The sequence below is a fragment of the Lissotriton vulgaris genome, chromosome 8 (genome assembly GCF_964263255.1).
Source record: "Lissotriton vulgaris chromosome 8, aLisVul1.2, whole genome shotgun sequence".
In the NCBI taxonomy this organism is placed as follows: Eukaryota; Metazoa; Chordata; class Amphibia; order Caudata; family Salamandridae; genus Lissotriton; species Lissotriton vulgaris.
The window spans coordinates 977684038-977972395 of NC_141696.1; positions in this window are offsets into that span (position 1 = coordinate 977684038).

The following is a 288358-nucleotide window of genomic DNA, read 5'->3' on the forward strand; positions in this document are numbered from 1 at the left end:
TCCCAATCTTCCTTTTGCATCCTTCCCTCTAGATTTTGTTTGATCTCATCAATTTCACGGGTCAGGTCTGCAATAACTCTAGCCAATTCCTCAATCAGTAACAGTATTAAGTCTAAAGAACACTTATTTAAAATTCGGTACCATTTCTCCATAAAATCTTTGTTTAAGTGAAACCTGTAGAGCATCGGTTTGATGGACATTCGCAATCCTCGTGGAATCCTTTTTTCTTTGTGGTACTGTACCAAGGTCGATGCATGGAGTTTTTGGCTTACTTCTCTTTTGGCTAGAAATTGTAATTGTTTCAATTGTTGTACTATCGTGTTGCCTTGGGCATCCGAAGTTTTTACTTCTTGAATCAGTGAATAAATATCCGTTGCTTGCTCAGCTGTATATGCTAATGTTTTTGCTCTCTCGTCTGTAAGACTTGATATTTGATCAAACGACATTTTTATATCAATGGGTGCTCTATCCGTTGGACAAAGTGACAAAATGAAATAATAAAGTGGATAGCACTCCTTTTTTTTTTTTTTTTTATTTTTTTTTAAGGAAAATATTATTTTGGTACTCCTTCTTTTAACACATGCGTGCTGCAGAGGTGGCACGTTTGTCCACACACCGTGCCTACAATACTGTCAACCTAACTTGAGTGAATGAACCACTCAACCCCTGCGCACTGTTGCTAATGGTGGAAAAATCACACCAGATGCATCATCATTCTAAATTTTAAGGATGCAAAAGGAAGATTGGGACAAAGCATTAAATGACATAAACATCACGTTGGAAAAATACACCAAGGAAATTCAAGAAGGTAAACTAAGAAAATTCAAAAGGGACACGCTTGATTACAAGCTTAATGAAGTTTACTCTTGGGCTGAAGTATATGCCCAGAGAAGAGCCTATCAACCAAGGAAAAAACCCACCACAACTTCAGAGGAAAGTTTAGTCTCAGATACGGATTTAAGTGCTTCCAGACCATCAGCAGATACACAAATTGGAGAGGCATCAGGTTCCAATGAACAAACAGAACCTGATCAAACAGCAACTACATCTAAGCCGTCTTCTTTTCCCCAGGCAGGGGATTTAACCCAACCGCCAGGAAAACCAAAACCAAAACAAGGAGAAGTAAGAGAAGGAGCAAGAACAAGAAGCACCAAGTAAACTTGGTGATGAATATTTCCAAAACAGAGCTAACATCTGATGAACTTCAAGTGCTAAACAGAGGACTAGGTTTTGTCCCGACTTATGACACAAATATTTTGGAATGTGAAATAGCACTGTTCAAGTTTATGAGGGTGTTAAGACTCAGGCATTTCTTCACCAATGTGGTCCCCACACAAGAGGTTAAAGAACCCACTGAACTAATGGAATTTAAAGTCAAATCCAAATACCAATCACCGGTTTCGCATAAAATCTTGGATGCATTTGAAAAATCAGTAAGGAATGACCTAGAGAAACTGAGTTTCCACAGATCTAAAACGAAGAATTTATCTGATTTTGAAAGGAACACTTCGAAAAAACTTCAAATGAATGAGTATATTCATATTCAAAAGGCGGACAAGGGAGGAGCGATAATTGTGATGGATAAGGAATTTTATGTGGCAAAAGTCAACGAACATGTGTCTGATGAGTTAACATATCTGGAATTAGATAAAGACCCCATCTATGAATTGGAAGCAACTTTGAAAATTATTTTGGATAAAGCTTGTGAACTTGGTCACATCTCAATGGCTACGAAACAATTCCTCTCGGTACAGCATCCTAGGCGACCCCGCCTCTACATGTTGCCCAAAGTTCATAAAGACAAATTGAACCCTCCCATGAGACCTATCGTCACAGGTTGTGGCACGATTTTTGAACCATTGGGGCAGTACATAGATACTTTTTTACAGCAATTTGTCCAAGAGTGGCCATCCTATACAAAAGACACCAATCATTTTTTACAAAAACTGAAGAACACTACTATAACACAAGATCTATTACTTTGTACTATAGATGTCAAATCTCTTTATACTTCGATACCTCACCAAGCAGGACTGGAAGCTGTGGAATGGGCGCTGTTGGGGCTTGAAACCATTAGAGCAGAAAAATCTTTCATCTTAGAATTGCTGCATTTCTGCTTGTACCACAGCTATTTTCAATGGGACTCAACATTTTTCTTGCAACAGAATGGTACATCGATGGGATTTGCGGGGGCTCCCGCATATGCCAATACGTACATGGCTAAATTCGAAGCGGACTACATTTACTCGGACAAAGAATGGCGAGACCATAGCCTGATATATCAAAGATTTATAGATGACATTTTTGTATTGTGGTCAGGCAACAGAGAAATGTTGGAACAAAAAATTTTGACTTTAAATACCCATGTGGATCAAATTAAGTTCACCCACACCATCAGTGATCACGAAATTGCATTTTTGGATGTATTATTGACATTAAAACAAGGAACATTACAAACTGAAGTGTTTCGAAAGGAGACAGATGTCAATAATTCCCTATTGTTTCAGAGTTTTCACCCTCAGAATTTAAAAATGAATTTGCCTTTGTCACAATATATGAGGATAAAACGAATTTGTTCAGAGTCTGAAACCTTGGAAAAACATTTGGATATACAAGAGGAAAAATATGTATCCAGAGGTTACCCAGAGAGTGTGCTTAAGAAAACAAAAGATAAGATTGTCACGTTTAGCAGAGAGAATCTTCTGGAAAAGAAACCCAAGAAAATTTTGGATAGACAGGTATTTGTTTCAAAATACTCCACAAGTTCATCTAAAATCAAAAATATAATAACAAGACATTGGGAACTTCTTCAACATGAACCAGACTTTGGGGGTATTTTTTCGCAAAAAACAATGTTTGCGTATAAAAGATCAAAAAATTTGAAGGAGTTGCTGAAGACACCCACAATTAAAAAGAGACAAACACATAAAGGGATGAAAAGATGCATGAACTGTGTGCACTGTCATAATGTGATAGTTGGGACCAATTTACATCACCCTCAGACCGGAAAGACCATTGATCTGCATCATGACAGCGATTGTAACTCTAAAAACGTGATTTATTACATCAAATGCCCATGTGGCAAACTGTACGTGGGGAAGACGGAAAGAAAACTAAAAACAAGAATATCTGAACATAAGAGCACTATCAGGAATGTCAATATCAAAAGCAATTTAGCTAGACACTGGTCAGAAAATAGGCACAACATCTCCCAGCTGCAGTTTTCGGTTTTGGAGAAAACCGAATTTCAAGAAGGAGTGGATCTCACTAGATCCCTCCTACAAAGAGAGATATTTTGGATCAGGTTCCTAGGGACACAGGAACCAAAAGGTTTAAATGAAAAAATAGATTATACATGTTTTCTGTAATCAGTATACTGTAAGCCAGGCTAGAGGCATGTAGAGGTTTTGGCAAGCCTCTCTTTAGCATGAGTATATCAAAAAACACACCATACATGTGTTTCTGAGAGTTGTGTGATATGCAATAATGCACTGTAATTATTTGTTTAATCTGTACACAGAATCATTTCAACCCATCCTATGTATTTTCAATCATGAGCACTTGACTATCATTTGGTTATTTTGTCTTTTCTTCACCCTTTATTTCCCTTCCGTTATTTTGTTAGCGATGTGGTGTACTGGTCCGGATGTCTTTTTTCGTTTCGTTCAGTGACCGCTCTAACATGGCGTCACCTATTGATTTTGCCTAGTCCGTTTTTACTGTCGTGAGCTTAACACTGAGTATGACGCTTCTTAACCCGGAAAGTCCGGTGTTTACTCCGCAATCAGCAGGAAGTAGATGAAGGTGCTGGTGATCAGCCTCATGGTAAGGAGTGGCGTTTTCAGGAGATAGCGTTATGGATTTATAAACTAGTAAGACGAAACTAAGGATGGTTTTGTATTATTTTTGTAGGTGGTATACTCTTATAGACACGGAAACGCGGTGGTTTCCATTTAAAAGAATCGAGGTAAGAGAATGCTTCGTTTGGCGTTTTGTTGGTCTCAGGATATTGGTACACGAGCTCAGCAGTTGTTTAAAGTCAGGTATTTTGTGTTTACAGGAACACTAATTTCTTGGTTCTGTTGTGAGTATAGCGCATTGGTTTATATTTTCACTTTCGAGGTGTGGTGGTGGTGCTTTGAGTTTTATCAGTGCATGATTTGGTCATTATATTTTCAGATGAAATGTAAAGTGATTGTTTGTTGTTTTGTGCATCCGTATGTTTTTCAAATTTGAATCTGATACTAAAAGATAATATTACAAAGTTGTTGATATAAAATGTTCATATCCACAGGCCCCTGAGGAAGAGTCCGTAAAGGACTCGAAATGCATCGGGCTACATCAACTATACACAGTCAAGAAAGATTTTGTTGATGCAGTGAAATGTTTTGATTTTGCAATATATGTTGAAATTTACTTAAAAATGAACTGATGATTAAAAATCATATTCTCGAATAAGAATGGTGAAATTGGTATATGTGAAAATTTAGATTGTTATAATCAGGATTAAAATTTAGAATGATGATGCATCTGGTGTGATTTTTCCACCATTAGCAACAGTGCGCAGGGGTTGAGTGGTTCATTCACTCAAGTTAGGTTGACAGTATTGTAGGCACGGTGTGTGGACAAACGTGCCACCTCTGCAGCATGCATGTGTTAAAAGAAGGAGTACCAAAATAATATTTTCCTTAAAAAAAAAAAAAAAAAAAAAAGGAGTGCTATCCACTTTATTATTTCATTTTGTCACTTTGTCCAACGGATAGAGCACCCATTGAAATAAAAATGTCATTTGATCAAATATCAAGTCTTACAGACGAGAGAGCAAAAACATTAGCATATACAGCTGAGCAAGCAACGGATATTTATTCACTGATTCAAGAAGTAAAAACTTCGGATGCCCAAGGCAACACGATAGTACAACAATTGAAACAATTACAATTTCTAGCCAAAAGAGAAGTAAGCCAAAAACTCCATGCATCGACCTTGGTACAGTACCACAAAGAAAAAAGGATTCCACGAGGATTGCGAATGTCCATCAAACCGATGCTCTACAGGTTTCACTTAAACAAAGATTTTATGGAGAAATGGTACCGAATTTTAAATAAGTGTTCTTTAGACTTAATACTGTTACTGATTGAGGAATTGGCTAGAGTTATTGCAGACCTGACTGACCCGTGAAATTGATGAGATCAAACAAAATCTAGAGGGAAGGATGCAAAAGGAAGATTGGGACAAAGCATTAAATGACATAAACATCACGTTGGAAAAATACACCAAGGAAATTCAAGAAGGTAAACTAAGAAAATTCAAAAGGGACACGCTTGATTACAAGCTTAATGAAGTTTACTCTTGGGCTGAAGTATATGCCCAGAGAAGAGCCTATCAACCAAGGAAAAAACCCACCACAACTTCAGAGGAAAGTTTAGTCTCAGATACGGATTTAAGTGCTTCCAGACCATCAGCAGATACACAAATTGGAGAGGCAGCAGGTTCCAATGAACAAACAGAACCTGATCAAACAGCAACTACATCTAAGCCGTCTTCTTTTCCCCAGGCAGGGGATTTAACCCAACCGCCAGGAAAACCAAAACCAAAACAAGGAGAAGTAAGAGAAGGAGCAAGAACAAGAAGCACCAAGTAAACTTGGTGATGAATATTTCCAAAACAGAGCTAACATCTGATGAACTTCAAGTGCTAAACAGAGGACTAGGTTTTGTCCCGACTTATGACACAAATATTTTGGAATGTGAAATAGCACTGTTCAAGTTTATGAGGGTGTTAAGACTCAGGCATTTCTTCACCAATGTGGTCCCCACACAAGAGGTTAAAGAACCCACTGAACTAATGGAATTTAAAGTCAAATCCAAATACCAATCACCGGTTTCGCATAAAATCTTGGATGCATTTGAAAAATCAGTAAGGAATGACCTAGAGAAACTGAGTTTCCACAGATCTAAAACGAAGAATTTATCTGATTTTGAAAGGAACACTTTGAAAAAACTTCAAATGAATGAGAATATTCATATTCAAAAGGCGGACACGGGAGGAGCGATAATTGTGATGGATAAGGAATTTTATGTGGCAAAAGTCAACGAACATGTGTCTGATGAGTTAACATATCTGGAATTAGATAAAGACCCCATCTATGAATTGGAAGCAACTTTGAAAATTATTTTGGATAAAGCTTGTGAACTTGGTCACATCTCAATGGCTACGAAACAATTCCTCTCGGTACAGCATCCTAGGCGACCCCGCCTCTACATGTTGCCCAAAGTTCATAAAGACAAATTGAACCCTCCCATGAGACCTATCGTCACAGGTTGTGGCACGATTTTTGAACCATTGGGGCAGTACATAGATACTTTTTTACAGCAATTTGTCCAAGAGTGGCCATCCTATACAAAAGACACCAATCATTTTTTACAAAAACTGAAGAACACTACTATAACACAAGATCTATTACTTTGTACTATAGATGTCAAATCTCTTTATACTTCGATACCTCACCAAGCAGGACTGGAAGCTGTGGAATGGGCGCTGTTGGGGCTTGAAACCATTAGAGCAGAAAAATCTTTCATCTTAGAATTGCTGCATTTCTGCTTGTACCACAGCTATTTTCAATGGGACTCAACATTTTTCTTGCAACAGAATGGTACATCGATGGGATTTGCGGGGGCTCCCGCATATGCCAATACGTACATGGCTAAATTCGAAGCGGACTACATTTACTCGGACAAAGAATGGCGAGACCATAGCCTGATATATCAAAGATTTATAGATGACATTTTTGTATTGTGGTCAGGCAACAGAGAAATGTTGGAACAAAAAATTTTGACTTTAAATACCCATGTGGATCAAATTAAGTTCACCCACACCATCAGTGATCACGAAATTGCATTTTTGGATGTATTATTGACATTAAAACAAGGAACATTACAAACTGAAGTGTTTCGAAAGGAGACAGATGTCAATAATTCCCTATTGTTTCAGAGTTTTCACCCTCAGAATTTAAAAATGAATTTGCCTTTGTCACAATATATGAGGATAAAACGAATTTGTTCAGAGTCTGAAACCTTGGAAAAACATTTGGATATACAAGAGGAAAAATATGTATCCAGAGGTTACCCAGAGAGTGTGCTTAAGAAAACAAAAGATAAGATTGTCACGTTTAGCAGAGAGAATCTTCTGGAAAAGAAACCCAAGAAAATTTTGGATAGACAGGTATTTGTTTCAAAATACTCCACAAGTTCATCTAAAATCAAAAATATAATAACAAGACATTGGGAACTTCTTCAACATGAACCAGACTTTGGGGGTATTTTTTCGCAAAAAACAATGTTTGCGTATAAAAGATCAAAAAATTTGAAGGAGTTGCTGAAGACACCCACAATTAAAAAGAGACAAACACATAAAGGGATGAAAAGATGCATGAACTGTGTGCACTGTCATAATGTGATAGTTGGGACCAATTTACATCACCCTCAGACCGGAAAGACCATTGATCTGCATCATGACAGCGATTGTAACTCTAAAAACGTGATTTATTACATCAAATGCCCATGTGGCAAACTGTACGTGGGGAAGACGGAAAGAAAACTAAAAACAAGAATATCTGAACATAAGAGCACTATCAGGAATGTCAATATCAAAAGCAATTTAGCTAGACACTGGTCAGAAAATAGGCACAACATCTCCCAGCTGCAGTTTTCGGTTTTGGAGAAAACCGAATTTCAAGAAGGAGTGGATCTCACTAGATCCCTCCTACAAAGAGAGATATTTTGGATCAGGTTCCTAGGGACACAGGAACCAAAAGGTTTAAATGAAAAAATAGATTATACATGTTTTCTGTAATCAGTATACTGTAAGCCAGGCTAGAGGCATGTAGAGGTTTTGGCAAGCCTCTCTTTAGCATGAGTATATCAAAAAACACACCATACATGTGTTTCTGAGAGTTGTGTGATATGCAATAATGCACTGTAATTATTTGTTTAATCTGTACACAGAATCATTTCAACCCATCCTATGTATTTTCAATCATGAGCACTTGACTATCATTTGGTTATTTTGTCTTTTCTTCACCCTTTATTTCCCTTCCGTTATTTTGTTAGCGATGTGGTGTACTGGTCCGGATGTCTTTTTTCGTTTCGTTCAGTGACCGCTCTAACATGGCGTCACCTATTGATTTTGCCTAGTCCGTTTTTACTGTCGTGAGCTTAACACTGAGTATGACGCTTCTTAACCCGGAAAGTCCGGTGTTTACTCCGCAATCAGCAGGAAGTAGATGAAGGTGCTGGTGATCAGCCTCATGGTAAGGAGTGGCGTTTTCAGGAGATAGCGTTATGGATTTATAAACTAGTAAGACGAAACTAAGGATGGTTTTGTATTATTTTTGTAGGTGGTATACTCTTATAGACACGGAAACGCGGTGGTTTCCATTTAAAAGAATCGAGGTAAGAGAATGCTTCGTTTGGCGTTTTGTTGGTCTCAGGATATTGGTACACGAGCTCAGCAGTTGTTTAAAGTCAGGTATTTTGTGTTTACAGGAACACTAATTTCTTGGTTCTGTTGTGAGTATAGCGCATTGGTTTATATTTTCACTTTCGAGGTGTGGTGGTGGTGCTTTGAGTTTTATCAGTGCATGATTTGGTCATTATATTTTCAGATGAAATGTAAAGTGATTGTTTGTTGTTTTGTGCATCCGTATGTTTTTCAAATTTGAATCTGATACTAAAAGATAATATTACAAAGTTGTTGATATAAAATGTTCATATCCACAGGCCCCTGAGGAAGAGTCCGTAAAGGACTCGAAATGCATCGGGCTACATCAACTATACACAGTCAAGAAAGATTTTGTTGATGCAGTGAAATGTTTTGATTTTGCAATATATGTTGAAATTTACTTAAAAATGAACTGATGATTAAAAATCATATTCTCGAATAAGAATGGTGAAATTGGTATATGTGAAAATTTAGATTGTTATAATCAGGATTAAAATTTAGAATGATGATGCATCTGGTGTGATTTTTCCACCATTAGCAACAGTGCGCAGGGGTTGAGTGGTTCATTCACTCAAGTTAGGTTGACAGTATTGTAGGCACGGTGTGTGGACAAACGTGCCACCTCTGCAGCATGCATGTGTTAAAAGAAGGAGTACCAAAATAATATTTTCCTTAAAAAAAAAAAAAAAAAAAAAAGGAGTGCTATCCACTTTATTATTTCATTTTGTCACTTTGTCCAACGGATAGAGCACCCATTGAAATAAAAATGTCATTTGATCAAATATCAAGTCTTACAGACGAGAGAGCAAAAACATTAGCATATACAGCTGAGCAAGCAACGGATATTTATTCACTGATTCAAGAAGTAAAAACTTCGGATGCCCAAGGCAACACGATAGTACAACAATTGAAACAATTACAATTTCTAGCCAAAAGAGAAGTAAGCCAAAAACTCCATGCATCGACCTTGGTACAGTACCACAAAGAAAAAAGGATTCCACGAGGATTGCGAATGTCCATCAAACCGATGCTCTACAGGTTTCACTTAAACAAAGATTTTATGGAGAAATGGTACCGAATTTTAAATAAGTGTTCTTTAGACTTAATACTGTTACTGATTGAGGAATTGGCTAGAGTTATTGCAGACCTGACTGACCCGTGAAATTGATGAGATCAAACAAAATCTAGAGGGAAGGATGCAAAAGGAAGATTGGGACAAAGCATTAAATGACATAAACATCACGTTGGAAAAATACACCAAGGAAATTCAAGAAGGTAAACTAAGAAAATTCAAAAGGGACACGCTTGATTACAAGCTTAATGAAGTTTACTCTTGGGCTGAAGTATATGCCCAGAGAAGAGCCTATCAACCAAGGAAAAAACCCACCACAACTTCAGAGGAAAGTTTAGTCTCAGATACGGATTTAAGTGCTTCCAGACCATCAGCAGATACACAAATTGGAGAGGCAGCAGGTTCCAATGAACAAACAGAACCTGATCAAACAGCAACTACATCTAAGCCGTCTTCTTTTCCCCAGGCAGGGGATTTAACCCAACCGCCAGGAAAACCAAAACCAAAACAAGGAGAAGTAAGAGAAGGAGCAAGAACAAGAAGCACCAAGTAAACTTGGTGATGAATATTTCCAAAACAGAGCTAACATCTGATGAACTTCAAGTGCTAAACAGAGGACTAGGTTTTGTCCCGACTTATGACACAAATATTTTGGAATGTGAAATAGCACTGTTCAAGTTTATGAGGGTGTTAAGACTCAGGCATTTCTTCACCAATGTGGTCCCCACACAAGAGGTTAAAGAACCCACTGAACTAATGGAATTTAAAGTCAAATCCAAATACCAATCACCGGTTTCGCATAAAATCTTGGATGCATTTGAAAAATCAGTAAGGAATGACCTAGAGAAACTGAGTTTCCACAGATCTAAAACGAAGAATTTATCTGATTTTGAAAGGAACACTTTGAAAAAACTTCAAATGAATGAGAATATTCATATTCAAAAGGCGGACACGGGAGGAGCGATAATTGTGATGGATAAGGAATTTTATGTGGCAAAAGTCAACGAACATGTGTCTGATGAGTTAACATATCTGGAATTAGATAAAGACCCCATCTATGAATTGGAAGCAACTTTGAAAATTATTTTGGATAAAGCTTGTGAACTTGGTCACATCTCAATGGCTACGAAACAATTCCTCTCGGTACAGCATCCTAGGCGACCCCGCCTCTACATGTTGCCCAAAGTTCATAAAGACAAATTGAACCCTCCCATGAGACCTATCGTCACAGGTTGTGGCACGATTTTTGAACCATTGGGGCAGTACATAGATACTTTTTTACAGCAATTTGTCCAAGAGTGGCCATCCTATACAAAAGACACCAATCATTTTTTACAAAAACTGAAGAACACTACTATAACACAAGATCTATTACTTTGTACTATAGATGTCAAATCTCTTTATACTTCGATACCTCACCAAGCAGGACTGGAAGCTGTGGAATGGGCGCTGTTGGGGCTTGAAACCATTAGAGCAGAAAAATCTTTCATCTTAGAATTGCTGCATTTCTGCTTGTACCACAGCTATTTTCAATGGGACTCAAAATTTTTCTTGCAACAGAATGGTACATCGATGGGATTTGCGGGGGCTCCCGCATATGCCAATACGTACATGGCTAAATTCGAAGCGGACTACATTTACTCGGACAAAGAATGGCGAGACCATAGCCTGATATATCAAAGATTTATAGATGACATTTTTGTATTGTGGTCAGGCAACAGAGAAATGTTGGAACAAAAAATTTTGACTTTAAATACCCATGTGGATCAAATTAAGTTCACCCACACCATCAGTGATCACGAAATTGCATTTTTGGATGTATTATTGACATTAAAACAAGGAACATTACAAACTGAAGTGTTTCGAAAGGAGACAGATGTCAATAATTCCCTATTGTTTCAGAGTTTTCACCCTCAGAATTTAAAAATGAATTTGCCTTTGTCACAATATATGAGGATAAAACGAATTTGTTCAGAGTCTGAAACCTTGGAAAAACATTTGGATATACAAGAGGAAAAATATGTATCCAGAGGTTACCCAGAGAGTGTGCTTAAGAAAACAAAAGATAAGATTGTCACGTTTAGCAGAGAGAATCTTCTGGAAAAGAAACCCAAGAAAATTTTGGATAGACAGGTATTTGTTTCAAAATACTCCACAAGTTCATCTAAAATCAAAAATATAATAACAAGACATTGGGAACTTCTTCAACATGAACCAGACTTTGGGGGTATTTTTTCGCAAAAACCAATGTTTGCGTATAAAAGATCAAAAAATTTGAAGGAGTTGCTGAAGACACCCACAATTAAAAAGAGACAAACACATAAAGGGATGAAAAGATGCATGAACTGTGTGCACTGTCATAATGTGATAGTTGGGACCAATTTACATCACCCTCAGACCGGAAAGACCATTGATCTGCATCATGACAGCGATTGTAACTCTAAAAACGTGATTTATTACATCAAATGCCCATGTGGCAAACTGTACGTGGGGAAGACGGAAAGAAAACTAAAAACAAGAATATCTGAACATAAGAGCACTATCAGGAATGTCAATATCAAAAGCAATTTAGCTAGACACTGGTCAGAAAATAGGCACAACATCTCCCAGCTGCAGTTTTCGGTTTTGGAGAAAACCGAATTTCAAGAAGGAGTGGATCTCACTAGATCCCTCCTACAAAGAGAGATATTTTGGATCAGGTTCCTAGGGACACAGGAACCAAAAGGTTTAAATGAAAAAATAGATTATACATGTTTTCTGTAATCAGTATACTGTAAGCCAGGCTAGAGGCATGTAGAGGTTTTGGCAAGCCTCTCTTTAGCATGAGTATATCAAAAAACACACCATACATGTGTTTCTGAGAGTTGTGTGATATGCAATAATGCACTGTAATTATTTGTTTAATCTGTACACAGAATCATTTCAACCCATCCTATGTATTTTCAATCATGAGCACTTGACTATCATTTGGTTATTTTGTCTTTTCTTCACCCTTTATTTCCCTTCCGTTATTTTGTTAGCGATGTGGTGTACTGGTCCGGAGGTCTTTTTTCGTTTCGTTCAGTGACCGCTCTAACATGGCGTCACCTATTGATTTTGCCTAGTCCGTTTTTACTGTCGTGAGCTTAACACTGAGTATGCCGCTTCTTAACCCGGAAAGTCCGGTGTTTACTCCGCAATCAGCAGGAAGTAGATGAAGGTGCTGGTGATCAGCCTCATGGTAAGGAGTGGCGTTTTCAGGAGATAGCGTTATGGATTTATAAACTAGTAAGACGAAACTAAGGATGGTTTTGTATTATTTTTGTAGGTGGTATACTCTTATAGACACGGAAACGCGGTGGTTTCCATTTAAAAGAATCGAGGTAAGAGAATGCTTCGTTTGGCGTTTTGTTGGTCTCAGGATATTGGTACACGAGCTCAGCAGTTGTTTAAAGTCAGGTATTTTGTGTTTACAGGAACACTAATTTCTTGGTTCTGTTGTGAGTATAGCGCATTGGTTTATATTTTCACTTTCGAGGTGTGGTGGTGGTGCTTTGAGTTTTATCAGTGCATGATTTGGTCATTATATTTTCAGATGAAATGTAAAGTGATTGTTTGTTGTTTTGTGCATCCGTATGTTTTTCAAATTTGAATCTGATACTAAAAGATAATATTACAAAGTTGTTGATATAAAATGTTCATATCCACAGGCCCCTGAGGAAGAGTCCGTAAAGGACTCGAAATGCATCGGGCTACATCAACTATACACAGTCAAGAAAGATTTTGTTGATGCAGTGAAATGTTTTGATTTTGCAATATATGTTGAAATTTACTTAAAAATGAACTGATGATTAAAAATCATATTCTCGAATAAGAATGGTGAAATTGGTATATGTGAAAATTTAGATTGTTATAATCAGGATTAAAATTTAGAATGATGATGCATCTGGTGTGATTTTTCCACCATTAGCAACAGTGCGCAGGGGTTGAGTGGTTCATTCACTCAAGTTAGGTTGACAGTATTGTAGGCACGGTGTGTGGACAAACGTGCCACCTCTGCAGCACGCATGTGTTAAAAGAAGGAGTACCAAAATAATATTTTCCTTAAAAAAAAATTTTAAAAAAAGGAGTGCTATCCACTTTATTATTTCATGGTATGGAATTGCCCATCTCTCACCTCATATTGGAACACAGTGCTTATAACACTTGTCTTATAAATGTGACCACTGACCGCAACCGCAACAAGACCCCTATAGTCGGTTTGGTTGACTGGGGCTGTTTCCTAGACACCTTACCAAGAACATCACTTCCTTATTAGCAGACCAAGCTTACATTTTTTACTTTCGTAATAATGATGAGTTTTTGAAAGCTCCTGCAGGTCCTGCACTGTTAGGTTAGAGGCGTGAACTGGTTTGATGGGTGGAATGATTGGGTGCTATCATCTCATTAGAGGTGCAGAGAGGGAACATATACAAGCATGGGAGAAGATCATGCATGATTGTCTGCTGATAACCTCTGATGACTAACTGCTTCCCATTTCGGGAGAGGACTGCTTGAATGAGGGGGCCGCCGACACCTCTCCTCCCGGGGTCCGGTGCTAACCAAAAACAAGTGCTGGACTGGGTTGAACCTACTGAGGGCCTTGGGTGCCTGCTCCTTTGCTACCCCCGCTGTATTGCATTCCACCAAAGTTAATGGATCATGCCCAGTGCATTGATGGTTTTGTCTGTACCGTATTGGGCTTGCATTTGTTACCTTTTCATGAGCTACCAGCCCCTATTTTATTGTGGGTGCTTTTTCATTATCGCCTTTTTGTGTGAATTATTCATTCCTGGCCTCATGGTTACCAGTATATTAACGCTTTAACAACTGGTGCATTTTTTTGATAATGGTCAAAATGGTGTAGTATGGTATTCTTCATTTGCTGCACCTGACTTGATGGTTGCACTGTATTATTGACTATTAATGTGATTGCCTTTGCAAATGGAAAATGTTAATTATGTTTGTTTAAAAAAATTGCTTCTATCATTATGTACTTCAGACTCATCCTCATTTAATCTCAATGAAAGTGATTTTAGGTCAGCTGCACTGCCTCTGCTCTTTTGGGTGTGATATGAAAATGTGCCCTGTGTAGTCACATCATCACCTTCATGTAATCCACGTAAATTCTTGCAGACTGTTAGAAAACTGTCCCAGTAACTTGTGATCCTGCGAGTTTCCAAATAGGAAGAGGTGACTGCAACTCCCTCACCCCCAGGAGCTACAGCTTGTTGCTGGAGTAAATACACAAAGCACTGGCAAAAGACGCATAGGGAAAAAGGGGGTTGGGATGACAAGAAAAAGAGAAGACACTGTGTCAAGTTCATCACATCTCGATTGTTATCTCACAGATGGTTGGGTGGGCAGTGTTTTTCCAATGTAATCTGTATATTGAGTTTACGTGGATATACACAATAAGAAATCTGCTGGGAAAAGCCGAAAAACAGGTCAGAGCACCAAGCACTTCCCCGGGCTTTGATCTATTCTCACTCCTAATGTGTGTGTATATTTGTGTACTGGGTCCTGTAATGTGCCTTACCTCTAAATGTGTGGTGTTGCTATTTCATACATTTGTACTTCTGTCTGGGCGCAATATTGGGACTGAAGGGGATACTTTCAGGCAGTTTACTTCATTCTCCAAGGCTCTGAACACCTGTCGAGTATTCTGTGAATCTCAAAATAAGAGCAATTAAACATGGAGGCCCAGATTCTGAACACTGTCACGTCTCTAAGGCTTTGCTACATAGCGCGAGAGGGAGAGAGCAGAAGAGAACCATATTCACAGAGAAACAGCACTCTCCTCCCCTTTCCATAGCCCTGCAGCTGATTTCAGCAGCCGTGCACTAGGCACTTACCTTAGCGCCATAGTCCTAGGGTGCATGCCTGAGTCTAGCATAGGTTTTGTATAGGAAGGGTACCTTTCCTGTATAAAATACTATGAGCCCGATTCACAAACATAAACTGAGATGAAAGTCTAATTTTACATCTTTCTTTATTCACCACAAGTATTTACGAGTCGTAAAGTTAGACTTTTGTCTCCGTTTTGATCTTAGTTAAACTTAAGACCAAAACATAAGTTTAACTGAGACAAAAGTCTAACTTTACTACTCATAAATGACCTTTGTGAATACCAGAACTCATAAAGTTAGACTTTCGTCTGAGTTTATCTTTGTGAATCGGGCCCTATGCCTAAACATGTCGAAAAGCATTTCATACTTTGTATATTTGCTGCACAGTGCAGCACACATGCAAATTCAGAAAAGTACGAAGAAAATTCCATTTAAAGCTTTCCTTTCAGACGCTGTAATGTTTGGCCTAAACCCTTTCCACTGATGCTAGTAAATAGGGTTTAGTGTCAAAAAGCATGGGTGGTTCCATGTACCACCCATGTGACATCCCCTTAACACAGAGTATTGCAAAGCAGTGTTTTGCACTACTTTGCATTACTTTACCATACACCATGTGCCCCCCTGCATGCACCCCATACCCCTGAGGCACCAGGGGGTCCTGTAGAGCCTCCTTAGTTTCCTCACTTCCACAGTTTTCAAGGCGGGCTCACCGCGACAGTGAGAAAACTCATAATATGCTTGGCAGTGCCACAATGGCATCACCAGAATATTGCAGGCCTCAGAAAGCTGAAAGACCGCCAGGGATTATGGATCCCTGACAGTAGCAGGGGTTCTATGGTGGTCCAACCGCCCAACTCATAAGAGGGCGGTCGGAGCACCGGTACAGCTGTGCCCACACCGCTGCCCTGGCTATGGCATTCCATCAGACCACCGTAGTCATAATCAGGCCCTATGCCTTTGGGTGAATAAGCATTGTCTTCAAATATCATCTGTGGTTTTGCAGACTGTTGACCAAGTGCATCTTTCATCAAATATAGTCTTTGATTCTTTTGGCTAATAATCAATGAGGTTTTTATGTCTCTCCTTACCTCAGGTGTTTTGCAGTTATAATGTTTTGCAAGCAAGAGAAAGTCTTACTCACTTGTGGGCATATTATCAAGAATGGCGTTAAAAATTATTGCTGGTTTAGCAGCAGAAAACTGCTGCTAAAGCGGCGATAATGGGCTTGATAATATGCCTTTGAGAATTCCAATAGAAGTCCATGTTCTGGTGTGAACATGGGCTTCTATAGGAATTCTCCAGGGCATATTATCAAGCCCATTATCTACGCTTTAGCAGCAATTTCTGCAGCTAAACCTTAATAATATGCCTCTTTTACCTTAGCTTGATTTGCCATTTACAGGCTTGGTTGCTGGGCGATATGGCCAGAGGCTATTTTGTGTTGCCAGCCAGTGTTTTTTTCCATAGGCTTGCATGTGTTCTTTGGCGTCCATGACTCCTTGCTTGTTGCTGTGTGAACATGTGGTCAGTGGCAATTTTGTGTAGCCAGCCAGTGTGCTAAATCCATTTTCTCCAATTATCAAAGCCTTTTTCTAGGGACATTAATAGAAGAGGCCTATGCCTTTTTGTTTTCTGTTAATTTTTTCTTTATTCACTAGTATCAGATTATTGTGTTTAAGCATGATTGTAGTATGTATGAGCAGTGTTTATATGCATTTTTGTTTTATTATTTTCCATTTTCCCCTCACCTCATTGCCTCCCAAATGAGTTCTCATAGTCTCTGATCCTGGTGGGACACCAGCATTTTTATTTATATTATTTGATTTTTCCCTGCACCCCTGCCTGCCATAGGTCTCTTAGGTCATAAGTCTCTTAGGCCAAAGGCGCACACCAGCATAATGTTTTTAAGGATTATTAAATTTCCCCCTGCACCATTTGCCTGCCATAGGTGCAAGCCATCATTCAATTTCTAAGGAGTATTCTATTTTCCCATGCATCCCCTGCATAGGCATAGCATTTGTTTTTTAAGGAGTATTCAATTTTCTCCTGCACCACTTGCCTGCCATAGGTAGACACCAGCATTCTTTAATTCCATCATCCCCTGAACCTCCTGTCTTCCATAGGTGCACAACACACCAGTATTCATTTTTAAAGAGTATTCCATTACCCCCTGCTCTCCCTTGTAGGAAAGTGGATTTTTGTTGTAGTAAACACCCCCACTTTTTGCCAGACTACTGATGCACTTTTTTTTGGTGCGCCCTGGGTCCCTGGCAATCAGGTTCCCAGGGCCTGTGTTCTTTCCCCACAACTAACCCAATTTGCATCTCTGGCCACAGGTCAGCCCCTGGTAAATGGCACCACAGGTACCCAGGGCACTGTGACCAGGGAAGACCTCTAAAGGCTGCAGCACTTATTGTGCCACCCTTGGAGGCCATGTACCCTGACACTCACACACTGCCTTTGCAGGCTGCGTGTCTTGGTGCAGAACAAAGTGAAGAGTCGACATGGCAGACATCCCTGTGTGCCATGCCCACAAACCACTGCCCTGGCATACATCAGTCACCCCTTTAGCTGGGTGCCCTATGCCAGTGGTGAGGGTACAGGTGCATGAGCCTTGTACCCCTACAGTGCCCAAGTGCATTCATGGGCACTGTAAGTGCAGTGCTGCCATTAAGAGAATATGGCGCTGAAGTTTGCCATTACAAACTCCACAGCACCATAATGGCTACACTGAAGACTGGTAAGTTTGGTATCAAACTTCTCAGCACATTAAACCCACACTGATGCCAGTGTGGGATTTAATGTAAAATGCACAACAGAGGGCATCTTAGAGATGCCTCTTGAAACTCGACCAACTCCTAGTGAACTGACTGAGTGGCTGCTTAAGCTACCACCACCAGACATGTTTCTGGACCCCTGGGTCGAGAGCTTGCTGCTCTCGGGGGCTTGAAACAATGCACGTCCTGGGACGAGGTGCCAAACCTCCTCCCCCAGGGCTCACGAAGGAGAAGCTTCAAAGGCATACTGCCTCTGTGAGCCTCTCCAGACCATTTGCTGCTGTCAGCAACTGGTCTCCACTGGTTCTGCCCCACTTTGGGTGGGAGAACCAGTGAGAAAAACAAGTGAGGAAGAGAGGTGTGCCCACCTCTGCCAACTCCACCCCTGAGGTGGGGGAGGCGAGGTGAAGCACAACCTCGAGTCCCCGCCATCTTGAGGATGGGGGGACTCAGCCAACCAGGGACAGGCTCCTGCCCCCTTCCCACTGGAGAGTGACAGAATAGGGGTGTACCCATCCCAGGGAAGGGACCCATTGGTCCCTGCTATTTACCTACCTGTAATGCCCCAAACGTTAGTATTTAGGGGCACCCTGAACCTTCCTCAGATTAGAAACCACAAGAAAAGAAGATAGGAAGAAGGATCTAAGAGCCGTGCAGAGCTAACATTAGGACAACGCCCACTGAATTGGCCCAAGCCTTACAGGCTTGTCTCCCCTCAAACCTGCCTTCTGCGAAATCTCGGCGTGTCCTGCAGCCAGCAACCTCACAAACCTTGAAGGACCGGCCTGCCTTCACTTCAAGGACTCTATCTCCCAAGAACACCGGACGTGTTTAAACTGCAGCTTCTGGTGCCACCCAGAAACCACAAATCCAGCCCACTCTGCACCCGCCGAACACGGCCAGAGCTCGAGTGGAAAAATACTACGAGGATGTACCTCAGGCAATCCTGACCTGATATCTGGCAACCCCTGACCTGCCTCAAGCCTCCTGGCAACGCCTGCAGCCTCAATCAAGAGGACCCTCCCTACCGCGACCGGAGCGGATAAGAAAATCTGACGTCCCAAGGCAGCCCTGCATCTGACGCCCAACAACCTTGTGTGCTCAACCCAGTGGTGCCTAAGCAACCCTCAACATCCCAACTTACCCCTCGAAGTGGTGGTCACACCAGGAAGATCCTCGGCCCGAGCCTGCAGTGTTTCTTTGTCCCAGAGAATCTCCATTGGAAACAACAGGGCACCCAACCTCATAACAGCACCCTGCACCCTGCGGCCCTAGTGCCGCCACTGAGGGTGCATCTTTGGTACTACTCTGGTCTCCAACTTGCCCTGAGCTAAACCCTAGGAGCTGTGCTCCCACAACCCAGTGGCCTGCTTGCCAGCAGCCACCAAGCGGAGGTCCCCTATCCCCCATTGGCTAACATTGGGCCTCAACACTCTGCACCCGGCCGCCCTAGTGCCGCTGAGGGTGCTATTCCAGTGCATCACTGACCCTGGGAAACCCCCAGAACCTTAACTTTCACAGTCGTTTACTTACCTGCAAACCGATAACCTGCTTTATTTCCTCTAAAGGATAACATTGAAAATGTTCCCTTCTTTTTCTTTAAAAATCGTACAAATAATCAAAACGTGTTTTCTCACCTGTTTGCAGGACATGTCCCATTGCTGAATCTAGGCATCCAGCACTGAGTTAGAAAAGGTAACATAAAAGTGACTTACCTGCAATTTGTTGACAAAGCCTATTCATTTCAATGGACAGCTCCAAAAAGTTTCTAAGTGTGAAGTTTTGAAATCTGAAAATATTCTTTAAAAACCGCACGAATAACAAAAACACATTTACTCACCTGTTTACAGGAAATGTCCCAGTGCTGAATCTATGCATTCAGCACTGAGTTAGAAAAAGTAACTTAAAAGTAACTGTTAGAAATGGGATTTCTGGTTGGCTAAGGCTTGCGCCAAAGCCAGGCAGAAACCACCACACTAGTCAGGGCAAGGGAGTTACACGTCAAGAAAACCCCTGTTCACCCCCTTGGTAGCTTGGCACGAGTAGTCAGGCTTATCCCGGAGGTAATGTGTAAAGCGTTTGCGCAACACACACACACACAGCAGCAATACACTAGGCACACCACAAAAAGGAACTCCACACAAGGTTATACATAAAAATAGCCTTTGTATTACCATAAACACATTAGATCATAATCACAAAGATACACTGTGCCAACTGGCACTGGGCAGTATTTACAGGGGATTATATACACATGACAGGGCCACATGGGCCACTGTCAGAATCAGCACTTAGTGGAAATAACACTTAGTAGAAATAGCACTTAGTAGAAATAGCACTCAGTACAAATAGCACTTCTAGAACATGGAATAATTGTAGCACAAAATAACAATTGTAGGACACTACCAGTAACCATTGGTAAAAGGTAGGTACACACTACGCAATACTAATCTCCTTAGGCATAGATCACACAGGGACACATAAAATGACTAGCATAAACTAGACTGGGCAAAACAACCTCTCAAGCATAAAAATACATTTAGAGGAATAGGCATAAAGGCATTGCACATTACGTATAAATTACATTAGGAACCAGGTAATTATCAACATAAACACCATATACCATCACCTTGTGAAAGAATCACATGAGATACTAACCCCAGGCCAACTGGCCTTCCGTGGGGCTCAAACGCCCTTTGTCCAACAGTGTCAGGGCTGGCTGCACACGCAGCCAAAGAAGAGTGCACAAGAGTTTTAGGGCCTAAACGTGGCAGCTGCCCACTACTTGCTGGGCAGCTGGAAAAGAAGGAATGTGGCATGGGCTCTCAGTAGCCCTCTAAACAAATTGCGCCAACCGTTAAAGCCCTCTAGGCTCTGAAAACAACATGTGCCTGGGAGCACGCTGGCTCCTGAGCTAACTGTGCGTCAACTAGGGAAAGAACGGGCCCCCAAAGTGTGGAACACACTGTGGAGGGGGCTGGTGCTGTAAATAAATGGGCACCTGGTGGAACCTCTGAGGTTATGAAACAACTATGCCCCCTAGAACAGGAGGAATGGGTACAGGTAGGCAGGAGCCCCACTCTGGGACTAAAATTCGCTATGCCCCAACAATAAAGTAGCGCCGGCACCACTGTGCCACGGAGCCCCTCTGGGACTTCTAACACCATGTGCCCAAAACAAATCAATGCGGGCACCACTGTGGGAGGCCCACTCGGGAATCTCCTGAAGACACTTGCCCCCAACGTTGGAGTTGCCTGCGCTCTCACAGGGCAAAACGTAAAATGGCCACCAAGTCCCCCTGGGACTTCTAAAAACAATGTTGCCCCCAACCGAAGTCAGTACTGGCAGGAGGTGGGGGCGGGCACCAGCAATGTGCCCCTTTACACTCCCCACCCCTTCGTAAATGAGCCCCACTCACCGGGCTCTCCTGTGCTGCCGGTCTCCTGGGCGGCGTCTCGCTCCTGGGTTGCGGACTGCGTGGGGCTTCTCACCGGGCTGCTGGCGCCTGCGGGCTTCTCCCCCAACGCGCTGCACAGCTTCTCTCGGCGGGCGGAGGCCTCTCTGGTCTCCCCCTCCACACGGGAGTACAGCAAGGCGCGGGACAGCTTTTTAGCCTCATGGGACACCGGCTTGGCTCCGCCGGTGATCTGACCGGCGCTCCTCCTCCGGGGTTAGCTCCGCCCGAGTCAGGCGGACAGACCTGACTTCCGCTTTTCTCCCGGGACTGCGGCGGTGAAAACGGGGCAGATGTGGCGTAGGCTCCCTCTGAATTGAAAATAGAAAGCGGGGTGGGCACCCGCGTAATTACAAAATAGAAATATGGGCAAAGTCACGGGGTGGGCACCCGCGCAAATTAAATGAAAGCGATTGCGGCCATAACGCGGGGTGAGCACCCGCTAAGTCAATAACACTCCACCAAGGCAAAGACGCGGGGTGGGCACCCGCTATCACGCAGGACACGGGGCAACCCCCAGGCAATTAAGCACCTACGCCAGGGATTTACTCTTGATGAAATGCAGCTCAGGGCTGCGAAGGCCCCACAGGCTCCGCTTTTTCTGGGAGCCAAATCAATCCTTAAGAACTGGAAAATAAAAGCGCTCCTCAAGGGCATAAAGCACTTTCAGGAACTGCAGTCACCAGATCCAGGGAAAGTCTTTAAGGAAGACAGGGGGGAAAAGGCTGGGCCCAGGGGCCAGCTCACAGGGCCTCGAGCAGGAAGGCAGTCCCCAGTGGCGGTTCCTCCTGGCGTCCAGCAGCAGCAGCAGGCTCCCCTCAAGATAGGATCCAAAGAGAGAACAACTTTACCAGGGGTCACAGCCCCTTTTTATACACATATTTCCTTTGTCTGGAGGGTGCAGGGTAGGGGGAAAACCAGACGCAGCTGGTTCTGGAGCACTTTGTTGTGCTCAGCCCCTCTCCCCATTCACAGGACAGGCTAGGGACATCAGTCACACCACAGGGGGCGGAGCCAGCATTGTGTAGGAAATACCAGCCATATTCAGGTCCCAGGTGCACTCCTCCCTCCCATCAACATGCAGATCTTTCCATTCACCACCGGGGCAGACCCATCCTGACTCATGGAGCCAGGCACACCAGCCAACGCCAGCCAATCACAAGCCAGACAGTCAATTCACTTTTACTACACAGACATGCCAACTTCTAGAAGTGGCACTTCTACACTTGACACATTAAATCTGCACACACCGTCGCGCAGCATTTAATCTCACGAGTTCGCACATACCAAACTTGCCCCTGCACTCCCCACACATCAGGAACTACCATGGACACACACATTCCTCATGCATTCCTATGGGAGGGCAGGCCAATCTCACCACATGCACTCAAACTGTGCATGCACTTTACACTTGGACACAGTGTTAAAGTGTGCAGAAGCCAAAGACAACTAGTATCAGGTCACAATTAAAAGCAAAAAGTTTAGGGGTGAACCTGCCAAAAGGGCCAAGTCCAACAGTAACTTACCTGCAATTTATTGAAAAAGCCTATTCATCCCGATGTACTGTATTTGCTAAGTGTTGCATACAACTGCTCCCCTGTAAATCAAACAAAGTGCCAATCCTATTGCATTTTCAAACAGTTCTATATCCAGTAGCTTATTACTGGAAATTATTTGATGCTTACCTGTTCCAGGCTTGCTTGGTTCTAAAAATAAACAACAGTATATCTTTTATACAAAACAATTGGCCTAGAGTTCAGTTCTTGATTGTGTGAATTCATTTGCTGACTGAGTGTGTACATCAAATGCTTAACACTGCCCTCTGATACTGCCTTACTGCTCGACCAAGCTACCACTTTAGAGAGTAAGGTCCTATCTAACTTTAATCTCTGCCTACCTCTGGGTACACTTGGACTCTATACACACTATACCTCATTTTGTTGTAGTATATATAGAGCCCGTTTATTACACCCCTGCCTTCCATAGGTGCAGACCAGCATTAATGTTTTAAGCATTATTCCATTTCCCCTTGAACCTCCTGCCAGCATTCATTGTTTAAAGATTATTTCATTTTGCCTGCACCCCCTGCCTGGCATAGGCATACACCAGCATTTTCTTTTTTAAGGATTATATATTGCATTCTCACATGCATCTCCTGCATGCCACCGGTGTCTTATATGCCTTAGAGGCTCATAAATTAACATTTTAAATCTGTATGTTATTGAAGTATTATGTTATGGTTTGAATTGGAATGGATATACTATTGAATTATTTGGGATAACCTCAATAAATTATATTGTCAGGATGTATCTTCAAACATCAAATGCCACATTTCACTGAATGTTTTTATTGTTTGTTTGCTTTTAGGTACACAAGAGGCATAACCCACAGTACTGCCAGACTGTAAACCGGCACTAATAGACATCACCTAAATGCTCATCTGTTCTGCTTCCACTTGTGCAGCTAAGTGCCGACTACCAGAGCTAAGAATTTAAGATGGTCCCAAAGAAATGTCTTCCTGCAAGGAAAGTGGCCAGTGAGGAGGAAAAGAAGAGATTACCACCACTGGAGTGCCTCAATCCACCTTTTTTAGGAAACATGGTGTGCCTGCCGAACCCTCCACTAGGCAGCAAAAAGTGGGGAGCAGTAATTGCAACATACCAACCTAAGTCCAATCCCATGTCTTTAAGTGAGGCAGCCACTGCAGTCATGGTGATGAGCAGTGATCCTAAATTTGATTTGTCCGCAAAGTACTCAACTGTCACAAAAAAAACGACCAAAGTGGATAACAGCAGCTGCAGACAGCAACAATTCTTCTTGAAATAGGAGCAGAACAGGAGGTTAAGCTTCGTGCTTTGCAACATGAGGTTGAATATCCTGCTGAACAAGGTGTAGCTCTTGAACCATTGGCTTTACTACCTCCAGCAAGAAAAAGAAAGGTTGTTCCACCATCTTTTCCAAGCCCCCCTATTGATGATTTAGACATGGATTGGATCCCGACAGGAGTGACCAGCGAAAAGGAAAGTTCCTGAAAGCCTTGGAATTTAGAAAGTGGCAGTGATGAGGATGAGCCAGAGATTGTTAGTATGAAGGAAAGCTCAGAGAACGCTGAGATTACCCCTACTGTTCATTCTGCTCAGAAGAATATGGCACTGGTTCCACGACCAGCTTCCATATTTGTAAGGCCCATACTTAGATCTGCATCCACACCTACCTCAGTAGAATTATGCACTGTAGATAAGCAAATGACACACCAACCTACCTCCAGTTCTTCAGACATTGACAGTGGCTCACTAAAAAAGTTCTACTTCCCAGTTTGGAACTTCTTTATGAGTAGCAAGCAGGGAGATAGCATTGCAATATGCTCCATTTGCCATGTGAGTGTTCGTTAAAGTAAACCAAGTGTGCACTATGGTACTGGACTCTAAACGTCCCATTTGGAGAAGCATCATGCAATCTGGTGAGGTACCTTAAAAAGATAGCTGTTTGTTGGTGGTGATGAGAGAGGGAAAGCAGCTTTGATCAATATGCTAGAAGGAGGTGAAGAGGAAGAAGAGGATGACAGCTTTACACAAAGCAGCTCTGTCCCCTACATTGTGCCAGTATCACCCACACCAGCCACTTCGAAATGGCACAAAATTCAGTTGCAGACACCACCGCATACAACGATTCCCCCAAGTCATACATTGAGTCTCCCACCTCCTGATTCTCTCCGGAAGTTGTCTATGTCAGTGGCACCAGAAAAGTAAAAGCTACTATTATGTGGCTGTTTACGCTGGAGGGGCACTATGAACGCAACCACCCATTGGGATGTTTGCACAACTGGAAGCTGGCTAAAATGTTAATGCTGGACCTCCTCCCTTTTTCTTTTGTGGAAAGAGTGGGATTTTTAGAATTTGTGGTGGCCATCTGCCTGAAATGGAAGGTTCCCAACAGGACCTACTTTGCCAAAGTTGCTGTTCAAGTGCTCTATCATGATGTGCTGCAATTGGTTGGCCAAGCTATGCAGCAGAGTGCTGTACACACTATTTACCTGATGACAGACATGTAGACCAGTTGTCAAGTAACTGTTTGTATGTGTATAACTGCACACAATCTCTTTTGAGGGGGTTAGACAACAACCATCTGCAGGTCTCAGTACTGAAGAACGTTTAAAGGGTATTTGGCAGCAAGCAACAGTCTCAGAATTTTAATTGTTACCACAGACAATGGCAGTAATATAGTCAAGACCATGGCAGATGGTGGATATTTGAGGGTCCTTTGTTTGGTGCATTGCATCAACCTGATTGTACAGGACTTTCTAAAACAAGCATTTGCAATGCAATAGGTCTCGCATTTGCAAGAGTTAGAGCTATTAGCGTTGTAAATGGCAACGTCTTTTACCCATGTGCATTTGTTTTGAGTGTTGTGGCTGGATGTAGTGAACTGTAATTGTAATTGCATTTATATATAGCGCTAACAAGATGAGCCTGCAGTATGCTTAGAAAAGAAGGAAGCAGGACGTGTTTGTTATTTGAAAGGGTGTAAGTGACACAGGCCAGACGGAAAAAAAAAGCACATGCCAAAACAATAAACATTCTGAAAAATAAAATCAATTACAACAGCTTTTAAAATAAATCCACTTACTACCAGATAAGGTAACTTGACAGAACTTGGGTCAGTATACACAGAAACAGCATACATTCCAAAAAGTCCTTCTCAAGAGTGTTTTTTCAAAACAGCTGGTGGGGGGGCGGGGAGGGCACACCACGGTAGTGAAAGCAGTGGCACCGAGAACATCATATACATGTCAGCTGCAGTGGGACAATCCAACCTACTCTGCATGCTTACATCACAATACATATAGACTGCAATTCTGCACTGCTTTAGAGAGTCATACGAGCTCAGCTTGCTCACATCATGAGACATTCATATCGTGTATGCAAAAAAACATAGAGCACTGCATGCTCACTGTATAAGACATACACAGTACGAGTGGTCAATGCATCTTACATTGCATAGTCACAGTATGAGGCTTGTATACTTCCCGGGCCACTGCATCTTATCACTAAACCCACAGTCTGAGCATATTATGGTGAATGAACACTGCACTGGAACACTTGGTGGAACACTCTTTACACATGTCACGAATGATCCCCATAAACGGCCCATTGTAACTGGCCTGATGTCAGGTGCCATGACCATTCCCGACCTCTGACCTCTTCATGAGATGGTGATAACAAGCCTTTGAGTAAGAACACTTACCCTCTGATCTTTAGAGACCCTGTACCAGGATCGTGTTCCCACCCAGCCGCTCCTATTGGTTAAGAACAGTCCAATTACACACAAGCAGAAGAACAGCAGTTATCCTAATTGTGAACGGACATTCCTCAAACAGCTGCTCGGTGCTTAACCCTAGCGCGGGGGGTCTCTGGTTCCCTTCCCACTAGACAGGAGCATTCCACTGGCAGGGTCACCAAGCCCCCTCCCCCACTCAAGGTGGGCTGCGGAGTCTGGGAATTTACTACCGCAGAGCTGGAAACGTGTGCATAAGTTTAGACTTCCCCGGGATTCCGGAGCTGTGAAGAGGCGCTTTGGGTATGCATAGAGGGAGGCACCGGAGCAGTGGCCGAGCAGCTTGCTCTAGTCCGACTGATGAAAGAGGATATATAGGCTTCAGGGCACACTCATGTACACATTACTGGACTACGGCCAACTATCCTAAGGCAATTAGCCGCATTTGTAACCGGCAGTGTGCTACAGCAGCGTGGCGACACCTCATATTAATAGAACATCATTTTTTGTATTAAAGACTCCAATGGAGCGGCTCACATGAGTGCCAGCGCACTCTCCCCGCACTCCGTCAATGAGTAAAACGATGCAGCCCCCCGCCCCAAAGAAAAGTAACAGTCCCACACCCAAAAAAAAACAAGTGTGGGAGCTTGGATTGAACACAGAGGCACATCACAATGCATTAACCAGTGATTACCTGCTCGTTAACTCTTTACAACAAGACGTGCGCGTGCACTGCCGAAAACGAAACCTGTGGTGGGGCGGGACTTCCGTCTTCTGCGAGAAGCCCGTGCCCACGGAGAGGCTGGCCCAGAGGAGCAGTGGTGATGCGGGGTTCCCATGCCCGAGGGAGAGCCCTGCGGTGGCTGCAGAAGTCCGGAGTGGCGCCGATGCGGTGAGTGGGGCTCAGTTGTTCTGGGGGTGGCGGTGGGGGAGGGGGAGTGTCTCTGTGCGCTCGAGTGCGTGTGTGCGGCGGCAGGGGGGTGTCTCTGTATGTGTGCGCTCGTGTGTATGTGTGCGTGTATGTACGCTTGTGTGTGTGTGTGCGTGCGTGTGTCTCTCTGTGTGTGCGCTTGAGTGTGTGTGTGTGCGTGCGAAAGCAGTGGGAGGTGTGGCTGTGTGTGTTGGAGGCTTTCAAAGGAGACAGGAGATGGTGAACGCGCGCGCGACCTGATCCGATTCCTGAGGCTGCGCCTGCCCATCTCCTGTCTCCTTGTAAGCAGAGCCGGCAGCAATAGGTCTCACTGCGACAGGGCTTCGCCCTGTATCGCAGGTGCGAGACCTAAAAAGAAGACATAGGGCCTGATATAGATCTTGGCGGATCTGATCCAGCTGTTGCTTTTCCGTCAGTTTCTCCTTTCACCTACTAGGCAGTCTGCCCACTCAATTTAGATGGTGGTGAGTCTATGGAAGATGGTCCGTCCGAATTCCGCTGTCTCCATCAGATATTTTTGCCTGCGTCGATGGCACCATAGGCAAAAGCAGCTGTAAGAGGGAGTCAAGCCAAGATTTCCACTGGGCCAACCTGCCATATACTGCCATTTACATATGTAGTTACTCACACATATACCACTGAGACATCATTTACTCACCAACATAGCCATATTCACACTCTCTCATACATACAGCCCCTTGCAGATGCACTCATGGGCCCATACACCCAGTTAATCACCCACTCACACATCCATGCAGGGAGTCACATACCCCCACCCACCAACCCAGACACTCAGGCACCCATACAGGAGGAATTACTTTATTGTACAGTTAATTAAAACTCACAATATAAAACATACGTCGTTAAATCGTTATAAACTTAAATACACATATATTGTTAAGGAAAAAGGTATTTAAAACCATATTAAATTATCATTCTCGGTTGCAATGTCTGTAATCCACATATAAAGTTAAAAGTGTGACTCAGTGTGCTGTGCGTGCTTTGACTTGGCGGGACCTTGGCAGACTATTTCTTGGTTAGCAAGTTGTTACATGCTGTTAGTCACTGCGCCATGTGGTTGGTTCGTAAGTCTTCTGGACACCATGTCAAAAAATGTTGTCAGTCTGCAGTTTAGCTGGACTTCTTCAAGTTTGAAGCATATCATCACAGCTTGCCTGCAGCTTGTTACACCTGTTTGATTCCAAAGTGATCGAAATAGTGCGCGCCTTATGTCTATCAGGTTTGGGCAGATGCAGATTATATGGATTAAATCCTCATTCCCTGATTTGCAAAGACGGCAAAGAGGATTGTCTAGCCTCCTTTTCCATGGTGCCAAGTGAGGTAGAATTGGTAGAATTCCGAAACGCAGGTTTAGAAATGTATCTTTTGTCTTCCACGTGAGACCCATTTTCAGATATTCGTGCGGTTTAAGGGCATTGTAATCTTTCAGCATGGCCCATCCATGTGCCCTCTTGGCCAGGGTTTCTTTATCTTCAATAGATGATATCAGTTTAGTGACTTTAAACTATTATTGTCAGTTGAGGACTCCCAAAGGCTAGTTAAGTCCAGATGTTCCAATGAGTTTAAAAGGTATTTCTTAGCGGGTGAGTTTGATCATATTGACAGTTCTGTCCATAGATGAGCGTTTAGGGTTCCTTGTTCCGCGCCTTTGATTTTGCGCCAGCATTTTTTGTTCGGCTTTATTGAGAAATGGAAAGTAGTACCCTTTCGTGCTATAGCCTCTAGCTGGGGTTTGAACGAGCCTCTGCTGTCTAATAATACGCCAAGGTATTTATAGTTGGTGACTCGGTCCAACCTCTGTCCATCCAGGGACCATACCGGTTTCTTTGATTTATTGTAATTCACTGACATAACTTTAGTTTTGTTTAAGTTAATCTTCAAAGCGTTATTTATTGAAAATTGATTAGTAGTGTCCAAGAGATTTTGCAGTCCAATTGGGGAGCGACTTACTAAGACCAAGTTATCAGCGTAAAGGAGTTTTGATAGCAAGATGTCTCCCAGCCGTGGTGTGTGTGTGTGGTATTCACAGAAGGCATTTAGTTGTAGTAAAGGTAGGACTCCTAACTTTACTGCTACTAAATGCCTTTTGTGAATACCGAAAGTCATAAAGTCAGGATGTTGTCTCAATTTAGTAGTAGTAAAGTTAGGAGTTGTAACTTTACTACTACTAAATACCTTCTGTGAATACCAAAAGTAGTAAGCTTAGGATTGTAGCTCAGATTAGCCTAAAAATGAATGTGTCCACCTGTAATGCAACTGGTGCTCATATAAAGCGCTCTGATACCTCCAGGTCGAGTTTGCCCTATATAAAACTGCAAATAAAAAAAAGATTCAAGTTTTCCATGGACATCTTTATAATGCTTGTTTCTGGTTCAGGGAACACCTGGCTTGGTAGTTCGAGCCGGACTGTTCCCATGAGGCACAGGCTCAAGACTGATTTGCATATAGCTGGGTCTGAACTGAGGTGGCATAGTGAGCTAAAAAAGTATGATGGATTCAACCCGGATCTGTGATGGGAGTGAGTGTCTGAAAAGTTTCAGCCCTCCGTCCATCATCTCCTTATGTTTGCATCTTTACAATGCAAACAATACAGGTATAGTACAACTGTTGTACACTGGAATCATCCTCCTTAGAGGGGGACTATAAAACTCTGTTGAGAGTTGAATGCAATAGGTTCTTCCATTTAGTAGCAACAGAATATATCAGTAAAGGGATTGGGGTCATGTGGACTTCCAAAGCTTTGGGCCTGGTATAGACACGTAGTTTTAGTTATCATGAAAATTACCAGTGGGTGCTAAATGTAATTGAGGAAGACGACTGGATATTATGCATTGGCTCGTAGAAAATAATCAAACAGAAAAGTATGGTGCACATTCCTTATGTTGTAAAAACACTTGGCTTGCAGCAACCTGCATCAAATGACAGCCAATGGCACAATAACTTTAGTGGATGTACTTGCTACGTCAATGTAACTGCATGTACCTCATAAATTAATCTTATTAATTGTAGGAAGCAGCCCTGGCATTGCCAGATATCGTCAGCTTGAAGACATATGCATAGAGCCAATACAGGTTGTTGCTACTAGTACAGGCTTCTAAGCAACTGAATTATAGAGATGCATATGAATATGGAAGTATTTAATTATTTGTAGAGCGCCTGAATTACCCCCGAAGGGGTATCTCTGCGCTATGGACGTGCTACAGTAGGCCAAGAAGGGGGACATATTAAAATAATACAATTTTGAGGAGCCTTCTGAATTGAAGGTGGTCAGGGCATTGCTGCAGGTAAGTAGGAAGCTGGTTCCAATAGAGAGGGGCTAGGTGAGAGAAAGCTTTCCCACCCATCCGCGATTTTATGAACCGAGGAACAAGGAGAAGAGATTTAGTTCCTGAGCGAAGTGACCTAGTGGGTGTATAGTGGTTGAATTTCCTTGCAAGATAGCTGGGGCCCTTGCCATTCATGCATTCAATGCAACACATTTTAAACTTGATTCGTTTGTGTAGCAGGAGTCAGTGGAGCTGTTGTAGGAGGGGAAGAGAGGCGGTTCTATGTGGAGCGTTCGAGATGAGGCGCACCGCGGTGTTTCAGACCACCTGCAATCTGCTCAACGAGGACTCATTAGCTGAGACCAGGAGGGGGTTGCAGTAGTCTAAGCGGCTTAGTACCAATGCCTGGATGAGAGTTTTCCATGTAGACAATGGGAGAAAAGGGAAGACTCACCGTAATAGTCCAAGGACATGAAAACAGGAGCCAGCAGTGTTGGCAACATGTTCTTTCATGGTCAGTGCCTCGTCTAGGTGTATGCCAAGGTTCTTGACTACATTCTTGGGTTCAGGGGGGGTCACCTAGATCCACCGGCCACCAATCTGGTGACCACAGCAGTGGTGCATCTCTGAACAGCATAATCTTGGTCTTCCCTGTGTTAAGCTGAAGGAAATTGCTCCTCATCTAGTTTGATATGGCTATCATTCCTTCCGAGAAGGTGGACTGGGCGTTAAGAGAATAAAAGCTGAGTTTCATCAGTGTATGGCATAGGTGTAAAACCTAATGTCCTAAGTAGGTCTGCCAGGGGAGCAACATAAATGTTGAACAAAGTGAGGCTAAGGCAAGAGCCCTGGGGTATTCCCTTGGTCAGATCCATGATCTTTGAACAAAACGGACCTAGGTTGATAGTCTGGGAGCAGAGGGAGAGAAAGCTCACCATTCACTGGAAAGACGATTCTCAGAGTCCAATTTTCTTCAGTCTCCTGAGCAAGATCTGATGGGAGACCATGTTGAATGCGGTCGAGAGGTCAAGCAGCATGAGTAACAATGATTGTCTGCTGTTCAGGGATAGCCTGATGTTGTCAGCGTAAGCAATCAGGCTGACTCAGTGCTGTGCCTGAGCCAAAATCCAGATTGAGAAGGATCAAGGCATCCCGTAGACTCAACATGGTCAGACAGATGTTTATTGAATATTTTTCCAGTAACATGCTCAGGAGGGGTAGTAGAGAAATAGGCCGGAAGTTGGATAAGTCATCCATAGGGGCCTTTATATTTTTGCGGATAGGAAGGACTTGTGCCACCATCCATTCAGTGGGGAGATGTCCCTCTCTCATTGAGAGATTGAGGAGCGAGCAAATGGGCATGGAAAGTTGTTTGGAGAGTAAAGTAGAGATTTTAGCTGGGATGATGTCCAGAGGGGAGTCTGATTTTACTGTAAGTAACATTGATTCCATGCCGTCATAAGTAAGGGGGGAACCAGGCTGTCTGGGGGTGCCTGGCTGTGCTAGAGTGCTGCTTCAGAGGGGCAAAGTGATCTATAGCCATTTATACAGAGGAGTTGCAAAGGGCCAGACATTCCTCTATGTTATCGGACTCCATATTCCACGAGGGGAAAAAGCATCCTGGAAAAGGTCCAGGGCGATTTTATGCCATTGTCTATGGAACTAATGGGAGGCCGGTCGGGGGGGAATCATAAGCCCTAGGGCCCTTAATGTGAAAGTCAATTAATGCATGAACCGTCCAGGTCAGTGGACGGGGGGGTTCACAGAGAATATTGGGCGAGTAGGTGAGGATAAGTTCAAGTGTATGTCCTGCTGCATGGTTGGGGCCGTTGTTGACCTTAACTAATTCTAGAGAGGCTAGATCTGCCAGGAGCACCCAAGCATCTAGATTAGTGGTATACTCACTATGTACATTAAAATCTCCCAGAAGTAGAACATATTGGGTGGAAATGACATGGGGAGCTACCAATTCCATAAATTGGAGTGGAAAGTCAGAGAGGGGGCCAGGGAGCCGGTAAACTAGGGCACCTTTCCAACTATGTTGTGTAAATGTAAATGTATGTAAATGTATAGGCATTTATATAGCGCACTACTTACCCGTAGGGTCCCAAGGCGCTTCGACCGCTGCGAAACCCTTCCTGGCTTCCCTGAGAGATGGTCCCTTAATGGGTATCTCCAGGGTGAGACCAGGCATCCCCGGCGGTCTGGTGGGGCCGTTAGTGAAGATGAGGCAAGCTAATGCCCAGAGTTGCCGAGTGTGATCGCTGATCAGAGTGGGCACCGAGGCGAGAGAATTATCGAGTCCGCTGACCCTGGTCCAGAAACCTGCCGCGCCGGGAATCGAACCCTGGTCCCGGGCCGTCCTCTGCTCTCGGGTCTGCCGCCTCTAACCAGTGAGCCACACTACTTCGCTAGTAGTGGTAGCGGGTCAATTTGGAAAACTAAAATTTCAATCTTTTTGTTGCAGCATTGCTCAAGTATAGATACTTTGATGCAATCTTTATGGACAAAGGCTATCCCTACCCCCACTTCTTCTAAGCTTCGACAGAAGTAAGGCAATCCCTCGCTTTAAAAAAATGAAAATAAGGTGGCAGGTGGCTGTGTCGCAGCCCTGCCCCAGCATGCCCCCACAGATGTGCCTGTTGCAGGCTCTTAGGGCCTGATTTAGATTTTGGCAATTGGGTTTCTCCATCACAAGCGTATCCTGTCCACCAACTTTCAGCTTGCCAGCCCTATTGTAAGTCATGCAAACTCAGCTTTCCCCGTACGGTGTATCTGTTGGCTCTGTCGATGGAAAAAATACTTTGATGGCCTAACAGATTGTAGGCTGTCTGATTAGGGGCATCACAACCAGAGCCCTATTTAGGGCTGTCGTTTGATGTCTTTTATTTCTGTCCATGACAGAAAAATTTTTAAATTACCCCCACATCCAGGAGAAAAATCTCCCTGGGTGTTGGGTTTGTTGGTTATTTGTTTTTGAAAAACATAATGTTTGGTGGACTGCCATCAAAGTGATGGCAGTCATCCACCAAACCTTTGGTACCATCAGGGGAACTGCCTTGATGGTGGTTCCTCTGTAGTTAGGGAGAGCACCTTTGGGGCAGCAGTGAACAGTAAATATGTCCGTTGTCCATCCTACACTGTGGCGGATGTGATGTCCTCCACCACTATAACAGACAGAGAAAATACCTCCAAGCCTTAAATCAGGCCCTTCTTTCTTTTTTTTTATTCTTTATTGTTTCTTGATGGTTGACAACAATAAAAAATAGAACATTCATTATTAAAACAGTCATTAAAAGAAATCATTAACCGTCATACATTAGTCTCAAAGTCAATGAAAGAATCAAAATTTTAATTAGCTGTAAAATCATTGTAGGCACATTATACTTCATAATCTTTCATATGTTAATTATTTGAATCCAACATTTAATGCTGTTGTGCCTAACAATAATGATTTCAGTCACTGTGCATCAGTGTTATCCTAAAGCGCCCAAATGTTGTCAGTGTGCTGGAGCATATGCAGATGTCTAGGGTTAGTCAACATCCCCAGAGAAATATTCCCAGAGATGCATAGGTATGTGGTGTTATCCAAGTTATACACAAAGCTTAAAGTACATGGAAGCTGAGAGGGTAAGAGGAAAGTGTAGGAGAGTAGGATCTGCTTACTATGGTTACCCCCACTTTTTGCTGGTGTTTCACTGTTTTTTGACTTTAGTCTGGCTGGGGCCCTGCTAACCAGAACCCCAGCCTACCTGCTTCCTCTCTAAAATGATTGCATGTACATTAGGTACACTCCAGATTGGTTACTGGGTTACCCTTGTGAGTTCCTAGTATATGGTATCTTAGGTACTAAGGGCATAGGTACCCCAGAGGCCTGCCAGGGGCTGAAGCATGTATTATGGCACCCCTGGGAAGCCTTCCAAAATGGCACCACAGGTCTGCTACTGCAGCCTGGGTAAGATGGTGTGTGCACCACTTACTAAGATATAGGTTACCTATATCTACCTTTAATCACTGACACATATAAACCTATAAGTCACTCCTATGGCAGGCCTTATCAATCCTGAAGGCAGAGTGCTTGGTTTTGTGTGAGAGGGTGCCCATGCATGAGCAGGACCCCTCTGCAGCTTTCAGAATCTATTCTCTGTAGCTGTTCTGTGATGCAGCCAGACCATATACTCTTAAGTGCATTATAACCTTGTGGTAAATGCTAACTTTGGAATGGCTGCATGGAAACATGTCGTGTTTGGTGTCAAACACTTTGGAATTCTACCCCCACCCGGCAGTCCTAGCGGTGGGGGTAGAATTCCACCCTTCCAGAGGGAGAAGACATGTACACACTTACCTAACCGGTAATCGTTTAAAAGAGCCCCAGCATCACAAAATAGATGCTGCAGCCACAGACACAGGTCTGACCTCCTGCTGCTGGACAAAACTCCAGCAGGGGATGCCTGGAAAATAGGTTTCCTGTCACAGGGAGGTGTAACCAACTTCCAGACAGGTTTTAGTGTATTGGGGCTGGGTGGGTGCATTCATAGCATGCTTTTCAGACAGAGCTGGGGGCACACTTGGTGTCCCTTTGCATATCCCATTTCAAACTGGTTGCAGGGGCACTCAGCCCCTTCTCTGGCGCAAAACTGGACAAAGGCAAAGGGGTGTAGCCACCCCCCTCCCTTAGCTGCGTCCCCAGAGTATGTCCCACCCCCTAACTTAGTATAAGTATGGGACCCCAGTCACTAGGAATTCAGATTATACCTGGATGAAACTCTGCAACATATATCCTGGAAGGTCGACATTCTATATCGACTAGAAGACGGAAGAATCTCCTTTCGGGTCAAGGAGTGACTCCCCTGTTCAAACAGGCACCAAAGAAGCATCTTGCTGGTCTGCATTTCCGAGGTTCCTGCCGGAACCCAAAGCCTTTGTGACTCAGGACACGGACTTCCAGACTTCTCAGAGGCCTACACGAGATCCCAGCAAAGCTGAGACCCGCAGCCCTCACAAGTGACGTGGGACCAGAACTCCTGGACACAGTGCACATTTCCTAGAGCATCCACTACCCAAGCTACTTGTAGTCCAAGCCCTGAGTACCATCTGCACCAAAGATTGTGGGCCTACACTCCACGAGTGTTCCGTGAGCCCGCTTCTAGCATTTTTGCTCGAGGCCCCTTCGCGATCCCTGTTCCGTCGACTGTTGGGTCCCCACAAAGGTAGCTCTTCTTTTCCTTGGACTTCCCTGGTTGCTCCAGATGTACCCTGAATCCCCTCCAAAGGGTGAGTCCCTCTGATGTTGCTGGTCAACACCGAAGCCAAACTCTGCTTTCTGCGTGGGTTGCTGTTGCCAAGGCTTGTAGGGTCCAATCCAGAAACCGACACCGCAGCACTCGACATCCTTTGTGGGACAGCTCAAGTCCAGCTCCTGATTGGCGTTGACGCCTCCTGGTCCTAGTGGCGGAAGAGTCAAGCTTCACCTTCTTCACCCTGAAATCACCCGTCATCGGTGGTAAGTGACCCATACTCTGTCCCCTCTGCTTTCAGGTTCTTCATGTCTCCGATCCACCCTTGGATCCACCCAGACACTTTCCACTTGGTCACCAACAGCACTTTGCAGCAGTTCGCCATTGAAATCGACGACGAAACCTGACACGAAAAGACACCTATGCACCCGGCTTCCCAGGGTGAGGTAACATGACTAGTCCAGTGCTCCAGTGGGTGTCGACTCTAGAACCTCCTAGTTCTAAAGTAGTCTGCTCCAAGTCCTCGGCTAAGTGTCTTTAATCTGTAATTTTCTAACCGCAACTTTCCCCATAGACGTTAATGGTGATTCGCGGCTGTGTTTACGCACTGCACGCGTCCACCATGGGTCCCCTGTTTCACTACCTTGGGTGGTTCCTGGTGGCCCCAGCAGTTCTAAAGGCTCTAGGCCTTGTATCTATATCAGTCGTGGTTTTTATACCACTTTCTTAATATATGGTTTGGTACGCCCCTAGGGCTCAAAGTATATCGTGCTAATTTACTGTGTGCTAAATAAGTTTACTGAATGTACTTTTACCTTCAGACTCATAAAGAGACTAGAGAGATGTGCTTAGAATAAAAAACATATATTTTATATATATACCTGGTGTGGTTCTTCTTTCATTTGGTCATTCATGAGATTATATACTGGTAAAACAAGCTGCTTTACATTCTTTCAAGACTTAGCCTGAAGGCTGCTCTCCACAGCTACCACTAGGATAGCTTTCTATATAGGTTGTCCTGAAACTTACCATCAATAAGGGTAGTTTAAACTGGTGCAAGGTGCCCACTAGAATAGTGGACAGCAGATGCCACACTAACTTCTCACTTTGGTGTGCAGCGTGTAGGATTCCAGCTTGCCATTGTTTTAACAGATAATCTCAAGTGATTGATCATCTGAAAACCACTAAAGGTACCAGAGGTACATATAATACTAGATAAATACAGTAAGTTCTACTGAACTTAGAGGTGTGTGTCAAGGGAGTAAGCACACCCTTTCTACAACTCAAGAGAGTTTAGTAGGTAAACAACTAGAGTAGGTAGTGCATACACCACACCTCACTAGTTATGTCTTCAGGACCAGGAACCAGTGTGTCCCTGCCAGATGTCAGTATGTTACAGACATCCAATTTTGACACATTCCCTTTTTTAGAATTAAGGGCTCTGTGTACCATGAGGAAACTGAAGATAGGCAAGAATGCCACCACCCAACATCTCAGAGAGGTGTTAATGCTTGATGACCAGAGGAAGGCTGCAGTGCCTGAAAGGGTAGGCAGTGGGTGGAAGCAACAGAAGGGGAAGAGGCTAGTGGTACCAATCCACAGGGCTCAGACTCTGATGTTGACCAGGCAGGTGACAATGACCTAGACCGGGAAGGACCAGCACCAACTGGAGATGAAGAAGGCCAAAATAGTCCTGTCTTTGTCCCCCCAGGTAGAGTTGGGGGTGTGCCTAAAAGGCCAAGATCTCCTTCAGTGGAATCTAACCATTCCGACGCATCTATAGGGACCTCTGTCTCTTTTCATAGGATGGACACCTCCCAGGAGAAGAGAGAGAACCAGCTGAGGTATGAAGAAGCCCAACTGGAGATAAGGAAACAAAGGGTAGCCTTAGAAAGGGAGTCCCTAGAGCTTGAAAGAGCAAGAAAAAATATGGGACTAGAGCCCCATGGTGGCAGCAATGTCCCTAGTGGTAGGGATAGGACTTTTGACCATAAAAACTAGAGCAAGATTTTCCATACAAGAGTGGGGGTGACATCCACAAATGGATAACTGCACTGGAGAGGGCCGGCAAAGTACAGAAGGTACCCCAGAAGCAGTGGGCAGCAATCTTGTGGCTCTCCTTTGCAGACAAAGGTAGAGACAAGCTCCTCACTGTCAGAGAAGAGGATGCTGATAATTACAAAGTCCTGATCAGTGCTCTAATAGATGGGTTTGGCCTAACCACTGAGCAGTATAGAATACAGTTTCAGAGATACCCAAAAGACACAGACTCAGGACTGGGTTGACTTTGTAGATTGTGCTACTAAAGCTCTAGAGGGCTGGTTACTGGGCAGTAAAGTGTCTGATTATACAGGATTGTATAAATTGGTCATTAGGGAGCAGATCCTTAATAACTGTCGGAATCAGCTGTTGCATCAGTACCTAGTAGACTCTGATCTGACCTCTCCCCAAGAATTGGGAAAAAGGCAGACAAATGTGGAGAAGTGTGGCTCAATAGTTAGAGGAGGCATACCCGGAAGCTGAGGTCAGACCCGGGACCAGGGTTCAATTCCCGACGCGGCAGGGTCTGAGCCCAAGTGTCCACGGACTCGATAATTCTCACTTCGGTGCCTACTCAAATCACGGGTTCACACTCTGCAACTCTGAGCAATAGCTTGCTTAATCTCCACTACGGCCCCCGCGGTGGGATGCCTGGCTTTCACCTTGGGGATGCCCAGTACGGGTTATCTCACAGGGAAAAAGCCAGGACGGGTTCCCAATGCGAGCGCCGAGATGCCCAAGGGTAAGTCGAGCGCTATATAAGAGCACACACACACACACACACACACAAATGGGGCAGATCCAGGGTGAAGCAGAAGGTACAGAACCAAGGTGGTGACCAGAAATAGCAAGATCCTAGTAAGGGTGGGGACTAGGGTAAAGACCAGAAGTCTTCACAAGGCCCCCAAAAAGCTTCTAATGGTGGGGATTCCCAATCTTCCAATAGGAAAGGTCAAAGGAAACCATGGTATAAAATCTGTAAGCAGAACAGCCATTGGGCTAGTGATTGCACTAGAAATAAAGACTCAACTCCAGCCACCATTGCCCCTAAGGCAACTGTTCCCCCTAGTTCAGCTCCAAGTGGTAATACTCAGCAGAAGGGTGTAGTAGGGTTAACACTGGGTACTGAGATGGATTCTGGCCTAGTCAGAGTACAAACTCAGTCTGTTCTGATCTGTGATGGAGGCATGGACATGTCCTCCTGTGTGAGTCCCAGTAACTTGGGAAAATACAGACAGCAGCCTTTGATCAATGGAAAAGAGGCGTTGGTCTATAGGGATACAGGGGCAAGTGTCACTATGGTGACACAAGCCCTTGTGGACCCTGGACAGATCATACTTGGTAAACTTTACCAAGTGACCAATGCTAGCAATGTCAGGATCAACCATGCCCTGGCAGTTGTTAATTTCTCCTGGGGAGGGGTAACTGGCCTTAAGTAGATTGTGGTAAGTGCAGACCTCCCTGTAGAATGCTTGCTTAGCAATGATCTAGAGACTTCAGCCTGGTCTGAAGTAGAGTTAAGGACCCATGCAGAAATGTTAGGAATCTCTGCACATGTGTTTGCTGTGACTAGGTCACAGGCCAAAATGTCTAAAACTTAACAGGCCCTGGATTCTGGAATAATGGACCAGGTGCCTTCCACGAAAAGGAGCAGTAGGGTTAAGGCACTGCCTTCTCCCCTGACTCACAGTGATGATTAGTCTCTTGAGGGAGATGATTTTCTCCTGAAGAAGGAACTGTCCCAGAGGAGCTTGAGCCTGATCAGGTTGAGTTCTTGGGGACAGGGGGGCTTCAAGGGCAGAGCTGAGCTGCCTTTCTCTAGAAGCCCTCAGACAGCAAGCTGCTGCTGAGCCTGCTGGGAATGCTAATGGCACCCATAAGATTTATTGGGATGATGGACTCCTGTATTCAGAGAGTAGAGACCCTAAGCCTGGTACAGGAGGTTGGTTATACCTGTAAAGTTCAGGGGCTTCCTATTGACACTAGCCCATGATATTCCTTTTTACAGAACACCTGGGCGAAAACAAGACTTGGGACAGAGTTTTCACTCACTTTCATTGGCCCCACATGTCTGAAGACACAAACGAGTTTTGTCGCTCCTATGTCACCTGTCAACCCCGTGGTAAGGCAGGTGGCACCACAAGGGCCCCCCTGATACCACTACCTGTGGTGGGGGTTCCCTTTGAGAGAGAAGGGATTAACATTGTTGGACCAATGGATTCTCAGAAAGCATCTGGGCACAGGTTTATCCTAGTGGTGGTGGACCATGCCACTAGGTACCCAGAGGCAATTCCCCTTAGGACCACTACAGCACCTGTGGTGGCAAGAGTCTTCTTGGGAGTGTTCTCAAGAGCGGGATTCCCTAAGAAGGAAGTATCTGACAGAGGTGCAAACTTTATGTCTAGCTACTTGACTGCAATGTGGAAGGAGTGTGGAGTGAATAACAAATTCACCACACTCTATCACCCACAATGCAATGGTTTAATTGAAAGATTCAACAAAACCTTAAAGGGTATGATCAAGGGTCTCCCAGAGAAGCTTAGGCGAAGATGGGACATCCTACTACCCAGCCTTTTATTTGCATACAGTGGGGTTCCTCAGCAGGGGGTTGGCTACAGCCCTTTTGAACTTCTGTTTGGGGATCCTGTAAGAGGCCAATTGGGTCTGGTGAAGCAGGGACGGGAGTTACCTCTCAAACCCCCTAAACAGGACATAGTGCACTATGTACTTGGTCTCTGCTCACGAATGGCTGAGTATATGAAAAAGGCAACTAAAAACCTTGAGGCTAGCCAGGAATTACAGAAAGCCTGGCATGACCAAAAGGCTGTACTGACAGTTTACCAGCCACAACAGAAAGAGTGGGTGCTGGAGTCTGTGTCCAAAAGCAGCTCTCCAAGACAAGTGGAGAGGCCTCACACTATTGTTGAACAGAAGGGAGAGGTTACCTATTTGGTGGACCTAGGAACTCCCAGGAGCCCCCATAGGGTGCTTCATGTCAAAAGACTGAAACCATATGATGACAGGGCAGATATGGGCTTGCTCATGGCTACTGATGAGGGACAGGAGGAGGAGAGTGACCCTCTCCCTGGCCTGCTCTCACAGAACCCTGATGATGGGTCTGTAGATGGTGTAGCCTTGGCAGGCAGCCTCACTGATCAGCAGCAGACTGATTGAAGACAAGTGCTCAGTCAGTTCAGACATATGTTCTCTCTGACTCCAAGTCTGCCCGCCTGGTGCACTCAAGAAGTAGACACTGGCTACAGTCTGCCTGTTAAAAATAAGATTTACAGGCAACCTGATCATGCCAGGGACTGCATCAGGACAGAAGTCCAGAAAATGTTGGATTTGGTAGGTATTGAACCCTCAGATAGCCCTTGGGTTAGTCCAGTGGTCTTGCTACCAATGCCTCACACACAGGGTGGTAAGAGAGAGATGAGGTTTTGTGTTGACTACAGAGGTCTCAATGCAGTCACTAGGACTGATGCCCATCCAATCCCAAGAGCAGATGAACTTATAAATACTTTGGCCTCAGCCAAGTTTCTGAGCACATTTGGTCATACAACCAGCTACTGGCAGGTCAGATTAGCTGATGATGCAAAGCCAAAGACAGAATTTTCAACCCCTAGTGGGCTCTATCAATTTGTGGTAATGCCCTTTGGTCTGAAGAATGCACCTGCCACTTTTCAAAGGTTGGTGAACACAGTCCTAACAGGCCTGTAAGACTACTGTGCAGCATATCTAGATGATATTGCTGTCTTTAGCTCCACCTGGGAGGATCACCTGGTCCACCTGAGATGTTTTAGAAGCCCTGCAGAAGGCAGGCCTAACTATCAAGGCTACTAAGTGCCAGATAGGGCAGAGTCAGATTTTTTTTGTCCTCATACTGCCAAAACTCAAGATGGGATACCTCCAACTACTCCATGCCATTCTTTACCTGCCCTTCGGAGAGGCAATGGAAAGAGATAGAGCATTCCCCCAAGATAACACTGTTACCTTCTCCCACTCCTGTTCACTTTATCCGGTTACTTCCGTCCAAGTTACTGAGGAGGCTAGGTCCGATGGTGTGATGGCTTAATCATTGGACCCTGTGCCCTTTTCTCTCCAGTTTAACAGATCTGCCCAGGTTTTCACCTTACTTTTTAGATCACAAGCCATATCGGTCTCACTGGTACAAATAACATTTCTTTAAAAATCAGAAAAAATCGGGGGATGTTCTGATTTCCAAACCCTGCAAATTTCTCTCCTTGCCAAAATGATCACATAAAATATAAAATTAAACATAGGTGTATTCAAATGGTAATCATTTGGTAAACCAAAAAAAATCAAACTGGTACTTATATTAATTGGTCTTTCCAATACAGATTCCAAAAATTCACATACCTCCGTCCAATAAAGTTTAATTTCTGGACATTCCTTAAGTATGTATAATATTCAACAAAAGAGTGTCAAAGTAAGTTATATATAACAAAGAACAAGACTCAAAAACCAATGATATCAAATAGACAGGAAGGAAATTACCACCGTCTAGAAGAACAGAAATTAAGTAAAGAAAAAAGGTGCATGTGCTCAGTGAAGAAAAAGAACCCTCAGGCACCGCCTGTAAAGGTCAGTAGCCAATTGTCTTCATTGGGTCCAAAAAAGTAGGAAAAACGAAATAGTGATAAGGAAGTGCTTTAAAAAGAGCATGGGCTACTCATCACACAATAAACTTTATTAAGAGGGTAGCTCTAACTCTAATAAAAACAGAGCAAATTAAAGGACTGGTGATTGGTTGGGTTAGTTTGAACCAACAAGTCCTTACTAAAGTGACGGAAAAACAAAGATGGTCAACATGTTTCTGCTTAAGAGCCAAGGATCGGCTCAGCATTCGTCAGGACCAAAGAACTCTATCATATACCTTGATTGGCACACACTGGGGTGTCCAAAGCTAGGGTGTAGAGACAAAATATATAAAAAAACTAATACAACCTGATTAGTGTTAATTTCTGTTCTTCTAGACGGTGGTAATTTCCTTCCTGTCTATTTGATATCATTGGTTTTTGAGTCTTGTTCTTTGTTATATATAACTTACTTTGACACTCTTTTGTTGATTATTATACATTTCAGGAGGGGTAAAAGAGTGGTCTTAGATGTACCCTTACTCTCTTGTTGTTTCATATAACATTCCTTAAGTATGAACATCATCTGCATCTGGATGTTTACACCTTGGACAGCTGTAAGCCTTCCCAGTCACCTTGGATAATTTTTCGGGGACCAGTATACTCTATAAACGGTGTATAGATGATTTCTCCTTAATGCTGCTGGTTTTACTATATCCTGTAATAGAACAAAGGAGTCAGACCACACCTTATATACATCCATTCCGTTTCCTTCATATTCTTCCCCCCATAGTCTACGTACTTCCGATTCTCCCTGATCTTCAGTGTTCAAAATTACTGCATACCAATAAGAAACTTCCTTTTTCCAGGTACCTCTTCTTGCCACTTGTTCTAGCACATTTGAATTAATCTCCTCCTCCTGTCAACTCTGCATTGACCACCAAGACGAGATCTGATAATATTTGAACCTTGTTAGGGATCCTTGGGTTAACCTTATTAATGCCTCCCAACTCATAAGATTACAACCATCTTGTAGGTCACCCCAACACTTTATTCCCCCTACTTTAAGTGGCAAACTCAATTGATCTTGTAGGCACTCAGGAGTGCCAGGGGAGTCCCAAACTGGCGCCTGCATGGTATTATACGGGATATCCATTTTTTTCCTCATAAACATCCAAGTTTTTATTGCTGTAATCAATATTTTTAACCTAACTTTTTTGTAGAATTTCGGGTCACCATATTTGTATAGGAAGGAAACCTGCCCTTGAACCACATCCTTAAGCATTGCTTTAAACAAAACACCTAATAGTGAAGAGTCGGGTTTATTCGCCAGGATCCTAAAAATTTTAAAGCGGAAGGCATAACAGTAAATTAATAAATCTGGTAAGGCTAGCCCACCCACCTTAAGGCCTTTTCTTATTTTTTTCCAGGCTATCCTGCAACTTTTTGTTTCCCATATAAAAGTACCTATTTTACCTTGCAATTTGGCTATATCTTCTGTCTTAAATGTTAATGGAATTGAGTTGTATAAGAAGGTGATTTTCGGCAAAATGATCATTTTTACAAGATTAACTCTCCTAAAGATATTTAAGGGAAGGTTAGCCCATCTTGTAAGTAAACTAGCAACCTCTTTCGAGGTCCTCCTCCAATTAACTTTTGGGATATCCTCTAAGTTCAGCACTAGCTGGACCCCTAAATACCTCATTTGGCCCTTCACCCCTTGATAACTGTTAGGTTGATTCCACTCCACTGTTTCCGTCTTTTCTTTGTTAATTTTATAGCTGGAGACCTGCCCAAATGTTTCCGCTGTCTCAAATAACCGTGGTATGGCTCTGTTGGGTTAGTAGTATATAGGAGCAGGTCGTCTGCGTAGAGAGCAGTTTCAAGTTCTAACCCTCCCATCCTATAAGGCTGAATACCAGTTTCCTGCCTAAGCATGGTAACAAAAGGTTCAATGTAGAGATTGAATAGAAGTGGTGAAAGAGGGCACCCCTGTCTTGTGCCTCTCCCAATATTATTCAGAAAAGGGGGTGGTGATGGACAGAGTTTCTGAATTAAGCAGAATACTCCTAACCAGTCAACAGATCAGGGCTTGATCCATCACCATTTTTTAGCTCACTGCACCATCCCAGCTCAGAACCTGGCTACATGCAAATTAGTCTGTCCCTGTCCCAGTGCATCATGGGAACAGGGCAAACCAAACTACCAAGCCAATTCTTATACTGGGAAGGAAACAAGCTTCCGGGGACCGGTTTCTGGCATTACAGCCGTCTTCGGCCCGGCTTGCTTGAATCCTGATGGTGCAATGAGCAAGGGACTCACATCTGAGTATACCCTTCCACGCTTATGGTGGACAACATGATTCAGAAAAGGGGGTGGTGATGGACAGAGTTTCTGAATTAAGCAGAATACTCCTACCCAGTCAACAGATCAGGGCTTGATCCATCACCGTTTTTTAGCTCACTGCACCATCCCAGCTCAGAACCTGGCTACATGCAAATTAGTCTGTCCCTGTCCCAGTGCATCATGGGAACAGGGCAAACCAAACTACCAAGCCAATTCTTATACTGGGAAGGAAACAAGCTTCCGGGGACCGGTTTCTGGCATTACAGCCGTCTTCGGCCCGGCTTGCTTGAATCCTGATTGTGCAATGAGCAAGGGACTCACATCTGAGTATACCCTTCCACGCTTATGGTGGACAAAATGATTCAGAAAAGGGGGTGGTGATGGACAGAGTTTCTGAATTAAGCAGAATACTCCTACCCAGTCAACAGATCAGGGCTTGATCCATCACCGTTTTTTAGCTCACTGCACCATCCCAGCTCAGAACCTGGCTACATGCAAATTAGTCTGTCCCTGTCCCAGTGCGTAACGAGCAGTTTCAAGTTCTAACCCTCCCATCCTATAAGGCTGAATAACAGTTTCCTGCCTAAGCATGGTAACAAAAGGTTCAATGTAGAGATTGAATAAAAGTGGTGAAAGAGGGCACCCCTGTCTTGTGCCTCTCCCAATATTAAACCAGTCTGTCAACATACCATTCGGCAGAACCTTTGCTTTGGGGCAAAGGTAAACACTCTTAATTGCTTAAACAAAGTTATGGAGAAAACCAAATCTCTTTAGGGTCCCCCAGAGATATAGCCAATTGAATTGGTCGAACGCTTTAGCCGCGTCTATAGTTACTATTGTCAGGGGAGCTTTCTTAATTTCAGCCATATCAATAGCCCCCATTACCTGAAAGGTCAGTTCATTGAGCTGCCTCCCCGGTATAAAACCCCTCTGATCCGAATGGACTACCGTCTTAATGACTTTTGCCACTCTAGCCGCCAATATACCAGTAAAAAGTTTATAGTCCGAGTTTAATAGAGATATAGGTCTATAGGACCCTATCAATTGTGGATCATTGTTAGGTGTTAGTATTAATGTAACTCTGGCCTCTGCCCATGAACCCGGAGTATTTTGGCCGTCCATATAGATTTTATTGAAAAGCATTTTCAAAGTTGGTAATATACTCTCCAAAAACCCTAGGTAAAACTCATTGTTTTTTTTTCCCCCTGTTTCATACAGCCTAGTTCTTTGTGCCTGATATTCCGCGGCTGCTTTTTTGGCTAGTTGTTTCTGTATCTCGGCTTTGATGGATCTCACTCTCTCTAGGCTTTCTATACCCTGCCTCCCATGGGATATATCCTTTCTGTGCTGCCCCTCAGCGTCAGACAATTTACGCATTAGTTGTTCTCTCTCTAAATTAATAATTTTCCACTTCCGAGTAGTATAACTGGTGATCTCCCCCCTTAAAGCAGCTTTATAACTGTCCCAGACTACATTTTGTGATGCACTATATCTGTTTGCGTCAAAGAAAGCCTGAGTCCAATTCTTGATTTGTGCCACATAAGTACTATCTATTAGAAGCTTCCTATCAAAGGTCCAAGGTCTTACTTTTTTAGCCGGCCTATTAATATCCATTGTTAATATCAGAGGATTGTGGTCTGATATTATCATGGGCAATTTACAGATTTTAACCGTATTCAATTCAGTGGCGGATATCATGAAATAAACAAGCTTGGATTATTTCTGGAAAGGATGTGAGAAATATGTGAACAAAGAGTGCCCTGGTTCAACGCTCCCCCACACATCCCTCAGCCCGTGTGATTGCATCATCGAGCATACTGCCCGATATACCCGAGGTTTACGTCCGGTGTATGTGGTTTCCCCTCGAAGTTTGCTGAAATATTAAAATCCCTGCAAACTACTATGGGGGCTGGCCAGCCCGTTAGTTCCTTCTCCATGTAATCAAATGTTTCAGGATCGTCGCTATTGGCCCCATAAATGCAACAGAGGGTGAGGCCCATATTAATTTCACATAATGCCCACCTGCCCGTAGTGTCCGCCTTAAAGCGTTTGGCTCCCCCCAAACCCACATTACTTATGATAGCCACCCCCCTAATAGTAGACGTTTGGGAGGAGCAGGAAAGAGTCTCGAACCCTTTTAGATTTAACCAATGATTTTTCTTCCAAGGCAAGTGGGTCTCTTGTATACATAGGATATCGACCCCTATTGATTTAACAAATTCCTCCAGTCTACCCCTTTTTTCCAGTCATTTAACCCACCTATATTCAGAGAGCAAATCCTGAGCTTAGGCATGCTTCTGTCTTAAATATTGTCTTTTCATCCGACCAGTAAACACGCTGGATACATATTTGAAATGCAGATCTTGTTTCACTTTTACAATTGCATTTACACCCCCCCACCACCACCCAACCCCCACCCCCTACCACTTCCCCCATTCACCCTACCACCCCCCGCCCTTAACCCCCTGACCCCCCCTGAACATGCACCCTCCCTTGTGAGACGCTCTTGCCTCGTACTCAGACCAATCCTACCCCTAGGTAAAACTCACTGGGGAGCCCATCTGGACCCGCTGCCTTTCCCCTGGTTGTTCTTCTACATTGAACTCGGATCTCTTCTTCTGTAATACCAGTTTGTAAAAGAGCACGAAATTCTTCAGGCAGCTGGGGAAGCATAACTAATTCTAACCATCTTTCTACTTCCTCCTGTCCTAAGCTTATATCCTCTTTATAGAGGTCATTCATGAAGCTTCTTGCTTTCTCTAAAATCTGGTCCTCACTACATATTGATCTACCTGAGCCCCGCATGATTAGACTCTTTATCATATTCCTAGCCCTATCCGCTCTTGCCTTCCAAGCTAACAAAGGACCACATTTTTCTCCATAAGCAAAATGCTGAAGCTTGCTGGCTTTCCACTTATCTAATAGCTTCTTATCGATCTTTGCTTGAAACTCTGCACAAAGTTTATCTAATTCCTTTTCTAAGAATAGGACAACTTCCGGGGGCCCTCTGGCATCCATGGATGCTTCTGTTGTTCTATTTCTTTATCTTTAATCTTCTTAATTTTTTCAATTTCTTCATTTCTCATAGCTCTCTATCTGCCGACCGAAATAGAACTAAGAACACCTCTTATATAAGCTTTATAAGCCTCCCATACCGTCTGAACTTTCGCTGTGCCGATATTAAGTTTGAAATACTCATCTGTTTTATCAATCATCTCTGTTATCACGTCACTATCTAATAACATGGCTCTATCTAAGGTCCATCTTCTTTGTACCTCCTTTAGATTAAAACCCAGGGTCATCTCAACTGCAGAATGATCTGACAATATATCTGGAATGTGTTTTATATCTTTGAGCTCTGAACACAATGCTTGATCTACCAAAAAAAATCGATTCTCGAATGATGCTTATATTTTTTACTGTAAAAAATGAAGTCGCTAATGCCATCATTCGATCTTCTCCATATAGCAAGTAAATTAAAATCTTTAATTACATTTTTCAATGTTGCAAACGTTTTTGGCGGATTATTGTATTTTACTCTAGAGATGCGATCCTTCTGTTTATTTAAAACCAAATTGAAATCTCTTCCAATTATTATTGGCCCTATGGTAGTCATCAGACTAACCTCTAGACTTCGAAGAGCTCCTGGATTATCCTCATTCGGGCCATAGTAAACAGCACATATTAGGGGTGAATCAAAAACTGTCAGAGTCGCAACCAACCACCTTCCTGAATTATCAGACTCTTGTTTTACGACCCTGATACCTACATTACTCCCAATGATCAATGCCACCCCTCTGGTACTCCCCCGTTGATCAGAATAAAGAACTTCCTGGACCCACCTCTCCTCCGCCAAACTTTGTCTACACTCCTGAGTTTCTAAGTGAGTCTCTTCTAGAAAAAGAAGATCAGCATTACTATTCCTCAAAAACTCCATGACCCTGGACAATTTTTTCTTGCCTCTCAACCCGTTCAAATTCCATGTTATTAGCTTAAGTTTATGTTGCATTTTCTTTCAACCTCCCTTCGGCCTTTCTACTACTTAGATCAAAACTTTTTGGACACGTATGAGAACATTTTTTTCCTTTCCCCCCTATGAACCCACCACCCTGTAAACTCCCCACCCTCCCCTCCCATGAGGAACCCTCCTACTATTCCCTGTGCGGTTTAACGACTGCCTTCAGGACCTACCCTCTGTAGCCGAGGCATCATCTTCCTATATATAAAAAGAACGAAAAAAAACCGAGAGCCACCTAGTGCAATAATATTCCACCTTATAACAAAGGAAGAAAAACATGAAAATAGAAAAAATTCATTTTTTTCTACTTTTTTTCTCCTTTTCTTTTTTTTTCCTCTCTTTTTTTTCCTTTCTTCCTCTATCCCATGACATTTTTTTTCTGTCCCCTGACCCTTTACAGTCATCACCAGTTGATCAACCTTTAGTTAACCCTGAAGCTCATCAATCTCTGTTTCCTATATATCAGCCATGGTCTAGGGTTCCGACTCCTCCTCCTTCTCTACTAGTCTACTAGTCCATTGTTTTCAGAAAAGAGTCTACATCTTCAGAGGAGCTGAAATTATACATTTTGTTTTTCCACAATTTTTTTAACATGGCTGGATATCTCATCTGAACTTGCGCCCCCGACTTCTCAACTCTGGCATCCTCGTGCCAAGGTCCCACTGACTCTGAGCAGTTCTCTTCCCGAGGCCCGACCTGATTTGATAATTAATCAAACCAAATTGTTGTGCAGATTCTTTCAGGGCCCTCCCCAGTATCAACTCTTTAACCGAGTACGAGAGAAAATTTATCAGGATTTTCCTTGGAGCCTTTCTCGCTGGTTTCAGTTTAAAAGGGTCCCTATGGACTCTCTGGATCTCCTTGTCCAAATCAATATCCGATCTGTCTTCAAGGATTCCTTCTCTAAAGATCTGACATATTAAGGATTTAAGGTCTCCCCCTTCTGCCCCCTCTGGGATTTTTAAGAGTTTTAAATTATTCCGTCTTGCCTGCATTTCTAATCTCTCAATGTCGTCCTGTAAAGTTTTATTCTGAATCTTTAAATTTTCTATATCCCTGGTATTAGCCGATACCGCTTTCAAGAGGCTCTTGACCTCAGATTCTAGGACCCCTGTACGGGAGACTATATTGTCCATCTTACCCTCCAAGACCTCACATTTGTCGTGAATATCTCTCTGATTGGCTTCAGAGATTTCGAACTTAGAAAATAAATCCTCTCTCAAACTCAGCAAAATAGACTGCAAGTCCGGCTTTCCACCAGCAGCACCCAAAGAGGCATCCTTTTCTGCTCTAGACGCAGGGCTGCAATCTTCCAGCGCTGATGACAAAGGCGTGGACACATTAGGAAGAGACCCATCTCTATGAAGGAGCCCATCTCCGGTGATATTTCTGTATCGATCCCGCCTGTTTCGCTCACCCCATCCCCACCACATTCTACCAAAGGGGTGTAACGATTCTATAATGGGAGGGGAGAGAAGGCTTCCTGCAATACTTGCCCCCCTTCCAGAGAACTAGTCACCCGCTCCATTATCTTAAAATATGACTTTAGTGAGGGGGTAGTCTTAACTTGAATACGTGCTGCCTTAACCTCCCTTCTTTTCCTACAATCTCCTGATTTAGTGACTTTTTTCTTGGGAGTTAGTGGCAAAACTTCTCCCACAGCCTTCCCCCCTGCAGTTCCTCTCCCCTTGCTCCTCGCCTCCAGCTGCGATCGAAGTTGATATCTATTCCTCAGGGGGTACTCAGCCCCTCCTTTTACTGGTAGGGTTTTGCAGATATTACTGGTTCCTCCCAGATCTCCTAAACCAGACTCCTTCTCTAGCTGCACCTCCGTTTAGACCTGACGAATTGCACCTGGGCTTTCCGCCACCGGACTTTCTTGCCCCTTGTCCTCACCCGCTGCACCTAGCACCCCGTCCAAATTTCTTCTTCGATCCTCTGAGCAGTGATCAAGTGGCAGTTTTTCCATCTGTCGGTCCTCTTCCCACCAATCGCGCAGCTTACCCAAATGCCGTCTTCGCCTAGGGGAGCGTTTTGGAGTCGCGCACTGCAGTCCTACTGAATCTCCTCCGCTCTCCCTCCATGGAGATGCAGCGTTCTGAAACCTCCTCTGAAGCCTCCTCCAACCCGGAAATCAATTCGTGCTACGGCAGCCACCACTCTTCGCCACAATTGTTTTCTGTGTCCGGACTCCCGCCGTTATCAGCCGCTGCTGCTGCATTTACCGTAGTGACTGCTACCTCTGCCTCCGCCTCCACACCCATGCAACTCCTTAAAGCAGTATTACCAAAAAGACAATGAACAGAATGGATTTAGTAAGTGAGAAGAAAAACGTAACCCGTACCACGTCTCCATAAAATACCTGCTAGTATGTGTTATCGCACTGCATTTCACATTGTGTGGAATCTAAACACGCCATTCTTCCTTGCCAGTCTCCGTCATTGCCTCACTGCTACGGGAGCGCCTGCGACCGGCATCAGCCCGCCGCCATGTTCCTCCTCGAAACACCCTAATCAGGGCAGAGTCAGGTTGTGTACCTGGGCCACCTTGTAGATGGAGGCCAGGTTCAACCATTGCAGAGTAAAATCCAGACCACCATGGACTGGGTTACTCCAACCACCCAGATTCAGGTCAGAGCTTTCTTGGGCCTGACTGGGTACTACAGACATTTTGTCAAGGGGTATGGTTCAATTGTGACACCCCTGAATGACTTCACTTCTAAAAGAATGCCAAAGAAAGTTCAGTGGACAGTTAGCTGTCAAAAGGCATTTGATGACCTGAAGCAGTCCATGTGCACTGCACCAATTCTGCAAAGTCCTAACTACTCAAGAGATTTCATTTTCCAAACAGATGCATCTGAGTTGGGGGTAGGGGCTGTGTTATCAGAATTGAATGATGAAGGTCAGGACCAGCGAGTAGCTTTTATTAGCAGAAGGCTGACCCCTAGAGAGAAATTCTGGTCAGCTATTAAGAGGGAGGCCTTTGCTCTGGTTTGGGCTCTGAAGAAGCTGAGGCCATACTTGTTTGGTACTCACTTCACTGTTCAGACTGACCATAATCCCCTCTTATGGCTACAACAGATGAAGGGTGAAACCCCCGAACTTTTGAGGTGGTCCATTTCCCAACAAGGGATGGACTATGCAGTGGAACATAGACCTGGGAGTAACCATGCCAATGCAGATGGACTCTCCAGGTATTTCCACTTAGAATATGAAGACTCAACTGGTCAAAGTTAGTTTAATGTCCCTGCGTTTGGAGGAGTTGTGTGGGAGAGTATGATCTGCTTACTATGGTTACCACCACTTTTTGCTGGTGTTTCACTGTTTTTCGACTTTAGTCTGGCTGGAGCCCTGCTAACCAGGACCCCAGCCTACCTGCTTCCTCTCTAAAATGATTGCATGAACATTAGGTACACTCCAGATTGGTTACTGGGTTACCCTTGTGAGTCCCTAGTATATGGTACCTTAGGTACTAAGGGCATAGGTACTCCAAAGGCCTACCAGGGGCTGAAGCATGTATTATGCCACCCCTGGGAAGCCTTCCAAAATGGCACCACAGGTCTTCTACTGCAGCCCGGGTAAGATGGTGTGTGCACCACTTACTAAGATATAGGTTACCTATATCTACCTTTATTCATTGACACATATAAACCTATAAGTCACTCCTATGGCAGGCCTTAACAATCCTGAAGGCAGAGTGTTTGGTTTAGTGTGAGAGGGTGCCCATTCATGAGCAGGACCCCGCTGCAGCTTTTGGAATCTATTCTCTGTAGCTGTTCTGTGATGCAGCCAGACCAAATACTCTTAAGTGCATTATAACCTTGTGGTAAATGCTAACTTTGGAATGGCTGCATGGAAACATGTCGTGTTTGGTGTCAAACACTTTGAAATCCTACCCCCCCCCCCCCACCAGTCCTGGCGGCGTGGGTGGAATTCCACCCTTCTAGAGGGAGAAGACATGTACACACTTACCTAACCGGTAATAGTTTAAAAGAACCCCAGCATCACAAAATGGATGCTGCAGCCACAGACACGGGTCTGACCTCCTGCTGCTGGATGAAACTGCAGCAGGGTAGACCTGGACAATAGGTTTCCTGTCACAGGGAGGTGTAACCACCTCCCAGACAGGCTTTAGTGTATAGGGGCTGGATGGGTGCATTCATAGAATGCTTTTCAGACAGTGCTGGGGCACACTTGGTGTCCCTGTGCATATCCCAATTCAAACCGGTTGCAGGGGCACTCAGCCCCTGCTCTGGTGCGAAACTGGACAAAGGGAAACGGGTGTAGCCACCCCCCTCCCTGTATCCTCCCATAGGTGGGTCCCCAGAGTATGTCCAACTCCCTAACTTTGTATAAGTATGGGACCCCAGTCTTTAGGACTTCAGATTACACCCGGACGACACTCTGCAACATATATCCTGGAACTTCAACATTATTTGTCAACTAGAAGACAGAAGAATCTCCCTTGGGGTCAAGTACTGACTTCCCTGTTCAAACAGGCACCAAAGAAACATCTAGCAGGTCTGCATTTACGAGGCTCCTGCCGGACCCCAAAGCATTTGTGACTCAGGACATAGACTTCCAGACTTCTCAGAGGCCTACACAAGATCCCAGCAAAGCTGAGACCCGCAGCCCTCACGAGTGATGTTTGACCGGAATCCCTGGACACCATGCACATTTGCTAGTGCATCCACTTCTCGAGATTTCCCAAAGTTGTGCATTGGGCTACTTGAAGTCCCATCCCGAGCACCATCTGCACCAAAGATTGTGGTCCTATGCTCCACGAGTGTTCTGTGAGCCCGCTTCTAGCATTTCTGCTTGAGGCCGCTTCACGATCCCTGGTTCATCAACTGGTGGGTCCCCACAAATGTAACTCTTCTTTTCCTTGGGCTTCCCTGGTTGCTCCAGATGTGCCCTGACTCCCCTCCAAATGTTGAGTCCCTCAGACCTTGCTGGTCTGCACGAAGCCAATCTCTGCTTTCTGCGTGGGTTGCTGTTACCAAGGCTTAATGGGCCCAATCCTGAAACAGACACCGCAGCACTCGACGTCCTTTATGGGACAGCTCAAATCCAGTTCCTGGTTGTTGTCGACATCTCCTGGTCCTCGTGGCTAAAGAGACAAGCTTCAACTTCTTCACCTGAAATCACCCAACATCGGTTGACATCTTCTCATCGCCTTCCTGGTCACTGGCAAGTGACCCAGACTCTGTCCCCTCTGCTTTCATGTTCTTCACATCTTTGATCCTCCCTTGGTTCCACCCGGACACTTTCCACTTGGTCGCCAGCAGCACTTTGAGGTGGCTAGCCATTGAAATTGACGACGAAACCCGACACGAAAAGACACCTATGCACTCGGCTTTCCTGGGTGAGGAAACACGAGTACTCCGGTGCTCCAGTGGGTGTTGACTCTAGAACCTCCTAGTTTTAAAGGGGTTTGCTCCAAGTCCTCTTCTAAGTGTCCTTAATCTGTAATTTTCCAACCGCCACTTTCCCTATAGAAGTTAATGGTGATTCGCGGCTGTGTGTAGACACTGCACGCGTCCCCTGTGGGTCCCTTGTGGCACTACCTTGGGTGGTTCCTAGTGGCCCCAGCAGTTCAAAAGGCTTTAGGCCTTGTATCTATGCCAGTCGTGGTTCCTATACCACTTTCTTAATATATGGTTTGGTATGCCCCTAGGGCTCAACGTAAATCGTGCTAATTTACTGTGTGCTAAATAAGTTTACTGAATGTACATTTGCTCTACCCTCCTAAAGAGACGAGAGGGATGTGTTTACAATAAATACATATATTATATATATATATATATATATATATATATATATATATATATATATATATATATATATATATATATATATATATATATACCTGGTGTGGTTCTCCTTTCATTTGGTTATTCATGAGAGTATAGACTGGTAAAACAAGCTGCTTTACATTCCTTCAAGACTTAGCCTGAAGGCTGCTCTCCACAGCTACCACTAGGATAGCTTTCTATATAGGTTGTCTTTAAACCTACCATCAATTAGGGTCGTTTGGACTGGTGATGTGGACAGCATATGCCAGGCCAACTTCTCACAGCAAGCCTCACCAGTTGTATTTAAAGAATACTCTCATTTGGGTTTACTAAATATTAGCTGTGCTTCAAGTGACATCTCCGTGTCACTTGAAGCACCGGTCTGGGAAAGACATGGCATGGTAGTTCGGGCTGGACTGTTCCCATGAGGCACAGGGTCAAGGCTGATTTGTATATAGCCATTGTCTGACCTAGGGTGGTGTGGAGTGCAAAAAAACGATGGATTTAGGCCCAGATCTTTGTACTGGGGTGAATGTAAGACATTGTTCTGCATTCTGTCCATCAACTGTGTTTTTTGCAATTTTCACCCCGAGTGGGCTGGGTATGCTCAGACGTGAGTCCCAGGCTTTCCACATCACTGGAGTCAAGCTACACAGGCTGAAGAAGGCTGATAGCCAGAAACCGGTCCTTGGATGCTTGATTCCGGTCTGGGAAAGACATGGCTTGGTAGTTCAGGCTGGACTGTTCCCATGAGGCACAGGGTCAAGGCTGATTTGCATATAGCCATTGTCTGACCTAGGGTGGTGTGGAGTGCAAAAAAACAATGGACTTTGGCCCAGATGTTTGTACTGGGGTGAATGTAAGACATTGTTCTGCATTCTGTCCATCAACTGTGTTTTTTGCAATTTTCACCCCGAGTGGGCTGTGTATGCTCAGACGTGAGTCCCAAGCTCTCCACATCACTGGAGTCAAGCTATCCAGGCTGAAGAAGGCTGATAGCCAGAAAACGGTCCTTGGATGCTTGATTCCGGTCTGGGAAAGACATGGCTTGGTAGTTCGGGCTAGACTGTTCCCATGACGCACAGGGTCAAGGCTGATTTGCATATAGCCATTGTCTGACCTAGGGTGGTGTGGAGTGCAAAAAACGATGGATTTAGGCCCAGATCTTTGTACTGGGGTGAATGTAAGACATTGTTCTGCATTTTGTCCATCAACTGTGTTTTTTTCAATTTTCCCCCCGAGTGGGCTGGGTATGCTCAGACGTGAGTCCCAGGCTCTCCACATCACTGGAGTCAAGCTATTTATTTTATTTATTTATTTAAAGGAGTTTGTAGAGCGCCTGGCGACGCCTCCCGGCGTGTCCCCGCGCTGTGGAGAGAGTGTGAGATAATGTAGAGGAACCAATCACAAGGTAAAGAGGCAGGTTTTCAACTTCTTCCTAAACATAGTTTCATTATTCTCCATCCTAATATCCAAAGGAAGAAGGTTCCACTTCCTAGCAGCTAAAGTACGGAATGATCTGCCTCCCATTCTAGCTTTTTTGGGGCATGTAGTTCTGAGCAGACCCATTCCTTTAGATCTAAGCGACCTGCTAGGTTCATAAACAGATGCCAAGTCCGACATATAAGCCGGTGCTCTGTGATGAATTATTTTATGGCACCATAGCATAGCTTTAAAATCAATCCTCTTCCTGATTGGTAGCCAGTGGAGGGCTTCCAGAGAGGGGCGTGATGGAGCTCTGCGGGGGAGCCTTAAGACCAGGCGAGCTGCCGAATTTTGTAAAACCTGTAGCTTTTTGATGTTTTTCTCAGTTGACCCTATGAGCAGCACGTTTCCGTAATCAATACGGGACGTTATCAGCGCTTGCGTCATGGTACGCCTGGAATTGATGGGTAACAGGTCAAGGGTGCGGTTCAGAGTTTTCATCACCCCAAAGCATTTGCCTACAGTTTTTCTTATGTGGCTATCAAAGGACAGTTTATTATCCACCCACACACCCAAATTCTTCGCCTCTCGAGAAGGGGAGGGCAAAGGACCAAGGCAGCTGGGCCACCATCCAGGCTGAAGAAGGCTGATAGCCAGAAACCGGTCCTTGGATGCTAATTCCGGTCTGGGAAAGACATGGCTTGGTAGTTCGGGCTGGACTGTTCCCATGAGGCACAGGGTCAAGGCTGATTTGCATATAGCCATTGACTGACCTAGGGTGGTGTGGAGTGCAAAAAAAGATGGATTCAGGCCCAGATCTTTGTACTGGGGTGAATGTAAGGCATTGTTCTGCATTCTGTCCATCAACTGTGTTTTTTGCAATTTTCTCCCCGAGTGGGCTGGGTATGCTCAGACGTGAGTCCCAGGCTCTCCACATCACTGGAGTCAAGCTATCCAGGCTGAAGAAGGCTGATAGCCAGAAACCGGTCCTTGGATGCTTGATTCCGGTCTGGGAAAGACATGGCTTGGTAGTTCGGGCTGGACTGTTCCCATGAGGCACAGGGTCAAGGCTGATTTGCATATAGCCATTGTCTGACCTAGGGTGGTGTGGAGTGCAAAAAAACGATGGATTTAGGCCCAGATCTTTGTACTGGGGTGAATGTAAGACATTGTTCTGCATTCTGTCCATCAACTGTGTTTTTTGCAATTTTCACCCCGAGTGGGCTGGGTATGCTCAGACGTGACTCCCAGGCTCTCCACATCACTGGAGTCAAGCTATCCAGCCTGAAGAAGGCTGATAGCCAGAAACCGGTCCTTGGATGCTTGATTCCGGTCTGGGAAAGAAATGGATGGTAGTTCGGGCTGGACTGTTCCCATGAGGCACAGGGTCAAGGCTGATTTGCATATAGCCACTGTCTGACCTAGGGTGGTGTGGAGTGCAAAAAAACGATGGATTTAGGCCCAGATCTTTGTACTGGGGTGAATGTAAGACTTTGTTCTGCATTCTGTCCATAATAATACCGATATTTATATAGCGCGAACAGCTACCTCGCAAGGAGGTGTCCCGGCGCTGAGTGATCATTTTTTCCAGGCAGAATGGGCGGAGAAAGGGGAGGGAGTGTTTAGTTGTTCTGGGAAAAGAGCCAAGTCTTAAGTTGCCTCTTAAAACTGGCTTCCGTTGGAGCCGATTGGATGTTGGCCGGTAAGGCGTTCCAGAGTGTCGCCGTGCAGGCAGAGAAGGATCTGCCTCCGAGTCTGGCTCTCCTGGCGCGGGGGATAGAAAGCTGGTGTCGTGAATTAGAACGCAAGCATCTCTCCTGATAGTATCTGGGGAGTCTAAGCTTTAAGTAGTTAGGACAGGTCCCCTTTTGGGTTCTAAACGCCAGAGTTAGAGCGTTAAACTTGATTCTGCAGGCTACAGGGAGCCAATGCAGATCTCGCAAGTACGGAGAGACATGCTGTTTAAAAGGAATGTTTTTTAGTAGTCTCGCAGCCGCGTTCTGCACGATCTGCAATCGTTGCACCAGATATTTGGGAAGGCCAAGGTAGAGGCCGTTTGCGTAGTCCAGTCTGGAAGTGACTGTAGCATGGACCACCGTCTTGCGACAGTCTTCAGGTAGGAGGGACAGAAATTTGCGTAGGTTTCTTAGTTTATGGAGACAGCATGCAGAGACCTGCTGTATATGTGGAGAGAAGGAGAGACTCTCATCCCATCTTACTCCCAGATTTTTCGCATTGGTGCTGGGTAGAGGAGGGGAACCCATTTCGGAGGGCCACCACAGGCTTGGGGGGGGCCGAGTATGTTTGCCAAAGAAGATGACCTCCGTCTTACTCGCATTCAGTTTTAGTTTGTTTGTATTCATCCAATTGGCAACATCTCGCAAGCATCCCTTCATATTGCTGAAGGCTGCCTCTGAAACATCCGAGAAGGGGAAAATTAGTTGTGTGTCGTCGGCGTATGAAATCGCCTTGACGCCCCATTTAGCAATAAGAGAAAAGAGTGGAGCCAGATAAATATTAAAAAGTAATGGACTGAGGGCCGAGCCCTGAGGGACACCACACCAGAGGGGTTTGGGTTTTGAAGAAAGGGGGCCCAAGGCTACTTTCTGGGTACGATCAGTGAGATAAGACTGTAGCCAGCCCAGAGCCTTATCTTCCAGGCCTGTGCTTTTTAGCCTTAACAGTAGCCTCCCATGATCCACAGTATCAAAAGCGGCAGATAGATCCAGGAGCACCAACATAGCCGATGCTCCTGAATCTAAAGACCACCTGATCGCCTCAGCCACTTCTATCAGAGCGGTCTCGGTACTAAAGCCCGCCCTGAAACCTGACTGGGTTTCATGCAGTATGTCTCTTTCTTCTATGAACCTATTTAGTTGGCGTTGTATCAGTTTTTCAAGCATTTTGCCGGGGGCTGCCAACAGGGAGATTGGCCGGAGATTACTAAGATCATCCGGGGCACCGTTTGGTTTCTTTTTTAAAGGCAGGAGTGTGGCATGTTTCCAACAATCGGAACATCAACTGTGTTTTTTGCAATTTTCACCCCGAGTGGGCTGGGTATGCTCAGACGTGAGTCCCAGGCTCTCCACATCACTGGAGTCAAGCTATCCAGGCTGAAGAAGGCTGATAGCCAGAAAACGGTCCTTGGATGCTTGATTCCGGTCTGGGAAAGACATGGCTTGGTAGTTCGGGCTGAACTGTTCCCATGAGGCACAGGGTCAAGGCTGATTTGCATATAGCCATTGTCTGACCTAGGGTGGTGTGGAGTGCAAAAAAACGATGGATTTAAGCCCAGATCTTTGTACTGGGGTGAATGTAAGACATTGTTCTGCATTCTGTCCATCAACTGTGTTTTTTGCAATTTTCAAGTGACATCTCTGGTGCGAATGATGATGTTATGATGCAGGTACATATGCCAAGATTCCATGGGGTATATGTACAAGGGGATAGTGTCACCAGAACGTCACTTTTAGTGATATGATGATGGAGTTATGCCCTTCTCCATATTGACAAAGTGGGGTTAAGCCACTTTTTGTGGCTGCACACCCCCTTGTAAATATGGCTCCTTTAGTGAAAGCGGCGTGCAATGGGCGTTGCTGTAGGCCTTCCACAGCAACACCTATTGCTTTTTTTTTTTTAACAAATTTTATTCATCAAATGAAACATCTATCACAGGGCTCTGTACCCCAGAGGCCTCTGCACAACCAATAATCAACATCATGGCTTTGACTTTCTTTTTAAAACAAAGGGAAAGAAATGTAGCAAGGATGAAGTACTGCAATCCAGATGAAAAATACCCCCCGCCTTTTATTTTTTAAAACAATACCCCCCATCAACAACACCAGCCCCCCCCCCCCCAAGTCGCACAAACAACCTCTTTAGCACAATTAGAATCCGGCCTCGCACCACACCCGCCGCCCCAACCCATTCATACATACAAGCAAATATCCTGTACACCCATGAGGTAGCATCAAACTGGAAGGGGGGGAACCCACCTATTGTGTTTTGAGAGTGCCCGGACTTACAAGGATGTTAAAATCTGAGGCGGCACCAAATATGAACCCCGTGCAAGAGCAGGTGTTAGGATTGTGAAACAAGGATAATTTTTTTTTTTCATCTCATTTTTCTTTTTTTATTGTTTATGTGCAGGAAGGTGTCCCTTCCTGCACATACATAATCTTTAAATAATGATGATTTGCTACTTTTATGTGTACTGCCTTCTGCAGCACACATAGAAGAAACAAATAACCATTATGGATTGTTTATGTGCAGAAAGGGACACCTTCCTCCACATAAACAATATTTCCCTGCAACACAGGCACCCTTGCACTATGGTGCAAGAGTGCCTAGGTTGGCACTAGGCAGCTAATTGTAGAGCCAGAGCTAGAGGAAACACAAGGGTGCGTCGTATAGTTGTAAATGCAGCACATCCCTGCTTTTTGGAAATGTCGCAGCGCTGCGCTGCCAAATTTGGCACCGCTCAGAGCTCCAACATTTCATTGTCAATGTGCCCCCATGTGCGGTTCCTTCCGCATGCAGGTTTCTAGGCAGCATAGCCTCAAATATATGCAGGATTACGTCTTATCATCAGTACAGAAGCCCTTACGATCAGGCAAAATAAAAACAGAACCCTTGAGCAGTATCTGCCAACTGGCTGGCAAATCTAAAAGTTAGGTGAGAAGTTTTTTTTCAGTTGTGAATTTTTGCAGAACCTCATCTTAGTCACGTAGAGTCTACAGTTCTTTGCCTCTGCCATCCAGTTCCAATCATGGAGAAGCTTGTTGCTGGCTGTGAGTGGTAGTTGTCATCAGTACAAGATTCAGATGAGGTAGCTCCAGAGTTGAACAGTAATGTCGTTGTTTTCTTTAAGGCAGAGGAGACCAGAGTTTGGAAGCAGGAAAGCACAGCCCTTCTGCAATGCCTGCAAGCAGTACAGACAGTTTCAAAGTCTAGTGAGAGTTGGCCAACATAGCAAGGGTCAGTCCTACCCATGCTTTGAGATTATGATACTATGTTGCATTTAGCATCTCTCTTCAAATTCAACGTTGCCTTTTTATTTTTAAAATCCCTTCAAAATCTCTTATTTCTTTTTTCATTCCAGACTATAGGCATGTGAACTTTCTCTTAACTCTTGCACTCAACTCTCTCTCTTTTTTTTGTGACTTCTTTGTTCTTGGCTGTCATTCTCCACTAAGAAAGCCATAGAAGTTGCGTATGCATAGCGTGCAATACTCACTCAGTAGTGCCATAGTATTTCACAAAGCCATGAAGAAAAATATTGTTAGAATAAACTACCTTGCTATTAGACTTACCCCCTTGAAGATTTGATAATTGCAGTATAGTCTACAGTAATTTACCAAAATCTCAAGGATAGAAATGACAAAGAATACAAAATCAGGCCACCAGAATGTGCCTCATCCTCAGAAAGTACCCTGAAGGGCCTTCATGGGCTTCCTCTAGAGCATGGGATTAAGGGGCATATTATCAAGACAGGCGATAAAATTATCGCTGCTTTATCGGCAGAAAACTGCTGATAAAGCGGCGATAATGGGCTTGATAATATGCTCTATGGAATTCCAATCGAAGCCCATGTTAGATGTCTTCACATCTAACATGGGCTTCGATTGGAATTCCATAGAGCATATTATCAAGCCCATTATCGCCGCTTTATCTGCAGTTTTCCGCCGATAAAGCGGCGATAATTTTATCACCTGTCTTGATAATATGCCACCATGTTCCTCCATATATGCAGAATGAACATGGCATTTTATGGAAAACGTCCACTGTACGTGGAATCAGGAAACAAAATATCAACACAGAGTGGCTTAGGATCGACTAAAGCATCTTGCACAGACAAGCCTCAATTACTAAAACACAGAGGAGGATCCATTACGTTCCTGGGTTCTCGCTTCTGGAGGGACTTTTACACAAGCTTTGGAGTTCAATTGAGATATCCCCAGTTAAAGAAAGACCTTAGGAACTACCTATTCAGACATGTTTTCAATATAGCACTGCTTTTAAAAGGCTACCCTACCGTAACACAGGGACTGGTCTTTAATCCCCACTAGTTTTTCCCAGATATATCCGACATCTCCAAAGAAGACCCAGAACACTCAATTTGATGCTCATCTTGACCGCATTTATGGTCCATTACTTTACTTGCAATCTAGCATTGTTTCTAAACTGTCTAATTCCATCATCGCCTAGTGCTTGGAAATGATCACATGGCAATATGTCAGTGCTTTATAAAACTAATTAAATACATAACTAAGGAAATGTATTATATACACAAAAGTTGTATGTACCTTACTCAGATACCTCTGTGCAACTTGAGTGTCACAAGTTTGAATTCCACTGTACTTGTATTCTTACTCATTTATTGTTTCTTTATTATAGGGGCAATCGAGTTGGATATGTAAGTGTTATAGCCTTCTCTGCGGGGGTTAGTAGACCCCAGCATCCTTTGTAAAGTGAATTAACCACTGGTTATTACATTTAACCTGATTATGTGTGAAAGCTGAAGGTCGAAGTGCATGGCCTTTTCCTTGGGTCCTGGGGCGGTCAATGGACAAATTACTCCATTTAGCTAATCAAGTCACTCTCTTTCAACACATGACTCTCCAACAACAGAAATCACAATCAGCCAGTGCTTAATCCAGGAGGTGGTACAGAGTTTAAATTAGACACTATGGGCTAGATGTAGGTAATTCCCATTTACAGACTCTTAAATACCGAATATTATCGAATCGGTATTTAAGAGTCTGTAAATGGGAAGGGGGCAGATTTAGGTAATTCCGAATTTAGGAATACCAAATCTGTAAGGTTCGGTATTTACCGATTCTGTAAATACCTAATCGGTATTGCCCATTGATTCCTATGGGCCTTGAAGCCCATAGGAAGCAATGGGAAATACCGATTCGGTATTTACCGAATCGGTAAATACCGAATCCTGCAAGGGTGCAAGGGGTGTCACTTTGACACCCTCTAGCACCCCAAGTACAGGCTTGTGTGACATGTGGCACACATACATGCCCTAAGGGCATGTCTGTGTGTCACATGGCACAGGTGTGCATGCACAGATGTGCATGCACACCTGAATTCGGTATTTTACCACACAATAGGATTGTGTGGTAAAATACCAACTCTTAAGGGCCTGTGGCACTCCTAGGAGTAATTAATAAATCAAGAGGGGAAGGATCACTTGTCCTGCATTACCAGGGTATGCAGGTTGGTGTGGGGTGTCTCCCAAATAAAAGACCCTCATGCACGTGTAATTTAGGTTCTCGTAGCGATATATGTTGTCTCCCCGCTTTCATTAACACGTGTGTGCATAATCCTTGGGTCAGTATTTTTTGCACCTTCCGCCAGGAGGTATTTACCCTTGGTTAAAAACAGTAGTGATCGTGAATAGTGAGTGATAAGTGCTCAGGAAGGGTTCTTTAAAATACACGAACAGCTAGACTGAAACTTTAATTAGTCTGGGTTCGAGTAGGCTCAATGAATTGGTTTTTAGTGTGCAGCTATAGAATGATTAGGAATTCAAGCACACTAATATAGTGAAGTTAAAATGCGGTCGACATGTTTCAGCCCTATTCGCCTATGTAGGTCAGTGGGCTTTCTTCAGGACCAGTGCGGGGTAGTGAATAAAGTGAAAAAAGAATAGGTTATTGACCTGTTTTTTCAGTTGGAGGAGGTCACAATGTACCTGCAAGGGAAAAACAATTACGTACAGAAGAACATAGGGGAGGGGGTAGGGGAAGACACACATATAAGTACTCATGGTACAGTTATCAGAATCACTTCCGATTTTGTAAAACACCTAAAAAATGGCAATGCTTTATCCAGATTCGTACTCATGTGGGGTGTCATCTCTCTCATTCTCATGCACGTTGGTCTTGTTACATGCTGTGAGCGAGAATCTTCAAAGTTTGTGCGTGCCAGTGCTAGTTATTTAATGATATCAATACCACTATCGTTCCGGTGGGTTCTGTTGATACTGTGTAAATATATCCTTTAATATCACTTATCTTAATATAGTCCTCAAAGATGCAGTGTTTTGTTTTATGCTAGGTGCACCCCTTAGTAAGAGTAGTGTGCAGTTTTATTCCTAAAATAGTGGGAGTAACATGTTGTTTTTATTCTTTAGTTGGTGGGTAATGCGGTCGTTTCCTATGATATACGCTCGGTAGTGGGAGCTAATGTACTTCGGTGGGAACGACGGAGGCGGCGGTTTTATTGGACCAACATACCTATTGAAGTGACAAATGACACTTCATCGGGTTGGCGGCAATGTAGGGAATGCCTCACTGTGTGGAACAATAATAGCAACAGTCAAGGTTTTTTTTTAAATACTTGCGGTTCAGTCGCGGGGAAAACGGGAACCTTGAGTCGCTACCTGGGACTCTTCTCCTACAGCGCAGCTTGTGCTGTCTCTGCCTTTCTCAACCCGGATATGCACACGGGTTTGTTTCCTGAGAGATTTGTACATTGTCAATGGAAAGCAAAGAGTTACTTGTGTTAAACTCAAGGAGGAAAGTGAATTTTGATAAGAATAAGTGAATAGAGAGATACACATTAATGTGCATTCGTGAGACTGATAGATATGACGCCTCGGTATAGTAATACTGTAATTCTCATATATACAGTATTTGGATTGAAAAGTTGATTTTAGAGACGATATTCGGTTTGTGGTACTAAATAGCACTGGATATCGTATTACAAGGGGTGGGCACGAATTTATTTTTATCAGAACAGCTTGGGTGCCAGTTGTTGCGCTGCCATGGACAATCTGCTGCCTCTATTGTTTAATTAGAGTGAGTGGGTCAATACACATTGATCTGTAATAATGAGGCCTCGGTATATTAGTACTATGATTCACCTATCTGCATAGAGTGGAAAGTTTATTTTGGAGACGATATTCGATTCATGATAGCAAATTGCACTGGGTGTCATATTGCAAGGGGTGGGCACGAATACTTTTGTATCAGAAAAGCTGGGGTTCTAGTGTCTATGCTACCATGAACACTATTCTGTCTCTATTATTTATTTAGACTCAGCCAAGGAATGCCGTCGTTCAAGCCTGTAGTGTCAGTATTAAGACGGTGTATCCAGCGCTGCTCTTTCTCAAAAAGAATATTCGCCGCATTCCTGTCTATTACATCAAGAGTCTCTAGATTACCCATTGTAAATCAGTGGTGGAATGTCCTGATTCGAGGTAGTGGGTTGACATTTTTGTGGTCATCTTTTTGCAGTTGATGTTACTACGATGCTCACAGAGTCTTTGTTTGGCTTTTCGGCACTTCATGCCGATATACCGCATTTGACACGGACAGGTAATCATATAAATTACGTGACTGGTGTTGCAGTTGGTATGTCGTCTCATTCTCCACTTGAGGTCAGGTAGAAGTTGAAGTTCCTTTGTTGGCTTTGTCAGATTGCAGACTGAACAAGCCCCACACGGATAATGGCCTGTTACTGGTTGGCTGTCCCACAGACCAGGTCGATCTTTCAGTTTTTTGGGGGGTGGTCTGGTGTGGACTAGTAAGTCCTTCAGATTCCGGCTTCTTTTATTGGCAAATGTCGGTTTTGGCCAGTTAAGGGAGTTGGATGTAAGGATCCTCCAGTTTTTGTTTATGATCTTCTTGATGTTGTTGGTCACTTGGCTGTAGGTCGTGACACATGTGATCCTGTCATCTGTTGGTTTAGGTGTTATTTCCAGAAGGGCTTCTCTGGGTTGATTCCGAGCTCGCTTCTTACACTTATTGATGACTTTCTTAGGGTATTGACGAATTGTCAATTTTTCACACAGGTCGTTGGCCTGTTTTTTATAATCCGAGATTTTGCTGCAGTTTCTCCTTAATCTAAGGAACTGACTGTAAGGGAGATTCTCCTTTAAGGGGCGGGATGGAAGCTGTTGAAGGAAAGTAAACTGTTCTTGGCAGTTGGTTTGAAAAAAGTGCGAGTTTGTAGAATGTTACTTTCTGCATAGATTGTAATGTCCAGAAAATCCAGGCTGGTATTGTTTGCAGTGTATGTAAATTTACGACATTCGTCTCGTGAGTTTATCCAGGAGTGGAATTCTTTCAGGCTGGCTGTGTCTCCATTCCATATTAATAGAATATCGTTGATATACCTTTTCCAAAAAAGGATTCGACTTTGGAAGGGATTGTTCTCGTTCTGAATATGGGTGCTCTCAAAAGTGCTGACATAGAGCCCTGCCACACTGGGGGCAAATGTACTGCCCATAGATGTTCCATGGCTTTGTAGGTAGAGCGTATCTTTATATTGGAAAAAATTCTCCATTAAAGCTAGCCTGCAACATTCTAAGACGAAGTGTCTAGGAGTTTTGTGTGGCCAATCTGTATTGAATAGTATCGTTTCCAGAGTCTCTAGAGTTTTTTGCTGTGGCTGGCTTGTATAAAGACTCTCTACGTCGAGACCTACTAATAGCATTGAGTCTTGTGAGTATTCAAAATCTTTGAGCTTGTTTAGGAGGTCTCGTGTATCTTTTAAATATGTTGGAGTCTTTTGGACCAAAGGTCTCAAGTACTGATCCGCAAATTGCGAGAGGGGTTCTAAGACTGAGTCAATCCCAGAGACTATAGGTCTTCCTGGTGGCGGTATCTTCCCTTTATGGGTTTTAGGGAGAGAGTAGAAATAGGGAGTCCTTGGGGATTTTGTCTCCAAATAGTCAGCCTCTTTTTTGGATCCCCAATTGTGGGTCTCTGCTTCTTCAACCATCATTGAGATAGTTCTCTGTAGTCGTGCAGTTGGGTCTGTTGTAAGTACCTTATAGAATTTCGTGTCTGCCAGTAGGTCCATACATTGCTTGTCATAGCCATCCGCAGTCAGTAGGACAATACCTCCGCCCATGTCAGCCGGCTTGATGACGATTTCACCGTCATTCTTTAGATCTGTCAATGCCTGTTGCTCTGCTTTTGTGATGTTCTGAAATGGCTTATGTGGTTGTTGATTTAGTTGATCAACTTCGTTCATTATTGCTTGTTCGAATGTACAAATTTCGATAGGTACTTGGGAATTGAGGGGACAAAAAGTTTACTTGTTCCTCAGAGTTGTGTCTCCCTCAGGTGTAGGTGATGGCTGATCTTTGAAAAAGGCTTTGAGTTTCAGGGTTCGACAGAAATCTGCAAGTTCGCATTTGGTTTTAAAAATGTCTACTTTTGGAGTGGGTACGTATCCCAGGCCTTTGTTAAGTACATTTTCTTGGACATCAATAAGAACCTTATTTGTGAGATTTACTATAAGGTTGTTGCACCTGGTCCTGTTTTTGCTCTCGTCACACTCCTTGTCTGGACCTGTCTGGTTTGGTCGGACCATGTTACTCCTCTTTTCCTGGTCCGTTGGGTTGACTGGCCATTCCCTAAAAAAGGAATCCCTTGTTGGTAGTTCTGACCGCCTTGTTGTTGCATCTGTTGGTTCATGTGGGGTGGCATCTGGAAGTATGGATTGGGCCATCCTTGGAAGTGAGGATTGAATGGATGAAATGGTATCCCTTGAGTATTTGCCTGGAAATAAGGGGGGCGCCAGAAGTTGCAGCCTCTATGATTTCCTCTTCTACTTTGGAAATTACCTCTACCTCGATTGGGAAATTCGTCTCCGCTTTGATCTGAGCTTTTGTTGGAAGAGACACTATTCGAATCAAAATTCAAGGAATTATCATTTGGTTTATATTCCTTACTGGTATATGGGTGTATGCGTTCTAGTGAAAATCGTTTGAGTTCTTTTGCCAATTTTTGTAACTTGGTTTGTGTGAGGTACTCTTGGGTATCTTTCATCTCTTTGTTTATTTCATCCAAGCGGGTCTTATAAATGGTGATATTTACCGTGTTGTTCAATTTAGTTTCCAGAATTTCAATCTTTACCGTAAGTTCTTCCGTCAGTCTGGTGGCTGTTTTTATAATTAGGACTAAATAGTCCCTGGTGCACTTCCAAGAAATGGCTGACAAGTCTTTTCTAAAGGCCAAGTCTTTCAGAAAGATGCGAGGGGCGTTCGTCACCCATAATCCTCTGGGGGCCGCGTTTACTCTGAGATATTCTGTCATTATGATTCCGTGCACAGCTGTTCTGACTTGTTCTCTTTTTGCTTCACTGAGTTCATCCCACTCTGTGGTAGAAGACAGAGTCTGAGAAAGGTCACCTTCCATGAGCAAGGGGGGTCTGGAAAGTATTGCGTCAATTTCTTCGGTGGTGTAGCTAAGTCCAAAATTATCCGACATGGTGGATTACCAAGCGAAGTATCTTACTAGTGAGGTGGCTCACTTAGGAATCTCTTTCAAAATTCTCCCACAGCTGCACGCTGCTAATCATAAAGTCAATCAATGAGGGGAGGAAGAGTACTGATCCATTCACTCTCCTTAGGATTAATTATTAAATCAAGAGGGGAAGGATCACTTGTCCTGCATAACCAGGGTATGCAGGTTGGTGTGGGGTGTCTCCCAAATAAAAGACCCTCATGCACGTGTAATTTAGGTTCTCGTAGCGGTATATGTTGTCTCCCCGCTTTCATTAACATGTGTGTGCATAATCCTTGGGTCAGTATTTTTTGCACCCTCCGCCAGGAGGTATTTACCCTTGGTTAAAAACAGTAGTGATCGTGAATAGTGAGTGATAAGTGCTCAGTAAGGGTTCTTTAAAATACACGAACAGCTAGACTGAAACTTTAATTAGTCTGGGTTCGAGTAGGCTCAATGAATTGGTTTTTAGTGTGCAGCTAAAGAATGATTAGGAATTCAAGCGCACTATTATAGTGAAGGTAAAATGCGGTCAACATGTTTCAGCCCTATTCGCCTATGTAGATCAGTGGGCTTTCTTCAGGACCAGTGCGGGGTAGTGAATAAAGTGAAAAAATAATAGGTTATTGACCTGTTTCTTCAGTTGGAGGAGGTCACAATGTACCTGCAAGGGAAAAACAATTACGTACAGAACATAGGGGAGGGGGTAGGGGAAGACACACATATAAGTACTCATGGTACAGTTATCAAAATCACTTCCGATTTTGTAAAACACCTAAAAAATGGCAATGCTTTATCCAGATTCGTACTCATGTGGGGTGTCAACTCTCTCATTCTCATGCACGTTGGTGTTGTTACATGCTGTGAGCGAGAATCTTCAAAGTTTGTGCGTACCAGTGCTAGTTATTTAATGATATCGATACCACTATCGTTCCGGTGGGTTCTGTAGATACCGTGTAAATATATCCTTTAATATCACTTATCTTAATATAGTCCTCAAAGGTGCAGTGTTTGTTTTATGCTAGGTGCACCCCTTAGTAAGAGTATTGTGCCGTTTTATTCCTAAAATAGTGGGAGTAACATGCCGTTTTTATTCTTTAGTTGGTGGGTAATGCGGTTGTTTCCTATGATATACGCTCGGTAGTGGGAGCTAATGTACTTCTGTGGGAACGACGGAGGCGGCGGTTTTATTGGACCAACATACCTATTGAAGTGACAAATGACACTTCATCAGGTTGGCGGCAATGTAGGGAATGCCTTACTGTGGGGAACAATAATAGCAACAGTCAAGGGTGTTTTTTAAATACTTGCGGTTCAGTCGCGGGGAAAACTGGAACCTTGAGTCGCTACCTGGGACTCTTCTCCTACAGCGCAGCTTGTGCTGTCTCTGCCTCTCCCAACCCGGATATGCACACGGGTTTGTTTCCTGAGAGATTTGTTCATTGTCGATGGAAAGCGAAGAGCTACTTGTGTTATACTCAAGGAGGAAAGTGAATTTTGATAAGAATAAGTGAATAGAGAGATTCCCATTAATGTGCATTTGTGAGGCTGATAGATATGACGCCTCGATATATTAATACTGTAATTCTCATATATACAGTAATTGGATCGAAAAGTTGATTTTAGAGACGATATTCGGTTTGTGGTACTAAATAGCACTGGATATCGTATTACAAGGGGTGGGCACGAATGTATTTTTATCAGAACAGCTTGGGTGCTAGTTGTTGCTTTGCCATGGACAATCTGCTGCCTCTATTGTTTAATTTGAGTGAGTGGGTCAATACACATTGATCTGTAATAATGAGGCCTCGGTATATTAGTACTATGATTCACCTATCTGCATAGAGTGGAAAGTTTATTTTGGAGACGATATTCGATTCATGATAGCAAATTGCACTGGGTGTCAGATTGCAAGGGGTGGGCACGAATACTTTTGTATCAGAACAGCTGGGGTGCTAGTGTCTATGCTACCATGAACACTATTCTGTCTCTATTATTTATTTAGACTCAGCCAAGGAATGCCGTCGTTCAAGCCTGTAGTGTCAGTATTAAGACGGTGTATCCAGCGCTGCTCTTTCTCAAAAAGAATATTCGCCGCATTCCTGTCTATTTCATCAAGAGTCTCTAGAATTACCCATTGTAAATCAGTGGTGGAATGTCCTGATTCGAGGTAGTGGGTTGACATTTTTGTGGTCATCTTTTTGCAGTTGATGTTACTACGATGCTCACAGAGTCTTTGTTTGGCTTTTCGGCACTTCATGCCGATATACCGCATTTGACACGGACAGGTAATCATATAAATTACGTGACTGGTGTTGCAGTTGGTATGTCGTCTCATTCTCCACTTGAGGTCAGGTAGAAGTTGAAGTTCCTTTGTTGGCTTTGTCAGATTGCAGACTGAACAAGCCCCACACGGATAATAGCCTGTTACTGGGTGGCTGTCCCACAGACCAGGTCGATCTTTCAGTTTTTTTGGGGGGTGGTCTGGTGTGGACTAGTAAGTCCTTCAGATTCCGGCTCCTTTTATTGGCAAATGTCGGTTTTGGCCAGTTAAGGGAGTTGGATGTAAGGATCCTCCAGTTTTTGTTTATGATCTTCTTGATGTTGTTGGTCACTGGGCTGTAGGTCGTGACACATGTGATCCTGTCATCTGTTGGTTTAGGTGTTATTTCCAGAAGGGCTTCTCTGGGTTGATTCCGAGCTCGCTTCTTACACTTATTGATGACTTCCTTAGGGTATTGACGGATTGTCAATTTTTCACACAGGTCGTTGGCCTGTTTTTTATAATCCGAGATTTTGCTGCAGTTTCTCCTTAATCTAAGGAACTGACTGTAAGGGAGATTCTCCATTAAGGGGCGGGGATGGAAGCTGTTGAAGGAAAGTAAACTGTTCTTGGCAGTTGGTTTGGAAAAAGTGCGAGTTTGTAGAATGTTACTTTCTGCATAGATTGTAATGTCCAGAAAATCCAGGCTGGTATTGTTTGCAGTGTATGTAAATTTAAGACATTCGTCTCGTGAGTTTATCCAGGAGTGGAATTCTTTCAGGCTGGCTGTGTCTCCATTCCATATTAATAGAATATCGTTGATATACCTTTTCCAAAAAACGATTCGACTTTGGAAGGGATTGTTCTTGTTCTGAATATGGGTGCTCTCAAAAGTGCTGACATAGAGCCCTGCCACACTGGGGGCAAATGCACTGCCCATAGATGTTCCATGGCTTTGTAGGTAGAGCGCATCTTTATATTGGAAAAAAATCTCCATTAAAGCTAGCCTGCAACATTCTAAGACGAAGTGTCTAGGAGTTTTGTGTGGCCAATCTGTATTGAATAGTATCGTTTCCAGAGTCTCTAGAGTTTTTTGCTGGGGCAGGCTTGTATAAAGACTCTCTACGTCGAGACCTACTAATAGCATTGAGTCTTGTGAGTATTCAAAATCTTTGAGCTTGTTTAGGAGGTCTCGTGTATCTTTTAAATATGTTGGAGTCTTTTGGACCAAAGGTCTCAAGTACTGATCCGCAAATTGCGAGAGGGGTTCTAAGACTGAGTCAATCCCAGAGACTATAGGTCTTCCTGGTGGTGGTATCTTCCCTTTATGGGTTTTAGGGAGAGAGTAGAAATAGGGAGTCCTTGGGGATTTTGTCTCCAAATAGTCAGCCTCTTTTTTGGATACCCAATTGTGGGTCTCTGCTTCTTCAACCATCATTGAGATAGTTCTCTTTAGTCGTGCAGTTGGGTCTGTTGTAAGTACCTTATAGAATTTCGTGTCTGCCAGTAGGTCCATACATTGCTTGTCATAGCCATCCGCAGTCAGTAGGACAATACCTCCGCCCTTGTCAGCCGGCTTGATGACGATTTCACCGTCATTCTTTAGATCTGTCAATGCCTGTTGCTCTGCTTTTGTGATGTTCTGAAATGGCTTATGTGGTTGTTGATTCAGTTGATCAACTTCGTTCATTATTGCTTGTTCGAATGTACAAATTTCGATAGGTACTTGGGAATTGAGGGGACAAGAAGTTGAATTGTTCCTCAGAGTTGTGTCTCCCTCAGGTGTAGGTGATGGCTGATCTTTGAAAAAGGCTTTGAGTTTCAGGGTTCGACAGAAATCTGCAAGTTCGCATTTGGTTTTAAAAATGTCTACTTTTGGAGTGGGTACGTATCCCAGGCCTTTGTTAAGTACATTTTCTTGGACATCAATAAGAACCTTATTTGTGAGATTTACTATAAGGTTGTTGCACCTGGTCCTGTTTTTGCTCTCGTCACACTCCTTGTCTGGACCTGTCTGGTTTGGTCGGACCATGTTACTCCTCTTTTCCTGGTCCGTTGGGTTGACTGGCCATTCCCTAAAAAAGGAATCCCTTGTTGGTAGTTCTGACCGCCTTGTTGTTGCATCTGTTGGTTCATGTGGGGTGGCATCTGGAAGTATGGATTGGGCCATCCTTGGAAGTGAGGATTGAATGGATGAAATGGTATCCCTTGAGTATTTGCCTGGAAATAAGGGGGGCGCCAGAAGTTGCAGCCTCTATGATTTCCTCTTCTACTTTGGAAATTACCTCTACCTCGATTGGGAAATTCGTCTCCGCTTTGATCTGAGCTTTTGTTGGAAGAGACACTATTCGAATCAAAATTCAAGGAATTATCATTTGGTTTATATTCCTTACTGGTATATGGGTGTATGCGTTCTAGTGAAAATCGTTTGAGTTCTTTTGCCAATTTTTGTAACTTGGTTTGTGTGAGGTACTCTTGGGTATCTTTCATCTCTTTGTTTATTTCATCCAAGCGGGTCTTATAAATGGTGATATTTACCGTGTTGTTCAATTTAGTTTCCAGAATTTCAATCTTTACCGTAAGTTCTTCCGTCAGTCTGGTGGCTGTTTTTATAATTAGGACTAAATAGTCCCTGGTGCACTTCCAAGAAATGGCTGACAAGTCTTTTCTAAAGGCCAAGTCTTTCAGAAAGATGCGAGGGGCGTTCGTCACCCATAATCCTCTGGGGGCCGCGTTTACTCTGAGATATTCTGTCATTATGATTCCGTGCACAGCTGTTCTGACTTGTTCTCTTTTTGCTTCACTGAGTTCATCCCACTCTGTGGTAGAAGACAGAGTCTGAGAAAGGTCACCTTCCATGAGCAAGGGGGGTCTGGAAAGTATTGCGTCAATTTCTTCGGTGGTGTAGCTAAGTCCAAAATTATCCGACATGGTGGATTACCAAGCGAAGTATCTTACTAGTGAGGTGGCTCACTTAGGAATCTCTTTCAAAATTCTCCCACAGCTGCACGCTGCTAATCATAAAGTCAATCAATGAGGGGAGGAAGAGTACTGATCCATTCACTCTCCTTAGGATTAATTATTAAATCAAGAGGGGAAGGATCACTTGTCCTGCATAACCAGGGTATGCAGGTTGGTGTGGGGTGTCTCCCAAATAAAAGACCCTCATGCACGTGTAATTTAGGTTCTCGTAGCGGTATATGTTGTCTCCCCGCTTTCATTAACATGTGTGTGCATAATCCTTGGGTCAGTATTTTTTGCACCCTCCGCCAGGAGGTATTTACCCTTGGTTAAAAACAGTAGTGATCGTGAATAGTGAGTGATAAGTGCTCAGTAAGGGTTCTTTAAAATACACGAACAGCTAGACTGAAACTTTAATTAGTCTGGGTTCGAGTAGGCTCAATGAATTGGTTTTTAGTGTGCAGCTAAAGAATGATTAGGAATTCAAGCGCACTATTATAGTGAAGGTAAAATGCGGTCAACATGTTTCAGCCCTATTCGCCTATGTAGATCAGTGGGCTTTCTTCAGGACCAGTGCGGGGTAGTGAATAAAGTGAAAAAATAATAGGTTATTGACCTGTTTCTTCAGTTGGAGGAGGTCACAATGTACCTGCAAGGGAAAAACAATTACGTACAGAACATAGGGGAGGGGGTAGGGGAAGACACACATATAAGTACTCATGGTACAGTTATCAAAATCACTTCCGATTTTGTAAAACACCTAAAAAATGGCAATGCTTTATCCAGATTCGTACTCATGTGGGGTGTCAACTCTCTCATTCTCATGCACGTTGGTGTTGTTACATGCTGTGAGCGAGAATCTTCAAAGTTTGTGCGTACCAGTGCTAGTTATTTAATGATATCGATACCACTATCGTTCCGGTGGGTTCTGTAGATACCGTGTAAATATATCCTTTAATATCACTTATCTTAATATAGTCCTCAAAGGTGCAGTGTTTGTTTTATGCTAGGTGCACCCCTTAGTAAGAGTATTGTGCCGTTTTATTCCTAAAATAGTGGGAGTAACATGCCGTTTTTATTCTTTAGTTGGTGGGTAATGCGGTTGTTTCCTATGATATACGCTCGGTAGTGGGAGCTAATGTACTTCTGTGGGAACGACGGAGGCGGCGGTTTTATTGGACCAACATACCTATTGAAGTGACAAATGACACTTCATCAGGTTGGCGGCAATGTAGGGAATGCCTTACTGTGGGGAACAATAATAGCAACAGTCAAGGGGGTTTTTTAAATACTTGCGGTTCAGTCGCGGGGAAAACTGGAACCTTGAGTCGCTACCTGGGACTCTTCTCCTACAGCGCAGCTTGTGCTGTCTCTGCCTCTCCCAACCCGGATATGCACACGGGTTTGTTTCCTGAGAGATTTGTTCATTGTCGATGGAAAGCGAAGAGTTACTTGTGTTATACTCAAGGAGGAAAGTGAATTTTGATAAGAATAAGTGAATAGAGAGATACCCATTAATGTGCATTTGTGAGGCTGATAGATATGACGCCTCGATATATTAATACTGTAATTCTCATATATACAGTAATTGGATCGAAAAGTTGATTTTAGAGACGATATTCGGTTTGTGGTACTAAATAGCACTGGATATCGTATTACAAGGGGTGGGCACGAATGTATTTTTATCAGAACAGCTTGGGTGCTAGTTGTTGCTCTGCCATGGACAATCTGCTGCCTCTATTGTTTAATTAGAGTGAGTGGGTCAATACACATTGATCTGTAATAATGAGGCCTCGGTATATTAGTACTATGATTCACCTATCTGCATAGAGTGGAAAGTTTATTTTGGAGACGATATTCGATTCATGATAGCAAATTGCACTGGGTGTCAGATTGCAAGGGGTGGGCACGAATACTTTTGTATCAGAACAGCTGGGGTGCTAGTGTCTATGCTACCATGAACACTATTCTGTCTCTATTATTTATTTAGACTCAGCCAAGGAATGCCGTCGTTCAAGCCTGTAGTGTCAGTATTAAGACGGTGTATCCAGCGCTGCTCTTTCTCAAAAAGAATATTCGCCGCATTCCTGTCTATTTCATCAAGAGTCTCTAGAATTACCCATTGTAAATCAGTGGTGGAATGTCCTGATTCGAGGTAGTGGGTTGACATTTTTGTGGTCATCTTTTTGCAGTTGATGTTACTACGATGCTCACAGAGTCTTTGTTTGGCTTTTCGGCACTTCATGCCGATATACCGCATTTGACACGGACAGGTAATCATATAAATTACGTGACTGGTGTTGCAGTTGGTATGTCGTCTCATTCTCCACTTGAGGTCAGGTAGAAGTTGAAGTTCCTTTGTTGGCTTTGTCAGATTGCAGACTGAACAAGCCCCACACGGATAATAGCCTGTTACTGGGTGGCTGTCCCACAGACCAGGTCGATCTTTCAGTTTTTTGGGGGGTGGTCTGGTGTGGACTAGTAAGTCCTTCAGATTCCGGCTCCTTTTATTGGCAAATGTCGGTTTTGGCCAGTTAAGGGAGTTGGATGTAAGGATCCTCCAGTTTTTGTTTATGATCTTCTTGATGTTGTTGGTCACTGGGCTGTAGGTCGTGACACATGTGATCCTGTCATCTGTTGGTTTAGGTGTTATTTCCAGAAGGGCTTCTCTGGGTTGATTCCGAGCTCGCTTCTTACACTTATTGATGACTTCCTTAGGGTATTGACGGATTGTCAATTTTTCACACAGGTCGTTGGCCTGTTTTTTATAATCCGAGATTTTGCTGCAGTTTCTCCTTAATCTAAGGAACTGACTGTAAGGGAGATTCTCCATTAAGGGGCGGGGATGGAAGCTGTTGAAGGAAAGTAAACTGTTCTTGGCAGTTGGTTTGGAAAAAGTGCGAGTTTGTAGAATGTTACTTTCTGCATAGATTGTAATGTCCAGAAAATCCAGGCTGGTATTGTTTGCAGTGTATGTAAATTTAAGACATTCGTCTCGTGAGTTTATCCAGGAGTGGAATTCTTTCAGGCTGGCTGTGTCTCCATTCCATATTAATAGAATATCGTTGATATACCTTTTCCAAAAAACGATTCGACTTTGGAAGGGATTGTTCTCGTTCTGAATATGGGTGCTCTCAAAAGTGCTGACATAGAGCCCTGCCACACTGGGGGCAAATGCACTGCCCATAGATGTTCCATGGCTTTGTAGGTAGAGCGCATCTTTATATTGGAAAAAAATCTCCATTAAAGCTAGCCTGCAACATTCTAAGACGAAGTGTCTAGGAGTTTTGTGTGGCCAATCTGTATTGAATAGTATCGTTTCCAGAGTCTCTAGAGTTTTTTGCTGGGGCAGGCTTGTATAAAGACTCTCTACGTCGAGACCTACTAATAGCATTGAGTCTTGTGAGTATTCAAAATCTTTGAGCTTGTTTAGGAGGTCTCGTGTATCTTTTAAATATGTTGGAGTCTTTTGGACCAAAGGTCTCAAGTACTGATCCGCAAATTGCGAGAGGGGTTCTAAGACTGAGTCAATCCCAGAGACTATAGGTCTTCCTGGTGGTGGTATCTTCCCTTTATGGGTTTTAGGGAGAGAGTAGAAATAGGGAGTCCTTGGGGATTTTGTCTCCAAATAGTCAGCCTCTTTTTTGGATACCCAATTGTGGGTCTCTGCTTCTTCAACCATCATTGAGATAGTTCTCTTTAGTCGTGCAGTTGGGTCTGTTGTAAGTACCTTATAGAATTTCGTGTCTGCCAGTAGGTCCATACATTGCTTGTCATAGCCATCCGCAGTCAGTAGGACAATACCTCCGCCCTTGTCAGCCGGCTTGATGACGATTTCACCGTCATTCTTTAGATCTGTCAATGCCTGTTGCTCTGCTTTTGTGATGTTCTGAAATGGCTTATGTGGTTGTTGATTCAGTTGATCAACTTCGTTCATTATTGCTTGTTCGAATGTACAAATTTCGATAGGTACTTGGGAATTGAGGGGACAAGAAGTTGAATTGTTCCTCAGAGTTGTGTCTCCCTCAGGTGTAGGTGATGGCTGATCTTTGAAAAAGGCTTTGAGTTTCAGGGTTCGACAGAAATCTGCAAGTTCGCATTTGGTTTTAAAAATGTCTACTTTTGGAGTGGGTACGTATCCCAGGCCTTTGTTAAGTACATTTTCTTGGTCATCAGTAAGAACCTTATTTGTGAGATTTACTATAAGGTTGTTGCACCTGGTCCCGTTTTTGCTCTCGTCACACTCCTTGTCTGGACCTGTCTGGTTTGGTCGGACCATGTTACTCCTCTTTTCCTGGTCCGTTGGGTTGACTGGCCATTCCCTAAAAAAGGAATCCCTTGTTGGTAGTTCTGACCGCCTTGTTGTTGCATCTGTTGGTTCATGTGGGGTGGCATCTGGAAGTATGGATTGGGCCATCCTTGGAAGTGAGGATTGAATGGATGAAATGGTATCCCTTGAGTATGTGCCTGGAAATAAGGGGGGCGCCAGAAGTTGCGGCCTCTACGATTTCCTCTTCTACTTTGGAAATTACCTCTCCCTCGATTGGGAAATTCGTCTCCGCTTTGATCTGAGCTTTCGTTGGAAGAGACACTATTCGAATCATAATTCAAGGAATTATCATTTGGTTTATATTCCTTACTGCTATATGGGTGTATGCGTTCTAGTGAGAATCGTTTGAGTTCTTTTGCCAATTTTTGTAACTTGGTTTGTGTGAGGTACTCTTGGGTATCTTTCCTCTCTTTGTTTATTTCATCCAAGCGGGTCTTATAAATGGTGATATTTACCGTGTTGTTCAATTTAGTTTCCAGAATTTCAATCTTCACCGTAAGTTCTTCCGTCAGTCTGGTGGCTGTTTTTATAATTAGGACTAAATAGTCCCTGGTGCACTTCCAAGAAATGGCTGACCAGTCTTTTCTAAAGGCCAAGTCTTTCAGAAAGATGCGAGGGGCGTTCGTCACCCATAATCCTCTGGGGACCGCGTTTACTCTGAGATATTCTGTCATTATGATTCCGTGCACAGCTGTTCTGACTTGTTCTCTTTTTGCTTCACTGAGTTCATCCCACTCTGTGGTAGAAGACAGAGTCTGAGAAAGGTCACCCTCCATGAGCAAGGGGGGTCTGGAAAGTATTGCGTCAATTTCTTCGGTGGTGTAGCTAAGTCCAAAATTATCCGCCATGGTGGATTACCAAGCGAGGTATCTTACTAGTGAGGTGGCTCACTTAGGAATCTCTTTCGAAATTCTCCCACAGCTGCACGCTGCTAATCATAATCAATCAATGAGGGAAGGAAGAGTACTGATCCATTCAGTCTCCTTAGGATTTATTAATAAATCAAGAGGAGAAGGATCACTTGTCCTGCATAACCAGGGTATGCACGTTGGTGTGCGGTGTCTCCCAAATAAAAGATCCTCATGCACGTGTAATTTAGGTTCTGGTAGCGGTATATGTTGTCTCCCCGCTTTCATTAACACGTGTGTGCATAATCCTTGGGTCAGTATTTTTTGCACCCTCCGCCAGGAGGTATTTACCCTTGGTTAAAAACAGTAGTGATCGTGAATAGTGAGTGATAAGTGCTCAGGAAGGGTTCTTTAAAATACACGAACAGCTAGACTGAAACTTTAATTAGTCTGGGTTCGAGTAGGCTCAATGAATAGGTTTTTAGTGTGCAGCTATAGAATGATTAGGAATTCAAGCGCACTATTATAGTGAAGTTAAAATGCGGTCGACATGTTTCAGCCCTATTCGCCTATGTAGGTCAGTGGGCTTTCTTCAGGACCAGTGCGGGGTAGTGAATAAAGTGAAAAAAGAATAGGTTATTGACCTGTTTCTTCAGTTGGAGGAGGTCACAATGTACCTGCAAGGGAAAAACCATTACGTACAGAACATAGGAGAGGGGGTAGGGGAAGACACACATATAAGTACTCATGGTACAGTTATCAAAATCACTTCCGATTTTGTAAAATACCTAAAAAATGGCAATGCTTTATCCAGATTCGTACTCATGTGGGGTGTCAACTCTCTCATTCTCATGCATGTTGGTGTTGTTACATGCTGTGAGCGAGAATCTTCAAAGTTTGTGCGTGCCAGTGCTAGTTATTTAATGATATCGATACCACTATCGTTCCGGTGGGTTCTGTAGATACCGTGTAAATATATCCTTTAATATCACTTATCTTAATATAGTCCTCAAAGGTGCAGTGTTTTGTTTTATGCTAGGTGCACCCCTTAGTAAGAGTATTGTGCCGTTTTATTCCTAAAATAGTGGGAGTAACATGCCGTTTTTATTCTTTAGTTGGTGGGTAATGCGGTCGTTTCCTATGATATACGCTCGGTAGTGGGAGCTAATGTACTTCGGTGGGAACGACGGAGGCGGCGGTTTTATTGGACCAACATACCTATTGAAGTGACAAATGACACTTCATCGGGTTGGAGGCAATGTACGGAATGCCTCACTGTGGGGAACAATAATAGCAACAGTAAAGGGCTTTTTTTAAATACTTGCGGTTCAGTCGCGGGGAAAACGGGAACCTTGAGTCGCTACCTGGGACTCTTCTCCTACAGCGCAGCTTGTGCTGTCTCTGCCTCTCTCAACCCGGATATGCACACGGGTTTGTTTCTTGAGAGATTTGTACATTGTCTATGGAAAGCGAAGAGTTACTTGTTTATACTCAAGGAGGAAAGTGAATTTTGATAAGAATAAGTGAATAGAGAGATACACATTAATGTGCATTCGTGAGGCTGATAGATATGACGTCTCGGTATATTAATACTATAATTCTCATGTATACAGTATTTGGATCGAAAAGTTGATTTTAGAGACGATATTCAGTTCGTGGTACTAAATAGCACTGGATATCGTATTACAAGGGGTGGGCACGAATTTATTTTTATCAGAACAGCTTGGGTGCTAGTTGTTGCGCTGCCATGGACAATCTGCTGCCTCTATTGTTTAATTAGAGTGAGTGGGTCAATACACATTGATCTGTAATAATGAGGCCTCGGTATATTAGTACCATGATTCACCTATCTGCATAGAGTAGAAAGTTTATTTTGGAGACGATATTCGATTCATGATAGCAAATTGCACTGGGTGTCATATTGCAAGGGGTGGGCACGAATACTTTTGTATCAGAACAGCTGGGGTGCTAGTGTCTATGCTACCATGAACACTATTCTGTCTCTATTATTTATTTAGACTCAGCCAAGGAATGCCGTCGTTCAAGCCTGTAGTGTCAGTATTAAGACGGTGTATCCAGCGCTGCTCTTTTTCAAAAAGAATCTTCGCCGCATTCCTGTCTATTACATCAAGAGTCTCTAGAATTGGGGGAGGAGCTTCACGGGCGAGCAAGATGGCCGCGTATGCTCGGAGCTCCGCGGACCCTCCGACCCTCCGCAAATATCCTGAAAGATATCCTGCTCCACGGTAGTGGATTTCGATTGGTGCATGGTCGCAGACGGGGGCACTGCTTTCCGCCTCTAAATCCGTTGTTCCTAGACGAAGCTGCGTCGTTCTGAACTTTGTGCCAAGGATGCGCCATTGTCCTATGGGCGGCTGATGGTGGTGACGACGTGCAGCGTGATTGAAATGCGAAGCGAGAACCTCAGATTTCTACTGGCGGAGTGCGCGTAGCTGCGGAGTCGCCTGCTGCTGGCCTGGCTTGTGTGCTGGCTTCCCCTCGGTCCTATGCAAGTGCCCACTTTGTTTTGGCTGGGTAGCCCTTTGTTCTCCTCGAATCCATCATGGCCAGCAGAGGGGACCCCGACAGAACGGCGAACAGAGGCGTTAGGAGGACGACTCAGTCGCAGTCAAATAAGATCGACCGTTATGCCCAGCAAAGGACCTCGCCTTCTGTGGTGGCTCCAGCTAAAGACTCTCTACTTACGGGATCGCCTGATGACTCAGAACCTACTTTGAGTGATATCATGGGGGCCATCGCAGGCGTCAGGCATGAGATACAGAAACAGCACGAGGTCCTGACACACAAGGTGGACACCCTGGCCATTGATCTCAACCTGATCAGGGCCGACTTGGGCAAAACCAATGATCGGGTGAAATCCCTTGATATTAAGACCTCCAGCCTGACTACCGATGTCTCGGACATGCAAGCGGAGGTCCGGACCCTGCGATCGGTTAATGACCAATTCTCCAGGCGGCTGGAGGACTTCGAAGGACGTGCTAGGCGACAGAACGTCCGCATCATCGGTGTGCCGGAGGGAGCGGAGGAAGCGGCTGTTGACCTCTTTGTGGAGGACTTGGTACAGACACATCTTGCACCAGCCGGACTCAGTAACTTTTTCTCGGTGGAACGGGCTCATAGGATTCCTGGCGGCCCTCCGAAGTCTGGTGTCGCACCGAGACCCATCATCGCCCGGCTCTTCAATTTTAGAGACCGGGATGTAATCCTTCAAGCTTCCAGGATACATGGGCCACTTAAATTCCAGAACGCTGAAGTGCATTTCTACCCGGACTTCACCAGGGCCGTGCAGAGACAGCGTCAGAGCTTTGCGGGGGTGAAACGGCGCCTTAGAGACATGGGGTTCAAGTACTCTATGCTGTTCCCTGCTAAACTGCGGATCGAGCACGAGGGCCGAGCCCTGTTCTTCGACATGCCTGAGTCTGAGAGCGACTGGCTGGATACCTTGCCGCAACGTCGAGAGGAGCATGATGAGCACTCCGGAGGAGCATCTGGGGGCCTTGATCGTCAGGACTAGGTTTTGTTGCGCTAGCCCTGGCGGTTGGTGTTCCCGATGTCTGTGACTGTTAATGCCAAAGCTTTTCCAATTTTTCCTTTTTGTTTCTTCTGTTTTTTCCACGGAGGGTGGCGGGAGGGGATTGCGGGGATTCCTCACTCCTCCAGGGTCTTTCTTGTAGTCTAGTTTATGGGGCGACAGGCACACTGCTGGTTGGGGGGGCTTTTTAGTCTGCTGCAGGGGTGCAGGGTGGGGGGTGGTGGTGGGGATGTTCGTGTGTTTTTTCTTCACTCTCTTTTTCTATCTTTTAGGCAATGGGTCGTATGTACTGTTCTGTTTCACTTGTTGTTGAGGGTTTTCGGGGTTGGGTGGAACCTGGGACATGACGATGGGGGTAGGAAATTGCAAGTTCTCGGTTGGAATGTCAACGACTTGGGTGACCGTATTAAGAGAGGGGTTGTGCTGCAGTTGCTTAAACGACATATGCCAGATATTGTTCTCTTGCAGGAAACACATTTGGTTGGCAATACATGTAGAGCGCTCAACCGCAAAGGGTTTAAAATGGTGGCCCATTCGGGGTTCTCTTCGGGATCTCGGGGGGCGGGTGTTCTTGTGCGTACGTCCCTTCAGTTTGAGATTGACTCTACTGTGATTGATGAGAGGGGGCGGTACGCCGCTGTTGCGGGACGATGGGAAGTGCGTGCCCTGACATTACTTTCGGTTTACGTTCCCCCGGGTTTACAGACTAGCACCTTCCAGGACCTTGGTGGCGCCATTTTGAATCTGCCCGTCGGGCTGTTGATTGTGGGGGACGATTTTAATTCGGTTTCCTCCGGATCCTTGGACCGACATCCGCCTAGAGACCTCCGTAGCGCCCAACTGTGGCTGCCCACCTTTCTTGAGACGCTGGGGTTGGTCGATAGTTGGCGACTTCTGCATCCCACTCAAAGCCACTATTCCTTCCATTCTGGCGCCCACGGCAGTCTCTCCAGAATTGACTATGTTCTTACCCTGGCGGCTCATGCGCTTGCGGTTTCCGAGGCCCGTTTTTTGGCACGGGGTATTTCTGATCATTCCCCGCTGTGGGTCTCTTTCGACTTTAATATTGTTCTGTCGGAACGACCGGTGGTCGTCAACCCGTGGTACTTCCGCAACCCCAAAACTCGTAGTCTCCTGGCCAAGGCCATCGATCTCTATTTCACCGAAAATGAGGGGTCGGTCATGTCGGCCGCCACTCTGTGGGAGGCTTTTAAGACAGTTTTGAGGGGAGAGGCCTTTGCTCTTATAGCAGAAGCCCGCAGAGTTAGAGATGCTGATTTGGTGCGCATCGAGGCGGAGATCATGGAGATGGACTCCCGGTTGGAGGCGGATCCCGATCCTGCCCTCTTACATGACCTCTCCCTTAAACAGTCGGAGTACCGCGACCTCGCTACTAACGCTGCCCTCGTCCTGGCTAAAGAACAGCAGGGTCGGATTTACGACGTTGGCGACAAGGCCGGGAAGTTGTTGGCCTGGCTGGACAGGAGGGAGAGGGCCAGCCGTGTCGTCCCTGAGATATTGGGAGAGGACGGAGTGGTGGTCACTGACCCGAGTGCCATTGTTGAGTCCTTTGCGGATTACTTCCGAGGCGTTTACGCCTCTGTCTCGGACTGGTCTGAGACCGATTCGGCCACATTTCTTTCCGATATGGAGCTCCTGTGCTTGTCGGACGAATATCGGAACGACCTGGACAGGGACGTGTCCGTAGATGAGGTCGGACTTGCGATCCGCTCGCTGCGGTCGGGCAAGGCGCCTGGTCCCAACGGTATCCCGGTTGAATTGTACAAGATCAGGCCGGACGTGGTGTCCCCATACCTGCGCAATATGTTCCTGGAGGCACGCGAGAATGGTTTACTTCCCCTTGACCAGAGGTTGGCCACCATTGTGGTCATCCATAAGGAAGGGAAGTCGAGGGATTTGTGCCGGTCGTACCGTCCCATCTCTCTCTTGAACGCAGAGCCTAAGATTCTCGCCAAGATGCTCGCCAATCGTCTGGTTGGTGTTATCGGCGACTTAGTACACCCGGACCAGTCAGGCTTTATTCCACACTGCAACACTGCTCTTAACTTGCGTAGATTACATGGTGCCCTGGCTAGGGCCCATACCCTTGAGGAGCCGGCAGTCCTGGCGTCGTTGGACGCCACGATGGCCTTTGACTCCCTCGAGTGGAGCTACCTGTGGGCAGTGTTGGCGAAGCTCGGTTTTGGCCCGGAATTCGTGGGATGGGTTAAACTCCTGTATGCTGAACCGCTGGCTAACGTTGCCGTTAATGGCCATGTTTCGGCGACTTTTGCTCTTTATAGGGGCACCAGACAGGGTTGCCCTTTGTCGCCTCTCCTGTTCGCACTCGCGCTCGAGCCGCTCGCGGCCTTGTTGCGGACTCACCCGGATCTGCATGGTATCAGGTGGGCCCCTGGTTTCGAGGACAGAGTCTCTCTCTACGCAGATGATATTCTGCTGTACCTCACTTCCCCCTGTACATCCCTTATAGTGGCTTGTGATGTACTGCGGCTCTTTGGCCGGTACTCTGGCCTTGTCATCAACTGGGCCAAGTCATACCTCTATGAGAATGGTTTTCGCGCACAACACAGCACCGGAACTGCTCTGCTCTTTATGAGCGAACACTTGCGTTCGGTGCTGGATGCGGGGCAGACAGCGGCGCTCCTCCTGTTAGACCTAAGCGCCGCGTTCGACATGGTGTCTCATGACATTTTGGTGCGGTGGCTGGAGGAAGTGGGAATTGAGGGGAAGGCTCTTCAATGGTTCCGCTCTTTCCTCTCGGACCGGTTTTTTAAAGTGGCCATTCCACCTGGTCAGTCCTCTTTCCATCCGTTGGGACTGGGAGTCCCTCAGGGCTCTGCGTTGAGCCCCACTTTGTTCAACTTGTATGTGAAACCGCTGGCTGCTGTCGTCAGACAAAGTGGCTTAACCATGACATCGTATGCCGACGACACGCAGCTGGCGGTGACACTCAGTGGGGACCCTGAGGTGACTGCTCCCAGGTTCCGCGCAGGGCTTATAGCCGTGGCGAACTGGATGCGTATTAACTGCTTACAGTTAAACGCCAAGAAAACCGAAGTCCTGATTCTAGGGAAGCAGGCGGAACTTTGGGGAGATCAGTGGTGGCCTCCTGAATTGGGGGTGACCCCTATCCCAGCGGCCGAAGTGAAGAACTTGGGGGTTTGGCTGGATTCCAACCTTTCTTTTACCAGCCACACAAAGAAGATTGCAGCTACCTGTTATGGTATTCTGCGAGGACTGAGACCAATCCTCAAATTCTTCGACCCCCCTACTCGGCAACTGATGGTCCAAGCCTCTATTCTTTCTCGGCTGGACTATGGGAGTGCTCTGCTGCTTGGTGTAAATCAGGCCGAGGCAACCAGACTACAGAGGGTGCAGAATGCCGCTACGCGGGCCATTGTTGGCCTCCCGCGACGTTGTTCTGTCTCTGCAGTTCTGACTTCCCTTCACTGGCTGCCGGTCAGACAGAGAATCAAATTCAAGGCTCTCTGTCTGACATTTAAGATTCTGAAACTCTCCTCTCCTCCTGCCCTTGCGGGTCTTGTTTCCCCTTATATCCCCACGCGGTCTCTCAGGTCGGAATCTCTTCATCTGGCGATTATGCCTAGGTTCAGACTGAGTAGGATAGGAGGTCGTTCGTTTCGAGTTTTGGCGGCCGGATTATGGAACTCCCTTCCTGTCCATATTCGTGCCCTTAACAGCCTGACTTTCTTCAGACGTGCTATAAAAACTCATTTGTTCACCTCTGCTGACTGATCTCTTCTCTCCAGCGTCGATTTGTTGTGTTGTGGTACTTGATCAGGCGCCAGGACGCCCCTTCGCTGGGGCATCTGTGCGCTGAATAAAAGTTATTAACATAACATAACATAACATATGTACTGAAAGGGGGAACACCGCACCTCCCTAGGGGCTGCGGCATCCAGGTGGCGGGCCAGGGCTTCAGGTACTTGGGGATCTATATCTCCAGTAATGCGAAGGCGCGCTATGAACATAATCTGCTTCCCCCTCTTCTCCGCCTTCGGCGGGATGTGGAGGGTTGGCGCAAACTTCCGCTCTCTTTGCCTGGGCGCGCGGCATTATTCAAAATTATGTCCTTGCCTAGGTTCCTTTATGCCCTGCAGAATACTCAGGATCCGGTCCCCGCCCGGTACTTCCGGGAGGTCGAGGGCCTGCAACGTGCTTTGCTTTGGGATGGCGGCCATTAACCACGGCCTTTATGGTCCGGAAAACAACCCTGGATATGCCATGGATAGATGGCTCTTGGGCGGCGGGAATTACTATAGGGCGCTCTACTCGGGGTCTCTGGATAGGCGAATGTCGGGTCCGACGAAAACAGCGGTCCATATTTGGAGGGCAAATACCAAGGCGCAGGGCTGGAAAGGTAAACTGACCAGACTGACTCCATTATACGATTCGGACATCCTGGGCAGATTGTGGCACACCAAGGGTTTTGATAAATGGGACCTCATAGGTATCTCCAGGGTGGATGATATGTTGTCGAGAGGCGAGATTAAGACCTTTCCCCAGCTACAGGCCGAATTTCAGTTGGGTACCTCAGAATATTTCCGGTACGCCCAGTTACGACACGCATTGCTTTCTGCTAGGCCTGAGGAAGGGGCGATCCCAGAAAGCTCCCCGTTGGAAGATAGGGTGCTGGACGGCCATATGCCGGACAGCGCCATTTCACTGTCCTATAAGAAGCTTATAAATGTTCGTACCGACCTCCTCCTGGGCGTGAGGGATCAGTGGGTGCGTGATGGGTAAGAGATCGATGATGAGGACTGGCAGAGTGTGGTGTCCTCCCCCAAGGAGGTTGCCATCTCCTCCCGTCTCAGATTGGTGCAGCTTAAGATCCTGCACAGGGTTTACGTAACTGGCCCCCGGCTTGTGCATATGGGCTACTCTGAGGATGGGCTCTGTCGCCGTGGCTGTGGTGCCCTTGCCACTTTTATGCACATCCTCTGGGAATGCCCCGCAATAGCTTCTTACTGGAGACGTGTGCGCTTGATTATGGATGAGGTGACTGGGGTAGCGGTGAATGCGGAGGCCAGGAGATACCTCCTTAACATCTGGGATCCGACGGACCACAACGTGGCTCAGACTCAATGGGTGACTCTTGGCAACATGGTGGCTAAGCGTGATATTGCTCAGAAGTGGGGAGCTTCGGCAGCTCCTAAGGTTGTGCAATGGAAAGCCAATATGGATTGGTGTATGTTCAGGGAGAAGACTGTTTACGTTGCCAGGGGTAAACCCAAAAAGTGGCAAAAGTTGTGGGGGGCCTGGAATGCATACAGGGGAGACATCTGCATGCCCCCGGAACCCGTTCCGTTGGAGGAACATCTGTCGCCGTAGCCTATGACCCCGACTGTAATGCTATGTGAATACCATCCTGTGTTTTCCTCCCTCCCTCCCTCGCTCCTGACCTTTTCTCCTGTTTTCATGCTTGTTCTCCGCATGTTCCCTCCCTACCCCCCAATAACGCCTCATTGGCTTCTTTAGTACTCCATTGCCTATCTCTTTGCGCCCTCTCCGGCGCTTCTTCTCCTTTCTTATTTCTCTGTGTTCCTTTATAAAAAAAAGTAAAATCAACCTTCACTGTTCTGCTGCACTGATTCTTGCACTGTTGTTCTCCTGATCCACCATGCTGCCTTGCCTCCGGGATGTCAGGCTGAATAGCTGTGTGCACTGTTTTTCGAATAAAGATTTTAAAAATGTAAAATAAATTTTTTTTTTAAAAAGAGTCTCTAGAATTACCCATTGTAAATCAGTGGTGGAATGTCCTGATTCGAGGTAGTGGGTGTGTCAGCTACATATGGATTTACCGATTCGGTAAATATACTGATTCGGTATTTTACCGAATTGGTATATTTACCCAATCGGTAAAATTACCGATTCGGTAAGCGGTCTACATCTGAAAAGCCTAATACCGGTCGGAAACGGCCGAAATCGTCCGTTTCCGACTGGTATTAGGGCTCCTACATCTGGCCCTATATGACAAAAGTGATTACACTGAAGAAACTCGGGGGATATTTACAATAAAATGTCGGAATGCAGTGTTATCCCAAAATTGGTAACAACACGCTCTAACAATTTTGAAATGTTGGAATGTGCCACATTTACAAAAATACGGTGCACCCCTGTGTTTCCACTAGCTCTGGCACTAAAAAAGCTGCCTAGTGCCAGTGCAGGCACCTTTTCCTCATGTTACAAGGGGGCCTGTGGTTCAGGGACGATTTTTTATGTGCAGGAAGGGACACCCTCCTGTACATAAACAACCTTGAAAGGCGATTTGCTTCTCCTATGCAGCACACATAGAAAGCGAAAAATACAATGACAAATTAATCATTTATCCTCGTGTCGCCAGTCTAAGAGCATGTATTTCCTGGTCTTAGTTGTTGGCACTGCCCCATCCTTGTTAATATGGAGCAGCATTAAACAGCAATGGGTATTGTGGCCGAACGCCACTTCAACACCCATTGCACGCCCCTTTCCCACTAAGTGGATTGTGAAAGGGGTCTCATTTACAAGCCGGCGATAAGCCACGTTAAGTGGCTTAACGCCGTCATGTAAATAAGGAGAAGGGGATATCGTCACCAGAACCTCAGTAAAAAAGTGACATTCTGGTGGCGATATCCCCTTGTAAATATGCCCCTCAATATCAAGTCAGAGTTAATTCCTTCAAAAGTAATAGTTGCTTTATTTGTATTTTGTAATTTAGGCAGGTATAATAAGGGACCCTCAAAACGGGCAGTAATTCCTGGCACCTTCAGTGGGCGATGTTTACAAACACAATAAGAGCTGCTACCTTGTCAGTGTAAAGGTGATGAAGGTGCCAGACAAATGTATACAATATATGAAGATGGCTATGATATGTAAGCCCGTTTGCTCTAGTCTCTCAGTAGCTGTGGATGTGAGAAACAACAATTTAGCAGGTTAATGCCGAAATGGCAGAAAGTCTGCCAATATTTCCCCTCATGTATAGGATCTCTTTCACTCAAAAAACTAAACAACCTAAATTGAACACCCATGTAAAAGTGGAGGGATTTGGTGTTCAGGGGTCTTCTTCGTAATGGGACCACAAGGGCTCTGGTGGTCAGTGTCCAGGGCACTAGGCACTGTTCAAATAAGACCAGACACTAGTGCTGCGGCTTGGCTACCAAAGTACATGGTGTATCAAAGATCACAGAACTATATCTTAAAGACAGCAGCCAGGGTTAGAACGTTTATGTTGATGGGGAAATCCCGGGACCTGTGATACACATTAGACCCACAATTTACCAAACATAACCTAGCATTTAAGATCCACATCTTTGCATAATTTCATAGTACAATTTTACCTTGAATGCATAAGCTATAAAGATGGTTAAACTATTTATGGATTCTTAGTGACTGGCATTCACCAAAGAGCAAACCCTAAAAGCAAACGCTGAAGAAAACTGAATAGATGTGTGCCATGTCTGGTAAAAATGAGGCTATATGATCTCCCACAATGACAGGTATAATCAGAAAATGATACAGTCTGCTCACCACTCTCCAAGTCCTCTGATTCACTATGCAGGTTCTTTCCCTAGATGTTACAGACAGATGCTTCAGTTTATTTAGACAGCTGGACTGTAGGTTCCTTGTGTCTTCTGGGTGGCTTTCTTCCTTAAGCAAATAACCATATATATTTTTCTACTAAATGTTTTTGATCAACTGGTTAGGGGATTCATATTATTTACATCAGCTTTTTCATTTTACTGTTCTTCAAATCAGGTGACAATCCTCATCATAAGGTTAACATCAACACATTGTGTTCTTTTTTTGGAAAAACATTTCTGTGCTAGTGCAGCCAATACGCTTCTTGAAGTCCACATGAAGTTCATAGCTTTGACTTGAGGGATCAGAACTTTAAAGGTTCCCACGTAAAACCAGGATCATCTAAAGATCATGTTTCAATTAAGTTTTTAAATGGCACACAATCCCAGCTAGGTGAATCTTCACAAGCTTCCTTCGAAACGAAATGCAATGTGTCCTGGGCGGAAAAATGATCACATGTACAGACGCCTAGGTCTTCCACCCTTCTCCATCCCGGAGGTTCTGCAATTAGAAAGTGTACCTGGTTCAGCCTAAATCTTATTAAGAGAAAGCGATGATTAGAATTGGTTACCACATTTAAGTAAGGTTCAATTGCACAGGACCTCTTCAACAATTGATGTGCACGTACCGTTGGTTTTACCAACTCCCTTGCCTCTCTTTCCATAAGTGCCATACATAAATAACATTTCTTAACCCACGGCATGTCTCACTTTACTAATTTTTCTGGAGATTTAAATAGTTCTGGTCATCCCAATTGTTCTGCCAGCCTTTTCACATGACTCAATCAAGGAATACTGCTAGCTCGGTCTAAAGCTAAAAAATCTCTCAGGATTTCGCAATTCATTTCAAGTTCAGGGCATGTAATGGTCATACTAGACCTATTAGACAATAACTGCGCTTCAGAAACCATTTTGGATGTATCAACAGCCCAGTCCCCTGATCTTCCCACCTACTTGATCTGTTTCACTAGTAACTTCCCAATCCTCATCCTCAGAAACATTTACTGTTGCTTCCTATGTAAAATATAGGAAGCCTGGAAGGAAACTGGCAAATATGCTTGTTGTTCTTGGAAGCTGGGAAGTGTACACTTTAAGGTGGTAGATCTTAAATTGGGCATTAATATCCCTACAGTTCCCCCAATTTTCCATATACGCTAACCCTTTAGAGAGCCAGGACATTGTATTTTCCTTGACCTTAATTTTGACATAGCAGCACATACTAAGAGGAGGCAGATGTTCCAGCACACCCCATCTTGCTTTTCCTGCCAAGTCTTTGGAGATTCCTAGAAGTATAAGGAACAGTCAGGATGCTGCCTGGAAACAAAGAGTTAAACTTTCTTTAAGAGGACAGAAGCTGTAGCGACTTAGAGGGGAGATCTAGGGACACTCAATGCGAGAACCTGCCATGGAGACAAAGGGCCTGCAGCCAACTGGACCCAAACTGAGATGCAAGAATGAGCACCTAGGCCATTCCAGATACTCTGAATCTGTGCCTTCCAATAAACTTGGTTGAAATGTTGTTTTTGCTATATTATTAGTGAGCCTGCTCAGCACCATCAAGCTTCCTCCTGTTCATCTATCCTAAAATCTGGAATGAATGTTTGGAACCATGACTTAGTGGTGGCAGAATGTGCAGAGAGAAGCAAGCCGCAGAACACACCTCCTTGACTTTGTTCAAATCTGTATTACCCAGTTATGAGCCTGGTTGGAACTTTGGGTTTCCTCTTTTCCCAGACGGGGTCATTCACTGTGAAGTCTAAAGCATTGAGGCATCTTTTTAGGACCTATGGTTCTTGTTTTCAGTGAGTTCAAATGTCCTTTAAAGTCTTAACCATAAACTACCATATCCCTTCAGTCCTGGTTGGTCTCAGTGGTGTATACCCAGAGTATCAACAATGGAATATCGGTGGCATGCAATATCAAGGAGAAAATATAAAAAATAAAATGTCAGCAGGTAAGTCAATACTTTCTATAGCTAACTCCACACATATGTACCTTGGTAATATATATTCAAGGTTTATAGATGGGAGTAAAGGATAGTAAATCTATACTTCTCTATATGCACTTATCCTTCGATGTTTTGTTCCTCAATATTCGGTACCATGATATTAGGGGTCGATTTTCAGTAGTACAAACGGTCTCAATATGTCCAGGTTCTCGCCTTGACTCATGGAAACAGTGACAACAACAGGTCATTACAAAGAAGGTTGCACCTAGAGACATTCACAGTATTGGGTGCCAACCGTTATGTGCCAACCCATTTAATGGGTCCTCTTGGGCCTCTGTTTGCACGAAATCAGTTTGGAGTTTCTTCAGGATCTCTAAACTATGTCTGATTTTCACTATTACCTCTATTGGGTCTTAAGGGCTCTAGTACCAAACTCCATAATGACTTGCAGTGGCTAAATTCCGCTTAACCATGGATAACACAATCAGTCAGTCATTCAGTCAAATACACTTTATTCGATTTGTTAAAATCATAAAAGGCATAAAATTTACATACAAGCATAAAACAATCAATTCGTAAATTTACAAAATCAGTGCAAGGCCCTCGTAAACAAATACACTGCAATTAATCGGGATAAAATCAGCGTAGAAAATACAGCGGTTAAAATAATACATTAGGTGGCACATTTTTTGTCTTGATTCTAAATGCCGCCACTAGAAAACTGGCCACGCAATAAATGATGCGGGGGTTACTCAACAACTGGAGGTAGGTTAATGCGGGCCTGACTTGAATAAAGCCGGCCTCTCTCAGAATTGGTAACAAATATTTTTCCTTATGCCCGAGTAAAACCCGCAAAACATAATAAAATGCATGGTATCTTGTTGAGAAAATTTATCACAGTTACAAGGTGGACCCCCTTCTGGTTTAGCCCATGATTGGTAGCTACCCAGGGAAAAATGGATCAGATTTAATCTAAATTTTGTCTATAAGAATCTATGGAAGGGTTTGATTACGATTTTAAGGTAAGGCTTGAATGAAGGGGAAGTTACTAACATAAAATGCGATCTAACTGATGGTTTCGCAAATTCCTACTCCTCACGAGCCAATCTTGCCCTATCTAGAAAATGATTCTTGATCCAGTTAACATCCTCCCTCCTGATGCTAGATGGTGACAGAAAGAGTTCAGGGCATCCTAACTGTGTGAAAGTATATCTCAAATATTCCAACCAGGGTATTTTCTTTGCGTAATCCAGTGTCATGGCATCAGTCAGGATAGTGTGGTTCAGAGTTAGTTCTGCATGGAGCCATGTTTTTGCCCAGAATGTTAGCGGGACCAATTTCAGTCTATCTGTAATGTAGTCCAGGCCCACCTCGGAGTGGATCGAGAAAGTGGGGGAGGACTTAGGAACGGACAAAAAGTATCTAAAAAACCCGTTTTCCACCCTTTGAATCTTGTCTTGGGATACATAACCCCACAGGGATGAACCATAAGTGATAATTGGGATACATTTAGTATTGTAGACTTTTAAGAGAGCCTCCATGGGCCTGGCCCCTAGCCTTTTTGAGAAACCTAGAAGGGCTGACGTGGATCGAGCCACAGATATGCTCTTAGCCTTAATTTGGGGTGCCCACGACCCCCTCTCATCGAAAAGGACCCCTAGATTAGGAAAAACAGCAACCCTGGAGACCACCCTTGCAGACAAAGGTTTTAGATTTGGACTTGCTTCTATGGTGGCCAACCAACATTGGTCCAGGGTGCCTCTTTTCTCTCTAAACCCATATTGTATGTTAGAAAGACCCCCGCTACTCTCTATGTTGGCCCTTAGCTTGGACAATAGGACTCTGCCTAGTATCTTAATCGCAGAGTCTAGCAGGGAGATGGGTCTGTAACACGCCGGGTCATCTCGCTGCCCCTTTTTAAAAATAGGCACAATGATTGAGGTTGCCCAGGTGGTAGGGAAAATGTTATTATTGGCGGCGCAAAATACGTTTGTTAACACCTTTGCCCAGAGTTTTGGTGAAAATCTGCAAAGGTCTGCCAGTACGCCGTCCGGCCCCGACGCCTTGTTTTTTGAGGTCTCTAAGATAGCTTTCTCCACTTCATTATAACTGAAGAGTAGGGGGTCAGGCGCAGGGACCACCGGTGGACAGCGTATGGCACCAGAATCTGGGTCACCATATATTTTTTTGAAGTGAAGAAGCCATTTATCATCCGAGAAAACGCAATCCATGACCGCGTTATCTGAATCTGAGAAAAAGGGCTGATTTCTTGTGACCCAGAACTGGCTGCTGTCACGCAGTACGTCTATTGAGAGAAGTTTGTCCCATGCTTCCCTTTTTAAGGCGTTCTTCCTACCACTGATGGTTAGCTTATATTCCTTCCTCAGATTGGAAATAACAACCTTGTTTCTCGGGGTAGATATCAATGCTTGTTTTAGTGCCCTATGGGCTCTTGAACAGTTAGAGTCAAATCATTTATGGGGCTTTTTTACCTCTCTGGCAAGAATTGGTTGTCAAGTCATCTGAAATTTGTGCGCATATCAACTCAAAGGCCCCTATGATTTCTGAGTTAGTAGCTTTTTGATCCTGACAGATCGCTATGTTGCCCTCAATTTTGGGGAGTAATTTTTCAGTAAAACTTTCAAACCACCTTTGCCCACTTAAGCCTTCTCCCTTGGTCCGTGGGTAATAGGTCAGGCCCCAACTGGGGGAACAGGACTTATTACCCATGGGGTCACCCCAGGACAACTCAAGCAGCACTGGGTTGTGATCACTGTATATCGAGACAGTTACTTTGTACTTCACAACCCTATGTAAAATACCAGGGGTCAAAAAAATGTAATCTATTACTGAGCCATTGTCAGTACCCTTATAAGTACTTAATCTTACCCCCCCCCCCCCTCTGGATTAGTTGGTTCAAATATATTAAAATTGGCCAACAACTCTTCAAGGGCCTCTCCTGACTTTGTGTGCTCAAAGTGAGGGGCCGTCGCACCTGAAGGTCCCTCGTGCTCTACTGTGTAGCATAAATCGCTACAGAGGTGAATGTTAAAATCGCCCATTAAGATGAGCTCGAAATTAGTGTGATTGTTTAGACTGAAATTAAATAAAAACTTTTCCAGGGAGACAATGTGTTCAATACCGTCGTCCCTATCCCAGGAATTATAAAAATTAATTAGAATGAGTTTGCGGGTAGGAGAAACTGCCCATTCCACAATTAAAAGGTTTGGTGAACCCGCCTCGATCTGCTTTAGTGACCCTGTGAGCTTTAACGAAAACAGGGAAATAAGGCCACCCTTTTCTCTGCCCGCAATGCTTGGGGTGGCCGGGATGGCAAAGCTGGTAAAGCCATCCAGCCAAAAGCTAGAGGAGCGGTCCCACGATTCCTGTATGGCTATAATGTCGTGGCTGGCAAAAAAATCAACCCAGGGTGTGTCTGCCCTTTTTGCTCTGATGCCCGCTACATTCCAACTGATGATTTTGCAGACCGCTGTCGCATCGGTGTTTAAAGCCCCATGCTTGGCAAGCGACATTAGGGCTAGCTGTCAGTCAGTTTCCTCTATGTCTGAGAGAGGGGAAAATCGGTTGGTCAGAACCGGCCCGAGCCCCACGCCAGATATGTGAAATGTCTGAAGAAGGGGAGCCATCGGGACAACTTGACCCCCCTTTGTGGGATACGGGCGTAAGTTCCTGCCTGATCTTACGCTTCCTGGTGCTGCACTCCAACCCCTCCCTACCATACCTTGGCGACGTGCCCCATGATGTATAACTAAGGGCGGGTATTGTGTGTCTGGAGGCGGATAGAGAAAACCCAGGGGAACCGGTCTCATTTTACCTGTTTCTGAGATCAACGAGCCATCCCAAAATAATCTGTCAGCCAAATCAGAGCTGTCAAAATTTACTATGACACAATCACCCCCTATGAACTTAGTACTATTTCCAATCCAGCCCACCCTTCTTGCCATAATGATCCTATTAGCAATGTTCGTCCCTCCACTGCAAGAGTCAGCACACCATTGTCTAGCCTTATGTATTAGGGCCGACACGGGTTCGGAATCTCCCTTTTCAAGTGGGGCAACTCCAATGAATGTGGCAACTAAGGGGGTGGCCTCCGGGCGCAGGTCTAATTTTAATTGGCAACCCCTTGCCCGTGAACTAATGGCTGGACAATGTGAGTGTGCTAAACTGTCTACGGGGCTGGGTTGGGATAGGTAGTATCTGAGCTACTAAGAGTTGTGCAAGAATCCCGGATCCTGGGGTTATCTAAAGCCACCCCAATACTTGTCAGTGTTGGATCAGAGAGTCTAGCTGCGTCATTTACTCTAATGGCTACGGGATCCATAGCCACCCTGTGGGGTTCCTGGACTGGGGCCCGTTTGTTGACTAATGTATCAATAAGAGCACATTTCTTTAATAGGCCAGCGAGTCAAGTGTTCAGAGTCTCAACAATTTGTTTCGCAATATCCACTAGCAAAGGTTCAATGCTGGCAATAAACAAGGCCTCTAACTGGTCACCAAAGTTATCCATCAACACAGATGCAGTGTTACTAGCACATTCTGCCTTTTTTCTCCATTTTGTGTTCATTTTTAGCTCATGACCAGACACCTGGGGTTGTTGTAACAAGCGCCAAGCGGGGGAATTGCCAGGGGAAAGACGGGCAATAGTAGCTGCAATGGGGTTAGAGTTCAGCACGACCACCTCCGGCTCGATTGGTATGTGCGCTGCTTTGGCAATGTCAGAAGCGTTTAATTGATTTGTTGGGGGGGGGTCAAGCCCAGCTTCTGTTCGGCATTTCTGATTTCCTTAGAAAGGGCCCCCACGGCTGAGGAAAGATAGGAAATGATTGTCTCCGAATGTCTCGGCACTTTAGCCTTCTTACCTCCCTCCTCAGCGTTTGTTGCTATCTTGCGCTTACCCATAGTTAGTTGTTGAAGGGCTGGCCCAGCCCTGCCTCCTCCTGCCCCGGACAGCCACAGACGGCCCGCCCTTTGTCCGGGCTTAGCCTGGCGGCCGCCCGCGCACGTCCCGCGGTGCGGGAGATGTTTCGCAATCTTATGGCGCCAGCAGGCGCAGCAGGAGCATCACGGGTGTGCCGGGGCAGCTGGGGGATGAAGTCCCTGAGCCTCTTGAGCCATTCCCATCACGGCAGGATTCGGGAAATGAAGAGGCCGTTCCCCTCACGGCTGGCTGCTGACTGCCGGTATGTTGCTGGGCATGTTTTGAGTTTCCCACTCATTGTCCTTACCTGCCAACTTAAAGAACAATCTCATTGTGTGAGGAGGGGGCGGGGCCTTGAAGGGGGCAGGCCTTGAGCCGAGAGGTAGCTAGGAGACACTTCAAAATTTGCAAACATTCGTGACAAGAATTTTCAATTCTATTAAGGACAAGGAGGCGAGGATTATGCTTTCTCATTTCATTAAAGAAATGAGAAAGCATAATCTGAGCCTCCTGTCCTGACATAGAATTTTGAACCCAACCCCGCCCACAGGCCCCCTTTTCTCTCTCTCCCCCCAGAAAAACTTGCTGAGGCGGGTGCAGATCTCCTGGGGTGTGGTCACTCCCCTTAATGGACTTTGGCAAGGATGATATCGACTCCTCGTCGGGAGATTGTGTGCTGGGAGCTGCTATCCTGTGTCACGCGGCGACACCGTGTGAGTTGGCAGGTATGATTTTTAGTGCTTGTTTTTAAATCCATTTTTGACTCAGATGAAATATTGTTCCCTTTCACAAAACCCCTCTTGTGTAGCCATTTCCATTTTTAACCTTTTGAAGCCAAAGTGCGGACTGCGCTCATTAATTTTCTGCACAGTTCTTTATTTAGACCAGTAGCATGCATTCGCGCCTAACAATCACACTGCAAAAAAAGAGAAAATGTTCACCTAGTTTGAGGTCACTAGGGTTCTCACCAGCGTGGCCCCGTGCGATGGCCCGCTGTCACCCCAGAGGTTAGATCAGAATCTTAATTGAAATAAGGAAATCCGTCTGTTTGAAGAAAACACTTTCCAAATGGCGCCGAGCGCTGATGCTGGAAATATCAAAGCTAATTAGAGGAAGAGGCAGCAGGGCTCTGAATCCGGCTACCTCAGCCTCGGCATTCAGATGCGCGCAGCGCCACATCAACAATTGCGGGTATATTTATTTGCAGTCCAAAAAGATTTCCCTTTGATTGGCAGTTCGCTTTTTATCCACTTTCCTCACAAAGGGTATCTGGAAACCGAATGTGAAGCAGAGAAGCAACGGCTTCCTTGTGCTACTTAACTGAAGGAAAGTGGCAGTAAATTAAATGTAGTGGAAAGTCCACAGGAAAAAAAAGAGAAAATTGTTAAAATCGTTCTTGGAGTTTTTTATTTTTTGTTTTTTTACACTCCTTGTAAATTGTCCCAATAAATCCATTTTCATAGCGGATTATTCTTTTTATATTCCGGGTTTTTCAAATCCTGAGGTTTGTAATGTATTTTTACCTGCTAAAAATAAGCGTATAATGTGACTTTTTGCAAGTCATACTAAATTTGAGAAAGGCTGGAAAAAAAACGCTACATTCGCTTTATTTGGCTGAAACTATTCACAAAGTTGAGCTGAGGGTTGCTTGCCGGTGGGGCCTAACCGCACTGCACTCATTTTGCGGGCAAGCATCTGTTTTTATTCAAGGGACTCTGGGGCATATTCTCAAGCCCCTATCGCCACCACAACGTCACTGAGCGTTGTGGTGGCGATAGGGGCCTAGCCCTATTCACAAGGCAGCGTTAAGCTTAACTCTGCATTGTGAATAGAGCCCCCTTCGCACTGTTTTTAGCGTGAAAGGGGCATGCAGTGGGTGTTGCGGTGAGCGTTCCACTACAACACCCATTGAGTTTGACGCTACCTCCTATTCTCAAGGGCAGCGTAAACAGGAGGTAGCGCCAAACTTAAGACCAGGAAAAATCTGGTCTTAAGTTGTCGAAACGAGGAGAAATGCTTTATTTCTCCTTGTTTTTGATTGTCTTCATTGCCTTGTGCAGCACACATGGAAAAAGCAAAATGCCATGGTTTGTGTATGTACAGGAAGACAAGCTTGTGATACCTTGTTTGTTGAACAAAATCAAATGTTTGCAAGGTCTATTACTGAAAAGTTGTTTCCCCTGGTTCTCAGAGATTAAGCACAATGCAAGATGCAATCACAGTTGAGCGCTGCGGCATACTCCTTAAATCGAGGCCCGATGCTCTAGGATTGGGGAGTGGTTGTTTCTGTAAGGGGTCTTCAGATTTACCCTTTCTGGACTATGTCTGAGTCTGTGCTGCATTCAACAAAGCATAGAGTTGACTTGATTGGCAAGAAAAACACATGGACCCTAACTACAAGTTTGGCAGTTAATTCCGACCCGTGTGCAAACCCCTGTTTACGCAAGAGTTGGAATTACAAGTTGCTAGGTATTTAACATATTGGATAATTAATGTATGCGTTAAGTAACTCAACCAATATTACATTTCGGCAGGTCAAACCTGCCGAAATTTAACAGGGGGGAAACCATACAGTATTTATTGTATTATGTGGATTTTGCAGTGTTAAACACCGAAATCTGCATGTTATTCTCCAACAACTAGTAATAGGTGGCATTTATCACACTCAGTAGATAACATACCCCATGGTATAATTATTTATCATGTGCGATAAATACCACTTATGTTCGTAATCAGGTCCTAAGCTGGTTGTCTTTATGTTACCAATGCCTGCATTACATACCCCACGCTAATGCTGAATTAGCTGTGTGACCTGCGCACAAGCACTGTATTATGACCCTCATTATGAGTGCGGCTGAATTTGCAGCGGGGATAATGGACGACCGGAATTCCTGATTCTGTCTGGTAGTCGCACATCAAAATCCACAAATTACAAGTTTTATGCAAGCAATGGGTATGAGCATGCGTACCTGGGATGGCCCGGCCTTTTCCCATGTGGTTTCCCCAGATTCCGTGGTGAACACTCGTAACATTTCCCACCAGCCAGAGCAATGTAAGGGAACTCTGGGTGGAGAATGTCCGCCTATCCTATGTTGTGCTCTGGATGGAATGGGGAGAAGGAGACCGGACTGGGAACCAAAACCAGCTCTGGCAAACTGCTCGGCTGGCCCCCCTGGAGGGCAGGGGAGTGCAGTCAAGCTGTTTGCTAAGGCCAGTTTTGGTCAATTTTGTTACAGGGGGCCGATATTGCCGCCCCCAGGTAGCAAAAAATTGGCCCCCAGGGGCCCAAAAAACAACCCCCACCCTGGCGGCCCACCGGGGAAATGTCTGGGGCCCGCTACGGCCAGTCCGGCCCTGCACACAGCCCCGGACTCTAATTGGCCATTGGCAAGTTATTCTACAGTGTGAATTTTTTTGAGGGATTAGGATCCTGCGCCAGTGTCTCAGGGCTCCAAACATGGAGTCTAGAGATTGCAAACTCAGGACTTCATGACTTAGGGACTCAGACCACTCAGAGCTGTGAACCATGAAATTCCAACTGGAGTTATAGCTCCCGGTGGAATACTGCCACTCGTCATTGGGGTCAATGTATATTTACGGGGTGCAGAATCTTCACCAGGATGAAGTTATTACTATAAAAAGTAAGCAGAAAGTCACATGATCAATTCCCAGCCTGGAGACAGCCATGAATGTAATACATTAATATAAAACCACTCACCAAGGCACACACAGGGGAACAAGGGAATACACAATAGACAGAGACAAATCAAAGGACTCTCCCCCATCCCCTCCCCTGCCATTTAATGCCATGCTTGTTTTAAGGGCACTCTGGCATTTCCAGTGTGTTGCAGGCAAAGTAACTGCTTTTAAAGCAGAATGTGCTACCATGACCCATGCTTGAAAGAGCTTAGCACACATATAATTAAGTTTTCTGTTGTAATATGCAGCATTCAGTGGCATATTATTAAGAACGGCGTTAAAAATAATCTCCGGTTTAGCGTCAGAAAACTGCCGCTAAAGCGGCGATACTGGGCTTGATAATATGCCCTTGAGAATTCCAATAGAAGTCCATGTTCTGGTGTTAACATGGGCTTCCATTGGAATTCTCAAGGGCATATTATCAAGCCCATTATCGCCGCTTTAGCTGCAGTTTTCTGCGCTTAACCGGCGATAATTTTAACACCGTTCTTGATAATATGCCCCTAAGTCATTAAAAAAACATATCTCTATGGGGAAAATACCCTCAAACCACTGGAGAGAGTCAAACTCCCCTGAACAGTCCAATGTGGAGAGGATTTGAAATTCCATGCTAGGGTCCCCAGTCCAGCCCTGCTGTCATTCTGCTGGGTCAACACTTCACTTCATCAGGTTTTCAAACACAAAGTACTGCTAAAAAGATGTTGAACAGAACTGTGAACCTGTGCAGGGTGAACATGGAAAGGATCAGGCACTGGAAACGTCAGGCCCAAAAGATGAGTTAGAGGCCGACATAGAAAACATACATGAGTGTGGGAAGTAATACTACAGGAATGGACTCTTTTGCCTACTCTTACTCCCTGTTCTCCAACCTATTAGTAAAAGTGCGACCTCTTTGTGGTAATCAGTGCTTAATGTATAAAAGAATATGGGCAAGGCCCTAACGTTTTTCTCAGAAGCTCACCCGTGCAGTAGCCTATGGTTTCTGAAAACCAAGGCTGTCCAGTCTTCATTCCACCTTACGCTCCTTTCATCCACCACTATACTCTCCCTACCCCTTTATCTCATTCTTGCAGACTCTTGTCATCCCTGACATCTCCCTTTGAAATTGTTTATCCATCTTTTTCTTCCTCATTCCTTCTACATTGTCTGCCTTTCTCCCTTTTGTTCAGGGTCAAAGTCTGTTGATAACAAATAGGGCCTGTGTGTTAAAAAACAGAGGGGCATATTACCAAGCAATAGCGATAATTATCGCTATTGCTTGGTTAGAGACAAAAATTTACCGCAGCGCTGCGGCGATTTTTACCACAAATAAACCTTGGTATAACCAAGGTTTAACGCAAATGCGGTAAAAATCGCCGCAAAGCATGAAAATCGCTGAAAAGTCAGCGATATTCATGCATTACCGAGCTAATGCTCTTAGCCATGTTATCCACCTCCCATTGGATAACATGGCTAAGAACTGCTCAGGGCAGGTGTTAGCTTTTGGAGATATTCGCGCTTAGCGCGAATATCTCCAAAAGTTGGTAATAGGAGATAGCAATGTTAGCGACTGTTTCCAGTCGCTAACATCTTGGCACGCCCACTTTGCATCTCATTAGTGATAAATATCACTGACATGCAAAGTGGGGCCCAAGATGGTCGCTATCTCCTACTAGCTGTTGCTAACTGGTGTTAGCGGCAGCTAGGTAATAGGGAGATAATTTTATCTCCGCTTTCTTGGCTTTTAAAGCCAAAAAAGCGGAGATAAACCCCATTGATAATATGCCCCAGAGACTGGCTCAGATTAAGGACCAGTGGTAATGTGTGTGATCATTCCACGAATATTCATATTTTACTCTCATTTTAGATGCGTGGAGCCAATTCAAAAATTCCCTTTGTCTGTATGCCCCTCATTGCATTTTTATCTAAAGGTTTGCTCTGTATAGATCGGACCCAATTATTAGAGGCAAATTTATCTATAAAGTCGATTAGGAAAAAAGTCACCAGTTACAAGAAGCGAAAGAAATGCCTGCAGTCGCTGAAATGAGATTCAATTTGACTATGAGGTCAAAACTGTTCAGTTAGATATTACATGTAATTAAATATGGGACACTTCAAATGAATCTGTGTTTTAGTTTGTGTGATTCTGAGTTTACATCTGATTTAATTGACACACATTAAGTTATAACGGTTCTACTTTTGGAGCATTTGTGGTGCTCGTTTCACCAGCCAGATGGACCCACTTAAACAACAGACCCTAGTCCGTTATCAAAAGGAAAATTGTCCGTTTGCCTTTACTGCTTAGCTTCTTCTGCCATCTAGTGGCAGCCATGACGCAGTGCTGGTTTAGCCTTTGAAAACAACAACTTGCGCATTCAATACACACATCTAAATCTACGAAACATAAAGGGCAGAGATGTTCCTTTGCACCGCCACCCCGTCATCATTAATTAATCAAATAATTATTATGCTATTATGCAGCAATTGAACTAACTGAGTAGTGGAGACTGTTTATTTCTCGTGGTTGAGTTCTTTCGCCAGCACGATTTCAGGCATATGGCGGAATGCACACAGACTGAGCAGAGAACATACAAAGAACACAAGTTATTGTTTTGCGGATTGTGAATTAAGGAATAGAACGACATTTCTTACTTTAGGTATTATGCGCTTGGTTTTCTGATTGTAAATTTAGGAATATAGTAAACTTTCGTAGTTTAAAACTTTCGGAGGCTAGTCCAGTTAGTTAATTACCTATATTTTTTGTTGTGTCTAGGTGGTGCTGATGCCTAATTTGAGTGGGTGGGGAGTCATTGATGACCAGTGTTAACCCAAAGCACTTACAACAATGGCCGCCTTTTTTCAGCATCCCTCGGTGTTCGGGAAAATTGATCTTTGCCACTGTGATAGAATGGAGCTGTAATATCCTTCAGTTCAAATAGAATCACCAACTTTCAGTATCTTAATGTTCATTCAATGATGACAGGTTAAAATTGTTTCAAAGCTTTATTTCTCTTTAAGAGATTAGTATTCGTTTTGTTGTTTTTAGTCAAATTAGTCAAAATACAGATATATAGAGAAAAATATTGTTAGAGTCAGAATAAAAGACAGCGTGTTCCAAAAAGGAAATGGTCCCTATCTTGGTGTAAGAGTTCTAACCTAAATAAGAACCCATACAGAGTTCTCATATAAATAGCAAGGTTCTGGGGCTTTTAGTTAGTTAAAGAATGAACTCCCCATAAAGAGCAGTTCCGGAAACTCAGCTGAGTTCCCAAACAAGTTGCAGTAGCAACTGTTCATAAATCAAAAGAAAGTTAATCACAGCAGTAGCTATGATCAACATGAGGAGAAAGTCTCCTCACAAAAAGGACAGAGTAAAAGGAAATCGCTGTTAGTAGCAGCACACAGCAAACCCCTCCCAGACGGCGAGTTGTCTCCCCCTCCCTTCGTCATTTTCCAACTGCGCCCCTTAGACCTTTAAACACATCTCTGGACAACTTGCTTGGTGCCAAAAAAGATCGCAGTTTATTAAATACTTAAACAATTATACATTTGTTTCTTCTGGTAATAAATAACATGTGTGTTGCTTTGCTTAATGATTAGCCATTGTGGCTCATTCGGTCCATTTTTGGTTGTTATCTGCTTCTCAGATAGATCCCTTTCTGGAGGGGCCCCCAATACCACAGCTGCTGTTGCAAAGGGGTTAGGCTTCAACTTGGTGGGTGTCCGTCCAGACATGCCCAGGCCGCAAGTGCAGTGCCACTTGCCTTCAGTGCTAACTCTGCCCCTCCCTGCTCTTCCGGGCATCCCAAGGACCCCATGTGAGCATCTCTTCTATCCAGCCTGCGTCTGAGTTCTGCCTCTCGCTCCTTTGGTCCCCCTGCCATGAGGCATCCCAAGGAGCCTTCCATCTAATCTCTCCATTGCTATTGGCCACGGTTGGCTCCCTCAGTGTCCCTGCTGTGAAGCATCCTGAGGACACTGCGTGAGCCTTCCATATACATTTATCAATTTCTACACCTTTCCTATCCTTCTAGGTTGTCTTCTGCCGGGCTACCTACGGTCATACCAATTGGAGGGAGCTCCCCCCTTTGCTCCGGGGGGAGGCTTTCTGGCTCCGAACGGTGTTTGGCCCCAGCCCACATTGGGTCTGGCTTCGCCTTCCCCGGCCCAGACTCGTCAGGCAAAAATAAGGGAAAACAATGCATAAAGCATCAAGGAATTGAATCATATGGTCACGATGGATAGAATGGAATAGAATTTCTGCCTCTCTAATTATGAACAAATATGTATGAAAACATAAAACATGTGCAACATTCAACACAGTTAATTAATCTTCGGCCAATGAAAGCCGGACTTCCGATGGTCTGTCGTCTCTCCACCCATTTCCCACAGTAAAGGTTTAGGCTGGTGAGCACGTATCTAAAAGTTTCTAATATATCTTGCACTATATACATGAGGGAAGGCTCTCATGAGAACCTTTGCAGGCCTATTCTGTTAGCTGTTGTCAGTATTCCATTGTGTCAACAATGGACTAGTCTAAAGCAATGAAACATTTCTACCAGTAACTCCTAATGAGACCATGCAAACAATATCTTCAGAATACCTTAGTTCAATAATATTTTATTCATTATAAAATATTGCAAAATACTTTGGGGCATATTACCAAGCAATAGCGATAATTATCGCTATTGCTTGGTTAGAGACAAAAATTTACCGCTGAGCTGCGGCGATTTTTATCGCAGATAAACCTTGGTATTACCAAGGTTTATCGCAAATGCGATAAAAATCGGCCGCAATACATGAATATCGCTGTAAAGTCAGCGATATTCATGTATTACCGAACTAATGCTCTTAGCCATGTCATCCACCTCCCATTGGATAACATGGCTAAGAACTGCTCAGGGCAGGTGTTAGCTTTTAGAGATATTTGTGCTTAGCGCGAATATCTCCAAAAGTTGGTAATAGGAGATAGCGATGATAACGACTCTTTCCAGTCGCTAACATCTTGGCACGCCCACTTTGCATGTCATTAGTGATAAATATCACTGACATGCAAAGTGGGGCCCAAGATGATCGCTATCTCCTACTAGCTGTCGCTAACTGGTGTTAGCGACAGCTAGGTAATAGGGAGATAATTTTATCTCCGCTTTCTTGGCTTTTAAAGCCAAAAAAGCGGAGATAAACCCCCTTGATAATGTGCCCCTTTGTTTAGTGCAATAAGGAAATCCTATGGTGTGAGCAAGCAAAGAAATACATTATTTCATGCAGCACATTTTAAAGTAATGAACGATTTTGTAGTCAGATGCATAGGTCTACAGTTCTAAAAGGCATTTTATTAAATAGCAAACGGAAGTCGAAATACATTTCATTACATGCAGAATGCAGCACACATAGAAAAAGAAAAACACGAGGAGAAATGAAAACATTGCTCCTCGTTGCGCCTCCCTCCTGCCACCCATGGGGTGGCGTTAGATTCTGACGAATAGCATTTTTTATCATGCATGCTAAAACAACGTGTGGCTTAACAACGCAGTAAATACCATGACTGTGTGGTTACCACGAGTTCCATTACAATGCATGTCATTACAACTACCTGTTTTAGGGAAGGGCTGGACCTTGGAATAGTTTGAATTAATACCAGGCGGTGTATCATTAGGGAAGGTGTTGGACTTAAAATCCAACATCAGTCCAACACCGCATTCCCTAAAGCAAGTTGTTTTAATTACTTACGTTGTAATGGAACTCGTGGTAATGTCGCAGTCATGATACTGACTGCATTGTAAATACGTTGTGTTACCTGTGTTGTAATAGATGTTCTCAATTCTGGCGCATTCCCAAGTTTATGATTTCTAATAAATCTGGGAATGCTTCTGATTCCATGGGTGTTGCATGGGAACACCCGAAGAAACAACCATGGAACGCTCCTTTCACGCAGTGTTCTGCGTAAAAAGAGTACATGTTTACCATGCCATGAAGAGCCAAGTAAAGTGGCTTTTATCGGCCTAGTAAATACGCCATGGCATATTGCACCACCAGAATGTCAAAAAGGTGATGCCCTAGTGGCGCAAAAGTGCAGCAAGGGGCCTCATAAATGAGGACCTAAGTGAAGTATTTTTGTCTCTGCACTCAGGGCTGCATATGCACTCTCTGCTCAGCCATGCCCCATGAGAAAATATGTACAAATAGTTGAGATGGGAGAGTTACATTGTTGCCAATGACAAAGTCAAAAAGGAAGATTAGCAACATCTGTTTGTCTTTATGTCTGTAATGTCTAATGAATCACTAATACCTTGAACGCATTAACAGCAGCATTCTTTAATGACAGCAACCATGAAGAACATACATCATCAGCAATTTAAGGTTTCTAACAAGAGCCATACACCTGCATTGCAGAACTCTTCCAAAGTCATGAGCTGCCAACAATGGCCTGTCTCCCTCCAGCCCTTTGCTTCCTGTCCACAAGTCCCAAAATGCACTCACTTTCAGCGTTCACTCCTGCGCTTCTGCGGGCATTCTTCGTGAAATGACAAAGTTAAATAGCCCCTGAACTATGTATCAACATTTGAAGTTTAGTCAACAATCTTTACTAGCCTTTCTGTGGGATTGATAGTGGAGGAATTTCACAGAGGTCTCTGTTCAGCACGTGAGTTTGACAAATTACTAATCAGTGTGTGTCCATCTCTCCGTAGAGTGAACATGGATCCTTTTATAACTGTTACCAGTTAGATCTGAGGATCACAAGCCAAATAATTCCTAAAAAGTCCCCTTGGATTGTACCAATACTAGATCCCCCTGACTTAATGGTGAGGATTTTGCTCTCCTCCTCTTGTCAATTCACTCCTTTACTGTGCTCTTGAAGTGGATGTCAAGCACTTGCACCTCTTCGTTGACTGCTCTAGGTCTGATAGCACATGTGAAATCTCTATACCCTTTTATCTACTGAATAACACATTAGATGGTGATTTCCAGTGGTGTGTGGGAAGTGGTACCATAATCCCTCAGGGTCTATCATAATACATCAGAGATGAGTGACTGGGTATGCTTGGCCATTTACCAAACTTTATTTAACATAGCCATGAAGTGATGCACAATATCATTTGACTAGGGTCACAGCACTGTGATCTTGAGGTGATAGAAACTTATGCATTCTGCTAAATCCTAGATGCCTCTGCCATTGAATGAGGACACTTATCACACTTGTCAACTGCTGGTTTCGCAAAAGTTGATGAGATTTTGTTCAGAACTAAAATTGTTATAACATGCAAGGTGTTCAGGAGTGCTATGACTAGAGTAAATCAGAAGTATTCATCCATGATGGCAAAGCAGCATTGGCCGGTTGTAATGGCCTAAAGAATTCAACTCAACTACCTCCAGATTTCCTCTGGAAGTTGAAACTTCATAAGTGACTCTAAATCCGTCTGAACCGTGCTCCTATGTTAACACTCTGATGGCATACTATAAAATGCTCAGCGCTGGAAAATCCTGATTGGGTATCTATGGGCTCTACAAAACCATATAATAATAGTAATAATAATAATAATAATAATAATAATAATAATAATAATAATAATAATAATAATAATAATGATAATAACAACAACAATAATGTCTTGTGGACTGCTGTTTCGTGAGAGACAATTTGAATCAGTTGCAAGTGATTTGAGAGAAATATCTAGTAACAGCAGCTTCCTGAAAGACTTACAAGCAGTTGCATCTTACTCAAGAGGGATGTCTAGTAACTGCGTGTGGTACTGCATCTTTGAGATGGACTTTTGAAGAACATGTGCCGAATCGGGAGGGACCTCTAGTAATGCCTTACAGTACTGCGGCTTTGTGGAAGTCTTTTTAAGCAGTTGCATCTAATTAGAGTAGGACAACCAGTAGAAACTTGTGTTACTGCAGCTGGGTTCAGCAGATTGGAATATGCTCCCGATGGAACTACGGACTATGAGGGATGCATTGTTTTTTAGGAAGAAACTTAAAACGTGGCTCTTTGGGTACGTTTGAACCTCTTCTCATATTCTGGTCCAGCGGCTTTCATGCCAGGACATTCCTTGGAGTTGCCAAGTGCGTTATAAAATTATATCATCATCATTTGTGAAGAAACGTTTAAAGTAATTGCATCTGACTCAAAAGGGATCTTGAGTAACCCTTGGGGTACTGCAGCTTTGTGAAAAACCTTTTAAACAGTTGCATCTCACTCAAGAAGGGCATCTAGTGACAGCTTGCAGAACTGCAGCATTGTGAAAGCCTTAGAGCACTTGCATCTGACTTGAGAGATAAACAGTTGCTTCTGACATGAGAGAGACATCGAGCAACAGCTCATGGTCCAGCAGATTTGTGAAAAATCTTTTAAGCAGTTGCATCTTACTTAAGGAAGACATCTATTGACAGCTTGCCATCCTGTTGTTTTGTACTTAAATGTAAATAAAAACCCTGCCATTTACCTAGAGAGGGACATCTAATAAAGTCTAAGCTGAAGCTTTATGGAACTATTTTGCAAGCAGCTGTACATGACATGATATGACATATAGCAATTCCTTGGGCAGTCCAATTCTGTGAACGCTTTCCAATCAGTTTCATTTGACTTAAGAGGAAAAAGTAGTAATAGCTTTGTTAGATTTGGCATCTTTTGGAGTGTTTCCCCTGAGTTTTTGCTTTCTGACCTCTCGGTTTTTAATCTGTTTTTGTTGGCGTAGCGTTTCTGTGCACTTTTCGCACTGTTGATCAGTGGTAAAGTGCAAGTGCTCCTGTGGTAAAATGTGTTATGGATTGGTGTTTCCATGATTGGCCTGTTTGATTTATGTGTCAGTCCCTAGTAAAGTGCACTGCATGTGACAGGGCCTGTGAATTAAATGCCATTGGTGGGCTGGAGCACGGGATTGTGCGACCCACACGAATGGCCCATAAAAGGTAACTCAGACCAGCCATTGCGGAGTCGGCACGCAGTTTGTAACTGCCATATTGACGTGGCCAGTGCACACACTTGCCAGTACCTCACCTTCCCTTTTCTTAAATGTCAGCCACCCCTAAGGTAGGCACAATGTACCACTGTGGGCCGGGTGCAGTGTATGTGAAAGGTCGGACATGCCCTGGTGTGTGTGGCATGTCCTGATAGTAAACTATGACCAATTTCATTTTTCGCTATTGCAAGGCTACCTGTTCCCCATAGGACAGAATGGGGAGTTTGTTTATAACCTCTTATAAACATAACTGGCCCGGGGAATTAGGTGGGAAAGTAAAGTTTAGTATGCTTGACTCAGATTCTAAAAATGCATCTTTTAGTGAAGGTGATTTTTACATTCTGTGTTTGAAAATACCCCTTTTAGATAGTAGGTATTTTCTTGCTCAGTCATGCTGTGTGCATCTGCTGGAATGTGGATTGCCTACCTGGGTTTTTGATGACAGAAGGCTGGGGAGCAGGAGTGGCTCCAGATAGTCTAGGTGGGTCAGGAAAGGGCTGAATAGACCTGGGCTGCAATTGGGGAAGGGGGAGGAGATTTCCTTGCACCTCAAGGGCCTGGTCTGCCTCTGATCATGCCGTCTCCACCTCCTGCCAGGAAGTCCCACCAGAGAAGGCAGAACTTGTTCTGGCCGGGCACAGAAACTCTCTGCCTAAGAGATCAAATGATTTTGGGATATAAATATCGGGGCCCAGACCCCTGACTTTTAGAACTCTTTTGGAACAAGAAGACTGCTAAGAAGAAGAGCTGGAGAAGCTGCGAGGAGGAACTGCCACTTTGCTGTGTGCTTTACTGTGTTGGCTTGCAGTGGCTGCTTCTGTCTTGGGCCGTGAAAGGACTGGACTGGACTTTCTGCCATCTACTTTTGTGAGTGTCTCCAAGGGCTTGAGGTAGAGCTTGCCCCCTGTTTAAGAAGCCTCAGGAACAGCAAAGACTTTAAGCTCTGCTGCCCTCAGCAATGGGGACTGTGTGTTTTGTGCTGCAACAGAAGAAGCAGCCCTACGACATTGACGACGCCGTTGCCGACTCCGTGTCCTGACGGCACCACAGAGGGAACCGCCGCAACACTGCACCATGACCATGGTCTCACTGATGACTCCTGCTGATGCTGCCACTGAGCCGCTGCTCGCCCCGCTACCGCTACCTGTGGGCACCGCAGTCCACACCACCTCGCTTCACGATGATGCCTTGATATCCCTGACGACGACGCTCCATGCCGAAACCTATGCCGCTGCTTTCACCTTGGATCGAGGGCAGAGCTCGTAAAGTTACACAATGCACCACCCTCATCCGGCACTGCAGCGTTGGCCTACCGACGTCTGCGCCATTGACTCGAGTTCGTCAGCCAATGACAGCTCTTCAGCAATGATAAAACTGCGCCTTGCACCGAGACCTGCCAGCACCGCGATCACCAACACATTCACCTCGCACCGCGATCCTGGTTGCACGACGATGCCATCTGATGCTGCCACCGAGCCGCTACTTGCACCATGCTCTGAGGTCACCGCACACTGCACTGCTGCACTGCCCACCCCAGCACCCAATGCCTGCCTACACCAGCGCTCCTGACTCCAACAGAGAGGAGATCGATCTGCAACGCATGTGACTTTGAGGGCACCGACGACTCCTGCACCGACCTCCGGAACCGACACCTGCATACGCCATGCTTTCGGAAGCTCAATGAGAGGTCGCTGATGCCATGCATTTCTAAAAGGTACTGTTTGTTGGTCTTCCTGACACCTTAGCTGAATCGCGACTCTGCGGTCAGCCAGAACTGTTTGGATTTGTTTGTTCACGACGCCCTCATAACCCCGGATGGAGCTATCAACATCAACTGTTTTTCAAGCATATTTTGATAAGTGAAGATTTTTAAGTACTGTATGGTGGACTTTTATAGTTTTTGGTCGTGTCTTAAGTATATAAAAATATTGGATATTTTTCTAAACTGGTGTCCTTTTGTAGTGCTTACACTGAATTACTGTTGTTTATGTGCAAATGCTTTACAAAATGCCTCTAAGATAATCCTGACTGCTCGTGCCAAGCTACCAAGGGGGTGAGCAGGAGCTATTTTATGAGTGTAACTCCCTTATCCTGACTAGAGTGGTGGTTTCTGCCTGGCTTTGGCACATGCCCTACCTTACCAAAAATCCCATTTCTAACAAGCTTGCTGTACTACAAATTTGCAAAAGGCTTTTCAAATGTTGTATCACATTACCACGTGTTCATTCACCAAGTACGTTTTTACTACACAGATTTTACAACACATACCACTACCACTCATTCACATTCACTCACATTTGAAATACTTTCACCACGCAATCCACTTTCACACATACTTTAACCATGCTTACTGTCAATGTAAAATCCAGTCACAGTCTTACACTGCCACCTACTGTTCAAAAGTTACACATCAATTCTTAATACTTTATTGTTTTATATATATATATATATATATATATATATATATATATATATATATATATATATATATATATATATATATATATATATATATACATATTATATATATACATACATATATATATATATATATATATATACATATTATATATATATATATATATATATATATATATATATATATATATATATATATATATATATATATATATATATATATATATATATATATATATATATATATATGTATATCTATCTCTATATATATATATAGAGATAGATATATATATACATAATATATATATATTTAACAAATTACATCTATGTACTTTACAGGTTTGCTAATATTTTAGCATTTTACATTTTTGGGGGGATTCCCCACCTAGTCCCCCTTTTTAACTTATCCTTTAAAATATATAAACTACTTACCACATGCGTTGCATACACTTCCGTGGTAAAGACTTACATGGTAAAAGTAATTGTGATGTAACAAATGCGTTGCAATTGCTTTTTATTGTAAAGTTATTATGGTAAAGGCGTTTTTCCCTTTTCAAATAAATGCAACTGACTAAAGAGGGAGATCAAGAAAAAGCTTGTGGTATTGCATCTTTTTGAAAGACCTTTGAAGTAGTTGCGTGTGAATCAAGAGGAACATCTTGTAAAACTTCTGGTTTTGCAGCTTTGTGAAAGAATTTTTAAGCAGTTGCTTCTGAATTGATAGGAACAAGTAATAAAAACCAGCAGTACTGAAGCTGTGTGAACACATTTCAAGGAGTTAGGTCTGATTTGACAGGGTAATGTAGTAAAAGCTTGCAGTACTGCAATTTTGTAACATGCTTCTCATGCAACCATATAAAAACACAGTGTTGGCTCTTACACTAAGGCGGAGGAGCATCATCCCAAAGGAAAAATAAAATGATAATAACGTTATCATTTTATTTTTCACTATTAGCTGGCGCTGTAAAGGTGCGGGCGAGGCGGGCTGTGCTGGCCGCAGAACAGGGGATGGAGTGGTGTGCACTCTGTAAAGTGCGCATGACGGTTTTGGCCGGCAGTCTTCACCCGGTCAAACAGTCATGCACACATTGCATGTTCCCCACCAGGCTGTAATACACAGCATGGTGGGCAACATGCCCAGGCTCCCAGTCTCTGTCTGAGCACCAAACCACGGCGCTCTGACCAATCACAACACTGCTGTAAGGCAGCATCGTGATTCACTAGGGGATTATGGGTGTGTCCTGCTTCTGAGGCGTGGACAAAGAGGACAAAGGAGAGCCAGCCGCTGGGAAGGTAAGTGTATTTTTCATTCTCCTCCCCTTTCTTTTATTCTTTTATTTAACACCCCCCGCCCCATCACTACTCCACAGTAGCAGCCGCTACTGATAAAACACAAGCCGGACCTTAGGTAAACTGTTGCACTACTGCTGCTTTATGAAAAACTTCTCAAGCAGTTGCATTTGACGTGTGGCACTCATTGAGTTATGCCTTTCCGTACTGCAGCATTGTGAAACACTATTCGGGCAATTGCATCTGACTCAAGAGGGATTGTGAGTTACACATTTTGGTACTGCAACTATGTGAAAGCTTTTTCAAGCCATTGCTGCTGGCTCGAGAGCAACATCAGTAAAAGCTTGCTAAACAGTAGCTACGTGGTATATTTTTCAACTAGTTGCATCTAATACTAGAGGATTATCCAATAAAATCTTGAGTTAATGCACCTTTCTGAAAGACTTTTAAAGTATTTTAACCTAACTAGAGAAAAACATCTAGTAACAATTTGAGGTCCTGCAACTTTGTGACATACTTTTCAAGTAATTGCACTTGTCAGGAGGGGTTATTTAGTAAAGTCTTGCAGTACTTTAGATTTGTGAAACAGTTTTTAAGCACATTAATGTGACATTTAAGATCTATATAGTATTAGATTTCGGTCCTGCATTTTTAAAAAAGCTTTTCCTGCAGTTTCATCTGGCTTTAAAGGGATATAGAATAAGGTTTTGTGGAACTGCAGCTTAGTGAAAGACTTTCAAGCAGTTGGATCAGTCTTGAGATGGCCACCTAGTAATGCTTTGTGATATTGCAGCTTTGTAAAAGTCTTGTCGGTCAGTTACATCTGGTTTACTACGGACATGTAGTAAAAAATTCCGGTGCAACAGCTTGGAGAAAGCCTTTTCAAACTGCATCTAACACAAGAGGGGTGTTTAGTAACAGATTAGGATCTTGCTGGTTTATGAAAGACTTTTCTAGCAGTTGCACCTGACTTGTGGGATTCAGCAAACAGCATGTTTCTTTTCTACAGGTTTGTGAAAGACTTCTAAACTAGTTGAATCTGACACTAGAGGGATATTAAGGGCCCGACTACGAGTTTGGCTCTGTGGGAGCGGGCTACCGCACCACCACCCTGCCAAAGATCACCTCCACACACCCGCCAGCTTATGGGTTTCCTTGTGGTCTGGTGGGCGGTACTTTGTGGTCCCATGGTGGTGCCTATTAGAAAAACACCACAATGGGGCCACCAAAGCATAGTCCTGAATAGCATGAACTGTGCAGTCCATGATGTGCAGGAAAGGGGGCGCATACATACAGGGGGGCTCCACATGTGCCCCCCCCCTGCATGTATCCCCAGGCCCTGAGGAAACAGTTGTATCACTATTTTCAGGAGTTTTCTCACTGCAGCATTTTCATGGCATGAACACCGCCTTGAGACTGCTGGCAGTGAGGAAACTCGTAATGTGCTTGTCAGTGGCACAGCCAAATATATTGTGGCCTCCGACTGCCGCACCAGAGATTGGGGATCCCTGCCTGTTTTGCGGTGGTCAGATGGCGGTTTGACCGCTGTAGTCGTAATACATCGGTCGGACCGCCGGTGCGGAGGTCCCTTACTGCCACCGCACCGCCACTGCATGTTTGGTGGTCCAATGGACTGTTAATCTCACAATAAGTAATTGATTTTGGTCCTTCAGCTGTTATAAAGAATTTTCAGGCCATAGTATCTGACTTGAGCGGGACATGCGCTTATGCCTTTTGATACCGCAGCTGTGTGAAAGACGTTTCAAGCTGCTACGTCTGACTCAAAAGAGACATCTAAAAACAATGGGCAATGCAGCTTTGTGAAGGACTTTTCAAGAAGTTGCATTTAATATGGGAGGGTCATCTAGTAACGTTTATCAATACTGTAGATTTGTGAAAAGTTTTTTTAGCTGTAGCATTTGACTCAAGAGGGACACCTACTAGAAGCTTGCAGTACTGCAGCCTTGTGAAACACTTTTCAAGAAGTTCTATATGACTTGAGAAGGATATCTAATAACTGCATGCAGTACTAAATTGCAGTGAATAACTTAAGATAGCTGCATCTCACGTGAGAGATACAGCTAATAAAATCTTCTTTTACTGCAACTTCACAGAGAACTTTGCAAGAATTTGCTGCTAATGAGAAAGGACTCCTAGTAACAGAATGTCTTACTTCAGTTTTGTAAAAGAATTTGTTGCCATTTGTATCTGACTCAACATTGACATCTAGCATTTCCTTGTATTACTGCAGCTTTCAGACATAATGTTTAGGCAGTTGCATTTGGCTCCTGAGTAGCATCCAGAAATTGTACAACCGATTTGACAAAGAAGTTTGAAGCATCTGCATCTTAATTAAGAAGACCATCAAGTAACAGCTTCCTACATTGTAGTTTTGAGAAGGTCTTTTCAAGCAGTTGTATGTGAATCAATAGTGATATCAAGTAACATCATGCAGTACAGCTGCTTTGAAAAATCTAAAACCTATAGGAAATGCCAATATTTGGTTTATTAGGCTTTTATGCCTAAGCCTTTCACCCAGTACAAACACAAAACAGAAAGCTAGAAATAAAAACATTACAACATGCTTTAATGACACGTAAAATATATTGAAGTCAGATCAAAATTAAAGACCCTTAAATGGTTGAGCTCCAGACCTTGCTAAGAGTCAAATAACTGAGCCTGGATCTTGCCTGGTGCCCTGGTGCCTTGATAACATTTTAGACCTCTCTTGCACTGCTAGAGATCAGCAAGCACATTTCTTAATAATTCACACAAAGCGGTGAAGCAAGGGAACTTGCCTCACTGTACGGGGTGAAAGGAAGCGAACAGAAATGTTCCATATTTATAAAGATGTGAAGCATTTTTGCTCTCCCCCTGCACTGGTGCACTGTGTGCTGCCTAGCCCCAACACGGGAACCCTCACATTGTGCTGCAAGGGTGTCTATGCTGCGATCAGCTTCCTGCAAAAAAGAATAATTAGATGCATATTAGAGGGCATATTTACAAGCCCCTTGCACCGCTTTTGCGCCGCCATTGCGTCACTTTTTTTTTGATGCAGCGGCGGCGCAAAAGATGCACCATGGTGTGGGGTATTTACAACATGATGCATCTGGGAGATGCGTCACGTTGTAAAGCTCTGCGCCAGAAGGAGGTGTTCTTGGGCAGGGGGGGGGGGGGTTCCTGCACAGGAAAGCCTCCTGAAAGTGGCTGAGTGAAATCTACAAGATTTCACTCAGTCACTTTGGGGCCCATGCTGCGTCAAAACCCTGTGCCTGCTTGAAGCAGGCGTAAGGATTGACGCAGCATTGGAAGAATAGGGCCCCCCGAGCATTGCTGGAGCCGCGTCGTGCTTGCGACGCAACTCCAGCAGTGCGACACTTTTACGGCACAGATGCATGACGCATCTGTGCCGTTTTTGCCCCATGGTGCGCCGCATTGTAAATGCAGCGCAACCATGTTGGCGTAGGCATGGCGCACAATAAGTGGGGCATCCCTGCTGATATGCAGGGATGCGCCACTTATTGTAAATATGCCCCTCCATGTTTTAAGTGTGGTGCACAATGCAGCATACATGGAGAGAGGAACAATGAGGAGTATTTAAGATATTTCTCCTCATTACGCCTCAGTCAGGTAGGTGGCGCAAACCTAGGTTTACAATTCTTTGTAAATGTGGCTTTATGTCAAAATCCATGGGTGGAAGAATGGGAACGTCATGCATCTACTCATGTAACATCGATCAGATACAAAGTAACTCAAGGCACCGCTTAGCTTAGGAAAGCAAACCCAAGAGCTTTGCCTGGCTTAGTAAATGCCAAATTGATTTTGTGTCATGCTGTGCTACAACACTGACACAAAAACACAGAAAATCTAGGCCTAGGTCATACAATAAATTGATCACTGCAATGATAGTCATTTAAGGGACTTGAGACCCCTCAACTTTGAGCCATGGCTTACACAATGCTATCACTGGCACTGCTCTTGCAACACTTGGCCTCAGAGGTTACTAAGGCAGAATAAGGCACAAGGGAACTAGGATGCTTTCTATGCTTAAAATTTAACAACCATAAGATAATTTCTCTCTTATTTCTGCATAAAAAGAGAGGGCTCCAGGCTGTGTTTTTTGGGAGCAACGTACAGTTGAAACTTGCTGAGGCTTCAATTTGTCCAATCAGCTAATGGTGTTGGCTAAGAAAACACTCTTCAAGGCTTCCAGGATTCACCATACATGAGTATGCTTATTTTTTTTAATTTTTCTGGACAGGTCTGCATTTGAAACTGAATTAGAAGGACATTTATCTTTAGTAGCCTGTCCTGGCTCTTCAGACCGGCTGGATCCCAGCTGTGCTTGTGGGCCGGTGAGTCTGTGAGTTGTCCTGAAAATGTTCTAGATGAAGCAATTTTGCATCTGGCAGCAGACACTGCCTTGAAGGTAGTCATACCAAGGGGCATATTTATGACTGGAGTTGCGTCAGGTTTGCACCACGCAAGCCCAAAATATGATTTATAAAGCGTGGCCCTGAGTGGCTTGATAAATCAAGAGGAATGCAACGCATCGCAAATCGCTGCATTGCACTACTCTGCTCTGGGAAGGCCTTCAATGGGTATTAGATGGATGTTCCCCTGCACCTCCCATGGATTTTGACACATTCCCAGATTTATGATTGCTGATAGACCTGTGAAAGCAACAAAGAGATACGCCATCTCAGGTGAGGCGTAGTGAGGAGAAATATCTTCATATCTCCTCATTACTTCCTTTTTCTATGTGTGCTGCATTGTGCAGCACACATAGAAGGAGGAATATGCATTTCAGGATTGTTTTTGTGGAGGAAGGAGCCCCTTCCTGTACAAAAACAACCTTGCATGCGACGGAGGCACCCTTGCACTACATGGTGCAAGGGTGTCTGCATGGGCACTAGGTAGCCAAAATGGTGCCAGCGCAGGGACAAAGGCAGGAATGCGCTGTATTCTTTTAAATATGGTGCATTTCTGCCCTTTCACTATCATGCAGCGCAGCAAGGTGACTTAGTGACTTTCTTATAAATATGCTCCTCGATGCTCTCTGTTTACGTGTTCTATTTACACCAGTGTGCTTTCTTGTTGCCCCTGCAGCACTGCATAACTACCAAGTTTTCACTAGGCTTGTTCATGACATTTTCATGTTTCGGTGTGCTTCTTTGGGAGGACATTCCAATGCATATGCAGGGTCCTTAGAATTATCTTAGCAATGGAGGACCAAATAATGTGGTGAAGTTGACAAAACTATTCGTCAAGAAAAGGCAAACTATGCACATAATGAGGCACATCCTGTGGTTTTATTATGAATTTCACATGTTAACACAAATCAATAGTACATGAGCAATTGGTTTATCTGATTAGTACCAGTTTGGCATCTGAATACAGTAATCTACAACTTAAAAGGGACCAGTTTACCGGTTTGTAAAACATCTGCCACTTTGTGGCACTACATATCACACTTTTTAGTAAGATTTGACCTGCTCGACTTAGACACAGCGGGGCATATTACCTACAAACAGCAATATTTATCGCTATGTAGGGTTTGCGGCAAAATTATTATCGCCGTGCTTCACCGATTTTTATCGCTGAGATAACTTGCTATTAGCAAGGTTTATCTCAAAAGCGATAAAAATCAGGCGAAATGCGTGAATATCGCTGACAATACAGCGATATTCACGCATTAGCGTGAAACAGCTCTTAGCCATGCTATCCACCTCCCATTGGATAACATGGCTAAGAACTGGTATTAGCAGGCGTTAGCTTTTGGAGATATTCGCGCTAAGCGCGAATATTTCCATTGCTTCGCCTTTGTAGGTAATAGGCGATAGCGATGTTAGCAACTGTTTTCAGTCGCTAACATTTTGGCACGCCCACTTTGCATGACATTAGCGATAACTATCGCTGACATGCAAAGCGGGCCAAAAAATGCTCGCTCTCGCCTACAAGCTGTCGCTAACTGGTGTTAGCGACAGGTTGGTAATTGGGCAATGAAATTTTCGCCGCTTTAGCGGGAAAAAGTCCCGCTAAAGCGGCGAAAAGGCCCTTGGTAATATGCCCCAATATTTGTTGAAATTATCACATTATGCAGGCGGCGATGGACTATGTGGCTAGGGCAGTTAATCCATGGTTATAAAAGACACTTAACACATGTGGTAAATAAATATTACCCTTTCATAATTTCTATACTTAAAGGAAAGCTCATGCATTAAATGAGAGGCAGAGTCCGTGGTGTCCTGATTCAAAGGGGCTTTATTTACAATAACCCGGGTTAGCGGAGAATCTGTTCCATCACCACTAAGGTTCAGGAAGGGTCTTCTAACGTTTATTCACAGAGTCCTTTATTTATACATTATTCTCGTACATAGAGAAAAGAGGAGGACTCCAGGCGGAGCAGGAGAAAGAGATAAGAGCATGTGGGCGTGCATGAGGGCGTACACTTGAGATGTCATGGAGGTGTCATAAGTGGGTGGATACATGGAGGGGGTTGCATGGCCAGCTGGAACTTTGCCCTACTTGTGTGCAACTTGGTCATGACGTGTAATTGACGTGTGACTAGGGGAAGCTGGGGGGGCTGACTTTCGGTCTAGTAGAGAAATCTTCAGTGTCAGGACGACTTGTACATCTAGTAATATCTGATATCTTGGGTCCGGGGATGTTTTATCTGACATAAAGGTCACTCAAGCAAAGGTTGCTCATCACTAAGAGCCAGTGCGGGCATACATTTCTTGGTTCATTACATGGGGGCCATGGGCTTTCTATGGCTGCGAGCTCTGTAAATCACTTAAATGGAGACAGAAAGGCTAGGCCCTATCTTCTGCAGGCGGAATATGTTTATTCTTTTCATTAGGCAGGAATGTGTTTCTGTGGAGCAGAACAGATAACTGTAGGCATAACACTGTCTTCGCAGGCCAGGCCAGGCTGCGCCGGGCACCTCTCGGCTGAGCAGGAAATAAGGGAAAGGTCAGGGATGCAGGCGGGGCTGCAGCTTTCAGAGTGTTTCAGGAGGCTTGAGGCCTGGATTTGTGTCCTGGCCCTGCGGAGCCTCAAAATGGGTGCTTCTCAATATTTTAAACGTGCACCATGTAAAGACGTTGGCAACATAGGCCTAAAAGCAGAATTATCCTTTCTTTCATGGAGGGCCTGGTAACTGACATGTTAACGTTGGACGCAAATGTAAACACAGAGGCGTCATCATTTCGGCCATAGAGGGAAAATGCATGGATGTCATGCACATACATTAAACGTTGGGGTACACGATAGGGGACGATAGGGGACACATAGGCCATGTAAAATTTCATTTACCTCATTCCCCCCTTGTCCCCTACGTTCCCTTCAAGTCACATCTATTTGCATAAGACCTTGTATATGGTCAGACTGCATCATTTGCTCTTCTTGTCTCTTCTGGATACGTGGATGGGGAATACAGGCAGTGGCACACAAGCTGCAAATCGCTGGGTCATACTGCAGACAGAGACAGTCTCATGGCAGACTGCTCCTGGGTCAAGTTAGCCAGGGCAGATGCAGTCTCATTTACTACTGCTTCCAGAGTTCTTGTTAACCTGCGTATGAGTTTACTGTTTTGGACGGGACCTATGAAGAAAAAGAATCCTTTGTTGAAATCTGTATATTGCTCCCAAGCTGTCTCAGTCTGATCAACAACTGGGGAATTTATCTCCCTCTTGTGTCTGACATGTACTAGTTGTGAATCACGATGATAATGGGATGGGGCTAGAAAGATAGGGGGCAGAAGGAAAACTATATAACATGTTCCACCCCAGTCTGAGGGCAGATGTACATAGGCTGTCTGACCGCAAATGAAACAGGTATGGCGTGATGCTTTGAAAATGGACTTTCCTGGGTCATTAAACTCTACTACAGTATTACATTCACTGTGTCCCATATGTACTGATCCTTTCTTTCTGACACACAAATCACCTTTTGCTGGTAGGACTGAAATAGATTGTGGTCCTGTATTTTGCTTGGGCTGAACATTCAGTATTATAAAATTGAGGGAAGCATTTCCTTGCTTGTACTCTTCATTTTCTAGGTCAGTCCCCTTCCTTTGAGGGAGCCCGTCTTTGTCTGGGTAACATACTTCATTCATTACTTTATTCAGGTTTCCATGTATCCAGTCACTCTGGGAAACTACGGATGTTCTGTCTAGTGATGTCATTAAAGCAAACCATGCTCCGCACGAACCATTGTGGGAGAACGGAAAAGGGAAGAAGGGCAGAACTCCCTTCGTTTTCTGATAAGGCGGGAGTTGGCCACATACCCAGCAATTTGTTGCATTGCTGGTCTGATGAGAATGGTGCAACATACGAATGAAAGAATTGTTGCGCAGTGCTTCATGGGGTGGCAGATCACTAAATGTGTGCTCTGCAGTGACGTTAAAAGAAAAGTGTACATGTGAGGTAATAGGAGTGTAGCAGGGTTTCCGTTCTCCCACAGAACTGTGCATAGAGATCTAGAACCTCAGTGAGTTAGGATGATCCAAAACTCATCTCAGTGTCAGAAATCCCCTTACCTAGCTAGCTACAGTGTCTCATGGCTCATTATGCAATGATCCATGTCTTAGACAAACCAGAACATGAACTTTAGAATACCTCAGGAATCGTGGAACACATGAACACTCTTTCGTTATATAATCATTTCAAACCAAAACTGAGAGTCAAAGAACACAAGTGCAAGTTTGAAATATTTATTATTCAATGCAAAGTTCTCAAACGCAGTATCTTGTATAATACCAAAATGCAGATTATAAAAATCAGAGTCAGCAGCATAGTCACTAATCCATAGTAAGCAAAAGGTGATAGCATGTTACAATGCAAAATCTATAGAAATCTATATCACCTATATTTCGCGCACCCTATTTTAGCATATTATTTTATATCTAAGAAGGTCTCATTCGGGCTTTAGCAGGGCGAACCCATACCTCTAAATGTCAGTAGGAGTAGATCACATCAACAGCTACCAGCTCTCTTCATGCGCAGCACCAAGTGTCTACGTTCATTCCGTGTAACTCTATCTTAAACCCGCGTAGAGCCCAAAATGTTGGCATCAACATTATTTGTGTTATGTCTAATGTGGTGCGAGGATCAGGCCTCCCAGCAACCTTGTGTTAGGTTAATTTTAGAGTGTGCAGCTCTCAGTGTGCAGACAGTTGTACCAAGTGTACCAGGCAAAGCTGATAGCATAGAAATAACATATTATTCTCAAATAAACCACCTCACCGCTTCTAGGGTGAAAGCGACAACAACAAGTATGTGTCGTGTGCAAAACTGAAGCCGAAGGAAAAAAGGCTGTTTAAACATGTAATGCACTCATGCTAACTTAACGCAATATATGTAACGAAGTATCCATATGACACCCCCCCATTGGTCCGAGCACCGTCAAACATAAGGGAAAAGGCAATACTAAATCAGATACAAAAATTGAAAGCAAAGTTCAATAATCTTGAGCTAAAATAAGCTAAAAATATGTATGAATGAATATGTATGAATGCCTACAGTGGCCTCAAGTCTAAAAATAAAAACAAAACTTTCGAACCAAAAGTTATCCGCCAGGTCTCAAAAATATGAAATGTAGGACCAGGCCGCATCAACTCAAATGTCTGTAAGAGAAAAAACAAGGCACTTATCCGATATCCAAAGTCATGTGCCACATTGACGTTATCCTCAGCGACATCACGTGATTGAACTCTCCATCAGCTGAACACAGTCCATCCCTCCAATTCAGCGAGGGGAAAGTCATATTTCACAACAAAGCACTCCTCCCAGGCATGTCATGATTGGAAAGTATATGCAAAGAAAGTTGCAACAGCCTCCAGTATGAAATCACTGCCATCATCCGAAAATAGTTCAGCAATCCAATTCAGCAATGGGAAAGAACATACGTGCTCCTCCAGCATCGGATCCTCCTGTAACGTCAGAGGACCACTCGGTGGGTTCACCAGATCGCTGTGTGTCAGAAAGGCATCCGCCGCTGCAGAGATCTCCCATTGGCCCAGAACTCCATTTATCGCTGCCAAGGCCATAACTCTTTCGCCAGAACAGATCAGCTCGTGAGCCACCACGGGACGCATTAGCTGATCAAAATCGACGTCAGGAGCAGTCCTCAAGCACAGGCACAAATCAATGGCCCAATCGAACTCGCAGCTCAGGCAGTGAAACACAGGTTGGACACACGTGAAGTCGGTGAACCGAAATGACAATCTATAGGCCGTGCTTAATGCTGCAAGCGGCAAAGTTCCATAGTAATTGAGCATCCGATCACGGCACAGTGTCAGGAGGCGTTGAACTGCTTCTTGCGCAGGATGGGCATCCATGTTTTATGAAGAAAAACACCAACAAAATGCCAGTGGCTACAGCCAGCAACACAGGTAGTCCGCCAAACAAACTCGAAAAAATAGAGTGGAAAAACGTGGGAATGATACCAAAAACTTTTTCAAACGTAGTCACGAGGCCACTGCTTACCAATTTAAAAAAATGTGCGAGCCCAGTCGTGGAAGAAGCATTAAAAATCTGGTGCACTAGCTCACAGAAATGAAACGGCAAATCAGTATTTAAAAGCGCCTGCACCTCTGTGCGGGTGTTAGCTATGTGAAGGACATAAGTTTCCCGGGCCGAACTCAGGGTCACTTGTTTTTGAGACAAAAGGGCCCTTATTCTGCTTAAACCATTGAACTTCGCTTCCAAGGTTGGAATCCGTGGCCAGATGGAGACATCTGAAGACCCATGCGTGGGTGGGTATAGAACATTCTTGCAACACACCACACGCTCTGATACAGTTACCACATAAGCCACACCAATTAATAACCCACAACATAACTCGTTGTTTAAAAGCAAATAACTACCATTAGCCAATAATGTAAATGTGGGAACCACTGCTGGAACTGGCGTGCCTTTTAAAACACATGCTAAATTTGGGCGGTCCTGATTACAAGAACCGTGTAACTGAATGTGTCTGCATATTAATGAATGGTCAGGTGACTGTGTGCATTCCTCACCATTAAGATTCACTTCTTTTCCATCCTTCAGACATCTGTATGTGTATGGTAAGGACCATGCCTCATGTAGGAATGCATTGCCTAGTGGTTCATACCGTCCTATAGCAATATACCGCATACAGTTAGTAAATTTATATAAGGGAAATGGTAATGTAATCAATCCATGAATAAGCCACGTGGCAGTAGTGGTTTCAGCAACAGAGAAAGGTAAGGATTCTAGCTTCTCAATATGTAACATAGAAAATGAAGCATCACGCATTGAAAGCATGCGCTGTTTTTCAGTCAGATTAAAAGGGGCGAAAAGGGATGAAACGTTCAATGAGGTCCAGGGAACTCGACCAGCCTTAAGTGTCTGTAGGGTCCAGGCAAACTGCATTACAGAACGCAATTGATTCTGACCATGGTATAACGTGGACACTTCATCATGTACAATATCAACAACAGAAGAAACAATATTATCCAATGTGTAAATTCTGGAAGAAAGCATGTTAATACTGTTATCGACCACTGCAAGCACTTTTTCCAAATTTGCTTGATCAATAGCCCTCAGGCGTTTAGCTGCCTCAACTTGTGAAAATTTCCAAATTTCATTGTAAACAGCATAAATAAAGCGTTTAGATCTACCCCTAGCCGGGCCTTTTATAAAATCATTCAGGTCTATATTCTCATTCAAACGTGACAGATGCAGTTTTACTGCAGCCAAAGTGGAATGTTGCAACCAGGTCTGACACAATTTGCCTACTGAATAAGTAGTAACTGTGTGATCTGTTTCAAAACGGGGATCCGGCCTGATGTGTTTAAAACCTTCAGACAAACCCAAAAAACGACGTTGGCAAGAATCAGAGCTTCTTTGCCACAAAAGCCACCCCTCTGGATCAAAACTGGAAATATTAAAGGAGGAATTGTGCAATAGGTCTCGCATCTCACTTATGGACAATGTAGTGAAATTATTCCAACCTGAATATCCTTCCAAATCAGGGATGGTTGGCGCATTTAATTTTTTAGAAGTAGCCAATCCAAAACATGTTGTCTGGGAAATAGTAGAATTTAAAAACAACATGTGATTCGGGATGAGACATGCACGATGCAAAGCCTCAGTGCCTTGTACCTGCCAATCTTTGGTACCCCAAACCGATTTAAGGTCAATAGCTTCCTTCCATAACTCATAGCCCTCTACAGCTAAACTGTCAAGAAAGGACTTTGAATACAGCAATTTTGTATCGGTAAGTCTGACCTTGGACATGAATTTCTGTTTCACTTTAAAATAAAACGACTCAGCATTTGATTGATTAAAATCTGTAAAATATAAGTATTTTCCTAGAAATGTACTCGAGCTCCCTTGCAAAGGCGCAGGACAATGTTCCCACTGTGTGTAGTTTACCGGAACCCTCACGGAACTCGTTTTGTGTAAGAAATGATTCCCATAATGTTGATAGCAAAACAAATCACCATAATTAACAGAATCCAAGTACAAATCCTCAGCATCAAAGGCCGCATAATATTTCAAATCAGAGAACAATTCATCTACGGCCTGAAGATCCCAATCATCAGAACGAATATTTTGCTTAATCACATCTCCCATGTTTACTCTAAGCACATTAGGAACATTAATAACTTCTGTGGGGCCATGTATCTGAAACCTAACCGCATCCCACACAATCCCATCAAGGACAGGCCAAGCAGTAATCTCTACTGAATGTAAGTCTCTCTTTAGTCTGTGTGCTGAATGTGAGGAGGAAAGAGGGGCCAATGTTCCATTAAGGTACCGAATTCCTGTTCTTTCTTTCACATAATGGCCATCGATCAGGCGAAAAAAATAAAACACAAACCCAATTGACATAAAAAGATAAAATGAAAATAGTATCAGCCAAATGTATGTCCAAGGTGGAATTAGAAAATGTTTTTTAAACAACGTGGCATATTTTGCAATAGTCGATGGTTCCTTTGAAAGTTCCGAATCAGAGTCAAAAGAGAATCTGGACTGGTTAGCCAAACGAGCTTGTAAATCAGACATAGATAAATCAGCAGGATCTGCATAGGTCACCTCATCAATGTTAGTAACAGGAATAGTATTTAATAAAGGACTGGATATAGCAGGCATTTCGAGGGACACCTCCTGATCTGCACCAGATGTAATAGCCAGCACAGAGTGCCTCACCATGGAAGGACAGGATACAGCCGGTGTCATGCTATGAAGAATCGGCCACCCTGTGTGTCTTGACATTGTCAATAGAAATAAATCTGTTTTCTTTACGACCTGGAAGTGGTGGTAAAATGACTGTTCTTGTGCCCTTCACTCCAAGGACTCGAACCGGCGCTCTATATGAGGGACCAAACTCTTTCTTGTTATCGATCTTCTCTCGAACCAGTTCTCCAACTTGGGGTAGCCAGCCAACTACCGGGATCTGCAACGCATCATCCGACGTGGAGGGCAAGTGTTCCTTTGCAAGACTGTCTCTGGTCTTTTGTAGATCCTGTAAAACATTGCAATGTTCATCTACGTCAAAGGCCGCGGCCTGGGCCTGGCAGTCTGCACCATCGAGGTCAGGGACGTACATCTTGATACCAAAGAGCATTTCGTATGGGGTCCGCCCACCCAGAGACCTTCTAGGGAGATTATTAAGCGCACGCTGCACGCCATAGAGGTGGGTCAGCCAGTTTCTACCAGTGCCTATAACACGGGCTGTCAAAGATTGCTTTAAGTCGCGGTTCATTCTTTCTACTACAGAATTGCCCTCAGGCCTGTAGGGACTTGAAAACTTCACCTGTACTCCCAACAAAACCATAGCATCCTTATACGCCTTAGAGGCGAAAGCCGGACCCTGGTCCGAATGGAAAGCACCACAAGCAAAGATTCCCACAAAGACACGCAAATCCTTAATGACAGTTCGCGAATCAGCGCTTCGATGCGGCCATACCCATACAAAGCGTGTGCATGAGTCAACTGCTACTAAGATGTATTTATACGCAGTATCAGAAGAAAAAGGACCGCAGTGATCCAAATAAACACAACCAAGTGGTTTATTAGAGATGTACAACTGTGTCAAGTCAAGTCAAAACATACTTTATTCGATTAAATAAAAATCATAAAAGTATACTATGCAAATACATAAAAACATCATACACAGCTGTTAAGAACTGTACATTTAAAATTCATTAGCAATACATAGGGGTTGTGTAACACACATGATTTACACCAAATATCAACAATGTTTCACAATTCATTATAGAGCGTATATAAAATTAGGCAGAACCTGGTATTTTAATAATACTATCAGGCATATGGCAAACATTCAGCTATACTCGTCTGAAGTCTCTTCCGTCTAGCGCGAATTGATGCAATCAAAAAATTCGCTACACAGAACATGACCCGATGATTTTCCATTAATTGAAGAAACAACAATGCAGGTTTTAACTGTAAAAAGCCCATTTCTCTTAGAAGGGGCTTAATATATTTTGCCCTTCCTTCCGAAAAGAAGGGGCAAAAGAATACGAAATGTATCAAATCCTGATCAGAGAAATTGTCACATTCACATGGCACATTATCCATTGGGGCACACCATTTCTCGTAAATACCCAGCAAAAAATGTGCCTGATTAAATCTAAATTTGGTCAGCAACCAGCGATGATATGGGCGTGTGACAATGGTCAGATATGGTTGCACTGATATTGAAGTAATCAGCATAAAATGTGACCTTACTGTGGGTTTAGAGATTTCAGTCGATTCTCTCTCCATTTCTCTGATCTTAATAAAGTTCAGTTTTACCCAGTTGATGTCTTCTTTTTTCAAGTTTTTCGGGTCTAGATATAGTTCCGGTCGACCTAAAGTCGCTGAAGATTTTTTAATGTAGGCCAGCCATTTAATACAACTGTGTCTGAGGCGGACGCGCAGCAGTAGAAGGCTTGATCTGCTGACAAATGTCACACATAAGGACATAATCGCGCGTCTGTTTGTACAGTCCCCGCCACCAGAACCTCTGTTGTAGCTGAGATACAGTGGCTGAGACGCCCGCATGCGCAGACGCCACACCTTCATGAGCCGCTGTAATCAGAGAAGCTCTGCGATCCGAGTTGGGAACTAGACGCTCTCCAACATCAGGAATTTTCACATAAGGAACCTTATCGGGACTTAAGTGGTATGTGTACTTCGAAGGGAACCCCGCAGGATATTTACCTCCCTTCTCCGTGGCAGCAACAGCCGCCAAGATGTCATCATTTATTTTGCTCTTGGACCTCGTGACTGCTGCAACTAAGTATTTTGATACCGCTGACTTCGCTGCTTCATCAGCAAGCGAGTTGCCAACAGCGTGGACCCCCACGCGCTGGTGGCCAAGAATATGAATCACAAACACGAGCGGCAGTTTCTCCTTAAGTTCCGCCACTCGGACCCAGATCATTTTATGTTTTATTGTGCTACCTTTGGAATCACGAAAATCATTCTGAATCCAAAAGAACAAGTTCTCATTATAAGACTGGACACAGTAGTAAGAATCACTTACGATCAAAGTCGTCACACAAGGATCAGCGTAATCCAATGCGAGCATAAGAGCACGAAGCTCAGCTAATTGTGCGGTGCAGTCCCCTAGTGTTTGCGTGTGCACAACACTGGACTTGAACTCATCGTTCACCATGGCACCGACTACAATGGCGCAAGCGGAAACGTAGGCATGTTTAGAGCCATGCGCAACCTGCGCCGAACCATCCGTGTAAATGATACAATGGAAATCCTCCAACGGCCGCATTGCTAAAGGAGCAGGATGAACAAATTCATACTGTAAATACTCCTGCGACCGTAAAGCGGCGTCAAAAATAAACGTGACATCCTGAGATGTCAAGGATGTAGCCCACTGAATCCACCGAGGGTGCAAAGCTTTAGAATTCGGTACACTGGCTTTCGTGACCGCCTCCAAGGCAGGACACGGGGTAACAACCAACATGCGCTTTCCCTGCGACAGGGCACGTTCCTTAAGAATTGCCATCTGCACAGCCGTTAAAACTTTCTCCACAGTGGAAAAACGCAGTTCAGCCGAAGTGTATAAGTGTGACTTGTAAGCAATAGGTACAGTATCCCCTTCATTAAAAGTCAGGTACGTGAAACCCACCGTCCCAGGGATAATTCTTATCACCAGGTTGGTCTGGTTATCACGAGTCTGTAAGTAGTCAGAAGCGAGCATATCAGCCTGCAAGGACTGCAGAATGGCTGAATGCTCAGGCAGCCAGCATGATTTGGAAAAGATGGTTGTACCAAGGCATATAAAGGCTTGATACGCTGGGCATATTCCGGAATGTATGTCCTCCCGAAATTTAAAAAACCCAGTAAAGACTGTAATTTTTTCAGCGTTGTCGGAGAGCGCAACTGCGCGCATTTCTCCAGGAATTGAGGAGCCAACCCCTTTCCTTCGTGGTTAAGTTCGTAACCCAGAAACAACACTGTGTACTCCGCAATGTGTGATTTAGCAAAGTTAAACTTGTAACCCATGTCTGCAAAGTTACAAATTATGCTGTTTACTCGACACAGATGCACCCAAAGTTCGTCGTCTGTGAGATAAATGTCATCCACATACGAACAAGCAACTGGATCGAAGCTCTCCAAAAGAGAGACTATGCGGGCGGAAAACACTCCAGGACTATTTTTATATCCCATTGGGAGTCGTTTAAACATTTTTTGTACGCCGCCGCACGTAAAACTGGTCCATTGGGAACTTAGACCATCTAATCTATGTGCATAAAAACCATTGGAAATGTCAAGCGTGGTTTTGAACCGTTTACGCTCAAGACTATTTACTAGGGCAGAGCCGTGAGTATTCTGTACTGCACAGTTACGGCAATGCGAGTTCAAATGCCGGTAATCCAAAACCAGACGATATGAGCCGTCCGGCTTGTTAACAGTAAAAAGGGGATTATTCATTGGTGACACACACGTTTCAATTACACCTTGATATTCCAATTGTTCAAGGATAGCCGCGACCGAAGCTTTAGCTTCACGCCGTATGGGATACTGGGGTTGTGGCTGCGGCTGTGACCGTAAAGGAATCTCATGGCTAGGGGACAATTTATCCCAGCCACACTGATTTCGGTACACAGCCGGCGCAAGCGCCAGAGCCCACTCTTCTGCAAAATGCAGCGCTTCCACTCTTGATACAGTGTGCGCGAAACTGGGGAGGATCACCTCCTCCCCTCGCGGAGCTGCGAGAACAAAAGGTGGGGGCCAGTCAGCCTCCGAAAGCAAAATGTCATACGTATCCGAAAGATTTTCCCAAAATACCCCTTTTACAGTTCGCTGCATGTCACCTTCAATTAACAGGACAATTTCAAAAAGTCTTTCAGGGGGAGCAACATGTGTATCAGCTGTTTCAATCACAATAAAAGTCTCAGTCGCTGTCACCTTCAACAGTGGACGGAGGGCCTCTCTCACTATGGTAATCTCCGCCGCGCTGTCCAGCAAGGTCAGAGCCCACGTCAGATTCCGAAGCCGCGTTCTCACTATCTGGGGCATATCGATGCGCCGTTAAGGCTGCGACTTTCTTCTTGGCAAACTGCGGTCTCTTTGGCGTAGAGTCGTCCCGCTGATCCCCTTCACTTCGCGTGCGGGGCTGGCCACGTCCTTGCTGGCCACCCCTGCCCCTGCCGCCCCCTCCACCACCGGTTGACGGAGCCGATGAGTCCTGAAAGGAACGAGGAGAGCGTTGGTCAGAAGCCTGAAATCTCTCAGGCGATTTAATCGTCGCGCGATCGCGCAAATCATAAACTCGATCTGACTGCGCAGGCTGCGAAGGCGTAGGACTAGAAACCTGTGTCTGCTGTTGTTGTTGCTTACCCTGATTCTGCTTTTTAGGCCAATTTTGTTTTTTGGACTTGGGTTGTCCACCCGTTTCCGAAGACTGTCCCTGGGGATGCTTCTTCTCTTTTTCAGAAAAAGCCTTTAAACCCTTAGAAGTGCGGCCAACCATTTTATAAGCCGCCACAATAATTCTTGCCAGCTGACGGGGTTTCTCGGCATCGGGAATTAACGCCAGAGCATTGGCCACCTGAAAGTTCACTGCATCCCCCTTGACATTTGCAAGGATAAGACCGCAAACCGTCTCAAACGAGCCGCTCAGGCGCATACCCAATTCAACCGCCGACTCTGGTCCGTGATCATCCTGAACACGTTTAAGGACCGCAGAAAGGTTTGACACAGACGGGGTGCCATAGCACCTCGAGTAAACCGCTGCAAAAGTCTTACCCCATGTTTCACAGTCAGCAAGTTCAGGGGCTAAATCTTTCGGCAAACTAAGCGTAAGAATCCAGTGTTTTTCACCCGGAGTCGTATTAGGAAACACAGCCTCCAGCTGGTCGAATTTCTCGGCAAGCCAGTAAGGAAAATCATCCTTATCCTGGGGCTTCTTGCCCATAACGGAATTCACCAAGACAGGACTGATTTTCAAACCAGCCTGTTCTGCTCGAAGCTGCGCACCTGCGGATACTGCGCCATGAACATTACGACCAATGTAATGAACAAGCGCCCTAATCACTCCAACCGCGACTTCATGAAGACGCCGCAGGTCAGCTACACTACAAGTAGCGCGATTAGGGTGAGGAGTAAATCCACCCAAAGTGGGCCAATTTGTGCCCGGAATGGACAAAGGACCTAACCTCGGAGCCGTTAAAGAATGGGGTAGGACGCCACCAAACCAAACTCCGTGCTGCCAAGCATCGATAGGTACTTCCAGTGCCCTGTACGGAGCATAAGCCGCCGGTACAGCCGAGGCAGTGTATGAATGATAGACACCCGAATTAGCGTCCACTTCCGGAAATGTCACCCAGGAATAAAACAATTCGTACGGGTACGCATGTTCCGCACTCACCACTAGAACCACAGCCAAGCCTTCCACAGGGACATTATATGCCCGCAAGTGGTCGCGAACCGCGACGCGGCTATGCTGCGGTATGTCCACGGCCATGGTAGCACAGGAAGTGAAAAGAAGACAAAGAACACTTTGTAGTACAACTGGGTAGTAATTCAAAGAAACCGTTTTCAGAAAAATTCAAGCTTGAAAAGACCTATTTAAAAAATAGGTAGGTTATTCCGACACCACCGTTTACCGGAAACGGGAATGAAGGTGTCAAGGTTTGAATGATATACTACTCGAGTGTCATGATTAAGGCCAACAACGTACGGGCGCCATGTAGCAGGGTTTCCGTTCTCCCACAGAACTGTGCATAGAGATCTAGAACCTCAGTGAGTTAGGATGATCCAAAACTCATCTCAGTGTCAGAAATCCCCTTACCTAGCTAGCTACAGTGTCTCATGGCTCATTATGGAATGATCCATGTCTTAGACAAACCAGAACATGAACTTTAGAATACCTCAGGAATCGTGGAACACATGAACACTCTTTCGTTATATAATCATTTCAAACCAAAACTGAGAGTCAAAGAACACAAGTGCAAGTTTGAAATATTTATTATTCAATGCAAAGTTCTCAAACGCAGTATCTTGTATAATACCAAAATGCAGATTATAAAAATCAGAGTCAGCAGCATAGTCACTAATCCATAGTAAGCAAAAGGTGATAGCATGTTACAATGCAAAATCTATAGAAATCTATATCACCTATATTTCGCGCACCCTATTTTAGCATATTATTTTATATCTAAGAAGGTCTCATTCGGGCTTTAGCAGGGCGAACCCATACCTCTAAATGTCAGTAGGAGTAGATCACATCAACAGCTACCAGCTCTCTTCATGCGCAGCACCAAGTGTCTACGTTCATTCCGTGTAACTCTATCTTAAACCCGCGTAGAGCCCAAAATGTTGGCATCAACATTATTTGTGTTATGTCTAATGTGGTGCAAGGATCAGGCCTCCCAGCAACCTTGTGTTAGGTTAATTTTAGAGTGCGCAGCTCTCAGTGTGCAGACAGTTGTACCAAGTGTACCAGGCAAAGCTGATAGCATAGAAATAACATATTATTCTCAAATAAACCACCTCACCGCTTCTAGGGTGAAAGCGACAACAACAAGTATGTGTCGTGTGCAAAACTGAAGCCGAAGGAAAAAAGGCTGTTTAAACATGTAATGCACTCATGCTAACTTAACGCAATATATGTAACGAAGTATCCATATGACAGGAGGAAAGAAAACATGGAATCAAAGGAACATAATAATCATAGTTATTATAAATCGACTGCGAAGGGATTTGAAGTATGTCTCTCTCTTATCTCTCTGTCTACTGCTATTTGGGTCTATGGTCTAATACATGTCAGGAACCTGTCTAACTGATTCACCCGAGAGGGACTTAAACAATTAAACTGTCTGACTTACTAGACCGTAACTTGGATTAATACTCCTGATGCGGAGTTTTTCTAGAAAAGGGGGTTTTGAGTCACTGGGGTCATTGTCATTTTTGGTCAAAATTAAAGTTCCAAATTGCCCATAGAATCGCCATCCTTTACGTCCTACGATCTTGATAGCAGTCCTCGTGGTGAGTAGCACAATCCTCGGTGTCTTCCAATGCGGCTCAAGGGGGCTTGATCGGTCAAAAGTTCCGCTCATAGATAACATCTCCAGGGACTATGGCAGGCTCCTGGACTTGGGTGTTGTCAGGGAAGGCGGCGGCACCCTGTGAATGAAGAGAGAGTAGTGCAGACATCAAGGAAGCCAGGTAATCTGTCAGCATGTTATTGTCAACATCAGATATTATCTTAGGCATAGGAGATAGGCCTGTTCTGGAATGGGCTACCATACGCATATAAAAGAGGGCAACCGGCAAGGCTACCATCCAATCCACGTTCTTAAGTGTCTGATTATGGCTTTCTACAAGGCCTGCTGCAGTATAATCTGGGACTGGGTACGCTTCTGTCCATCTAGTTAGTGCACACACTAATTTGTCCATTTGGATATGATCCATCTGAAGGAACTCAAAAGGGTGGTCAGGAGGATGGAATCCACCTTGTTCCACCGGAATGCCTTTACCTGGATTGAACTGGCAACAGATCATACAGGTACGTACTTTCTGCTTCGCTGCTGCACTCAGGTGCTTGTTAAACCAGATATTCTGTAAACTGTCTAGCATTGCCTTCTATCCCAAGTGTGCTGGACTATGTGTTTGTGTTTATGATTACTTGTACAATGGAATCTGGACGAAACCATGTAGCTTTGCCTTTAGTCATCCAACCTTAGTCAGTCTGGACCCCTCCTTGTTCAGTCCATTTCTTTATTTCATCTGAAGTGGCATGTGTCTGTATGTCGAGTACATCTTGTGAAGGATCCCTGACTGTCATGCTATTCGTCAGTAATGGTACCTCTGTCTTTGTCGTGTCTGGACTGTAAGTCTAGAATTCGGTCTGCCAGGTCATTACCCTGGGAAATGGTGTCTGTGGTATATGCTTTGCATTTCAGGATAGCTATGGCTGTAGATAAATGTATAGCTTCTAACAGGGCCTGAATAAGCGGACCGTGCTGAATCTTGGTCCCATGGGAGGTCAAGAAACCTCTCTCCCTCCAGAGAACTTCGAAGTCATGGACTACGCCAAAAGCGTATTGTGAATCTGTATAAATGTTCACTTTCAAGTTCTTTGCTCTTATGCAGGCTTGTGTCAGAGCGATGAGCTCTGCTGCTTGTGCTGACAGTGTGTCTGTTCTGTGGGTCTCTATGACTTCAGTATCAGTGGTCACGGCATATGCGGCCACTAACTCTCCTGTGCTTGTTCTCATTTATGAACCATCAACATAAAGTGTCAGGTCAGGATCTGGAAGTGCCATATCTGTCAGGTCTTGTCTTGGTTTCGTCACTGTATTTATTACTTCCACACAGTCATGTGGTCCGGTGTCTACTGTACTTACGGGCAAAAGTGTGGCAGGGTTTAAGAATGTTACATTGTCTGATCTCTATGTGTGGCTGAAATAACGTCAGTCCATATCCTGTCAGTCTCGCTACAGTTAAGTGTTGTGTCTGTGTTCTGTTTAAAGAGAACTTCCACTGCATGTGGTACCTGGACTATCAGAGGGTGTCCTAACACTCTGGAGTCTGGCCACTTTGTCTAATAGCTAGAGCTGTTGCTACAACTGCTTTCAGGCACACAGGCAGAGCCTGGGCCACTGGATCTAATGTACTAGAAAAAGAAGCACAAGGCTTGTGTTTTCCTGCTTGATCTTGTGTAAGGACAGATAATGCTGTCCCTTCCTGTTCAGTGACAAAAAGCATAAAAGGTTTGCTGTAACTAGGAGTCGCTAAAACTGGCGCTTGACATAAGGCTCTTTTTAATTCTTCAAAAGCCAAGGTGTGTTCTTGTGTTCAAAGAAGGACAGTCGAAGACACTGCTTCCTGTGTTGTCAATTGTATCAGTGGTTTGGCTAGAAGGGCATACTGGGGAATCCTTTGCCTACAGTATGAAGTGAGGCCACATGAAGGCCCGTACCTCCTTTTGTGTCTTGGGCCGTGGAAGGCTAGAAATTAACTGAATGCGGTCAGGTGTCAGCTGCCCACCCCTCTTGGACAGCAAGTGTACAAGGTAAACCACTTGCTGGGCATAGAATTGTAACTTCGAAGTGGACACTTTGTGCCGCTTGTCCTGTCAGAAAGTGTAAAACTGTCAGTGATGCATGTTCGCAGTCTGTCTCTGATCATGCTATGATCAGGATACTGATCAGTACTGTGTCGGTAGGCATGTTAATACTGTCCAGCTGTCTTTTTAATGCTTGACTGTAAATGCTAGGGCTCTCTGTAAAACCTTTAAATATTTAAAGCTACGTCCACTTAAACTGAATCAGAAGAGATACTGGCTGTCTGGATGAATTGGAACACTGAAAAAGACATTTTTCAGGTCAATTGCTGTAAAGAATGATTCTTCAGAATCAATAGCAGTCAGTAATGAAGAAATGTCTGGGACCACTGGGTATTGTGGTACTACACATTTGTTCAACTACTAGTCTGTAAACTGGTGGTGCATTAGGGTCTGATCGTTTAAGGATAGGAAGGACAGGTGAGTTACATACATTTGAGTCAGTCTCTACCACCCCCCATGTGCAATGAGTTCGTCAACAATCTTTAATAAGGCAACTATGGCATCAGGTGGTATCTTGTATTGTCGTATACGTGGGAGTACTACTCCTGCTTTGAAAGTGACACGGTGTGGTGTTATGTTCATGTGACCTACGTCAGTCGGACCTTGTGCCCATAGGTGCTGTGGTACATTCTGGAGTCTGGGGTCAAAATCTTTTAGAACATAATGTCCCTTAAAATCACATAAGAACAGTCGCACTCCTTCTGGAGAACAACAAATAACTGCTCCTAGTTCCTTTAATGTCTTTATACCTAGCAAGTTTTCTGGACATGATTTAGTAAGTACCAAGTCTGTGGTACGTGACAGTGGACCAACTCCAAGGGAAACTGGCTTTGACACTTCATTAACAATAGGCTTTCCTGAAAATCCCAAGGAAATATTTTGTGAGCCTGAGAGAGGTGCCCCTGGAACCTCGTCATGGCTGATGGTAGTTCTGCTCGCCCCTGTGTCAATCAGAAACTTACTGTCCTGTCCTAGTACCCGACCTTGTACATAGGGACCCCTTTGATTTACAGGAACCTCAATAAGGGACAAGGCATCTACCCTCTCTAGGCTGTTTCATGAGAAAGATTTGTAGACCGTGTAGTCTGACTGCGTGTACTGCCTCACTCCTCTGAGAAGCAGCCCCCACCTCCAGAAAGATTTTCGCGCTCAGAGCTTGAATCTGATCCAAGCAGGAGCCAAGCTACACTATGATGTAAAATTGAATCACTGCCAAATGCTGATCTCATTGCAGGAGCAACACTCCTGCCAATTATCCTGTTTACACTACTGAGGGAAAAACTATTCATTTGCAAGCATGCCTTATCTGAAGTCAATGAAGCTTTTAGTACTGACTGTGAGGAAGAGCAACTTGACCCCCCTTTATATAAACATTTCTCTGCGGCTCATCAAGTTTTTTCTCTAGAGCTGAGAACAGCTGCCAAGTTACTGAAGAGAGTGTTTGCAAGCATCCTTTATCTTCATGCGAAGGGAGCCTGAGTCAGTTGGAGGATTGTAGCCCTCCCTTTACATAAACAATGGGTGCGCGGAAAAGAATTGGATAACGGCCAATGATAACAAGACAGGCACTGCTCGGTGCACAAAAAATCTTTCCCAGGGAACCAGGCTAAATCCAAGGTCGAAAAAACACATTCCTTGTAACTCAAAACAAAATCTGTTCCCAGGCCAGACCACTATTCTCAAACTAACTGAAGGAAATTTAAAATGTGATGTAAAGCATCCTAAAATCAGTAATTAATAAGGACATATTTTTTTTGCTTTGTAACTTGGACACATGCTGGCATTTAAAAAAAAAATTCTGTTACAATGTACTGCTACTTAAAAGCTCCACTTTCTAAGAAAACACTTTTGTCTAACTAATGCAGCTAGAAGGCAAGACATTTGACACATGGGCATTTATTTAGTATGCAGATTAACTCACAAAAAGGGGGCAATTTGATTCTGAAAAAACGAATTATCATGGACTGTTGAGTTTAATATTTCTCTGCACATATCAATTGAAATTTCTCCACTAAATGTTTTATCTGAAACCTCCTGTGTGAGCATTACAGTCTAACTGACCTCTGAATCAGACATAATAAATCCTATTTTCAAAAGCTGGTGGACATATATCAGGCAGCATGTTTTATAAAAGTTTGCATTGTCTAACAAATAAGTCAAAATTTAGTGTGCAAGCCTTTCTATTCTACCTATTAAAAGGGCCTGGTTCATTAATTTTCAAACAGTCATTTTTCCTATTTGAGTGAGTGTGATAACTGTCACACACTGGTCTGCTGCATGTCAGAAACATTTACATTTTGAAAAAAATTCAGCTGGCAGTAGGAAAATATCCATATATATCTTCTATAATATTATTTTCTATAAAAGCACACGGTTGCATTTCACTAATTAAAAGCACATTCTATGATGGGTCTGTTTTATAAATTCTTCTCTACCATTAACGCACTAATTCTAAGACACTGGTCCGTGTGCCATCCACAGCTGAAAACTCTTATCACAATCCGACTGGTTGATTTATAACATTCCGACCTCCGGAAAAACACATTAAATCATGTGTTCCAAGGTAAACCCACACAAATTTGTGGACGCATTTCAAATAGAAAGTTAAATGAACACTGCTTTCTGTTCTCCATGCAAGATGTTACCATGCTGTCAAAGCACATAGGCAGAACCAGTAACCAATGAAAAAGTGAAATCAAACCATCATACATTTAAACAGTCACTGACTTTTAGTGTCAGCTCACATAACCATGCATGTTAAACAGCATGTTAAAAATAAATACTGCCTTCTCAATTCAAGGAATTAACCCTTTGGCAGCTCAAGTACAATCATTCCCCAATGACTGCAGATACATGGGAAAAGTCAAGAACTTATCACTTCACGTTTTCAAATAACACGTACGCACATCTTCAAAACATTTTCTCCAAGCAGTTGAAAGAGATCCAGCTCTCTCCTGACTAACGCAACAATATCATGCTCTGTACAAGCCATATCCACATGGCGCTATTCACAAGCCATATTTACAAGAAAGTCAACAAGTCCAAAAATGACACGCTCTTCACGAGGCATATTTACAAGGCGCAATGCACAAGGAACACAACAAGTCTAAATGAGAATATGCTCCTCACAAGCCATATTTACAAGGAGCTATTTACAAGAAACTCCACAAATCTTCCTAGTCTTAGTGAAATCACGAGCATTGAGCCCTTTCCTGGTTCTGGATCGTATATACAGTGGAGAATTGCTACATCTCTACATACTCTAAAGGGTACAGGTGGTGGCGCTCGTGACCTACGGGGTGTTTCTGAGGGGGTCACTTTAGCTAGTTCTTCTGAGAGGACCAGTAACAACGGCATTTCTTTCTCTATCAGCCTGTTCTGCCTTGACCTTGTCTAGTTCTCTCTGCTTGATGAATTTCTTTCTCTGTTCTCCTATGTGACTCTTTGCGCCATAACTCAATGGCATCTTTCTGTGAGGGTCTTGATTTCTTTTTCCATAGAGCTTCCTCTACTCTCATAATGCATTCAGAATCCCATGTTCCCGAGATGGGCCATCTGTACTTCTCCTCTAAATCCTTCGTGTAATCTAAAGTCTAAAAACAATATGGCATCTAGCCCATGCTTGTTGTACATATAATGACCAGGTGTGTCTCTAGGTGGGATGTTAACTGACTCTTCTAATATTCCTTTCCTGGTCCCTATCTGACGTAACTTTAAAAACAGTGGCATATTTGTACTTACTAGAACGTGAACACAATAAACACAGTAAACACAGTAATAGATGTCAAACCATCATTCATACTACGACATTAAGATACATTAAAACATTTTGAACAGATACTATCTAGTACATAGTACAACACAATACTGGAAACCTTGAAAGACTATACTAGAATACTGAATCACTGAATTACTGGATGCACTGCTAAACAGTACAGATGCACTGCTAAAACTGTACAGACCGGATCTGTGTACCCAGACCCGTCTTGACCGGACACAAATTAATGCACCCGTCTAGATGCGTCCCCAGCAACGGTACTCACCGGGAAGCAAGAACGGAAGGCCTCGGAAACTCGACACTGGACTGGACTGGACTGCTACGATGTCTGGTTACTGCTAAGCACTACGCATGCGCTTCGGAACAGGTGGGCCTCCGGATACCTCGGACCTTGCTCTCTCACGGCTTGGGCTCTGGTTGGGATGATCCGCATTCCTCACCGCCTCGTGTGGATGCCTGGTCGCAGTCCGTCCTCCTCGTGGGCCTGAGGGAGTAAGCGGGAAGTCCCGCGGCGTGCACTCTGAAGTCCGTCACGGCTGTAGAAGGGGGGCAAAAGCTGGACTTACATCACCGGCGAGTGGGGAAAGGGACCAGTCCTGTTCGGGCGCCAAATTACTGTGGTAAATAAATATTACCCTTTCATAATTTCTATACTTAAAGGAAAGCTCATGCATTAAATGAGAGGCAGAGTCCGTGGTGTCCTGATTCAAAGGGGCTTTATTTACAATAACCCGGGTTAGCGGAGAATCTGTTCCATCACCACTAAGGTTCAGGAAGGGTCTTCTAACGTTTATTCACAGAGTCCTTTATTTATACATTATTCTCGTACATAGAGAAAAGAGGAGGACTCCAGGCGGAGCAGGAGAAAGAGATAAGAGCATGTGGGCGTGCATGAGGGCGTACACTTGAGATGTCATGGAGGTGTCATAAGTGGGTGGATACATGGAGGGGGTTGCATGGCCAGCTGGAACTTTGCCCTACTTGTGTGCAACTTGGTCATGACGTGTAATTGACGTGTGACTAGGGGAAGCTGGGAGGGCTGACTTTCGGTCTAGTAGAGAAATCTTCAGTGTCAGGATGACTTGTACATCTAGTAATATCTGATATCTTGGGTCCGGGGATGTTTTATCTGACATAAAGGTCACTCAAGCAAAGGTTGCTCATCACTAAGAGCCAGTGCGGGCATACATTTCTTGGTTCATTACATGGGGGCCATGGGCTTTCTATGGATGCGAGCTCTGTAAATCACTTAAATGGAGACAGAAAGGCTAGGCCCTATCTTCTGCAGGCGGAATATGTTTATTCTTTTCATTAGGCAGGAATGTGTTTCTGTGGAGCAGAACAGATAACTGTAGGCATAACACTGTCTTCGCAGGCCAGGCCAGGCTGCGCCGGGCACCTCTCGGCTGAGCAGGAAATAAGTGAAAGGTCAAGGATGCAGGCGGGGCTGCAGCTTTCAGAGTGTTTCAGGAGGCTTGAGGCCTGGATTTGTGTCCTGGCCCTGCGGAGCCTCAAAATGGGTGCTTCTCGATATTTTAAACGTGCACCATGTAAAGACGTTGGCAACATAGGCCTAAAAGCAGAATTATCCTTTCTTTCATGGAGGGCCTGGTAACTGACATGTTAACGTTGGACGCAAATGTAAACACAGAGGCGTCATCATTTCGGCCATAGAGGGAAAATGCATGGATGTCATGCACATACATTAAACGTTGGGGTACACGATAGGGGACGATAGGGGACACATAGGCCATGTAAAATTTCATTTACCTCACACAGAATGACACAATTTCAGTGACCCTGCTTATAAGTTTCAGTTTGTGTGACACTTTGTCCTATGAGGTGCGGGAGGCGTCAAATAATTGTAAATAGTCTCAAATTCATGAATTTGGAACCCTGCAAGGTTACTTAAAAAGCAAAAGGGGGAGTAAAAGAGGTACTCTGCCACATCAGGAAACATTGTGATGGCTTCTTAGAGCAGTGGGTAGGCCTCTGCTACTACTAAGCCATCAAGCACTCCCGTTTTGTTGCAGTAGAAGGGCCCACCATAACGAGGACCTATAAGGTAACTTATTACATGACTCCTTAGTCATCAAGGATGCAGTGCTTCACTCCTGGAATTTAGTTCAACGTTATAATGTATTCTGGGAGTTGGAGTTCTGGTTCACTTCAACTGATCCCACTGAACTGACATATATCAGAACAATGATCAGCAAAATAAAGTTAGGGAGGAGTATGGTGCACCATAAAGAGTGGGACTCCAGCTGGCCGGGAATACATAATGCAGCACTGCATAACAGTGCTTCATGTATCCAGTGTCAACAGTAACTACAGACCTGAGCCACAGTGAGTAATTAAAACTCTTGCTGGTCACCAATTCCTGCAGCCAAAAGTTTTACTTATATATTTACGCAACGTTCCACTCTTGTTTGAATATTTGATGTATTATTCAGCCCCAGAGGTGGCCGGCACAGTAAAGCGTGGTGGGGCAGTGAAGCGGGGAGCAGGTGGGTGGGGGAGTCGACAGATGACGGAATAGGTATTTATTTATTTCATTATACCTACTACGTCATCTGTCGACTTCACCCCCTCATACCCTCCCCGCCCCGCTTACCTGTCATGGCCGCCGCTGTTCAGTACTTCTTAGAGGACCCAAATAAGCATCCGAAAATCCCAGATTTGGGTATTGTGTTGTAATTGCATTTATATAACGCTTCATATGACTGACGAAGCACCACAGCACATTGGTGAATGGGTAGCATGCAACAGTATTTGGTATATGAGGTAAGTGTTTTGGTGTGTCGTGTGGGTGGCCTGATTGGTGCTCGTGTCTTGTCTCAAGCCTCTGCAAGTAGATATGTTACAACAGAAAAAAAGGAGTGAGAGACAGACTGCATTAATTTTATCTACATTTGATTTTGGGTCCGCTTGAGGGGGCTTTTTAGGACCAACCCACTAGTGATAGAAGAGAGCCCTTAGTATACCCTGGATACACTTTAACAAGAAGAGAGGTAGGGAGAGTAGTTTGACACTCTTGTTCCCCGGTTAATTATCAATAAACAAAAAAAGAGTGTCTTAAGAAGTAGGCTAAACCACAGTAGGGAGCAACAGACTTAAGAGACGGGAAACAACCACACTGGGATGTTAAGGAAAGCCCTCACTCACCACCTAGTGATGACATGCTTCATCATCGGGCCCCACCAAAGAGACCGCGTGTCTCTTTGGTGTGCTACAATGCCAGATCTACTGCGGAGCGGGATGGTGAGTTCAGGACGTGTTGAGTGAGAGTAAATTAGTGAGTGATGAGGGTATTAAAATTGTCAGTAGTGTATCAAAAGTAATTATTTATTCTATGACCACTAAAGACAGTATTTACAAAATGATCCAAATATCACGATTAAGCCAGCAGACAAGGGCGGTGGATTGGTAATTGGTAATCCAAACACTGTCGATTACGAGAAGGCGTGTGAAGTCCTTTTGGATGACAGAAAGAACTACACCCCCTTACTAAGAGACCCTACACAGGACCTAATAACCCGAATCAATAATCTAGTCAGAAGAGCTGAAGAGAACGGAGAAATCTCCAAGAATGAGGCTGATTTCCTGAGCACAAGTGAAAGTATCACACCCTACTTTTACACTCTTTGTTTATTGATACCCTGGATACAGGCAGTCATGGCAGATTCTCTAGGTATTCTCCCTGGCACACCAGGTACACAGCCCCTTAGCATTCACTGGATAGAGTTGGCTAGTGTTCATGATCTAGTGAGTCTACTTTTGGAGTGATGAATATTAACCCATAAGCCGGCCCAAGAGAAATGAGGCAGGAGTTAGCAGTGCCACAGGGAGTTCAGATTTATCTTGTTGGGTCCCCCTGGGGCAATCAGAAATACAACTCATGTTGTGCACTGGTTACTGCCAGCCAGGAAGACAGTGTACATTAATATAAGTCAACCCAGGAACCACAGATGAGACTGCCAGGCCACTAAAGAACTAGGCTTCAGCTTGACCTCACAAACCTATGCTTTTTGTGATTTTCAAAGATGTTTGGTAAGGATCAGTTTTGACATAGTTAGAGGTCTCCTGCGACATGGGCAACTGTAACCATTGCATGGAGTGGCCTTCTGCAAAAAGATGTAAGCATATGTGCTGGTGAAGAGTCTTGCCTCTTTCTGTGCATGAAGTGTAGTGACTATCTCCAGCAAGTTGTGAGAACCTACACTCTGGGGATGGGCAGCTTACTACGTGACTCTTAAGTCACCAAGGATGCAGTGCTTTACTCCTGGAATTTAGTTGAACATTATAATGTATTGTGGGAGTTTGAGTTCTGGTTCACTTCAACTCATCTCACAGAACTAACTAACATATATCAGAACAATGATTAGCAAAATTGATTTAGGAAGTCGTATGGTGTACTTGGTAACATGTAGTTTTCTGGTTACCTTGTAAAGAGAGTGGAGGTGTGTATTTTCCAGGAACTGTGCAAATCCTATTTCCTCTGTCACTTTCTAGTGTGTGAGGAGAGCAGCAGCTACATAAAAGGGTAAATAAACTGCCAGTGTCTGTCTTGTTTACAAGTCACTCCCAATGGTTCCATTTATCCACAACTCTCCATCCTTCTTCCTGCTGGTCTTCATTTGGGAATGTATTTGGTGGAGAGAGGAAGAGGGTTTGATTCCACATCATCCATCTCTGCAGGAAGGGACATAATTGGATTTTGCCTCATTGTTCCGGATAGGAAGTGACATCTCTGGATTCGAACTAAAACTGTCTTTAAAGGAAGAAGGCAAGAAATAGGGCTTGATTTGCAAATCATATTACCAGTCCCCACCATCACACCCAGCTGCAGACAATTTATGCTTTCACGTAGGGTTCAAACAACACATTGACACATCCCTCTAACACACACCCTCAAACAAGTGAACACATATTCAAACTTGTGCTCATTTTTGTTTTCACTGCAGTACTTCATGCACCAGATATCACAGACCATATCACCAATCACAAGCTTGATACCCTCTTCATTACAGAAACATGGTTCACCTCCACAGCATCACACAACCTAGATGACCTTCTTCTCACAGGCTGCACCATTCATCATTGTGGAGGAGTGTGGCTCAATGGTTAGAGCGGCAGACCCTGATGCATAGTTCTGGCCCGGGACCAGGGTTCAATTCCCGCCTCGGCGGGTCTTGTGCTCAATTTCCTCGGACCTGACAGTTCTCGCCTCGGTGCCTATTCTAATCATGGGCCCCACGCTGCAACTCTGGGCAATAGCTTGCTTAACCTCCACACCGGCCCCAACAGCGCTAGGATGCCTGGCTTCACCATGGGGGTGCCCAGGAGTGGACACTTCACAGGGAAAGCCAGGAAGGGTTCCACAGCGGTATGAGTAATAGCGCCAGGAAACCGCTTGGTGGCAGTGCGCTCTACAAATACCTTGACATTTACATTTACATTTACATCATTTAGACTGTGCTCATAAGAAGGGTGAAGATCTCACTGTCATCCACATGCCTGCCTTGCCCTGCACACTAGGTGAGATGCTGAAATGCCATTTCCCTCTCTTTGCATCTCCGACTGCCACCTTCTAGCTCAACTACCGCCCTCCTGGGCAGAACTTCAATTTCACGTCCAATGCCCACATCCTTCTATGCAACTTCAACAATTTTTGAGAAAGCTATGTGAACGTCCATGTAAGTGCAAGCCAAAACTCTGTTATTCTAAAGACCTTGGTGACAAATATGATCTATCTGAATACAGGAAAGAAAATAGAAGGAAACAGTAATCCAGATGACCTCTTGATACTAAAGACTCCCCACACAACTCAGAGACAGCTCATCACATCAGCCAAAGCAAAGTGCTATACTGTAACCATTTATGAAGCTACCAACAGAAGCAATATACTGTTCAAGACAAGCACTGCCTCAAACTTCTGCTGACCCACGTATTCCCCATGCTATAGAAAAGTACAAAGCCATTAACCTCTTATTCAGTGAAAAAAATAAGAAGATTCTTTAGCACATTCATCATAACAAACCTGCTTCATCTCTCACACCAACACCTTTCTGTAGAATACTGCAATAGTCATCCTTCGAAGCCCTATCCGTCCCAGATCTGGTAGACATACTGAATTACCTAAAGCCCACTTCTAATGAAGATGATGTCTTACCAACAGCCTTCATCAAAGCTCTCTCTGGGGATTTTCTCTTACCCCAACTTACCATTGTAAATACATCCCTCATTCACAGCATCTCCCCAGAACTTATCAAGACTAGTCAGATCCTCCTAGTCCTAAAGAAACCTACACTAGACCCTGATGACCTTGCCAGCTACCGGCCCATCACCCCCTTATCATTCATTGGTAGGATCATTGGAAAGCAGTCTATGTTCAACTCCATGATCACATCAATGCTAAACATCTCCTGCATTACTAACAGTCTGGCATAAGATAACACTGCAGCATTGTGACCGTCACCCTACACATTGTAGATGATGGCCTCTTGACCACAGATGATCACCCCTACCTCCTGATATTGCTGGACTTCTCAGATGCCTCTTACATAGTTGACCATCCAACCCTGATATGCACCCTCGACTTGCAAATGAGATTCACTGGCAATGTCCTTCACTGGTTATCCTCCTACCTTTTTAACCCTTTCGATGCTCATGACGAGCTCAGCTTGTCAAGAGGCACACTGGAGCTGTGCTTATGACGAGCTGAGCTCGTCATGAAATGCTGCTTTCCAAGGTTTTTCAGCACAGGACGGGAAAAGCCATAGCAGCCAAGGTGTTAACCGGCATTAGTTTGTTCACATGGAAAACTCCAGGTTACAAAAGATCCATATCACATGTAGAGTACCTCAGGGTTCCATACTGTCATCTTCAACCTTTGCACAGAACCGCTTTGTGCTCTACGCACAGCAACAAGTTTCACCAATTTGTCGATGAAACTGAACTCTATTTGAAAGTCTCCTCTGCTTCAGACATCCAATTCCTCAAACACTGCTTACACCACCTCCAGACCTGGATATCCAGTGCCTGCCTGAAGCTCACCCCAGATAAGACAGAGGGCCTGATTTAGATCTTGGCAGATGGAATACTTCATCAGAAACATGACATATATCCCGTCCACTGTAATACAATCTCCATAGTATAAAATGGGATCGTAATGAGGCAGACAGGATATCTGTCACGTTTCTGACAGAGTATTCCCCTACACCAAGATCTATATCAGGCCCAGAATTTTAATTATTTGCCAAGAACAAAAAAACAAGAAACAGTAAAAACCTGGGGCCTCATTTATGAAAAGTGACGCATCGCTGCGTGAAAACAGCGATGCGTCACTTTTCACTGCGCACTCCTTGCGACACCAATGATGCGTCATATTTAATGTATGACGCATCATGTCGCAAGGACTTACAGATACGTCAGTATTTCTGATGCATCTGTAAGCGCAAAAGTGACGCATTGCTGGAGTGTGTCACAAAAGTGACGCAACTCCAGCAATGCATCCTTTCACATGGGGTAAGCCCCATGTGAAAGGGCTTGCGTCAGTCTTACGCCTGCTGTGAGGCAGGCGCAAGATTTTGACGCAACAGCATCCTAAAAGTGACGCAGTGAAATCTCATAGACTTCACTGCGTCACTATTACGAGGCTTTTTGCGGGGGAACGCCCCCTCTGCATACATTATACCTGATGCAGGTATAATGTGGCGCAGGGGTTTAAAAAGTGACGCATCGACCTAGATGCGTCACTTTTTAAATATGGCGCAACAAGGCGCATTTTGTACGCCGCTGGTGCGTCAAAAAAAGTGACACACCGGCGGCGCAAAACTGACGCAAGGCCTCATAAATAAGGGCCCGGCTCAATGACATGACCCTTGATAGCTTCGAACCCCATCTCTCACCAAATGCCAAATCACTTGGCTTCACTCTGAACACCAACCTCTGCCTCAATGAACACATTGCAAATAAACAAAGATAGCTTGATACCAACTTTCTTTTCTAAAGACAGCCGCCCCGTTTAGTCCAGAAAGCAACTTCAGAACTGCTGTTCAAGCTCTTGTATCTGGATGATGGTAATGCCCTGCTCCATAGCCTCCCAGACTCCACACTGGCACCCCTTAGAGGCATCCTACATACCACAGCATGTCTCATCCAGGGGCTGAAGAAAAATGACCACTTCACCTCCATCCCATTGGCTCACCTTGACATGCTTCAAAACAACCTGCATGATTTGCACAACCAGCATTTCCTCTTATCTTGAAGACAAGCTCACTATCTCTGGTGCTTTTTCAGCACAACCGCAGCCAGGACACCATCAGACTAAGAAATAAAAAAATAGAAAAACAAGACAACACACCTTTTCCATCGATGGATACAGGATTTGGAACAGCATTCTTGTATTCATCAGGGCTGCCCCGACACTGCTACAATTTAAGAAAGAGTTGAAGACTCACCTCTTTAAAGAACATATACAAGCATACATGCAGAGGGCTTCCAGAGGAGAAATAGCAGTAGAAAACCAGGTTTGGTTGGTCATTTTCCTTTTCCTCCCCCATCATAGTCCCCCCATATACTCAATCATATTTTTTGTGCAGGACAAGCTTTTCACCTCTTCGATATCAGTAAGTTCCAGTGGGGAACAGCCTTTACGACGCGACTGTTACACCGCCGTGCCGTTACAACGCGGTCTTTTCAACGCAAGTCGTTACTACGACTTGCGCTGGAGGGTGCTGCAGGACAAGGAATTTTTTAATTTACTATCCAACACCTTCCCTACTGTACGTAGGCTGGTGTTGGAATAGTAAATTTAAAAATTCCTAAGTCCGCAACCCCTCCAACGCTAGTCGTGGTAACGACTTGCGTTGAAAAAATCGCGTTGTAACGGCACGCGTTGTAAAAGTACAAGTCGTAAAGCCGTACATCCGTTCCAGTGATAAGTGCCTTAGTCTACTTATGCAACTAATCGAAGTTCAGGCACCTGCCCCATATCTTCCCTTTCACAGCATTGTATTTATGAGCTGTTACTCTGGACAATTCGTTTCTGTGTTAGAGAAATGTCTCCCAGACCCACAGTTTGCAAATTGTCCCATGCCATATGGCATCTACATCCAGCTACATGCTGGAACTAAGAGTTTCGATTTTGCCCATATGGTTATGGCCCATACAAGATGTTGATGTCCAGTAATGTTTGAGGGTGTCTCTCATGGACTGGGGTCACTTGGCAGCTAAGGCCCTGGTAACAGTAGGACCTTTGTGCCCTCCCTGTTTCAGAGACATGAGAGAGGATTGCAGGTCTGATACAAAGGACTTGAACTTTCACAAATTCCACAGAACTCGGGTTTCACTGTTTACATGTTATAATTGCCTCCTAGTGTTTATTGATCCTCAACACTTCTTCCACCTGTGATGGTAGAGAAATGGAGCTGCTGTTGTTGTATGACTGAGCTCACAAGCATCCCCATTTGTTTATTAGGAATAATGTTATCTTAATGGCTTTTAATAGAATGTCTACTCACTATGCCTCAATCTTGTTCTCCTATCTGCTCTTCCATTGCACTGACTCAGGAATGGTACAATGGTCGTTTGTACCTCTTCAGCTACTAGCTGCAGTTTGGTAGACATGCTGCTGCATGCAACTAACTTACCTTTACCTAGTCCCTTATGAATGTACTGGCACTGCACAGGCTAAGGTGTCCCTCAACTGACTTACATTTACCTTCTCCCTTATGAATGTCCTTGTAATGCACAGCTTCGGTTGTCCTCAAGACTGTCGTGTCTGTTGAAGCTTGTTACTGACTGAGACAAAAGAGAAACTCACATTATGCTCCGAAAGGGCAAAGTTGTCAGTTAGTTGTTGCAAGGCATAGGATGTGGTGAAGTCCTCTGCATTTGGACATGGAATCTTTTTTGAAAGTCGAGATCCTTTCAGCAGACCAAACCAGCAAGTTAAGACCAACTTGGACAATGGCAGGTAAAGGCCTACGTGTGAGCTACATCTGCCTGTGAAACGGGCTGCCCCTTTGAAGCTTGTGGAGTTGGTGGGCACATGACCCGGGCCATTCTGTCAGGAGGATGCCACACTTCCTCCCAATCAAGGTCCTTTTTTCCCCATCTTGGGAGCCATTCACACCTCTCAGCAGGCTGCCAGGTGACAGTTGGGGATAACATTTAAAAAGGCTACTAGAGGCTTTAGACCAGAAAATGCCAATGTTCTGAAAGCAGCATTTTCAAAATAGTAATTTAAAATCTGACTCAACTATCAGAATGGACTTTAATTTCCTAATAATTTGAGTCCTTGAACCATGGTTCTAGATATTCCCAAACTACAGTTATGCTTTAGAAGGTGTTATAATGTAACCTAGTGCTTTTCCATGGGAGATCTAGCCTTTCCACAGTGAAAAACGACTTTGGAAGTTTTTTACTGCCAGGAAATTTAAAACTTAAGAACACATATCCTACTTTTTAAATGCAATGCACTCTGATATAGGCACTTAGGACTTACCTTAGGGGCGACTTCTAATTATTGAAAAGGAATGTTTCGACCAGTTAAAAGGGTGGTTTTAGCAGGTCAAAATGGCAGTTTAAAACTGCCATGCTAGGCTGCTGCGTCAGGCCTAGAGTCATTTTTTACATGGACACTTAGTGGGAGCACAATAAGTGCTGCTTTCGCTAGTGTCATTTAGCGTAAAGCCCTTGGGCACAAGGGACCTTATACTAGGGACTTACAGATAAGTTAAATATACACCATTCAAAGATTAGCCAATTGCACATGCTTTAGGGGGTCAGAGAACATGCATTGGGATCTGGTTAGCAGGGCCTCAGTCCAGCAGAGGCAAAATACCAGAGCATCAGTCAAACACTGGGGGGTGATCATGCAAAATAAGAGGCCTTAACTTACACAAATAATACAGTAAAATATAAAATATGTTATTGCTATAGAAAGTCGGACTTGTAAATGAATTAATAATATTTTTGTAATGTGTATTTCAAGCTGTTTTTTGGGTGCATTTGTTCTTCAGGTTTCTATGTACATTGTCTCTTTGCTGGTGCCAGTATTTGCATCTTTAATTTTCACCAGCAAACTATGGGGCATATTATCAAGGGGGTTTATTTCCACTTTTTTGGCTTTAAAAGCCATGAAAGCGGAGATAAAATTATCTCCCTATTTCCTAGCTGTTGCTAACACCAGTTAGCGACAGTTAGTAGGAGATAGCGACCATCTTGGGCCCCACTTTGCATGTCAGTGATATTTATCACTAATGACATGCAAAGTGGGCGGGCCAAGATGTTAGCGACTGGAAACAGTCGCTAACATCGCTATCACCTATTACCAACTTTTGGATATATTCGCGCTAAGCGCGAATATCTCCAAAAGCTAACACCTGCCCTGAGCAGTTCTTAGCCAATGGGAGGTGGATAACATGGCTAAGAGCATTAGCTCGGTAATGCATGAATATCGCGGACTTTTCAGCGATATTCATGCATTGCGGCCGATTTTTATCGCATTTGCGATAAACCTTGGTAATACCAAGGTTTATCTGCGATAAAAATCGCCGCAGCTCAGCGGTAAATTTTTGTCTCTAACCAAGCAATAGCGATAAATATCGCTATTGCTTGGTAATATGCCCCTATAATTTTGCCCCACATTGTGTGCAAATATGTGACTCTAACGTAGTTATATGCTGGGTAACATCAGTGGAAGAGTTTCTAATTATTAGATGTCAAAATGTTAACAGACCTCTGGCTCTTATTGGTTACTGGTTGGGTTTGTGTTGGACAGCCTACATTTCTGCACTCTGGAAACTGCTGAATTTAGTGACCATTTACCAGTGATAAGTGTTTCTAACCAAATTTGAAGCAGGAATATGGAAAATAATATTTACCATGGCGAAAGTGTTGAAAGTGACAACTAATATTTATAATATAAATAATATTTTGAATGGAGTTTTTTTACTTGCCATAAAGGGTTTGTTTTTAACAGGATGCACTACAGGTTCCACTGTAGCAGTCAGACTACAACATAACACACCAACCATATAATAGCGCCTTTCTTCATGTTTTAGAGGTCAGAGCACATACACTGGGCACTTACAGTGGCAGTGCTCCAATTTGCAGAGTTTAAAAAGCAGCAATAAAATTCGGCAAAAAAATGGGGATGACCACACAAAAAAAAGGGCATTTCCCACAGGTACGATTTTCAAATCTGGGATCGGGGTGACATTCTGTTGGCTGACTTGTTGGGCATCCATCTATTACTTTGATCTCTGTTTAGTGATTACATTGTGTCTTTCTTGGTGCTGGTAGGGGTTTTCTTGCCTCCCACAGACTCAGATTTGGTATATGTTTGTTCCTAGGTTTGCATTCTGGCTGGTACCTATTTGGCTTCCTCATTGTTTCTCCATCTGATTGGTCTTTCATTTGTATTCATCTTTGCTGATGCTACTCTTAATTTTGTTGGAATATGTGAGTTGCCTTTCTTTCCTACCTCAAACCATTACTGGTTTTATTTATTTACTAGCAGCCCGTCCCGACCTTGTACGGGAGCAATCAGCCTTCAGGGCCCCCGTCAGCCCCGGCCCCCGACCGCCCCGACATTGTCCGTGGGTCCCCCGGAGTAGCAGCCCATCCTGACCTTGGCTTCAGGGCCCCCGCCCACCCCGACATTGACCGTGGGTCCCCTGGAGCCTTACCTCATCCGCCGCACCTCCCCGCGCTCCTGAGTTCACTGGTCTGCCGCTCCTCGACGCTCCTCCCCACCTGTCTGCTGCTCCTCTCCGCTTCTCCCAGCCTGTCCGCCGCTCCTCACCGCTCCTCACCGCTCCTCCCTGCCTGTCCGCCGCTCCTCCCTGTGCTCATGTCCGCCGCTCCTCCTCGCGCTCCTGGACGCCGCTCCTCCCCGCGCTTCTGATGTCAGCACGCACGTCGCGGCCGGCGTTACTTCCATGGGACTACTTTTTTTTCTCGTAAATTTTTTAAATAACTTTTTTTTTTTTAATTTATATAGCCTATGTCCATCTGCACACCCTAACAATTACAGCGATGTATCGGGTGTGTGGATTGGTGCTGTGGTTCCCGAGTTTACCCGCCTCAAAGGTTCAAAGTTCTTCCTTTATAATAGTAGTATAGATTTTCTGATGTCTGCTTTCTCTAAACGCTGGCTGGCTTCATCTGTGTCCTTTCCCTTTCAATTTGGGATGTTGGTTGGCCTGGTTTTTTGCAGCTACTGTGTTTTTTGTCTGAGAATTTGCCTGTTTCATATTTGATTTTGAACACTTGCCTCAGATTCGGCCATGGAACCTTATTTGTTCATCGCGGCTGCAGTGCTTAATTTGAGCCATTGTTCCCCTGCAGGGATCATCGGCACTAATTATTGGGGACCGGACCTTATTTTGCAGCCTCAGACATTTACAGAGAGCAAGAGAGGGTCAGGGAACCCAAGGGACAAGAAGGAGGAAGACAAAGATGTAAAAGACATCACAAAAGGAGAAAGCGGGGACTGGCAAAAAGGAGATAAAGGAGAAGGGGTGTCTGGTACTGGATAATAGAGACATGAGGTGAATTCAATTCAAGAATATGCAGCCTTGGTATTGGGAGTGCCAAACATAAACGTCAATTCACCAACATGCCAGAGGTAGCAGAAGTGACATCACACACCATTTAACCTTTATTTTCACTCACACATGCATGTTTACACATACACACACATTCACATATACACACACTCTCTCTCACATAAACACACTCTCACCAGCAAACACGCACGCACACAACATACATTTAATAACATCTTTTATTTACCTCAGCTGCCAGGGAGGGTCAAATTCCAGCGAATTGTAATCAAGTCTTTATTATATTAATAGAAAATAATATAATTTTAGTATTAGTATGATAAAAAATTGGACAGAAAACATGTAAAATGGCATTCCAACCGACGTCCACCCCTTGTGTTACGGGCACTGATTTTGACACCTCCGACGCCAAGGGTGGCAAAGTCAGTGCAAGAGGGTGCAAGGGCAAGTCAGAGGTCGCAGCTCCTTCTGCCTTCGATTGTTCTTGAATTGAACTGCCAACAATTGGGGAGCAATGTGCCCTCACTGTCTAGATTTCGATGCCACTGCACATATTACACTCTTGGCAGCTAAACGCAAGAAGATAGGGCACACCTTCAATGCCTTCTATGAACAAGAGACTTGGAGGCATATTAGCAAGATTCTCGTTAAAATTGCTGTTTTGGTAGCAGGAAAATGGGCTTGCTAATATGCGTTATAGAATTCCAATAGAAGCCCAGGTTAGATGTCCTGCACATCTAACCTAGTTTTCTATTGGAATTCTATAACGCATATTAGCAAGCCCTTTATCGCCGTTTTAGCTGCAGTTTCCTGTCGCTAAAACTGCGATAATTTTAACTAGGTTCTTGCTAATATGCCCCTTGGTGAGACCTACAGGAAAACAATAGCCCATTGACAGTCTCTTTAAAGCAGCTCAAATGTGTTTTTCAACAGGCAAAAGCAACATCTTTTATTCAGGAATAATTTGTCCACTTTGAATGTCACACTCATCGACATTGAGGAAAATAAAGTCAAAAACGAAGAAAACCAACAAAATATATAGGGGCATATCAGCAACAGACGGTGATAAGTATCGCAAAGCGTACTTAGCACTTTTATATTTATCGCCGTCTATCGCTGGAATGTATTGCCTGGTTAGCGCATGATCAACAACGCGTTACTCCAATGCGATAATATTCCAGCGATATCCAGGAAAATGGAAAACCAGCGATGTTGCACTCAAAACAGAGATAGCCGTGGTGATACGACCCTGTGGTCTTATCACCATAATCCGCCTCCCATGTTAGAAATGCTTTAGTCAGGAATTTAACAGACGTTAAATTCCTGAGTTAAGGCATAGTTAACGCGATGATTATTATCACTAAGGCCCTTTGCTGATATGGCGAAGCTGCCTTAGCGATATTTTCCCATATAATTTTCCCAGCCACACCTTTTTTGCATCTCATAAGCGATGTTTATCGCTGAGATGCCAGCGGTTGGGAATTCAGCAGCTAACATGCACTAATGCATGTTAACGCTGCCTTGTTGATAGGGCGATAAAATTATCGCCGCATTAGTGGCAAAAAGTGCTGCTAAAGCAGCGATAATGCCCTTGATGATATGCCCCTTGGTTATTCCTACTAAGGACTGTAATCCCCACTGTTGTCCAGAGAGAATATCTAAACCAATCAGGTTTAGAGCCAGGTTTGTTTAACAGCACAAATGAGTCGAAGAATGCAAAACGTGCTCTCGAAGATTAGTGAGGAATGTACTTAAATAGCTTAAATTGCGGCGTATTTTCGACGCGTTCAGATCATGAGGTAATTTCATATTAGAGTGCCTGACTCAAGATGTACTTTTTACTAGGATATTTTTTAGAGCGCGTGCTGTACAGGTTTCTTGCAATAACCATGTTTCTTATCTAATGCTGCCATCTGTTGGTTGAAAAGAATATTGCATGTAAACCACTCTATTTCCCTCCTCCACGCAATCAGGCTTCATTGTAAGGGTCAGGATGAGAAAATGAATAGTTAGCCATCAATGTAAAAGAAAAGAGAAGTGCTTTATATTGAGGGCAGAGTGTTAATGGTACTACATATATCGAAGTCAGAATATCTTGGGGAGATGGATATGAAGAAATGCAATATTGTTGGTACCAATATCGCTTTTCTATTTGCAACATTGATATCAAAATTGTAAATATCTAAAACGTTAATATCGTGTGGAATATTGTGCAAACCTGTTGTTTTAAATGTGGTGTGTAAAAGATGTTTTTATGATTCGATATTTAGTTTTTCAAATGTGTTTTAATATATGTTTTATTATGGGTTCAAAGTATATGTTATTCTTATTTGTTTTTGATTTGTTGGTTTTATAATGTAGCTTTTTTTTGCTTTTCTTTTTCATTTTTTAAATGTCAATTTTCATAGTAATTACAGTTTTGTAATTTTTTCAGGATTATGGGTAACACAGAGGAACAGGGTGAGTAGTGTTTTAAACATTAAGATGTTATTCATTTAATTCAACATTATTTAAAGTTTAACATTTTATTTTCAGGGTTACAACTCTTATTGGGGCTGGTAGTTTGTCAATCAATATATTTTTGAAAACTTTTATTTGTATTTTTTTATGTTATCTTTTACTTTGGTTTGCTGGAACTTGTAGAGGATTGTGTGTGTAGCTCTTTTTAATTAATTACTTTATTAAGTGTAATACTATGTACACTTATGATTAAAAAAAATTATATTTTGTTGGACGTTTTTAGGTTTTGTAATAATTTTAAAGTAATGAAAATAGAATTTCTGAACCTAAACATTATTTAAAAAATATAAATACGTTTTTTGTAATTGAAATTTTTGTGTTTTTTTAGTATAATTTTCATGTTCATTAATTATTAGCAGGTATTCTAAAATAAACAAATAGAAGATAATTATTTTTCATGTATCCAATTATGGGCCTGATTTCGATGTCTAGTGGAAAGCCTCCGACAGTTTCTGTCCGACATCAAGGGTTTCCCTCCGACCACCGTATTACGATGACAGAAGTCGGAGGGAAACCCGCAGAAGGATTCCACTCCTCTTCTGACAGAGAGCCCATCGGAAAAAGGAGCAGAATTGTAATCCCTTGAATGATGGTGGAGCCAGCCTCGGCTCCGCCGCTGGGATTGCAACGTTGGTTTCCAACAGCCTTTCCATGTTGGCCTTTCTGACATGAAAAGGCTTTTATAAGTGACTCTGGGGCCCCTATCAAGGCCCTCATCCCCCCTGGCCCTCCACTATGGGCTTGGTGGCCACCTAAGGTGCCCCTCTAAACATACCTGCATCATGTGGCAGATGGTGCAGGGATGTTTACAATCATCCATTTTCCAATGGAAGCGTGTGCTGCAGGACTTTTCTGCCCATTGCAAAACCTTCCATTCGAAAATGGATGTTTGCGACAGCTCTATCCTAATACTGTGGTCAATACTAAATACTAAAGTCAGGCGTTTCCAAACCACAATGGTGTCAGGCAGATGTAAATCTGCCTGACATCTTATTGCGGCCCAAAGTTAAAAAAATATATATATTGTTAAAATTATTTTAAAAAATTCTTCAATTTATCTATTTTTTTTTAATAGATTTAGAAATATAAAAGCAATTCAAATTGTAATATTTTCAGCTAAATAAAGATATTTGTTTAAATAATTTATTTACAACAGAGAAAGTAATTAATATTATCATTTAATGTTCTGTCATCTATGTTTATATAATTTATATTTTGACTTTAAAAGACAAACATTATTATAAGTTTGTAACCAAGCAGGAGCCTGATTATGAGAAGGGTAGATTATTCTGAGTCGTGTGTAAGGCCATGATAATTATCGGATGCGTTAAACACATCAGGATCGATTAATCAATCCTGCTGAAATAGAACGGGGAAAAAGCAAACTGTATTTACTCTATCGTGCTGAGTTTGGTGTGTTAAACGCCAAAATCTTAATGCTATTTCTCAATAACTTATACGATATGCTGTTTATCGCACCTGATAAATAACGTACCACATAGTATAATTATTTATCAGATCCAATAAATAGCACCTAAACTCATACTCATGTTTAAAGTTACATTTATTGAGATTCTTATTTTTTTTCTGTACACATTGAGTTTTATTGTAACAAAGTAACTTGTACACTTTAAGGTTTAAACCTCGCATCATCTTTCCTTACTTTACTGTGAAACGAAAGAAACCAAATAAAAAACAAAACATCAAAAAAATTACATTAGAATGTCGAGGCCAGTAAGATCTACAAATTCAGTGGATCCTCAGTCGGGACGCAGAGCTCAAATCCTTCACTAGGAGGGGGTGTACTGTTTTTAAAAATGTCACTTACACCGCATGGACGCCTTGGAAAGATCGCCAAACATGCCAAAAGGAGAAATACACTTTGCTGAAGTGCTTTACCACAAACCTGGCCTCCTCTCCCCAACCCAGAGACAAATCTCAAAACCCACCCAGCTACCTTCAGTGACCCACAGGTTTTTTTTGTTCACTTTTTAAACAAGTAGATGGGTACATAGTTGCAAATGCTAGCTGTCCATATTCATATGGAGACAGTGTAACCTCAGAGCCCAATATACAGAGAAAATAAAGGGTGCACATATTTTTATTGAAATTAAAATGGTCATTTAAGTAGTCTGCATTAATTTGTAGAACGAATATTAAATTTGAACGTTCCAGATTGGAAATATTTCCCACTGTGGTTATGTTGGAAGTGAGAATACGTAATCTGAACCCCCTAAAGTGTCACTTAGCATGGATGCCTTGGAAAGATCACCAAACATGCCAAAAGGAGAAAGCCACTTTGCTGAAGTGCTCTACCAAAAACCTGGCCTCCTCTCCCCAACCCAGACAAAAATCTCAAAACCCACCCAGCTACCTTCAGTGACCCACAGGTTTTTTTGTTCTCTTTTTTTTTTTAAACAATTAGATGGGTACATGGTGGCAAATGCTAGCAGCCCATATTCACATGGAGACAGTGTAACCTCTGAGCACAAAATACAGAGGAAATAAAGGGTGCAAATATTTTTATTGAAATTAAAATTGTCATTCAATTATTCTGCATTAATTTGTAGAGTGAATAGTAAATTTGAAAGTTCCAGATTGTACATATTTCCCACTGTGGTTATGATGGAAGTGAGAATATTTAATCTGAACCCCCTAAATCTGAACCCCCTAAAGTCCAATAGTTTCTCAATGTAGAAAAGGTGGGGTTGGGAATAGTAAATTCTATTTATTTATTTATTAACTTCTTTGCACAGTTATTTAGAACCATTGCAATGGTGTCACCTTCAATACACCCTTACATCCTTGGAAGCAGCGGTCCTACTGGGCATCACATTTACAAATCATTGTTCAAAAAAGGCAATCTTACACAATGGCCTTACTACGAATAAAAGCGTTAAAATCAGAGATGAAATGAATAAAGTGACTTAGTGTGGTGAAAAAACTCTGGAGCATGCTATAAAATAATAAGTAATACGTTTTTGAGGAACAGAGTCCAGATTGGGAATGGCTATACAAGGGAAAAGTTAGTCTTCCAGGATTCTTACATATTTTCAACACCTTGCAAGCGTTTGAGTGTCTGTTTGTGTGAAACAAAGTGCAGATGCCTCCAAACATGTGTAAGTCCCCCTTTTTTGGTATAATGGCTTCAGAAGGACTCTTCTGGGGGCTTCTTGGAAAGGACAGCTGCACAAAAGATGTACAGTATACAGGCCCCCTCCTCCCCACATGGGGCCCATCGGTTAAAATCAATGGGTCGAAGGCCTAGAAGGCACATAAACATAACATTCCTGCAAGCCAGTGAGTTTAAGCTGTCTGAAAGATATGGTTGTGGTAACCCTGGGCAATATGGGTCATTCAGAGCAGACAGAATAGTTGTTGATTTTAAAGTCCAGCTGGTAGGAGATTTGTCTTGCCTGGTTGCATATGGCCCTTTTCCACACTATGTAGCAAACAGAGTCTGTTTTTAGTGCTGATTCATCAATTTGTATGGATCTTATAGCCTTTTCAATTTGTCGATTCCATGGAGTCCCGGGACTAGCAAAGATTTCTTTTAGGCAAGCTTTAAGGGTGTTGTCCGGAGCTTTAAGTACCCTTATGCATTACTTCAAGGTATCTGCTTCACATGAAAAGGATTGTCTTGTGAGGCCCAGCTCAAGTCATAATCTTGCCCTGTGTGTATATTTAGGGAGTCCAAAAATTTGTTTGTAGGTCATGTTCTTTACATAGTCTAGACTTGCCGCACATGCTTCGGGAAAGGCCTGATGCCCATAACTTAGGGCAGGAAAAAGGGTGGTTTTTATCACCTTCAGTATGGGCTCGGCTGAAGGACTGCTCAGGTCTGATTGAGATGGGCCAGGCTGTATGTTCTTTGCCAGCTCTCTTTGTCAGGGATGCTAGGTGGACAGATGATCTGGAGGACTCGCTAAAACATACACTCAGGTAGTTATACTTCAGTGTCGTTTAGATCCTCACGGACCCGATGCTCCATGTCAGAAATTTCTATTTTTGGCAGTGGCCAAAGATCAGGACTTTAGTGTTGTCCTGATTAATTTTGAGAGGATTAGCTTTATTGTATACTCAGGGAGCGTTGAAGGCCAGATTTGGCATGATCCATTATGACGATATCGTCAGCATATTGTACAATGTGCAATTTCGATTTTGATTGGCCCAGTTGAGGCGGAAGCAGGCTGCTGTGCTCCAACAATCTCCAAAGGTCGGTGGTGTAAAGATTGAATTGGAGGGGTGCGAGAACGCATAGTTGCTTCAGGCCATCTGTGGTGGAAATTTTTGCAGAGACAGTCGAAGGGCCTGTTCTGACTCCCACCCATTTATTCTTGAGCAAGGAAATGAGGGCTCCGAGCAGATCCCCTGGGATCCCGCAAGCATCTTATTTCCACCAGAGAGTATTGCGAGCCACTTTATCGAAGGCGGCACTAGATATCTAGGGCGTTGATGTTATTAATTGTGGAGGCAAAAGCCCAGAACCCAGTTTGGAAGTATGGTAAGATGTTATTTTCTGCAACCTATTCTTCTAATATTGTGGGAAGACACTGAGCATAGACCTTAGCCTCAAGATCTCATAAGGCTATGAGTCAGTATTTGGAAGGAAGGGAGGGATCTCCTTTTTTAAGAATTGGGAATAAAATCAAGCCTCTCCTTGAATCAGGTATCTGACATGTGATGAAGGCATGGTTGTATAGGGGTGTTAACAGCTTAGCTCTTTCTTGCGGAGCACATTTAAATATGATGGGTGGAAGGCCATTGGGGCCAGGCTGGGGGCACTGTTGTTTTTCCTAATTTTCAGAAACCTGCAAACCTGTGCAGGGGTGGTCAGCATCCGGGTATCTGTCCGCGGGTTATCAAATGACTCCCTATTGTTGAGTGACATGATGTGACCAAGCTATTTCAGACACCGGGTTCCCTCTACTCTTGTTGGTGGAACGTTGTTTGTAAATGTGGTTCCAGAAGTGGGTCAATTTTTTTTCTTTTAGCATTACATGTACTTTTAGCTACTCCTTCTGTAGTTTAAATTTCTTAGCTTCCCATATTGATTTTGTATATAGTTTGCATAAGGAGACCATATTTTTTGTGGAGAGCACTGTAGCATTATGATTATGCAAGATCACGGCCCTCCTTAGGGCTCTTCTTGCGTTCACTGTAGTTGTGTTGAGAGGCTGCCGCGGGGAAGGCCTGGTGTATTGGTCGGGGGCTCTGGGTCCCTCAAAGAGCCCCTCTTTGAGGTGAGCCCGTCGGGGGTTGCACCGCCTCCCCGACGAGGAGCAAATGCCTATGATGAAGCATGACACCCTTCTGGGTGTGTGAGGCAACTACATCCAACACAATGGATGCCCTAGGGTGTCACTCAAACACCTTTGGTCACGCCAGTTAAATCTCCCCAGTCTGTCTACAGGAACAGTTCAGCAACCCCTCTACAGGGTGTAGGGGGTGTCACTTTGACACCCTCTAGCACCCCAAATACAGGCATGTGTGACATGTGGCACACATACATGCCCTAAGGGCATGTCTGTGTGTCACATGGCACCGGTGTGCATGCACAGATGTGCATGCACACCTGAATTCGGTATTTTACCACCCAATTGGATTGGGTGGTAAAATACCGATTCTTAAGGGCCTGTGACACTCTTAGGAGTGTCACCTACATTTGGATTTACCGAATCGGTAAAATTACTGATTCGGTATTTTACAGAATCGGTAAATTTACCGAATCGGTAAATTTACCGATTCTGTAAAATGATGGCCCCTACTTGCCAAATCCTAAATACCGGTTTCTCTCCTACATCTGGCCCTAAGTGATCATTGGATCCCAAGCCCCTGATGTTAAAGTCACCCAATAGCAGGACTTTAGCAGAGGCAAACTCTAATAGATCTTTCAAATTCTTGATCATACCCCCCTGAAGGTCATCTGAAAAGGTTAGGCTGGGATGCTGATTGGAAAAGTTCATGATAGCTGTAGAGGACTGATGGGGATATAGCCCAGGTCTCTTGTAAGCAGATGATGTTACTTTTGCTCAGGTAATCCACGGCGGATTTGGATGAGAGTATTGACTTGAGCCCGGCTATATTCCAGGAAGTAATGAGCAATTTAGATTCTGCCAACTTGGATGGACCATGAAGGGGGATTGGAAGAATCTTGCTAGGAACGGGAAACTAACTGGTCTCGATAAGGTAACCTGTGGCAACTCTGACTGTTGTCGAGGTCTATGGGATTTGATTTGTATCTCACCAACAAGTGATTATTGTTATATGAAATTTTGATAGAGTTTTCGGCTCTTGAAGTGCCTGACAGCTAATTGTGGGTTGCACCCCATGTCCCTTTGAGAACACTTATATGTACTTCCTGGAGAAGTACATATAGGTATTTTTGTTGGGGGGTCATAGTTGGATTCCCCGGCCTTCAAAAGACCTGGCTTCCAAGACGATAGAGTCCCTTAGAGTTTCTCATGACCATGCTGTTAAGTCAGAGGAGGTTATCCCCATAAGGGCCGGGATGTGCTTAAATAGACGTAGGAGATTATTCCTTTTAAGGATATCGTGTGTGGGATAACGATTTCTGCATGATTATCAGGACCGCTTTCCAAAGCCATCAAAGGGGAGTGGAGAGGCCTTAAAGTGAAGAGCTCTGACATTAAGTGGAAATTGGTTCACCTCCAATTGTATTTGCCGGTCTGTGGCCTGTAGAATTTGAATCAGTTTGAGCGGTGTCAATTGTGGTTGATAGGCCCGAAGGACTTTGGTAGAGTCGCCTATTGGCTGTGGCAAGAAAGGACCCAGCTGGCCACTGTCTGTTGTGACATGTGGAACAGCCGTGGTATTACTTGCATTTCCCATTCACTTGTTGGGTCCACTCCGTGTATTTGCGGCAATAGTAAATTAAAACCCCCTAAAGTCCAACATGTTTACCAATGGGGCTAGGTTTAAAGTGAAAATACTAAACCTGAATTCACAACCCCCCCCCCCCAACTCCAGCACTTAACCCAGTGAGGCTAGGTTTGGAGTGTGAATGATACATTTGAGCCTATCACTTTCCTTAATGGGGCTAAGTTCGGATTTGGGATAGAAAATCAATATCTCCCCCCCCCCCAAAGTCCAACACTTCTCCTACAGTAGCTAAGCTTGGAGTGCGAATATTAAATCTGAGCCCCCAAGAGTTCAACACTTTCTCCACTGTGGCTAAGTCTGGAGTGGCAAAGGTACGTCTGAAACCCCTTGAGTCCAACACTTTTGCCACTTTAGTTATGTTTTGAGTGGGAAAGTAAACGTACACCCCAAGAGTTCAACACTTTCCCTAATGTGGCTATGTTTGGAGCAGGAATAATAAATCTGAATCCCCAGAGTCCAACACTTTCCCCAATGCGGCTAGATTTGGAGTTGGAAAATAGTAGACCTGTAACCCTTCGAGTTTAATTATTTTGCCAATGTGGGTACGTTTGGAGTGGGAATAGTAATTGTATACCCCCAGAGTCTAAAATGTTCTCTAATGTGGCTATGTTAGAAGTGGGAATAGAAAATTTACACACACCAGAATTTAGCTCTTTTGCAAATGTGGCTACATTTAGAGTGGGAATATTAAATGTACACCCACCAGAGTTTAATTATGGCTACGTTTGGAGTGGGAATTTTCAGTAAATGTTTACCTCCCCAAGTCCAAAACGTTCCCAATGTGGCTAGGTTTGTAGTGGGAATAATACATCTGCATCCTCAAGAATCCAACACTTTCTCCATTCAGTGTGTCCTACTTTGTATTTGTAATAGTTAATATGTATCTTAATATTTAATATTTTAGTTTTATCATATAGAACTTTCCTCAGAAAGTGTGCTTTATGTGATTTGGTGTAAATCTTTTCAACTGTTTTGAAGAAATGTGCATTTAAAGAGGTACGTGAGTGTTTATGAAGGAGTTAAAAAACATCAGTATATCTGGATGATTGGTCCTGTGGGAGTCCTCTGAACAATAAAATAGGGCCTTATGGTTGACCAATGGAGCTGTTTCTCCTACCAACTCTTTCAGTACTGTGAGCCTGATATTGATCCTGTGGTAATGTGCAATCTGATTGGTTAGCCACAGAAAGAAGCAAAATGTTATGGCCAATATTAGAGATCTCGGGGACTCAATCTCACACTTATGCATTTTGTTTTGTTATAAATAGTATTAGGGGGAAGGTTTAGAAATACGGTGACCTCCAGCCATCTGTGAGGGGGCTGTGCATCCAAAATTTCTATAAGGTATTATAGTACTACTGCTGGAGCTGCCACTCAAGTTTCCACCCAAGGTTACCATAGAACCATGCAAGCTTTACCAGGGCAAGCTTGAGTGCTGGCACCATGGCAGTACAGTGAATTACTTTTATTTCTATAGACTAGTAGATTAAATGTGGGTTAGGGCTGTTTCTCCTACCAGCTCTTTCAGAACCATGAGACTGATATTGATCCTGTGGTACCGTGCAATCTGATTGGTTAGCCACAAAAAGAAGCAAAATGTTTTTGCCAATATTAGAGATCTCAGGGACTCAGTCTCCCCCTTATGCATTTTGTTTTGTTAAAAATAGTCAATTCAATTCAATTCAAAAGTGCTTTATTCGAGTATTACTCATAAAAGCAGACATACAAACACGTAATAAAACAGACAATTAAATTACAGAAGTCATATTTGACATAAGCACATGTCTCATTAAAAATCGATTATTTTTCAGCAAAATATACATAATCACAGGTGTAAAGTTCATTAGTATTAAAGATGCAGTTAAAACAGGTTACAATATCATTGTGCTAAAAATCGTTAAAATTTCATTCCTAATGACACATAAATTGAACCAATACAGAGAATAGACAATTATCTAGCAGTCTCCGATCAACTAGGCAGAGAGTAGTTACCCTACTAGCAATCTCTGCCTTATTACCCACGCCCACCCCAGGTACTTTGCTGTGGCAATTGTGATCCAAGTCACGGTAGTAGATCTAACAATACGCAAAGCTACCATACTGCTTTTAGTACCCAGATTCCTACACATAGGTGCCAACCAGACACGCCTTGGAGCAGAATATACTTTGCAGGAGAACAAAAAATGACCAAGAGTTTCGTTTCCTTCCCCACAGACTGGGCAAGCAGCTGGACCTCCTTTCCTCCACTTAGATGTTAGATTACGGAGAGGGAGAGAACCAGCCCTTAGTTGAAAAAGCAATTTCCTATCCATAGGGTTGGATATGTAATCCCAATACAATTCATATAAAGGGTACAGTTTAACCTCGAGGAAACTGGTGGTCATGGACCCGCTGTTAGTACTGAGCAAACTCCTATTAGCAGCCCATTCCCCAAAAATATTTTTTAGGGTTGTCTTAGTGGGAAATGATGCCCCAGCTGGATCAGACCATAATGCAATTAGGCCTAGTTCAAATAGTGCAAGTTTTAATGATTTGAACCATCCAATTTTATTAAAGCGATCTGCTTTAATGACATCAATGAACCCATCCGCATAATGGGAGAGCTCAGGCGTGGTCCAGAGCCTACGCCAGTATAGAATCGGTCGTAGTTTACCCATTTCCGAGATTTCTCTCCTGCCAAGCTCATATCTCAGAGGCAATAACGGACTACTCTGTGGAGTACCTGTAAGTTTCCTCAAGAATTTGTTCTCAGAAGTTTGGAGCTCCTGCAGATTTTCATGCCCCCACAACTCAGCCCCGTACAATGCTGACCCAATTGTTTTTGCCTCATATATAATCAAGGGTGGTTTAATCGGTTTGGTCAGCGATTTCCTATGCTCCTTTATGATGGTACCAGCTAATTGCTTGTGCCTTAATGTTGCAATGTTTAAATGTTGGTTCCACCTATTATCGTTAGAGATAAGGATCCCCAGATATGTAAATGATTTTACAACCTCAAGAATGCGTCCACTCATGATAGTTTTGGATTTAAAATTTCTATGTGGATTAAAAACCATGAGTTTTGTTTTAGACGCATTCACCTCCAGACCGTGATCCTCACAGAACTTATCGAAAATGGCCAATGCTTTTTGCAGACCGCTTGGGGTTTTAGATAAAATTAACGTGTCATTGAGGAACATTAAAATAGGAACTTTTACACCCGCGAGAGAAGGAGGGAGATAAAATATTGTGTTCCTCGGCCCAGTCGAGTAATCTGTTTACAATCACTCGCCCCACAATTTTTTGGACAGTATCAATTAAACTGATTGGGCGATAGTTGCAAGGCTGGGCACGATCTCCCTTTTTATACACAGGAATGATTACAGCACCCCGCCATGATGCAGGGATATTTGCACCCTTGGCAATGTGGTTTATTAACAAGTAAATGTATTTACACCACCTTCCAGTGTCATTTAGAAAAACGTCCGCTGGGACCCCATCTATGCCAGGAGCACAGCCGCTATGTACGGTTTTGAGGGCAGACAGTATTTCCCTCTGCGTGAAGACATTGTCTTCTGCAAACAAATGAGTAGGGCAAATACTAGTTACAATCTGGTCCCTGGTAGCATACTGATCACTAAAGAATTTAACCCAGGCATCCTGTGGGACATTATTGTTACTTGCCTCTTCAGACCTTTCTTGACCCCATTTAACAATGTGCCAGAATAATCTAGAGTTTTTCCGATCACTTGCACATTTCAACTTGTTCCAATGGGCTTCGTCCCAATCTCTTTTCGCCTTAGCAATGCAGATTTTGTAATGCTTCCTGGCAGATCGAATAGCCCCCAAGTTTTTACTCTTAATTGAGGCTCCCAGAGAGGTTCGTGCCACCTTGCAGTCATGATTATACCACTTAGCAGCTCTATAAGCACATACCCTCTTACTACTTACAGGTTTTAAAAAGTAACATTTAATTTCATTAAAGAGATTCTCATGTACTTTGGTAGTGTCATGTTGATCCGGAGAATTCCCTGCCACACACTCTAGGGCCATGATAGCCTTGTCGATCGCAGCTCCTATTTTTTCTAAGGCCTGCTGGTCTGTCCTGACACTTGTCCACCTCAACCTACGCATGTCATTTGTTGGTACAATCAGCGGGGGTAGAGGATCATCACGGGAATTAGAAACCTTATCTTCGGACAACCACCATTTGTGAAAAACACATAAAGGGTTATGGTCACTCTCAAGCCTTTCCATTACAACCATATCACTAACAGTTGACCAAAGGGACATGCTACAGATGACATAATCAATACGGCTTTTGTTTCTCCCATTATTGAAAGTCATAGCTGGTACTCTATCTGACTTTATCCTGCCATTCAGAGCTCTTAACCCTTGTTCAAGACACATAGCATTTAAACCTAGAATATCCTCAGTCCAGCGAGTTACTGGAGTAGTATCTAGTGTGGGGATATCCCATTGCTTATCTTCCTCTGTACCTAAGAAAGCCTCACCGGTGTCTAGAGGTTCAAACGTACGATTTAAGTCGCCTGCAATTATGATGTTCTTACTACTAGAATGTGTCTCAAGGAGATTGTACAGGGTAAGAAGGGCCTTAGATTTTCCTGTATTTCCGCCTCTGACATATAACTTATAGATATCGATGGAAATGGATGTATCACTCATGAGTCTAATGAGCTGGATATCTTTTTGATCAAGCTCCACAGTTTTTACTACAACCTTTAGGGACTGTCAGACCCATATAGTAAGTCCCCCCATCGGGCGCCCTTTTGGGCCCTTGATGGCTGGTACATAGAAATTTAAGTACCCCAAAGCAAAAACAGGATCACAGGCCCATGTCTCCTGAAAAATACAAACATCGTACTTGCTAACAAACCCAAACCAGTCTCCGCAATCCAGCTTGGAACATAGCCCAGCCACATTCCAGGATAATAGATTCCCAGTATCGTATGCCATTTCAAGTTTAGGGCTAGAGACAAACCCATTCAACACCATGTCGTCAATACCAATGTTATTTACATTTTCATTGATTGGTCCAACTGTGTCCTCAGGGTTGACAATCTCAGTTCGAGCGCCTACTAGATGTCCAAGATCCCCAGTAGTGCATGCGTCATGTGTATTTTGCAACAAAGGCTTAGGGTTAGATGGTTGTCAATCACAGGCATCCAGGTTTGAGAGGGCAGAGAATCTATTTTCCAAGCCTAGTCCCCACTCAGTAAAACCAACATCCTTACTGCCCCTTTTGGTCACAACGTTCCATTTTGTTCTTAAAGTACTAGAATTCGGGCCTCTTCCTTTCCGAGGGTAGAAAAAATCCAAGGTCAGTGGAACAATCGAAGTTGATCTTCGCTGTGGAGGTAAGATGTTGGGCAAGATGTTTGGCAAGACCTCAGGGTCAGAGAAGTTAAGGACAACACAATCCCCCCTAAACCTCTTGACCCTATTACCAATCCACTCTACCCTTCTGGCATTTACAAGTTCTTCAGATAATTGTTGCTTTCCCCAGGGAGATATTACCATGTTATTAGTAAGCCATGATAAAGATTTGTTTAATAAAGATGATGTTGATTCAACCTCCCCAGATGCCAATGGGGGGACATTTGCAAGGACGAGAACTAATGGAGAAGCTTCTACTACAAGCCCAAAAGACCCTTTCCCAGTGTTAAAATCAGCAGTGGTAGGAACGAGGGGTACAACACCTGAGGCACCACCAAGTGGATTAGTCAGTGGTACCATTAGCGGATTTGGCGCAGGAATAGGAATAGGTCCACTAATTTCGCCAGAGGGTGTTTTACTCATTAATGGCTCTACCCTAGACACAACAACTTCAGGGAGATTACCTACCTCCACCATAGTTTTCTCTAATAAACCTCCCAGTCTATTAACCTCAGCGGTTAATTTGTCTATTTTACTAACCAGGGGTTTGACTATACCTTTAATTTTTAAGTCCATCATACTCCATAGTTTATTAAATTGAGCATTGGAAAGGGTCACGTAGGCTTCATTAGTCAGATCATCCTCCTCATCCTCAAGTATTTTCCTTGGTGGGGTTACAACTTTGTTTCTACCAGACCTTAAACCCCCCCGTTTTGGCATAACCTTTCTTTTGCCCCCAGTAACCCTCGGGGCTGGAACAGGGGCTGCAGTGGGGATAGGGGACTCGTTATTGGTGGATAACACTGTCACCACTTCACTGTCACTATTATCTTCAGTAATAGCAACTATGCCACTAGGCTGGATGGTATTTGTATCGTGAAGAGAATCGTGTACCACACCGGATGTACTGCTATTATGTAGTTCAAAAGGATCCTCTATCTCTTTATCGTCCAGAGGAGATTGGATAGATGAATCTAATCCCAATGAGGATCTCCTGTCGCTATTTATTTTTGCCACAACTTGGAAAAGATAGTTATCTATAGTGTTATTGACTGGGGTTTGCTTTTTTCCGGGCAGGGTTAGGATAGGCAATGCACTCTGAACAATATGTGCACTCACAGGACTCAGTAGTTGTTTCAATTACCCAGTATAGTCCGTGCCGGTCTGTATCCAGACAGTATTCCAAGGGATTTTCGGGCAGGGTCCCTAGCCCAACCCAACCTAGTCCGACCTCGGACGGCCTCAGACGGCCCGCCCTTTGCCCGGGCTTCGTCCGGGCGTCCCGCTCGCGTCCCGCGACGCGGAGGGCGCCGTCAATTTGAAGCGCCTCCGTGCGCGGTGACCCCGGTGCTGGCTTCCGGGTCGCTGGGCAGGCTGGGAGATGTAGTCTCCCTCCGCTCGGCGGCCGCAAGGTGAACTACAGCGGCGGCGGGAGGGAGACCAAAATGCAGGCAAAGACTCACAGGCAAAGAGTCACAGGTTCCCCAGCTCAGCAGCAGTCAGCGTTCCTCAGCGTTTCAACAGGTGGGTTTCTCACAAGGCCGTATTAGGGGGCAGGTTTTGAAATATGGTGACCTCCAGCCATCTATGAGGGGGCTGTGCAGCCAAAATTTCTATAAGGTATTATGGTACTACTGCTGGAGCTGCCACTCAAGTCTCCACCCAAGTTTACCATAGAAACATGCAAGCTTTACCAGGGCAAGCTTGAGTGCTGGCACCATGGCACTATAGTGAATTACTTTTTTTCTATAAACTAGTAGATTAAATGTGGGTTAGGGCTTACAGGGGGTTGGCTGCTGCTGGGTGTTTAGCGAAAGGTCTGGCCTTTGGCTGTTCCCAGAGATTTGTTGCCTGCCAATAGAGGTATTGGGCAGAGGCCTAGTCAGAGGTCTTGCTCTGCAGCCAAACCCCCATTGCAAACAGCCTTCAGCGCAGAGGTAGAGTTGGCTAAATATGATAGAAAGAAAATAAAACCTTTGTTTTTTCAGTGAACATCATTTGATAGATAGATAGGTAGATAGGTAGATAGATAGATAGATAGATAGATAGATAGATAGATAGATAGATAGATAGATAGATAGATAGATAGATAGATAGACAGATAGATAGATAGATAATCAAATTTGTATTAGAAAATATTTAAAAATATACCGTATTATAAGTTGTCTCCTATTTGGGGCAACAACATCCACATTCTGTTTTGTGATTTGTTTTATTGTTATTTATTTTACAATACAGCTAGTTGAAAAAAAATGTTTTTCGTTTTTTACATGCAGGTGTAAGTTATGGAGACTAGGTAGTCTAAGTTCTATATATAGACTAACTTTTTAGCATTATATTCCATTACCTGTATTGTATTTGTTAGGCTAGTTTAGGTTTTAGGGTACATTTTCTACAATATCTTTTATTGCTGTAAGACACATTTTTTTATGTAGTCAGTATCAATAGTAGTTTATTTCTTGTTCTTCATTTTTTACATGCCGGTGTAAGCTATGGAGACTAGGTAGTCTAAGTTCTATATATAGACTAACTTTTTAGCATAATATTCCATGCCTGTATTTTATTTGTTAGGCTAGTTTAGGTTTTAGGGTTTGGGAATGGAACTTTTGGGTTTGTACTTCTTGGTAACAGCAGTGTTTTAGATGATTTTGATAAACTGGTACAGTGTTAATTGATACCTGCCAATTATTGCTCGCAATGAGTTGTGCCAGCCTTCTGCTGTATTGTTGGTTTTTGGATTGTTTATTTAGGGTATTTTCATATAGGAGTTGGTTCTTCATGTATTTGTGGAATGTGGAGTGCATTAATAGTTTGTAATATTGTATTGCTTCTCTGGGTGGCACAAAAGCTACTGCAAAAATGTGTTTGTTTTTCCTAATGTGGAATTTGAAGTTGCTGCTTTTGGAATAGTCTATCCCTAGGGTGGATTTTATTAGGTGAAGCATTATGGTTTTGTTGTAGTGGAAATTACCTCCTCATATTTGGCTGTTTGGATACACTTTTGCTAATGTGTGCAACATTACAAATTCAACATCACTAACAATCTTATCTGGAGAGTAATTATTATGTTTTCTTTTTAGTAAGAGAGAATAAATAAGGGGTATTTTGTCATGCTGTTGTCCATCCATAGTGTGGAAGTGGTAAACTGGAAGTGGGAGTGTTGTAAATGTACTAGCCATTGGCAATATGGAACATAGTGTCACTGTTTACTCCGGGCTGTCTGAGGCCTGCATACCTGCTGGTTGCAATCCTGCTGGATTGGGACTTGGTCCCCCAGCCATCCTGTGCTTCAGTAGTTAGGAGGAGGGGCAGGACACAGCACTGAGGGACTCCAGCAGAACGGTATGTTGACTTTCGGTCCGCCTGAGGCCTGCATACCTGCTGGGTGCAATCCTGCTGGGGAGGGACTTGGTCTCCCAGCCACAACCGTGCTACAGTGCTGAGGAGGAGGGGCCAGATGCTGTAAAATCGGCGAGGGACTCTCGCGGCACGAGACGTTTACTTTCGGGCTGTCTGAGGCCTGCATTCCTGCTGATTGCAATCCTTCTGGGGTGGGACTCGGTCCCCCATCCACACCCACGCTGCAGTGCTGAGGAGGAGGGGCCAAATGCCGCAAAACTGGCGAGGGACTCCCACAAGGGTGGGTCCGTGTGTGCCCGTTAATGGACGAAAGAGGCCAGGCTGGGCCATACCTCTAAAAACAGCCCTCTCCTGAAGTTACATACCCTTATTTTTACCAGCAGATCTGTCTCCGTCTGTTTTATTTTCAAATGTGGATTGCTCTCAACTAATAACTTAGTCCACACTTAGTATAAGAGATACTTCCTCTCTGGCTAGAAATAGTTAAAAAGAGACTACATGAGTGTTAGACCTGGCATTTCTTGGTGTGGTTACCCCTGACTTTTTGCCTCTACCTCCTCTATTTTTGATGCTGTGATGGACTTCGTTTGGCTGGCTTAGATGCTTTGGGCACCTTGCCACTGCTGATCAGTGTCAAAGTGCACCCTTTATAAAATGTTGTGGTAATTGGTTGTCCATAATTGGTATGTTTGTCTTACTAGGAAAGCCCCTAGTAAAGTGCACTATGTGTGCCAGGGCTGGTAATGCAAATGCTACTAGGTGGCCTGCATCACTAATTGTGCCACTCACCCAAGTAGCCCTAAAAAGAGATCTCAGGCCCGCCATTGCAGTGCCTGTGCGCAGTTTGTTAACTGCCTTGTTGTCCTGGCAAGTGCACCCACCTGCCAGGCCTTACCTTCCCTTTACATGCACGTCAGACACCCCTATAGTAGGCCCAAGGCTGGGTGCAGTGTATGTGAAAGGTAGGACATGTACTTAGGTGTGTACCATGTCCTGACAGTAAAATACTGCCAAATCGTTTTTCACTGTTGCATGGCCATCTTGCCCATAGGACAGAATGGGGAATGCTGAGCACATGTTTCCAGCCTATCTTCCCATAAGCATAAGACTGAGAGCTGGAGTTTAGTATGCCTGAACTCAGACTTTTTGTGAAGATGGGTTTTAAATTCTGTGTTTAGAAACCACGCTTTTAGAAGTGGCTGGTTTCTTTTCATAAACTATCCTGTGTGCCTCTGCCTGTTTGTGTATTGACCATTTGGGTTTGGATGTGACAGGGTCTGGAGAGTGTCCTGACACCAGAGAGGGGTAGGTGAGACAGCAACAGGCTGGCCTGCATTTGATGTGGAGGGATGAGTAGCCCCCCTGGATGTGAAGAGGGCTTTGTTGCTGCCACCAAAGGTTGGCACCACCTCCTGCTGAGCGTCCTGGGCCCTGACCCTCACTATCAAAGGAAGAGGGTGTGCACTGGCAGGAAGACACCCAGGTATGGTTTGGACTGGGCTCAGAGCCCCCTGAACACAAAGATTTCAAAGGCATTTAGGGGCATAAATGTAAGAGCTGAAACCCCTGAACTAAAGACTGAAATCCAGACTGAAGAAGGATTGAATCTACATCATGATCAAGAGGAACCTCTGCCAAAGAAGAACAGCTGAAGAGACTGAAGAGAAAGACTGCCCTTGCTGTGTGTTCTGGGGCTGGCCTGCAGTTTGCTGCTTTGACTAAGGAGAGGAGAAGGGACTTTGCTGTGTGCTGTGCCCCCCCTGCTTGTGAGAACTTTGCTATGTGCTGCGTCCTGAAGTAGCGTTTCTCCAAGGGCCAGAGGAAAGCTGGTCCACTGTTGTGGAAAGTCAGGAACATCAAAGTTTCCTACCGTGCCTCAGCGGCGCTTGGTGCATGGTGCTTTTGCACACCTGAAACTTCTGTGTGGTCTGTGGTACTGTTTAGGAGGTGCCCTGTGACTGCATTGCCCCCGCAGCATGAGACATCGTCCACTCTGCTGCATTGCTGTTTGTGACCAGAGTCGTCATCGTAACTGAGGCTTAAGTGAGGCTGTAAGTGAGGATCGCCGCCGCCGGCCCGAGCCGCAACGTGAGACTGCTGTGTGGTCTGTGGTACTGTTTACGAGGTGCCCAGTGACCGCATTGCCCCCACAGCATGAAACATCGTCCACTCCGCTGCTGCAATGCTTTTTGTGGCCCGAGCCGTCATCGTAACTGAGGCTGTGAGTAAGGAGCTAAAGGATTTCTTCAAGCTAAGGAAGCTGCAAGGTGAAAGGGATCGTGATCATTGTTCACCAAGAGGAATCTGCCGAAGATTGTCAACGAAGGAGAAGGCAGCACCGTAACTCGTCAGGCAACAGCATCCCCTAACAACGGAGCTGCAACATCAAAGGGGCCGCCAAGCAGGACGTCCAAGGAGCAGGGAGAGAGAGAAAGCGAACCAGCGCACCCCCCAGGTAAGGCTTGGACTCTGATCGGGAGCTGCAAGCATGTATGGCCGGGGGAGGCATGCATGAGGAGTACAGGAGTGCTCTGATCTCTCTTCCGCTGCACTGCTGCACCGCTGCACAGCGTTAAACACGCTGAGTCCCCGAGTGGCCTGTACCTGCCCAGCAGTACGGGGGCCGCCCTTTTAAGCTTACGACTGTTTTCTCTGCTGTTGGGGCCTAGTGGGGCCCGACTTGCCCACGCAGATTGGCGTATAGCATTATTCCTTGCATTACTAATTGACTGAATCTTGCATTACAAACCGCATTATTCTTGCATTACGAACTGCCTGATTCTTGCATTACGAACTGCCTTATTCTTGCATTACGAACCACATTATTCTTGCATTACGAACTGCCTTATTCTTGCATTATGAACCTCATTATTCTTCATTACGACCTGCATTATTCCTGCGTTACAAACTGATTTAGTATGTGCATTAAGGACTGTCTTATTACTACATTACAAACTGAATTATGAACTGCATAGCATTGCATTAGGACTGCATTAGATCTTCATGAACTGCTCATTAATACCGCAAGAACCTACAAGTGATTGTTGACCTAATAACCGGCAAAGTGAAATATTCTGAATACTTATATGTTGGATCTATTATTTGGTCTCATCTTATTCCTTTTGATAAAGATACCGCTATTTTTATAAAACCAGTGTGGTGCCCATTTGTGGTGTTATCACTGTGTTACTGGGAGTGCGGTGGCAAATACTTTACCCATTGCCTTGGAGATAAGCCTGGCTGCTCGTGCCAAGCTACCAGGGGGTGAGCAGTGTTTATCAAAGAGTGTGTCCGTCCTTTCCCTGACTAGAAGCAAGGGTCCCTATTTGGACTAAGGTACCTTCCTCAGCCAACTCGAGACCCCCAGTTCTAACAATGAGGGGACCTGGTGCCGGGCTCTGTGGTCAAGCATGCCACTATACATTGGATGTTGGAAAGAGCTAGAGGGGAATTAGATGCAGAAATTGAACTTTAAGAAAGGAGATTATAATAAAAGCTCTGCTGTGTGTCTCCAGTTAGATCGCCAAGCCTTGTACAATATTCTCAGGGCCTCATTTATGAAAAGTGACGCATTGCTGCGTGAAAACAGCGATGCGTCACTTTTCATTGCGCCCTTCTTGCGACATGCTGGATGCATCATATTTACAATATGACACATCATGTCGCAAGGAGTTACAGATACATTTGTATTCCTGACGTATCTGTAGGCACAAAAATGACCATTTCCTGGAGTGTGTCACAAAAATTTCGCAACTCCAGCAATGGGTCACTTCACATGGGAAAGTCCCAGGTTAAATGTGCCTGTGTCAGTCTTACGCCTTGTTAGAATTGGGGGTCTCTGGTTGGCGCAAGTATTCTCTTGTGACAAGCAGGGACCCTCTCCTCTAAGTCAGGGCACAGGATTCCCCTCAAGAAATAACCCCTGCTTACCCTCTAGGTAGTGTGGCGCAAGCAGTCAAGGCTAATCTTAGGAGCACATGTAGTTAAACATTTGCAGTATCACACACAATAACCACCAACCCACCACACAATGACACCAGACTGTATATAGTGTAAAAATATATCTCCTTTATGTATATTTTAAGCAGGCTTGTAAATAAAGTCTTTGCACTTCAAAAATGGTTGTTAGGATGCCACAGTTCTTAGCAATGTTCAACTTTAAACAGTGTCCAAATGCCCCTTAAACCACTTCACTGGGCCTCAGGCATTGTTTCTTCTTTCAGGGGTAACAAAAGGCTCCAAACACGCCCTCCCTAGCTTGCAGGCAAGACCTAAGGCTGGGACGAGCTGTCCGTGAGGCCTGAACACCTCTGTGCGCCTCGTACGCTGATCGGGGGATTGAACCTACCGAGTCTCACGCATCCCGCGTGAGACGCGTACTCGGTAGCAAGGGTACGATTCGAAGCGAGTGTACGAGTCGTACCAGGCAGGTGCGACTTGTAGGGCGGTGCGCTTACAATGCCTGCGACGCCTGGCGTACGCTCAGTGACCCAGGGCGCAGGCGAGGCACAGAGGCTGTGCGAGTCGTGATGGGGGTGAGACTCGCACAGCGCACACTTCAGGGCTTCAGGGGGCACAAAGGGCGGTGCGAGCCGTATGCTTAGAGGCGACTCGCACCGTGGCGGCAATCAGTACCTTTTTGGAGTCTCTTGAGGGGTCCGGGGCGGACGATGCAGGGGTCGGCTCGAGGTCCCACGTCGCGGTGTCTTATTCCGGGGTTGGGAGCTACGGCTCGAGGCGGTTCAGGAGGTTGACGTTGCGGAGTGGGCCGGGTTTTTCCTGCGAGGTGCTCCGATCGTAGAAAGAGGGGGCGGGGCACCGGGAGGCAGTGTGAGGCAAAAACAAAGCCTCTCTGAGTGCAGGGTGTACTCCTTCTCTCCCCGTACCGCTGCGGCTCACGAGCGGCGGCGGCTGGGGCTTCAGGGCAACTTCTCCTTTGGAGCAGGCGGGCACAAGGCAAGGTCCGTTCTTGCGGTGCAGACCACAGTTAGGCAGGCGACAGGCACGGTGCTTGGGCCAGCGAAGCTGGTCTTTGCGATGTCAGCTGGGGCCTGCAAGATAGCAGTTGCGTTGCTCGGCGGGACGGGGGTGCCCAATGCCTTTCAGAGAGCGCAGTGATTCCCTCACGGCGCACTCAGCTTTTCCTCAGTAGGGGTACAGGGCAGATGCAAGGCTCACAGCAGCTTCTCTTTCCAGGGGGGGTAGCGCCCACTGTTCCTGGGGTGCAGTTCAGGGGGCAAGTTCACCAGCAAGCCCTTGGAGATTGTCAAATGCACAAGTAGATTTAAAAAGTCTCTCAGTATTTTTCTCCTTCTCTCCTTCTTGCAGCAAGGCACCCACCACAAGCCAGTCTCTCCGGATTAGAGACAGTAGTCCTCCATGCAGCTTTCCCAGGTCCTTCTCTTCAGGCAGAGCTTCTTCTTGGTGTCAACAGGATCTGATTTGTTAGGAGCAGGGCTCCTACTTTTATACCAAGTTTCCTTTGTTCTTTCAGGCCAGGGGGGCCTTTGCATAGTTCACTTCAGCCTTGGAGCACTTTGTTTTGCCAAAACAGGTTTCTGCTTTCAGTGTGTGGGGCAGGGCAGCAGGCGCTCCGCAGGAGGTGGAGCCAGCATTGTGCGGACAAGTACAGTCAGAAGCACCTTGTTGACAGTCTTCCCTCTTCCTGGTCCAGGTGTCGGGCAGAGTCATCAGTCGCTCCCCAGGGGGCGGAGCCAGCATTGTGGTGCCAGAGCACAGCCCTATTTAGAGTCAAGGGGCACTCCCACCACCTACTCTGGTGTAATCCCCCTATTCACCACCTGTCATCCCCAGCCCTGTCACTCACACAACCCAGACAGCAGATACACATCCTGGCAGAGGCGGGCTGAAATGGTTAGGCAAGCAAATGCTAACTTTCTAAAAGTAGCATTTGCAAACACAGAATATTAAAATATCTTTACTGAAATAAGTATTTTATTATTCTGAGTTCAGACATACTAAACTTTATTTTCTACCATTTTCCCTGAGCCTGCTGGGATTATAGAGTGTAATAATTCCAGCAGCCCATTCTGGCCTATGAGAACAGGTAGCCTCACAATAGTGAAAAACAAAATTGGCTGTAATTCACTATTAGGACATGCCACACACATCAGGGCTTGTCCTACCTTATGCTCACAATGCACCATGCCCTAGGGCCTACCATAGGGGTGACTAATATGAAGTTAAGGGAAGGTTTACGGACTGGCAAGTAGGTGTACTTGCGCAGTCAGCATGGCAGTACCAGACTGCACGCAGGTTCTGCAATGGCAGGTCTTAGACACATTTTGCTAGGCCGCTTCTGTGGGTGGCACCACCAGTGCTGCAAGCCCACTAGCGGCATTTGTATTTACAAGCCCTGGCACTCCTGGTGCACTTGACTAGGGACTGACAGTAAACCAAATAAGCCAAACATGGACACCAATCAATGTATACACTTTACAACAGGGAGAGCATATGCACTTTAGCACTGGTCAGCAGTGGTAAAGTGCCCAGAGTCATTAAACCAACAAAAACAGGTCAGAGGAAATGTAGGAGGAAAAAGGCAAAAGGTTTAGGGATGACCCAGCAGGAAGGGCCAAGTGCAACACGCATGCCATGAGGCAGGTGTAAAATATTGACGCATTTGCGTCCTAGAAGTGACGGAGTGAAATCTCATAGATTTCACTGCATCACTTCTACGAGGCTTACTTGCGTCAGCACGTCCTCCTTACATACATTATACGTGGTGCAGATATAATGTGGCGCATGGGTTTACAAAGTGACGCATCTATCTAGATGCGTCATTTTGTAAATATGACGCAACTTGGTGCATCTTTAACACCACTGGTGCGTCACAAAAAGTGACGCAATGGCGGCGCAAAAGTTACGCAAGGGCTCATAAATGAGCCCCATAACCTTTTCGATGCTGATGACGGAACCGCTCTGTCATCAGCCGCGGTAGCAGTGTGCTGATGACGGAGCGGTTCCGTCATGGCCCGCTCGCCGCGCCTGCGCTGCGCGGATTCCGCGCCTGCACTGGGCGTTCCATTGAGCGGGCGGGGCCATGACGGAACTGCTCCGTCATGAGCACAGCTCAACCGAGGCTGGTGACGGAGCAGGTCCGTCACCAGCATGTGCACACTGCGCGCGCGCCGCCCCCTTAGCGCTGCGGCAGAATAGCCGCTGCAGCGAAGGTGTTAATCTATACAATCTGTTCATTCTAGCACCCACCCTGAGTACCCTGCGAGTGATAAGCTCTCCTTGTCTGCTTTGCACATCACCATGACAGAACCCACCCATATACCTTCCACGGATGGGACATTTTATAAAAAATGCTCAGGTATTCTGCCAGACCTTCAAAGAAGGGCTAAAGAACCAACAGCCTAATTCATGAAGCTGGATTCGGCTCGCAAAGGGCCAGATTCTCAGAATCTGGCCCTTTGCGAGTGAGATTTTTGCATTTGGGATTCATCATCCCAAATGCAAAAATCGGTAATTGCGTTTTCGCAAATTTGCGATGGATTACATTTAAGGAATCTCTATTTGAGATTCCTTAAATGCTATTTACCGCGAGGTCAAACCTCGTGGTAAATAGCGATAACTCAGAAAAATGCTTTTAAAAGCATTTTTCTGAGTTGCATGTTGCACACACACATGTCCTTTGGACATGTGTGTGCGCAACCCCAGTTCATATTGGCATTTAAGGGGTGCTACAGGGTGTCCTTTGGACACCCCTGGCACCCTTTCAATCGCTATCTTATTTGCGATTAGCTAATTGCTAATCGCAAATAAGGAATACTCCCCATTCATTCCTATGGGCCTTTTGGCCCATAGGAATGAATGGGAAGTTATTCCTTATTTGCGATTAGCAATTTGCTAATCGCAAATAAGGAATTAGTAGGAATCGCATTTTTTTTGCATATTCCTACATGAATCCCGTTTTGCGAGTCCTTAATAGCGATTCGCTATGAATCGCTATTAGGGGCTCGCAAAACGGGAGTATGATGAATCAGGCTGTAAGCCCACTGGTGGAAGTCAAAGATCACACAATTCGACTCCTACAAGTCAGTCACCCACAATAAAGGAGCTGTGCAAGTATTCCTAAGTAGTGCTGGATGGGAATAGGGAATCTCTACCTAGGGACTTGGCCACTCGGGTTCCTTTTCTGGGCAAATGTCTCACACTCTTCAATGCTCTGTTAAGACAGGAACTCTCTCCCATACAAGCACACCTTGATGCCATTGAGATCCAGCTAGTGATTCTAAAAATCATGCAATCAAGTGGCCTAGTATTGCAAGTAATGACTAGAAATTACCCTCTTGGGGTAGTGGTTAGGGCTGTGCCAGGCCAAGCACAACAGCCAGAGGTGTCCAATACTGTTATGGACACAAGGAATGGGATTGGGCATGGAAATGTACCCACTACATCTCTTGCAACCAACACTCCTTCAGTGCAAAAGACTCCATCATGTCGATCACTGTAGCCAACATAGAACTTCCAAGTAAGGCTTGTGGGATGGCCCATCTCGCTACTCTCAAGCCATCCCCTGTTGCCGTGCACAAGTTATTGCGCTACCCACAACTACCACCTGAATGTACCCCATACGTTTTGTTTTTGACAAATATTCCTGAACTATCTAGGGAGGGTAACAGAAGTCTTTATGAATTTTAAAAACAAATCATTGTATTGGTTGAAAAACAATTCTGGCTGATGGGCTATTTGCCTCAGGAGTTGGCATATCTGAGGAGGGTGACTCAAAGTAGGGGTTGTATAATTTAACATTTTTAGGAGCCCCGTCTTGTGGAAATGTTGTTAAAAGGCCTTGCTCATAGGACATTCCTTATGTATAAGATCAAAGCCCTTTCTTTGGGGTTTTGTATAGAAAAGGTTTTTCTATTACTTTGAGACAAGAACCTGCAGAGCTGTTAAGGTGAGACACGAGGAGGAAAAGGTAAGATCATGTGCTTGTTTATCTCTCACAGCCTCAAACACCAAGACCGCTAAAAGGACCAGCAACTGTCATCAATAAGTGGCACTTAGAATGTTGAACAAACACAAGGCCAGCATGTGGCTGTTAAGTAGGAAGAATCCATGTGAGATGGGATATAGGGGAAAAGGAAAGTAGAACATGGAGCAAGGATGTACAAACGACAAAGACCTCCTATAAAAACAGGACAAATCAAACTAAAATTACAGAGGCGTGGGACGCCAAGATTCAACAGTCAAAACAATGGTATATGCACTATTTGACAGAAACAATCAACTAATAGCACTAATCATCTCACCCCTTTCCACACATTTGGGCTCACCTACCCCCAACCAGTTAAGTGACAACTTTGTACCAGGTAATCTCCCTTTCAAATCCAGGAATGGAGAACATGCGTTGAAGAGCACATTTTGCAGGATTACCTGACACAAGACAAAATTGCAAACACTCCTTAATCATACGATTAACCCTTTCAACCAATCTGTTAGGCCTTGGGCAGTATAAAGCCTTGAACAGGCAAATGGACCAATTCTTCAGGAATGCGTCTCATCAGACATGAATTGTACCACATTGTCTGTGATGAGAGTGCTGGGAACCCCTCCGAACATGAAAGCTTCCTTGAGAAAATTAATAAGGGACCTTATGTTAATATAATTCACCACCTTCGTCATTATCTAATGGGAGTGATAATCCACCAAGCCTATCATAAACCTCCCTTTCCACATGGGTACCTTGAGAGTGCCAATAATGTCTAAATCAAGCTTATCCCATGGTTTACAAGAGATAACAACAGTAGATAGAGGCATTTTCTGAGTGGACCACAATTTATCACTGAGGGCACATGACAAGCAATCTCTGACCCTCTCCTCTACTATAGAATCAATTCTGGGGAACCAATAGGTGGCTCTGACCTTAGGCTTGGTCATGCTTTATCCCAAATGCCCCTCATGGGCAATCGCCGCAATCCTAGCCCACAATTTCTCAGGAGGAACCAACCTGTCTCCTCTCATGACCTTATTACCAAAAATGCTTAATTCATGTCTGATGGCCCAATAATCCTGCCGGCTGACGCTTAAAGTACTAGGTTTGACTGACCAACCCTGAATGATCTTATTCTAGACTTGTTTCAAGATTTCATCTTCTTCAATCCCCGATTTCCACTCATCCTCTGTAATTCCTGGAACTTCCACCAAAGCCAAAATCTGACCATCCCCATAATTGGCAGCATCAACACTTTCTTTGCAAGGAAACCATGAGAGACAATCTGCTACCCAATTAATTTTCCCAGGCACGTATTCCATGGTAAAATTATACCCTTCTAGGCTAAGGAGCCACTTCGCAACTCTAGGGGCCGTGATGACCCTTCCTTTGATTGAGAACATGAACATCAAAGGCTTGTGGTCTTAGCACACCGTAAAAGGAAGTCCCCACAAAATTATTTTTAAATGATCAATAGCCCAAGCACAGGCCAAGGCTTCCCTCCCAACTGTTGAGCAGCTACGTTCAGATTCCATCAAAGCTCTATACGCAAAAATCACAACCACCTACTTTCCTTCAACAATTTGCGACAATGCCAGCCCAACACCAATTCCACTCACATCAGTGGTCAAAATCTTCTTACGTTGGGTATCAAACCAGCCAACAGAAGGAGCATTAGCTATAGCATCTTTAATAGCTTCAAAAGAGTGCTGATAACCCTGTTCCCAGAGAAAAGGAACCCCATTTTTTAACAGGTCCCTTAAGGAAGCTAATACGTCTACAAAATTCCTGACGTACTTGGGCATATATTCTGCAAATCCTAAAAAGGACCTCAACTCATCCTTATTCCTTGGAGGAGGAGCTTCTCTCACTGCTTTGACAAGATCTAGTTTGGGTTTGACACTGTGCCTAGAAATAGTATGCCCCAAGTAGTCTACAGAATCAACCCCAATCCTACATGTATCCTTACTCACAGTCAATCCAGCTTCTTTTAGTGTCTTTAACACCTCCCTTAAAGTAGTAGCACAATGTAGTTCGAACAATCCAGGAATCAAAATGTCGTCCTGAAAGCAAAGGACATTAGCAATTTTCCCCAAGATGCCCTGAATCACACGTTGAAAAACAGCAGCTGCAGATGCCAGGCTGAAGGGTATGAGGCAAAAGCTGCACGCCCCAAAAGGAGTAATAAAGGATGTGAGTGATCCGGAATCTGGGTGCAATTCAATTTGATGGTAGATGGACGATAGATCGATAACACTAAAAACCGCCGCTTTACCAATCATATTCGCCAATGTTAAATTGAGCACGAGGCGGAAAAGGTAAGTTCAAGTTCTAGTTTATTCTCTAACAGCCTCCAACACCACAACCGTTACAAGGACCAGCAACTGTCATCAAAAACTGGCACTTAGAACATTGAATAAAAGCAAGGCCAGTACGCGGCCGGGATGTAGGAAGAATCCATGTGAGGTGGGATATAGGGGAAAAGGAAAGTAGAACATGGAGCATGGATGTACATAAGATGAAGACCTTACAACAAGAGCATTGACCGTTTAACGAGCGAAACCATCATTCTCTGTTTGACTGACATGCTGTGCCCCATTTCCAAGATGGTAACCACTCCACTCCTCTTACCATAACAAATAGATTTTCCCCGTTATCGTATATTGATGAGCTGAATTGGCGATAGGAGTTAACATGGCTGAGTACTTGCAAAAAAGCTCATGGACAACAGGACTCCATATGGAGTAAGACGGACTGTTCAGAGTAAACAACACCATAGACTATATGGTAATTTAATCCTGTAATTAGAGCAAAGGGTGGTATGGCAATGTTTATTTCAGTTTTAGTCCCTATTGTTATCAGAAAGAAATCTAATAGTTGCCCTTTTTATCAATTGGTGCATTTGTCAATAGAGCAGAAATTCAATGTTATTTCGATAAATATTTACAACCATGTTTTAATAACACAAGGAATTGGGGGGCATATTATCAAGGGGGTTTATCTCTGCTTTTTTTTACTTTAAAAGCCAAGAAAGCGGAGATAAAATTATCTCCCTATTACCTAGCTTTCGCTAACACCAGTTAGCGACAGCTAGTAGGAGATAGCGACCATCTTGGGCCCCACTTTGCATGTCAGTGATATTTATCACTAATGACATGCAAAGTGGGCATGCCAAGATGTTAGCGACTGGAAACAGTCGCTAACATCGCTATCTCCTATTACCAACTTTTGGAGATATTCGCGCTAAGCGCGAATATCTCCAAAAGCTAAAACCTGCCCTGAGCAGTTCTTAGCCATGTTATCCAATGGGAGGTGGATAACATGGCTAAGAGCATTAGCTCGGTAATGCATGAATATCGCTGACTTTTCAGCGATATTCATGCATTGCGGCCGATTTTTATCGCATTTGCGTTAAACCTTGGTAATACCAAGGTTTATCTGCGATAAAAATCGTCGCAGCTCAGCGGTAAATTTTTGTCTCTAACCAAGCAATAGCGATAATTATCGCTATTGCTTGGTAATATGCCCCATGGTTCTTGTAAGATTGAGCAAGAAAATTTGGTTTTTTTAGCGGATAAAAAAGGAATTGGTTGTGCTTATATCTGGGTTGGAGATTTTAATGAAAATAAATGCATGTGCCCCAATAGCCTAGTATGTGCCTATTTAACTCGCTATGCGTCTGAACAACCCCATTTTCCTCACAATCTCAATGGAAAGTCCTTCAATGAGCAAAGTATATTTTAAACATGAAGTTGTTGGTGCAAGAGGGGGAACCAAACAGAGTGTTGATACTCACATTTTATGGAAATAGGTGATTAGAATCCGCAGTCAAGGAAAATTTTGAAGCTTTTAACATTTGTACTGAATGGAGTGCTGATTATGAAAGGCTTTTTTTAGCATTTCAGAATATTGCAGCCGTGGTTGAAGATAAATTGAATGTTCCCTTTACGGACCAAAGTAAAAATAGTAAGGCCCAAGGCTAGTTTGATAAATATTGTACAAGAGCCAGTACGGAGCTAAGGAAAGCGCTACAGAAACACTGGAGAATATTCAAGAACTTAGAAGGAACTATAAATGAGTTATTTCCTATAGAAAGAAAAAACTTCAGTAGCAGGCTAGGGATAATTGAGTACAGGCAGCAGATACTAGGGGCAGCACCTTGTTTTGGAAGACCATCAACTCCCCCTTTTTTTTAAAGATAATCAAATGCCAACCCTGGAGGTTTCAGTTGCTCCTGAAGCTTGAAAGAGACATTTCGAAGAACTCTTTAATCCCAATAATGTTGATATTGGCCTTATTCAGACTCCATCTATGGTGACAGGTTTTGAACTCTTGGAACAGATTAGTATTGAAGAGGTTACTATCAAACTCAAAAGCGCCAGGGTCAGATGGGGTACCCATCGGCATTTTTACATCTGTTGAATCTTTATAAGTTCCCTTATTAACCCAAGTATGCAATGTTGCAGCTCATGGCCATTTCCCGACAACATGGGGCAATAGCACCTTTGTAATCATTTTAAAAAAGGGGATAGGGAAGACCCAAGGTGCTATCACCCGATATCTTTATTAGACTCTCCTGCAAAAATAATGGGTAGGGTGATATTGGCCAGGTTGGAAACTTGGGCCCAGGATTGGTGTGATTAATAACAAGGACATATTTTATTTTACTAGATTACACTTTCAACTAATCTGTCGCATAGTTGAATTCCCTAAATTTAAGGCATTGTCATCAAATCTACCTAAATGCCCTTGTGATGGGAAAGCTAGGCAATCTACAATGCACACTTTGCATATTTTTTGCAGTAGCATTTATTTTGTATTATTAAGTTTGTCATATAGGACGAAATCATATTTTGTGTGGGATATAGTGAGATGTTCTGGGATGTCTGTTTCTGCAAATGTTTTTGGTGCAGAGTTTGCTATTCTTTTTCTTCCTCTTTTTCTTAATATTGATATTTTTATGTTAAGTACAGAGGGCATTTAGGCTATTCAGTGGGTAGGGAGTATTTAGGCATTGGGCCTCATTATGAGTTTGGTAGGGCAGGGGTTCACCACTGCCCGCTACAGCACAGCCAAACCAGGATGCTGCCCACCCATCAGATTACGATACAAATAGTTTTCTGGCAGGCAGGCAGTATGGTGGTGCTGGGGCGGTGCAGTAAAAAAGCTCCATGAGCCATTAATACTGCCCCCGTGAAACCGCCATATTGCATTCCAGCATGGCATAGACTGTAAAGCCCATGCTATGCCGGATCTGAGGGGGGTGCTTGCACACAGGGAGGTACAACATGTGCCACCTGCATGCACCTATCTGCATGGGGCAAGGGGGCCCTGTAAGCCCCCCTTTGTTTACTCACTGCCAGCTTTTACATGGCGGTTGGGAATCTCAAAATTAGGCCTGGGCAGAATTCCCAGAGTTCCATTGAGCAGAACTGCACGAAGTGACAAAAAAACTCCATTGCTCTATGTGGAGTTCCGCGAGCAGTTTCCTTTCTGTTGCTAGAGGAGATTTTCCATTCAAGCTACAGCTTTCTTAACACGAATGGAAGGTTTCTTAATGCGAGCGGTCGTGACCTGCCGTCACCACTCGCATTAAGAAATCCAACCGCCTGTGTTGAGAAATCTCACCAGGAGGTTGATTTTCTTTCCTCAAGCTCACTAAGTAGACGTTGATGAGCACAAGTGAGGACAAATCTCACCGGGAGGTGGATTTTCCTCACTCACACTCACCAACTTGACGTTGACAAGCGCCAGCGAGGAAAAAACTGGGAGTGGAGTTCACCGCCCAGACCTACTCAAAATATGCATGGCAAACCACAGCAGCACCACTTGTATATTCTGAGCCCCTGAACGCTGTACCACCACCAGGGAATGCAATTCCATGGCAATGGCTGTGGTCAAATTGTGGTCCGACCAGTAAACTTATAATATGTTGGTCGGAACCCCACTGCTGCGCCCCACAAATCTGGCAATTCAGGGACTGCCAGACTCATAATAAGGCCCATAGTCTTCAAGTATTACTCCATATAGAGCTGTGGAACTAGATAAGACCTCTACATCTTTAATTACCTTTCTGTCTTTGCTTTCTTACATATTTAGTAGGTGGTAATACTTAGCTGTAATGTCAACTTTGTCATTATCAGTATTGCCTTTCCATAGCAACCATTTGAATACTATTTTGTGCGCTTCTAGTGGCTACATTCTTTGGTATGATAATCTTTACTGTAGGCATAGTCTAGATAAGTGAGCATGGGTTTTTTGTTTTTCTGACTCCTTGCATTTGGCTACATTGGGCATGTTGATATCTGTGTTTAATTTAAATGAAAGAAACACATGAAATAGTTGATCCTAGGGGCTAGATGCAGGTAATAGCAAATTACCGAATGGTAAATTGCTATATAGGAAAATAAATCGGTAAAAATACCGAATCTGTAAGATTCGGTAATTACCGATTCGGTAATTACCGAATCAGTATTTGCCATTGATTCCTATGGGCCTTGAAGCACATAAGATTCAATAGCAAATACCGAATCGGTAATTACCGAATCGGTAAAAATACCGAATTTCCAAGGGGGACAGGGTGTCACTTTGACACCCTGTTGCACCCCTGTTTCTGGCTTGTGTGCCATGTGACACACATACATGCCCTTAGGGCATGTATGTGTGCCACATGGCACAGGTGTACATGCACAGATGTGCATGTACACAGAAATTCGTAATTTACCACCCAATAGTATTGGGTGGTAAATAACGGATTTCTAAGGGCCTGTGGCACTGTAAACTGTGCCACCTACATATTGAATTACAGAATCGGTATATTTACCGATTCGGTATTTTACCAAATCAGTAAATATACCGATTCTGTATTTTCTATCCCCCTACATTACAATCCCCAAATACCGGTCGGTAACGGCCGAAATCGGCCGTTACCGACCGGTATTTGGGCTCCTACATCTGGCCCTAGGTGTTTTATATTTAGCACATTCATCAGTTCTTGGTTATTTGCATTTTATAGTTTCAGGTTGGGAGTTTTGTAGGTTGAGCCTTTTCTTTCGGATGAGCGTTTTAGACTTTTCTGGAGCTAGGCGGTAATGCTACAGAAAATATAGTTTTATTTATTGTGAAGTATATGCCAGAAGTTATTTGTTTACTTCTTGTTTACATATTTATATATTTACTTACTTTTTGAAGGATGTTTCTGTACTTATTGGGACAGTATGACAGGTTTCTATTTTCTTGGTTGAAAGCAGGCACAAATTGAGTTGTGTTTTCTTTTATCTCATACTGATTTTTTAGTTGCAATTTTTTTCTGATCGGCTAAAAGGTTTTGGTTTTATTTTCATTGATCATTTGAACTTTTTTTCCTTTTTTGACAAAAACGAATTTAGGTGTGTCCGAATTTGCTCTTATTTATTTTATTTTAAATGGTGTCTCAATATTTTTTGCTCGGTATTTATTTGTCTTTATATTAGTTTCTTAAAATATTTATATAAATTCATTTTGGAGATAGGATTGTCAATATTGTGTATTTCTATATTTCTTTTACAAATAATATGTTATTTCTGATATTGCAAAATTCAATTTTATGTGTTTACATTTTTGTAATAGAAATTCAATATTGTGGTAGATTTTATTTTGACTCAACATTGTTATACCACAGTATTTTTGGTGGTTAATATTCAGTACTGCAATCGATTTTTATGAAAGTGACCCAGATATTTGTCTGTCTTTATTATTATTATTAAAATCATATTATTATTAGTAGTAGTAGCAGTAGTAGTAGCCTGCAATCCCTTGCTAAAACGTAGTAAATATTTCGAAGGAGACTTGAGTTATATAAGCGATTACAATTGAGTTCTGACGTCACAATGCCTGCTTCCAGAACAAGCAACCAAGGTTAATGACAGGTCAGTGAGCATGATTATAGTTGCATCTTAACCCCTTGCCTGCTCATGATGAAGTGGTTCCGTCATGCGGCTGCCGCTCCGCCCACGCAACATTAAATCCCCGCCTGTACGGGCGAATTAATGAGCAGGCGGGGCTGTGACGGAACCACTCCGTCATGAGCACATGCCGCACGTGACTCATGACAGCGTAGTTCCGTCACGAGCACCGCAGCGCTGCGCGCACTCCCTATCCCCCTGCGCCGCGGCATAATTCGCGCCACGGCGAAGGGGTTAAGAAAGGAAAATGGGAACTGCATTTAGCCTTAGCCCTCTGAAAGAAAATGGAGCTCCTCAGTGACAGGCAATATTCTTATAGGGCCCAATTCACAGAATGAACTTAAGACTAAATCCTAAACTTACTACTATTTTGGTATTCACAGAATGCACTTACTACATTCGGTATTCACAGAATGCACTTACTACTTTCGGGATTCACAGAATGAACTTACTACTTTCGGGATTCACAGAATGAACTTAAGACTACTAACTTTACGTCCGCCGCCGGGCCGTATTTTCCACCGCCGGGCCTGAATTTACGGCGCCGGGTCGGAATTTATGGCATTTTGGCGGATTTTGCGAATACGGCCCACAATTTACGGAAGGGTGCCGTAATTTACGATTACGGGCCGGAAATACCGATTACGGGCCGAAAGATACAGATTTTGGCAGTTGGTCATGTAATACAAGGGTAAACACCTGTTCAAGTGCCTACAATCCCCCACCAGGGATCAGCTGATACACTGCAGCCAATCCAAGCCCACCAACATGGATAAATGCAGAGCAGACACAAACAAACCTTTTCAGGATGTCACTGAATGTGTTCGTAGCACTGCCCCTTGCCATGCGGCAAAACTACTTGAGGAGGAGGAGGAGAGCTGAAAGGATTTTCAGGCAGAGGTTCAACCTATTTGGAATGACCAGCCAAGATGTAAGGGCCAGGTACCATTTCCCACCAGAAGTCATCTTGGATATGGTCTGTGAGTGGGAGCAGGAACTTGATTCTGTGACCTGCTGCTCACATGCAATACCAGCATATCTCAAGATCCTGTCTGCCCTACACTTCTTTGCCACTGGGTCATTCCAAAGGGTCACCAGTGACCTTGTGGGCATTTCCCAGGCGAGCCAGTCGCAGTGCCTGCATCAGGTACTGAGATGCATCACTGCTAGAGCCCCCAACTGCATACAAATGCCACATACACTGGCCATGAGACAAACCGCAGCAAGAGATTTTTATGTCCTTGCACAATTCCCACGTGTGCTGGGTGCAATTGACTGCACCCATGTGGCCCTTCAGCCACCCCGCCACATTGCACAGATCTTCTGCAACAGACACAGATGGCATTCCATCAATGTGCAAGCTGTCTGTGATGCCAGTGGGAGGTTCATCGACGTGCATGCAGTGTTCCCAGGCAGTACGCATGACAGCTTCATATTCCGCATGTCACCTCTTTCCCGGCGTATGGCTGCAGGAGAATTTGGCAACATGTGGCTACTGGGTAAGTACCAAGCACTGTAAATGAGTGATATGTGCCATTGAAATATCTGAATGCCCCCCAATATTAACCATTGTACAATGAGAATCAGGGCCCAACAGACACTGCATGTACGAACGTATAGCTCATGTTCTGTGCAAGTTAAAAAAGGGAAATGTTGACAACTGCCCTTTCTTCCCTCCTCAGGTGATGCTGGCTATGCACTCTCCCAACACCTCCTCACCCCTTACAGGCGTGCAAACACTGTACCTCAGCGTAGTTACAATAGGGCACACATACGGACTCGAGCCATCATAGAGCGCACTTTTGGGTTGTTGAAGTCACGATTCAGATGTCTCCACCATACAGGGGGTGTGCTGCAGTACTCCCCTGAAGTCGTGTCCAAGATTATATTATCCTGTTGTGTTTTGCACAACATTGCTCTAACGCATGGCTTACACATGCCCCTGGAACCTCGGCTAGCTCTGAATCTGGGAAACCGGGTCATCGCACATGACCCACGGCAGGGCGTGCAAGTCCGTGATCAGCTCGTTGCCAGGTTTTTCACATGAGAAACCTGTAGTGTCATGGACAAAATGTGGTTTGCTGTCTGTTGTCAATGATGACACCTGGATAGACATGATAGTGTCAATAAATCCCACCCTGAGACGACTTTGCAAGCCACATGAACTGCATGCAAATCACAGCCGCTGACAGTAGTCAAAAGGTGGAGTGTGCCTCAGGTCATGTGCCCATGTCAGCGATCAGTATAGTGGACATCCCTAAAACCAACTATCCACGCTGTTGACAAACAATACATGTCCTGAGAGACATACCTGGACCACATAAGGATGGGTCACCAATTCACAAAAAGGTTGCATACTTAGGCCTGTGACCTCCACAGATTTGACTCCACCACAAACGATGGGCCTTGAATGTGAGTGATGATGTCATGGGAGAATCAGGCACCATGGTCAAGACCTACAATAACTAGTGCATCCCAGCATATCATCAGGGATGCCACAGTTATTGTGCCTCATAGCAGACACCCCTAGCACCATCATGGATGTGCTGCATTTACAATGTGGCGCGCCATGGGGCAAGTATAGACAGAAGCGTGAAGGTGAAGCACTGCTGGAGTTGCGTTGCAAGCGTAATGCAGCTCCAGCAAGGCAAGCGGTGACCCTATGCCTATGTCTAACATGCTGCATCAATCCTTACGCCTCCAATAAGCAGGCGCAGGGTTCTGACGCAGCGTAGCCATTAAAGTGACTGAGTGAAATGTTTTAGATTTCACGCTGCCACTTTTAGGAGGCGTTCCTGTGCTGGATCCCCCCTGCACAGGAACGCTCAACTGTGGCGCAGGCCCTTACGACATGACACATTTCACAGATGCTTCACGTTGAAAATAAGCCACAGCATGACGTTGGCCTTGCTCTGCCACTGAGTCACAAAATTGACGCAACTGTGGCGCAAAAGTGGCATACAGGGCTCATAAATCTGCCCCCATGTGTCTGTGACATATCCACACTGCTCCACACTAATGTTACATGACACATCACACAACTCTGATACTGAGCACTCATTGTGGACTACATGTCCCATAATGCAAAGTATGAGAATATGAAACTGGGCTCTGATGTTATGTCAGCCCCCCCCCCTGACTGTGCAGAAATGTCATTAAATGATCTGTTCCCCCTTTAGATACATATTCATGATTCACACTGGCACTGTCATTTCACTTTTTACTACAACAGAACAACAGGATGGCAGTAGATTTGATTACTGATTGTGGATGCACCATGATGAATTCAAAATGGCTGCCAATTACTTCCTGTGATGTATTTCCTATCTGTAGGACCTCTGTATGTATATGTTTCCTGTCTGTATGACCTCTCCTGTATGATATAATGTGTCGCGGGTCATTTTCGGAAGTTACAGCGCAAAATCGTAACTTCCGGCGTCGCGTCGTAATACGCCTGCGCGTAATTTGCGACCCGGAACTGGAAACTACGATTTCGGGCTGCAAATTCCGAAAATAAACTGGAACACATCATTTCATAAAGACAATGTAATATAGGAAGTGGGAGACAGGAAATACATCACAGGAAGTAGTTGGCAGCCATATTGTGTTCATTCTGAGCCATCCTCTATCACTGAACAGATCCTCAGGCATCCTGCTGCTCTCTTAATACTTATTGCCCCATAATGGCTGAGGATTATGAGGAGAGAGCACCCCCTTTCTCAGAAAGGGAATTGGATACTTGGTGGATGGGGTGCTGGAGAAATTTCCTCAGCTATATGGGGACCCTGAGCACCAGCTGAGCACTGCAGCCCGGGGCAGGCTATGGGCCAACGTCACCGAGCGCTGCAGTGCAGTGGGAGTGTCCACCAGGAGGGCTAGGGCGTGCCGCAAGCGCTGGGAGGACCTAAAGCGCTGGGCCCGTCACAAGGCTACGGAGCTGGCTGGCCTGTCTTCCCAGCACCATGTGCATCGTCCTCACCTCTCCCCACTGTACAGGAGGGTCCTGCAAGCAGCCTGGCCGACCCTCCATGCTCAGCTGGAGGAGCATGAGCAGCAGAGACCTAGTAAGTGCATCATATGCAATATGTGTCTGAGAGTATGATGTGAGTGAAACAGTGTTGTACCATTGTGTGTCCCATGCCTCCATTCAAAAAGCAGCAGTCACCAAGATTGAAGTAGCACACTGTGGCATATGGACTGTACAGGGCATAGTGCATTTTGGGAGTTGTAGTTTCTTCATGACAACTGGGTAAATAAGCCACACTCATGCATTCATATTGAATTCTGCTCTACCAGCACCACTAACATTGAAACAAGTAAATCATGACTGATGTGTGCATTGGATGAACAATGGTACAGAGACTGTCCAGTGTGCGCATGGCAGGCCATAGGGTATTGGATGTTGTGATTTCCATTGCACCTGTAGAGTTGGGTTCCAATTGAGACAGATCATCATATGCTATGGAGTCAAGACAGACTTTGAGATCCTTGCATCACTCTTAAATGTTTCTAAATTAGCAAGGTGTGTCCACTGACAGACGTCTCACCCTTAGTGGCCTGTATCACATATCACATGTACAGGTAGCTGGCACAACCACCCACCACTGTTCACCAGTGTACTGCACTACAGTTTAACTCAACAATGCCAATATGTGGCACTGGATTGTCCAATGATGTGTGGGGAGGGACAAAGTCTGAACTCAAAATGTAGCTATAGAAGTAGTCCAGACCCAATGTGGATGTGTGACCCATATTCGCCTTGTCCCATACAATGCTCCAAAGCAGATGACACTTGGCCAGATGTTGAATAGATGAAAATCCATACCAATGACAAGATTCTATTAAATCTGGACTCTTCAGGTTCCCATTTGGTGGACTGGTTTTTTAACATGCACATGTAGCAGTGACAGGACACACAGATCACAAGAATGCCAAGGTTGAGGTTTCGCAAATAACGTTGCCTAAGGCACAATAAAACATATGAGATGTCCAAGTCAAACTTAATTCTGTATATGGCAGTGAACATACATGTCATGTAAGTTCATAAACAGAATGGGGGTTGGGAGCACACTGCCTCACAGTCCCAGCACAGTTCGCCCCTTTGCATCCTGGTAAATGCAGTACACAGTTCAAACTTACTTCAAATTCATCTTGAATCATTCACCAAAGTTGGTGCAGACATTGCTGTATATCTCTAGACACGTGTTTCTGTTTTGAGCGCTTCATCAGTAGAGAGCAGCTGTTTTAGAGAGCAAAGAAAAATCATCTGGGTTTGCTATGTGCCTGTGAGTGGTACTGTGACCTGGGAGGAACTTTGCAGCATTTGCAGCAACCACAGACGATTTTGAAGTAAGTTTGTACTGTGTACTGCATTGACCAGGATGCAAAGGGGCGAACTATGCTGGGACTGTGAGACAGTGTGCTCCCAAGCCCCATTAAGTCCATAAAGACTGAGGTGCAGATTTACAAAGCACTTGCGCCACTATTACACTGCCATTGGGTCACTTTTGTGATGCAGCGGCGGAGCTGACAAAGCACCATGCTGCTGGGTAATTACAACGAGACACATCCGGTACTGGAACGCCTCCTAAAAGTGGCAGAGTGAAATCTACAAGATTTCACTCAGTCACCTATAGGGCGATGCTGCATCAATACTCTGTGCCTGCTTGAAGCAGGTGTAAGGATTGACGCAGCATGTCAGAGATCGTGCACACCCGAGCCTTGCTGGAGTGGGGTCGCCCTTGCCACGCCACTCCAGCAAAGCGCCGCTATTCCACCGGGGATGCATCACGCATCTGCCCACCCAAGCGCCACAGTGTGCCGCATTGTAAATGTGGTGCTTCCCGGGTGGCGCACGGGTGGGCAGATGCGTTGCAACTCTACTGGCACACCTCTGCTAATTGGCAGAGATGCGCCAGAAGTAGTAAATCGGCCCCTGACAACTGTAGAGTGTGATCAGAGGAGAAAATTATTCTGACCTTGGCTCATCTATGTATGTGCATCATCCTGCATGAAACAATCACCACATCAGGATTGTGCTTATACTTCTGCAGGCACGGCTGGTGAGACAGAAGATACACAGGAACAAGTCCCGAGCAGGAGGACATCAGTTTGCCGGCGGCTATACCCTCTTTCCATCAGCGAGGAAGAGGAGGAGGAGGATTCCCTCTACATCTGCAGGCCAGGGGGTTGCGCCCACCCGGGATGAGGAAGACGAAGACTCTAGTACTACGTCCCGGGTGGAGGCTGTGGACATTGTAGGGGTGGTGGAAGGACTGGACACCTCGGACCATGATGTTTTGGAGAGCTACTCACCACCCACACACTCTTTACCAGTGGGTAACAAAGAGGTGTCCCCGGGGCAGGCCAATATTCAATCTACGATTCAGAAAAGGGGGTGGTGATGAGCTGGGATGGTGCAGTGAGCTAAAAAACGGTGATGGATCAAGCCCTGATCTTTGGACTGGGTAGGAGTGTTCTGCTTAATTCAGACACTCTGTCCATCACCACCCCCTTTTCTGAATCGTTTTGTCCACCATAAGCGTGGAAGGGTATACTCAGATGTGAGTCCCTTGCTCACTGCACCATCAGGATTCAAGCAAGCCGGGCCGAAGACGGCTGAAATGCCAGAAACCGGTCCCCGGAAGCTTGTTTCCTACCCAGTATAAGAATTGGCTTGGTAGTTTGGTCTGCCCTGTTCCCATGTTGCACTGGGCCAGGGACAGACTAATTTGCATGTAGCAGGTTCTGAGCCGGGATGGTGCAGTGAGCTAAAAAACGGTGATGGATCAAGCCCTGATCTTTGGACTGGGTAGGAGTGTTCTGCTTAATTCAGATACTCTGTCCATCACCACCCCCTTTTCTGAATCGTTTTGTCCACCATAAGCGTGGAAGGGTATACTCAGATGTGAGCCCCTTGCTCACTGCACCATCAGGATTCAAGCAAGCCGGGCCGAAGACGGCTGAAATGCCAGAAACCGGTCCCCGGAAGCTTGTTTCCTTCCCAGTATAAGAATTGGCTTGGTAGTTTGGTCTGCCCTGTTCCCATGATGCACTGGGCCAGGGACAGACTAATTTGCATGTAGCCAGGTTCTGAGCTGGGATGGTGCAGTGAGCTACAAAACGGTGATGGATCAAGCCCTGATCTTTGGACTGGGTAGGAGTGTTCTGCTTAATTCAGATACTCTGTCCATCACCACCCCCTTTTCTGAATCAATATTCAATCTCGGCCTGCCACCTGACCCTCACGACCTCTAGAGTCCCCCATGCCATCAGGGGTTCCAGCTCGATCCCCTGAAACCTGTCCCCCTCCTCGTAGCCGCCAAGCCGAACAAATCAGCTCCGGACCAGAGGCACCACATCCCTTCTGTCCCCCCCCCACCCCTCCCAGTGTTGTTCCTCCTGTGGCTGTGCCAGGGGACTTGGGTTGGATGGTCGAGGGTCAACCTGACAGGAACGCTTGCATGTTCCTACAAGTGTGTCTGGAGATACGGTTTATGCGAGCGGACCTTGTACGATCAATGGACAACTTCAGCATCCACATGCAGTCCATGAGCACAGCCATGTCGTCTTTTGTCTCACAAATGCCCTCCCATACCACCGTCAATGTGTCCCCCTGTCCGTTGCCCCACACAGTTTCCCCCCGTACTCCTCGTGTGTCACGTCCCCATGTCGTGCCTGTTCCTGCACAAACCAGCCGTGTGGATTTGTCAGACCCTGAGGATCTAGATATTGTGGTCCTGGAGGATGACCAGAAAGAGACTTGACTTTTGGACTGAGACATTGTTCTTGACGAAGATTCTTTTTCCCCTTGTAAATAGACTGGTTTCCCTGACGCTCCCTGACGTATTATATTTGTTTTGCCCCACCCCAATCCAAGTTCCCTTCTCCTTCTGCATTAAGATCATCATTTGTTTTCCTTTCTCCCTTCCAAACGGACGGTCAGTTATTTTTGTGTACATAAATATCTTTGAGTAATTGAGTAATTCTACTTTGTTTAACTTGTTTGACTTCATTTTGGATGTCTGTTTCCAAAGATTGACACATATTTATTGAGTCATATGCTATGCACATAATAACGTGTTGCTATGATGTGTTACACTTGTATCTGTCTCACACACACACACACATGCTTACATCGTTAGACAGGACATAATACACAACAGGATATGACTTTTATAGATGTTTATTTCTCAACCCCAATACAAATGTTGTGTTTCCGCAATAGTGGGGGTGATGAGCACTGTGAGGGGTGAGGTTGTGCTTGTCGCCTTCGTGTATGTGGCTGTACTACAGGGTGATCAAGAGGTGCAGGTGGAGTCTGCACATTTGGTGTCTGTACCCGGACAAGGGCTGGTTGTGCAGGTGGTGGGAGTGACTGTCCAGAGGTTTGTGGTGTTTGTGCAGGTGGTGGTGGGGGTGCCTGTCCAGAGGATGTTGGTGTTTGTGCAGGTGGTGGGGGTGCCTGTTCAGAGGTTGTTGGTGTTTGTGAAGGTGGTGGGGGTGCCTGTTCAGAGGTTGTTGGTGTTTGTGCAGGTGGTGGGGGTGCCTGTTCAGAGGTTGTTGGTGTTTGTGCAGGTGGTGGGGGTGGTGGGGGTGCCTGTTATGAGGTTGTTGATGTTTGTGCAAGTGGTGGGAGTGCCTGTTCAGGATGCTGGTGTGTTTGTGTACCTTGGCTGTGGTGCTGTGGAGTTGGTGTTACAGGTGTGGAGATGTGCTGTCCTGCAGGCCGATATGATGGTTCCACTCCCTGCGTTGGCCGTGAAGGTAGACTTTGGATCACTCTCACCATGCCCTCCATCATCTTCATGGCAAAGGCATGGCGTCTTAAACTTTCTTCCCTTTGGATGGATATCAGGGCAGTCATATTCCTTGACATTTCCTGCCAAGTGCTATCCATCCTATCCAAAGCGTGTCACACCCTATCCACCCCCTGAGGGATCTGGGCCATGTCCTGCAGGGACCCTGACATGACTGACAGTGTAGCCCCTATGGCACGAATGTCCTGCCTCACTTCAGCCTGGTGTCGGAAGTCCTGCTCCCACTGGCCACCATCACCACGTGCAGGCCCCCTCTGCAGGTGTCTGCCAGGGATGAGATGAGCAGGTCGAATAACAGGGGGGCTGGCAGGTGGAAGAATGTTGGCAGGAGAAGAGTGCCCAAGGGATACCCGCACCACAACAGGACTGGTACTTCCCACAGATGGTGGAGAGGGTGTCAGGAATACACTGCGCAGGGAAGAGTGGGTAGGGGAAATATAATGTCGGTCCCGGACGTGAGGGCTGTGAAGGAGTGATGCCTGTGATTGGATGTGTGTGAGCCGTGGCTGGATTGATTTATGCCCAGTTTGTTTGAGAGGAGGCAGACGAGCGTTGCTTGGCAGAGGATGTGATGCAGTGATGTCAGTACCGTCATCCTCGGAGTCAATGTACATGTGCTCCTCCTCCTCCTCCTCCTCCAAGTCAACTTCCTCTTGATCTTGAGCCTCCTCTTGGGCATGAGTTGTTGCCGACATCACTGCCTGGAGGATCAGGGGATTCTCCCCTCTGATTCCCCATCAGCCAGCACTGGTTGTCGGTCAGTCAACTTCTCCCTCAGCATCATCTGAAACACAGAGGTTGCAACCGTATTCGTGATTGACCAGGTATTACATGTGCTGCGACACCAGGGTTGTTTTAACTGTACTTTGTATCAGCAGATGAGCATCATGTGATCTGGTCATGGTACCACCACAAATGACCGCTCACACCATAGCACTGAGGTGTTACACAGAGATGTACATAATACTAGCAAACTCACCAGCTCCAGCCACAACTCTCTGTCCCTTCACGCTCCCCCCTGGTGTATCCTGCTGCACCTGTCTCCTCATAGTTGTTGTAGACATAGCTGTAGAGGGTAGAAACTACATTCTCAATGATCTCCATCACCAATTGACAGACAGGCATATGTGACACTCCTGGTTAGTTTTTCACTTTGTAAACAACAACTGTTGATTCCATGCAGAAGGGGATCTCGATCTATGTCATGGCTAAGTAATCTAAGCTGGTGACACACCTCATACCTGATTTACCTGAAGGACAGGTGCGCAACGGTTTCACAGATGCAGCCAGGATGTCAGTCATCCCCCGGGATGGTGTCCGCTGCAGTCAGCACCTGTGATGAGAAATGCATGTCCATATTTTAGTACAACAGATTGTAGCTATGAGCCAACATTTTATTCTCATTAACCATTTGCGGCGAATCAAGGACGATGTGTAGCATGTTTACCTCATTGACTTTACATGTGGGCACCTACTCACAAGCAACATTTGACAGCTGTTACATCCATGCAGCACTGACATCAATAAGATGACACATCAACTGACAAACTTGTATGAGAAGGTTACTGATATTTCAAGGAAGGGGATAAATGACCCTGACTCATCTGCATCACACTGATTTCACCTTTACCATTGAGACTAACTTTTATCATGGGTGTAATGTTGTCTGTTAACAAGTCAGTAAGGAATTCATGTGTGAGATGTGCAGTTGTCAGGGACATGATCTTGCCCATTTGTGCTTTCATACCCATGAGGTCACACAGCTCATATTTGAATGAGAGAACACAGATTACTAATGTCCATCCTTTGAGTGTTCTCTGTTCCCATACTCCATTTCCAACATCATGGTACTACTTACATGACAACGGATGGTGTCTTGTGCAGCAGACATCCAAACCTCTTATGTCAAACACTCACCTATACATGTGAATACGATAGAAGGGAGGCAAGCAGAAAACAAAATTTGGTTATGATCACACACTGCAGATGAGCAGAAAAGATTTGAGGCTTCCCACCTGCACTGGATTATCATGTAGCTCTTCAGCCAATTCATTTTGCAGGTGTAACTGCATGAAGAGTCACCTTAGCGGCCCCTACACCCATCTGAAAGGTACACAACTGGCACCAGTGTGTGCCTCGGCCATACAAATTTAATTTTGATTTGACCATGTACAGTTTTCTACGGATTAATCCTATAATTGAATTGCAAGCCTGTTGTGTTTTGGTCAGTTCAGATGACACATTGTTCTATTGTATGTCCATTCTGAACACACTTGGCATACATTTTGTGTCAGCCTCTCATTTGCCACCAGGGTCTGATTGGCCATGTGTTCAGATGTCCTATGTGAGCATATTGTGATGCAGGACAACAGTGTTATATAACACATACGGTGGAGGTGAAAGGCACAATTGATGTGCATTCAGCCATGTTGACTTACCTTGGCCCAGCACCGGAGCAGTGTGTGGTCCCTGGACAGATGTCAAGTCCAACCTAGTAGCAGGAGTCAGTGTGCGTCTTTGTATCTGGGAGGACTGCATTGTACCTACAATGATAAGTGTGCTTTGCAACTTTACATTCCTGCTGCCACATGTGATGCTTTCAATTTCTGGCACAGAGGACAAGCACAAGCAGTTGTGGACAACACCATTGCAGAAGTGCGTAATACATAATGCAAGGAATGCTCCCACATATCACTTGGAATGGGCCCACTACCTTGATGCTACCTATTTCACAATGACATGCCTACGAATTCTGAGGTAAGGTCCACTATTGTGTTTTGTTGATGCCCAGAAAATTATCCATCCAATGTACGCAGTGCATGACCAGCTGTGTGGACTGTGCAATTTAATGTTGGTTGTTAAGATTTGAAGTTGGACAGTGTATGCATTGTCAATACTACAGAGACTGGTATCTCACTGTTTGTTTTTCATTTCCATATCTGTGCAAATAGACTTTTTTGATAAGTTCTACAGACACTATGACAATATACTGGCTACACCCTTTTGACTAGTTGTGGCCTTCGATTACAGGAATGGTTTCCCCGGTCTGGGTCTGTTGGTGAAATACAAGTTGTGTACCACATTTACAAAGGTATGATGAGCGAAGACATTTTACATTTTGTGTTTGGCTGTTCACAAATGTCATATGGTAAAGGTGAATGTCCATTGACAACTCCAATTGTAATGAAGCTAATTTTGCATCACTGGTTGACTTACATATCTGGGCACTATTTGTCCCTCTGTTGTCTCATGACAATGTATGCATTTTGACCATCTCCTGGCCAGCATGACTTACCAGTTCTTGTGGTTGTCATGTCTTCCTCTGTACGTTGCTGATTGCTCCCATTAGATGCGGTGACCTCTGCTACTGCAGTTGTCCGTGCTCTAGCTGGATGTGTCAATGGGTGAGAATAGAGAAAAGTAAACAAATGGGAAATGTGTTTGTGGAACGTTTTGGGGATTTGCCCATATCTTCTGCATGCTAACAGTGTTGTGAAGTACTGCCGCAGACGGGGCAGGTAGGAGCAGTGGTGTGTTGGGGATGTAATGGTGTGGCAGAGTGGAAAATGGACAACAGAATATGTGAATGACATATTTACATCTGATGATACTCTCACGTTCTGCTTTGTGATTCACAGGCTGGCACAGGGTGATGTACTCCTTATAGATTTTGTGGCAGGTTTACAAGCCCCTTGAATAAGATTTACACTGCTGTTGCATCGCTTCTGTGACACAACGGTTTTGTACAACAGACGACACATTTAGAATAATTCACAAGGTGACGCTTCTATGGTGAAGCGTCACATTGTGTGACCCTGTGCAACATTGAACCTGCATATTTCAAATATAAAAAATCCTAGGCAACTTGAGGGTCCTGAAAATTGTCAGGTACATCAACACAATTTGAATCAATATGACAGTGGACTGGACAAATAACGGCAAATAAGTTTAAAAAATATATTGTTCATTTATTAAAAAAACATATACACATGAAAGTTTAAAAACCACATAGGGTGGCAGGAATACAGTAAATGACAATAATGTCTAGAACATTATAGGACATGAAATGACATACTTTGCATATATAAAATTAAATGAAAAGACTAAACAACAAAACAGTGGGTAAAAGGTAATCTCTACGCGCGTTTCGGCGTCACACACGCCTTCTGCTGTAGAACCACTGGAAGATTCTAAAAACAGTGACATATGAACGCAAGATGACGCAAAAGAAGAATTTCAGAAGGATGAAATGTATTCAGAAAGGTGTGCACTGTGTTGCATGAGCCAAAGATGGATGGCGCCTGCAGTGGTTGAATAAAAGTATCACACTTTTCATATGTAAGTACTGATCAAATGGAAGATGAAATTCTGCAATTGAATAGACCTTTTAACAAATGGCCCAATTATGGAGCACTTCAATATTAAGCAGAAATGATGTACTGCTGGTTACAGGGCAACACTCGGGACCCCTAGTGACTTTAATAATTTTCCAAGTACAGATAATCTTGATGTATCATTGGGTAAGTTTACCAGTTGGGTAAATTATGGACAAGACCATCATGGGCGCAAAGGATTCTCGATATTAAGGGTCCCGAGGCAGAGGACATTGAGCCTGCGTCAGCTCTGGTGTAGCCAGGGTGGGCATTCCTTTGGAATGAGCAGCGTACAAGTGGTTCCGTGAAATCTACAAGGTTTCACAGAGTCATATTTCAGAGGTCGCTGCAACGCAACCTTACGCCTGCTTGAAGCAGACGTAAGGAGTGGCGCAGCACATTAGGTATGGGCAGTGCATGGACATTATTGGAGTTGCATCGCTCTTGCGACACGACTCCAGCAAATCCCCCCTACACACCATCCGATTCAACACACATCTGTCTATCCCTGTGCCACAGTGCACCACCATCTAAACACAACGCATCCGTGTATGCGCAAGGGTTGACTTGCATGTCACATTGGTACTGGCGCTTCCCTGCTAATAACTGTCAATTGCTACTTTATATTTGTAACTTTATTTAGCATTTCCATATAGCATTGCACATTTTCAGTCAATATGAACAGTTATTAAATTAGCAGGGTTGTGTATGTACGGCTGCAGTACTGTGTCCATGTTTTCAATAGGGGGGGGGGGATTTGCCATTTCAAATGCAAAGGATTCTGGGACTTGTGGTGCTATATACAGAGGGTGACACATGAGTCTCTGACTGACTATATTTTAATTTACAATTTGGACAAGTTCCTTAATAACAATAACAGTGTAACACAGACAATCTTTTCATGCACTTTTCCTTTTCATTCCACTTACCTGGTACCACGTTGCGGATGTCACTGACAGGCAGCCCATGGATTAACCCCTTCCGTGCTTCGAACGTCCAACGGTCGTCGCGTGCACTACCTCGCTGGTGCTGCGCACGACCGTTGGACGTCCGAATCCCGTTAGCGCGATCGAACGTCCACACTGGGGCGGAATGTTCGACGCGCTAAACGGGTTAAGGTGGAGTGTATTGTTGACAGGATATCCTCCTCCAGTGGGGTGAGCTGGATGCGGGGTCCAGGGCAAGCAGCAGGAAGGATCCTGCTTAACTCAATCCTCGAGTATTTCTCCTTCACCCTCTGCCTTTTGTCCTGCCACTTTTTTTTATGTCCTGCACTGTGCGCCTCTCCACTCCCAAGGCTGAGACAGCAGTGGTTATCTTCTGCCATAGCTCTGCCTTCTGTGCCCCACTGGTGCAGTAGGGTGGTAAGCCATAGAGGCGCTTGTGGTGTCTTACTATGAACTCCACAAGCATGGTGGTCTCTTCTGGTGTGAAGTTTCTTTTCCTCCTCATGTCCATTTTCAGGGTCACTGTGAGTGTTGTAGCCACAACCTCTGTGGAGAAACCGGTTCCTTCAATGTGTGCTGCTTTTATGTGTTTTCTAGTGCTGGTCAATTATTGCTAATTGGCTTCAGCTGGATTGTGGTGGGGGATGGTAGGCACTGGCAACATTCACCATGGCAAAATGGGACTGTTGGCTGGGATTGGCTGCAGTGTATCAGCTGATCCCTGGTGGGGGATGGTAGGCACTTGAACAGGTGTTTACCCTTGTATTACATGACCAACTGCCAAAATCCGTATCTTCCGGCCCGTAATCGTAAATTACGGCACCCTTCCGTAAATTGCGGGCCGTATTCGCAAAATCCGCCAAAGTGTCGTAAATTCCGGCCCGGCGCTGTAAATTCCGGCCCGGCGGCGGAAAATGCGGCCCGGCGGCGGACGTGAAGTTAGCAGTCTTAAGTTCATTCTGTGAATCCCGAAAGTAGTACATTCATTCTGTGAATCCCGAAAGTAGTAAGTTCATTCTGTGAATCCCGAAAGTAGTAAGTGCATTCTGTGAATACCAAAATAGTAGTAAGTTTAGGATTTAGTCTTTAGTCACGCCAGAGTCCAGCCCGTCTGCGCCCGTCCGCGCTGAGGTCGGGCTGCAGAACGGGCAAGATGGTCACTATTACTCACCCATCAAACAGGAGTCAGGTATATTTACCACCTTGCTCTCATTAAGACCCCCTCCCTTGCTGTGTCACCATACCGTTTTGCCAGATGGCATATTTCTCCACAAATGTGGCTGCAATCCCCCCCCCAGCTGTACATACTATACCACTTAGGAAACGCCAGACTAAGGCTAAGCCCACCGAACCTCCGGAAAATCCAGCTGGCTTTCTTATTAACGCCAGATCGCTGATCAAAAACAAGACAGCATTTAATGAATTCGTAACACAGAGAAAGCCTTCCTGGGTCTTTATAACAGAGACCTGGGGTTCGGTTTCATCTGGCCCGACCTGGTCAAGGCTATCCCTGATGGCTATGCCCTGACTAGATTGGACCGCACTAGGTGCAGGGGCGGAGGACTGGGAATCATGTGTAGGGATGGCTTCTCTTGTCGTATAGACCCCAACTCACCCTCCACGGAGAATTATGAGGCACTGCACTTTACCATGCAGTTAGATCCCTCTGCTTCCTTTGTTGGTATTCTTTGCTATAGGCCCCCTGGCCCAAGGATTAATTTTTGCCATAATCTATTCACATTATTAGAACCCTTTATTAGCAGGTCTAATCTTACTCTCCTCGGTGACTTCAACTTTTACTTGGAATCACTCGAGGATAACAGCACCGAAGCTCTTCTCGAGGGACTTACCTCTTGTGTCTTAATCAACTTGTCGAAGGTCCCACTCACACTGCTGGACATACCTTAGATGGCGTCTTTTCAAATGACACCAGGCTGATGATCGGAACTCCGATCCCTCTGTCCTGGTCCGACCATAGGGCAATTCCTCTTTTTCTCAATATGACTTCCCCTGGTCTCGATCATGCCAACAGGAAAGGTTGGGAGAACAGAAGAAACTATAATAACATATCTAATACTATACTCTCCCCCTTCTTGACTAACTTTCACCCCCTCTCTCTGCCTGATGTTAATGAAGCTGCCCTAGGCCTGTCAGCTGCTCTCTCGAACACTGTGGACTTGCTAGCACCCCCTAAAAAGCATTATTCGGCTCGTAAACGTCCCTCGTCAACCTGGCTCTCGGAATATCTTAGATTATTACGGCAGAAATGTAGACAGAAGGAGAGAGCCTGGTATGCCTGTCCTGACCTTCAGGGGAAAAATCTGCATAAGTCAGCCCTGAGAGAATATAAAAAGGCCATAGCTGTTGAAAAAAGAAATATTTTAGCAAGATTACCACCTCACTGAAATCATCTAGAGAGCTTTTTAAAGTCATTGACACTCTATCAACACCTAAAGCTATCGAATCAGTGAACGAGTCCCAGGAGCTTTGCGACGATATTGCAAGCTTCTTCCAAACTAAAATCACTGACATCTATGTCTCTTTAAAATCCCTTAATATTGAACTGGATACCAATAGGGTACTTCTGTCCCCTTCCCCCTCCTTTCCACACAATGAAACCCCTGAATAGGGCCCCTCACCTAATTTCTCTAAATTTCCACATCTGACACAGGACGATTTAAATTGCCTCCTTGATTCCATCAAGTCATGTTCGCCTCTTGATCCATGTCCTTTAAAGATCATGAAGTCCTGCAGAGAGACTGTTCTTCCTTTTCTCCTGCAAGTTATGAACATGGCTATAGATGAGGGGTCTTTTCCAACCTCCTGGAAATCAGCGGTTGTAAAGCCCCTTCTAAAGAAACCTTCCCTAAATCCTGAAGTTTTAAAAAACTTCCGGCCAATATCTCTGCTTCCAGCCCCGGCAAAGATACTCGAGGCCCATCTTAATTCTCATCTTACTACCCACTTAAAGACAACGGGTCTTCTTGATATTTCCCAGCATGGGTTTCGTGCTGCCCATAGCACCGAGTCTGCCCTCACTGTCGTAGTTAACAACATCCGCTCCGAAATGGACAGAGGGCAGACTGCATTAGCGCGCTACTTGATCTTTCAGCAGCATTTGATACCCTATCCCCTTCAATCCTGGTGGACTGGCTGAAGGGGATAGGGGTAGGGGGAACTGCCTTGAGTCTCCTATCTTCTTTCCTCTCTCAGAGACAACAAAGGGTCCAGCTTGGTAGTTTCTTGTCTCCCTCCCAGGCCGTGCAATGTGGGGTCCCTCCGGGCTCCTCCCTGAGCCCTCTGGTATTTAACATCTATGTAACCCCACTTGCTGAGGTAATAAGATCTTTTGGGTATCAAATACTGTTCTATGCAGACGATACCCAAATTATAATTTCCACCACCTCACCGGCCAAAGAGGCTGCCTCCAAATTTCAAACCTGTATAGAGGCAGTCTCGGAATGGATGGTGCGTAACTACCTAAAGCTCAATGGGGAGAAGACGGAGGTCCTAGTCTTTGGAGGAAATCACGATATCTGGTCCGGAGACTGGTGGCCCCCTTCTTTGGGAGAATGCCCTAAACCTTCCAACTCGGCCAGAAACCTTGGTGTCCTCATAGACTCGGCCCTCTCCTTTGACCTTCAGGTCAACAGAACAGTATCCACCTGCTGCAATACCATCCGCATGCTGAAAAAGATCGCCCCCTACCTGTCATTTGACGCCCGCAAGCAGGCAACAGTCGCCCTGGTATTTTCCAGGCTCGACTACTGTAATGCATTGTTTGGGGGCATTAATAAAAAATCCCTCCATCGGCTTCAGATGGTCCAAAATTCTGCTGCTAGGATGGTCCTAAAGCTACCCAGGCTTACATCCGCAACTCAGGCCAGGAAGGATCTCCATTGGCTTCCTATACATGGCAGGATTTCCTTCAAGTCATTTGTTTGAACCACAGGGCTGTGTTTGGCTCTGCCCCGAAGGTATAAAGACTCTTGTTAGTCCTTACTCTCCTAAAATATCCCTTCGTTCATCCTCACGAAATCTGCTCGTCGTCCCCAGATTCAAAAAGGTGAGATGGGGTGGCAGAGCCTTCTCTACTCTGGCTCCCAAACTGTGGAACAGTCTCCCCCACGAACTCTCCAACTAACCCTCTTTGGCCATTTTCCAGAAGCTTTTGAAGACTTGGCTTTTCTCTCTGGCTTATTATTAAATTTTTCTGTATTAGTATAAATGTCTATGTGTGGACTGCGCCTTGATGCCCGCCGGGCTAAGTTCGCTCAATACAAATCAACTTTCATTCATTCATTCATTCATTCAAGTTCATTCTCTGAATCGGGCCCTAAATGTACAGCAGGGCACACTTTATCCCATTATTATTATTATTATTATGCTTGTTTCCCACAAAGTGATATTCAGGGCTCAGAACCATAATCACAGGCCCTCTGCTTGAATTGATTTCTGGTACATCTATTATCATTGATTCCTAACAGCTATGCAACACCCCCCAGTTGATACTATAAGGGCCGTAGATCTAGCGTGGATATTGCCATGACTGACAATATAAGATCATCTTCACTCTGAAATGTGCCCCATACACTAAAGTTCTCTGCATCACCAGCTACAGGGCTCGGGCTATCTTATCTGCACCCTTAATTGAGACTGAACTTAAAGCCCTGGAACATAGGTTAAAACTTCCTGGCAAAATAAGGCAAATGTATGCAGCATCTACCCATCACATCCACCTTCTATACTATTTGACAGTACTACTTAACAAACACTTTTCCTGTGAGGCAATGTCATACAAACCCCTTTAAAAAACTTCTATTCTCTGATGTGTGGAAATAGGAAGCAAATGATCTCACCAGACCTCTAACCACAGCTGAATATTATTCGGGAAACAATTCTGGAAGAGATTTTAGGAGTAAGGGTCTCAGTAAGTAGGACTAAAGGGAAGATCTCAAAATGTGGCATGGAAGTAAAATTTAGACAGACCTCATGACATTCCACCACTGGCTAGATGCTTCTAACTAAAGACTGGTTGGTAAAGAAGACTGAATGAACTGTGCAGCAGACTGGAGCCCACACATCTGGTATCTCCACAAGAAGGTCAGGGATTGGAAGACAGTTAAAAACATCAGGTTACATGAGATCCCAGAGGAACTTGATGGAGACTCCATGGAATCCTTCCTCGTGCAATTTGTTCCGCCACAGCTACTGAACACTACCTTCATATTAGCTCTTGATTTCCAGAGAGCAGGTAGGGTGAGAACACACAACCCTTTTGCCTAAAATCATTATTGCATGCTTCTTGAAGCACCAACAGGCATGACAAGCACTACAACAGGTGAAGAAGCATATATCCTACATCCACAATGAGCATTATGAATGTTTCAGCTGATTTCTCAGTGGAAATGAACCAGAAATACACTACGACACTACATCCTGCCTTAAACAAAAGAGTAATAAAGTATTGCCTGTTGGGACCCACCACTATGGCGCCCCTTAAGTTCCATATCACAAATTACCTGAGAGACAATGACGATTCTCTTTCATCACAACATATCCTTTGAGCGACGATAAAGCTGAGAAATGATGATGAGACATTTCACACTGGCAATAAGGAAACAAGTAGTGGAATTACATAGAATGAAAGACTCAATTAAGCAGCTCCTGGAGGAACATTTGTCACATCCCTTAACCTTGTTGCAACAAAAATGGAGAAAGAGAAATATGCACTTGATGGTCTCTTTCTTTCTGAAGTTGAGTGTGCACTATCCAGGTTCAATGGTGGCATTATGAGCAGAGACGGAAGATGAATAAGTTCCTCACAGCACAACTTTAACAAAAAGAGAATCAGTTGACTGCTCAGGTATATGACCCACAAGGAACATTTCACACCCATCCAGTAGGCATAGTGAAGACTTCTGCCACATTTTTCATGAACTTGTATAAATTCTATCAAATAGCACACACTAAAGGATAACAAAATCTTACTCACAACTCTACATTTTTCAAAAGTCTTAGCCAAAAGCAGGCTCCTGAGATCCCAAGTGTAATGCAAAACCTGGCCTACAATACATCTCCAGGTGGAGACAGATATCCAGCAGAATTCTACAAGGTGAAAACATCAGCTCGGATTATATTCTTGCATGCTGACTGCAACAATGCAAACCCGACAAGGACTCTATTAACATCTTGCAATGATACCCTGATCTGATATCACTTATCCAAAACCAGGGAAAGACCCTTTGCAAAGTGCCAGATACTGGCCTATATCACTCATCAAGGTGGATATCAAGATTTTGGTCACGCTTTGCATGAGGAAGGTGATCCCCAGACTTGTTGATCAGACCCAAGTATCCTTCTTCCTCAGCAAGTCATCTAGGAAGCATCCTCTCCAACTAACAATGTCACACCAAAGTCTCGAAGGATGAAGAAGTTACCATCTCGCTCAATAAGGAGGAAACCTTTCGCTAAGAGAGGATTATGGGCCAATATTTATTACCAAATTCCAACTTTTATACATGATTATGAAGGATAGACTCATCTTGCTGGATGTCCACATGATTTTTCACCTACCAAGGATAAATGCAGGTGGCCAAGACATTGACCACATGATAATTAATGGCTGTGTCAAAGGGTTTCAGGAAAAATGGTCAGACCTAAATTTAGACCTCAGACATGAATGAAAGCACAAACAATTACAATACAAGCACATATAGACATCCTTGCTCCCGCCTTACCCTCCTCCATACAAACTTGGGGTATAAATAGGGGTGCCATGTCAAGCCTATATCAAGCCATCATTAGACATCTTTTCTTTAATGCCCTAAATCATGAATTGTAAAATTTTTAGCAACCCACTATACTCTTGATTACTCAAAAGAAGTGTTTGCAAACCCCGATGTAATACAATGGTAGAAGCCCAAGGTAAACCCGACTTACATTTGATTAGTTCAATGTACTGCAAAACTGGCATTTGACCCTCATTAGGGTCCTCAGAGCCAGTCTCATTCACACAATCTGGCCTTGTCAGTAAGCAGATGGAATGTTCCTCCATATCCTTTTGGCTGTGTCTGATATAGCTCCCTACTGGCAATCAATATAGGGTGCCCTCATTGCTATCGGCAACCTCATGCCTAGGCCGTCAGTTACAGGTGCTATACCACTTTATAGACACCCCGTAAACCTCTCCGTAAAGGTTGGTGTGTGCGAGAGAGACCAGGATGTTGCGCATTTCGACCTATTCGACAAAGTCAGCAATGGAACATAAGATGTCGTATGAGTGAACAAAGCTCATTTTGAAAGGTGAGACTGTGGCCTGGAAGGAGCAACGCCACAGTAAAGATTTTAGGCAAGGATATCACCAGAACCAAAAGGGTTTACAGATTATCGAATCCTCTTGCCCTTTAGTCACTTCTGAAGAGGAAACATTAAAGGGCAAGAACAGCCCTTTTTTGGCTGGAGGACTGTCTAAGGAAAATACAGATAACCTGGTCATATCATGGAATGTCTGCTGTAACCATGTAAACACTGTGAACGTTAGAGGACGTCTGTTGCAGTGGGACTGACCTGCTTCTGAAGAAAAATGCACTTGAACTTACTTTTTGAATGCCCTTATTGTCCACATTCTGCCCAGGTCAAAGTTCACAAGAAACATCTGGTTCACTCTGCAACTTTTCAACAAACCGGCAGGGGGTGTCCTTACTTAACCCTGCAACTGCCTCTGTCGATGCTGTTTTAGCACACGGGCACATCCCTGGGGGATTGCTTTCCATTGCTGATCAGCCTCTGCCAAGAAAGTTTCGAAATCCTATCTCTTTAGCTCCTCTGAGTCTACCCTTGTGTTTTGATGTTTCCCCGGCATAGTCTTGCACCCCTGGGCTGAGCTTTTTATGCCAACAAGTTTAGGAACCCATCCAAGTGGAAGTGCATTACCAAGTTTCGGTGACTCAGCGTGGCCAGCATACTGTAACGCCTTACATGTGACTCCTAACTATGCCCCTTTCATGACCATGTGGTGCACCTATGCACCAACCAAAGTAGGCAAAAGAGTGAATTGAGCACAGGACTCCTCTGATGCATTCAGTCATAAAAATGTGTGTTCCCTCCGGGGCCCGACTGGGAACATCAGCCAGTCCTGGCAATTCTGCTAGACTGGCCCCACGGGGAGGTGGGGAGGCTCGGGGATGTTTGTGCTAGAGAGCAGCAGCACTGCTTCCGCTTTAGCACTGCTGCCGGTTTTATTACAGGGAGCCGATATTGCAGCACTGCTTCAAAACCGGCCCCAAGTAACAAAACTGGCCCCCACTCCTCCAGCCCACTGGGAAAAGGCCTGGCACCAGCTATGGCCAGTCCTGCCCTGGTTCCCTCTGCCCCAGTATAATGGTTGAATTGGTAAAATATTACATTACCGCATGGAAGTTAGCCTTCTTATGATTTTAATGAATACTCAAATCATATTGTTCATCCTCCTTCCATTTCTTCTTTTTCTCTCACAGAAAACTGAAGTCTTTGAATTCGCAATTGAAGGAATTACTAACTTGTGCTGCAGTCTCATGTGTATGTTTACCACCTCCCTCTTCTCACACTCTTGGGAATAGTCACTAGAATGGTGGCACTGGGTGGCGCTGCAAGTTATCTTGCTGCGCTGTGCTGCGTCACAGGGAAAGGGCAGAAATGCGCCATAATTATCCAATAAGGGGCATTCCTGTCCTTTTCCCCTGGGTTGGTGCCGTTTTACCAGCTAGGGCCAACACAGGCCCCTTGCACTATCGTGCAAAGCGGCCTGCGTTACAGCAGAATTGTTTTTGTGCAGAAAGGGGCACCTTCCTGCACAAAAACAATCAATAGAGGCATGTTCCTCTTTTCCTTGTGAATTTTGCGATTCCTTAAAACTATGTATGTAGCATTTTCTAATTGCGAATATTGGTTAAGAAATCGCAAATTACCACCAACTTGTACTTGATGGTAAGTTGTGAATTCTTTTAAAAATGCACAATTTGGCATTTTTGAAGGTGGCATGTGACGCACATACATGCCCATAGGGCATGTATGTGCGCCATATGCACACACCTGTTAATTTCAGGGGTGCAGCAGGGTGTCCTTGATACACCCCTGCACCCTTGAAATTATTCGCATTTTGCGATTAGCAAATTTCGAATCGCAAATTGAGATGTATTTCACAATCATTCCTAAGGGCCTCCTGGCCCAAAGGAATGAATGGGAAATCGAGATGTACTTTATAATCATTCCAATGGGCCTCCTGGCCCATAGGAATGAATGGGAAATTATTCCTTATTTGCATTTGCGAATTCGCAATTACTAATGCAAAAAGAACAGTAGATGGACGGAACGCTGAATTAATCAAACATTCACCCTCAGTCACAGATCTGAGTTCAATCCATTGTGGTTTTGCATGCCATGCCGTTCCAGTTTGGACCCAGCCACATGCAAATCAGTCTTGACCTTGTTCCCCATGGAAACAGCGCATCTCGAACTGCCAGGCCAGGTCCTACCTGGACCGGAAACAAACACCCTGGACCGGTTTTGGGGTAACACCCCTCATCAGCCAGGCTTGCTTGAATCTGGCATTGTAGAAAGCACAGGGCCCACGTCTGCGCATACCCTTCCCACTTAGGGCGACAATTGCAAAAAGAACAGATGATTATTAATGGAGTAATAACACAATTCTTTTTTTTTTAAAGATTTGAAAAGGAAAATCATGTTAAATGTTTGGCAAATGCTGACTACAGATTCATAGTGATTTTAGCACCTGAGACTCCTGTAAAATAAGTCCCAAACATGTTCAGTGGAGTTTATAACGTTTTCTGTAGGATGTTGTGAAACAATGAAGCAACCAGAGCTTCTGGCGTACCTAGCAACAGTTGTCTTCAAGCAAATTGCTACAGTGTTTTTTTCTACTAAAGGATTACAGATGTGCAAGCATGGCATCTGTCCTGGTATCTGCGCTTCGTCAATGAGGACTTGTGAGAATGTGAACGTAGAATGTGCGTATGAAGATTTTCTCTTTCATGCTTTCTTTAATTGCCCTCCTTGTAGCATAACACCCCACCTACTTCGTGTTTCCTTATCCTTTCCTCCTGTTCTTTCCTCTTTTCCACACTCTACCGCTCTTTCACATAGAGTGGTGAGAAGATGTGGCCTAGAGGCCTAGCTGCTGACTTTGAAACTAAGGAACCAGGGGGCATATGTACAAGGAAGTGACTGAGTGCAGCGTTAGCCTTCTTAGCTTAATGCGGTGCTCCACCACTTCTGTACTGTATTTGCAATACGGTGCAGCCCAGTGTTTCACCCTGCGCTAAATCTAGCTGCCTAGCACCAACGCAGGCAATCTTGCACCACTGTGCGAGGGTGCCTGTGTTGTAGGGTAAGATTGTTTATGTGCAAGAAGGATGGCCCTGCACATATGTGCACCGAAAGCAGGACGGTCACCCATGCCCTCGCCACCAGCACACTGGGCTACGGAAACGCCCTCTACGCAAAAACCATGACCAAACTCCAGAAAAGACTACAATGCATACAGAATGCCTCCGCATGCCTCATCCTCGACATCCCCCGCCACACTCACATCACAGCCCACTTGAGTAACCTGCACTGATTCGCAGTCAACAAGAGGATCACCTTCAAGCTCCTCACCCACGCTCACAAAGCACTCCACAACGCCGGTCCAGCATACCTCAACAAATGATTCACCTTCTACACCCCGAACTGCCAGCTTCGCTCCACTGACCTCCCCCTCGCCACTTCCACAGGACAACCACTGGCGGCAGATCTTTCTCCTACCTCGCCGCCAAGACATGGAACACCCTCCCCACGCATCTGCAACAGCCCCAGGGCCAGCTGACCTTCAGGAGACTTCTCAAGACCGGGCTGTTTGAGCAATAGCTGCACCCCTCCCCCTCTCAGCGCCTTGAGACCCTCTTGGGTGTTTAGTGTGCTCTACAAATGTCTGATTGATTGATTGAAGGAGCCCCTTCCTGGCACCTTCCTGAACATAAACAATTAGTAATAGCTTTTTGTAACTTCTATGTGTGCTGCAGAATGCAACACACATAGAAGTTGCAACTCGTTATTTTTTGAGGGGATTGTTTATGTGCAGGAATAGACACCTTTCTGTACATAAACAATCAATGGCATTTCGCTGTTTCTATGTGTGCTGCACAACCTTGTACAAAAGAAGCAGCAAAAGCAAGGAGAAAAAAAGCATTTCCCCTTGTTTTGCCAGTGTAAGAACAGGTTTTCCCTGGTCTTAATTTTGGTGCTGCCCATGTTTAGGCCACCCTTGTAAATATGGGGCAGCATCAAAATCAATGGATGTTGTGGCGGAATGCCCACAACAACACCCATTGCCAACCCCTTCAATGCTAAGTATAGCATGAAAGTGGCCTTATTTACAAGGCAGCCTTCAGCCAGGTTAAGTGACTTAAGTCTGCCTTGTAAATAATGCATTGCCCATATCGCCACCACAACGGCAAAAAAGTGACATTATGGTGGCGATAGTGGCTTGTAAATATGCCCTTATGTTCAAATTTTTGCCTCAGCTCAACATTCGATGATTTCACCTAAAATGTGTCATGTTAGGTTAATTGACCCCATCACTGTTTAGGCAGATGGTGCTTTGATGGTTGCAATTGTGCTACTAAACAAATGGTTTCAATTTGAAACCACAGATATTATCACTTTTCAGCTACTTACATATGGAAACACCTAACAGAAAGAGGCTTTAGGAACCGAACGGGGTGTTTTTGGAGTCAAGATCACCACTTATTGCTTTCAACCAAATGTTTCTCTTGTTTGTGAGCATTCACCTGATTTAGATAATCCTTAAATAATGGATTTCCTCAGTTGATGCAAATGAATATGAACCAAAAGCCAAGAGGTTGTTTTCAAAACCAGTTGTGCTGTAGGCAGCATCTCGCCTCCAATTTATATTGAAATAGGACACGTTTCTTCTTTTTATAAATATTTAGCTAACATGGGTTTAATGGCTGTTAGACCTGGCATCTTTGGCGTGGTTTTCCCCTATCTTTTTGCCTCTCCCTCCAGTATTTTTGATGCTGTGCTGGATTTCGTTTTTGCTGGTTTAGATGCTTTGGACACTCTGCCACTGCTGATCAGTGCCAGAGTGTAAGTGCTCCCTATGTAAATTGCTATTCTGATTGGATATACATGTTTGGCATATTTGTATCACCATGAAGTCCCTAATAAAGTGCACTGGGTGTGCCAGGGCTGGTGATGACAAATGCTACTAGTGGGCCTGCAGCACTGATTGTGCCACCCACAGGAGTAGCTCTAAAATGTTGTCTCCGGCCTGCCACTGCAGTGCCTATGGGCAGTTTAGAAACTGCCATATCCTCCTGGTCAATGTCCCCACTGACCAGGCCTAACCCTTCCCTTTTTATGCACATCAGTCACCCCTATGGAAGGTCAAAGGTACCCCCTGGGCAGGGTGCAGTGTATGTGAAAGGTAGAGCATGTACTGGTGCAGGTGACATGCTCTGGTAGTGAATTTCAGCCATTTTCGTTTTTCACTATTGTAAGGCTATCTTGCTCTATAGATTAACATAGGGGATGCTGGCTACAGTGGCTTCAGGCATTTCTTCCCATAGGAACAAGATAAGACATAAGTATCTAGTATCCCTGAACTCAGAATTTAATAACACATCTTTTAGGAAAGGTTGTTTTTAAATCCTGTGTTTGAGAACAGCACTTTTAGAAAGTTGCTGTTCTCTTGTCTGACCCTTCTGTGTGCCTTGGCCTGTTTGTGTATTGACTGTCTGGTTTGAGAGTGACAGGGGCTGGGGATTCCCCGGGAAGCTGGCTGAGTCAGCACTAGGCTGAATGACTGCATTTGCAACTGGAGTGGTGGGAGGTGTTAGCACCTGGGCCTGAATATGGCTGTGCCTGCCTTCCACAATGCTGGCTCCACCTCCTGCTGGCCGGCTGACGACCCTGCCCCTCACTCTGAAAGGAAAGAAGAAGCCAGCAAAACAAAGTACTCAGGAAACACCTAGAACTGGTTCAGACCAACCTCAGGGCCCACATGCACAGAGAGAACAAAGACTTTAGGGGTATAAGTACAGGACCCCTGACAACAGAAAATTAGATCATCCTGGAATCAAGAAGGAACCTCTGCCAAGGAGAAAGCTAACTCTGAAGAAGGAAGACTGTAATGTAATGTAGAAATTATTTTTAAAGCGCAGCTAACACCTGGCGGTTTCTTGGCGCTCGAGCAACAAGGGGAAGACAGTCCCCAAAGCAAAGGGCGTTAGTGATAGGCATTACAGAACAAGTGAGTTTTGAGAAGGGACCTAAAACGTGCATAAGGGGAGGCAGATCTAATGCTTAAAGGGAGTGAATTCCAGAAGGAAGGAGCAAGAAATGAAAATCTCAATCCTCCATGTTTCTTGCTTTTAAAAACCGGGACCTTAAGTAGGGCCAGGTAGGAGGAACAAAGATTACGAGAAGGAACATAAGGGTGTAGTAGTGAGGAAATAAAAGATGGACACGCACCGGTGAGGGACTTAAAATAGTACAACCTAGCTTAAATTTGCACCGCTCAGACACGGGAAGTCAGTGGAGAGACTTTAACAAAGGACTAACATGTTGGTGCCTAGGCTGATGATGAATGAGGCGTGCAGCCTGGTTCTGAACGAGCTGCAGCCTCTTCAGTAAATAGGCCGGGATGCCTGCATAAAGGGAATTGGCATAGTCAATCCTCGAGATGACTAAGGCTAACAGGACTAAGATGAGGGCCTCAGTCGTCAAAAAGCGGGCGATCTTCCGGATTTTTCGCAGCTGGAAGAAGCTGGATGAGACTACAGCATTGATCTGGGGCTTCATCGAGAGATCATTACTGATGATAACCCCCAGACTTTTTGCTGAGTCGACTGGACTGGGGGGAAGACCTAAACTCGCAGGCCAAAAAGTAGGTTTCCATGGGTTGGCAGCTCCCCCGACAAGAACCAGTTCTGTCTTGTTGGGGTTAAGCTTGAGGTGGTTGACCCCCATCCAGTCACTGATGTGACAGAGGGTAGACTGGAAATTAAAAATGGACTCCGCCGAGCCATCAATGTTAAAAATCAACTGGATGTCATCCGCGTAATTAAACGCGGTGACATGATTACCTCGCAAGGACCGGATAAGGGGGGTCAGGTATCAATTAAAAAGAATAGGGGATAGGGAGGAACCCTGCGGGATGCCACATGTTAGACCGACCCTGTCAGCAGTAAACTGAGAGAGCCGGAACGCCTGGTGGCGATTGATCAGAAAGGAGCGAACCCAGTCCAGAGCAGTGCCCCAAATGCCAGCCTCCCTGACACGGTCGACCAAAATAATATGGTCGACCGTGTCAAAGGCGGCCGACAAATCCAGGAGCACCAAAACCTGGCTGATGTTAGAGTCCGCCCCTCTCCGCAGTTCCTCCATAACTGAAAGTATGACTGACTCCGTAGAGTGGGCGGGTCTAAAACCGGCCATTTGGGAGTCAAGATATTGGGAATGTTCAATGAATGAGCTCAAGGTGTTGGTAACATGAGACTCAAGAACTTTACTGAGGCAGGGAAGAAGGGAAATGGGGCGAAAGTTACTCATGACCGTAGGGTCCGCCGTGTTTTAAAATGTGGCACGACCTCTGCAACTTTAAAAGAGCTGGGGACCAGGCCAGAGGACAGGGACATGTTCAGGAGTCACAAGGGGGGAAGTGGACAGGCTGTAAAAGCCTCGCAAAGGATCAAGGGAGGACAACAATCAGTTGGGGACCCAGAAGTGACCTTACTTAAAAGAGCTAAGAATTCCTCCTCCGAGATTGGGGGGATCTGGGTTAGTTGCTGCGGGTTAGGGGATAACAAGGAGAGATCAGGCCTGGGGGGGAAGGCAGACCAGCAAGAGAAATGCTGTTTTTAATGTTGACAATCTTGTCCACAAAAAACTGATTGAGGGAATCGCAGAGTGTTTGGGAGGGGAGAGGTTTAATGGTGACCCTATCTGGATGAAACAGCTCCTCCACAATGGAGAATAGGTCTTTGGTTTTGGTGGCAGAATTAACAATTTTTTGTGAAAAATAAGAGGTCTTAGCAGATAGAATCGCTGTTTTATATTCTTTAAGCAGAGACATAAACCGCAACTTTGTGTCCGCGGCATAGCCTCGTCGCCAATCGCGCTCAGCCTACCTAAGCTCAAGCTTCAAGGCTTTGAGATCCTCAGTGAACCACCTTTGTGCGTCATGAGGACGCTTAAGCTTGATCTGTTTGAGCGGGGCAACAGCATTACTGGCTGATTCAAGCCAATGCGTAAGAGCTAAGGCTTGGGTGTCAATAGGATTAGCTGAGGGGGGGGGGGAAGAAGTTTTAAGTAAATCGCCAAATTTACCAAGGTCAGCCCTATTCCAGTTCCGGGCCCGAAAATTACTCTCCAAAGCTCTGCTAGGATGGGAAGTGACTATGAGGGAAAAGGAGATTATAAAATGATCTGACCATAGGCAGGGGGAGATAAGGGGAACAGAAATCTCCACATTAGACGTCCAGACCTGGTCTAATATGTGACCTTTTATGTGGGTTGGTACATTTATATGTTGGCAGCAGTTCATGCCGGATAAAAGATCAGAGAACATAATGGAACAAGCACTCTCCTTCTCATCAAGAGGCCAGTAGTTAAAATCTCCTAGGATTAAGACATTGGAATTGTTAATAATTAACTGAGAAAGCATGTCGCCAAACAGCGTTGAGAAGTTAGGCATAGGTTGAGGGGGCGGTATGCTAATACACAGATGAGGGGTGTGGCTGAAGATTCCAATCTTAGCACAAGGTAATCGACCAAAGGGATAGAGGCCGTAGTTAAAGTAGAGAATCTGATAGAAGATTTGATAATGGCTGCTACCCCTCCACCTGGCCTGCCAGAGGCTCGATTTGCTTGCAGGATATAATAGCCAGGGGGGATAGCCGCAAGAATATCTGGAGAAGACTCAGCATTGAGCCAGGTCTCGGTCAGCAACAATATGTCGTGTTTCACAGAATCTAGATAACTAAAAATTTCTAACTGATGTCTTACCAGAGAGCAAGTGTTAAGGTAGCTCACTGTGAGCTTCGAAAATGAGGGCCCTTTAGTGGAAGAGGTGTTAGTACCTAAAAGGGGGGGGTAAGGAGGGGGAAGCTGCAAAGACTTGTGCTGGAGGAGAGGTAATCTCAGGGAATGAATCCCAGGCACAAAATAACCCCAGTGACTCAAGTTTCGACCGAGTAATAGAGGTAAGAGGCCAATTAGCATGCAAGTGAGTTAGGTAAGAGGATGAGTATCCGGACGAACAGACAGGGGGACTTTCCACTTGCCCCGGCTGGCCGCGGACGGGCGCAGACGGGCTTACCTTAGGCGCACCTTTGGCGCGCCATCGTCGCGCCCGCTGCGCTTCCGGGGGGGCCATTGCAATTTGAGTCGATATTAAATCACCCGCTGTCTGGCCCGAATAAAATCAGGTAGGGCAATGAGGGAATGGGTAATTTTAAAAAGGTCACGCAGCAAAGGCTTAATTAAAAGTAATGACACGGCGAAATGGTAAACGGGTGACAGAAGAGCTCCACGCAGTGTCAGTAGCTGCCAGTCTGCCCCCAGCGCTCAGCGGACCTTCAGCAGTGCTGCCACCACACCTACTAGCACCGCGAGATGCCCCACGCCTGTGGTCAATTTGAGTCTAAACCCCACTCCCAGCTAGACCGCAGCACGTGTCACCGCCGGGAGCCAGGTCCTCACCTAAGATGGCGCCTGCCCTCCACAGCAATCAGCACGTCAGCCGTGATGGACCGGGGCAGGGAAGCACACCCTACCGAGGAAACGGGTATTTGGAGTTGGAATAGTAAATTAAATTTGTTTAGTGTCCAGCACCTACCCTAATTAAATGTAGATTGGAGTTGGAATAGTAAATTAAATAGGTTCAGTGTCCAGCACCTACCCTAATTAAATGTAGATTGGAGTTGGAATTGTAAATTAAATAGGTTCAGTGTCCAGCACCTACCCTAATTAAATGTAGACGGAAGTCCTCATCCTGGGATCCTCACCCGCCGCTTGGGACAACTCCTGGTGGCCCCCCGCCCTAGGCAGCGCACCCAAACCAACAGACCACGCACGCAACCTGGGCTTCATCCTGGACTCCTCCCTCTCCATGACCAGACAAGTCAACGCCGTCTCCTCGTCGTGCTTCAACATCCTGCGCATGCTACGTAAGATGTTCCGGTGGATCCCCACCGAGACCAGGAAGATGGTCACCCAGGCCCTCGTCACCAGCCGTCTGGACTACGGCAACTCCCTATACGCCGGAACCACCGCCAAACTCCAGAAGAGACTCCAGCGGATCCAGAACGCCTCAGCACGACTCATCCTGGATATCCCCCATCGCAGCCACATCTCCGGACACCTGAGAGACCTGCGCTGGCTCCCGGTCAACAAGAGAATCACCTTCCGTCTCCTCACCCACGCACACAAAGCCCTACACAACCAAGGCCCAGGATACCTCAACAGCCGCCTCAACTTCTACGCTCCCAAACGCCAGCTGCGATCGACCAGCCATGCCCTCGCCGCCGTCCCCCGTATCTGAAGAGCCACCACAGGGGGACGGTCCTTCTCCTACCTCGCCGCCAAGACATGGAACTCCCTCCCCACCCACCTCCGCCTGACCCAGGACCACCTCGCCTTCAGGAAGCAACTCAAGACCTGGCTGTTCGAGCAGTAGTGGACCCCCCTCCACCAGCATCTTGAGACCCTCTGGGTGAGTTGTGCGCTATATAAATGCGATGATTGATTGATTGATTGAGTTGGAATAGTAAATTAAATAGGTTCAGTGTTCAACACCTACTCTATATAAATGTAGATTGGTGTTGGAATAGTAAATTAAATTTGTTCAGTGTCTAGCACCTACCCTAATTTAATGTAGATTGGAGTTGGAATAGTAAATTAAATCTGTTCAGTGTCCAGCACCTACCCTAATAAATGTAGATTGGAGTTGGAATAGTAAATTAAATAGGTTCAGTGTACAGCCCCCTCCCTAATTAAATGTAGATTGGAGTCAGAATAGTAAATTAAATAGGTTCAATGTACAGCACCTACCCTAATTAAATGTAGATTGGAGTTGGAATAGTAAATTAAATAGGTTCACTGTCCAGCACCTACCCAAATTAAATGTGGATGGGAGTTGGAATAGTAAATTAAATAGGTTCAGTGTCCAGCACCTACCCTAATTAAATGTAGATTGGAGTTCGAATAGTAAATTAAATAGGTTCAGTGTTCAGCACCTACTCTAATTAAATGTAGATTGGTGTTGGAATAGTAACTTAAATTTGTTCAGTGTCCAGCACCTACCCTAATTTAATGTAGATTGGAGTTGGAATAGTAAATTAAATGTGTTCAGTGTCCAGCACCTACCCTAATTAAATGTAGATTGGAGTTGGAATAGTAAATTAAATAGGTTCAGTGTACAGCACATACCCTAATTAAATGTAGATTGGAGTTGGAATAGTAAAGTAAATTTGTTCAGTGTCCACCACCTACCCTAATTAAATGTAGATTGGAGTTGGAATAGTAAATTAAATAGGTTCAGTGTCCAGCACCTACCCTAATTAAATGTAGATTGGAGTTGGAATTGTAAATTAAATAGGTTCAGTGTCCAGCACCTACCCTAATTAAATGTAGACAGAAGTCCTCATCCTGGGATCCTCACCCGCCGCTTGGGACGACTCCTGGTGGCCCCCCGCCCTAGGCAGCGCACCCAAACCAACAGAACACGCACGCAACCTGGGCTTCATCCTGGACTCCTCCCTCTCTATGACCAGACAAGTCAACGCCGTCTCCTCGTCGTGCTTCAACATCCTGCGCATGCTACGTAAGATGTTCCGGTGGATCCCCACCGAGACCAGGAAGATGGTCACCCAGGCCCTCGTCACCAGCCGTCTGGACTACGGCAACTCCCTATACGCCGGAACCACCGCCAAACTCCAGAAGAGACTCCAGCGGATCCAGAACGCCTCAGCACGACTCATCCTGGACATCCCCCGTCGCAGCCACATCTCCGGACACCTGAGAGACCTGCGCTGGCTCCCGGTCAACAAGAGAATCACCTTCCGTCTCCTCACCCACGCACACAAAGCCCTACACAACCAAGGCCCAGGATACCTCAACAGCCGCCTCAACTTCTACGCTCCCAAACGCCAGCTGCGATCGACCAGCCATGCCCTCGCCGCCGTCCCCCGCATCCGAAGAGCCACCACAGGGGGACGGTCCTTCTCCTACCTCGCTGCCAAGACATGGAACTCCCTCCCCACCCACCTCCGCCTGACCCAGGACCACCTCGCCTTCAGGAAGCAACTCAAGACCTGGCTGTTCGAGCAGTAGTTTACCCCCCTCCACCAGCACCTTGAGACCCTCTGGGTGAGTAGTGCGCTATATAAATGCGATGATTGATTGATTGATTGAGTTGGAATAGTAAATTAAATAGGTTCAGTGTTCAACACCTACTCTAATTAAATGTAGATTGGTGTTGGAATAGTAAATTAAATTTGTTCAGTGTCCAGCACCTACCCTAATTTAATGTAGATTGGAGTTGGAATAGTAAATTAAATCTGTTCAGTGTCCAGCACCTACCCTAATTAAATGTAGATTGGAGTTGGAATAGTAAATTAAATAGGTTCAGTGTACAGCACATACCCTAATTAAATGTAGATTGGAGTTGGAATAGTAAATTAAATAGGTTTAGTGTCCAGCACCTACCCTAATTATATGTAGATTGGAGTTGGAAAAGTAAATTAAATAGGTTCAGTGTCCAGCCCCTCCCCTAATTAAATGTAGATTGGAGTTGGAATAGTAAATTAAATAGGTTCAGTGTCCTGCACCTACTCTAATTAAATGTAGATTGGTGTTGGAATAGTAAATTAAATGTGTTCAGTGTCCAGCACCTGCCCTAATTAAATGTAGATTGGAGTTGGAATAGTAAATTAAATAGGTTCAGTGTCCAGCACCTACCCTAGTTAAACGTAGATTGGAGTTGGAATAGTAAATTAAATAGGTTCAGTGTCCAGCACCTACCCTAATTAAATGTGGATCGGAGTTGGAATAGTAAATTAAATAGATTCAGTGTCCAGCACCTACCCTAATTAAATGTAGATTGGAGTTGGAATAGTAAATTAAATAGGTTCAGTGTCCAGGACCTACTCTAATTAAATGTAGATTGGTGTTGGAATAGTAAATTAAATTTGTTCAGTGTCCAGAACCTACCCTAATTAAATGTAGATTGGAGTTAGAATAGTAAATTAAATTTGTTCAGTGTCCAGCACCTAACCTAATTAAATGTAGATTGGAGTTGGAATAGTAAATTAAATAGGTTCAGTGTCCAGCACCTACCCTAATTAAATGTAGATTGGAGTTGGATTAGTAAATTAAATAGGTTCAGTGTCCAGCACCTACCCTAATTAAATATAGATCGGAGTTGGAATAGTAAATTAAATAGGTTCAGTGTCCAGCACCTACCCTAATTAAATGTAGATCGGAGTTGGAATAGTAAATTAAATAGGTTCAGTGTCCAGCACATACCCTAATTAAATGTAAATTGGAGTTGGAATAGTAAATTAAATAGGTTCAGTGACCAGCACCTACCCTAATTAAATGTAGATTGGTGTTGGAATAGTAAATTAAATTTGTTCAGTGTCCAGAACCTACCCTAATTAAATGTAAATTGGAGTTAGAATAGCAAATTAAATGTGTTCAGTGTCCAGCACCTACCCTAATTAAATGTAGATTGGAGTTGGAATAGTAAATTAAATAGGTTTAGTGTCCAGCACCTACCCTAATTAAATGTAGATTGGAGTTGGAACAGTAAATTAAATAGGTTCAGTGTCCAGCACCTACCCTAATTAAATATAGATTGGAGTTGGAATAGTAAATTAAATAGGTTCAGTGTACAGCCCCCTCCCTAATTAAATGTAGATTGGAGTCAGAATAGTAAATTAAATAGGTTCAATGTACAGCACCTACCCTAATTAAATGTAGATTGGAGTTGGAATAGTAAATTAAATAGGTTCACTGTCCAGCACCTACCCAAATTAAATGTGGATGGGAGTTGGAATAGTAAATTAAATAGGTTCAGTGTCCAGCACCTACCCTAATTAAATGTAGATTGGAGTTCGAATAGTAAATTAAATAGGTTCAGTGTTCAGCACCTACTCTAATTAAATGTAGATTGGTGTTGGAATAGTAACTTAAATTTGTTCAGTGTCCAGCACCTACCCTAATTTAATGTAGATTGGAGTTGGAATAGTAAATTAAATGTGTTCAGTGTCCAGCACCTACCCTAATTAAATGTAGATTGGAGTTGGAATAGTAAATTAAATAGGTTCAGTGTACAGCACATACCCTAATTAAATGTAGATTGGAGTTGGAATAGTAAAGTAAATTTGTTCAGTGTCCACCACCTACCCTAATTAAATGTAGATTGGAGTTGGAATAGTAAATTAAATAGGTTCAGTGTCCAGCACCTACCCTAATTAAATGTAGATTGGAGTTGGAATTGTAAATTAAATAGGTTCAGTGTCCAGCACCTACCCTAATTAAATGTAGACAGAAGTCCTCATCCTGGGATCCTCACCCGCCGCTTGGGACGACTCCTGGTGGCCCCCCGCCCTAGGCAGCGCACCCAAACCAACAGAACACGCACGCAACCTGGGCTTCATCCTGGACTCCTCCCTCTCTATGACCAGACAAGTCAACGCCGTCTCCTCGTCGTGCTTCAACATCCTGCGCATGCTACGTAAGATGTTCCGGTGGATCCCCACCGAGACCAGGAAGATGGTCACCCAGGCCCTCGTCACCAGCCGTCTGGACTACGGCAACTCCCTATACGCCGGAACCACCGCCAAACTCCAGAAGAGACTCCAGCGGATCCAGAACGCCTCAGCACGACTCATCCTGGACATCCCCCGTCGCAGCCACATCTCCGGACACCTGAGAGACCTGCGCTGGCTCCCGGTCAACAAGAGAATCACCTTCCGTCTCCTCACCCACGCACACAAAGCCCTACACAACCAAGGCCCAGGATACCTCAACAGCCGCCTCAACTTCTACGCTCCCAAACGCCAGCTGCGATCGACCAGCCATGCCCTCGCCGCCGTCCCCCGCATCCGAAGAGCCACCACAGGGGGACGGTCCTTCTCCTACCTCGCTGCCAAGACATGGAACTCCCTCCTCACCCACCTCCGCCTGACCCAGGACAACCTCGCCTTCAGGAAGCAACTCAAGACCTGGCTGTTCGAGCAGTAGTTTACCCCCCTCCATCAGCACCTTGAGACCCTCTGGGTGAGTAGTGCGCTATATAAATGCGATGATTGATTGATTGATTGAGTTGGAATAGTAAATTAAATAGGTTCAGTGTTCAACACCTACTCTAATTAAATGTAGATTGGTGTTGGAATAGTAAATTAAATTTGTTCAGTGTCCAGCACCTACCCTAATTTAATGTAGATTGGAGTTGGAATAGTAAATTAAATCTGTTCAGTGTCCAGCACCTACCCTAATTAAATGTAGATTGGAGTTGGAATAGTAAATTAAATAGGTTCAGTGTACAGCACATACCCTAATTAAATGTAGATTGGAGTTGGAATAGTAAATTAAATAGGTTTAGTGTCCAGCACCTACCCTAATTATATGTAGATTGGAGTTGGAAAAGTAAATTAAATAGGTTCAGTGTCCAGCCCCTCCCCTAATTAAATGTAGATTGGAGTTGGAATAGTAAATTAAATAGGTTCAGTGTCCTGCACCTACTCTAATTAAATGTAGATTGGTGTTGGAATAGTAAATTAAATGTGTTCAGTGTCCAGCACCTGCCCTAATTAAATGTAGATTGGAGTTGGAATAGTAAATTAAATAGGTTCAGTGTCCAGCACCTACCCTAGTTAAACGTAGATTGGAGTTGGAATAGTAAATTAAATAGGTTCAGTGTCCAGCACCTACCCTAATTAAATGTGGATCGGAGTTGGAATAGTAAATTAAATAGATTCAGTGTCCAGCACCTACCCTAATTAAATGTAGATTGGAGTTGGAATAGTAAATTAAATAGGTTCAGTGTCCAGGACCTACTCTAATTAAATGTAGATTGGTGTTGGAATAGTAAATTAAATTTGTTCAGTGTCCAGAACCTACCCTAATTAAATGTAGATTGGAGTTAGAATAGTAAATTAAATTTGTTCAGTGTCCAGCACCTAACCTAATTAAATGTAGATTGGAGTTGGAATAGTAAATTAAATAGGTTCAGTGTCCAGCACCTACCCTAATTAAATGTAGATTGGAGTTGGATTAGTAAATTAAATAGGTTCAGTGTCCAGCACCTACCCTAATTAAATATAGATCGGAGTTGGAATAGTAAATTAAATAGGTTCAGTGTCCAGCACCTACCCTAATTAAATGTAGATCGGAGTTGGAATAGTAAATTAAATAGGTTCAGTGTCCAGCACATACCCTAATTAAATGTAAATTGGAGTTGGAATAGTAAATTAAATAGGTTCAGTGACCAGCACCTACCCTAATTAAATGTAGATTGGTGTTGGAATAGTAAATTAAATTTGTTCAGTGTCCAGAACCTACCCTAATTAAATGTAAATTGGAGTTAGAATAGCAAATTAAATGTGTTCAGTGTCCAGCACCTACCCTAATTAAATGTAGATTGGAGTTGGAATAGTAAATTAAATAGGTTTAGTGTCCAGCACATACCCTAATTAAATGTAGATTGGAGTTGGAACAGTAAATTAAATAGGTTCAGTGTCCAGCACCTACCCTAATTAAATATAGATTGGAGTTGGAATAGTAAATTAAATAGGTTCAGTGTCCAGCACCTACCCTAATTAAATGTAGATTGGAGTTGGAATAGTAAATTAAATAGGTTCAGTGTCCAGATCTTACCCTAATTAAATGTCGATGGGAGTTGGAATAGTAAATTAAATAGGTTCAGTGTCCAGCACCTACCCTAATTAAATGTAGATTGGAGTTGGAATAGTAAATTAAATAGGTTCAGTGTCCAGCACCTACCCTAATTAAATGTAGATTGGTGTTGGAATAGTAAATTAAATAGGCTCAGTGTCCAGCACCTACCCTAATTAAATGTAGATTGGAGTTGGAATAGTAAATTAAATAGGTTCAGTGTCCAGCACCTACCCTAATTAAATGTGGATCGGAGTTGGAATAGTAAATTAAATAGATTCAGTGTCCAGCACCTACCCTAATTAAATGTAGATTGGAGTTGGAATAGTAAATTAAATAGGTTCAGTGTCCAGGACCTACTCTAATTAAATGTAGATTGGTGTTGGAATAGTAAATTAAATTTGTTCAGTGTCCAGAACCTACCCTAATTAAATGTAGATTGGAGTTAGAATAGTAAATTAAATTTGTTCAGTGTCCAGCACCTAACCTAATTAAATGTAGATTGGAGTTGGAATAGTAAATTAAATAGGTTCAGTGTCCAGCACCTACCCTAATTAAATGTAGATTGGAGTTGGATTAGTAAATTAAATAGGTTCAGTGTCCAGCACCTACCCTAATTAAATATAGATCGGAGTTGGAATAGTAAATTAAATAGGTTCAGTGTCCAGCACCTACCCTAATTAAATGTAGATCGGAGTTGGAATAGTAAATTAAATAGGTTCAGTGTCCAGCACATACCCTAATTAAATGTAAATTGGAGTTGGAATAGTAAATTAAATAGGTTCAGTGACCAGCACCTACCCTAATTAAATGTAGATTGGTGTTGGAATAGTAAATTAAATTTGTTCAGTGTCCAGAACCTACCCTAATTAAATGTAAATTGGAGTTAGAATAGCAAATTAAATGTGTTCAGTGTCCAGCACCTACCCTAATTAAATGTAGATTGGAGTTGGAATAGTAAATTAAATAGGTTTAGTGTCCAGCACATACCCTAATTAAATGTAGATTGGAGTTGGAACAGTAAATTAAATAGGTTCAGTGTCCAGCACCTACCCTAATTAAATATAGATTGGAGTTGGAATAGTAAATTAAATAGGTTCAGTGTCCAGCACCTACCCTAATTAAATGTAGATTGGAGTTGGAATAGTAAATTAAATAGGTTCAGTGTCCAGATCTTACCCTAATTAAATGTCGATGGGAGTTGGAATAGTAAATTAAATAGGTTCAGTGTCCAGCACCTACCCTAATTAAATGTAGATTGGAGTTGGAATAGTAAATTAAATAGGTTCAGTGTCCAGCACCTACCCTAATTAAATGTAGATTGGTGTTGGAATAGTAAATTAAATAGGCTCAGTGTCCAGCACCTACCCTAATTAAATGTAGATTGGAGTTGGCGTAGTTAATTAAATAGGTTCAGTGTCCAGCACCTACCTTAATTAAATATAAATTGTAGTTGGAATAGTAAATTAAATAGGCTAAGTGTCTAGCATCTACCTAAATTAAATGTCGTTTTATGTGTGAATATTAAAAGGATCAAAATATTTTACTTTATTTATTTGAAATTTTAATATATATATATAAAGTTTATAATAATTTTTTTATATATATTTTTAGTCATGATTTTATAACAGGTAGTAGACCAAAATAACACAATTTTTTGAGAAAAAAAATCTTTATTTGTTCATATTGTACATAAATTAAATTATAAATGTTTTACAAATGTATTTATAATATTTAAACAAATAAATATAAGTACAATGTAAAATGAAATTATACATTTTTGGATAGTTGTTCAGTAAAGTACATTTTAGGTATATCAAAATAATATAGTGAAAGAAAATAGATTGAAGATTACAATACATAGAGTACATACATTTTGAGATAAATAAAACTATTTATACATTGATAATAAATGAGCATGTATTTAATTTTCAATATATTAATGTGCTGTACAAATTATGTTATACAGGTTTATATATTTTTACATTGCAACATTGATATTATTTATTTTTAATATCATACAATAAACATATTTTCAATAACATTTTTAAATTATAATATCAGTTAAAAATGTTTAATTTATTATTATTAATTTTATATGATTAATAATAATACATTTAAATTATTAGCAAAAAAGGTAAAATAAATACAGAAAATGTATACATTTAATTTCACAATTTTTAACAGAACATGTTTTAATAATTATAACATTAAATATTAAACAGTAATAATATTTAATGTAATAAATATAAAAAATATGAATATAATAATATAGTTATGGAACAAACATAAATAAATTGTATAAATGTTGGTAAACAATTTATAACGGTCTTACAATTTTTTTACTAGTAAAATAAATTTATTTGACATTTATTTCACTATTTCCTTGATTATAGTATTATTTGGGTCTTTTATTTTGTAACCGCTCATAGTCTTTTTGGGTCATTTTTGAAGATTGAAGCTCGCGGTTGGAAGCTACTTCACGTCTTAGCAGGTAAAAGTGCTTTTCGTTATATTTTAACCATTTTAACTAAGTTTTGAAGGTAGTAGTTTGTTATTTAGGGTTTGTGGATTACTATATTAGGATTTAGGTAGTATGTAGTTGCTTATGTACGTTTTTCCGTTTTATTTGCATTTTGTAATTTCACGGCCTTGGAGTTATTGTGTTTGTGGCTGTTTATTTAGTTTTGGTTAAAAATATGTATGTTATGGTTATTATTAATGTTCTAAGTTTTTTGTGGGTGGGAATGTTTGTTTTATTCTTCTAGGTTTCTGGATACAGCCTTTTCCGTTTCCGAGCTGTGACGTTTTTCTTTTAAAAGGAAGTGTGTCTCAGTTGTTTTAACTGAGATGTATTTTACACTTCCTTTTTTTTCGGGTTTCCTGGAGCGTTCATTAGATTTTTTAACCATTTTCGGGTTTTTGATGGATTCGGAACTATCGATTTATTTGGATGTTGGATAGATTTAGCACAGTTGTATTTTTTCATTTTATTGGGCCATTTTTTTTATGCTGTGGATTTATTACTACATGGATTGTTATGGATAATTGGATTTGCCTATTACGTTGATGTGAAAGGTAAGTGATTTAATATTAATATTTTTGTGGGTTGGGAAATGTGCTGTTATTAAACATTTTTAGTTTAGTTAGATATTTATTTTGTCTACATATTATAAATTATTTAAACATATTAGACAAAATAAATATGGTATGATTTGGTATGGAGATGTGTGGTGTTATATTTCAGGCTTTTTTAGGATTTTGATCATTTTATATGGTTAGTGTTTTTAGTTTAGTGTTTTGGCTATCATTTTCAAGTATTCTAGTCCTCTTGTTGTAGGGTAAAGTTGTACTTGTTGTTGTAAATATTGGTACATTTGGGCAGTTTGTCTTGATAGTTTGGGGTTTAATTGTAAGACAGATTGCTCCATTCTTAATTCTTGAAAACCTTGCTCTTTTTGGATTGCTGTTAGGAGTTTGTGTAGTGTGGGAGTTGTTCGTCCAGTTGAAGATAGGAAGGCATTATGCCAACCCTCAACTGCGTTGTTTGTCTTGGCTTCTTGGTTTAGGGTTGGTAGATATACATTCCACCAAAGTATTAGGAATTTATGTTGGCGTCTGTGGCCTGACCTGTGTAGTCTCCCCACCCAGGTGTCCTCAAAATAATCCAAAAGTGGAGCTAGTTTTTGTTCATTTTGTGTGTAGAAAGGACTTTTTATTAAAAGGTTATAGTGTTCAGCCACATCGGTGATAGGCACGTATGCTAGGGCTATTAGGTGTTTTATTTGGTATGCAAAGGTAATATTGGTTGCATACTCAACACTAAGGGGCCGATTCTGATTCGGGAAAAAACCACCCGAATAGCCGTTCGGAGCATTTTTCCTGTACGAATCGTACCCTGCAACGTCGCCCGTACGTACGCCGAAGTACGATTCGTAGCAGGAGCCGTACTCCGTATGAGTCGTACAGAGACCGTACGACTCTAATCTCCGTACAATTCTCCCTCGGAACCCGCTGTACGCGACATCTGTACGGTACGCGGCTGGTTTTTATGACCCAGCAAGTACGATACGTGTCGGGTACGCACCGTACAACCCTTTTTCTACGGGAGCTGAAAACAGCCGTAAAAGCAGAGTTCATGCTGGAACAGGTACGAAACAGCCCCCCGGGTACGGTGCGTACCCCTCATGATCGCAGGGGTATGGTGCATACCCCTGAGATCATTGGGTGTACGAGCCGTACCCCATGTACGATGGGTGTACGAGCCGTACCCCATGTACGATGGGTGTACGAGCCGTACCCCATGTATGATGGGTGTACGAGCCGTACCCCATGTACAATGGGTATACGAGCCGTACCCCATGTACGATGGGTGTACGAGCCGCATCACATGTACGATGGGTGTACGAGCCGTACCCCATGTACGATGGGTGTACAAGCCGTACCACATGTATGATGGGTGTACGAGCCGTACCCCATGTACGATGGGTGTACGAGCCGTACCCCATGTAGGATAGGTGTACAAGCCATACCCCATGTAGGATGGGTGTACGAGCCGTACCCCATGTACGATGGGTATACCCATCGTACATGGGGTACGGCTCGTACACCCATCGTGCATGGGGTACGCACCATACACCCATCGTACATGGGGTACGGCTCGAACACCCCATGATTGCAGGGGTACGCACCGTACCCCTGTAATCATGGGGTATACGGACCGTACTGTGTGTATGTGTTTGTGTGTTTTTCCGTACGACTCGCCCTTACCTGACGTGGACCTTACCAATCGGGTCCTCATACCCCGGTCCGGATCGTACTCGTCGGGTCGTACGGCATGTGTACGAGTCGTATGGCATGTGTACGAGTCGTACGGTTCACGGTTTCAGCCTTGCAATACGTACGGATCACGACGATTCGGACGGATTCACGGAATACGGATCGTACTACACGACTCGGATGGACGGGTACGATTTGTACGGAGAGGGCTCCGGATACAAATCGTACGGACGATTTTTTTCCCCGAATCGGAATCGACCCCTAAGTGTTGATTTTTGCAAATGTCTCCTTAGACATTGGTTAAAATGGAAGTAACATCCTTGTATGGATGTGTACGGATATGTTTTATGAATGGAATTAATCATTGCTTGTTCGAAGTCTATTATAATTTTTAGGGGAAAGAAGTCTGATGTTTCTTCTTCTAGATGAATGGGATACAGGTATTATGGTATTGCCCATGTATTGTATATAATTGATAGAATGGTTTAGGGCATTCTTATCCTTTTATGTTTGTTGTTGTTATCTTAGAAGATAAAAGGTTGATCATTATGTGTTATGGTTAAGGGTGGGCGTAAAATCCGTTTCGCGGGCGAATTTGCCGATTTTCCACGATTTCGCGATCCGCGAATCTCGCGAAATCGCGGTAAAATCCGCGAATCAGCAGGGACGAATTTTCAGCCAAGCAAGGGTTACAGCAGCAGGTGCAAAAATTGAACCTAATTTCTTTGTAACCTTTTACAAAAGGGTTACAAACAAATTAACTTCAACTTGGACACTTGCTGCTAATTGCTTCCTGGCGCCTCGTTGCCTACTTGCAACTATTCTCTGACCCTGCTCTGACCCTTGAAGCAGGGTCAGAGAATAGTTACAAGTAGGCAACGAGGCACCTGTCCAAGGAATTAAACCTCATCAGGAAGCACTTACAGATATAAAAAACAGGAAGAATGGAGAGGATGGCAAATACACCCATTTTGAGTTGTCAGGAAGGGTTAAACTAAAAGAGACCTTTACAGCACAATTTTCATATGCATTTTGCTAAAAATAAAAAGCTGTATGTTCTGTAGGGACAACTCAGGAATCTGGCCCTTCAGAAATCCGGCCTCTCTTTCTTTCTCTCGTTCTCTCTCTCCCTCTCTCTTTCCCTCTCTTTCTCTCTCTTTCTATCTATCTATCTATCTATCTATCTATCTATCTATCTATCTATCTATCTATCTATCTATCTATCTCTCTCTCCCTCTCCCATAAACAACTGTATGGGTAACTTCGCTATGCAAGCGGCTCGCGAAGATGCAAAAAGCCCCGCGAACACGCAAAAAACCCCGCGAACACTCGAAAAACCCTGCGAACACGCAAAAAAACAAAAATCCGCAAATTCACACAAATTCGCGAATTTTGCGAATCGCGAATTCGCAAATCCGCAAATTCGCGGATCGCGAATTTGCAAAATTCGCCCATGCTTAGTTATGGTAAGCTCAGGTGGAATTATGATCTCTTCAAAAGTTTTAGTTATTGGTATTGTTGGTCTAGAGGATTTTTTGGTCCTAGCTATGGTTCTTTTTATAGCAGCTATTGATGGTAACTGACCTCTTGCCTCTCTAGGTACTCTAGGTAGTAATTCTTTAAGTATTACACTTGTTGGTAGGTCAGAGGTGCTGCTTAATTCCTTAATATTTTCTAGAGTAGATCTAACCTCTATTTCTGAGATATTAGGTGGATAGTTATGTTCAGTAGTATTAATTACACTTGTTTCTCTGGTTGTTGCACGCCCATAGCATTTGTTAGAGTAATACTTAGTACATTTCCAGTTAACTTTAAGGTCTTTTTATTTTTCCTGAGTATAAGTATACCCCATATAGCAGAACAAAAATGTTCCTTTCTGAGAAGTTACAAATCTTGCTTCTTCTGTCATTGTTGTTTTCTTAAATCTAGAAAGGGTGTATTAAATATTATTAGGAAAAGTATTTACTTTGAAAGAGTAACTCATTATTTATGTACAATTTGTAGGTACTTACCAATAGTAAAATTGTAGATTTTGAAAGTAGATGTCTTTTTTGCTTGATGCTTTTATAGTTTTTACTGGTCTGTTGAAAGAAAGTGAAGAATATTTTAGGGAATGTTTATATGTGTATTTTGGTTACAAATTTGGTATGGTGTTATCTTTTATTATGAAAAAGTTCAGTTTATTTAATTTGAAATAGAAAACATTTTGTTATAACACATTTATACATTTTATTAAAGTCAAGTACTAACATTGTGGATTTTGCAAAGCTAAATAATAGTACATGTGTATGTATTCTATACTTACCAAGTGTTAATTCTTAGTTGTTGAATATAGATTTTTTGTTGATATATTGCAGCTTTTCGTTTTTCAGTTATCTGTTGGAAAATATAAATGTATGAATAATAATTTGCTCAGTATTTATAATAGAAGTTGCATTTTTTTTTAAAAAGCATTTCACTTTTTGTGTCTTTTAAACCTGTGTTTACTAATTTAAAAAAAATTAGAAAGTGACGTAGGATTTTCTGACATGTTAATATCATTTTAGATACTTATTTAGCTTTTTTTAGTGTTTATAAAGGATATTTCATATACTTACGTTATAAGTAGGTTGTAGTAGTTTTGTTGAAAATGTTCATCTGTTTTTTAAAGTAGAATCTGTTGTGGAAAAATGTAGAGATAGAAAGAAATAATCAGTTATAAAGTTTTGACTATGAATTGTAGGTTACATTAGATAAAACATTTTATTCTGACCCATAAGATTACTTACTTTTTGTAGTTTGTAGTATGTTCCTTCACAGAAGAATCTTTAAGGTAGTCGAAAATTTTGCAGTATATCTTGAAGTTGAATATTTTCTGCTGGTTTTAGGGTATTATTTTAACTTCTTTATATAGGGTATGTTTAATTAGTGTTTGTTTGTGATTGGTTACATACTTTGAAATGTGTTTGTATTGGTTAGTTTGAATTTTTTAAGTTAATTAATTAAGTTAGTAGTCTGTTAAAAGTTTATACAGAGAAGTAGTGTATTAGTAAGTATTTTACGAATACTTTATTCAATTTGTATAGCTTGTAAAAAAGAATAATATTTATTTAAAAATGTGTATATATTAAATGTGTGTGTGTATATATTTTATTTCTTGATGTAGTAATTTTTAATAATTGTTTTATAGAGATATATTTATATAAATGTGTTTTGTATGTAAAAACATATTTATATGGGTGTATTTGTAATCGTTTTAATGTGTAGTGTGTTTAAAAAAAGATTTTATTCATTTAGAGCTGTCGATATTTAGATAAAGTCAAAATATTTGCAGTCGATATTTGTGTAATCGATATTATTTTTATGTGCTGTATTTAATTATAAATGTCGATATTTTATATTTCGATAAATGTGCTACCGAAATTTGTGCTGTCAATGTTTTTGTATATCGATATTGTTTGATCGATGTTTTAGTACTTTATTAAATAAATATAGGGTGTCGATGTAATTGTAATCGATGTTTGAGACTCGATATTTGTGTAGGTCGATTTTAGTGAAATCGATAATTTGTCAGTGATTCGTGAATCAGTACTCACGTGCACTGGAAGGTTGGAAGAAGGGCAGTAAAGTAACTAATTTTGAGGGGTTGTTGCATTTAATCAGTTGGGAGCACTTGAGTAGTCTTTGTGTTCCAGAGCTATGCCAGCATCTTTTAGACAGGAAGCTGACAGACCCCATTGAGCTTGCTAAGGAGGCGGACAGCTGGACCAATACCAGGGTCCATAGATGAATTGTGGGTACCACAGCCAAAGGTGGGCAGGGTCCCCAGCAGAAGAGTGGGGGGGACGGGGGTAACCAAAAGGAGTTCTCACAAGGGACCCAAAATAGTTCTGAGGGAAAGGAATCCCAACCCCCCCAAACCTAGACAGCCATGGCCCCCTAATGGCAGGCTGGACAATAGAGACAGAAGAGATAACTAAGGTCCCCCTACCTGCTATCACTGCAATGAGGTGGGCCACATTGCTCCAAAATGTCCCAAGAAGAAGCTAGCACCCACTGGTGCTCCCGCCCCAACGTTAGCTAGTGTAGCTTTGGGTGGGGATTTGGTTTCTAGTGACTGGGGGGAGCTAGCAGTTATGACCCTTGTCTCTCTAGGAGACCGAGAGATGGTCCAGGAAACCTTACTGCCCTCTAACACTAAGAAATATGGGCAGAAGGTGATCAACAATGGGAAGGAGGTTGAGGCTCTGAGAGACACAGGAGCCAGCGTGACATCCGTGAGGTGTCAGTGGGTGTCTGAAGAGCAAATCATCCCTGACGTACTCCGCCCTGTAGTGGCAGCTGACAGCTCAGTGTGCCTCTGCAAGTTGGAGTGTGTTCCCTTTGAATGGGGGGGCGTCTCTGGTCTTTTGGAAGTAGTTGTCAGTGATGCCTTGCCTGTAGACTGTCTGTTAGGTAACGACCTGGAGAGCTCTCCATGGAAGGATGTGGAGTACAGAACTCATTTGGAAATGTTGGATCTGCCTGCGTGGATCTGTGTGACCACGCGTGCTATGGCAGCCAGTAAGGGTGATTCAGCAGACCTGGAGCCTGAAACAGTGGCCCAGAGACCTGCCAGGAGAGGAAGAGGCAAGGGGCGCGGGAAACCTGCTCCGGCAGTTCCCACGGTCCAGGAAGGAGCAGAACCTGAGGGGGATGCCCTGGAACCTACAGGGAGACCGACCTGAGCTGACCCATTGGCAGCAGGAAGGTGGTCCCTCCAGGGAGGAGTTCTGCCAGGTGCAGAAGGAATGCCCTTCCCTCGATGGTCTGCGGCAACAGGCTGTGGATCAGGCAGCAGGTGGAGCAGTCAGAGACCACTTTATCTACTGGGAAGATGACCTACTATATAGCCAGCCTAAGTTTGCTGAGCCCGGTGCAGCCCGTGTGCTGGTGGTACCCGAGCGCTTCAGAACCTTCCTAATGGGTCTGGCTCATGACGTGCCTCTTGCAGGACATCTGGGACAAGACAAGACCCTGAACCGGCTTGTCACCCACTTCCACTGGCCCCAGATGAGAAAGCACGTTGGCTCCTTTTGCAGATCTTGCCAAACCTGTCAAGCTAGTGGCAAGACTGGAATGAAGTTGAAGGCACCCCTTCAACCCTTCCCAGTGGTGAGCACCCCTTTCGAGCGGGTGGGCATAGACATAGTAGGGCCCCTGGACCCCAAGACAGCCTTAGGCAACAGGTTTATCCTGGTCTTGGTGGACCATGCCACCCGGTACCCGGAAGCAGTCCCTCTCAGGACAATCACAGCACCCGTGGTGGGCCGTGCATTGATGTGGATCTTTTCCCGTGTGTGGTTCCCCAGAGAGGTGGTCTCCGACCGGGGTACCAACTTCATCTCTAAGTACATGAAGTCTCTGTGGGAGGAGAGTGGGGTAACTTATAAGTTCATCACTCCTTACCACCCTCAAAGAAATGGGTTGGTTGAAAGGTTCAACCGGACCCTAAAAGGTATGATTATGGGCCTAGCGGAGCCCATGAGACGGAAGTGGGACATCTTGTTACCATGCCTGTTCTTTGCCTACAGGGAGGTGCCTCAGAAGTCCTTAGGGTTCAGTCCCTTTGAACTCCTGTATGGCCACCCTGTTAGAGGACCTCTCTCACTGGAGAAGGAGGGTTGGGAAAAGTCCAGTGGAAAATCCCCCAGGATGTGTTCAGCTATGTGCTGGCCATCCGCAACCAGACACAACGCTTCAGGAAGCTCACTCAGGCGAACCTGGAAGCAAGCCAGGAAGAAATGAAAAGATGGTACGACCAGAATACCACTCTGGTCGAATTTCAACCTGGGCAGAAAGTGTGGGTGATGGCGCCAGTGGAGCCTTGCGCGCTCCAAGACAAGTGGACTGGGCCATATGAGGTGGTGGAAAGGAAGAGTGAGGTAACCTACCTGGTTAACCTGAGGACTCCCAGGCAGCCCCTGAGAGTCTTGCATGTGAACCGCCTCAAACCACACTTTGAGAGGTCTGAAGTAACCATGCTCATGGCTACAGATGCAGGAATGGAAGAGGATAGTGATCCTCTCCCTGACCTCCTGGCAGTTAAGGAGCAAGATTGGTCAGTGGATGGTGTGGTCCTCTCGCCCACCCTGACCCCAGAGCAGCAGAGGGACTATCGCCAAGTGTTGGGTCAGTTCTCCTCCCTGTTCTCCATGACCCCAGGAGTCACCAACTGGTGCGTCCATAATTGGACACTGGAGACAGTCTGCCAGTGAAGCAAAAATTTTACAGGGTAGCTGACAATGTCAGGGCCAGCATCAAGGAAGAGGTTTCCAAGATGTTGGCGCTAGGGGTAATTGAGCCCTCCAGCAGCCCCTGGGCTAGCCCAGTGGTCTTGGTACCGAAAGCTGCTGCGCCAGGTGCCACTCCAGAACTTAGGTTTTGTGTGGACTACTGTGGGCTCAATGCGGTCACGAAGGCTGACGCACACCCCATCCCCAGAGCTGATGAGTTCGTGGATCGGTTGGGAGCTGCCCAGTACCTCAGTACATTTGATTTGACGTCTGGGTACTGGCAGATTGCCTTAACTGATGGGGCCAAAGAGAGGTCAGCATTTTCAACACCAGAGGGGCACTTCCAGTTCAGAGTCATGCCCTTTGGGTTAAAGAATGCCCCTGCCATGTTCCAGAGACTGGTTAACCAGGTACTGTCCGGGCTGGAGGAATTCAGCGTCGCATACCTGGATGACATTGCTGTGTTCAGCTCCACGTGGGAGGAACACTTGCAACACCTCTGTGAAGTGTTGAAGGCTCTGCAAAGGGCAGGCCTCACTATCAAGGCCAGCAAGTGCCAGATGGGGCAGGGATCTGTGGTTTATTTGGGACACCAGGTGGGGAGCGGCCAGGTGGCACCCATACAGGCGAAGATTGATAACATTCTGGCTTGGGCGCCCCACAAGACCCAGACTGAGTTGAGAGCCTTTTTAGGACTCACCGGGTATTACCGACGGTTTGTCAAGGGATATGGCACCTAAGCATGGGCGAATTTTGCGGATCTCGCGTTCGCGGATTTTGCGGATTTGCGAACTCGCAATCCGCAAAATCCGCGAATTCTCGCAAATTTGCAGATTTTTTTTTTATGTTCGCACGGGTTTCTGCAAGTTCGCGAGGGTTTTGTACAATTTTGCAAATTGCGAAATTGTACAAAACGCGTGCGAACTTGCAGCAACCCGTGCGAACACAATAATATGAAGAGAAAGAAGCTCCTGGTCACAGGAACAGCACGGGGATTGCGCTCATGAAAGTCAAGGATGCAAAGGCCTCTACCCAGCATCACAGCTGACTTTCCACGGTAGATTTGGGAAGAGGCACACCTGTCCAGCCTCGAAGACGCTCATGATTGTTTTTGGGCTAATGAATGAGTCACTGAATTTGAGCATCAACTAGTTCGAGTGCCCATGTGTGTGTTACTATGCAATCGCCCCAAAGGGCGCAGGGGTCCCTTGAATGAGCTGTCCATCATAGTGGGTGAATGGCGGGAAGACGGTGCAAACCGCGAGTGTGTGCGCGGGGCCAAACGTGCGGGGCTTCCATGCGAGTTCACATGCCTCTTGTGTGCATAAAAGGTCAGAGAAAGATCAGTTCAGCCTGGCCTGTTGTAACTATTTTAGGATGGCGCCGGCAAGCTGCCAGCGCCATCCTAAAATAGTTACTAAGTTAGCTTCAACAGGAAGCTCTAATAGATAAAATCGAGCACCTGCTTTATTTTATCTATTAGAGCTTCCTGTTGAAGCTAACTTAGTAACTATTTTAGAATGGCGCTGGCAGCTTGCCGGCGCCATCCTAAAATAGTTACAACAGGCCAGGCTGCAAGTTTTGAACTTTTGCCCCCGGAAAAATCCGCCGCTCCGGATTTGCGGATTTTCGGTAAATTCGCGGGAGTTCGCGGATTGCAAATTTACCGAAAATCCGCAAAATCCGCGAGCGGAACGGATTTTCCGCCCATGCTTAATGGCACCATTGTCGCCCCTTGACAGAACTCACTTCTAAGAAGTTGCCCAAAAGAGTGGACTGGACTGAAGCCTGCCAAACTGCTTTTGATGCCCTGAAAACTGCAAAGTGCACAGCACCGGTGCTCAAGGCACCTGACTTTTCCAGTGAGTTCATAGTACAGACAGATGCTTCAGAGCATGGTGTGGGAGCAGTACTCTCACAAATCACTGAGGAGGGAGGAGACCAGCCGGTAGCTTTCATTAGCTGGAGGCTACTCCCCAGGGAACAGAGGTGGAGTGCGATTGAGAGAGAAGCTTTTGCTGTGGTCTGGGCTCTGAAGAAGTTGAGGCCCTTCCTGTTTGGGACTCACTTCCGTGTTCAGACTGTCCACAGGCCCCTCAGATGGTTAATGCAGATGAGGGGTGAGAACCCAAAACTGTTGAGGTGGTCCATCTCCCAACATGGAAATGACTTTACGGTGGAACACCGCCCTGGTACAGAGCACGCCAACTCTGATGGTCTGTCCAGGTTTTTCCGCCTTAGTGAAGAGAACTCCCAAGAGGGTGGGTAGTTCTCCCCACTTTCAGCTGGAGGGGATACGTGTTAGACCTGGCATCTTTGGCGTGGTTTTCCCCTATCTTTTTGCCTTTACCTCCTGTATTTTTGATGCTGTGCTGGATTTCGTTTTTGCTGGTTTAGATGCTTTGGACACTCTGCCACTGCTAATCAGTGCCAGAGTGTAAGTGCTCCCTATGTAAATTGCTCTTCTGATTGGATATACATGTTTGGCATATTTGTATCACCATGAAGTCCCTAGTAAAGTGCACTGGGTGTGCCAGGGCTGGTGATGACAAATGCTACTAGTGGGCCTGCAGCACTGATTGTGCCACCCACAGGAGTAGCTCTAAAATGTTGTCTCCGGCCTGCCACTGCAGTGCCTATGGGCAGTTTAGAAACTGTCATGTCCTCCTGGTCAGTGACCCCACTGACCAGGCCTAACCCTTCCCTTTTATGCACATCAGTCACCCCTATGGAAGGCCCAAGGTACCCCCCTGGGCAGGGTGCAGTGTATGTGAAAGGTAGAGCATGTACTGGTGCAGGTGACATGCTCTGGTAGTGAATTTCAGCCATTTTCGTTTTTCACTATTGTAAGGCTATCTTGCTCCATAGATGAACATAGGGGATGCTGGCTACAGTGGCTTCCAGCATTTCTTCCCATAGGAACAAGATAGGACATAAGTATCTAGTATCCCTGAACTCAGAATTTAATAACACATCTTTTAGGAAAGGTTGTTTTTAAATCCTGTGTTTGAGAACAGCACTTTTAGCAAGTTGCTGTTCTCTTGTCTGACCCTTATGTGTGCCTTGGCCTGTTTGTGTATTGACTGTCTGGTTTGAGAGTGACAGGGGCTGGGGATTCCCCAGGAGGCTGGCTGAGTCAGCCCTAGGCTGAATAACTGCATTTGCAACTGGAGTGGTGGGAGGAGTTAGCACCTGGGCCTGAATAGGGCTGAGCCTGCCTTCCACAATGCTGGCTCCACCTCCTGCTGGGCGGCTGATGACCCTGCCCCTCACTCTGAAAGGAAAGAAGAAGCCAGGAAAACAAGGTACTCAGGAAACACCCAGAACTGGTTCAGACCGGGCTCAGGGCCCACATGCGCAGATAGAACAAAGACCTTAGGGGTATAAGTACAGGACCCCTGACAACAGAAAATTAGATCATCCTGGAATCAAGAAGGCACCTCTGCCAAGGAGAAAGCTGACTCTGAAGAAGGAAGACTGTCCTGCTGTTGCTCTGCTGGACTGACCTGCTGTTGCTTTGCTGCCAAGGAGAGGGGGAGGACTTTGCTGTGTGCTGTGTCCCCTGTCTTGAAGGAATCTCAAAGGGCCTGATAAGAGCTGTCTCCCTGTTCTGAAGTCCCAGGAACAAAAGGACTTCACCCCCCAGCTTCCCTGAACTCTGCTGAGAGAGTTCTGTCCTGCCTAGAGTGCTTGATCCAGTTGTGGGGCCTCTGGAAGTTGTACCTATGCTGGGAAGGTTGAAACTAAGCTTGAGAGACTTTTGCAAGTGAAAAGTGTTGCATTGCTCGCTTGTGGAGCGCATTCCCGACAGTGCGAGAAGTTTCCCGCCGCTACGAAGGTCGAGATCGTCGCAGCGCCTAACGCCGCTGCCAGAGCCGTTGCATCCTTCGTTTGCGGGACGCACCAGACCTGTGTGGGAAAATCGAACATCGCTGCGAGTGTCGTCGCAGAGCCTGTCGTCGCTGGGTGAGATCGCCGCACCGCTTGCTTGCGGACCGCATCACGTCGCTGCGAGCATCGTCTCAGAACCATCAAGGAGCTGCGAGAGAGAGGTTCCCCACTGGACCGCGCATCGTCGCCCCGGAGATCGTCGCAACCCCTACGAGATCGTCGCATCGTGCCTTTGTGAGAACAAACCTCCTACGGAACCTACGCAACGGAATCCATACAAGTGGCCTTCCTCCCCATACAGACCGGATTCATCGCAACACGCCCACTGCTGCAGCGGGGCTGTCGCATTGCCTCCCCAGGGTCTCAGGAGCAACGCATCGCTATTTTTCCACTGTACCAGCTTCTGCTTTTGGAACTTTGTTGCAACTAAAAGGTATTGTGAGTAAACGTGACGCAACTGTGAACTTTTCACGCATCTGTGGATTATTTTATCGCAACCTAAAGAACTTACATTACAACCTTAAAACCTCTTTTGAAACCATATTCTTGAACTGTGTATGTTGGATTTTTGTTGTTTTGGTCTTGTGTAGTTTATATTAAATACCTTTATTTTTCTAAACTGTTGTGGAGTCAGTTTGTGGTGTTTTCACTGTGTTACTGTGAGTGTTGGTACAAATACTTTACGCATTGCCTCTGGTTAGCCTAGACTGCTCGTGCCAAGCTACCTAGAGGGTGAGCAGGGGTTATCTCAGAGGGTTATCTCCTTGCCCTGACTAGAAGCAAGGGTCCCTATTTGGACAGTGGTACCTACCTCTGTCAACTAGAGACCCCCAGTTCTAACAATGGCCAACCAAAAAACGGTATCTTTGTGGCAGAATATAGGGGCATATTTACAAAGAAGTGACAGAGGGTTGTGTTAGCCTTCTTGGCTTAACGCCACGCTCTGCCACTTCTGAAATGCAGGGTTGTACTGTATTTACAATACGGTGCAGCCCTGTGTTTCCCCCAGCGCTGTCACTAACTTCAGTTGCCTAGTGCCAGTGCAGGGACCCTCCCACCATAGTGCAGCACACATAGAAACAGCAAAAAGGAGGAGAGAAAAAGCATTTCCCCTGCTATGTTAAGACTAGGTTTTTTTTGGTCTTAATTTTGGCGCTGCCTCTTATTTACGCCACCCTTGTAAAGAGGGGGCAGCATCAAAACCAATGGGTGTAGCAGCGAAATGCCCAACGCAACACCCATTGCCCACCAATTTCACACTAAGTATAGCGTGAAAGGGTGCCTTATTTACAAGGCAGCGTTAAGTGTCTTAACACTGCCTTGTAAATTAGCCGAAGCACGCATCGCCATAGGAATGTCTTTAAAAGTGACGTTCCTGTGACGATAGGGACTTAAAAATATGCCCCATAAAGTCTTTGCAAACAACAGATGATGGACAGAATGCAGAACAATGTCATACATTCACCACAGTACAGAGATCTGGGCCTAAATCCATCGTTTTTTTGCACTCCACATCACCCCAGTTCAGACACAGCCATATGCAAATCAGTCTGACCCTGTGCCTCGTGGGAACAGTCCAGACCGAACTGCCAAGCCATGTCTTTCCTGGAACGGAATCGAGCATCTTGGGACCGTTTTCTGGCTATCAGCCATCTTCAGCCAGGATAGCTTGACTCCAGTGGTGTGGAGAGTATGGGACTCACGTCTGAGCATACCCATCCCACTCGGGGTGACAAATGCAAAACAACAATTGATGGACAGAATGCAGAACCATGTCATACATTCACCCCAGTACAGAGATCTGGGCCTAAATCCATAGTTTTTTTGCACTCCACATCACCCCAGTTCAGTCATGGACATATGCAAATCAGCCTTGACCCTGTGCCTCATGGAAACAGTCCAGCCCGAACTGCTAAGCCATGTCTTTCCTGAACCGGAATGTTAAGTTAAATGTTATGTTAAAATGAATTTATCAAGCGCACTTACACCATAGGTTTCTTGGCGCTTTTCGTACACTAGCAGCTGCAGGGATCCAATTTATCAAGATTGCACAAAAAGTCAGGTATTCAGTGCCTTTCTGAAGCCCAGGAGACTATCACAGTTCCTGACTGAAAGTGGAAGCGAATTCCAGAGCCTGGGGGCTAAGTAGGCAAATCTACGCACGCCTTGTCGTTTTAATTTAATTGATGGAGTGGAAAAAAGATGAAGATGGGCAGAGCGGAGATTACATGTGGGAACATGTCTGGTGATTAAGCTGCTAATGAATTTGGGGCTTGTGCAGCACAAAGCCTTAAAGACTATAAATCCCGACTTGAAAGCGGTACGTTCCGCCATAGGTAACCAATGTAGGTTGTGCAGTAGCATCCTGGCAGACTGCCATCTCAGCTGTCTGTAAATCAGTCACGCCGCCTGATTTTGAATTATTTAAAGGTGCCTAAGCAGGCCCAAAGGAAGGCCGGTGGCAGAGATTTGGAAAAATCAAGGCGAGAGAGCACCAGCGCTATCACCATCTGGATCAGAGCTTATTTATTTTTTCTCCTCTTTTTTGTCCTCATATATGCCACCAGAAAATGTATGCTCTATATGGGATCTTTCAGAGCCTTTCGCACATGTTCACTTAGATTCCGCCACTGGATTATGTGCGCGGCTTGCCGAAATCGCCCAGAGGTAGGCTGTCTCCTTGTCCAACTTCCTATCACCATATTACTGTGTTACCAGGGAGGACTGGACCACAAAGCCTCTGGCATAATCATTGGACTATTGGTTACTTTTCCGACCATTCTTTTAGCGCGGAACAGATCTTATTGGCACTCTCTCCATCGCACAACCTATCAGACTGAGCAGTCATCATAATATTTTTCAAACAATCAGCAAATCTTGGGGGGCCTTCGACTTCCATTCTCTACAGATTTCCCTTCTGGCAATGACTACATTATAAAATCTGAACTGTGTGACTGGGCTGTTCATTAAATGTTTCTGCAGGAGGCCAAAGAAAATTCATCTGGGGGAACAGGTAATTGGTATTAGTATAACCTCCTCCAAAAAATCACAAACATGTCCCCAATAACTGGTGATTTCCCTGCACTCCATGAACATGTGCAGATCATCTGCTGCCGTAGAATTACACCTCGGGCAGAGATAATTTTCAGCAGATATCCTACTCAGTTTGGCAGGGATTCAATAAACCCTATAAGCGGTAAATAAGTGGTTCCTTCTGAGATTAGCTGGTTTTATTACCTTTTGTGAGATAGTAAATGAATCAGACCAGACTTTCTGTATCTCCTCACTATTCTCTGTTATGGAATTGCGCCAAAGATTTGTTACTTCAGAATCCAAACAATCTTTTGCAGACACCAAAGTATTATACCAGAAGGCAACTTCCCGTTTCCAGCCTCCCCCTCTGCTCATAGAGTCTAGAAACCGGGTCTCCTCAACCTCCCCCCAACACTGACTTCCCCATCATGATGACAATTGGTAATATTTGAATCTTGTGAGGGACTGACCCGTTAGGTTAGATAAAGATTCTCAATCCAAAAGTTGAGTGTTAACACAGAGGTCCACCCACTTTCTCAGGCCTGCTTCCCTCAATGGTTGTGCCAGTCTATCTAACAGACAATCCGGAGTGCCCGGGGAATCCCAGACCGGGGCATGTGTGTTATAGTGGGGATCCCCAGAATCTTCCGCATATGCAGCCAAATTTTGAGTACCGTCAGTAAAATCTTCAAGCGTACCTTTTTGAAGAATTTTTTATCCCCAAATTTATATAGAAAAAATTCGAGACCTTGGGGCTGGTCCGATAGCATTGCCTGAAAAAGTCAGCCGTGTGAGGAAGAGTCCAACTTATTAGCCTGCATTCTGAAATTCTTAAACTGGAAGGCATAATAATAAAAAAGCAAATCGGGTAGAGCCAGGCCCCCCAGTTTCAACCTCCTTCTTAATTTCCTCCAGGCTATCACTGGGGATTTTGTGGCCCAGATGAATGACCCAATCTTCCCTTGGAGGTTAGCAATGTCTTTAGGGTTAAATATTAAAGGTATACAATTAAACAAAAAAGTTATTTTAGGAAGGATAGTCATTTTGACCAGGTTCACTCTTCCATAGATATTCAGGGGCAACCCCCCCTCCTAGTTAGTAATTTATCTACCTCCTTTACCACAGTGTTCCAACTAGTTTTAGCTATATCCTCTAGTTTATGTGTGAGATATATACCTAGATATCTAATTTTAGATTTGGCCCCCTGTATCTGTGATATTCCAACTCATTATGTCAATTTTTTCTTTATTAATTATATACCCGGATACCCTGCCAAAATCTTCAGCTATCTGTATTTGTGTTATGGATACAAATATCTTTAGTATTCCCATAAATGTACCCTTAATTGAGAATAGTGCAGAATAATATGTATGTGTGTCTGCATTTTGGGGCTCAAAGTTAGCACTAGCTTTTAGCTCATAGTAGTGGGCATGCTTGTTCCGCCCTCTGATGTACAGTAGGCACAATTACTAACAGTAGATGGACAGAATGCTGAATTAATCAAACATTCACCCTTAGTCACAGATCTGAGTTCCATCCATCGTTATTTTGCACGCCATGTCGTTCCAGTTTGTACCCAGCCACATGCAAATCAGTCTTGGCCTTGTTCCCCATGGAAACAGCGCATCCCGAACTGCCAGGCCAGGTCCTACCTGCACTGGAAACAAGCACCCTGGACCGGTTTTGGGGTAATACCCCTCATCAGCCAGGCTTGCTTGAATCTGGCATTGTAGAAAGCACAGGGCCCACGTCTGCGCATACCCTTCCCACTTAGGGCGACATTTGCAAAAAGAACAGATGATTATTAATGGAGTAATTACACAATTCATTTTTTTTAATAGGATTTGAAAAGAAAAATCATGTTAAATGTTTGGCATATGCTGACTACAGATTCATAGTGATTTTAGCGCCTGAGACTACTGTAAAATAAGTCCCAAACATGTTCAGTGGAGTTTATGACGTTTTCTGTAGGATGTTCTGAAACAATGAAGCAACCAGAGCTTCTGGCGTACCGAGCAACAGTTGTCTTCAAGCAAATCGCTACAGTGATTTTTTTCTACTAAAGGATTACAGATGTGCAAGCATGGCATCTGTCCTGGTATCTGCGCTTCGTCAATGAGGACTTGTGAGAATGTGAACGTAGAATGTGCGTATGAAGATTTTCTCTTTCATGCTTTTTTTAATTGTCCTCCTTGTAGCATAACACCCCACCTACTTCGTGTTTCCTTATCGTTTCCTCCTGTTCTTTCCTCTTTTCCACACTCTACCCCTCTTTCACATAGAGTGGGGAGAAGATTTGGCCTAGAGGCCTAGCTGCTGACTTTGAAAATAAGGAACCAGGGAGCATATGTACAAGGAAGTGACGGAGTGCAGCGGTAGCCTTCTTAGCTTAATGCGGTGCTCCACAACTTCTGTACTATATTTGCAATACGGTGCAGCCCAATTTTTCACCCTGCGCTAAATCTAGCTGCCTAGTACTAACGCAGGCAATCTTGCACCACTGTGCAAGGGTGCCAGTGTTGTATGGTAAGATTGTTTATGTGCAAGAAGGATGGCCCTGCATATATGTGCACTGAAACCAGAAGGACGTCACCCATGCCCTCGTCACCAGCAGACTGGGCTACGGAAACGCCCTCTACGCAGAAACCATGACCAAACTCCAGAAAAGACTACAATGCATACAGAATGCTTCCGCATGCCTCATCCTCGACATCCCCTGCCACACTCACATCAAACTATTGTACAGGACAGAGGACCCTAGTAATTTAGGACCATGCGAATGATAGACATAAACTAAATAGTATGTATGACCTCTGTCCAGCCGGACAGGATTTTATTCGTCAATTTTTTGTATTAGTTCATATATTCAACATTTATACAAAAGTGGGCACAGCCTGTGACCCACAGGGGACAAGACAAAACAAGTGACAGAAAATTATGTAAAAGCGCACAAAGCGGTCTGTACTATTGTTCAGTTTTACAGACTAGGATTCATTTAAAGCAACCCATTGTTCTAGACATTTCGTGAATTCAAAAAATCATATGGTGCAGTAAGGTCGACGACGTTTCGATGCAGCTTGAAAATACATGCATCATCATCAGGACAAAAACCAATGTGTCATGTTTGTCTTGAGAGTATTTCAACAGTTACAAAGCCTCTATGGCAGTTTACATAATATTAAATAAACGTTTGAAAGGAGGGAAAAATGAGGGAAAAAACATAAACAAAAGAGTTTTCATTAGAAATTACTAGGCATGAATGCATTTATATTTTTAGTTTCCACAAACAACAAGCGAGGACTTATTAGTGCTGTTGTGGAAATTTCGAGTGACCTGGTGATGATTAAGAACTGTTTGAAGTTGTACTCCGTGATTTCTAGCACATGCTTGTTACCAGAAGAAAAGAGAGAGTGATGGCTTGCAGTGTTCAGTGAAAGGACAGTCACAGTCAGTATTTTTTTAAAAAAGGAATTTGGCGCAGTGAAAAGGACATGTACTCCAGCCCGTGAGTTTGTTGGTCTATAAAAAGTACGACGCAGTGTTTACTGTTCGGCGCACTGGACTGTGTTCTAAGGCTAGTGGGGGGAGGTGGAAGTGCCCGCTTGCAATAACATATGGTGTAAAAAATAGTGAACGGCGCATTGAGCTTACAATACCTGATTTCTGCTAATTCCGAATTTCGGTGGTATATTTAAAATATCTGCGTGGATATGCATCTGTGAGGGCGGAAATCTAACCGTTAGATGTGCTACTCATATATTAGAGTGTATGAAGTGCTCGTGGAATTCAGAACTAGATACTCACAATAACTTCGCCGGCATGAAGAAAGATACAGGGAGCTAAGGGGGTGAGACAAGGGATAATGAGCCGGGGAATATACGGGATTAATTAGTATACCTATGGCTCTCCCGGGACTTACTTAAATTAGTGGCTCCAGGCTCGCTGTTGCGGCGGTCCGATGCTACCTCTTCGGGAAATCTGAGGAGGCAATTGGGCATGATTAAGCTTAGGGCATATGGGAGACGGCGCGGGGGGAGGGGGTCTGGCGCCATGCGGTACTCACTTGGTGTGGTCTTGCTTGATGGCAGGACGGTTAGGGTTCTGGCGGTGATCGCTGCCGGGGGTGGGAGGAACAGAGTATTTGAATACTCACAATAGAAAAGGGACTTGGCAGGGAGGTTCCGAAAAGGGGGCGGCCATCTTAGAGTGGTAAAAGTGAATCGCCCAAAGTGAAGTGCACAGTGAAAGTTGGGTGACATATCATAATATACATACAATTAGTTATTTGTTTGGAAAATCATTTATACTGTGTAACAGTTGGGTTGAACTGGTGGAGAGGAACTATTGTAAAGCATTTTTCATAACAAAGAGGTCCAATCCTCAACCCTGTTGAGCCCCTTTCGTATACTGTCTGTTCTCAGGATCCAGTGCAACTCTTCCTTGTTCAAAATTTGCGAAATGTCTGCTCCTCGTGGGGGAGCTTTGACCTGTGTAATCACAGTCCATGTAAAGTCATTTTCCGTGTGCCCTTTTTCCATGAAATGTTCTACAAGGGGCGCATTGGCAGTTTGACAGCGGATTCTACTTCTGTGTTGTCCCATCCGCAGCTTGATCTTCTGGCTTGTCTGTCCTATATATATCAACATACATGGACATAAAATCGCGTACACTACATTGTGGGAATTACAGTTTGTGAAGTGATGTCTCTCATATTTGATTGTGCCATAAGAGAAAGTTTTGCCTTCAATAGTTGAGTCACAGGAGACACATTGACCGCATTTGGCATGACCTTCAAGAGTAGGCAAGTTCCACATATCATTTAGGGTAGTTCTGGTGTCAGGTTGAGGACTTACACAGGTCAAAGCTCCCCCACGAGGAGCAGACATTTCGCAATTTTTTTTTTTTTTGAAAATCTTTATTGACATGAAGGCATTAGTGACGTGTACAATATTGCAAATAGGATTCATCTTGGTTCTGTGCAATAATAGACCGGAAGTACAGTATGGTAGTGCGTATTTTAACATTTGTGAAATGTAGTCCCAACAGTTACATGGATGTGTAACATTAATTGTCCTCAGTACAGTAATTGGATCATAACTAATCTGTCTCATATATATATAAGGTATACCCCTCTAGCCCTCAATATCATGTTCAATAATGCGCGAAAGGTTTTTAAAATAACAATAAAAGAAAAGAAAATCCAACTATTTGTCATCACGTACAGTATGTCTTCTGTACACTTCAACATCTATCAGCCATCCATTTTAATTACAATTCGGTGTATGATTAAGCCACAATCGTGTGACAGCCCGGTGCATGAAGAACTAAACACCTACCCTCCTATTCATCCTCCCCCTCAGAATCTAGATCTTCGTTTTCTGGCAAGGGTTCACAGATTTCCCCTCTATAAGTATTCCAGGGAGCCCAGATCTTGTTCCATTTCCGGGGGCAAGCCCTAAGCACATACACCGCCCTTTCTGTCACCATCAACAAGTCCATATTTTTGGCCCATCGAGCCGCTGTAGGTAGTTCTGGAACACCCCATTTTTGTGCTATGTCCCTCTTGGCTACTGTAATGGCTAGCGTGACCCACAACAGTCCATACCTGTCCAAATCATTGGGGTCCCAAATGTTCAACAGACACTTTCGAGGTTCAGGCAGGATAGATATCTTAAGTGCTTGGGAGACAGTGCGCATAATTTGTTTCCAGTATTCTTGTATCTGCGGGCATTCCCATAGGGTGTGGAACAGATTCCCTTCCTCCCCGCATCCCCTGAGGCAGAATGGGTGTGGTGTCCTTTGTATCCTGTGAAGTAACGTTCTAGTGTAGTAAACTCGGTGCAGAATTTTGAGTTGCACTAATCTGAATTTCGCCGATATGCCTACTTCCCTCGGTGAGGCAAGCGCTTCATTCCATTCCGATCCATCTACCTCTCCTATTCCCCCACCCATTTCTCCTTAAGGTGTAATGTGGGGTCTGCCAGGTTGTTGACTAACTTTTTATATGTGAGAGAAGTTGCACTCTGCGGCATAAAGTCTGTCAGTAGTCTATATTCTAGTGGTGAAGATTCTGGTAGATCAGTGTCTGGTGGAATTGCTTGGAGTAGTGCGTGGCGTATCTGTACGTACCTGAACGTCTCGTTGGGGCCTAAACCGTATTGCTGTTGGAGTTGCGGAAATGCAATCACTGTGCCTTTCTCCCATAGGTCCCCTATCATGGAGATTCCTATGCGGTCCCACTGCGTGAATCCTTTGCATAATCTGAGGTTCCCCAATGATTTTGTATCCCACAGTGGCGTCAGTTTGGTGAGTTTCCCTGCCCTGCCCAGCTCAGCCGTGTTTGCGCTTTATGCCACAGTGTCGCTGTGTGCTGTGTCGGGCCAATCAGTTTTCTAACCTGGGACTTGTTGTATAAAATGGAGAGCATGCCGTCTGTCCCCAGTTGAGACCAATCCGCTTTGTATGCTAGGTCCTCTCGTGGGGTGTGGACCCATTGATTGATTATCTTAAGTTGAGCCGCCCAGTAGTATAATTGGACATTGGGTAGTGCAATCCCTCCCTCATACCAACTCTTCACCAGTTTATCATGCGCTATACGTGCCGGGCCATTATTCCAGAGTAGGCTGGAGACCAGCGCTGCAATTTGCTTAAAATAGCGCGGTACAACCAAATAAGGGGTATTTTCCAACACATATAAGAATCTAGGGAGTGCCATCATTTTATACAAAGCCGCCCGCCCTAGGAGGGTCAGGGGCAAAGTCGCCCAGTGTTTAACGTCTGCACGTAGGCGTTCCATAGGTGGCTTTAAGTTTGTGTCAAAGAAGTCAGTGGCATTATTCGTGATGAAAATACCCAAGTATTTAAAGGAGGTTGTCGTTAAGGCCAAGGGGCAGTCCTCCCGCAACAATGGCTCCGGGCCACTGAGTACATACACCACCGATTTTGACCAGTTCAGGGTGTAACCCGACGATTTCCCGTGTGTGTTACAGAGGTGCAACAGGGCAGGGATCCCGTTATTAGGGTCAACCATGTAGATGAGCATATCGTCAGCATATAGGGAGATCTTATCTTCCCACCCCTCCTCCCACCTGATACCTCGAAACAGTGGCGTTGTTCTAATCAGGATTGCCAGTGGTTCAAGCACCAGGGCAAAGAGCAAAGGAGACAACGGGCATCCCTGTCTAGTCCCCCGCTTCAGTGGGAACGACGCTGAAATGTGTCCATTCGCCACAACCTGTGCTACCGGTGACGTGTACAGCAGTCGCACCCATGCAATATATTTTGGTCCAAAGCCCATACGAGTAAGCACTGCAAATAGATATTCCCATTCCACTAGGTCGAAAGCCATTTTGGCATTGAGGGAAAGGATCACCGCCTGCTCAGCAATAAGGTGTGCACGTGCCATCACCCCATGGACCATCCTGAGATTCATTGCTGTGCTCCTGTGGGGCATGAAGCCCGACTGGTCAGGGTGTATCAGCGTGTGCAGGTGTTGTGTCAAGCGGCTGGCCAGGATCTTTGCTAGGATTTTAGCTTCCACGTTAAGCAATGATATGGGGCGGTAGGAGGTGCATGCAGTCGGTGGCTTATCCGGCTTAGGTATAGCCACTATGGTGGCAGTACACTGGTCAAGCGGTAGTGCTCAATGCTTTCGGTATACATATTTAGCAACGGTTTGCTTAGCATAGGAGCCACTGCTTTATACCACTCCACAGGCAGTCCGTTGGGGCCTAATGCCTTACCGGATTGCAAATTTTGTATCGCCAATTGGATTTCATCTTCCGACAGGTCAGTTTCTAATTCTTGCTGTGCCTCTTGTGTGAGCGCGGGGATGGTAATGTTTTCTAGTGAAATTGTCGCCGTCTGTGTAGTGACGTCACGTTCTGGGGTATATATCTCTTGAAAGTGACGTGCCAGGGTGTGTACTATTTGCTCAGGGTGTGTCTGTAGTTGACCATCATGCGTGTAAAGTCTCTGTATACCTCTGTTACTGCCCCCTCTCCTGTCCAGCCATGCTAGCATTTTCCCAGCCTTATCTCCCACATCGTATATTCTATGTAACGTGTTTGCTTGATAACCTTTGACGGTCGTTTTGAGATGATCCCGGTATTGTTGTTGACGGAGCTGTAATAAGTGTGTTGTCTCCGTTGTGGGATTTGACATGTGTGTGACGTTCGCGTTGTGAAGTGCTAGCTCTAGTTCAGTGAGTTCACGTCTGGAATCCCGTTTGTGTCCCGTTATCGCTGATATCGCTTCCCCTCTGAGGACTGTTTTATAAGCTTCCCAAAGTACTGAGGGCGAGGAGACAGTCCCTTCATTTTCTTTGAAATATTGCGTGGTTGCCAATTTGAGTTTCTTCCTGATCTTAGGAATTTTCAAATAGTTGGGGTATATTGGGTATATTCTAGCACATTTCCTCTCTTTGGTGGTGAGTAATAGAGATACTGGGGAGTGGTCAGACACACCTCTAGGCAGGATATCTATTTTATCTATCGATCCCAGACCTACCCCCAGAAATAAAAAATAGTCTATTCGTGAAAGGCTATTGTGTACTGCAGAATAATATGTGTAGTGGGTAGCCGCTGGGTTCAACTGTCGCCATACATCCGTAAGGCCCATCGCCTCTATAAAACCAGGGAGTGCGGCAGAACCCCTCGGGCGGTCTCTCACGGGGAAGGTGTCTAGCGCGGGGTCTATTATTGCATTAAAGTCCCCTCCAATGATTGTGTCACCCTCCGGGAGGTCTAGGAGAAATTTACCAAGTGCTGGTAATGCCGTTGAGTGGAGTGCCGGTGGGATGTACACGGAGACCACATTCAGAGGTCTTCCTTCCCATTGTCCGTGCAATGCCGCAAAACGACCCTGATCGTCCATCCTGCGGCATTCCACCAGAAAAGAGGATGATTTTTTCATGAGTATCCCAGTTCCCCTGGATCCTGTTGTGAATTCTGCATGCACTGCCATAACATACCCACGTCTGTTAAGTGCTTTACATGTTGACCCTGCGAGGTATGTCTCTTGGAGCATCACTAAGTCAGGTCCCTGGCGTTTAATGGCTTGCAAGACCAGACCTCTTTTAATTTTATCCCCTAAGCCCCTAACATTCCAGGTAAGCATACGCAGGGGGGGCACGTCAGCCGTCGCAGGGGCGCCCTCAACGGGTACTACGTTTAACTGTTGGGCCATCGGGTCGCGTAATCATTGTCGCAAGCGATCGGTGGCCGACATCAACACAGATGCGGCGCCGTGTGGTAGTGTACCATAATCGTGTGGCTTTTGGCGTGATAGCGTACCATAGAGTAGAAGTGATGACCAAGAACAATAACATTAACATTCGAACTCCCCCTCCATCCCCCCTCCCTGCTCCCCTGCTCCAAGGACCGTTTCCCGCCCGCTTCCCCAACTTGGCAGAGTGCTTTTCCCCATTCCCTACTATCTTACTTGCTCGTGGGGTTGGTGAGTCCCCTACAGGCACCGGCTATTGCCCACCCTACTCAGCTTAACCAGCTCCAGGTCCCTGTAGTTCGTACAATTTGTCTCTTATGAAGTCCACCTTTAAATCGGGGCCGGCTGCCCAGAGTCAAGTGGGTCCCGCTCCAAGTCAGATTCCACTCCCGCAGCATCAACGTGGTGTGAAGGACGATTGTTCTGCTCGTCCGTGTGCTTGTCGTTACGATGGTGTGGCCGATCTCTGTGTGGACGCTGTTGTTGCCCCGCCTGTCTCCAACCATCAAGCCAGTCTCGCGCCACTTCCGGCTTGTCAAAAAACCATGCTTTTCCATCGGCTACAATTCGCAATTTGGCAGGGAACAGCATTGAATATGGCAGGCCTCTGTCTCGCAGCGTCTTCTTTACCCCCGTAAAGGACTTCCGGCGCCTGGCCACCTCTGCTGTGTAGTCTGGAAAGAAGGCCAAAGTGGAGTTCTGGAGCTTGACTGGCGGTGAAACTCTTGCCGCCTGCAAGATTGCATCCCTGTCTCTGAAATTAAACAGTCTAGCCAGTACAGGCCACGGCGTCGCTCCCGGTTTGGGCGTCCCACCTGGCACCCGGTGCGCCCTCTCAACTGAGAAAAAATGGGACAGGCCTTTAGGCTGCAGTTTATTTTTGATGAGGTCCTCGACATAGAGGTCCATTGCTCCCTTCCCTTCTGTTTCCGGTAGGCCAAGAATGCGTATGTTGTTTCTGCGGGAACGCCCTTCCTGGTCGTCCAGTTTTTCTTGTAGCATCTTGGTGACTTTTTCCATGCGTTCCATCGCTATTTGTAGTTCAGAAGTGTCTTCAATAAGTGATTTCGCAACCACCTCGACCTGAGACACCCTTTCGGTCATCTTTTGAAAGTCCGCCCGTAGCAGAGTAACTCCGGAGGAAATGGAGCCCACTGTTGTTTGCACCTCTTAGAGGGTCTTCATAATGTCTTCCAGTGTCACTTTTTTGGTACCATCCATGTCCGGAGTAGCGCCTGTGGAGTTTCGCCCACTGACTTGTGAGTGGCCGTGTTGGCTATAGGCAAATTTATCCAATTTTGCCTGCGTCGAATCGCTTCTGGTCCCTTTGCCCGCCATGACTCGAGGCAGAGCAGCTTCGTGTCCCGTTGTCCCGTGAGCTTAGGCGTTGGCTGGGCGGTAGCAATGGCCGCTTCGAGTCACTTTCAGCTCCGCACACGGTCGCCCTACGATTGCAGCTTCAGGAGCTCGATCGGCCTCTGACCGGTGTGTGGTCTGCCGGGACTCTTCTAGTAGTCCGCTCCCGGGTGTTGTCGACACCGTCAATGACACCTCAGACACTGTACTTCACGCGGTGCTCCGCAGTGCAGGGATCCAGGGGCTCCGGACCATGTCGATGGCAGCCTCAACGATGGTTCTGTTCGTTATTGCCACATCTAGTAGGCGTCTGCACTCCTGGCGTGCCTATTCCTTTCCCGTTCCACTCGAGCTGACCAGGCCTCACCTCCAAAATGGCGCTTGATGGGGTCCCAAGGAGCCGCCCACCGTGTGGAAACTTTCACTGTTCAGTCACCGCCGTGGCTTCTCTGCGGGTGTTTGCCGCCCCGGGCAGCCACCCTCGTCCACGAGTCTCAACGGCCCCCCAGAGACTCTCATCATTAGTGCTTGTACTGAAGCGTCTCTCACTACGTCCCTTTCCGGGTGGGGGCCGGCAGTCGCCACTGAGTTCAATCCGGGCAGGTCACACTTCCGCCGGGGTTCGATGAATACGCCAGGCCGATGTCGCCGGGTCGCCGTAGGCCTCACTGCGCAAGTGTTGGAAGGTGCAGTTCCCGGCACTCGATTTTCGTCGGAGTTGGATCAGGTGGTGCTGCTTCGGTTCCTGAGCAGGTACCTCCACTTCGGGCAGGCAGTGTGACGGATTAGATTATCGGATTTTACGAAAGGCCGTTATGCCGCGAGGAGCTCCCGCTTCACGCTGCCGCCATGCTTGGCCGCTAGCCACGCCCCCACATTTCGCAAATTTTGAACAAGGAAGAGTTGCACTGGATCCTGAGAACAGACAGTATACGAAAGGGGTCAACAGGGTTGAGGATTGGACCTCTTTGTTATGAAACATGCTTTACAATAGTTCCTCTCCACCAGTTCAACCCAACTGTTACACATTATAAATGATTTTCCAAACAAATAACTAATTGTATGTATATTATGATATGTCACCCAACTTTCACTGTGCACTTCACTTCACTTTGGGCGATTCACTTTTACCACTCTAAGATGGCCGCCCCCTTTTCGGAACCTCCCTGCCAAGTCCCTTTTCTATTGTGAGTATTCAAATACTCTGTTCCTCCCACCCCCGGCAGCGATCACCGCCAGAACCCTAACCGTCCTGCCATCAAGCAAGACCACACCAAGTGAGTACCGCATGGCGCCAGACCCCCTCCCCCCGCGCCGTCTCCCATATGCCCTAAGCTTAATCATGCCCAATTGCCTCCTCAGAATTCCCGAAGAGGTAGCATCGGACCGCCGCAACAGCGAGCCTGGAGCCACTAATTTAAGTAAGTCCCGGGAGAGCCATAGGTATACTAATTAATCCCGTATATTCCCCGGCTCATTATCCCTTGTCTCACCCCCTTAGCTCCCTGTATCTTTCTTCATGCCGGCGAAGTTATTGTGAGTATCTAGTTCTGAATTCCACAAGCACTTCATACACTCTTATATACGAGTAGCACACCTAACGGTTAGATTTCCGCCCTCACAGATGCATATCCACGCAGATATTTTAAATATACCACCGAAAATCGGAATTAGCAGAAATCGGGTATTGTAAGCTCAATGCGCCGTCTCACTTTTTTTTACACCATATGTTATTGCAAGCGGGCACTTCCACCTCCCCCCACTAGCCTTAGAACACAGTCCAGTGTGCCGAACAGTAAACACTGCGTCGTACTTTTTATAGACCAACAAACTCACGGGCTGGAGTACATGTCCTTTTCACTGCGCCGAATTCCTTTTTTTAAAAAATACTGACTGTGACTGTCCTTTCACTGAACACTGCAAGCCATCACTCTCTCTTTTCTTCTGGTAACAAGCATGTGCTAGAAATCACGGAGTACAACTTCAAACAGTGCTTAATCATCACCAGGTCACTCGAAATTTCCACAACAGCACTAATAAGTCCTCGCTTGTTGTTTGTGGAAACTAAAAATATAAATGCATTCATGCCTAGTAATTTCTAATGAAAACTCTTTTGTTTATGTTTTTCCCTCATTTTTCCCTCCTTTCAAACGTTTATTTAATATTATGTAAACTGCCATAGAGGCTTTGTAACTGTTGAAATACTCTCAAGACAAACATGACACATTGGTTTTTGTCCTGATGATGATGCATGTATTTTCATGCTGCATCGAAACGTCGTCGACCTTACTGCACCATATATTTGTTTGAATTCACGAAATGTCTAGAACAATGGGTTGCTTTAAATGAATCCTAGTCTGTAAAACTGAACAATAGTACAGACCGCTTTGTGCGCTTTTACATAATTTTCTGTCACTTGTTTTGTCTTGTCCCCTGTGGGTCACAGGCTGTGCCCACTTTTGTATAAATGTTGAATATATGAACTAATACAAAAAATTGACGAATAAAATCCTGTCCGGCTGGACTGAGGTCATACATACTATTTAGCTTATGTCTATCATTCGCATGATCCTAAATTACTAGGGTCCTCTGTCCTGTACAATAGATTACTGCCCAAGGACCCTAGTGTTATTACTTTTGGGTTTCCCTTGTCCTGTTAAAACACACTCACATCAAAGCCCACCTGAGAAACCTGCACTGGTTCCCAGTCAACAAGAGGATCACCTTCAAGCCCCTCACCCACGCTCACAAAGCACTCCACAACGCCGGCCCAGCCTACCTCAACAAATGATTCACCTTCTACACCTCGAACTGCCAGCTTTACTCCGCTGACCTCCCCCTCGCCACTTCCACAGGACAACCACTGGTGGCAGATCTTTCTCCTACCTCGCCGCCAAGATATGGAACACCCTCCCCACCCATCTGCGACAGCCCCAGGGCCTGCTGACCTTCAGGAGACTTCTCAAGACCTGGCTGTTTGAGCAATAGCTGCACCCTCCCCCCTCAGCACCTTGATACCCTCATGGGGGCATTAGTGTGCTCTACAAATGTCTGATTGATTGATTGAAGGAGCCCCTTCCTGGCACCTTCCTGAACATAAACAATTAGTAAAAGCTTCTATAACTTCTATGTGTGCTGCAGAATGCAACACACATAGAAGTTGCAACTCGTTATTTTTTGGGGGTATTGTTTATGTGCAGGAATAGACACCTTTCTGTACATAAACAATCAATGGCATTTTGCTGTTTCTATGTGTGCTGCACAACGTTGTACAAAAGAAGCAGCAAAAGCAAGGAGAAATAAAGCATTTCCCCTTGTTTTGCCAGCGTAAGAACAGGTTTTCCCTGGTCTTAATTTTGGCGCCGCCCATCTTTAGGCCACCCTTGTAAATATGGGGCAGCATCAAAATCAATGGATGTTGTGGCGGAATGCCCACAACAACACCCATTGCCCACCCCTTCCATGCTAAGTATAGCATGAAAGGGGCCTTATTTACAAGGCAGCCTTCAGCCAGGTTAAGTGACTTAAGACTGCCTTGTAAATAATGCATTGCCCGTATCGCCACCACAACGGCAAAAAAGTGACATTATGGTGGCGATAGTGGCTTGTAAATATGCCCTTATGTTCAAATTTTTGCCTCAGCTCAACATTCGATGATTTTACCTAAAATGTGTCATGTTAGGTTCTCATGTATAGCACTCTATAGCCCTTTAGCTAGGCTCCTGCTATATAAAACTGCAAACACTTTAGCCAATCAGTTATTCAATTGTTTCTGTGGGGTTGTGCTGTCAAGAAAAATATGTTAATTGACCCCATCACTGTTTAGGCAGATGGTGCTTTGATGGTTGCAATTGTGCTAACAAACAAATGGTTTCAATTTGAACCCACAGATATTATCACTTTTCAGCTACTTACATATGGAAACACCTAACAGAAAGAGGCTTTAGGAACCGAACGGGGTGTTTTTGGAGTCAAGATCACCACTTATTGCTTTCAACCAGATGTATCTCTTGTTTGTGAGCATTCACCTAATTTAGATAATCCTTAATTAATGGATTTCCTAAGTTGATGCAAATGAATATGAACCAAAAGCCAAGAGATTGTTTTCAAAACCAGTTGTGCTGTAGGCAGCATCTCACCTCCAATTTTGATTGAAATAGGACACGTTTCTTCTTTTTGTAAATATTTGTCTAACATGGGTTTAATGGCCAACCAAAAAAGGGTATCATTGTGGCAGAATATAGGGGCATATTTACAAAGAAGTGACAGAGGGTTGTGTTAGCCTTCTTGGCTTAACGCCACGCTCTGCCACTTCTGAAATGCAGGGTTGTACTGTATTTACAATACGGTGCAGCCCTGCGTTTCCCCTTGCGCTGTCACTAACTTCAGCTGCCTAGTGCCAGTGCAGGGACCCTCCCACCATAGTGAAGCACACATAGAAACAGCAAAAAGGAGGAGAGAAAAAGCATTTCCCCTGCTATGTTAAGACCAGGTTTTTTTTGTCTTAATTTTGGCGCTGCCTCTTATTTACGCCACCCTTGTAAAGAGGGGGCAGCATCAAAACCAATGGGTGTTGCAGCGAAATGCCCAACGCAACACCCATTGCCCACCTCTTTCACACTAAGTATAGCGTGAAAGGGTGCCTTATTTACAAGGCAGTGTTAAGTGTCTTAACACTGCCTTGTAAATTAGGCGAAGCACGCATCGCCACAGGAATGTCTTTAAAAGTGATGTTCCTGTGACGATAGGGACTTAAAAATATGCCCCATAAAGTCTTTGCAAAACAACAGATGATGGACAGGATGCAGAACAATGTCATACATTCACCACAGTACAGAGATCTGGGCCTAAATCCATCGTTTTTTTGCACTCCACATCACCCCAGTTCAGACATAGCCATATGCAAATCAGCCTTGACCCTGTGCCCCATGGGAACAGTCCAGCCCGAACTGCCAAGCCATGTCTTTCCTGGACCGGAATCAAGCATCCTAGGACCGTTTTCAGGCTCTCAGCCGTCTTCAGCCAGGATAGCTTGACTCCAGTGGTGTGGAGAGTATGGGACTCACGTCTGAGCATACCCATCCCACTCGGGGTGACAAATGCAAAACAACAATTGATGGACAGAATGCAGAACAATGTCATACATTCACCCCAGTACAGAGATCCGGGCCTAAATCCATAGTTTCTTTGCACTTCACATCACCCCAGTTCAGAAATGGCCATGTGCAAATCAGCCTTGACCCTGTGCCTCATGGGAACAGTCCAGCCGAACTGCCAAGCCATGTCTTTCCTGACCCGGAATGTTAAGTTAAATGTTATGTTAAAATGAATTTATCAAGCACACTTACACCATAGGTTTCTTGGCGCTTTTCGTACACTAGCAGCTGCAGGGATCCAATTTATCAAGATTGCACAAAAAGTCAGGTTTTCAGTGGCTTCCTGAAGCCCAGGAGACTATCACAGTTCCTGACTGAAAGTGGAAGTGAATTCCAGAGCCTGGGGGCTAAGTAGGCAAATCTACGCCCGCCTTGTCGTTTTAATTTAATTGATGGAGTGGAAAAAAGATGAAGATGGGCAGAGCGGAGATTACGTTTGGAAACATGTCTGGTGATTAGGCTGCTAATGAATTTGTGGCTTGTGCAGCACAAAGCCTTAAAGACTATACATCCTGTCTTGAAAGCGGTAGGCTCCGCCATAGGTAACCAATGTAGGTTGCGCAGTAGCATCCTGGCAGACTGCCATCTCGGTTGTCTGTAAATCAGTCTCGCCGCCTGATTTTGAATTATTTGAAGGTGCCTAAGCAGGCCCCAAGGAAGGCCGGTGGCAGAGATTTGGAAAAATCAAGGCGAGAGAGCACCAGCGCTATCACCACCTGGATCAGAGCTTATTTTTTTTTTCCCTCTTTTTTGTCCTCATATATGCCACCAGAAAATTTATGCTCTAGATGGGATCTTTCAGAGCCTTTTGTACATGTTCACTTAGATTCCGCCCCTGGATTATGTGCGTGGCTTGCCGAAATCGCCCAGAGGTTGGCTGTCTCCTTGTCCAACTCCCTATTACCATATTACTGTGTTACCAAGGAGGACTGGACCACAAAACCTCTGGCATAATCATTGGACTTTTGGTTACTTTCCGACCATTCTTTCAGCGCGGACCAGATCTTATTGGCAGTCTTTCCACCCCACAACCTATCTGACTGAGCAGTCATCATAATATTTTTCAAACAATCAGCAAATCTTGGGGGGCCTACGACTTCCATTCTCTACAGATTTCCCTTCTGGCAATGACTAAAACATAAAATATGAACTGTGTGACTGGGCTGTTCATTAAATATTTCTGCAGGAGGCCAAAGAAAATCCGTCTGGGGGAACAGGTAATTGGTATTAGTAAAACCTCCTCCAAAAAATCACAAACATGTCCCCAATAACTGGTGATTTCCCTGCACTCCATAAACATGTGCAGATCATCTGCTGCCGTAGAATTACACCTCGGGCAGAGATAATTTTCAGCAGATATCCTACTCAGTTTGGCAGGGGTCCAATAAACCCTATAAGCGGTAAATAAGTGGTTCCTTCTGAGATTAGGTGGTTTTATTACCTTTTGTGAGATAGTAAATGAATCAGCCCGGACTTTCTGTATCTCCTCACTATTCTCTGTTATGGAATTGCCCCAAAGATTTGTTACTTCAGAATCCAAACAATCTTTTGCAGACACCAAAGCATTATACCAGAAGGCAACCTCCCGTTTCCAGCCTCCCCCTCTGCTCATAGAGTCTAGAACTCGGGTCTCCTCAACCTCCCCCCAACACTGACTTCCCCACCATGATGACAATTGGTAATATTTGAAACTTGTGAGGGACTGACCCATTAGGTTAGATAAAGATTCCCAATCCAAAAGTTGAGTGTTAACACAGAGGTCCCCCCACTTTCTCAGGCCTGCTTCCCTCAATGGTTGAGCCAGTCTATCTAACAGACAATCCGGAGTGCCCAGGGAATCCCAGATCGGGGCATGTGTGTTATAGTAGGGGATCCCCAGAATCTTCCGCATATGCAGCCAAATTTTGAGTGCCGTCAGTAAAATCTTCAAGCGTACCTTTTTGAAGAATTTTTGATCCCCAAATTTATATAGAAAAAATTCGAGACCTTGGGGCTGGTCCGATAGCATTGCCAGAAAAAGTTGGCCGTGTGAGGAAGAGTCCAACTTATTAGCCAGCATTCTGAAATTCTTAAACTGGAAGGCATAACAAAAACAAAGCAAATCGGGTAGAGCCAGGCCCCCCAGTTTCAACCTCCTTCTTAATTTCCTCCAGGCTATCCTTGGGGATTTTGTGGCCCAGATGAATGACCCAATCTTCCCTTGGAGGTTAGCAATGTCTTTAGGGTTAAATATTAAAGGTATGCAATTAAACAAAAAAGTTATTTTAGGAAGGATAGTCATTTTGACCAGGTTCACTCTTCCATAGATATTCAGGGGCAAACCACCCCCACCTAGTTAGTAATTTATCTACCTCCTTTACCACAGTGTTCCAACTAGTTTTAGCTATATCCTCTAGTTTATGTGTGAGATATATACCCAGATATCTAGTTTTAGACTTGGCCCCCGGTACCGCATCTGTGATATTCCAACTCATTATGTCCATTTTTCTTTATTAATTATATATCCGTATACCCTGCCAAAATCTTCAGCTATCTGTATTTGTGTTATTGATACAAATATCTTTAGTATTCCCATAAATGTACCCTTAATTGAGAATAGTGCAGAATAATATGTATGTGTGTCTGCAATTTGGGGCTCAAAGTTAGCACTAGCTTTTAGCTCGTAGTAGTGGACATGCTTGTTCCGCCCTCTGATGTACAGTAGGCACAATTACTAATGCAAAAAGAACAGTAGATGGACGGAACGCTGAATTATTCAAACATTCACCCTCAGTCACAGATCTGGGTTCAATCCATCGTTGTTTTGCACGCCATGCCGTTCCAGTTTGTACCCAGCCACATGCAAATCAGTCTTTACCTTGTTCCCCATGGAAACAGCGCATCCCGAACTGCCAGGCCAGGTCCTACCTGGACCGGAAACAAGCACCCTAGACTGGTTTTGGGGTAACACCCCTCATCAGCCCGGCTTGCTTGAATCTGGCATTGTAGAAAGCACAGGGCCCATGTCTGCGCATACCCTTTCCGCTTAGGGCGACAATTGCAAAAAGAACAGAAGATTATTAATGGAGTAATAACACAAGCAGCGTTAGCCTTCTTAGCTGAATGCGTGCTCCACCACTTCTGTACTGTATTTGCAATATGGTGCAGCCCAGTGTTTCACCCTGAGCTAAATCTAGCTGCCTAGCACCAACGCAGGCAATCTTGCACCACTGTGCAAGGGTGCCTGTGTTGTAGGGTAAGATTGTTTATGTGCAAGAAGGATGGCCCTGCACATATGTGCACCGAAAGCAGAAGGACGGTCACCCATGCCCTCGTCACCAGCAGACTGGGCTACGGAAACGCCCTCTACGCAGAAAACATGACCAAACTCCAGAAAAGACTACAATGCATACAGAATGCCTCCGCATGCCTCATCCTCGACATCCCCCGCCACACTCACATCAAAGCCCACCTGAGAAACCTGCACTGGTTCCCAGTCAACAAGAGGATCACCTTCAAGCTCCTCACCCACGCTCACAAAGCACTCCACGCCGGCCCAGCATACCTCAACAAATGATTCACCTTCTACACCCCGAACTGCCAGCTTCGCTCCGCTGACCTCCCCCTCGCCACTGTCCCACACTTCCACAGGACAACCACTGGCGGCAGATCTTTCTCCTACCTCGCCACCAAGACATGGAACACCCTCCCCACCCATCTGCGACAGCCCCAGGGCCTGCTGACCTTCAGGAGACTTCTCAAGACCTGGCTGTTTGAGCAATAGATGCACCCCTCCCCCCCTCCCCCCCTCAGCGCCTTGAGACTCTCACGGGTGATCAGTGTGCTCTACAAATGTCTGATTGATTGATTGAAGGAGCCCCTTCCTGGCACCTTCCTGAACATAAACGATTAGTATTAGCTTTTTGTAACTTCTATGTGTGCTGCAGAATGCAACACACATAGAAGTTGCAACTCGTTACTTTTTTGGGGGGATTGTTTATGTGCAGGAATAGACACCTTTCTGTACATAAACAATCAATGGCATTTTGCTGTTTCTATGTGTGCTGCACAACGTTGTACAAAAGAAGCAGCAAAAGCAAGGCGAAATAAAGCATTTCCCCTTGTGTCGCCAGCGTAAGAGCAGGTTTTTCCTGGTCTTAATTTTGGCGCTGCCCATGTTTACGCCACACTTGTAAATATGGGGCAGCATCAAAATCAATGGATGTTGTGGCGGAATGCCCACAACAACACCCATTGCCAATCCCTTCCATGCTAAGTATAGCATGAAAGGGGGCCTTATTTACAAGGCAGCCTTCAGCCACGTTAAGTGACTTAAGTCTGCCTTTTAAATTAGGCATTGTCCGTATCGCCACCACAACGGCAAAAAAGTGATGTTATGGTGGCGATTGTGGCTTGTAAATATGCCTTTAAGTTCAAATTTTGGCCTCAGCTCAACATTCGATGATTTTACCTAAAAGGTGTCATGGTAGGTTCTCTTGTAAAGCACTCTATAGCCCTTTAGCTAGGTTCCTGCTATATAAAACTGCAAACACTTTAGTCAATCAGTTATTCAATTGTTTCTGTGGGGTTGTGCTGTCAAGAAAAATATGTTAATTGACCCCATCACTGTTTAGGCAGATGGTGCTTTGATGGTTGCAATTGTGCTACCAAACACATGGTTTCAATTTGAAATCACAGATATTATTACTTTTCAGCTACTTACATATGGAAACACCTAACAGAAAGAGGCTTTAGGAACCGAACGGGGTGTTTTTGGAGTCAAGATCACCACTTATTGCTTTCAACCAGATGTTTCTCTTGTTTGTGAGCACTCACCTAATTTAGATAATCCTTAATTGATGGATTTCCTCAGTTGATGCAAATGAAGATGAACCAAAAGCCAAAAGATTGTTTTCAAAACCAGTTGTGCTGTAGGCAGCATCTCACCTTCAATTTCTATTGAAATAGGACACGTTTCTTCTTTTTGTAAATATTTAGCTAACATGGGTTTAATGGCCAACAAAAAAAGGGTATCTTTGTGGCAGAATATAGGGGCATATTTACAAAGAAGTGACAGAGCGTTGTGTTAGCCTTCTTGGCTTAACGCCACGCTCTGCCACTTCTGAAATGCAGGGTTGTACTGTATTTACAATATGGTGCAGCCCTGCGTTTCCCCCTGCGCTGTCACTAATTTCAGCTGCCTAGTGCCAGTGCAGGCACCCTCCCACCATAGTGCAGCACACATAGAAACAGCAACAGGAGGAGAAAAAAAAATTCCCCTGCTATGTTAAGACCAGGTTTTTTTTGGTCTTAATTTTGGCGCTGCCTCTTATTTACGCCACCCTTGTAAAGAGGGGGCAGCATCAAAACCAATGGGTGTTGCAGCAAAACGCCCAACTCAACACCCATTTCCCACCTCTTTCACACTAAGTATAGCGTGAAAGGGTGCCTTATTTACAAGGCAGCCTTAAGTGCATTAACACTGCCTTGTAAATTAGGCGAAGCACGCATCGCCACAGGAATGTCTTTAAAATTGACATTCCTGTGACGATAGGGACATGAAAATCCGCCCCATAAAGTCTTTGGGCATGAGACAAAAAACATTTTTAATATGTTAAATAATCAGGAATAATAATAAGTCAGGAATTCACAGTAGGATTCCAGATAGAGCTATTTGATTTTCCTATAAACAGGTTCTCTGTTACAAATATGGGGAAACGTACAATAGTAAACTTCACACATATAATGGGCAGATGAAGGCATTGTAATCCTTGAAAACATGTGACTGCTAACAAACATGAGTTTGTTGGCATTCATAAACACTCATCCTAGAAATGAGCAGAGTTTACCTCCAGTAAAGGGTTGGACTAACTCCATCTCTAAGGTGGGGAGAAGAACAGATCACCTCCACCCTTGAAGATTGTGTTAGACGGATGGGTTTCTTTACCGGGAAAAATATATTCCCAGTGAAAAAAAAAGTACACAAAATGGGACTTTGCAGATTTGGCCGCCTTTTCCCAATTAATGGCAGATAAAAACATGGGGCAAAGCATTCGGGTATTTGTTGGAAATGGCCCTTTTTGCAGGTTTATCCTCAAACCTTTTGCTTCTTCCTCTCTTGTTTTTCCTGACCTGTGGTTGTTGGCAATAGGACTCTGGGCACTTTACCACTGCTGATCAGTGCTGCTATTATAAATTGATGTATGGATTACTGATTCCAGGATTGGCGTGTTTGGGTTACTTGTCAGACCCTAGTACAGTGAACTGAGTGTGCCCAGGGCTTGTAACTTCAAATGCTGCTGTTGGGCTTGCAGCACTGGTTGTGCCACCCACAGAAGCAGCCTTGTAAAATGGGTCTAAGGCCTGCCATTGCAGAGCCTGTGTGCAATCTTGTACTGCCATGTTGGCTTGGTAAGTGCACCCACTTGCCAGTCCCTAAACCTTCCATTTTCTTCATATCAGATACCTCTATGGTAGGCCCAAGGGTAGGGTACGTTGTAAATATAAGATAGGACATGCCCTGGTGTATGTGGCATGTCCTAATAGTGAATTACAGCCATTTTCGCTTTTCACTATTGCAAGGCTACCTGTTCTCCATAGGCCAGAATGAGCAGTTAGATTATTACATTTTATAATCCTAACTGACTATGGGAACATGGTAGAAATTCAAGTTTAGTGCCTGAACTCAGAATGATAAAATACATCTTTTAGTGAAGTCGGTTTTAACATTCTGTGTTTGAAAATACCACTTTTAGAAAGTAGGTATTTTCTTGCCTAACTAGCCAAGCCTACCTCTGCTAGGTTGTGTATTCCTTGTCTGTAGTTTGAGTGACAGGGCTGGGGGATTCCAGGAGACAGAATGAGTCCGCCCAGTGGTGAATAGAGAGATCTGCATCTAGTTGGGAGGGAGGAGTTGCACCTGGGGCCTGAATACGACTGTGCCTGTCCCCCCCCCCCCCCACAGTGCTGGCTCCACCCCCTGTGGTGTGTCTGATGTCTCTGCCCTGCACTGTGAAAGGAGGGAAGGAATCATGTCAACAAAGTGCTCCAGGGTTGTGGTTTCCCTCCACAATGCTGGCTCCACCTCCAGTGGGGCGTCTGATGTCTCTGCCCTGCACTGTGAAAGGAAAGAAGGATTAATGTCAACAAAGGGCTCCAGAACTGGTTTGGACTGAGCAAAGGCCCCTCTGCCCTCAGAGGACAAAGTATTATGGGGTATACATATTGGGACCCTGATCCCAAGAAATGAGTTCATCCCGGAATCAAGAAGGAACCTCTGTCAAGTAGAAAGCTGGAAGAATGAAGAGGAAGGACTGTCCTGCTGTATGTTTGTGGGCTGACCTGCAGTGGCGTTGCTGCCAAGGAGAGGGGAAGGACTTTGCTGTGCTTTGTCCCCTTGTTTGAAGAGATCTCCAAGGGCCTGAGGAAAGCTGGCTCCCTGTTAAGAAGTCCCAGGAACAAAAGGACTTCACCCCCAGCTTCCCCTGAACTCTGCTGTATGGGTTCTGCTCTTCCTAGAGTGCTTGATCCAATTTTGGGGCCTCTTGAAGTTGTGCCTGTTGTTTGGGGAGCTGGACAAGGAGAAAAGAAGACAATCTGCAAATGTTCATGCATCGCTCGCTTGCGGAGCGCATCCCCGACAGTGCGAGGAAATTCCCGCCGCTGCGAAGATAGAGATCGTCGCAGCGCCTGTTGCCGCTGCAAGAACTGACGCATCGTTCGCTTGCGGAACGCATCGCCCTGGTGCAGGAGGCCTGTCGTCGCTGGGTGAGATCACCGCACCGCTTGCTTGCCGACTGCATCACGTCGCTGCGAACATCATCACAGGACCATCGCATCGAGGGGCCACGAGAGGAGAAGATCAATGCTGCGCTGCGCATCGCTGCCGCACCTGACATCGTCGCCGTCCCAAAGATCGTCGCATCGTGTCTGTGCGAGACGCTTCCTACCGAACCTGCACACCGGAATCCATACAAGGTATCGCATCCCTCCTCATACAGACCAGATTCGTCGCAACACGCCCACTGCGTCCAGCGGGGCTGTCGCATCGCCTCCCCAGGATCTCAGGAGTGACACATCGCTTGTTTTTCAATGCTGCAGCTTACATTTGGAACTTTTGTCGCATCTACAGGTACTTTGGGCTAAACGTGACGCAACTGTGGATTATTTTGAGGCAAACCCTAGAACTCTTTTAAAATCATATTCTTGAACTGTGTATGTTGGATTTTTGTCGTTTTGGTCTTGTGTAGTTTAGATAAAGATACTTTATTTTTCTAAACTGGTGTGGAGTCCATTTGTGGTGTTTTCACTGTATTACTGTGAGTGTTGGTATAAATACTTTACACATTGCCTTTGATAAGCCTGTCTGCTCGTGCCAAGCTACCAAGGGGGTGAGCAGGGGTTATTTTTTTTTTATTAAGTCCGACTGTTATTCTTGGGTGTCCTGGTGCTAACTGCTGCCCTGATGAAGAAAAAGACTGAAGAGGAGACTTGAACATCCAGGTCTTAAGCATTTTCCTGAATAACAGCAAATCTGTGCTGTTCCTCAGATGAAAAAGGGACCTGGTTCCACGCCTTTGCAGCACCTACCACAAACTTTTTCCCACCCCAGCGTGCTCTTTTTACAAGTGGAACTTTGACCAGTTTTTGAGCCAATGAACGTAGCAGTCTAGTAGGGGTGTACCATTGAAATTGTTCCTGCAGGTCACGTGGTCCTTGATTGTGAAGTGATTTAAAAACTAGACAAAGAGATTTGAATTGCACTTGTTGCCTTACTGGCAGCCAATGAAGTGTACGGATTTCATTAGAAATCGGGGCAAATTTTGGTATGCCAGATAACAGCCTAGCAAAGGTATTCTGCAACATCTGGAGTCTATGCAACAGACTGTCTTGCATGCTTAAATAGAGGCTGTTGCAATAGTCCAGGCGTGACATAATCAATGCCGTAACCACCGTCTGCCGACTCTCCGTAGGCAGAAAATGAAGGATTTTCTTAGTGGTCCTGAGAGTGAACATAGTAGATGATACAATGGCGTTAACTTGCCTTTTCATGCCCAGTTTATCATCTAGGTATACTCCCAAGTTTTTCACTTGTTTGGAAGGTGCTGGGAGGGGCCCCAAGGAATCAGGCCAGCATTCCGGGATCCACAGGTTGAGATCATTCCAAAATAGGATGACTTCAGTCTTGCCCGAAATCAATTTAAGGGAATTACTGGTCATCCAGCAACCAACTGCCTCCATACAGTCGCCCAACGCCACTGTTTGCTGATGATCGGAGAGAAAGGATTTTAAAACCCTCCAGGCCGCCTTCTCTACTCCGCAGGCTGACAATCGGTCCATCAAAATATCATGATGGTCCGTGTCAAACGTTGCGGAGAGGTCCAGCATAATCATCGCTGCTCTGCCCCCCTGATCCAAAATGTTCCTGATCTCATTAGTGGACTTCAGGAGGGCTGTTTCAGTGCTGTGGCCCTCACGAAAGCCATATTGGGTACATTCAAGTATTTCAGCATCTTGGAGGTACCTACTCAAATGATTATTAATCCATTTTTCAAGCATTTTAGCGGGAAGGGGAGGCGGGTAATTGGTCTAAAATTATGGACATCTTTAGGATCAAGGTTAGGTTTTTTAAGAGAGGAATCAAAGATGCTGTTTTCCAGCTGGTAGTTATCTAAAGAGTGTATCCCCCTTACCCTGACTAGAAGCAAGGGGGTGCTATTTGGACATTGGTACCTACCTCAGCCAACTAGAGACCCCCAGATCTAACAGTATTATAGAAGGCAGGCCTATAAGCGGCTGAGGTAGCAGAAGTATCATGTCGGCTATTCACCTGCAGCCCATGCACTGTAATTGGAGATATCTACCTGGTGGTTGGTTATTTTTCATTAAAGGTGTTTCTGCTGCCGCTGCAGTAGTAGTTTCAGCATAAAATGATATTGCCAGTTGGCTTCATATACAGTGCCATAGTGGCCAACCAGAAGTTTTTATTTAAGTTTTACAAAGGTCTGCCTTATCTATAGTGATTGTTACCATGAGTTTCTATTCACTTCAAGCAAGTCCAACAAAGCAAACATTTGTGTATGCCGAAACCTTATTTTGACATTAGAACACTTAGTTCTATTTTTGAGGTTGCACAATTAAAATGAGCAGAGCCGACTTCGCAGATGCTGGTGTTGCAATTTTTCTAGCATTTAGGTCACAACAGGCCTAACTATAAACTAGAATTTGACTGCAAGCTAATCCATTACTCTTATGGTGCCTCTTTTCACCAAATGCCTAACCTGAGCATCAATTATGTATTGGTAATAACTTATAACTACCTTTCCAATGCATGTTGAAAATACAAGCTCTTTCAAAAAGATTAATAGGTCGATAGAGACTATAGTATCTAACTCATCCTTTCCTTAAAAGAAATATTTGTTGTAAAATGGCCCCCTCTGAAGGGTCAAACTTTTTGCCTTCGTCCTCCTCTTTTTCCGACCTTGTTGTTCTTGCCACTGACTTTACCACTGCTAACCAATTCCAAAGTGCATGTGCTCGCTCCCTAAAACATGGTTTTATAGGGTATATCCAAAATTAGGCAATTTACTGTGTCTCTAACTCCTTAGTAGAGTGCACTACATATGCCCAGGGCCTGTAAATTAAATGCTACTAGTGGGCCTGCAGCACTGATAGTGCCACCCACACAAGTAGCCCTATAATCATGTCTCAGTCCTGCCACTGAAGAGCCTGTGTGTGCAGTTTTGCTGCTACTTTGGCTTGGCATTTAAAACCCTTCGTCAGGCCTTACATTTTCCTTTTGTTACACGTAAGTCACCCCTTTAATCGGCCGTAGGTAAACCATAGGGCAGGGTGCTATATATGTGAAACTTTTAAGTTTTGCATGTACTGGTACTGAAAATCACCTAAATTCATTTTTCACTACTGTGAGGCCTACTCCTCTCTCAGGTTAACATTGGGAATTTTTCAGTTTCATGCAGAACAAGCGGGACAGTGGGCCACTTTCACTCCTTCAATGCACCAACCCATATATCACCAGTATTTAAATCAGAAAATTCTTTCAAACGGTGTGCAATTTCGAGTACTCCCTGTCCCAGGAGCACATCCCAGATACAACCTGGGAAAAGTACAATTTTCAATCCAATTTCGAAAAGCACCACCCCAATAGAAATAAATTGCCACTAGGCTTGATTAATAAAGTTCATAGACAAACAGTAGTTCCAAATGGACAACGCTGAATCCGTGGTTGCAAAGGAATTTCTTTAATGTGCCAAGAGAAACCAGCCAACGCGTTTCGTCCCGTCAAGCGGAACTTCTTCAGGGCGCAAATGTGTATTCGAGGGTAGAGATCTATTCCCATTCACAAAGTCTGTTTTGAAGCGGGAGCCGAGTCCTTCTATCTGGGCATCCAATAAGTGTAATCTTCATCTAAGAATATATGCAAAAGATACCTGCCTTTTATGTTCACGAAGTGTCGTTATCAAAGGGCGCTCATTTATCCTTATATTCAATGTTTTAATGTATTGTGTGTTCCACTGGGCCCAAGTCTTGGCCTTCAAGTGGTCTGACGTGCACTCTGTTGGCACCGTCGTATTCTTACTTCCAATGTATTATAATAGGCTCCAATTGTGTAGTCGCATTGAGGTAGTAACCTCTTGGGGTCGTATCTCTCTCCCCAGTTGGCGCGTTCGCGGTCCACGCGCCAAACAATTCCCGGCGGATTCACGGAGCCGGCCCTCCGTGAATCCGCCGGGAATTGTTTGGCGCGTGGACCGCGAACGCGCCAACTGGGGAGAGAGATACGACCCCAAGAGGTTACTACCTCAATGCGACTACACAATTGGAGCCTATTATAATACATTGGAAGTAAGAATACGACGGTGCCAACAGAGTGCACGTCAGACCACTTGAAGGCCAAGACTTGGGCCCAGTGGAACACACAATACATTAAAACATTGAATATAAGGATAAATGAGCGCCCTTTGATAACGACACTTCGTGAACATAAAAGGCAGGTATCTTTTGCATATATTCTTAGATGAAGATTACACTTATTGGATGCCCAGATAGAAGGACTCGGCTCCCGCTTCAAAACAGACTTTGTGAATGGGAATAGATCTCTACCCTCGAATACACATTTGCGCCCTGAAGAAGTTCCGCTTGACGGGACGAAACGCGTTGGCTGGTTTCTCTTGGCACATTAAAGAAATTCCTTTGCAACCACGGATTCAGCGTTGTCCATTTGGAACTACTGTTTGTCTATGAACTTTATTAATCAAGCCTAGTGGCAATTTATTTCTATTGGGGTGGTGCTTTTCGAAATTGGATTGAAAATTGGGAATTTTTCAATTCACTTTTAAGTTGTAATTCCTGATTAGGATGGAGTAGCTATGTCGTGTTTTATATCTTTGGAATGGTAATGACAAATCCTCTTCATTGGTAAAATTGAATTTGACATTATCATTTTAGAAATGCCACTTTTACAATGTGGACGTTGCTCTGCTCTTACAGTTCTGTGTGCCTAAAGCCTGTCTCCAATACACACCAGGGGTGGGTGACTGCTACACTTTGTGCATTCTATCTAGACTGTCGCAAACACAGAAACGTTAGGTGTGTCTAAGTGATTATCTGAATTCTGATGGCTCTACCTGGCCAGGAAGGGAGAATGGAGCTAATACTTACACCTGAATAGGCAGGGTCCTGTCCCTACACAACGAGTTGATTATCCTCCACAGGTAATCTGGAGCCAGCGCTCAGATGAAAGGGCTTCTGTGCACTTCAAAGACCCTTATTTTATGTCATCCCCACTTCAAAGGCACAGCTGGGTATAAGTACTGGGTCTCTGACCCCACCAATTCAGACACTTATAGACTACAACTGGACTCTGTCAGAAGAACTGTTGCACTGCATCAAGGTCTGACACTCTGCTGGACTGCTGACCTGGAAGGCTTGTTTTTCTGCTGTGCGGCCCTGCTCCCTTCTGCCTGCTGCTCTTTGACCCTCCTGAGGGAGAGCTGGACTCTGTCTTGCACCCCAAAGTGTTCTCCAAGTGATTGTTGACTTACCTTCTGTTGTTGAAACTCAGGGAAATCAAAGTCTTTACCCCTGCTCTTGTGCTGGTTCACTTGAAGTGGACCCAGATACTTGTTTCAGAGGCACTGACGCACCAGCTGACTGAGTGAGTAGAAATCAATGCATCGTCCCTGTGGTAGGAGAAGAACCCAGCGCATCATATCAGAGCTGCTGCAGCAGCAGCAGAAACTGATGCACAGAACCGCGCTTCGTCGCCGCAGCAATCTATAGAGATTGACTCATCCTATGACTGTGTGGAGAACCCCGATGCATCACACTCGGAACCAACACATCTCAGCTTTTGTGCATTGTCTACGTCACCGGCGCATTGCCACCAAAGCAGGATTGACATTGACGCATCACACAACAGATCGCTCGACTGGGCACCGCATCTCGCTTTCGCTGTTGATGACTGCACGGGTCCTGTAGATGGCCTGCACTCCAAAATGGGAGGCCCAAACTATTGACTTTGTCCCGGTCCAGCAAGAGCAGATACCCCCATTGGCACTTATTGCTTATAAGTGCTAGAACTCTTTTTATTCTTTAGAAATTCAATACTCGACTTCTACTTATTGGATTTTTGTAGTTTTCATTTTGATTTATTCATAAAATTATTGTCTATTTTCCTGAACCAGTGTGGATTCTTTTTGTGGTCTTTTCATTGTGTTACTGTGTGTGTGTTCGTGTATGTGTGCTGCACAACTATTTTACACATTGTCTCTTTAGTTTAGTCTGACTGCTCTGTGCCAAGCTACCAGAGGCTGAGCACAGGTAACCTTTTATTGTGTATCTTACTTACCCTGACTAAGATTTAGGTTCCTGCTTGAACAGGCTGCATTCCTCTGTCAACTAGAAACCCAAGTTCTAACATCATTATATCCAGAAAAGGCATGATTAATATCTTTGTTAACAATGTCATCATTTGACCCTGACTATACTATAAAGAGGTAGTCAGGTGGTCTTCTTCCATTTACTTCCGTTTTCCTAAATCTGTGGACCACCAACAATGTTGCTGTTTTACCTTCTTTTAATAACAGTGTTTAACACATTGCTCTAAAAACGTTGGCAACATGTTTATTAAGAGGTTCAGCTTCAATCATATTTCTGCAAGCAAACATGGGTCTTCAAGAGGGAAATTATTTTCTAACATTTTAGAGATGTTTCTAGCTGAACCTGAGTTTCCAACCTCTGTTTTGCCAAATCAAAACTAATAAACATTCTCCTAAAATACTCCATGAAGGAGTGCTACACTTATGGCAATTTATCAATTCAGTGAAATTGACATTCCATAAATGAAACACTTTTTTCCAGGAGCTCAAAGTAAGTACCATCTTCCATAAGGAGCATGTTAAACCTCCAATTCATGTGGATTTCCCTCATTCAAATTTATCTGGTAAATTTAAAAAGCGAAGATTGCTCCTCAACCCAAAATTGTTCACACTATATCCACGCAATTGACACCAACTGTGAAGCAAAGGAATTCAAAATTCTGTTTTAGACCCTTCCTTTTATACCACATAATAAAAATATACATAATCCTAAAATCTCTTAGCAAACACATACACTTCCACTTCCATAGCCTGTAATTGGTACACTGTAACCCACTCAATAATCCAAATGCCACAGCTAGATTAATTCCAGCCTTGGATGCAGACATGCGTCGATTTCACCTTCAGAAAACCCACCACACACCACCGCACCCAACAGATGCCTCGTCGCTGCTGGGGCAAAGTCACCGAAGAGCAGCTAGCCACCACCCTCGCCCAGCGCCCACCAGCCGACCCCGCCGAACCCAACACCGCCGGCCTCAACCTCCGACAGTGGATCGACAACTGCGCCAACAATCTCGCTCCGCTGAAGACATCCTCCAACAGCCACACCAGCAAGAAATCTACCTGGTTCATGGGAGACCTCCAGGCCTCCAAGCGTACATGCCCGAAATTGGAGAAGAACTGGCTACGCGAACGACCACCAGACGACTACACAGCCCTCAAGAACGTCACCCGCAGACTCTATCAACTCATCAGAACCGCCAAGAGGACCGCTTTCAAGGACCGCCTGGATAACAACGCACACAACTGCAAAGAGCTCTTCAGCATCGTGAAGGAACTCTCCAACCCCAGCTCCAATACCAACGACATTGTTGTTATTGTTATTGTTATTGTTATTTTTGATTTATAGCGCGCCCAATCACCTACAGGCCTCTAGGCGCTTGGAAATCGATGGTACAAACAACAACTTGGCAGTACAGAGAGCGGCATCCACTAGTCTAGATAGTATTCATAGACCTCCTAAACAATAACGTTTTTAAACCTTTCCTAAAACGTAGGAGGTTCTCTTCCCTGCGCAGCGACAGGTAGTGTATTCCATAGCTGAGGAACTAGCACAGAGAAGGCTCTTCCTCCCTTGGTAACAAGTTTGTACCGGGGGCAGACCAATAATTGAGAGTCTGAAGATCTAAGGGTTCTCATTGGGCTGTACACCTCCATGCGGTCTTTGATGTAGGCAGGCGCCAGCCCGTGGATTGCTTTGTGAGCTATACACAGATTTTTAAATTCCACTCGCTCCTTAATAGGGAGCCAGTGGAGGCTCTGCAGCAGGGGAGATGCTTTGGAGCGTCTTGGCAGTCTAAAGATGAGACGAGCAGCGTCATTCATAATGACCTGTAACCTATTGGTCAGGGTTTTTGGCAGGCCAAGGTAAAGAGCGTTACCGTAGTCTATCCTCGAGATCACGGTAGCTGCGACAATGGAACGTAGCATGGATTGGGAGATGACAGGTACTAACTTACGTAGCTGTCGAATAATGTTGGTACAGCTACCCACCACGGAAGAAATTTGATTGACCATTGATAGGTCGCAATCAAGTTTAATACCCAGGCTCTTTACATTTGGGCTTGGTTTTGGGGTCGGGCCTAACTCTGCTGGCCAGTAGAGGTCACACCACGATGAGGGGGCAAATGGAATCACCAATACCTCGGTCTTATCTGGGTTAATTTTTAGAAGATTTTCAGTCATCCATTGGACCGTGTACCTCAAGATGTTCTGGGTGTGAAGTTGTGCGGCACTTGTGTTATCTATCACAGAAAAGTATCAGAGGGTCAAGAGTTCAACAGGCAACTATTCAGGACAGAGAGGGTGAAAGTGAAATGCTACATCTAGCCATATGACTGAAAAAATAACGGTAGTGAAAAGGCCAGGTCAAGTTGGTGTCTGGTCTCTGGCACCCATCAGTCACCACTCGGAACCGCCCTTCATCATTTGGGGCTCCGAGGACCAACACTGTACATGATCTTGTTCCCTAACAGAAAGAGATTGGCCTTCCTGTTAGTCAGTGTATGTTGGTATTAGAGTGTTGGTGATGTAGCCAACGGGGTACAAAAAACGTGCAGTGCAAAGGAAACCAAGGAAGTGGACAAAGTGAATAAAATTGGTTTAGGGAGCAAAAGAAAATTTTAATAGGGTATAACTCCCAGCACCAATGTTAAAAATAGCCAAGACAGGGAAACTTTATAAACTGTCTAGTGGTGGAACGTGGTCGACATGTTTCAGCAATTAGGACCATTAGCCTTGCTTTCTTCAGGACCTATGTATATCGCTACTGCAAACAGGAAAAAAAAACCCAAACAAGTGATAGAAGTGTCATAAATTAGGAGAAAAAGAGTACTGGAACGACATCAATATATAAATGTCACCTGGACATCCTAGGTGTGCTTGTTCCAAGTCTTCTCACACAGTCTGCAGTGGACTGGAATATAAAAGCATGGCGTAAGCATATCACTCACCATCCGTCCGAAAAATGCCTTCTGTTACACCTGTTGTAGTTATCAACTTTGGTGAGATCCATATCTAAAGACTATGGATAACCACACTGTGTGTACTAGTGTAATAGCGTTTTTAGAAATTGAAACCTTACAAGTTTCTCACACTACTTCTTACCTGGTATTTGAGAAGTAGAGACCTCACCCCACCTGGCTGCGGCTCAGGATATTGGTGAAGCACCGCTCTGTAAGGGTGAATAAATCCAAGTAACTGAATTACTCACTGCAAAAGTGCTGAGCACAGGTCTATCTTAACTAGATGAGCATGATGTAAAATTTAGCACAGCATGAGGGGCGGTTTTTAGAATGTTCTAACCGCTCCAAATCAGGGATTCATAACCATAAACCAGCTGTTGTCACTGTAGACCAGCTGTTGTCTTTCTGATGTGAAGAGCGCACATTGGTATCTAAGCACCTAGGTAATGCCCCCGTAGTCTCACAATGCCTAGATGAACGCTCTAGAATCTTTCAGATGCACTCATATTTTTAGTTTAAATGATAGCGGTAAGCTAGCAGTGCAGATAAGAATGTTCTAACCGCTCCAAATCAGGGGTTCATAATCATACATCGGCTATTGTCAGTGTAGACCAGCTGACTCTGATGTGAAGAGCGCATATTGGTATCTAAGCACCTAAGTAATGCTCCCGTAGTCTTACAATGCCTAGATGAACACTCAAGGATTTATCAGATGCACTCGTATTTTAGTTTAAATGATAGCGGTAAACTAACAGTGCAGGAAAAGCTGACCAATTTGCTCTTCGCGGATGCTAACATGCTTTGACCACAGAGGTGTTAAAAACGGGTATTAAAAACGGGGGCCTCAGGCGATAAGAGCACTCACCTGACCGTCGGTACTCCAGCGCGGCATCTGTGCCGTCTGGGGAGGTACCGGCGGTTTGTTGTCTTCCTGTTTTATCATCCTCCTTCTCATTGGGCACAAAAGTCACGTGACGCGCCAAACATGCGCGTCACCCGTTGAATGTGTTACCGATGTTGTGATTGGTTAAGCCCACAGGGGGATTGGCCAATGGCGCGCTTCCTAGATGTTGTTGATTTTGCAAGTAAACAGACATCGGCGAAAAATGCCGATTTTGGCATTAGCAAAGAGGATCTCGATCGAAACCCAAAAGGGAATGTTTTAACTATTACAATGGACTAAGGTTTCATCCTGCAAATAGATCTCCATTAGTTAAAGGATATGGGCTGGATCTATCTACTAAGCAAGGTTTTTTGTGAAGGAGTTAATGATCACAAATATCTTGGTCAGGCAAATAGTTAGATGATTTCAGAAAGATGACCAGGGTATGTCATCATTTAACCCTGTACGGTCGGTGCCAAGTTTTAAAACCCATTTCTGTTCTTTCTTGTGAAGGAATTCACTCACATTAGTGACATGAGAGGGGATGAATGGTTTTTCCAAAACTGTCCATATGAATGATGTAGGTGAGTGATTTAGAGTGATGAAGTGGGTAGTGAGTTTGGTGGCCTGCCTTCTACAGTTGATGGTACTTCTGTGTTCAGACAGCCTCACCTTGATCTTACGGGTGGTCATCCCCACATATCTAAGCCCGCAGGGACAAGTGATTAGATAAATAAGTTTGTCACTGTTACAGTTAGTGAACTTCACCTGTTTCCAAGGCCTTGAAGTCCCGATGTCAATCTCTGTAGTTTTAGATGTTTGGACGCATGATTGACATGTGCCACATGGATGGTGGCCGGACACTGGTGGTAAATCCCAAAGGGTACCTATTGCTCTGGGGGTCTCATCACGTGGTCTGGTATGAGCCATTCTGTCTCGCAGATTGGGTCCTCTCTTGAAGGAGAACAGTGGCTGTTGGATAGAGTGGGGTCCTGAATTTAAGATGGACCACCGTTTCTTCACAGCTTTTTTAATATTGTGAGACAATGTACCGAAAGTATGTACAAAAGTCAACCTTTCTAGAGGTGCTTTCGGGATTTTAGGCTCCAGTAATGCTGTTCGGTTATTGTTACTCGCTCGCTTCATGGCTCGATGCACCAGACGAGGAGGATATTTTCTTTTGACCAGCTGGTTTTTGAGTGCAGTGGAATGTGTCTTGAAAGCCGTGTCTGTGGAACAATTTCTTTGAACACGTAGAAATTGCCCAAAAGGCAGATTGTCCCGTAGGGACTTCGGATGATAACTGTCGTATAACAACAGGGAGTTTCTGGACATGGGTTTTCTGTATAGTTCGGACTGCAGTCCCGTAGTGGTTGCTTTAATCATCAGATCAAGAAAGGCCAGACTGTTGTCACCAATCTCTATGGTGAAACGTAGAAAAGCATTTCGGCTGTTTAACCATCCCAGGAAATCCTGGCAACTTTCTCTGGAGCCCCGCCATACCACCAATATATTGTCGATATATCGTTTCCAAGTTCTTATCTGCTCAAAGTATGGATTTGACTCATCCAAGACAAACCGTTGTTCGAAGTAGTGTACGTAGAGGTTAGGCAAGCTGGGGGCATAAACGCTCCCCATGCTGGTTCCAGACACTTGTAGGTATATGTTCTCTTCGCTCAAACAATAAAGGAGCTAAGAGGGAATACGGAAAGGGTCGCCCTCCACTCACAATCAGTAATACACAATGAGACCCAATCCAAATGGCAAGCAAAATGTAACAGTGACACAAGGGGGGTCATCTACATCCTACTCCCCACTACTCTCTTATCCACATTATAATGAGATACTGCACTGTGCTATGCCTTGTTTAAAATATCTGTTCTCCAAGTCAACACAACAGAGCGAAACGCTCAAAGTGACCCAAATCTTAATGGTTCACAACAGTCCACACCACACATTGGACCTTACTCTAAATAGAGGAAAAATGTGCGAGAAGCAAGTGACCCCTCACGGAAACACCACCAAGCGGGGTAACTGGTATGCAATTTCCAGACAGGCCCCTGTCTCATCATCGGTGGTCACTCGCTCCTCGGGAAAAAAAGATGAAAGGAAAGAAGACGTGTCCAAAACAAACAACGTATAAAGTGCTGAAGTGAAGTGCAGAAAACTCTGCTAGTGACAAACACACACAAACATAATGGTAGAGTGCCTAAAAACACACTCAACACACCAATCCCTTATCCACTTTTATTCGTAGGGTGGTGATCGCGTGCTCTTTGTTATTAAAAAGGCTGGTAGCTAGTCATGCATACCAATACCTACAGTGCCGACATGTTTCACTGCTGTGTAGCGTAGAGCAGTTTCATCAGGGCTGCACTCAAGTGCTGCCACTTCACTCTTTTTGGACACTCAGCTCTATAACGTGCCAGGAGCAGCAAAGCTTTGCATACCAGCCACTCCAGTATCAAATGGGGAACCTAGACACTTCAAACGTAAGTGTGACCCCCTTGATTTGTAATCAAAAATGTTTTATCATGACAAACTAGGAAGACGCCTTTCCTCAGCCGGCCTGTCATTTGATGATGCAGACTTACAGTTGGCATTAGCCGACTTCCCAGACTTACTAGATGTCACACCTGTAACTGTTGTGACCAGTGAAGAGGAATGGGGCAAGCTCTTGGGCCTTAAAAAATCCATGACGAGAACAGCCTTACATGGGACCATCATGGCCCAATACCTACGTAATGATTGCGCCCCTACTGGGCTTATAGTTACCAACGCCCCCAGGCTATTTTTAAAAGACAAAGAGTTTCTAAAAAGTTGGGCAATGATCGCTTGGCGCTGCACAAGGGATTGGCTAATTCTGATTATTAAGACTTCCAAATTGGCAGCTGATGCCATTCTGGTTGAAATCCAGATCACTGAATCTAAGATTAAGGCTACCCTCTCTGACAAAATCTTCCGTAAGAAGAAAGAGGAATCTGACAAAAATAATAGCGCTTATAAAGATCACATTCTTTTCACCAAAATGGAGAAATTCAAGAAGGACCTTGAAAAATTCAAACTTGAACGGGTGTATCCCTACACCAGTGAGTCCTACGCTCCGCCCGATTTCAATTCTAATAATCGCAAAACCAGTTCCAACTATGGTACTTCTGATTCAGACGGTAACACCTCGGGTAGTGACTCTAGCAGTGAAAATCAGTCCAGACCATACAGGGGCCGAGGCAAGAGAAACTTTAATCAGTATTGGCGGGGGAACCAACATAATCAGGGACCACAACAGTGGTGGCCACCCAACCCCTGGCAATATGGGGGTCCTGGTTTCCCTCCCAATCAACAGAATCCGTTCCAACCTCCCATGGGCCCCTTTTTACCCAACTTCCCGCCTGCTTTCCCCGCACAATTCAATGGACAGCCTTTTTTAGGGTATGGCCACGGCAGGTCACGGGGCAGGAGGAGAGGCCAAACTCCAGCTCAAACACCAGCACAACCCCAAGTGCAGTTCAACTCACCACCAACGACGAGCTCGACTCGGAACCTACGGAGCACCACGGCCAAGAACAAAGAACAAACCCCCACGGAAACAGCATCGTGATCAATCTGAGCAGTCGTACTCTCACTCAGATTGAACAAGCGGCCCTCAATAGAGGCTTGGGTTTTGTTCCCACTTATCGGAATGAACATTTTGAAACCCGTTTAGAACTGGCTAAGTTCATCAGGAAGGTGCGACTGCATTTCTTCTTCATTGATAAGGAGAAATCAGACCATGAGGAAGCTATGACTAACACAGGACTCAGACCAAAATCGACCTTTAATTCGCCAACTCACCTCATGCCAGCTAATGTGTTGGCTTTTGAACAGGCAATTGAAAGGGACATCGATGAGCTGTTTAAACATGATGTAAAGCCATTTTTCAATCTCCCGAAAGCAGAGCACCAGGCCCTCAAATCATTATCAGCTGACAAGTCCATAACCATCAAACCCGCCGATAAAGGCGGGGCCATTGTCATCCTTGACACTGAGACGTACAGAGCAGAATGCCTCAGGCAACTCAGCGATGTAAGATCCTATCGCCTACTCGATCAGGATCCTACAGCGGACCTACAAAGAACTATTCGTAACATGACGGAAGAGGCACTTAATGAAGGATGGGTTACTGAGTCAGAGGCCAGATTCCTTAACACCGAACATCCAGTGATCCCATACTTTTACATCTTACCCAAGGTGCACAAAGAGAAACGTCCGCCATCTGGTAGACCGATCATTTCGGGCATTGGGTCGCTCTTAGAACCCCTGTCGACTTTTGTTGACCACTTTTTACGCCCTATGGTCTTAAAAATGCCAACCTACCTTAAAGATACCACCGACGTCTTACGTCTACTACCCGACCTGGACTTTGACATTACATCTGACCTTTTGGTCTCGTTTGATGTAGAGGCTTTATACACCTCCATACCCCAGGACGAAACCCTGGAAGTCATCCATTCTCTGCTTGACACTACCGAGAGGGATACCATCACCCCGGTACATTTCATCATGGCCTGTGCTACTCTGGCCATGAAGAAAAACTTTTTCAAGTTCGAAGAGAACATATACCTACAAGTGTCTGGAACCAGCATGGGGAGCGTTTATGCCCCCAGCTTGGCTAACCTCTACGTACACTACTTCGAACAACGGTTTGTCTTGGATGAGTCAAATCCATACTTTGAGCAGATAAGAACTTGGAAACGATATATCGACGATATATTGGTGGTATGGCGGGGCTCCAGAGAAAGTTGCCAGGATTTCCTGGGATGGTTGAACAGCCGAAATGCTTTTCTACGTTTCACCATAGAGACTGGCGACAACAGTCTGGCCTTTCTTGATCTGATGATTAAAGCAACCACTACGGGACTGCAGTCCGAACTATACAGAAAACCCATGTCCAGAAACTCCCTGTTGTTATACGACAGTTATCATCCGAAGTCCCTACGGGACAATCTGCCTTTTGGGCAATTTCTACGTGTTCATAGAAATTGTTCCACAGACACGGCTTTCAAGACACATTCCACTGCACTCAAAAACCAGCTGGTCAAAAGAAAATATCCTCCTCGTCTGGTGCATCGAGCCATGAAGCGAGCGAGTAACAATAACCGAACAGCATTACTGGAGCCTAAAATCCCGAAAGCACCTCTAGAAAGGTTGACTTTTGTACATACTTTCGGTACATTGTCTCACAATATTAAAAAAGCTGTGAAGAAACGGTGGTCCATCTTAAATTCAGGACCCCACTCTATCCAACAGCCACTGTTCTCCTTCAAGAGAGGACCCAATCTGCGAGACAGAATGGTTCATACCAGACCACGTGATGAGACCCCCAGAGCAATAGGTACCCTTTGGGATTTACCACCAGTGTCCGGCCACCATCCATGTGGCACATGTCAATCATGCGTCCAAACATCTAAAACTACAGAGATTGACATCGGGACTTCTAGGCCTTGGAAACAGGTGAAGTTCACTAACTGTAACAGTGACAAACTTATTTATCTAATCACTTGTCCCTGCGGGCTTAGATATGTGGGGATGACCACCCGTAAGATCAAGGTGAGGCTGTCTGAACACAGAAGTACCATCAACTGTAGAAGGCAGGCCACCAGACTCACTACCCACTTCATCACTCTAAATCACTCACCTACATCATTCATATGGACAGTTTTGGAAAAACCATTCATCCCCTCTCATGTCACTAATGTGAGTGAATTCCTTCACAAGAAAGAACAGAAATGGGTTTTAAAACTTGGCACCGACCGTACAGGGTTAAATGATGACATACCCTGGTCATCTTTCTGAAATCATCTAACTATTTGCCTGACCAAGATATTTGTGATCATTAACTCCTTCACAAAAAACCTTGCTTAGTAGATAGATCCAGCCCATATCCTTTAACTAATGGAGATCTATTTGCAGGATGAAACCTTAGTCCATTGTAATAGTTAAAACATTCCCTTTTGGGTTTCGATCGAGATCCTCTTTGCTAATGCCAAAATCGGCATTTTTCACCGATGTCTGTTTACTTGCAAAATCAACAACATCTAGGAAGCGCGCCATTGGCCAATCCCCCTGTGGGCTTAACCAATCACAACATCGGTAACACATTCAACGGGTGACGCGCATGTTTGGCGCGTCACGTGACTTTTGTGCCCAATGAGAAGGAGGATGATAAAACAGGAAGACAACAAACCGCCGGTACCTCCCCAGACGGCACAGATGCCGCGCTGGAGTACCGACGGTCAGGTGAGTGCTCTTATCGCCTGAGGCCCCCGTTTTTAATACCCGTTTTTAACACCTCTGTGGTCAAAGCATGTTAGCATCCGCGAAGAGCAAATTGGTCAGCTTTTCCTGCACTGTTAGTTTACTGCTATCATTTAAACTAAAATACGAGTGCATCTGATAAATCCTTGAGCGTTCATCTAGGCATTGTAAGACTACGGGAGCATTACTTAGGTGCTTAGATACCAATATGCGCTCTTCACATCAGAGTCAGCTGGTCTACACTGACAATAGCCGATGTATGATTATGAACCCCTGATTTGGAGCGGTTAGAACATTCTTATCTGCACTGCTAGCTTACCGCTATCATTTAAACTAAAAATATGAGTGCATCTGAAAGATTCTAGAGCGTTCATCTAGGCATTGTGAGACTACGGGGGCATTACCTAGGTGCTTAGATACCAATGTGCGCTCTTCACATCAGAAAGACAACAGCTGGTCTACAGTGACAACAGCTGGTTTATGGTTATGAATCCCTGATTTGGAGCGGTTAGAACATTCTAAAAACCGCCCCTCATGCTGTGCTAAATTTTACATCATGCTCATCTAGTTAAGATAGACCTGTGTTCAGCACTTTTGCGGTGAGTAATTCAGTTACTTGGATTTATTCACCCTTACAGAGCGGTGCTTCACCAATATCCTGAGCCGCAGCCAGGTGGGGTGAGGTCTCTACTTCTCAAATACCAGGTAAGAAGTAGTGTGAGAAACTTGTAAGGTTTCAATTTCTAAAAACGCTATTACACTAGTACAAACAGTGTGGTTATCCATAGTCTTTAGATATGGATCTCACCAAAGTTGATAACTACAACAGGTGTAACAGAAGGCATTTTTCGGACGGATGGTGAGTGATATGCTTACGCCATGCTTTTATATTTCAGTCCACTGCAGACTGTGTGAGAAGACTTGGAACAAGCACACCTAGGATGTCCAGGTGACATTTATATATTGATGTCGTTCCAGTACTCTTTTTCTCCTAATTTATGACACTTCTATCACTTGTTTGGGTTTTTTTTTCCTGTTTGCAGTAGCGATATACATAGGTCCTGAAGAAAGCAAGGCTAATGGTCCTAATTGCTGAAACATGTCGACCACGTTCCACCACTAGACAGTTTATAAAGTTTCCCTGTCTTGGCTATTTTTAACATTGGTGCTGGGAGTTATACCCTATTAAAATTTTCTTTTGCTCCCTAAACCAATTTTATTCACTTTGTCCACTTCCTTGGTTTCCTTTGCACTGCACGGTTTTTTTACCCCGTTGGCTACATCACCAACACTCTAAAACCAACATACACTGACTAACAGGAAGGCCAATCTCTTTCTGTTAGGGAACAAGATCATGTACAGTGTTGGTCCTCGGAGCCCCAAATGATGAAGGGCGGTTCTGAGTGGTGACTGATGGGTGCCAGAGACCAGACACCAACTTGACCTGGCCTTTTCACTACCGTTATTTTTTCAGTCATATGGCTAGAGGTAGCATTTCACTTTCACCCTCTCTGTCCTGAATAGTTGCCTGTTGAACTCTTGACCCTCTGATACTTTTCTGTGATATATGTCTGTCGGGCGTGTATTCAGAGCTGGTCGTTAAAATTGCCCTTGGGTCCCCCGCATTGTATGTAGTGTAGTTGCACTTGTGTTATCGACACTCAGCAACAGCTGAGTGTCGTCCGCATAGTTAAATACTGTGCAGCCCATGCGCGCGAGGGAAGCAATCAAAGGTTGCAGGTATGGGTTAAATAGAAGTGGGGATAGGGCCGAGCCCAAAGGTACCCCACATTCTAGCGTCCCCGTTACAGAGGTTTCTTCCCCAAGTTGTATTCTTTGGGTCCTACCTGACAAGAAGGATTGCAACCACTTGAAGGCCAGGCCATTGATACCGAAGTCACTCATTCTTTCTAGGAGCAGAGCATGGCTGACGGTATCGAACGCCGCTGAAAGATCTAACAAAATCAGGGCGCTCGGTCTCTTGCCGTCCGCCAGGCTTCGCAATTCATCCAGCACCGCGAGCATCACCAACTCGGTGCTGTGATGTGCTCGAAACCCTGCCTGTCGTTCATGGAGTAGATGGTGAGACTCCAAGTACTTGGACAGGGATTTTAGTACATGTTGTTCCAGTACTTTTGAAAGGAATGGTAGCTGAGAGATCGGCCTGTAGTTCTTTAGTATTGCAGGATCTGCGCCTGGCTTCTTCAGTAGGGGTCTTACACACGCTTCTTTAAGTTCTGCTGGTATTTGCCCTGTCTTCAAGGATCTGTTTAGGAGGGAGATAACGCGCTCCTCCAATAAGGGACGGGCTGCCTGAAAGACTTTCGGTGGACACGGGTCCGCTGGAGACCCAGATTTGATTCTATCCATCAGCTTTTCCAGACTCCGTATGTCAATCTCTGGAAACAGTGCGATGGAGCAATCAACTGGTTCATGAGGGGCTGTAGGTGTATCCATCCCTTTTAACGTACCGCTTTTTATCTCCTGGATAATAGTTCTTACTTTCTCCAGAAAGTATCCCTGGAAGGTATTGCAGTCTATGGGGGACTGGGATCTGTCGGGTTTTTTAGTCAACTCCGACAGAATCTTGAAAGTCTCTTTCTGTACATTGGCTGCCTTATTTAGGTGAGATTCGTAGTATTCGGCTTTAGCAAGTGTGATTTGTTTTTTGTACGCTTTGAGGGAGATTCGATAGAGGTTTCTGGCTGAGTCCTGCTGATTTTTCCTCCAGCCTCTTTCCAGAGCTCTGAGTTTCTTTTTGTGGTCCCTCAGTGATGGCGTAAACCATGGAGCCTCCCTACCAGGTCCTTTTATCAGTTTTGTTTTTTTAGGAGCTATCTGATCAATAGCTAGGGTCAAGCTCCGCGTTAAATCCGCATATTGCTGGTCCAGGCTAAGGTGTGGACTCAAGGACCAATCCTTTGGCGGGAGCACCTTAGTAAGGTTTATCAGGTCAACATCCCCCCTTCACAGCACCTGTGCGACTCTCTGGCCACCTTCTTCCACCACAAGATCGCCAACATCCACGACAGCTTCAACGCCATGACCGCCCCGCCAACCATTGAGACATCCACCCCGCGACCACCAGCCGCCTGACCGCTTGGTCCAACATCAACGACGATGACACCATCAAGATCACAAACTCCTTCCATTCCGGATTCCCGTCTGACCCATGCCCACACCACGTCTTCAACAAAGCCAGCACAATCATCGCCCCCCCATCTCCGGAAAGCTATCAACATCTCCTTCAAGACAGCAACCTTCCCGGAGAGTTGGAAGCACGCGGAGATCACTGCCTTACTCAAGAAGCCCAAGGCATTCCCAAGGACCTCAAGAACTTCCGTCCCATCTCCATGCTCCCATTTCCGGTGAAGGTCACCGAGAAAATCATCAACAAACAACTGACCCGCTACCTCAAGGACAACAACATCCTGGACCCATCCCAGTCTGGTTTCCGCAGCAACCACAGCACCGAAACCACCCTCATCGCCTCCAACCGCAGACATCAGGACCCTGCACGACAACAGAGAAACAGCAGCCCTCATCCTCCTGGACCTGTCAGCCCCCTTCGACACAGTCTAGCCACCGCACACTACGAACACGCCTACATGGCGCCGGGATCCAAGAGAAGGCCCTGGACTGGACCACATCCTTCCTCTCTGGCAGAACTCAGAGCGTCCGCCTTCCACCCTTCCGCTCCACCACCACTGAGATCATCTGCGGCGTACCCCAGGGCTCTTCCCTAAGCCCCACGCTGTTCAACATCTACATGGCACCCCTCACCCACGTCGCCCAACAGCACAACCTCAACATCATCTCCTATGCCGATGACACCCAGCTGATCATCTCCCTCACCAGAGACCCTTGCACTGCCAAAACCAACCT